Source organism: Leguminivora glycinivorella, chromosome 13, assembly GCF_023078275.1.
Source record: "Leguminivora glycinivorella isolate SPB_JAAS2020 chromosome 13, LegGlyc_1.1, whole genome shotgun sequence".
Lineage (NCBI taxonomy): Eukaryota > Metazoa > Arthropoda > Insecta > Lepidoptera > Tortricidae > Leguminivora > Leguminivora glycinivorella.
Genome location: NC_062983.1, coordinates 8,349,323 through 8,595,236, shown reverse-complemented (window position 1 = coordinate 8,595,236; position 245,914 = coordinate 8,349,323). Strand labels below are relative to the sequence as shown.

Here is a 245,914-nt window from a genome sequence, read left to right as displayed (position 1 = left end):
GGCAGACCGGTCGTCAAATATTTATTTAGGTATTTTTGGCACTTTATCCGCAACTATGTTTCGATGTTTGGATTATTTATAGTCTATATTCATCTAGCTAAACATACTTGTATGTTATACTCGTAGGTAAGAACAGTAGGTATTTAGAAGGTATATTCCTAATTAATATAAACTACATTATGTCCCTCAGTGCAAATTTACAGTTGAGAATGCAACTCATGTAAGCATTAGTGGTAACATGTATCTCAATTGTCAAGATTTCAACAAAGATGCACCTATTTCCAAAGCGCAGGTATTTACGCAAAGTAATACTAAAGTCGATACTATAGGCACCATCAAATAAAATGTTAACATTATCACTAACAGTTAATAAGTAAACATAAATGGCTTAAGAGGGCTTTCGTGTTAAAAATAGTGAAATCGCAACCGAGCGCTTGATCATACCGTGTGTAGTATCAAATTAAAGGGCTTTGCGAGTAGTTTATAAATATATATCACATTATAGGACTTTTTCTACTTGGTCTAACAAAATATGAGAAAATGTCCAAAAGTGGTAATAAGTGTACCGGTGAAGGCTCGTTTTCAAAAAATTGGCAAAAATCAATAATAGCAATTTATAATCACTAAGGCATAACAGAAATTTAAGTAAACGTTGCAGATTAATTTAGTACAAAACTTACTTCGATGTGATGTAGATTTTCAAAGAAATTGTCACTTAATTTTAGGTAATTTCTGAAAAAAATTGAATTCGCCTTAGGCTAGTTTACTCTTTTTCAAAAACTTAAAATAAAAATCTAGTCTGAAATGATTGTGGTACAGGATATACGAATTATAAATTTACCCGTTTTAATATTCAAAATTGTCCAAATTTTACAAATAAGATCGACTGATTCAGCTCTATACGTGCGTTTTTCTAAACGTGCATTAGAGAAAAATTCATAATTAATTTAGTGAGTTAGTTTTCAAAAATCCAGTCTTATAAAAATCAAGATAATAAGATGCTCTAACTGGAACTTGAATTAAATAAATCTATTGGATAACGGAAAGTGTAGTATTTCACCGACTAAAACTATCAATTTTACATTCTTTTGACGTTTTTTTTGAAAGCAGCCTTAAGCTATTGAAGCAAACCTGAGCCATTCGAAGTGCAGTGTCATATATAAATAAATATAGGTACATTTAAAATAACTAGTAGGAAAATTCAAGTAAATCTCGTTATATAACACCTGCATAATTGCAAACCTTAATAGTTTAAGGACAACTCATAGACTGGTACTTTACCATATGACCAGTATGCACCGAAAGTATCGTTGAGTACACAAGTGAAAAGCTGTAAGTAGGTGTCAGTAAAAAACCATACCATATATGACTGCAGCTACGATCATTTACAGGGATTGCTTTAGAGCTTAATGCTTTAGAACAATCCCTGTAAGCCCTCAATTACTTTAGGTTAAAAAAGAGAGTAAGAGAAAGGCTACGTCAGGGTATCTCATTATATCGTCACTACTTTGAAAAAATCTCGTATCTCACGCTGCCCCTCAAAGTTAAAACGCAGTAAGTCTATATGCATTGCATACATACTTATTACGTTTTTCTTTTCATTGACAGAAGAAGATACAAGTTTTTTTCAAATATGTAGCTGTTCGATATCATCTCTGTCAGCAGGCCAGGCAGGCAAGCAAGGGTCGCGTGTAAACGAGGCCATCCTTTTTTCGCACTATTTGTAAGTGCGATAGGGATAGGCACGTTGCCATAAATTTATCCAACTAGTGTGCACCTACGCCCGCAGGTGTGAGGCATTTGCCATAAAATTTTCAAAACGTAAGTCACGTGAATAAGGAGATAATAGCTCAAACAAGTAATTAATCTGCAATGTGCAACCATAATAACTAACTACTACTATATACTGTGTAACATATTTGAAATAAAAATAAATAAATAATAATAAATAATAAATAATAACCACAAAATTAAAATTTTGAAAAAACCCCCGACTGCGACATAGTAGACCGATTTTCATGAAACATGGCTAAGAACACTCCCGACTAACTCAGCTTTCAGACAAAAAAAACTAAATCTAAATCGGTTCATCCGGTCGGGAGCTACAATGCCACAGACAGACACACACACAGATAGACAGACCAGACAGACAGACAGACAGACACACACACAGACAGACAGACAGACAGACACGTCAAACTTATAACACCCCTTCGTTTTTGCGTCGGGGGTTAAAAATGCATACTACTTTTTTAGACCTTGTTATTTCCTACAAACTGACACAATTTTACAATTTTATACTACAACTAGCTTGTGCCCGCGGCTTCGCTCGCGTTACATTCGAAAATTTCGGACTGCTCTATACAAACGCCCACCCCCTTTTTTTAGGGAAATGGGGGGTTAGAAAGAGACAAAAAGTAGCCTATGACACTCTCCATCCCTTCATCTATATCCACTTAAAAAATCACGTCAATTTGTCGCTCCGTTTTGCCGTGAAAGACGGACAAACAAACAGACACACACACTTTCCCATTTATAATATTAGTATGGATTAATAATGCGATTAGTATCTCGGTAAACATTTCCCACGCGCCAGTACCGGTAGATCCACCTAAGCAGCCTTATTTTCATTAGGGAGATCGAACTTGATGCTCCACTCCCGCGCACGCGATATCGTTTGATTATTTGATATTATTTGATTATTTAATATTTGTGCTATAATGGATAAAAAGCTGTGTGTCGTATTTGTTGCAATTATTGCTGTTGCTCAAGGTAGGTGTATCGACATTTAATCATATATTATGTGTTTATTTCACATTTTTAATAATATGCAGTAGTCTACAACATATATTACTCTTCTTATTTTTAATTAGGTTACTTATTTTTTGGTCTAAGTCCTTCTTATTTTTTTGTATTTAGCTATTATTTTCATATTTTTAATATAATAGCTTTAAAAAAAAAGTAATGTACATTGTGGACAATCACTTTTTTAATACATAACATAAGTTTCTCCAAATATACTCAATTATCTAAATTAAATAAAATATAAATATTTAGCATTCCGTACGTACGAGTACGGAAAATTACGAGTACGGATTATTTTTTTCTACGTAGAAAGCTATATCTGTACCTATAAATTTAGTGGTATCATATCCGTCAGTCAGTCTGTCCAACTGCTTTCTTCCGTGATCATATCTAATAAGAATAGCTATATTCTATTAATACTATTAAGAATATCGTATGAATCTATCAAAGTTAGAAATAAGAATACATATAATTTAATTAAATAGCGAGGAAAGAAAAGGCTAGTAATTCTGAGTAGAAATAGCATTTTTTTTTTTTTTCAAAAATATCACACTTCATAAAAGTGGCAAAAAAAATGGAAAAGACGAGGAAATGCTGCCAGCATCTTGGACACTATGCCTCAGGGGGCCTTAGATTTTTTTTTTGCCTAGTTTATAATATTTATTGTACCAAATTTTTATTTAAGTGTAATTAAATAGGGCCCCTACAGATAATATGTTTATTTGACATGTTATTATAAACTAGGTGTGCAGCAACAGTCCAATTACGACCTCAGCCGAAACAGACTCGGCTCCGGGAATGGTGAGTGTCACTTCTACGGCAAACATCGTCACATGCAATAGTTATTTGTTTTAGAAGGGGGCAAAGTTGTTGTTAAACCGCACGTGCCAACATTGCCAACATTGATACCCCACACTCAGAGAAAAAACAACCAGTTTTCATGTTCGTTCAACAAGTTTTTGGTTAAAATAGCGCCTATGTGCTCTTTGGTTCAAACAAGTTAGATTTTGTTAAGTGTAACTACTTAACTAGTACATTCTACAAGTTGCTCGTCAATTGAATCAAAAATATATTTGAATCAACAAATCAATTTTATAAAAGCAACATGACACATTTTGTTTTAAACAGATGTTTGACTGATTCAATCAAATATCTTTTAACAATTTTGACCTTGTTGTTCGAACAAATTCGACTTGTATCACCAATATTGTGCTTTATTCCGCTTACTAAAATATTTTGTTTTAATTGGATAAACCCGCAACAAGTCGAACTTGTTAAATTCACAATGCAAATTTCTCTCAGTGCAGCAAGAGAAAGATTCAAATATTGAAGTGCGTGCGTAGCGACTGGTTCAGAATGTGGAATCTTGAGCATTGCGATGATTTCAAGCCACGTAGATTTAACTTGCCTCCGAGTCAAACACAACATTTTTTTCACCACACACAAAAGAAAATAAGTATTAACTGTAAAACATCAAACTAAATCAAATCCGTTAATTTATTTAACATTATAATTCATTTTTAACGTGAATTCTAATAGCCAGCTTACTTTGCACTCTTGTTGATAAAATGTAACTTTTCGAAGTAGCAAGAATGCTTTTAGGTACTAGTTGGTATAACTATGTACCTATTTTAATGGAGCTGTCGCTATCACGAAAGCTATTCAAAAATAGGTTCACTTTCGACGATGTTTGCTTTAGATACAAGTAAGCCTGTCACAAAATTGTATGGATAGAGTTGATTCACAAAGAGTCGGTATCACCGTCTCAAACATTAAAAGTCTGTACCTACTTACTAAACTTAAACAACTTTTAAAAGTTTAGGTGCTCTCTTAGTAAGTTATCTGTCTGGAAATGGTAAAATAGGCCCGAAGTTTACTGTAAGAACTAAATTACTTAAAAACTTTGACTCTGATAGAAACACTCAGCTATTGCCTAATATCCATTTTTACATAATCGTAAGACGTCCTAAAGTCTATTCATTATTTTTTCAAACTATCCATTCAATTTTAATTCTAGCAGGATTTAAGAAATCGTCACTACTTTAAAAAAAACTTGTATCTTCGTCTGACAATGAAAAGAAAATTGTAGTAAGTATGTATGGAATGCATAATTGTATATAGACTTACTGCGTTTTAACTTTGAGGAACAGCGTGAGATACGAGATTTTTTAAAAGTAGTGACGAAATATCACGTCATTCACCATTCACCATTCGTATCGCGTCATGCCTATAATTCATTGCGTTTACTTACGTGCATTTATCTCATTAAACACTTACCACTGTTCATCATCAGCATCAAACAGAAGTAGGTAGGTAAATAGCAAAAAAAACTATATTGCAACACATCATTATTCGTATTATCTTATTATAACTCCTTATTTGGCCACTTTGACCGTCATTATAGAATACTAGCTTTTGCCCGCGGCTTCGCTCGTGTTAGAAAGAGACAAAAAGTAGCCTATGGCATTCTCAATCCCTTCAGCTAACCCCACTTAAAAAATCACGTCAATTCGTCGCTCCGTTTTGCCGTGAAAGACGGACAAACAAACAGACACACACACTTTCCCATTTATAGTAAGTAGTATGGATTTATGATTCAAAACCATCATTTATAGGTGTAGGTAATCTACCACCCAGCTTAATACCTACATCAAGTTAAAATTTGTATGAAATTACTTTGCACCCTTCACTATCACTATCACTACATAGTATAAAACAAAGTCACTTTTTCTGTCCCTATGTCCCTATGTATGCTTAAATCTTTAAAACTACGCAACGGATTTTGATGCGGTTTTTAATAGATAGAGTGATTGTAGAGGAAGGTTTACATGTAGGTATAGTACCCGTGCGATGCCGGGGAGGGTCGCTAGTTGTTAATAAAATGCAATTTTGCTATCTGCTTTCGAATAGCAAAGAGAGCCTTTACCAGTTGGTGTGGTGAAAATGCATTTTTGATGTAAATCTGGCCCCCTCTAAAATTCCTTCTTTTGGCCCGCAATGAAAAAAGTTCGCCCACCACTGCTCTAGTTTTATATGTGTCCATGGGAGGCGGTAATCGCTTAGAGCCGGCGATCGGTCTGTTTTTATGTGGCGCTCATATATCGTAAAATAAAAAAGCTACAGTTTGGCTACGAATATTTTTCACACTTCATTTTCATGCCCATCTCAATAAGGGTTGAATTAAAATAGTACATTACGATACAAGTGCGTAAAAAAGGAAGTTCGAAACGAGTGGCGATAAATTAAAACACGACCGAAGGGAGTGTTTTAAATCGACACGAGTAACGAGTTACGAATTTCCTTTTTGCACGTGTATCGTACGACGTTTTTCAGTACAGATGAGCCTTCAAAGTTTCGACCTGGCATATAATGAACCCCTTCTCGCACTAGTGCGTAAAAAAAACACCATCTGTACTGAAATAGTACATTACGATACAAGTGCGTAAAAAAGGAAGTTCGAAACGAGTGGCGATAAATTAAAACACGACCGAAGGGAGTGTTTTAAATCGACACGAGTTACGAATTTCTTTTTCGCACGTGTATCGTACGACGTTTTTCAGTACAGATGAGCCTCCGAAGTTTCGACCTGGCATATAATGAACCACTTCTCGAACTAGTGCGTAAAAAAACGACCATCTGTACTGAAAAAAAAGTTATTCTAATTTTATTCAGTGAGTTTAAGACTCTAACCTACAGTCTTCCTTGAATGGTTAGGCTGCTCGTTATATGTTAGTATTATCTCAGCAGCGTCTCACTTGTCAAAAAATACCACAAAAACACCTGCATTGTTACCGACACGTAAACTGATAAAAAATACCGACAATTTAAGATGATTATGCTAAACTAACGACTAACGCCAACTAATTAATCATCTAATTACAATGGCTCGAAACAAGGACGGGCGAGTGTGTTAAAACTACAATTAGGTAACTTCTCAAGCCATAAGGAAATCCTTGGTGTATAAACTGAGCCACGGTCTGTAGAACATCCATCATTCAGCGTGTTAGCTTGCAATCCAATTAGATTTCATCTGCCGAATTTCTAACAGAACGTTCCTTCCTGATCCTTTTAAATATTGGTAGGTACACCTTCGATGTTTTCATAGAGTTAATTTTACCCTCCATTTAAAAGGCTAGAAAAACATTTTTTTGTACCAATTCTACTGCCCCTTCTCAAGGGGTGTAAGCGCGCGGTTATGTTATGCGATAAAATAAATAAAAGCAGTTAATTTTACCCTCCATTTAAAAGGCTAGAAATAGTTATTTGTTTTACAAGGGGGCAAAGTAGTTGTTTAACCGCACGTGCCAATATTGATACCTGAGCAAGCGAAAGATTCCAATATTGAACCGCGAGCGTAGCGAGTGGTTCAAAAAGTGGAATCTTGAGCGTTGTGAGGGTATCAAGGCACGAAGGTTAAACAAACTTTGCCACCGAGTGAAACACAAAATTTTTCACCACACCAACACGAACAAAATACTAACTATAAAACATCAAATTCAATCAAATCCATCAATTTATTCAATATTTATGATTCAAAATCATCAATTATAGGTAAAATCTAGCAGCCAGATTAAGATGATGAGTTAAAATTTGTATGAAATTACTTTGCCCCCTTGTGGATAAAATGCAGTTTTGCTATCTGTTTTCGAATAGCAAAGTTAGCCTTTAACAGTTGGTGTGGTGAAAAACATTTTTTTGTACCAATTCTGCTACCCCTTCCCAAGGGGGGTGAGCGCGCGGTTATGTTATGCGATAAAAGCAGCGATAAATGCATGCAAAACATACGTACAGATTTGTACTTTACTCCGTCGGATTAGTAGATGTTCGTAAAGATAAGGTTGAAACAATAATAACATTTGCATTAAAAAATACGTAGTACTTAATTATGCAACTAATTTTAACCGAGTTGTGATTTTTTGGTCAATGATAATATTGAATTAAACTTATATAATTGCAGGTTTACCTCCATTAAAATTGTAATGAGATTTCACGGTCAATGAATTCCTCAAATTGTATCAGAGCGCCTAGCCAAGTGTCAATCGTTTTCGCTGCGGCTTTAATGGAAAAGAGATAGAGACACAATGAGTTTCGCAATTTCTCCAAGGTTCATTTTTATTAACCCAATCCCAAAAGTTTATGAATGCGACTGTCATTGCCATACTTGATACCTACCTAAATAATTATGTCCTTTCAAAGAGAGGCGAAACATAGGCTTTATCTCATTCGCCATACCTACCCGGATGTTTTGAATTTTCTTGCAAGTTTAATAATAATACCTATCAAATGAAATTTTCATAATGAATATTTGTCCGTTTTCTAAGGAACAAGCTTTGAACCAAAGAATATAATACTCACTAGGAGCTTTGAACCTACCCTACTACTTTATAGGCGCTTCTATGTTATGTGTAGACAAGAAATGCCAAATGTTCATGAATCCATCCATTATTAATACAAAACTCATGCACTGTAACCAACCACATCATTTTAACCATCACCTCATCTCATCCAACCACAGGTTTCAGCCTAAGAGACATAGCGGCTTTTTTCCTAGGCGGCTACGGACAGTACAACCCGGACTACCCTCAGTACCCGAACACCGGTCCGGGGCTCTACCCCAGCGGGCCCGGGTACCCGGGACAGTACCCTGGGAGCTCCTACCCGGGTAAACCCGGGTTGGCTGGCCCCCGGGCGCGCACCCGGGTTGCCCGTTGTGTGACTCGTCGGTGTATAGCTACTGTTCGTATAAGGAGGCGCATGATGCTTGCTGCTGCGAGAGGGATTCTGGATGTAAGTTTATAATAGACTAACTCAATAACAGCTGTTCACTTTTCGTGCTGTGATACCCTCGTAAGTGCGTTTTCACGTTATCCGATCCGATATCGGACGTAGGAAGGATTTCAAAGGCTTTTGAAAATGGCGCCTTTCATAATTAATATCTGGGCGACCGAGCTTCGCTCGGTTCTATTTTAATATATCACGTCTTTAGATAAAAAAAAAACTCTTATAAATACAAAAACAAAAAAAAGACAAAAAACAAAAACTTAATTTCTGGCCGGGATTCGAAACCCTGACACCTACGATCTATCTGCGTACATTAGACCGACCTCGTGCGACTGAGCTACGCGGAATCGATGCGCGCGCGGCGAAATTAAGGACCATATTTTACGTTTACAAATGCGAAAGAAAAACTCATGAAAACTCGAAAATTCGCGTTTTCCGGGATCTAAGGCTACGCTAGATCGATTTTTCACCCCCGAAAACCCCCACAAAACAAATTTCAGCGAAATCGTTAGAGCGGTTTCCGAGATCGTCGGTATATATAAATAAATAAATAAATAAATAAATAAATAAATATACAAGAATTGCTCGTTTAATAGTATAAGATAAGATAAGATATCGTATCAATCATATGTACGAGTATATCCGTTATCGGATCAGACACTCACTAATGTTAACATAATGTAATGTTCGACAGTCCACTTTTTGAACAATTTAGATTTCGACTTTATGAGGTGTAGGTACAATATTTAAATTATAACTAGGTATAATATCATACTATTTCATCTAATATAGGTAAGGTAAAATTATGTTGCTGTTCGTACAAAAATTTGCTTGCATATTTAAAAAAACTAATTTAATTAATTAGCTATTAAGTTGCTTGTCGTTTGCCTATATTGAAGTAGGCAATAGGTACCTACCTACTTGTACCTATTGTTATTTTCTTATATTGAGGTGAGCAGTAAAACGTAATACCTATAACTAAGACTCAATCGGCGCGTGAACTCTCATGCGATTTTGGATACATTGTATTGTGGACTATACTCTCGTATCGTGTAAATACGCCCTTAGCTATTGTGGATATCCTAATGTGCTGGAAAAACAATCTAAAATCATTCTTCTATCCACAGACAGCTACAACTGCCGCAAAGTCGACTGCAAGTACCTGTACGCGAACTCGTGCCAGGAGTACAACCTGATCTCCAGCTGCTGCTGCGTGGACGTGAAGAGCGCCGGCGCCGTGCCCGTCGTACCGGTCGCTGTCGTTGGATAGACTCCCTTATAAAGGGGCCCACTGAAGACCAGTCCGCTGGGCAACGGAATGTTAGTTGAAAGTAAAAAGTGACAGCGTTCAGCATACTGGTCTTCAGTGGGCAGCTAATTGTAATACTGTTCGGTTCGGCGGGGAGTGTAATAGCGCTCTGTGCTCGCCCGCGTCCACCCTATGCATCGTCGACTCATGATTCGACATTTGTATGAGCTTCAATAGGCGAGACGACTAAAAAAAGTAATTAGTCCGTCAGTTAGATTATCAAAGAATTTTAGACACTTATTTTTTCTTTTTTCTCGTAAACGAAGGGTCACGACGGTACGGTGCGTTGAAGTTTCGCGTGACGTCACGCCTAGGTACAATTTTTACATAGAAGTGACGTCACAAGCCCCCACTCCGGGACTTTGATGCTCTGTATCTTTCTATTTTTTCGTTGATTAGAAAGAGCGAAAAGTATGTGTTCAGTATTTTTGTTACGATCTAACTGACGGACTAAACAGAATTCCATTTTTTTATGTAGTCGTCAATTGTTAGACAACTAACATAAGCGTGCACTCAGGCCTTACCTACCTTGCCTACATTAATTCTTGTATCTTAGTCGTAATAAACATGCCTGCTACATGCGCCATGTGCAAGAGCCACAGCCACAGTTGTAAATAAAACTGTCCAATCAGATGAATTTAAAGTAGTTCTCCAGTGTTTAAGTCAGCGAAGTAATATGTGCAATTGTGCATCTCATTTATTTCACTTTGGAATCTATTCTATCCGACGAACGTGTGTGTAGAATGTCTTCCTTCATTAGAAATTAGTGCAACTATAGCAATTGTAATTAATTTAAACAACTTAAGAAATTTTTTGTCGTTTTATAATAACACTTGATAATCAAAACTTATTTTGTATCTCCCCCTACAATTTTGAACTTGATTGCAAAATGATATGGTTGAAATCTTGTAATACTATGCCCGTCAGTGTTTACATGAACATTATTCGTATCTTAATGGTATTTACGTTACAGGGTACAGTTTTGATTGTTAACTGAATGTAAAATAAGGTACATAATAAAATAAAACAACAAAACTTTGGCTTACTCATTTATGCACCTCTAAAATTAAGAGTACCACTGGTACTACGCACTGTTGTAGAAAATCCGACACAGCCGGCTATCAAAATTCAACTTTATCGTTATAACGAGTCAAAATTCGCTTGGGTTGAGAATCTCACAGATATACCTAGGCGCATTACCAGGACTATCACAGTAAATCGCGTACAATACTCCTATTGAAAATAATACATACGATGCTCGGTCACGCCCATATCTAGTACAAACATGAGAAATCTACCTACTGGGACACTCGGACCTACTAGAATACAGCTTTGAAAAATCTTGTATTAATATTGAATTCCATTTTACAAAATAAATCATGCATTATTCTTCATACAATACAGTAACTGCCTTTTTAACCTTTTCACCACTAAGTCATAAACAAAAGTAGGTACAGGTGACGGCAAAATAATGTCAACCTTACAAGAATTATACCTTATTTAGTTATTAAGATTATACAATAATACTTGATAGTATGAAGGGTAATTTAACACAGTACTCGGAAATATGAGTTTTTTGCATTAAATTTGACAAAACTGTATTCTTAATAATGATCCAAGTGTATTATCACTATGTCCAACATCAAATCTTCGACCTTAAACAGTAGTTTTCATCGCAAGATCTATCACTCGAAGTTTTATATTGGACGTAGTGGTAACCTAAAAAATACAGAATAATACATAACACTGGCATATACGAGTAAACTACCCACTGAGTTAGCTAAGTTAGGCTAATTCGAACCGATTCTACCAAATACGAATTAGAATATTTGTTTAATTGAAACTAGTTGTGTCTTGGCATAACCATTTTTGAAGGATGAATCAATAATGTTAACTTATAACATACTCATTTTTTAAGAACAGAAGAGCGTCGCAAAATAAAAGCAACGATTTTAGGCCACTATAATGTAAGTGCGACATTTCAATACAATTAAATTTCGTTCTCTAACTTTACAAAAATCCTGTTTAAACTACCTTCAGGATTCATTTGACGTATTATATAGTCAAAAACCCCTATTGATATTATTTTTTTGAGTAACCAAGTTATACCAGGAGTTCCTCATACATACTAGTGTAACTATCCTTATTTCTAAACATACAGCGACCAATATGATAAGAACTCGTTTCCTATTATTAACCATTTTAAAGAACAAACATACAGATGTTGGTGATATTATGAATTTTATGAACAACATTTTATTTAAGCATTAAACATACGAAAATACATGTGTTTAAATTACAATAATACAAAACAAACTGCATGCTGAAAACCTGTTTTGTTTTATTTTTTCAATATATCATATAATTTGGCAGATGCAAATATTTTATTAACCATTTTCTTTACACAAAAACTTTTGTATGTTTAATGATTTTCATGAACTATCAGCATAAGTAATTCTATGGTATTCGTTTTATACCCAAAGCATTTCTCAATGTGTATTACGAGTAAAATAACTTAAGAAAAAAGGCGTTATGCAACACATGCGAAAAAAAATAGTTGCCACTCATAATTTTTTTATACTAAAAGGAAATAAGTGTCATTTAATGGCAGTGTACACTTGTAAAGGCACAAAATAAATATCCAAACATTTTCTTCCCGATAAAACACAATGCTAGCGAATCTAAAACAAAATAATTTTGTGCCATATTAAAACATGAAAAACGCCTCATTTCTTAAGTTTTTACTTATCAAGTCTCAGTAATAAGAATAGATGAAAATAAAGAAAAATTCTGATTACTTAGAATAGTTGAACAAAGTTTTGGCATGTATGCTCCAATACTTATGATACAATCACTAAGCTTATCTCAAAAATAAGACGGTAGAACACTGGGACATGTCCATTCGTTTCTATCAATGTAGCTTTGATTTTTTAACACTTTATTCTCATTGAAGCTAACTGATTTAATAGAAAAGAAACTAAATATTTGCAAAAATAAAAAAAATCTATGTGTAGGTATATCAACTAAAATGGAACAGCCATGCTGTTGTAAAGATTTTTTCTGGATTTTTAGTTATTTATTAATTTATTAAAATCTTTTTGGCAGAAGGGTGTGGGTGTGGTCTATATAGGATTACCCTTGATCAGATATACTTTTTTTTACTATAAATGTGCTTACAGTTCGTGCAGAAGGTGCCTGCGTACTACTGAATAATAGTCATATTGGTTACAACCGCAAGGCTTTACAGCCATATTACATAGCTAAGCATAAAATGTAGTATAAAAACCAGAGCTACACGTATAGAAACCTCTGTTGGCGCTCAACGCATCCTGTAGTGGTTCTTCTCTTGCACCTGGCACAGCTCGCCCTTGAAGTCGATCTCGATCTCGAAGTCGAGATCGCGGTTGTTGCGCGCGTTCTGCCGCATCGAGAATGTGCCCGTTATCTCTTCCTGCTTCTTTACCTGCAGAAAAAATATAGGATGAATTTATGCGATTTTTAAACAGAGTTGACAGTAGAACGCAAAACGTTTATAGTTACCAATACGTAATATCTCTACCGAGACCCATCTGACATAGGTACTAATTACAGCTCATATCCTAAAAGATACTTGTGAAATATAAAAATAAAATATCTGGGCTACCGAGCTTCGCTCGGTTCTATTTTATTATATCACGTCTTTAGATAAAAAAAAACTCTTATAAATAAATAAAAAAAAACAAAAACTTAATTTCTGGACGGGATTCGAAACCCGACATGCGATCTGTCTGCGAACATTAGACCAACCTCGTACGACTGAGCTATGTGGAACCGCCGCGCGGGCGTCGAAATTAACGACCATATTTTACTTTTACTAACGCTAAAGAAAAATACATGAAAACTCGAAAATTCGCGTTTTCCGGGACCTAAGGCTACGCTAGATCGATTTTTCACCCCCGAAAACCCCCACATAACAAATTTCAGCGAAATCGTTAGAGCGGTTTCCGAGATCGTCGGTATATATATATAAATAAATAAATATACAAGAATTGCTCGTTTAAAGATATAAGATTTAATAAACTGAAGACTAGTGCGAAGCTCAACTTTTATTTCTCCATTTGGAGAAGGAGATCGGACATGCCAGCCGATTTCTATTGAATACTGTCGCAAGTTCTTGAACCCACTCACTTGTAGATGGACGCTCTTATTATGCGATATACGCGCATCATTTCCATGTGTGTGTACATGCGAACGACCAGCGTCGTGTCACCACGCACGCACACAACGACAAAGTTTTCTCAATGAGCTCCGGCTTGTCCACTCTTCAGTATTAGGTATATACTAATCACTATCCTATCACTGTCTATCCTGTGTCATATATTTGTGTTTTGTACAATAAAGAGTTTATACATACATACATACATACACTATTGAGTTAGGTGTGTTATTGAGCACTTACAGTCATGTACTCGTCGAAGTAGAAGACGGTCTGCTTCCAATGGGTGTAAGGGGCTTCGGGCGCCGTGCTGAACCCGAGGCGCTTGTGAGACTTCGTGAACTCCACGTTGAAGAACGTCACTAGCGCCTGGATGAAGTCGTTGCGGCGGACCTGTCGATACACAGATAAAGATCAGCCCCACATATTTTATTTGAATGGGCTTACTCTTGGACACAGACTAGCCAAAGGCAAAAACGTGGCTTATGATCGAGTGAGCTCGCCCAGAAGATGCCTGTTCTCCCTACATTTGAAGGTTGCCTGGTTATATAAGCTCGGAAATATAGCCGCCAGCGAGAATAGTTATTTGTTATACAAGGGGGCAAAGTTGTATTTTAACGCCGAGTGTGGAATTGAAAAACGAGCAAGTGAAAGGATTCTATAGTTGAACCACGAGCGAAGCGAGTGGTTCGACAATAGAATCCTGAACTTGCGAGTTTTTCAACACACGAGAAGTAAAATACACTTGCACCCGAGTGTAACACAAAACTTTTCCCCTCACTATAGCGAGGAAACTACAACGCAAAAAATGCGTTTATCACTGTTTCCAGTAGTTCCACAGGTGGTAAATCATCTTTATTACTAGATTCACCTACTTTTTATCAATTTTAAAGCTGTTAATGTGACTTTATTCAAGGTCAAATTACTTTACCCACTAGTGGATAAAATGCGTTTTTACCCGCTGGTATTAAAGGACAAAACACGTGTTTCCGTGCTGGTGAGGGGAAAACAATATTATTAAATCAATAATATTCTACATCTGAAAGCTGGTGGCGCAAAGGTTATCCAAGTTGCTTTCCAACAACAGGAGGAAATTGGACGTAAGAAATATAATTTTTCAGTCATGATGATGATGTGTTCCTGTTATCCCTCACTAGGGACATAGGGCTCTTAGAAGAATCTTCCACTTTTCACGATCCTGGGCGACTGCTTCCAAATCCTTCCAGCCTAGTCCACTTGCGCCAGCCTCCTTCTCCACTGACCGCCTCCACGTGGTACAAGGCCGCCCCGACCGTCTACTGCCAGGTGATTGCCAGCAGAGACCCTGCTTGGACAGGTGGTTATCTGCTCTGCGTAGCACGTGCCCTATCCATCGCCACTTCCGTGCGCGTATTTCCTGGCCTACGGGTTTTTATCCCGTCATCCGCCACAATTTTTCAGTCATACTTAGGCAAAAAACATTGTGAGGAAACCAACAAATCACAACATTTAACCTCAGTATTCAAAGAGAAGACAGTCCTTTTTATGAAAACCTATGTGAAAAATATAACTTAATCATGATTTTATACTTAAAATAGTTGACTGATGAGGGTGTATTTAAGACATTACATGGAAAACGTTAATAAATGTTAATATAAAATAACTCACTTGCAAATGGAATTTGGATTCAAAGTTGAGATCTTCTTTCTTGACCGTGTAAAGATCTATTTCCTTCAGCAGACAGGAATTCGTAACTACCTGTAATGTAATAGACATAAAAAAATTATATGTAGTAGTTAAATTATATGTAGTAGTTAACATGTTACTAATTAATCATTATTGCTCTATCATTACATTATTTAAGCTTGGGATAAACTAGATAGACATAGACTACTAGACGGCAAATGACCCAAGACACATCGATCACGATCATCAAAGACACCTCGGACAATGTCGATCAAATGACGACCGGTCTGGCTCAGTCGGTAGTGACCCTGCCTGCTAAGCCGCGGTCCTGGGTTCGAATCCCGGTAAGGGCATTTATTTGTGTGATGAGCACAGATATTTGTTCCTGAGTCATGGATGTTTTCTAATATGTATATAAGTATGTATTTATCTATTTAAGTATGTATATCGTCGCTTAGCACCCATAGTACAAGCCATGCTTAGTTTGGGGCTGTAAGGTGTCCCCAATATTAAAAAAATATATATATATATATATGAAAGAAGCGCGTTCCTACATAGTCTAAGGTCATGTAGGCGAACACGTACTATACTTCTATGAGTGAGATAAGACAGGTAGAGTGGTCATGAGGTCACGACGCCGCTGCCGGAGATTAACCACTGAGTCGTCCTTGTCATAGCACAGGCTTTAACTGCACAATTTGAGTTACCCAACTAGTAGTGTCAGTCTTCCTGAAGATTATCAGATCTATTCTTACCTGTTTCGCGTCTACTACATCAACCAGTGGCTCGGAGATGGCCACCTTGCGGATGGAAGACATGTCAAAGCCATACACATCATCCCACCAGTTGATCTTCTCGTCCTTGTACTGACGGTCCTCAATGCCGCAGATGAACAGTGTGCATCTGAACAAATATTATACATGTTTAATTTCGTCCACATACAATTTCTCTGTTATAAATAAAATAAGCCTTTATTACTGTTTTTTTTTTACAAATAAGGTTTTAACTTAAGGGCCGGCTCACACAGGAATAGCAGCGGTCGGCAGCGGCCGGCCGCGGCTCGCAGTGAACGGCAGCGACCGGCGGGCTCTCGTCCCGCCGCTGCCAACCGCCGCCATTCCGGTGTGAGCCGGCCCTAAGTGTTTGGACGTCCAAGATGAGTTAACTAACAGTCTCCCTTAGAATTTGCCATGTTATTCTATCACTTGCTATGTTTCTCCATATTGGTCCTATCCTGTGATTTCCTTAGGGATTATCTACACACAGGCGACATACGTCGTAAGATGCAGAACGGACGCCAGCGCCGCGCCGCCTGAGTGTAATTTAAAAAACGTCTCCTTAGTACATTCTGTGTAGGAAAGATGTAAGACGCGCAACAAGTGTCGCTTGGGTTGCCGCTTAATTTCATCCTCCCATCTTTTCCTATCTCTTTCCAACTCCCTCTTCTCTTTCCAACTCCTCACCCAACACCCTCACTATCTACATGTTTGCAAAAACATGATGATGATGATGATGAGATCCTGTTATCCCTCATTAGGGACATAGCTCTCAGAAGAATCTTCCACTTTTCATGATCCTGGGCGACGAATTCAATATACTACATAGTCATAAAACTATGGAAAACTATACGCGATATAATCCGTTTCCATAGCTTTATTTCATGAGTAACTATAGGGGTAATTTATTTATTTATTTACAAAACATGTTAACAGCATAACAGTCGAAACTAAATCACTGCTAACTACATAGAATAAAACATACAACACAGCAACAGTAAATAACAACAAAAGATATCTAAACACAATTTATCTTACATTTTAACTGAAACAATCTTTTTTTTAATCAAAGACAATATTATATACTACATCGTTTATATACTACATATTATATACCATCTCACCTGTCCGGAAACAGCATGCCATCAGGCTGCAGCCACTTGTCGCGAGCGAACAGCACTGTGTCCAACATGCTCTCGTAGAACAGGCAGTAGCCCATCCATTCGGAGATGATGATGTCCACTTTCTCAACCGGCAGTTCAATCTCCTCCACCTGATGAGTGTAAAATTAATAACCACATGAAAGTGCCAAAATCTTTATGATTGTAAGAAACTCTTAACTACCATCCACACTCATAAGACGCATGTCTTGCGGCGCGCGCCACGCCGCCGCCACGCCGCCTGAGGCGCGTCTTACGTCCTTCCTATACAAAATGTACTGAGGAGACGTTTTTTGAATTACATTCAGGCGGCGTGGCGGAGACGTCCGTTGCGCGCCGCGAGACACGCGACGCCTAAGTGGGGATGCTGCCTTATGTTATGTTATGTGTCAATAAAGTATAAGTTTATTAATTCAGCAAGTAGAAACAACCTCTAGAAACCCAGAAGCAATTGTTTTCTGATCTAAAACCCAATAAAAGTTTAAAATAGATTTGTATTAATATACTATTATTCAGATTCTTATTTGTATTAAATTCCAGCAAAACAACCTGTAGTCTCTATGAAATCTATGACATAATACCACTTTGCAAAGATCCCAACAGTCATGTATACAATAGGGTACTTTTCTCGTCAAAAACTCGACACAAAAAGTGTTTAACTGGGCACTAACCTTGCCCTTGATGATCTCGATGACGTCATCGAGCCGGTTGGCCTCAACGATCTTGCGCGCGTAGTCCACGATGTTGGAGCACTCCACGGCGATCACCTTAGCTGCCCCAGCTTTGGCGGCGAACATCGACAGGATGCCCGTGCCGCAGCCTATGTCTAACACTATCTGGAAGTTACAAATTCAATAAATAAATGGACATTCTTACACTAACTGATTGCTATTTTATAAGATCCACTCGTAGATCACTACAGCATAATTGAATAAGGCAGTGAAAAACGATTATGCACACAACTTATTTGGAAGAATGGCTTTATATCATGAATTACAGAAGGTGAACTGCTTACAGCAGCCAGAAAAATCCTGGACTAAAACGAATTTCCAAGCTGACTGGTAACTAGATGGGAGCTGGCAGTGTTTGAAAGGTTAATAAGTTATTAGCAGAGGGCGGAATTGCTCATGGCAAAAATCAATAGAGTTGAAACGTTAAATTTTATCGATATTTTCAGCTATCGATAAATTCAGTCACCTTTTACATTTCTGACTTTAACATTAACCTCTTTGATTAGCTATTCGACCATTTGATTTTGACCTCTATAATTAGTTTAAAAGTAAATTGTATGACATTTAATTGTCATTTCTGCCACTAGTCCTTTTGCAACTAATTTTATTCACGTTTGAAAAAAAAATGGTTAATCCAAAACGAAAAACAGTCAACAAATGGATAATGAAGTATCCTAGTCTTACTTACGATGAAAACAACTTAACAATATACTGATAATTTCAGTTTAATCAATAGTCCATAAAAGTTAACATTCAACTTTATTGACGTTTGATTTTTGCCATGAGCAATTCCGCCCTCTGGTTATTAGCGACAGCCCAAGCTTACTCAGCAGCATGTTTGATAGCGAGAATAAGGAAATATTTAAACTGTGTATTTTCATAAACATTTCACTGATATCAAACTCAGTGCAGTTTGTTTGAATCAAGTCATTGTATTGTAGGTAAGGGACAGGCTATTACACATGGAAAGAATGAGCAAAAGAGAGTTAGCTGGCAAAAAGTGTATGAGAGAAAGTGAGTTGCAAAATGGTAGACCTTTGGTGGACTTTAGCGTATGTGAGGAATGTTGGGATTATGAAAGCGATAGAAGCGAAAGATGTATGTGAGGATCGAACAAAATAGAAGTTCGTGGTCTCTGAGAAACACACGTGACTATAGTATGTATGTACGTAAGGCACACAAAATATGACAAAACGAAGTGTATAGCTGCAAACACAGCAAAGCAAAGTTAAAAAATGGTTTTAACTTACTTTTCCCTTAAATAAGTGTTTATTGTGGTACATAGCATTCCTATACGTGAGTGTGCGAACTTCATCCTTTAACATCTCCTCGTGAATACCGAAATGAGCATACGAGTCAAAATAGTAGTCTCTTGAAGTCATTTCCTCCGCCGTTACATTCTTGTCGGGCCCTAAAAAGAAACATTACATGTACTTGGACCTCGACAAAGGAACACGTTTTTACTACAAGTACTAAAAACAAGCATGGTGATGGTGTCGGGGAACTTACCGTTTTCCACGACGGGCGTAGACGCTGCCGAGGTACCTTCTTGAGCGACATCCATGCTTTCCATTTCAAATTAACACTAGTGGAAAATGCCGAAAATCTAATTATAACCTAGCTTTGTACGTTATATACGCCGAATCGATATGTTGCAGATCAAGCCCAAGTGACTATTAATTTGAATGTATTTTCACACTCTTATTACTTCTTACTAGCTAAAGGAAAGTTAAAAATGAATAATAAAGGCAATTAACCACTAATTCACTATTTTACGAAAAAAATGCTGGAAGCAGGGCGCAAATCCTCCGAGCATATCTTTTCTACTTTTTTTTTCTCTTTCGTGCCATAGGCTAAAAAATTCATGCACATTGTTCTATATGGCAACATTATAGCTCGCACTATGTGAGCACAGTATAAGGATATATCAGTAGTTAATCTCCGGCAGCGGCGGCGCGGTCGTTACTACTGCGCAAGGTCACGCAGGGTTGTACAACGTTACTATAATCGACTTCGTACAATGTAAGTTGTTGTAAATCTAATAGGTACTATTAACTGTAAGTAGGTTTTAGTATAACAATACCACGTCATGACACCACATTAGTCAGTATTGAAGATACAAAAAATCATTATAAATATATTACTCTCATACGCGCAATAGTAGATTGTGTAACAATAATTGCAAAAGCGTTAATTTAAGTGTTCATTTTATATGTTTTCTCTAGAATACACCCAATCCATCACAATAAAAAAAAGATTCGTTTGAACTAGAAACGTAGGTACCTACTGTCCTACTCGTATTAGTAACTGTGTATGGCGCTATGCTAGTACCAACGCTCTTTCTACCTTTTTATCTAATAAAGATTCAAGTACGTATTTGTTTCTTAAATACTGACGAAATCATATTTACATAAAATGTTTGAATAGATGTTTGCACAATATTTAAGTAGGTACCAAACTTTCGAGCTAGATAGATCGCAGCATCTACCTAAATGTCGTTACAGATAAATCCTTATTGATTTTAATGTGTCATTCTAGCTTTAAATCTCACTTTTACGCCATTTACGTAAGCAATAATGTACCTAACACTGCAAATATATAACAACCACTTACTTTTCTGGGTGTCTAGGAATTCTAAAGAATGACATTTCCGCATTTTGAGAACTTTCCATACACCCATAAACACTACAGTAACGAAAATATGTCTTCGGTGCTGACGTCATTTTCTCCCGAACTCAACACGTCAACACAGCGCGCAAACGCGGCCCCGACTGTCCAGCCCAATAATCACCAGTTTCGCATGTTTTCGCCGCATGCGAGGGGAGGGAGGGGGACACACCGCGCGGCGTGAAGTTTGTAAGAAGAGTTATTACTGGTTTTATACTGTGATGTGAGTATCTCGGAAGAATAACCTATTTTTAGATTTAGTTTTAAATTTAAATTCTTCATTATAGGATGATTATATGTATCGCAAATGACAGAAATGATTATTTAGTTACTAAAATTTCAACAACATCAGCACAAAATTAATATTATCCTATTCCTATGCCTAAAACCTTTGTGTCAAAGTCATGTCATTTAATATTTAAAAAAAAACATAAAATAGAAAAATAGGGTTGACCTGAACATCGACACCTTTAGGGCCATATCGATTGAATAATCGTCGAATTATAATCGATTGGAAAGTTATCGATGATAAGATATAAAATTTTATAAAATAGTATAGTATAACGATACAAGCGCGGAAAAAGCATGTTTGAAACGAGAGGCGATAAATATTATTTAGACACGACCAAATCGAAGGGAGTGTTTTAGATCGACACGAGTTACGATTTTCCTTTCCGCACGTGTATTGTACGACGCACGTACGACGTCTTTCAATACTCTGAAATTTTGACCTGACAAAAAATGAACCACTTTGCGCACTATCTGTACTAAAAAAAAACAATAATAATAGGTACTAAACTTATCTATCTTTTTTAATCCTAAGATTTGCTTGCCTGTCTATACACAATAATATCCCTATATGGGATATTATTGTAGTAAAGTAAAGTAAAATTCTTTATTTGCATTAAATGTAAGTAAAATAAAATAAAATGTGGTTAAAAATAGGTATTATAATAATAGCAAGTATCACACATTTAGCCTTATTTATTGCATGTAAAAATTTCAACTTAAAACTAAAATATTTATTTACATTTCATGCATCAACACAGAAATGAAATTAGATTACAATAGTAAAAAGTACATACAAAAATTTAAATTGAAAAATAAATATATATAATATAATGTCATTAGTCAGTTTGGTAGTCAAAAAATTCCTTAATGTTGTAAAAATTATTATTCAATAGCCAATCATGCAATGTCCGTTTGAATATTTTTATGTCAGAAATTTCTTTAATATCTATATTATGTTCTTTTCATAACTTTTACAGTACCTTTTAGTTTTATTTAGTGAACGTTTATTTTGTACATAATTTTATTAGACAATAACTTAGCTTTTTTATACTGTTATTTATAAGCATTTTATTATTTAGTTATATTGTAATCTGAGTATTGTCAAATAAATTAAAATTCAGTACTGTACAGTACAGTACATATATATGTAGACTGACGCGGTCGAATTTTTTGAACTTGAAATCACTGTGTGATATGATTTCATTTCTCAGAACGTGTTAAGATAGTTTAGTAATATATTTTCCGTCGAGGATAGCAACCAAATAAAAGCAATTAATCTTATAAAAGTACTAGGATTACAATCTTATATTATCTCCACTTAATACCCAACGATAAAAATCTAATGCATAATAAAAAAATATTCAATATATGCCTTATTATTTTAAAGTAGAGTGCTTAATTCAGTAAGTATTGACCATTTTTATTGAGTAGAGTAGATATTCCCTCACGTTCAAATAGTGTGTTGTAGTTGTACACATATTTGAACTAGAAGCATGTTATTTGACAGTACAGGCACTCGAGTGTTCAGAGGTGCACGCGTTTATGCGAAACCGGTAATCAAACGGAAATATAACAAATGAAATACAGTTGAAGCAAATAAATATTTTTAAGTTGTTTCTTGTGATGCGGTGAAGTTTATGATTATTGCTACTTCAGTATATAGGACCCCAGGTGAGATAAAAAATACGTTTTATAAAACAGAACTAATGCAAAAAAAATACTTCGCTGATAATATTAAATACATGTGCAATTCTTTTTAACTGTTCTGCTTTGGTGAGCTATTATTACAAAATTATTCGAACATATTTTGAGTAAAGTACAGTGAGCACGTGAGCAGAGCTACTTTTGGCTTGCATACATCATAAATCTCAAAACTACAATAAATATTTAAAGAATTGTTGCTGTAAAGCAGTTTTTTTTTAGTAAGTTATAATAAATACCTTGTATACTGTATCGACTTGCAGGGTATTTTTATAAATCTAAAACAGGCCTAATCATTTCTATTTACGAAAAAAAAAATATCGATAATAAAAATAATAACTTTATTTATTATTTTATTTTATTTTATTTTATTCAGAAAAACCAACAGCTTAAATATCTAAAACTAAGTTAGCAAAAATGTGTATCTGAAAAGCCAATTACAGGTTTCCACAGATAGGATGCGAAGGTAATTTACAGGCTAGCACAAAACAATCAGAGATTAATGAGATAGCAGCGTCAGGACATGCCACGGAAAAATAATGAGGTATTGATTTGATACATATTAAACTTATTAAAAACGAGACCTACCTTAGTCTTCTGCTGGCGGGGGAGCAAAGAAACTAGATACTATAAGGTTCTTTACTAATGCGGGTTTCATTAGGTGCAGATCCAAATGATCATTGTTATGACACAGCTCATTCATCGACCTCGCTGCTCGGATAAAGTATGAATTTTTACGATAGTTGGTTTTGGTCGGTGGAAGAGACAAAGGTCGGTAATGTCTAGAGGTAACAGCTCTAGGGACCCGATAATTGATATTTTTAACCAGTTCCGGGCTATCAACAGACCCAGTCATGATTTTAGTTAAATATACCAAATCAGTAACTTTTCTTCTCAAATCTAAGGGGAGAAAATGATGTCTTAGTTTTGTATTGTAAGAATTTTAAAAATTTTCTTTGTATAGACTCAATGCGCTTAATATAGATGTCGTAACATGGATTCCACACAACGGATGCATACTCGAGGATTGATCGCACAAATGAACAATATAAAACTTTAATAGGTTTTACATTATTAAATTTAGATGTTGACCTCATAATAAAGCCTAGAGACCTGGAAGCTTTCTTTACTATTTTATCTATATGTATATCAAATATCAGTTTTGGGTCTTGATAAAGGCCTAAGTCCCTAGTAGACAGTGAGTTACTTATACTAGCGGAGTTGAGGGAGTAATTAAATAGAATCGGGTTGGGTTTGCGAGTAAATGACATCGTATGGCACTTTGCCACATTAAGATCCAGTCGGTTTTCCACACAATAATTCGAGAACCTGTTTAAATCATCTTGCAGTAGCAAGCAGTCGGATACATTCTTGATGGATCTATATATCTTGGTGTCATCGGCATAAAGAAGAAATTGAGAATATTTAAAAATGGAACGGATATCATTGATGAATATGACAAATAGCAAAGGGCCTAACAAAGATCCTTGCGGCACACCCGAGGGAATACCAGCCCAGGAGGAAGTATAGCCATTTACTGCTACCGCTTGAGATCGATTTTGAACATATGAAGTAAACCATCTAAAAAGATTTCCATGGATGCCACATGTTAATAACTTCTGCATTAGTATTTGATGGTCTATTCTATCGAACGCTTTACTGAAATCAGTATATATGGTGTCTACTTGGCCACCAGACTCCATTTTGCATGAAACATAATCACAAAATGTTAATAAATTAGAATCTGTCGACTTATTTTTTACAAAACCATGCTTTTCAGCTATAAAGGAAATTTTTAGAGTTGAATAAACTTGGCTGTGAACTATTTTTTCTAGTATTTTGGCAAAAATGCATAACTTAGATATTGGCCTGTAGTTTTTTACATTGGATCTGTCACCGGACTTATGTACGGGGGTAACAAAAACTGATTTCCAAAGTTTAGGGACAGTTCCTTCAGCCAGAGATCGACGGAAAATAATACAGAGAGGTTTCACGAGACTTTCAGCACAGTTTGATATGAGTATAGGCGGCAGAAGGTCGGGGCCTGCACCTTTATTGACATCAACTGACTTTAGCAGTTTAAGGACTTCGCTAGGGTTAATTTCAATGTCGCATATACTATTACTGGTAGTGGTAGGTTCTGTTATAGATAAAACGCCATTAGAGCTACTACGAAGAAAGGTAGTTTCAAAATAGTTGGCAAATAAATTACATACAGATTCGCCAGTGTCTGCTTGGATAGAGTCATACTTCATTACTGCTGGAAGGCCGAGAGACCCTTTACTAAGCGATTTTGTGTACGACCAAAAACACAATTTTGTTAACACAAGGCATTCGCAACGCTATACCTTTTAAATAGCTAATAAGTGTTGAAAAATATATATATATATAATGTATATTATAACTTCTGAATCTTCTGATTTAAGATGAAACAGAACCAAATACACCTCTCGACAGTTTCTTCTCTGATTTTTGAAACAATATTTTAAACTAAAACCGAAATAAATTACACATATGAAAGAAAAAGTGACCAAGACTTTGAGATAGCTCAAGTTGAAATAATTTTAATAGAATGTAATTTGACTTTTGTTTGTTAGAATATTTTAAACCAATACGAATCGCATCAGCATTGCGATACAGCGAGGAAATGTCGCCAGTATCTTTGGTACACTTGGTACAATGCCTCAAGGGCCTGTTTTAGACATTAGCTAGCTTTTGAGGTTAGTCTTAGTTTTATACAATTTAATCGGTTTATTTTGCTTTTTTGATATTCATAATTTGTTTCATTTTTTTTTAAGAATTAGTTTTGTTTTGTTCTTATCGCTAGAGTCCTTCGAAGTTCTAAAATAGTGTAATAAGAGGCATGATATTCAAAACAATTATCGACAAAAAGCCTAAAAATCAAAATTGTTTCACATAGCTTCATTATATTTTCATATTTCGTCAACCAAATCACGATTGGTTAAGTTTTGGAGGAGGAAACACAGGCCATTTAACAGATTTTTCAGAAAAACTAGGATTCAGTTGTTTTCGAACGCTAAATACATTGGGTTACTTAAGTAAGTAAAGTACCTATATTCTAACGCAAAAGGTACCAGACTGTCACCTAAGAATAAAGACACCTAAAAAGATTACTGTATCAAGTTACGACCAAAATTATCAATATATTAGTAAGCGAAAATGTGGTACTTTTTATTAAATTGAAAGTAGCTCCTGTTGCATTTTAATGACTGAAATATCGAGTGTATAGTAAAATTTATAAAAAACATGTTTAGTTAATAAGTTAATTTAATGAATGGCCATTCCAATCAAGAGAGCAAAAACTTACACTAATCAACTAATTAACTAATAGAGGTATGGCCATTTTTTGTAATATACGGCTGTTTGCAATTTCATGACAAAACACAAATTCGTCCATTTATGTTGAAAGAAAGAGAAATATAATACACACATAGTCGTCATAGTAAATTATTTTTCATAACAAACATTTAAAATAAACAAAGATCTGTAAGTTAAAAGTTAAAACTAACATTCTTGCTATTAATCATTTATTATAAAAAAAGTGTTCAAAAGTACTCAATTTAGCTAATCTGAAATGGCAATTCTTTAAAACTTATCACTAACTGAACCTTTATGTTAGCTACTTTATTACTTTTATTTCAAGGTAAAATAAGTATAATGTGCATTTCACGTCAACTCGTATAAAAAAGAAGTATATCTTAAAGGTTATTTTTGTTGTTAAAAACTTTTTGTATCAATGTACATATAACTATTTGTTTCTCGTTTATTATAAATAATCACGAAACTGGCCGGGTTCCCGAGTCCAATAGTCCAATAGTAAAAATCAAGACCATTTAAAACAATTAAACCCCCGAGGATACAAAATTACAAAACCAGTCCCTTGTTACATTTCTTTCTTTGAATCTTCCGAGAGTTCCGAGTACTGAGAAATATAAACTGGAAACCAAATTGCTTAAAAAAATCATTCAAAGACAACTTTTATACCATACATTGCAAATAAAAAATGACAATTTTTTCGGATTTTTCTTAAGTAAATAAAATATTGATTTTATTCGTATAGTAAATTTTGATTTCAATAGGTATTTCAATCTTTGAAATGTATACAAATAAAATATAAGTAACCTTAAGTCCCTAATTCGAAGAAGCATTTCAATAGATCTTAGATTACATTATTGCATGCTGTGCCTAAATCACGATTTTCTTAGTAGTGTTTATGTTTCTTTATGCAAAAAGTATAAATTTATAAGTTCATTTGGTTTATTTTGATAAGGGTAACCAACCAGCCGTAAATAAACACAAAGAATCAAGCGTATGTGATAAAAATAAAATAAAAACAAACATGACGCATTCCGTTGCCACAGTATAAGGATATATCAGTAGTTAATCTCCGGCAGCGGCGGCGCGGTCGTTACTACTGCGCAAGGTCACGCAGGGTTGTACAACGTTACTATAATCGACTTCGTACAATGTAAGTTGTTGTAAATCTAATAGGTACTATTAACTGTAAGTAGGTTTTAGTATAACAATACCACGTCATGACACCACATTAGTCAGTATTGAAGATACAAAAAATCATTATAAATATATTACTCTCATACGCGCAATAGTAGATTGTGTAACAATAATTGCAAAAGCGTTAATTTAAGTGTTCATTTTATATGTTTTCTCTAGAATACACCCAATCCATCACAATAAAAAAAAGATTCGTTTGAACTAGAAACGTAGGTACCTACTGTCCTACTCGTATTAGTAACTGTGTATGGCGCTATGCTAGTACCAACGCTCTTTCTACCTTTTTATCTAATAAAGATTCAAGTACGTATTTGTTTCTTAAATACTGACGAAATCATATTTACATAAAATGTTTGAATAGATGTTTGCACAATATTTAAGTAGGTACCAAACTTTCGAGCTAGATAGATCGCAGCATCTACCTAAATGTCGTTACAGATAAATCCTTATTGATTTTAATGTGTCATTCTAGCTTTAAATCTCACTTTTACGCCATTTACGTAAGCAATAATGTACCTAACACTGCAAATATATAACAACCACTTACTTTTCTGGGTGTCTAGGAATTCTAAAGAATGACATTTCCGCATTTTGAGAACTTTCCATACACCCATAAACACTACAGTAACGAAAATATGTCTTCGGTGCTGACGTCATTTTCTCCCGAACTCAACACGTCAACACAGCGCGCAAACGCGGCCCCGACTGTCCAGCCCAATAATCACCAGTTTCGCATGTTTTCGCCGCATGCGAGGGGAGGGAGGGGGACACACCGCGCGGCGTGAAGTTTGTAAGAAGAGTTATTACTGGTTTTATACTGTGCCGTTGCATTCGTCCGTTTATTAAGCTGGACACCGGAAAGGATTTGGTTTGACTAAGTAAGTACTTAAGTAGATAGTGGAAGTATCTACTTTGTTATGTCTACTATAAAATTATATTGCATAGAGCTACTTAACATAGTTATAATAGATAACTGTATCATATCATTCATGGTACATTCAACTAAGCAACTGTGTAATCAGAAACATAAAATACCTATACTCAATGCACTTACAAACACGTGTTGCTTTAGAGTCACTCCTACGCAAATTATTATCCTTAAAATAATCTGTAAGCATTCCAAACACAAAACGCTACTTCATGAGTTTGAATTATGTAGTACGCGATCGTAGTAGTAGGATTACTGGCGCCGTCTAAGTGGATTTGCTGACATCTCTAACTGCACAGTGCAAATTCAATCGAGTGGGTGGAAAAACCTGAAACTAAAGTATCCATATAGAAACATATAGAAAAATGTATGTTTGCCGCAGCTGCAGAGTCGTTACCACTGACAAAAATTACTACTTTTTCCCCTTACTAGCTCGGAAACACGTATTTTGTCCTTCAATACCAGCGGGTAAAAACGAATTTTATCCACTAGTGGGTAAAGTAATTTGACTTTGAATAAAGTCAAATTAACTGCTTTAAAATTGATAAAAGTAGGTGAATCTAGTAATAAAGATGATTTACCACCTGTGGAACTACTGGAAGCAGTGATAAACGCATTTTTTGCGTTGTAGTTTCCTCGCTATAATAAGGGGAAAAGTTTTGTATTACACTCGGGTGCAAATGTATTTTACTTCTCGTGTATTAAAAAACTCGCAAGTTCAGGATTCTATTCTCGAACCACTCGCTTCGCTCGTGGTTCAACTATAGAATCCTTTCACTTGCTCGTTTTTCAATTCCACACTCGGCGTTAAAATACAACTTTGCCCCCTTGTATAACAAATAACTATTTCCCCTTACTAGCTCGGAAACACGTGTTTTGTCCTTTAATACCAGCGGGTAAAAACGCATTTTATCCACTAGTGGGTAAAGTAATTTGACCTTGAATAAAGTCAAATTAACTGCTTTAAAATTGATAAAAGTAGGTGAATCTAGTAATAAAGATGATTTACCACCTGTGGAACTATTGGAAGCAGTGATAAACGCATTTTTGCGTTGTAGTTTCCTCGCTATAGTGAGGGAAAAGTTTTGTGTTACACTCGGGTGCAAATGTATTTTTCCCCTCTCTGCTCGTTAAAACACGTGTTTTGTCCTTTAATCAATTCCACTAGCGGGTAAATAAACGCATTTTATCCACTAGTGGGTAACTCGTTAATTTGACCTTGAATAAAAGTCAAATTAACTGCTTTAAAATTGAAAAAGTAGGTGAATCTAGTTAATAATGATGATTTACGAGCACCCCTGTGGCTTACTACTGGAAGCAGTGATAAACGTTTTTTTGCGTTGTAGATTTCCTCGCTATAGTGAGACCAATTGGGACTTTGGAAACTTTTCGAGATGTTAAACTATTAGGCGTGCAAATGTATTTAACAATCTCGTGTTTGACAGAAAACTCGCAAAGTTCACGAGTTAGAGTTCTTATTACTCGAACCAAGTTACTCGCTTCGCTCGTGGTTCAACTATAGAACCCTCGCGACCGCATGAATGACCCATTTGACCCAATAATTACCAATCCTCGTTTGTCAATTCCACGTTTTTCGGCGTTAAAATACAACTATTGGAGTCCCCTTGTATAACAAATAACTATTACTTCTCGTGTGTTAAAAAATTCGCATCCTTTCACTTGCTCGTTTTTCAATTCCACACTCGGCGTTAACATACAATTTGATTAACGGTGCCCAGCTATGATAACAAATAACTATTACTTACATAATTAACCTACTACGTTTAGCGTTCGAGGACAACTGGGTCCCACAAGTAACATATAGTATTTATGTTTTATTTCTTGGTAAACTCTATTGCTTCACCATGCCAAGTGCATCGACTTCTCTAAAAATTCAAAATACAATGAGAATACCTTAACCACCCATTATTTAAACGAGAGGAATATTTAGGCAATTTAGAATTTTTGTAGTTTCTTGCTTCTGTTCAATTTCATTTTTGAAGGTAATAGGAAAGTATGAATCTGCAAAGAGAATCCAGCGTAGTATGAAAACTAAAAGTAGGAACGTACATAATGCAATATATAAAGAGCTTTATTGCCAATGTTGACGTGTTTCGCGAATACAATGCACGTGTAGGAAATGGAGAGTAATTTCCCATACAATGATGCCATACAAATCATACAATATACATATTTACATTATGTTGGGATTGAAAATTGTTAGAGCACAACAGTATTTCATTTGCTCAAAATGAACACTACTAGATATTATCAACATCTAGCACTTCTAATCACTAACTATTGCAAAAAAGTCTGATTGTCTACCTAAACTCATTAATGTGACTATCATGTGAGAAACGCTGTACTTACTAACTCGTTACTAAGTCGACAAAACGAAACGTTTACTTCTTATCTGTTTAATGAACCCCAGATTTGTGGCTTTAAAATTACTTCCTTATCTTTTAGTTCGGCTGGAACATCAACCTTATGCAAATGATAAATTTCAAAGCTATTTATAAGATAATGTAGCAAAAAGACTTTGAACAAAACACATATACGTGCGGTTCCCTATATTTACGAATTTAATATAAAACGAACACGTACTGTACCTAATATTATCACCATTCAAACGACCGTACTATAAGATAATTAAATTCACAGCAATTAACTCTCGAGCACAAGCGTAAGCGCTACAACTGCTTCTTGAATCAGAAATCACATTTACGAGTATACTCTAACTAAAACTTACAAATAATCAAACAATGATAATCGTGATAGTCCTTTTAGCTCTTGTCCGTGAATATTATTCTATCTATACGAGACTATTCTATACACATAACATATAGTATCTAGAACCGCGAAAATAAATATGTAGCTATCTGATATTTGAAACAATCAAAGGTATTACCTAAATTCTTTATTGAATTTTTCGTCATACTCGTTTGTATTACACATCCTACATCTACTTATATTTATAAATATTCTTTTATAGAGTAAAAAGCATTTTGCACCAAAAAAAAAACATCTCTTATTGAATTGGGTAACTTTTGTAGGTACAGTTTAGGCGCCATCCCATAAACACTCTTTGCACGTAAGGTTGTTGTTTTGATATGCAATTTTGTGTCGCTGACGAGCACTATTATTACGCAGGCAATTGATTTATATTTTATTTAACATATATTACTATTTCAAAAATACATAAACGCGGCAGTTAATATTTTCAAATTTATAAAATATTGCTTGCATGAGACAAGTATCTTTAGCCCACAAGCAGACCGTGAACATTTTTTCTGAGCCTTAAATAACAATTCGTGATCAGTTGCGTTACCCCAGAACATTTTTAACCCCCGACGCAAAAAACGAAGGGGTGTTATAAGTTTGACGTGTCTGTCTGTCTGTCTGTCTGTCTGTCTGTCTGTCTGTCTGTTTGTCTGTCTGTCTGTCTGTGTGTGTGTCTGTCTGTGGCATCGTAGCTCCCAAACGGATGAACCGATTTAGATTGTTTTTTTTTTGTCTGAAAGCTGAGTTAGTCGGGAGTGTTCTTAGCCATGTTTCATGAAAATCGGTCCACTATGTCGGGGTCGGTGGTTTTTTTCAAAATTTAATTAAATAAATAATTTTATGACTTTTATGTAATTCCCAAAAGATTTGACAATTTGTAAATACATAGGTAAAGAAAATATTCGTTCTATCTGAATATGACGATAGGTACCTACGTTAAAAATAGAGCGCTTTCGAACAACGTCCGATCCGAATCCGATAAATTCGTGAAAATAAAATTACGCACTATTATGGACTATGGACGGAAATCTGGCAGGATTTTGGAGTAGGCCCTTGAGGCAACCTGCTAAGATGCTTCTCTTATTATGATAAGAGAAGCAACCTCAGGTCTGCAAGCTGGCAGCTGGGGAGCGGGGCCAAATCGACAATCGATTATATTTTTAAGACGATACAGGACGGTTCAATTTCCATACTAACGCTCTCGACTATTTCCTCCCTGGTTTTTGAAGGTAGACTGATTTTTTCAACACAGATTATTCTATAAATTGAAATAGACATCATACACGAAATAAAAAACGACAAGGCCCAAGGCAACAATTAGTGCTTGCACCTCCTATCTCCTTTGCAGCATTACGATATAGCGAAAGACTATTTTTAACCCCCGACGCAAAAACGAAGGGGTGTTATAAGTTTGACGTGTCTGTCTGTCTATTTGTTTGTCTGTCTGTGTGTGTGTGTGTGTCTGTGGCATCGTAGTTCCCGAACGGATGAACCGATTTAAATTTAGTTTTTTTGTCTGAAAGCTGAGTTAGTCGGGAGTGTTCTTAGCCATGTTTCATGAAAATCGGTCCACTATGTCGCGGTCGGGAGTTTTTTCAAAATTTTAATTTTGTTGTTAGGTTATTAAATAACAAATCACAATAAAATAATTTGATTTGCTCCCAGTCAGATTGTTATTAATTATTAATCTTATCTGTATTGGAACGTTTTGATATTTTTATTTTTAAAGACGCTCGAGTCAATCAAAAATTTCCAAAAACGGCCTTTTTCATTATGGCGCAAAAAAAGTGATACTCAAGATTGGTAACAATTAGCCAAAAAACCTAAACGGTACGACATAGATTTGATGAAAAACGTGTGACCTGTGCCTTTAAAAAAGTAAAACAGAAAAACGTACGTCGTTTTCGTACGTGTTTTCGCTACGATCAATATGCAAATGGATAATTTAGTAGGCAAGTTTTATTTAAATCGATTAAATCGTAAATAGTGGCTTGCAGCTAAAAATAATGTTCAACTGGAGAAACCTTTTTTCGCTAGAATCTACATTTTAGTAGAAAAATTTCTTAAAAATATATTAAAATTAAACTGGTACAGATTTTTTTAATTATCCCGTTATAGTGCCCTACTGCTGGGCAAAGGCCTGTCCCCTTGATTTCCTCAACTCCCTCTGGTGTTATTTTTCCGGCCATGCAGTCACTCATAAAGGCGTCCAAGTCGTCTCACCATGCATGCGACAGACCAGACGTGGCATGCACAAATACACTTCAGCATGGCGGTTTTCTTCCCTACTTACTTTAATATGTACAGATCATTTCTGTCGTAGATCAATTTTAGCTGTAGACCACCTTTAACGACTAACTTACGAAAAACTAAAAAATGTTTACAACATGTCAGTGTGTACCTTAAACAAACCACGAAAAAAAAACCGCCTCCTAAAAATAAGCGCGTTAGAAAACACGGAGAAAAAAGAAAAAAATAATTTTACATTGCAATAATATTGATGATTAAATTTCCTACCCAAACCTTTGAAATCAGATTTCTTAAGACTATACGATACAGGTCAGTTCGAAAAACCCTCTCGACAAACGCTCATACAAACGCTCTCGACTATTTCCTCCTTGGTTTTTGAAGATAGAGCAATGATTTTTTCGACACAGATTATTATTATTTTTATCTGAGTCGGACCGTTTTGATATTTTTTGCTATTCTTATTTTAAAAGATGCTAGATCCAATGAAAAATTTCTAAAAACGGAATTTTTCAATATGGCTCGAAAAAGGGATACTCAAGATCGGTAACAATTGTCCAAAAAATCTAAACGGTCCGACACAGATTATTTCATTTTTATTCAGATTCTCAAATTTCGTTCCGTTTAAATAAGTTTTTAAGGAGGAAACAGTCGAGAGCGGAACCTCGATTTTAAAGATTTTTTTCGCAATATCTTTTAACTGAGTTGTTCTGAATGGACAATTTTTTTCGATAAATCTAGTTAATAACATTGTAATATTTAACTAAAATTCCCAAATTGAAAGGGCTCCCTTTCCTTTCCATTTTCGCTCCTGTAGCGTCTTAAATACCTAAAAGTACTTAAACACCTAAAAGTACTTAAATACCTAAAAGAACAACCAGCGTATCGTGTCATCACGCACGCACACAAGGGTAGCTTAGCTAACAACTGCGACACGGCCGGCCGCCGCGGTACGTTGCCGTATCGTGCAAATGCCACATTGAGCGGTGTAGGGTTGCCAACCGTAGGTAGTATACACAAAGACAGGAAAAATGCTCTGAGGAAAATGATATGATATATAGTATTGTAAGTAATATATTATTTTGGTTCAGCGTACTGTAATTATTTTTAATTTCTGTACCATTTTTTTTGTAGGTACTGTACTGCACACAATTACACCGTCATATTTAAAATAGATACCTAACTTAGATAAGTACTCGACACCGATAGCAATAAGAAGCTGCAGGGCAATCATGGTCGCGTGATAAATGATAAAACATCGGGCCGTCCCTATCGCACTTACAAATAGTGCGATAGGGACGGCCTGATATTTTATCATTTATCGCGCGACTATAATTGCCTGCCTGCTGTCTATAAGGCTGTCCTTTCGTCCTTCGTCCACATTAGAGATGGGCCGAATATTCGGTAAATATTCGGTATTCGGCATATTTAGTTAATCCCAGCATCTCCAGAGGTCCGACAGGTTTTTAAAATATATAAGGTCCTAATTTATTAGATGCAGATATTTTTACAGCTGATAGTACTCGGTCTCTGGAGTATATTAAACCGTGAAACATTATAGCTTTTACGATGTTTTTTTGGAGAAAACGGAAAAACAAATTTGCTACGTAAAAACACCCTGTTTATGTGATTATTAAATGAAAACTCATTGAACAGATTCTAGTACCTCTTTTACGTACCACTCAACTGTAACTGGCCACTTCAATGACATGTGCAGTTTTCCCGCCGAACCTTTACGACATTTACAACAAACAATTGTTGACATGACAGACAGTGTTACTGTGACATGTGATAATGCACCTGATGATTTTGTTTAGACGAAATTATAATTAATTTTTTTGTTAGGAAAATGAAATAAAAAAAGTTACATGAAAAGATTTCTTAATTTATATTTAAAGTTAATTATTTTAATGTAAAGTATCATGTGTTAAAATATCTGCAACTAATAAATTAGGACCTTATATATTGTTTTTTTATTCGAGGTGAGATTTTAAAGACCAGTTCTTCGAAACTTGCTATTGTCATTCTGAAATATTCTTTGAACTTCACTTCACTTGTCTTTAATGCCGCATATTTCCTTTCAAAATGAGTTCCGTCATTATTCATTTTATATATATATGGGTTGACCCAGCATCTTCTTTTCGTCTCCTTTTTTTGTCAGCGCCTCCGTAATACGAGCAAGAGCAGAATGCGCGTAATGGGATCCATGTCTGGATAAAGACTGATCGTGAAGTTCTGCACTGTGTATAGTTATCGAGGCGCGGCGACGCACCGCCAATTTTGGCGGCGCGGCGACGCGCCGCAAACCCAGAACATCATACCATAGCGCAGTGTAGATATTACATATGCCTGATAGGCAGTAAGTACTTGAGACCGATTGATTAAGACTTCGTTGTTTTTATAGAAGCAATTCTGAAGTTTTTTTATTAAAAAATAACTATAAGTAGATAATTCTATAAAAGAAAATCAGCATAATATGAAGTTCAAGCCTTTAAAGGTAGGTATGTTGTATAAATAATTGCAATAACGAGCTATTTGTCACTAATTGACATGCGTTTGTATTGTATTTGTAACGTAAAAGTTCATACTAACATTACTGACACAAACTGGAATACATTTTAACTTAATAATTACCAATTGATATCCGGTAAAGTGTTTATACAAGTGGCCGACACATCACATGTACGATTAAAATTGTCTGGCACGCTTTAATAAAGAGATAAGAATTGATAATATGCTTTCGCACAATGATATTTTATTTATACCTACCGATGTAAGGTTAAATGTTTGAACATCATATTAATCTTCAGTTACATATATACCAAACATGTACTAGTACATAGAAGTACATAGTCAAAAATATGATACAATACACATTAAACTGTTTGATAAATGAAAATGAAATATTTATTTTTCAGGTAGCAATATTACAATGCGCATATGAACGTCAAATAAAGCTACGCCGGTTCTAACCCTACACCTCAGCCTCGAGAAGATTTCAGTCCCCCATGTCAGTTTGTAATTTCAAATCTATCAATACAGAATTACAGTCGCTTACTTAGGTATCTAAATCACAACGACGACAAATAATAAAATTTTGATTATCAGTACCCATTCGGGTTTTGATCGCATGAGATAAATATTTATTATCTTTAATTCGTTAGGGTCATAACAACTAGTAGGTCATGCATGCCTCTGAAAATGACGTATTTTATACCGCATATATTTGTAGTATTTCGATACCAAATAAAAAGATTATAAAAATGTATTTACTTGAGACCCCAGCGTGCTTTGTCATTGTATCCATGAAATGCACGTGTAGGTACATTAAGAAACCCAAGTCTAAGCTTCCCCACAGACGAGTCTTAATTTTCATAATCTTAAAAAAAACTTGTATGCAATCTGACAGTTCAAACTGACACTGACAAGACACTGACAGATTTGAACTGTCAGATTGCATACAAGTTTTTTTTAAGATTATGAATTTTTAAGACTGTCTGTGGGGAGTCTAAGTATAATAACATTACAGTAAAAATAAGACAACGGATTTTTATGTAATATAGTGTTGCAATTTTATATAAGTACCTAGGAATTTAATTTCGTTTTTATACAATATTTAGTATTAATCATCCTGAGAGTAATATATTTATTGATTTTAATAAAAAAAATTAAAGTAATAATATCATGGTTCTAGTAATACTAGAGTTAAAATTTAATTGTTTCTGGACTATTAATTGAAAGTAACTATAAAAATTATTAGTATTATTGCACAGTATTCATGAAACTATTCAATTTTTTTTAATGTTGTTTAAATATTTATTATTTGGCATAGTAGGAATAAAAAACCGGCAAAACATTAAATGTGAATATAGGTACGTTTAGAAGACTACCTATAGCTATATAGTTCCTATACTTAGATTTCAGACTTAACAAAGTCATGGGCAACAATCCTCTGATCCAAATCTGTAAATATCTCAGGGTAAAGGACATTCCAGGGAGACTGCGTGTAGGTAAACTTCATACAATTTATGAAGCGGAAACAATTACACCAATGTACGTATGGGAATTGTGATATGACATGAAAGGAACTGTGAGACATCAATTCATTGCTCTAAGTGGCTAATTGAAAGATTTATACAACCGCGACTTCACTTCACTTCACTTTTTTAGTCTATGGCTACCGCGCAGTTAAGCACAATTCTGCCAAAAACGAGTATCGAACTTCACACGGCATGAGGATAGAAAATAAACATAGAGCAAAAAGATAGACTGGGTAATACCTGCAGAACAATATAAGAAAATGACAAACAAAAATTACTTATTCTAAACAAACATTCTTTTGATTATTATATTATTATAATTTAATACAAAAACAAACATTTATGTTCAACACTAAGTAAAAAAGGTGCCTTTTAAAGGACAATATTGTTTTTTGACATAAATTTACTTATAGCATACACCACTTTATTATTACTAGTTAGGTACAACAATGAAGACATATTAGTAGGTAAAGGTACATTAATATTTGGAAGGTAGGAATAAAGATCAGGAGATTTGTTGTTTAGCGGACAGTTAAAGAAAATATGATCAATATTACCAACTTCAGTACCACAGTCGCATATAGGAGAATCTTTCATTTTAAAACTATGTAATTGCTCGGACGAACAAACACGACCTAATCTGAGTCTAATAATAATGCTAGTGTGTCTTTTAGAAAGAGATCTATTTTTGAAAAACCATGGACGGGATGGGATAGATGGCTGAATTTCAGAAAAGAAGCATTTCTTAGCACGGGTCCATCGGGTAGCCCATTTTTTCTTCATGAACTCGAAGGGGATGTTCAGGATATCAGGCGAATATATTTTAAAAAAGGAGTCATCCCCATCAAGAACAGCTTCTTTGGCGGCTATGTCCGCCTTCTCATTACCTACTATGCCCGAGTGACTAGGGATCCAAACAAATACTATCTCTAAGCCAGCAGAATGGCATTCAAAAATTTTGTTTTTTAGTTGACAAATAAGATAGCTACGTGCGAAATTCTTGAAAGGGCGTAACATAATAGACTGAATTGCACTGAGACAGTCAGAAAAAATTACGCATTTTGGCAACTTATGGACAAAGATATATTCTAGAGCTTTTAAGAGGGCCAAGCATTCACCAGAAAATACTGACGCTTCAGGAGGAAGTTTAAATTTTGCTAAGATATCCGAGTTTGATATGAGAAAAGCTGCCCCTACACAACCCTGATCCGATAATTTAGATGCATCAGTAAAAAAGAGCCGATGACCTGAATAGTATGAGTGAACAAACTTAGAGAAAGTCGAATTAGCAGAAGGAGACCCTTTATCTATGCCAATATTAGTTACGACTTTGGGTACATGCGTAAGAGCCTCGAAAGGAACAGAATAAATAGGTAGAGTAGAAGATTTCATAATAGGGGGTTTAAGAGCTGCTATTTTCACTAGACTATTAACCAAATTGGGTTGATCTTTATTACGCCAGTATGCTTTGCTTGACCCATATAATTGAAGAAGACGCAGTTTTGGGAGAAGAGGATGAGAAGATAGTGCAGAGATACCAAATAAAAAGCGGTCTGCAAGAAGTTGCCGTCTTAAATCCAACGGAGGATCCACACATTCAACCTGGATAGCTCTGTTTGGGGAAGGCTTCATGGCACCCGTAACAATTCTGAGAGCCCTCATTTGAATACGTTCTAGCACAGTGAGAGCTGATTTATTACAGGGTTCGAATATAAAAGTACCAAAATCTAAAAGGCTGCGGATTAAAGCGTTATATAACAATTTTTGAGAATATGGGTGGGCTCCCCACCAAGCACCTGATAGGGCCTTAAGAATGTTAATATTCCTTTCGCATTTTTTAGCTATATAAGAAAGATGAGAAGAGCCCACAAATCTCCGATCAAAGAACACTCCAAGAAATTTAACAGAATCTACTAAGGGGATAGGCTCCTCATTAAAAACAAAACGACAGGCTGGAGTAATCAGACTTCTAGAGAACACAATGGCCGAACTTTTAGCTGAAGATAAGGAGAGACCATGCATATTTAACCATGAACCTAATGATACTAAAGCCCCATTAACCATTTCCACAGCACGAAGTGGACTTTTATCTGAGCAGTAGAGGACTACATCATCTGCATATTGTAACAATCTGCAAGCCCAATTTACCGACTTATCAAGGTCAAACGAATAAATATTAAAAAGAATCGGGCTCAGGACTGAGCCCTGAGGTAGGCCTTTCCATGTGTGACGTACAGCCTTAACTTCACCCTGCCATCTCACGTTGATAATTCTGAACATCAGCAAATTACAAATAAAATTGACTACCTTAGGAGAGATATTCAGTTGGGACAATTTATCTCTAAGTACAGATAGAAGAACATTATCATACGCGGATGAGATGTCAAGAAAAACTGCAGCCATAGACTCACCCCTAGAGAATGATAACCGAATGTCAGTAGATAATATACTGTGACTATCAGTGATACTTTTTCCCTTCCTAAAACCAAACTGGAAACGAGGAAGAATACCTCGACTTTCCAAAAACCAATCCAGACGGTTTTTCAACAGATGCTCCATAATCTTACAAAGAGTGGACGAAAGGGCAATAGGGCGGTAAGATGAACCAAGATTGGAGTCCTTGCCGGGTTTAGGAATCGGGATGACAAATTGTTCCTTCCAGGAGTCGGGGACAAGTCCAGAGCTAAAGAAGGTGTTAATAAGATCTAAGTAATAAGAGACAGCCGTCATACTAGATCTGGTTAAAAAGGAATATGAGAGACCATCGGGGCCGGGAGAAGAATCAGAAAGGGAGTCCATGACAAGTTGTAATTCGGAAAGATGAAAAGGAGAAGATAAGAAGTCATCATAATTAGGGAGTTCAGTATTCTTAGATGGAAGTTCAGACCAGTTAGGCACATAAGGAGGAGCCAGTTTATCGGAAAATTCATACAGCCAAGAAGGACAGTTAGAAAAGGACGAGGGCGGAGACGACGAGGAGCAGGCATTTCTGAAAGATTTAATACTGCGCCATACAACTGAAGGATGAGTGGCTGGAGATAAAGATTCGCAGAACTTTGTCCAACCATCTCTTTTTTCGAAAGCAGTATTTTTTTAGTTTTGGCTTGCACCCTTTTTAAGTTCAGATAATTTTCCATGGTCATCTCAGACGAGAAAGCCCTTTCTGCAGATTTTCTATCCTTAACCAGAGAGGTACACTCGGAATCCCACCAGGGAGGAGAAGGGCGACGATTAGAAGAAACATTCTTGAGGGGTATGGCCACTTCAGCTGAATCCAATAAAACCTGGCAAAAAGGTTATAGCAATGTAGACAGTTGGATCGAGAGACAGGCGGCAAAGACTTCATTTTATTTTCTGTAAGAATAGAGAAAAGGGGCCAGTCAGCCATGGCTAACTTAAACTTTTGAAGAGGAGGGGGAGCCGAAGGAGGTTGGAAGCTAGAAGAATAAGTAATAAGCAAAGGAAAGTGGTCACTCCCAAAACTAAAAGGCAGAACATCCCAGGAAAGAAAGAAGACAGGGAAGGTGAACAAATAGAGATGTCAACTGCTGAGGGATTCTGAGACGGAGCGGTGCGTCGAGTAGGACGACCATCGTTTAGAACACACAAATTAAACGAGTCCATAAACTGGAGCATTTTTCGACCTGATGCATTGGTGAGATGAGAACCCCAAAGAGAGTGGTGGCAATTGAAATCACCTAACATAAGATAAGGACCAGGGACATTATCCAAGAGAGACCAAAAGTCATTAATAATAGTAGCAGAGGGGTGAGGAATATATACAGATATTACTGTAAAGTTGAAAATTTTACATGCAACGATATAAAGAGAAGGGTGAGATGGGATGTTAAAGAGGGAGAAGTCAATATCTTTCCGAATCAAAAGGGCACAGCCATCGTGACCTTTTGGATTATCCTGTCTTAGACATACATAATTTGGACAGTTAAAATGAGAATCAGGTTTTAACCAGGTTTCAGAAATAGCTAAACAGACAGGATTGTATTTCCGAATGACATACAGAAGATCAGTCTTGTTACGACTGATGCTCCTGATGTTCCACTGGATAAAATTGACCGCCATTTTCATAAGGCCCACAGACAGGGCCACTGGAAAGGAAGGGAGATAAATCCTTTAAACTACTGGCAACGTTGGACGGTAGAGAGATAGCATTTTGCTGAAGAGTAGATACAAGAGACGAGATCACCGAATAGAGCATAGGTAAAATATGGACCAAAGAAAACAGTTCAGTCGGCGCTGGTGCAACTGGAGAAGAACATTGGCTACTAAATGGACCATTCCTAAACATAACCCCATTAGCAGGTTGAGGAGCATTGTAGTCTGCTACTAAGGCCCTGTGAGATTTCTCATCATACCCATGAGGGTTAGATAGGGCAGGAGTTTTTTTTTGAATTAAAACAGTTTTTTTATAAGACTTCGTTTGAGCAGCTTCATTGTACGGTCTGCGAGCTTTAGGAATCTTTCTATCCGCCTCCTGATAGGATAAACTTTCATCTCCCATTATTCTTTTTATCTGTTGTTGCCTGATGAATTCGGAACAAACCTTGTCCGTAGCACAATGTTTACCTAAGCAGTTAAGGCAGGATGGGACAGCCGAACAGGTACTGCCTTCATGAGGCTGAGCACATTTGGAACAACGAGGACGAGACCGGCATTGCGCCCGAACATGGCCGAAGCGACAACACTTGAAACATTGCACAGTAGGGAAATAATATTGAACCACGTCCAATGCACAGCTGAATAAAAACACTTTGTCCGGGAGAATTTGGCCGTCAAACGTCAGAACTACAGTTTCTGATGGGGCCCATTGAGTGGAATTGTCGGAAGGATTCCTTTTTTTAAAGTTTAATCGTCTCGCCTTTACAACCTTACCACAACCGAAAGGAGTGGAAATTAAATTTGGTAGGTCCTCGTTCGATAAGTCAGTCGGGATGTTACGTGCAATACCCGTTTTGGTGACGTGGTATGAAGGAATGAATTTCTTGCAATTATTACTGGCCAATGAGCACGACAAAAACTGATTAGCCCCGGCAGCGGATAAAAATTCTACACTCAGCCTATTTCTTCCAATTTTTTTAATTCCACCATCCTTCAGGTTAGATATGCCATTTGTGTACAGAAATTGGCCAAATTTCACCGGATGCATGTAGGCACCGGAGTCCGCCTCCGAAGCCTCGCGAGCCACATGCACGATGTATGGACCTTTATCTGAGTCATTGTATAGGTTTCTGGTCTGAAACTGAGGAACAGATCTGTCCGAAGATTTTTTTTCCGAGTTTTCTCTAACAGGCTCACTATCAGAAGAAATTGGGATGTTCGACTGAGCAACTATTTCAGAAGGCGGATGTTGGTCGGTACGAGGAATCTTACATGAATCGTCATGTTCGTCCGAGTTAGAAATGATAGTTTTCATATCCCTTTTTTTAGATCTATGGTCCTTGTTGGTGTGAGTAATGTTAGGAGAGGAGGATGATTTAATTATCTTACCTAACGAAACGACAGCCTGAGTTTCTTCCACCTCCATATGACATGCCGGTGAAGGCGGGTTTACAATAATCCCAAGGATCCCTGGGTCAAACTGATCTGACTCCATTTTGGAGAGAGGAAAGAAGAGGGCAACTGCCTCACATCCGAGAAGTTGCCGTCTTCTCCCGATAACTTAAATAACTACACTATTAACACTAAAACTAATATTATACAATACAATAATAACAAAACACAGACAAAAACAGGTATTACCCTTTAAAAAGACCGCTTTTGGTCAAAAAATCCAAAATTTAGTTTTCCCGCGCGTGCACCACTCGAACGCCCGAAGCAGAAAACTATGGAGAAGTTGGTGGACTACATGGCCGCCAACCCTCTATTTGCAGCGGGGGAGTTTCGGGGCCCACTCGGACCACAACATAATGCGAACGAGTGGGCTCAATTAAAAACAATGCTTGCGGATTTTGGCCCAGACAAGTCTGTGGACCAATGGAAGCACGTAAGTTTACGTATATCGAACAAACCTTTGTGCTTACTTACACACAAGTCCGTCGTTTATTCCCTGCCTAAGCTTTTTTTCACAAAAGTGAATTTTGAACATAAAATTTACCTAATAATATTTTTCAGACGTGGCGTGATTTAAAGAAAAAGGCTCGTGCTGATGGGGGGCGCCTCCGCCTCTCGTTTCAAAGAACGGGGAACGCGGAGGTCGTCCCCAAACTCAGCACCACGACCGAAAAAATACTCGGCGCAATGGGGTCGGAGTGCGCCACGGGCATTGGCGTGGAGCACGAGACGGGGATTGGTACGGCAGGGGTAAGTATCAAAATTTTTAATCGTGATTAATTTGAAATATTTGCATGTAATAGATTTGACTTTATAGGCACTTACAGTACTGGACAAAATTCTTCATACGCCGACATAAAAAAATAAACTTTCTATCATAATTTCTCTACCCTTAAACTTAACATCACTTGTGTTGAAAACTTTTGGCTAATTTCATGGCATACAACTTACAGACAACAATATATCAATGATTGTACAATTATTGTTTTACATGGGTATAAATATAAATATTAGTACTTTTGGCTCTGAACAAATTTGATCATACAGTAATTAAAATACGAATGAAATGCAATGTATTAGTGTGTATGGCTTTCATCTGCTTTAGATATGGCTGCTTGTCTCGGAGGAACATTTTCAGGTACAAACTGAAGGTATTTATCTAACCCAAGCTTTTTCCTGTGTGCCTACTAAAGTAGGCAAAGTGGGTATAATTCAGAATAACATTTGATATTTTCTTTTTTTTCCAAAAACTTCCTTAAATTTTGGCTAGGATTGATAACATGAGACTATGTCAGCCATTGAAGCTACTTAATCCTATGAATCACAAGGAACGCATGAAATAGACATACTAGTATTTTCTTTCAGTCATCTTTTCATATATATTCAGACGGGCGATGGCTGAAAGATAATACCAGTATGTATATCTCATGCGTTTGTTATAATTAATAGGAATGAATAGCTTGAATGGCTAACATAGTCTCATGTAATCAATCCAAGCCAAAATTTAAGGAAGTTTTTGGAAAAATAAAGAAAATATCAAATGTCATTCTGAATTATACCCACTTTGCCTACTTCAGTAGACAAACAGGAAAAAGCTTGGGTTAGATAAATACTTTCAGTTTCTAACATAAAATGTTCCTCCGAGACAATCAGCGGTATCTAAAGCAGATGACAGTCATACACACTACTACATTGCATTTCATTTGTATTTTAATTACTGTATGATCAAATTCGTCCAGAGCCAAAAGTACTGATATTTATATTTATACTCATGTAAAAAAATAATTGTATGATCATTGATATGTTATTGTCTGTATGTTGTACGCCATGAAATTAGTTAAAAGTTTTCCAATACAACTGTGATGTTAAGTTTAAGGGTAAAGAAATTATGATAGAAAGTTTATTTTATATGTCGGTGTATGAAGAATTTTGTCCAGTACTGTATACGCAACTATGGGAACAAATCAAATTATTTTAACAAATATTTTGATTTGTGTTTTTTATGTAGTCACACTACTATATATAAATTAAAAATCGAAATAACAGGTGTGTGTTTGTTTCTTTAATATATGACATCTTATTTCGATTTTTATAGGCACTTAATAATGTGAAATCAATAGTAATATCAATACTGCCTATAATTTCTACAGCGAGTGATGCTGTAAGTACTCTCGTTTCACTGTACAGCGGCATATGATAGGTAATTAACGATTAAATTGGTTGGCAACAACATTTTTATATTTTTAAACTCATAGATAGGTATAGGTACTTCGATATTCAAGTTGGCAGCATGATGTACGGAAGTAAACAGACCGTTTTTATTCGTTTTCCAATTTGAAGCACTAATTTGGCTGCGACTTTTACATTTACTTACTTTATAAGTTATCAAAAATATAAGTACTATGTAAGTTAATCATCATTTTCCCGTGTTAATTAGATTCATACTGGAGAACTGGAGGTAGGAGGTTCGCAAGAACAAGCTGACGCTGAAGCTGTTGTTGTGGCCCCCCTGCTTCCAGCGAGGCTTCCGGTCCGCGCTTCACGTCCAAAGTGTCCAAACCCCGCGCCCATACCGACTGCCCAGCGGCGCACTAAACGCCCTGAACAGCAGCAGCATTCTGCGGCATTTGTGGCTGCCCAAAGGGCCACTAATGCACAACTAATGGTTTGTGCAAAATTATGTTTCCAATATACAATAAAAGAGACCGAAGTAACAATTAAATAGCAATACCTACATATATGCTGTAAGCCGAGGCCGATGCCCGGAACGCAAGAAGGATGATGACCTACATAATATATATTCTGTATCTATCCTATCCATAAATGTAACCACGAAAGTAAAATAATAGATTTCAATCTAGCTTCCTTTACAAATATTTTTCTTTTGCAGGAGATAGCGAGTGAATTACGCTCCGCCTCTAGGCGACAGAGACGTCGCACTATGGGCCCTTTACACCACCTTAAATTTTGATTTAAATTGTATTTTATTAATTAATAAATTGTAATTGTAATAATAAACCTCCAGAAAGTTTTATTCAAATATAATATTGTTATGTATATATTCGATTGGTTTGTTCGCAGCGAATAGTTCAAAATTAAATTAACAAATTATAGATATAAAATAAGATGAGACATTTTCAATTTTGTTTCAAACTGTTTCGTCTTATTGTTTCGTAAATGCCTAGTCCTCATCGTTTTAGACGATGGCGACCCTAAATAAACTTTCCAGGCGTTTTCTAGCATATACTCTAATGTGGATGGCCAGGCCGAACTTGCTTTTAAACACTCATTGGAGCATGTGGCAATAAAGTTGGCCAGCGAGTTGCAAATGTGTACGTTGGCTCTGATATTTCTTTCCATAGATAGCGCTCAACGTCTAAGATTCTGAGGCAGTTATCCTCAAACTCCGTCAAATTCGTATGCGAAACGCTTACGTAAATCTAGGACTCGAATATTTTATGATGATGCGATATTTTAACAAAGTACGTTTTTCTATTGATAGAGTAAGTACATAGCTAGAGGTTGTATTAACGTAGTTTAGAGGAACAAAGTCAAAAACACGCATAGCATTGGTAGTAGATAGGTACGTCAAGCACTACGTCAGTAATTATGAATTGAAACAATAATATAAAAATATATAAAAATATAATTCGAAATGTCAATTAAAGTAAGTATTAATGATTTGTCCCCGTTTTAGCACGGCAGCCTGATATAAGGCCGCCTGAGGTATAGGCTCCGGCCTGTGGTGGTCGACGGGTAACTCTGCATCGACTTCGCCCATTTCCACCCTAGAAATAATACATTTAAAGTGAATGTAAATTGATTCAATTAATGAAAGAGAACTTTCTCTTATTTTTGTAAGTTATCTTAAAATTTGAAATTGCTGTGTTTCTACATCTATCACTCCACAAATACATCGCTACATTGCTTTGAACTTATTGCTTTCCAACTATTGGGTCACTGCGATTCCTATAGGAAAACCGCTATCGAGCAATGGCCATTGAACAGAGTCGAAGAGACAGCAAACCACGCACCCATCACCCAGGCAGCCTATTCAGATCGAATATGGTTCGCAAAATTTCGTTTCAATTTCTATGTATTACCTAAAGTGTTTCATAATATTATAGATCGTGCAGCAAGCATAAATAAGCCGGCACGATTTTTCAGGGCTATAGTGGAGGGAGCGGTCCAAACCAAGGCATCGCAGTGTCCCTTTTAAATAGCCGTTGGTCCGCTCGATGGTGTTGCGGACACTGCAGTGCCATGTCGTGTAGCGCTCCTCCGCAGACCCCGGCGCAGCGTGGAGTATTGGAGTCATAAGCCATGGCTCCAATCCATAACCTGAATCTCCTGAAATTATGCAATCATATTAAATAGGTACTTACTGAATAAGCATACTTTTATATAATCTTAACACATAAATACAACATACAAACTCCGCAAGTAAGGTCACAAGTGCGCTTTTACAGGTCAATAGGCACAATACATGAAATATATGTTTACATTACATGAAAAATATTCAGATATAAATACAACAGCCAAATCAGCCAATACCGGTAAACTTTACATTTATAATAATCTTCAAATAAAAAAATGGAGATGTACCTATTGTCTCTGTAGTTAATAACAAAAATAAAATTAGGGATGTAAAAGGTCCCCGATGTAATAATACTAAAACGAATAAGATTTGGAGGTGGCAAGTCTCTCCAATTGTCCCCAACAGTCCATATAATAAACTTACCCAGCAGGTAATAAGACCCGATTCTTAGGTCGTACAAACGGCGCATTTCATTTTTAACCACAGAATGGTTAAAAATAAATTGGTCATGGACCTTCCCGGGTACTGCGCATTTACGTGCAGCAGCCTGCAGTTTACATCAGCAATCTAAAATTTAAAAGCTTGTTACGATATGTATTTTATAAAATTATAACTAACTATACCTACCTAATAGTAATGTTTATGGCTCATAAATATTGAAAATGTTACGGCTCGAGTGACACACAATGTTTTTCATCACACTGCAATACAATCTTAAAGTTGCGAGGGTTTCACGTTTTGTTACCAAGTGAAATACAGATTTTTTACCACACCAACTCGACGAAATATTTATGGTTGTAAATTATCATTCAGTTCTACTAGCGACCTTAGAACACCAAGTTAAAATTTGTATGAAATTACTTTGCTGTCTTGTGTATAAAATTCTACTTTCTCATTCGTTATTAAAGTAGGTATCAAGAGAACCTTAACAAGTCGAAATAGTTATTTGTTATACAAGGGGGCAAAGTTGTATTTTAACGCCGAGTGTGGAATTGAAAAACGAGCAAGTGAAAGGATTCTATAGTTGAAGACGAGCGAAGCGAGTGGTTCGAGAATAGAATCCTGAACTGGCGAGTTTTTTAACACACGAGAAGTAAAATACATTTGCACCCGAGTGTAACACAAAACTTTTCCCCTCACTAATATAGCGAGGAAACTACAACGCAAAAACTGCGTTTATCACTGCTTCCAGTAGTTTCACAGGTGGTAAATCATCTTTATTACTAGATTCAACTACTTTTATCAATTTTAAAGCAGTTAATTTGACTTTATTCAAGGTCAAACTACTTTACTCACTAGTGAATAAAATGCGTTTTTACTCACTGGTATTAAAGGACAAAACACGTGTTTCCGAGCTAGTGAGGGGAAAAAGCTTTTTCTGTAGGAGTTTAACACCCGCTATGCCTGCATGCAATCGTTGAGCAAGTGTGATGAAAATATAACGCACATTGTACTCGTACGTCGAATACTAGACATTTTTATCTAGTTGGTTATTTTTGACAAGCAACTCACCAACTGCACGTTGATTGTATGCTTTCCTTTGCGGTTGATGTACTGCAGGCCGTGCGGACGCGGAGGGGGAAAGATGGAGACGTGCGTGCAGTCCAGCGTTCCCAGAAGATCTGGTAAGCCATATTTCGCTTCAAATGCTGCCGCGACGTCTCTTCTTTCCCTCTCGTTACCCGGGAACGTAATCCATTTGGGTTTGAGGCTGAAAACAAATTGGTTTCAATTAAGCCTATGCAAATTTTAAAATTCATATTTACACCTATACAAGATTTTAATAATAAATTTTACTTAAAGATATATTGGGGACATTGTGAAATTTTATATTTAAATGTTTTATCATACCTTCTATTTATAGCGGCTATCACCTGGGTCAGGTATTTAGAGGCCGTTCTCTGTGCAACGCACAGCGTATGGTCTTGTCCAACCTCTCGCTGATAGCTCCCACCGGCCATAAATTTGACCGCTACCAGCACCTACGGTGGTTGAAATTGCTATGAGAATTATATACTCGTACTTTATTATGAATGAATCAAATTTATAATGTGTCCGTAGTAACAGTCTCGTAGCTATATTATAAGCAAGTATACCAAACATACCTTTATGTGGACAGGGAGTCCATGCGACTGTCGGGGAGCCAACGCACCTTCCAACTCCCGGCACAAGTACAAAGCCATGGGCTTGTTCATTCGGTAATTATGAAAGAACTCTTGTGCCGGGAGCTCGAAGGGGTTAGCTAAATCCCTCAGACGAGTCCGTTGTATTCTCCTTGCCCGCCTTTCTTCATTAAGGATGAAAAACAAAGCCATTCTGAAAATATATACTTAACTAAAGTTTTTCAACATTTTTCGGTTTATTTTTAAAAATTTGTTGTAAATAAATATTATTTATATAAATATAACAATTTTTAACTTACTTTTTCACAATATTGAGCTATTTTGCGTACGAAAATTATTCTCATTTCCATAAGTCGCGGTCTTCAAGTCGCATAGACTTCGTCTCGCCGTCTGACATAAAGCGCGAGAACATTTTGTATCAAATTTAGGCAGTTATGCTACGAATTACGTTCAAAGTCGCGATCGGTTGTCATTTATTGACAGTGATGTTTGACCGCGACATTGTCGCGGCTCTCACGCGCAAGTTGTGCTGCAACCCCGCCACAAGGCATGAAGTCGCGCCGATCTGTCACTTCTCGCGGCTGTCGCGGCAAGTTATGCTAGAGGTGCAGGTCGTGAGCGGAGCGGGACGTGCGCGGGGGGGGTCCGTCGCGCCGACATTCGGGCATTGTCAGTGTGTGCCTCACCGCGCAGCCAGCGCGCGTGTCACGCGCGCCTACCGCGGCGCTAGCGACCCGCGCCCGTCCCGCTCCCGTCCCGCTTTGCGGTGTGTGGCAGCCTTAAATGGATGTTGTTGTTTTATCGCTAATATCCGTAAGTAACCCCCATTGTTTCTGTACAAATGTAGCAATTAGTTCGTTTTATAAAAAACCCGGCCAGTTACGATTCGGACTCGACCGCCTAGGGTTCTGTACAAATACTTTCACTTATTTATTTTTATTGATTTTTCCTGTTAAAGCAAGAAAGAACACAGTATTTGATTTTTTTTTTCACTACCTAAAGCGGATGATGATTTTTGTAAATAGGTTAACTCAATACCTTCACGCCTTCCAGATTTAAGGTCTTGGCAGATAGATGGACGGACGAATCGACAAAAAAAGGTACAGCACCTTAAAACACACTGGCCCTGTGTAAAGTTTATTAGTGATTACTTACTAAAAAATGTGCTTTGTTCCTTGATATCCACCTATCAAATCAGTATATTAGAAATAAATCACATTAGTTGTTCATACATACCTATCCGACAAGTTAATAGGGTGAACGGTTTTACATTGTGGTGGTTGTATATGCAAATACGTCTATAGGTATAAATAAACGGTCGTTAAATCCGAATTACTCCAAGTGGCTTCAGTCCAAATGCATTAGTTCATCAGTCACATCATACCTACCTGAAAATTTTACTTATTACCGGAAACAAATTTACAGATCAAATATTACTTGTATTTACTTGTATTTTATTGGCATTTTATGAGATGATATGACTTGACGAACAATCATCAACAAATTGGATTAAAAAATCATAAGTATATGTAGTACAAGCAAGGTAGGTCCCCGAAATGCCATCGTGCTAATTGGTGTGAGTAATACAACGAGTACCTAATTGTTAATTAATTAAATTATGACTTAACAACGTATTAGACCTTGATACTGTTAGGTATTAATATCTTGCACTTGTATTATATCAACATAGGTACCGTACCTATTTAAAACTATTATGGCAACTAGGGTTAAAATAATAAAACAGAAACATGAAATCCACGCGTTATGTACACGTGGTACATTTTCCTGGTATCAACAAACCAAGACGACAACAACGTACAAGGTGCTATCTGCATTTTTTTCTTGTAGCAGATAGCACCTTGTACGTTGGTGGGTAAGGTGCAATTTTCTGGAAAAAAAAGTTGCAGATTGTACCGTATACGTTGTTGTCGTTGCAATAGCAGTGATCATGATAAGTAAACGCGAACAGTTTTGCCTTTGCCTTATACATACCAAAGAAACCACAATACGTAAAGTCTAGTAAATCTTTCCAGGAAAAAAAAATCCGTTGTTGTATGAAGACATTTATACATAATTATTAACATTTTTAATCCTAACTTTTTTTGTTTCAGTATATAGAACAAAATGGCAGAAAAAGGATCCTTAAAACTTGAGAATGGAAATGGAATTGCCAGTGTTGCAGGCAGCACTGTGAAGTTAAAACGGGAACTAGGACTATTTTCAGCAGTTAATTTAATATTAGGGGTCATGATCGGTTCAGGAATATTTGTATCTCCAGCGTCAGCATTGAAAGAGTCAGGCTCAGTTGCATTGTGCCTAATTATCTGGACGGTGTCCGGAATTATATCTTTATTAGGTAAGAAAAGATATTTCGTCAAAACATGACCTCATAAATGTGGCAAATTAAAAAAAACATTTCATTGTAAATAAATAAAAAAAAAAATTGGTTGTCTGTAAAGTCAGTTTACGGACGGTAATTTAACGTGATAACGTCAAACATTACAGTAGTATAGACAGGGGCGGTCAGAGTATAGCAAAAGGGGCCCGATTCTGGGACTTTTTTCACGGTTTTTTCACGGTTCTTATTTGAAAGAATGCATTAAAATATGCATCTTTTATAAATTAAAGTTTTTTTAAAAACCTACTAATTTAGGAGTTAGAGTGGTGCAAAGTTGCAAAATTTTCCCGTAGCATTACTAAGGGGCTCCTATTCTGTGCAGTTTGGCCTTCGGCCGTTTGAAGATACCTAACGAACCTGTCATTTTGTATCCTAGACCGTTTGCGAGACACGCGTTAATTTTATTAAAGTGCTAGTGCCATTTACTAATCTTAGAACCCTAATATCTCAGTAAATATTAATGGAAAAGAAAAAGTTTATATAACAAAACATCCTTATTTAAACGTGTTCTATATGATTTATCAATATTAACATAGGTTATATTGGTAAAAAAAATCATCGTAAATTTTTTAAGTCTCTTGCGCCTTAGTAAATACTATGGGAAAATTCGCAACTTCGTACTGCTCTAACTCCTAAATAAGTAGGTTTTTCAAGCAACTTCATTCTATAAAAGATGCTTATTTTAATGCAATCTTTCATGTTTTTAAATTACAAACACTCAAAAATAATAAATGAAAATTTTTAACAAAAATTTTCTAAGTCCTAAAATCGGGCCCCTTTTGCTTATACCCCAACCGTCCATACACAAACCACTTGCTCTTGCTTGGTGGCCTTGAGGAACGGGACAATGACGTCATCTTTTTCGTGCCTGCAGCCCGTAGTAACGAGTTATTAGACGTTATCACGTCAAAAACATGTCATAGTTTTCTGAGTTGATGTAATTGCTATAATAATAATATTTTTATTCCTTTTTGTTTTCAGGAGCATTATCATTCGCAGAATTAGGAACGGTAGTTAACAAATCCGGTGCAGAGTATGCATACTTCCAAGAAGCATTTAGCAAATGTCATAAATTTTGGGGGCCTCTCCCAGCATTTACTTGCGCATGGATATATGTCATGATTTTAAGACCAGCAGAAGTTGCAATTATTGTTATGACATTTGCTGCGTACGCCATTCAACCATTTTCAATTGATATACCGGCTGAAAGTCGAGCTCAAGCCATTAAGCTGGCATCCCTGTCAGCTTTATGTAAGTATTTCAATTTAATTTATATTCTAATTACTATACATATAATAATAGCCACCTTCATTCCACGAAACAGTACTTTACGATACAAGTGCGGAAAAAAGGAAGTTCGAAACGAGTGGCGATAAATTAAAACACGACCGAAGGGATTGTTGTTGATTGAACGACGTTTTTCAGTACAGATGGCCCTCCGAAGTTTCGACCTGACAAGAAATGAACCACTTCTCGCACTAGTGCGTAAAAAAAGCACCATCTGTACTGAAAATATTATCTAATAATGGTGCAGTCGGGTATTTAATCATGCGATTGGTAGACAGCGTAGGTAATTAAGACTTTTTACAAATATTTTTATTTGCCTGGTTCGAAAATATTCCTTAAAACTATATCCTTTATGTATACAAAAAAAATCGATTCCTAAAAACTATCGATTATTTTTCTTACCCACTATATCTCCACATCACTAGTACTGTCAATGTCAACTGTCAACATTCAAACGCGAACCGACGCTACGCCACCGAACGACTTCTCGTCGCAACTTAGCTTTGTGTTAAAATAATCTATTACGCTGGTATTAAACATTGAGTAATTATTACTTCGTATAGAGGAGCTATAGCAAACAACGAACGTGTCACAGCCTGTAAGCTGAAGGCGGGGTGAGGGGGCGGGGTGTGAACCAATGGCCTGCTTCCGTAACGTCGCAAGCGCTACGATTTAACTCGGCGCTTACGACCTTTCGGTCGCGATGATGAGCTCTGCATAGAGTGCATAGATTAGAAGTCGTAGTATAGAAGTGACATGGGTTTACATGGTCAATTTTTTAATTCATGACTCTCAATTTAGCGTGAGCTGTTAACAAAAAACATAAAACGCTGTTAGTTTTGTAACGACAATCAAGCTTGAAATCTGTATTTAAAACTAAACTTTTTCACGTTCTGAATTTAGATTATAGCTTAGTATAATTTAGATAATTAAAACAAACACGATGTTTTTATTGAAATTCCATGCTTAATTATCGTTGCAAAACTGGCAGTGATTTAACTTTTTTTTTACAACTCTGTGAGTACCAATTTTTTAAATGCCCACATAGAAAGCTGCATACGGACTGAGCGTACATGTGTACACGTAGCCGCAACTGGATATTAGCTATTTATGTGACATTTGCATAATGGTAGGCATTAAAACATGAGTGTTGTTTTTGTTGTGTTAATAAGATAACATGAGTGTTTTAATGCCTATATAATATAGTCCCATACATATAAGAGGAAGCCTGAAAGTTGCACCGATAGTAGAAAAAGTAAGAGCTAATCGTCTGGCATGGTATGGGCATGTGATGCGAAGGGATGAAAGTCATGTGACGAGAAAGGCATTGCGAATGAGTGTGGAAGGAAGTTACGGGAGAGGAAAACCGAGGAAAAGGTGGATGGATTGCGTGAGAGATGATATGAAGCGAAAGCAAGTGAATGATGAAATGACGGATGATAGGGAGGTATGGAAGCGGAAGACATGCTGCGCCGACCCCAAATAAATGGGATAAGGGCAGGCGAATGATGAATATAGTCCCATACATAACTTTATCTACATCCATGTATGTATGGGCGCGGGTTTATCGTCCCATAGAAAATTTGAATTTCACGCGTTTTTATACTCTCATAATTTGCTTGACCGTCTACCTACCCAAATTTATTCAGGCAGGTTAGGTGCCTACTGCACTTACATTTACATACTAACATGAAATTCGACACTCGTATTGAGAATCTGTTAGACCGACATGTCGGAAAACTGTGAAATTCTGACAATAATAATTAAATAACCTTTTTTGCGTCGATAAATATATATAATTTAACGTATGATAGGAAACTTGAACTAACTTGCGATATTGTCACGTCTGCTTTTGTTGCATTTTTTACTCTTTGGTTTCAACGAAACATGGCCGCCGCAACATGGCGCTTCGGCATGAGTTTATATTGATACATTTTTAAAAAAGTAAGCGTGTTTAAACAAAAATGCAGTAAACCTACGTATGAAAAGTCACTCCTTGGCTTTTGTTAGATTTTCCTGAGCAGTTTGTACAGTACCTCACTACACATGACGGCATTATTTAGACGAAATATTTTTCATTGCGATACGTCAATCTACCACAGCCGTTCGGCACAGACTAAGCGCGGTTGTGCCGATCGGCTCTAAGTGTTGTTACACAAAATCAAGTTGACGTGCCCTCTCTAGTTAACATAATTACTCAAAGGTATTAAACGTGTTTTGTGCGAATTCCAAGAATCCTATATTACTCATTTTGAATTGGTTACATTACAAAGTAAGTTACAGTTTACTTTTATTTGAAATGCCTTTTATAACTTTATGTTATTATTTTTTGTTATGCTTTGTCTACTATGTTTATAATATCTTACAGAATGTCTAACGAGACCAACGAACAGACGTGTCAACTATTGAGCAATGAAATAAAAGCGTTACAATCACAATGCAAAGAGTTATGTTACATTATAGACAACAACGAACCTCTGGACATAAGGACAATCAATTCCCACAATGTTAACGAAAAGATGTTGTGTAGCATTGAAAGTCTGGCTAAGCACATCCAGAACGAAGAAACGCCAATTATTACTGATAGTAATGTGAACACTAGCACATTTTTGACTGAACTTAAAGACAAAATAATACAAGTGGAAGAGCTTACAGCATTTACTGCTGGCGCAGTCCAAGACGTTTACAATGAAAATAACAGGTGAGTTTCTGGATACATAATTAGGACTTTTTAAATTAAGATTACGTTAATTTGGTGTACCCAATTTCAGTGGATGTTTTGAAAAAGATGATGAAACATTAAATAAATTAAACAAATTAGTACAATAGTGGTGATTGTGTGCTTATTAAAACAATTGTAGGCTGCCTAATTACATTAATTTAGATTGTGTATTGTTTATCCGTCATATAACACAGCTGTTGAATTATTGAAACATTTTTTTAGATTGAAAGCAAGTATCAAGATAGTCCAAGAAGCCAAGTCGCGGCCATGGGCAGGAAGGCGCGCTGTGCAGCCCGACCATCTGCAGCACGCCAAGCAACGCTTCCGCACCATGAAGACAGAGCTGCATGGTCTCATACATTCACTCTTCCCTGGGGCTTCTGATGCCATTATGGGAGTTTTAGCAGTATGATTAACTTTATATTAGCATATTTATTTATTTTATTTGAACAAACAAAGACTTCTACCATGAAGATCAAACAGCTTTGTGGAATGAGAAATGTAACAAAGGTACATGTTCCCAAAACTTAGCTTATTCTGGCAGTGTATGACAGGGCGTACAACATATTTGAATCTCTTTTTTGTTTCATATTTTTCGTAGCAATATTTAGTACTATTTAGTGCCAAAGAGTTGAATCCACAACCACAAGCTTTGTGCCAAATTAAGCATTAAACTTGTCAAAAACAATACATATATAAGTTCTAGCACTTTTAGCTATACGAAACATTTTCTTTCTTTCAGGAACTGATGAAAGAAAAAATGGATCAGACTTCCAGTGGCTACATCCAGGTGACTCCAGAGAACTATAATCTGATGGAATTGCTTAAAGACAAGAACATTACATCTGCCAACCCATACAACAAAATGGAGGTCAAATTAGCTTTTTAGACTTTTGAGTATAGGTAGATTATATTCTTGATTTCATGATTATGACAAGGGTTCCCAAACATATTTAGTCTGCTGTAAACAATAAAAAAATAGCATGCTAACCTTGTCTGGGTTAGCTTGCTATATGTTTTTTATTGTTTACAGCTCCAGCTGGGTTATTTCACCCTTTTGCTGACAATATGACGCAGGCATAGGACTGTCAGTGATTATATGAAGGCACTTGCCCTATGTGTAGGGTAGGGACTAATTGACTGACTTATATAATAATAAAATAATTGACAGACTTATATAATAAAGTCAGTCAATTAGTCCCTACCCTACACATAGGGCAAGTGCCTTCATATAATCACTGACAGTCCTATGCCTGCGTCATATTGTCAGCAAAAGGGTGAAATAACCCAGCTGGAGCTGTAAACAATAAAAAACATATAGCAAGCTAACCCAGACAAGGTTAGCATGCTATTTTTTTATTGTTTACAGCAGACTAAATATGTTTAGTTATTAAATAAACTACAATTGTCTCATAGTTATATACTCTGAATAATGTTTTATTATAACAGTAATAAAAGGCCTCGAAAGCACATTTTTGTTTTATTTACGTTTTTTTTTGCTTAGGCGCCCTTGATTCTGGATTCCTAGGCTAGGCCGTCGTCTCTGTTGGCCACATAGTCTTTTTTGTTAACACATTGGCTACCAAAAATGTCTCACTACGTCAGAAACTGGTCGTAATTTATCATCGACCGCTTGTACAGCGAGAACCCGCCCAGCGGGTACTCCAGCATCTGAAAAAAATTTACGAGTGCCCACCAGGCGGGTTCTTGGTTGCGAAAGTGTTAAATAAAAAAAAACTTTAAAAAAATTGTTATTTTAAGTTACATGTCTGTCTTTCAGTCACAAGTTTACATAGGTATGTGTATTGTGTACCTACCAAATTTCAAGTTGGTTTAGTCGTTTAGGAGAAAATTGGCTGTGGCAGACGCACGAGTGATTCTATAAGGGTCCCGTTTTTCCATTTTGAGGTACGGAACCCTAAAAATTAATTCATAGACGATAAATGTTATATAACCTCTGACTTCAAATGACTCCTCGGTACCTACAAATGTAGTGCGAAAAGGGTTTCCTTCGTATTTTTCCGGAAACGTTCGTATTTGTCATGCTATTTCAGTCAATGTCAGTACATCTTGTACTGAGACTGATTGAAATAGCACGACACGTTCGTACGTTTCCGCAACAATACTAACGGCTCAGCCACGACATTGGTCTAAGCGCGACAGCGGTGAGCGGCGGCCATACATTGGAGCGAGACACAGCGATGGGACTTTTCATTCGCACGTATGGCTGCCGCTCACCGCTGTCGCGCTTAGACCAATGTCGTGGCTGGGCCGTAAGGCAAATCTTTTCGTACTACATCTGCATCGTGTTACTGTTACATAACAGTGTGATGATTGATAAAGTAAGAATGTTTCAGTTGTGATGACGTACATCAACATAACGAGTGTGAAGCTGTTCGTGAAGGTGCAGAATGTGTTCGGAGTGTGTAAGGTGTTCGCATGCCTCGTCGTCATAGGAGGCGGGATATATGAGATAGCTAGAGGTAAGAAGGTACCACTTTTTTTTAACCAAGAAAATTTATTATTACTCAGAACATACTAGTCAGACTACAGACAGATTTATGATGGAGATGCTGGGATCTGACCACACACAGCGGCCGTTAGAATTAATATGACACCACCATACAATTTATAATGGAAAAGCACCCGTATGCACGTAGCGAATACGTGGCATGACATCTCCATCTTAGAGTACTTATGCTTATTGCAAATTAAGATCTCTTACCAAAGATCCTGTTCAAATTTCTGATAGAAAGTACCTTATTACTCTTAAAGCACACGGGACTCTTCCCATTTCTCAAAGCTGAAAGTTACAAGCGGAAGTCTCACTCACGGACACGGGTTTAGAGGCCACAATAACTTTGTTATTTCATAGTTAAGCTATGACGTGTCCAGTACAAAATGAGCTAGAAGTGGATCAACAATTAAAGTCCGTGACCGTACTTACCCGCTTTTACTTTTTTTTACAGGCAACACCGCGAACCTCAACAAAGGTTTCGAAGGCAGCACGACCAACCCGGGCGGGATAGCGCTCGCTCTGTATTCGGGTTTGTGGGCCTATGACGGTTGGAACAGCGTCACCGTCGTTACGGAGGAGATCATCAACCCTGCTGTGTAGGTTTACTCTGTATTTATAAATTTAACACTTTCGTAACCGAGCACCTAGCTGGCAGGCAAGTATGGCCGCGCGATAAATGATAAAACATCAGGCCGTCCCTATCGCAGTAGACGTAAATTCGATAGGGTCATGCTTTGCTTTGCCTGTCTGGTTTGCACTCGTGAACTTCCAGGTGCGGTGGTTGTCGCCACAAGCTGGCGGTTATAGATTGCGACCGGTTTCAGACGTAGTGCGCCATTTTTTTCCTGGTAGTGAATGTGTTAACCTTTTTATGAGGGCCATTTAAGACGGTTCTGCCTGGTGACAGTGGTGACCCGACATTTGCTTAGATAATTCAGTCAGCAAGAATGAATACCAGGGCCACAGAGATACGCAAGCGCGGATCCAGCTTCGTGCCCAGGGGGGGGTCACGTGGTAAAGGCCCGGGGCCCCAGGGGGGTCACGTGGTCTATTTGTATGGCCAACTTAGGCTCCAGGGGGGTCATGACCCCCATGACCCACCCCCCCCTGGATCCGCGCATGATGGAGATACGATGGACAGCATGTAACCTGCCGCAGGTTGAGTATCACTAGACTAGCATGAACGTTTTGTAACCAAGTCTTATCTATATAAAAATGCTTTGAGGAAACTGTCATATGGATTCTCCGCGTCACGTAGTGATATTTAGGGCCATCGTAGAATAAAATAGTGTGTTAGTGCAGCATTCAAATAAAGTTTTTATCTAAATAGCTACCGTGAGACACTGACATATTAAATAACATATAAAATCGGGTATAACTTACGTGAAATTGTCGAAGGTAGCTCGACATGTTTCGCTCCGTAACGAGGAGCATTTTCGTTGAGCACGCGCGATGCCGTTGGTATCCCGACGCAGACAATTTCACGTGAGTTACCCGATTTTACATGTTTAATAAAGTTTTTATCTATCTATCAAATAGATACCTACTCGAATCCTGAACTTCGATCCCAAAAAAATGAAAAAAACATCATGTCATGTACTAACTAAAAACATTTTATTTTCCAGAAACGTCCCCCTCAGTATATCCATAGCGGTTCCCCTGATCACAGGCCTCTACGTGTTCATGAACGTAGCCTACATGACGGTTCTAAACTTCGAGGACATGACTAGTGTGCCCGCCGTGGCCGTCGAGTTTGGCAATCGCGTGCTGGGCCCTGCCAGCTTTTTGATACCGCTTGGTGTGGCTATTGCTACGTTCGGATGTGCTATGAGTGTTCAATTCGGTGTGACCAGGTAAGAAATAGTAAAAAAAATAGACATACTCTGGTAAGCCCGCTCTGTCAGTAAAAGAGGTGAACAAATTAAAAAATGTAGGGATGCTTTTCTACTGACAATATTATCTTTTCATAGTATATACGTAAATTGGAATGATTATTGTGTTTGGTTGCAGGGTATGTTATACAGCAGCTAAAGGTGGACATATGTTAGAAGTATTTTCGTATGTAAATATGAAAAGACTGACACCAGCTCCAGCGGTAGCTTTTCAGGTTAGTTTGCATATTTTTATACAGTTCCAATTATACCGAACGGCTCAGCCACGGCATTGGTCTAAGCGCGACAGCGGTGAGCGGCAGCCATACGTGCGAATGAAAAGTCCTATCGCTGTATCTCGCTCCAATGTATGGCCGCCGCTCACCGCTGTCGCGCTTAGACCAATGTCGTGGCTGAGCCGTAATAGCTTCAGCAAATCATAAATAATCATTATCACAATTTAAATTTAAATAATTTTTGTGGTTCTGAATTCAGAATGTCATAAGCGTCTGCAGTAACATACACAGTGTGATATAAAAATAATTAAATTTAAATGATCTGTCACATGGCGCCACTTCAATGGTTTTCTTCGTAATCTCGTCACATGTTTGAAGTAAAAAAACACGAAGAAATGATAAAATGATTAAACATGGCAGCACTTTTACTTCCATTTAATCCTGCTAATTCACGTCATTTCACTAAACATTTAACTTTTGTTACAGGCACTGCTGACAGCAATATTTATCAGCATTGGCAACATCCAAACTCTCATAGAGTTTGCCAGTTGGTTCCTCTGGTTTTTCTACGGACTCGGAATGGTAGCACTGCTAGTTCTAAGAAAAACGCAGCCGGATAAGGAAAGGCCATACAAAGTACCCACCGTGGTGCCTTGCTTCGTGTTGCTAGTGGCGATATTCTTGTCAGTGTTGCCAATCGTACACGACCCGTCGGTTAAATATTTGATGGCCATAGGCTTTATAGTCATTGGATTTATTGTTTACACGCTTTTTGTGTATTATAAGAAAACGCCGAAAACTATTTTAGGTAAGCATTGACGCCTGTATGAAGCATCACCTTAAAGTAGAATGCAAACTTTTTACAACTTACATAATTTAATATAGAGACTATCCATACCCGCTGTAGTCTTGATGTCCCGAGAATAGTTAAGAACATTATATTATAGGTAACTACCTATAATATAATGTTCTTAACTATTCGTTATTCGTCTTAGGTAGTTAGACTTTACGTTATTTAATCTGAATGGTCCGGAATGTAACTAAAATCGCATGCGACCTCGCGCGGTCTAAATGAACCTTAATTCATTTGCCATAGATATTGATAATAAATAAATATTATAGGACATTCTTACACAGATTGACTGAGGCCCACGGTAAGCTCAAGAATATCTGTGCTCATCACACAAATAAATGCCCTTACCGGGATTCGAAGTCAAGCAGGGTCACTACCGACTGTGCCACTTGTGCCAGACCGGTCGTCAAATATATATTGTTTTTTTTTTCGACTGTTATCTGTCTGGCCGGTTGATTCTTGGAAGAACTTTTACTTGTTTTATGTTCATACAATCTTCATTTTTTTCCAGATAAATTGACATTCCTGACTCAAGTGATGTTTGAGAGCGTTCCTCCGAACAGCCGCCAAGACTGATATTTTCTACATTTATTTACACTAAGTATATGCCTTTTGAGATCAATTTGTAAATATTTAATGCAAGGAATATTATACAAAATAAATTAAGTCTAGTAATATTACGATTTCACTGCATCTGTAATGATGAATACATATTTTACAAAATAATCATCATGTGATTTCATTTTCTAATCTAATCAAATCTAATATGACGTCAAATCTGACTTGAGTTTCTATAAGTCTCGATGTTTTTTTCATTAAGTTTTCCTGTTTATTTACGATTCTTAAAATCCTATGATTTTAATTTTTGATCGATTTTTTTCTCAACATAACAAGGCAAAACCGAGAAATTGTGGCTATCATCTGACGATTTATAAAAATACTTTCTACATCTACTATGCCACACCAATTCCACGTTATATAATCAAACAAGAACACGCCTTGTGAACTTTGTACAGATGGCGATTACCCGCTGAGCGGGTTGTCGCCATACAAGCGGGCAGTTATAGATGACGTCCTGTTTCTGACGTTGTGCACCACTTTCTTTCAAACTACCTAGTAAAAATAATCTCATATTTTCATATAACTCTAATGACTTGACTAGAAGACAAAAGTATAGGCACTAATGAGTATTATAGTGTATAGCGCCATCTCCCGGTCAATTTGCTAACTAATTTGCGCGACCTGGTTTTTCAGGGATAATTCTTTATAATGTTAACCGATTTAAACAGTTTTTACTTTATTGGACAGAAGATGGTTAATACGATATACATCCGCAAGGGTGGGTAAATTGAAAGTAAAAATCTGAAAAGTTTTTTGTGAATTAAAAAAAAAGTATTCAAAATACAAACACGATTATATTTTTCCTGTAATATATGCATAAAACCAATGTTTACTAAAATTTTCATAATTTTTCGTTGGTAAACTTCGGAGATAAGGGGGGGAACGGTATTTTTTTTTACATTTTCCTTCAAAGTGAATGTGTTTGTAAGAGCTCGTTCCCACTATGTCGGATGTGGGATCCTGATTTTAATCGCGTGTCGGCGCCTCTAATCCCACATGTCGGGTGTCAGCCCGTACCGTATTTCAAACGGTTCGGTTGGCGGTTGGCGCGGTGTCAGATCCGACATCCGACTAGTGAGAATAGCGCCACACTTATTTCTAGGTGAGCGAGACCCGGCACGATTTTAATTTCGACATGTCGGCTGGCAAAACGGCCGACACTACATCGGTGTCTAGCAAGTGTGCATAGCTTCATATAAAATGTTCTGCCACCAGGCAGGCAAGCATTGTCGCGCGATAAACGATAAAACATCAGGCCGTCCCTATCGCACTATTTGTATTGGTGCAGAACGTCCGATTAAAATTCGAACCAGACACCCGACAAGTGTAAACCGGCTCTCAGGGTTTCACAAATGAAAACACGCCGAGTAGGGTTGTGAAACATTTATGTTGGTAGGCATTTCATATAATGTTAAATCTTAGTATAGTAACCTAGTGTATCCTCGTGAGGTCCTCCACGATCTTCACCAGGTCGTCCACCGTCGCGTCGCGCATCATGCCGCCTCCGTCGTCGATCTGAAAAAAATAAGTTGGTGAAGTACCTGGGTCTCTATTGGTTCCCATGGCATAAAGTCTCAAGTTATAATGTATCGTTTGTCCACATTTTCGTATAGTCATGACTTGGTTCTTCTCAGAAACGCTTAACTTTTCAGGATTACCATAAAATAAACCTAACTATAGATAACCTTAATGAAAACCCTGAAAAGTTAGCTGTTTCAGAATGATGATTAATGATAATCTGGCAATCATTACGTTATGACTTTGTGGCGCCATGTAATCGGCACAGTACCGGGCCATGTTTAACACGTAGTCAGCATGGGTTCGTAAGGTATAATACTGTTCACTATTAACCTGACTGGGAACTAGCTATCTAGAGGACTTTATAAGACCCAAGCGTCTGGTATCAGTGTTAGTGTTACCTGCAGTCCCTTAACAGCCTCCTTCTGCTTGTAGCGGCTAAGATCCGGCAAGCTCTCAATAAGGTCGCCGTCTATAAAGCCCTAAGTATGTATATTGTCCTGTCACGGTCGCCATGAAATAGGCACAGTACGGGGCGAAATATAACACGAAGTCAGCATGGGTTCTAAGGTATATCTGGTATATTATTCACTGAACCTATCTAAGACTAGGAACTAGCTAAGTGTCTTGTGTCAGTGTTACCTGCAGTCCCTTAACAGCCTCCTTCTGCTTGTCGCAGCTCAGGTCTATAAAGCTCTCTAAGAGGTCTCCGTCTATGAAACCCTCCGTATGTATATTGTCCTGTCACGATCGCCATGCAATAGGCCCAGCTCGCTGGGCAGGGGTTTCATGCAAACTCAGCAAGGATACATAAGGTATATTGTTAACTGAACCTATCTAGGACTAGGAACTAGCTAGTATAGTGTTACCTGTAGTCCCTTGACGGCCTCCTTCTGTTTGTCGCGGCTAAGATCCAGGAAGCTCTCGATAAGGTCGCCGTCTATAAAGCCCTCCGCGGGCTCAGTCTTGATGTCCGTGTTGAAGGAGCGCCAGAAGGAGTGAGGCACCTTGCCCACAGACTTGATAGTGTGCGTGAGCCTCTCCTGCAGTTGCACTAGGAACTCGTACAGCTCTTGTGTCAGTTGGACTACCAGGCCTGTTGATATATAAAAGTTATAGTTAAAAGTTTGGTACACTCATGTTGTTCAATCAATCGTACTTTATATGATTTGGAAATCTAAGAAGTATTTTTAGACTTGATTTTGGGTTTAAGCTGCACTTTGAGTATATCTGACGAGTTCCTTTAGCTAAGCGTCCGAATGCATAACAAAAACAACATGTAAGTATTTTATTGCATTGTCATCAGAATTAATAAAGAGTTCCCATACTCTGATTCATTTTAATCAGTAACCAAGATGAGTTTCAAAATTTGAAGCACACCTAATACGAAGTATAATAATTAATAAAACATAGGACATAATTTTTTATTTTGCTTTACTTATTAATAGGCTAGTTTCCATATATTCTTCAAATTTTGTGGAGCTTTACAATAAAATATTTTTTGCAGTGCACGATTAATAAAGCACCATAATTTTTTGCTACCTAATAGGCTTAGAATAAAAATATGGACAGTAAGTTATGTGTAAAACATAATTTCTAATTAATAAGTCAAAGAGAAAGATATGAAGTAAATGAATTGACCGTGACGTCACTCCTCAGTATTTCATAGTAATTTCATATTAGCAAATCGTTTTGAGAGTTCGTAGAAAGAAGCTGATTTGACTAGTAGGAAACTAGCCTATTGCTGGAAACGCCGTTGGGTATAGAATTATAGAATGTAGGTATCCAGGCCCCGTAGCCGAATGGCATTTCTCCGACGCCAAACGAAAGCGATACGCCGCTGGCTCTGTCGCGCCAATACGCAAGCGCGATAGAGATAGATATCTACTAGCGCTTCGTTTCGTGAGCGTTACGTGCGCGATTGTGCCATTCGGCTAGCCACCCTGTTGATCTGTAGTGGCGTGTACTCACAGATAGCGCCGGTGACAGTAGCCAGCAGTACAGGCGAGGATACAGGCGCCGCGGTGTCGGCGTGAGTGGCCACTAGCGACCCGCAGCGCATCACGTTCACCATATCACCCACGTGGAACTGGCCCGTGTACCCCATGTGTTGTCGCTCTTCGTCAGTTGTGGCCGCGCTGGAATGTTATTAATGAATAATAAACCTCGCAGAACTTGTCATAGCAAGACAGCATTGTTTTCACTATACACGCAGGCCAAGTGTCTCTATTTCCAGAATAGGAAGGAATCGGATATTCAAATAATTAATGAATCTATGGTTGTACTCACGTTATTATATCGCTATTGCATTGACATATGCCAATAGGCCTAGCACATGATGGCCGCGAGAGTATGTCGCCGCGAGATAGATGACACGTCTTTGTTTAATTGTATTAATGCCATAAGGACAGGTAGTCTATCTCGCGGCGACATACTCTCGCGGCCATCATGTGCTAGGCCTGCAAATGTAATTAATTTTAATTTATTATCATGATTATTTCCTTATTTTATTTTTATTGATTCATTTATGCATATGATAATATAATTACCCATGTAAATACTTTTAAAACATAACTAGATTATAAGAAATTATTTCGTACGCCAAAATGCACATCATAGCAGTTCTATGAAGAACTATGTTACCACCTATTTATTATGTACCTGTGATGAACAAATAAATAAATTGAATTGCTATTGCAGCGATATGTTTCGGGTCAATTCGGAAACCCCTCTTCAGACAAATAGGAGTTCACGAGGCGGCTAAACTCCGTGGACTGGGCGCTCCGCTAGCAGCTCCGCCGCTGCGCGCGCGCTGATAGGACGCTACCAGAACTCTACACGACAACTACAGCTGCAAACTGCTCTGCGTCCCCCTCCCCCGACCCCGTCCTATCAACGGGCGGAGCGGCGCGTCCATTCAACGGAGTTTAGCCGCCGCGTGAACTCCTATATGCCTGAAGAGGGGCCTCCGAATTGGTCCGAAACATGTCGCAGCAATAACGATATAATAACGTGAGTACAACCATAGATTCATTAATTATTTGAATGTCTCACGAAAGTTTAACGTGTAGAATCGGATATTGGTATTCGCCGTTCCCGTTTTATAGTTATTTGTTATACAAGAGTGCAAAGTTGTATTTTAACGCCGAGTGTGGAATTGAAAAACGAGCAAGCGAAAGGACTCTATAGTTGAACCACGAGCGAAGCGAGTGGTTCGAGAATAGAATCCTGAGCTTGCGAGTTTTTCAATACACGAGAAGTAAAATACATTTGCACTCGTGTGTAACACAAAACTTTTCCCCTCACTATAGCGAGGAAAGTAAAACGCAAAAAACGCGTTTGTCACTGCTTCCAGTACTTCCACAGGTGGTAAAATATCTTCATCACTTGATTAACCCACTTTTATCAATTTTAAAGCAGAAAATTTGCCTCTATTCAAGGTCAAATTACTTTATCCACTAGTGGATAAAATTCGTTTTTACCCGCTGGTATTAAAGGATAAAACACGTGTTTCCGAGCTAGTGAGGGGAAAAACATTTTATTTTAATGCGACAATCTATGAATTCATTATTGTTACCTTAATACACGATTCAGTTGGACATAAACAGCACAAAATAAAATAATTCAAAATATTTGGCAATATCCAGGCTTTTTCAAAATTACCAGTCATGTCATCAGGATCTCAATCCGCTCGCTTGAGACGGGACATGTATGAGAAAACTAGTTTAGATGGCGCTTTATCACACCCCGTAAAATGGATGGTCATTAATAGTTCGATACTAACCTGTCTTTTTGACAAACGAACAGGTTGAAGCTGTTCTCCGCGCCGAGGAAAGTGTCATCGTCTAATATTTCGACGGCGGTCATCCAGTTGGGGCTGTAGTCGCGCGCTATCTCCTCGAAACTACCTTCCATCTAAAAAAATAGAATAGATCAGCGCTGGGAAAAATACGGCACCCGAGCCAGCTACTCGCCACGAAATGCTTTATAAATAAAAACCCTTTCGCAAGCAAGAACCCGCCTGGTAATTCATGAACTTTGCTCAGATGCCGGAGAACCCGTGGAGGTTACAAATTACGACCGGCTTCTGACGTAGTGCGCCCTTTTCTGCCTGGTAGTGAATGTGACAATAAAGTGGCCCGCCACCGTAAATTCGAAATATATTATTTTGTACCTACAACGCAACGGCCCGCAAATCTGCTTGCTATTCTGGACCTCTGATTTTTTTATATTTTATAAAGTAATGGATTCTACGCAAACATCCTATTGGCGGTTTTTCGCATACTACCAATGCCAACATTACATAATTTTGCTTGAATACTGTTCTGAAGTGATGATCCAAATCCAATCAATCCGCATATCCAGAAATACCCCAATACTGGGGTCCATTTGCACACTTATAGAACGAATATATTCTGCACGCCAAGATCCCGACAGTCGGTTTCACAATAGGGTAGAGTTTGCTCGCCAAAAACAGTTATTATCTGTATGTATGTATGTTTATGTAGGTATTTTATATTTTTAGTCTCAATTATGCGATAAGTTTATTTCTTCGAATTTGCTGACACCTACCGACATAATGTAAATTTATCGATTTCCGCTACCTTAAGGCTAGCTATTAACCTTGTATGGATTTTGTGGTCCGAAATAAATGTTTTTATTTTATTTTTTTAAGGTTGTCTGGAAGAAAGACCGCCTGTTGTTTACCTTTGTTCGTGTTGCTTCCTTGTTTTGTATTGTTGTATTTTATCAAGGTGTGCAATAAAGAGTATTTGTATTGTATTGTATCAGTGTCCAATATTGAGTCTGCCGGGGCGGTCTTTAGTCATGTCATGTATAGTTGTATACCAAGGTCCCAATTGTTGAGTCGACTCGGCACTGAATGTGTGTGTGTGTGCTCACCTGTTTATACTGAAGTAGCGTCATGGAGCGCATGAGATCGCCAACGAGTATAAAGTCGCCCTTCACTTTGAGATATAACGCTACTATGTTGTTGAAGTGACTGCATTCTAGTCTTAACTCTTTGTCTGAAGTCCATTCGAATAGACGAACCTGAAATCAAACAAATTGAATATATACATCAACATTCAACTCACGCCTGTATATCAATAAGTTTTTTGCAAAAATTACATTTTTGGCACAAGCTTTTATCGCCGACAGTACCTTTCTTTTAACAGTCATCTACTGCTCTCCGAGACGTTTCTAAAAACCCCTTATTCGGTGGGGATACGACGTTTCATGACAGAGTTCCTGTGACCACCTTTCTACTCCTTCATCAGATCAGCTCCATGATACTATAATATTGCATTGTGACGTGATTTACATGTGTGCAAAATTTAAGCTCAATCGGAAACCGGGAAGTGGGTCAAATTTAGCTTCTACGTTTTGACGCACACTAACATACTAACAAGGCAAGTTGAATAAAAGCTTGTAAAAAGGGGTAGGCAGAGGGCATGAAACTGCTGAAGTTTCAGTGCCAAATTGCCAATCTTGCCAATTAAGGGGTTCAAAGAGAATTAAATCGAGATATTGCAGTGACAGGTTGCCCCTCGCCTAAACCACGATTGAATCCATATCCCATGACCATGACAGTCGACTTCTACAAAACCCATGGAAGGAAACACTTGGTATTTTTTTCCCCTCACTAGTTCGGAAACACGTGTTTTATCCTTCAATGCCAGCGGGTAAAGACGCATTTTATCCACTAGTGTATAAAGTAATTTCAATATCGTCACATTTACTGTTTTAAATTGATAAAAGTTACAACTTTGCATCCTTATATAAAAAATAACTATAACCCACCAAATCATTTCTTGCAAAAATGTGCCATGGTTTGCTAAGATTTTAAAGCTCGTCTTTACGAAGCAACTATGTGATCAATCAAAGAGTTCAAAAAGGGTTAGACTTCTATTTACCAACGAAAAATCATAGACAAACAATTTTTTTTCTGACATACAAATAAAACAGCTTCTACTTACCGTACTGTTTATTGAAGCTAACAATTTCCCGTTGAATTCAACAAGGGAATAACATCCACCTTTAATATCTTTCTCAGCTACTTGAACTAGTTTGCCTTCCAACCAGTGGAATAACAGTATTCTTCCCTGTAATAAAAAAGTATTTAGGTTTAATAGGGAAACGTACATAATATTATGCTTTCTTAAGGTAGCGTTCCCTTTCGATGGAGGGTGTTGGTCTGACGTCCCACGGAGACCAGCCGGGTTGGGACCTAATTTAGTTGTTGTTTGTTGATTTAGTTGCTATGCTGATTCTTCCAGTCCTTTTGCTGACAGTTGCTGCCTCATGTGTTCTGAAGAGTTAGACTGTTATTAGATCGCAAACAAAAGTAACAGACGCACTGCAGTATAGCTTAAGGCAAAAATGGAGATGGGCCGGACATTTGGCAAGGTACAAAGATAATGTTCTGGTGGACTGTTCTGGCAACCAAATGGAAAGGTCCTCTTGGAAAAAGAAACAGAGGGAAACAAAGAAAAAGATGGAATGATGACATCATAGAAACCGCAGGAAACAATTGGGAGCATATTGCGGAAAACAAAAACAAATGGAAGAAGATGGAGGAGGCTTTTACCCTCAAGGGATCACACATCAATATATAATAAACAAAATAATATAACAAAATAAATATGGGATGTGTGAGAACAAAGCTAAAAAAAAAAAAAATAAAAAAAAAAGGTAGCGTTCCCACTTAAGCGTCGCGTGTCTCAGGGCGCGCAACAGACGTCTCCGCCACGCCGCCTGAATGTAATTCAAAAAACGTCTCCTCAGTACATTTTGTATAGGAAGGCGCGCGCCACGCCGCCGCCACGCCACTTGGGGCGCGTCTTACGTCCTTCCTATACAAAATGTACTGAGGAGACGTTTTTTGAATTACATTCAGGCGGCGTGGCGCGGACGTCCGTTCCGCACCTCAGGACATGCGTCTCTTAAGTGTGGCCGGTCCCTAAGGCTTATTTATACGGCGCGCGAACTCCCATGCGACTTACGATATATTCATTTGTTAGTCGTATACCTCGAAATCAAAAAAATCCTTGTACCTTTTCTCCTATTCGCCTTTCGCCGCGATCTCAAAATTTTTTCTTGTAATATGATTTTTGGTCGCCAATTACAATAGGCTACTTGACCCTTTTTTAAAGTCTGTTTTATATGATTAAGCACTGTCCCATTAACCAAAATAAAATATTACTATATTTTATTATGACATAAAACCAGCAAAAAATATTTTTGAAGTATACCTTTACGTAAACAGGCGAAAACAACACAGTCATGTTAATCTATAGATTGTCTGTGCAACAGGTCATTCTATTCGAAAACAAGATTTTCTGTCTTTTAAGTATCAAGGCATAAAATTCAATATGTCAGTGATTGCTTTGACATGCAGTAAGGTTCGAATTCGATGACGTCACTACATCGCTGACAGCGTTTTGGCCAAAATAAATAAAAAATTCAACAAATTTTTAATCGAAAAAAATACGTAGTCATCAATACACTTTTAATACCCAAAATCTATAAATATTGTTTTTTTTATGTCAAATATAGGTCAATTCACAAGAGCTGGCACGAATGGAACGAATGTTTGAATGAAAATATGCATGTGTGTGACAGATTAACCAATAAAATGGTGGCTCTTGACAGTTACGATACTACAGGAGCCAAATTCGAAATGAGTCTAGTAGCCTATCGGATTCCAGGCTCCCATGAGCCAAATGCCGTGACAAGGCAAGTAATGTAAAAATTACCTGTTTGGGTTCCGACTCCTCAGGGTTTAGTGTGGCTGTGCCGACGGCGTAATAGTGGTTGTTGTCCTCACCGAGCTTACACGACACGAGGGACATGGCGTATTCGTTCGACATCAGCTGGTGCGCGTGTAATACTGCAAAAGAAAAACACATTCACACTCGAAGCCCAATATCGTTATGTATGAGAAGCTATTTTTTGAAGTTAGTGTTCTTAAGGTTCCCTCATATTTTAAGATTTTCAAGTTATTTCCACAGAAAACCACGAGTACTCAGCACTGATTCTACTAAGACAGGGGTCAGCAAGTTTTGGCTCGCGAGCTGTAAGCTTTAGCGGTACACTTGCGTGTCTTTAAGTCAACCCATAAGGGCCGTGAAAGTTCCTATACCACTGATGGCATGATGCTCGGCTCTAAGGGCCGGTTGCATCAAACCGTTTGTCACCGTAAAGCATTCGTTAAATTTTATTGTATGGGAAGTTCCATAAACGTCTGCTGCGTAACGATGATGTGTCTGCCAAATTTGGTTGATGTAACTGGCCCTAAAACTGTTGAATTTATAATAAATTATTTATTTCAAGCAGTTATACCCATACATTTGTTAGTGAAATCTTAATGCTAAGGTCTGTCTTATTACTTTAACCTAAGAATACTATAAGGACATCACTAGTCGAACGTCCCCTTCACTAGCATCGCTGTCAAAAATGGCGTCAGACGGACTCAGAGCGTCACTTGAAGATAGCTTGTCATTGAACTTGTATTTTGAGATTCCGTTTAATAAACTGTATAATTAATAGTGGTATCCTGGTGTTTTTACTCTAACAGTTTCAGAAGCGCGATATTAAGTTACCCATATACGCCCGTACTATGAAATTTGTCCGAAATTGACAATGTCATCATTCTCGCGCCGCGCTCGTAACCATTCATTGTCATCCAACAGTATTTAATTAACACCAGTCGATCTGATTCAACGAGTAAAGACACTAGCACCATATACTACAGTTAAAAGTATCCATTGCAGTTTAAGATATATTCAAACTTTGGAGTAGTATTTGATCATAATGAGTGCGTAACAGGAAGTAAAGGTGGTCCAAACACAGTGTTCTGGGGCTGAAGTGATCAACATCCACTATTGTCCAATAGTGTGTTGTTTCTTTCTTTCAGATCAAATTATGTACATGTTGAAGAAGTAAATACTTGCTCACAAAGTGTATCACAGTAACCCATGGACTGTGAAAGATGAACCACATCCAAGTTGTCAAAGAGTATTATTAGTATAATATGTATAGAGAGGCTGCTGTAGTGAATAATCATTAGCTCACCTTGTGTGTTGTGTTTTTGTGCTTCCAGATATGTTTCAGAATACATAATACATATTGTACCTACTTGTGATATATTGACAATTGTCACGGTGTCACAGTGAAACAGAATATAAGATAAGTTTCAATCTAAATGGCACCTAAATGATTCCTTATAACAGGTGACTTTATGGGTTTTATGATCTACAAAGAGAGATGATCATTATCTTGCCCTATTTGTCATATTAAAAATAAGTTTGTCCGGAATGACATGGAATAAGGTATTTATCCTACTCAATAATATTGTGCCATTGCATCTGGCTTATGTAAGTATACTGACAGTAAATACATTTTAAATTCACTACAGGTTAGTATAATGGATGAGTAAATAAGCATAAGAAAACTTTGACAACTCTTTTGTGACTATAAGTTTTGTCACTTTACCGGGGACTGTATTTTGAAATCTGTCTTAGTGACATTCTTATGCATATAAACTCTGTATGATCTTGCATTTTTCTAAATGAGGAAACATGTTGCTATATTACATGGCACAAATTCATCAAAAATGTTGATAAAATAATAATAATATTAACATAATAATATTTTGATGAGGTTAATTATGCATCTTTGTAAAACCATAATGTGTGTTAAAATTAAGGGCATAGCACTGAAGTATAGTGTATTGTTGATGCTGTTTTGTTTATAATAATGCTGGTTTAGCATTGCAAACATTTTTGACAAAAAAAAAATGTATTCAATGTAATCATGTTCTAAATTGAACCAAAGACAAATATATTACCTAGACAGACACTTGGAACATTTATTATCATGACATAGTCCAGTGTCCATTTAATGCATTGACAGTGATATAATTTGTTCTTTAAATTACATTCCTTTCCAGATTAATTTATTGATTACAGTAGTTGCCTGCCGGTAATCCGGAGACTATTGACCATAAGTTGAAAATACTTGCATTGATAAGGCATGATTCCAGAAGTTCCTGAGGTTAAATCTTGCTAAAAGCTGGAAACACCAAACTGGATATCTATTGAACTATTTATGACACTGGTAAAATTTGTCATAGCTAATGGTAAGAGATTTTGATATTTATAGACCCGATGGACTTTAACGGTCTACATGCTATACTTGTCTGTTACAACAAATCAGTTTGATTTGGAATTGGGCTTGAAACATGCCAATCAGTTAAGTTTTTAAAAGATGTGCAATAATCTGAGGTAAATAACTTAATTGGAGCTTCTAATAATTTTAACCACTTCACTGCGAAGGAATGTTTCCGAACCGAAGCATGACAAACAGGTTACCGTTTGAAGTTGACAAGTATTGTCTACTTTTAATATGTTCTGTTCCTTGAAATATAAAAATAACTGTACACTTCTATTGCTTCTTGATTTCACAAGAATATATATATTTTACATGTTTGTGACTTTTGCAAGAATCAAAAATAATGATATTTTGTTATAAAAACTCATTAACTTGTACTAAGTATTCTTGCATATGCATAGTATTAACACAACTAACAAAATTATGTAGTTGTGCAGGTGGCAGCTATATGGATAATGTTGTGCTTTAAATTGCACATATACCTACAGCTATAGCATCTCTCTAGTGTGTCTTTTGAAGCATTGTCTGGCAAGCTTGATGGTTTAATCAATAAGCACCATGCCTGATGATGATATATAAATACCTTTGTCAAGAGCCATTTGGTGGGTGAACAATGATAGATAAAATATTACATTATTTGAATGTAGTGAAACCTCGATAAGTCAAGCCAAGTGCCATATGATTATTCTTGCTTGACTGGAATGTATTTCAATACTGGTATAGTAGGCGTGTTACCTTATTTAGGAGCACGGGAAAAATAAGCCAAGTTTCATAAAATTATTTTTGGTTGGCTGAAATGTATTTCAATACTGGTATTTATAGTAAGCGTGTTACCTTATTTAGGAGCACGGGAAAAATAAGCCAAGTTTCATAAAATTATTTTTGGTTGGCTGAAATGTATTTCAATACTGGTATTTATAGTAAGCGTGTTACCTTATTTAGGAGCACGGGAAAAATAAGCCAAGTTTCATAAAATTATTTTTGGTTGGCTGAAATGTATTTCAATACTGGTATTTATAGTAAGCGTGTTACCTTATTTAGGGGAACGGGAAAAATAAGCCAAGTTTCATAAAATTATTTTTGGTTGGCTGAAATGTATTTCAATAATGCTATCTATAGTAAGCATGTTACCTTATTTAGGGGCACGGTAAAAATAAGCCAAGTTTCATAAAATTATTTTTGGCTGGCTGAAATGTATCTCAATAATGCTATCTATAGTAAGCGTGTTACCTTATTTAGGGGCACGGGAAAAATAAAACAAGTTGCACGCCGGATTGAGAACCGAGTTGTGTTTTGTCTTATTAGTCTCATATTAAGAACTGAGTTGTCATTACATATATGCACGCCGGATTAAGAACCGAGTTGTGTTTTGCCTTATTAGTCTCAGATTAAGAACTGAGTTGTCATTACATATATGCACGCCGGATTGAGAACCGAGTTGTGTTTTGCCTTATTAGTCTCAGATTAAGAACTGAGTTGTCATTACATATATGCACGCCGGATTGAGAACCGAGTTGTGCTTGTGCTATTACTCTCAAATTAGGAACCGAGTTGCCATTGCATATATACACGCCGGATTAAGAACCGAGTTGTGTTGCCTATACATGATGTTAATAATATATTCTGTTCACAGGGTTTCCTGATAAGCACATTGTACCTGAATCTTGTGGTATCCATGGTAATGTAACTAATGTGATATCCACAAGTAAAAATGAAGTGATTTCCATCACTTAAAGTGTGAATCATAATTATAATGATTACTTTAATGTCTGCTATACATTTGTTACTTTGATTATTGTTTCTTAAGTAGTTCTGTTTATGCAATGTTGGCCTTAGGAGGCGGACCATATGCATAAGACTTCTAATTGCGATGTAGACTTTAAGAAGTGGAACATCGTGTGTTATATAGACTATCCTTGCGAGGTTAGTTCTGTTTCTGGTATTTGTGATGCAGGTCTTTGGAGACGGACCATCATGTGTTATATAGACTATCCTTGCGAGGTTAGTTCTGTTTCTGGTATTTGTGATGCAGGTCTTTGGAGACGGACCATCATGTGTTATATAGACTATCCTTGCGAGGTTAGTTCTGTTCTGGTATTTGTGGTGCAGGTCTTTGGAGACGGGCCATCATGTGTTATATAGACTATCCTTGCGAGGTTAGTTCTGTTCTGGTATTTGTGGTGCAGGTCTTTGGAGACGGGCCATCATGTGTTATATAGACTATCCTTGCGAGGTTAGTTCTGTTTCTGGTATTTGTGATGCAGGTCTTTGGAGACGGACCATCATGTGTTATATAGACTATCCTTGCGAGGTTAGTTCTGTTCTGGTATTTGTGGTGCAGGTCTTTGGAGACGGGCCATCATGTGTTATATAGACTATCCTTGCGAGGTTAGTTCTGTTTCTGGTATTTGTGATGCAGGTCTTTGGAGACGGACCATCATGTGTTATATAGACTATCCTTGCGAGGTTAGTTCTGTTCTGGTATTTGTGGTGCAGGTCTTTGGAGACGGGCCATCATGTGTTATATAGACTATCCTTGCGAGGTTAGTTCTGTTTCTGGTATTTGTGATGTAGGTCTTTGGAGACGGACCATCATGTGTTATATAGTCTATCTTTAAGAGGTTAGCTTGAGACCTCGTTTGTCAAAAGCATGTTTTATGACCTTAAAGAGTAGTGATCTCAAGGTTACCTTGAAAGGGTTGCTTGCGCTAATACTTTCCAGAGGTTGCTGGTGGAATTACGGTTTCCAATAGAGTGCATGCTACAGGCTGCGCGACAACCTTGTCATGAAGGGCCAACGTCTGCGGTCGTTGCGCCGCCAGCCTCGAAAGCAGCCGTATCACCGTGGCTTGCGTATGAAGCTTTGATATGGTAATGTTTGTTATCTTATAGCAAAATTAGTGGCTAGTACACATTGATTATTACCTTTTATTAATTTTATCATGTTGATAGATAAATAATTAGCAGTTGTTAAAGGTCCTGCCAAGGAGCAGCCATGTATTCTGCTTAATATATTTTCATAAAAAAAAAGCTTACATGACAATATTTTCTAATATCTTCATTGTCATTGTTTATTACTAAATTATTTTACGGCTATGTAAGCCGGGTCTGTAATTGAGAGCATCGACTATGCCAATCGTACATTAATTTCTCGTAACCTTATCATGTTACTTGAACGACAGTTGTGTTGTACTGATTCTATCACCTACTGGCTTAGTTCCAAGGAAAAATTATCACGTTCTCGTTACATTAAGGAACTTAGTATTTCCCATGTATGTTACAGAGCTTTTAAATAAGAGCTTTCTTGCTGCTTGCTGTGTTAGAAGGCGGCTATGCTCACGCATGGAGTGTGTCATGTTCACCTCTCACGAGTTTGATGTACGCGTTGTTGCGCGTGCGGGGAGCTTCACAGCCTACAGTGACGGAGCCAACTGTGAGTTTGTTCCATGTATTTGCTATTTTAACAACGCCAATCATCATTGTTATATTTAGCGGTTAGTTTGGAATGCACCGCTCACGTAAGGTCTTACTTAGAACATAATACTTGCCTGAAATGAAATGTATTGATGGGTAAAGATATTTACAAGCAAATATTGGATGGTGCTTTGTACACCGGTAATTACCTGCCCGCCGCTATATGTCATATATTTTACATAATTAATTTGACTAATATATAGTATCGATCATGGCGGTAAAACATGTAGTTTTCGTACCATTGGCACCTTAATAGTTTTAAAGCCTTACTGGCCGTGGAATTGTTAAAAAAAAAATGATCTGACTTACTTGTACTAGGCTAGTCTGGTCATGCAATCTTGAGTTTAGTTATGTCATTACTATGATTCGACTATAAAATGAGACCAATTACATATCTTGGTGTAAGTTAGTCTTAAACTACACCGGCCGTTTCCAACGGTACTCGAGTTAATCACTTCAAAGGACCAGGGCCTGAGTGTATAGCTGGAGTATACAAAGTTCTTGTTCACTCCGCAGAAAAGAAAAGAACAAATGAACAGATGAAGTCTACCGCCATCAGTTGGAGGCGCAGCCTGCTTCGGCTGTGTTGACTGCGGCAGTCATCAGTAGCAGCATGGATAGCAGAGACCTTCGGGACGAAAGGTCAAGGTCAGAATGGTCGAGTATAAGGACATCACTAGTCGAACGTCCCCTTCACTAGCATCGCTGTCAAAAATGGCGTCAGACGGACTCAGAGCGTCACTTGAAGATAGCTTGTCATTGAACTTGTATTTTGAGATTCCGTTTAATAAACTGTATAATTAATAGTGGTATCCTGGTGTTTTTACTCTAACAATACCTATAACTATGTACATTTTCCTTTTTCTGACACGGTACATTTAGCCGACTGCAGCGTAGCAAAAAGGGGGAGTCAATCGGTCCCCTGTTATCTTTATGATGATGTCGGGGCTGGCATGTACACGGATTTAAACTGCGTTTTGATATTTTTCTAAAAACTTCGCCGATCCTCTATTACTAAGATGTGCAACAGACTGTTAGACGTCCTACCGTGCTAGAGTATTGCGTCTACTACTGTAGTCACGCTCACAGCTTAGCGCTGAACGTGCCAGTCCACCACCCTCGAAGGTGTGCTGGTCTATGACGAGCAGGTTGTGTATCTCGAGGTCGGCGGCCTGCGGCGCGTGCTTGGGCGCCGGACGTGGCGGCGGCGGCTACACCCCACTCCAGCTCGCTCAGCGCTGTGTCAGTCCACTCACCCTCGAAGGTGTGCTGGTCTATGACGAGCAGGTTGTGTATCTCGAGGTCGGCGGCCTGCGGCGCGTGCTTGGGCGCCGGACGTGGCGGCGGCGGCTACACCCCACTCCAGCTCGCTCAGCGCTGTGTCAGTCCACTCACCCTCGAAGGTGTGCTGGTCTATGACGAGCAGGTTGTGTATCTCGAGGTCGGCGGCCTGCGGCGCGTGCTTGGGCGCCGGACGTGGCGGCGGCGGCTACACCCCACTCCAGCTCGCTCAGCGCTGTGTCAGTCCACTCACCCTCGAAGGTGTGCTGGTCTATGACGAGCAGGTTGTGTATCTCGAGGTCGGCGGCCTGCGGCGCGTGCTTGGGCGCCGGACGTGGCGGCGGCGGCTACACCCCACTCCAGCTCGCTCAGCGCTGTGTCAGTCCACTCACCCTCGAAGGTGTGCTGGTCTATGACGAGCAGGTTGTGTATCTCGAGGTCGGCGGCCTGCGGCGCGTGCTTGGGCGCCTGCGCGGCGGCGCCGGACGTGGCGGCGGCGGCCGTGGAGGCGGACGCGCGCACGGCGGTGGCGGCGCCTCCGGCTACACCCCACTCCAGCTTGTCCACGCGCATTGTGATCACGCCGAACGTCTACGAACGACATCATTTACGGATTAGAACGCTTTTCCGGAGAAGATTTTTAAAGGCTTACCCTCATCTGGCAGAACAATTTTGGTCAGAAACACACTTCGCAGAAACGCTTTCGGTCGAATGATAATTTTGCAGAAAACTTAGTTACAGAACATTACTTTGGTCGACTTTGATTTAGCATAATTTTATGTACCATAATAATCGTATAGCAAACAATTAGAAGAGCAGAATTATGACACGCTATCGAAAAGGAAATACAGCCCCAGAGGTCGAGTTAGGTACGACGACGAGCGAAGCCAGGAGGAGTGTTAGGTATCTTATCCTCAAAAGATCCGATTCACTATCGAAAAGCAAATTGCAACTTTATGGAGCCTAAATATTATGCACAAATATTATCTGCGAAAGTACTATTCGACTAGATGTCTATTATGCTCATCAACATTATAGTACGGGGAAATCAGCTAAAATTACGGCATAATTAATGGAAGATATTTTTTAATTGGAATATGGTACGAACGTTATAGACCGAAGTTATTTTTCATCAACCCTCCCCACTCCTCCCCCCTCTGCGTCACCCCTCTACCCTCCCCCTTAAAGTGCCGAAAATGCGGTTTTTCTCGATTTCTGATAAAACCATTGAAGATACAGAAAAAGCGTGTAGGAACAAAGAAATCCTTAATAAATTTACTACAAATCATTCATTGACACTTTGGTTCTAGCACTTATAGTTTTCGCGTGATCCATCACGAAAGTTGGTCCTTTCCTGCAATTTTCTTTAATGAATGTTAAGTTTTCGCCCAAAATGCATACGAAATCGTCGAAAAAACTTGCTCTTAAAAAATCTCATTTAGTCAGTTCATTTACGGACAGATCAAATATATAGGCAGTTGACCACGCCGTGTTGACATATATGTAAATAACGAGAGGGGGTCCTTACCGTAGGTCCTTCCTTAATTGGCGTTACATTATACAGAAGTCCTTAATCCTTATTTATTGGACTAATATTTAATTTAAGCTCCTAAATGATTACTATAAGGGTATTAAAGACAAAAAGGTGGAAAACAATAGCCCAAACCGTGAACGGCAATATCGCGGTAAAACATCCCAGAAACAAATGAAAACACAAACACTTTTAATAAATATACATATCTTCTTACCTGTGAAGCCTCTTGGTAAGCGATACGTCTTGGCGTCTCACCCAGCGGCACTGTCCTGATGTGAAGTTTCTGGATTTCGTCTATCGTGCCTATGGTTACCGTGCTGTCTGTGGCTAACGCCAAACTATTACAGAAAAAACATTAATTTAAAGTACTAATAAACTTTTTCACATAAAAGTCTACAGAAAAGATGCATACATAAAAGATGAAAAATCCATTATGCTGTGCACTTGTATTAGTCATTGGGGACTGGTATCATGCCAGGATGGCCATGTCGGTGAAAACTGAGAAGTGACCAACGAGGCGACATCCATTGGCTTTGTTGTGTTGATTTTTAATGTTGTTTTGTTTTCGAACGTCTATACTAGAACTACTAAACGCAATCGAACTAAAATTAAGTTTTCACGGTTTCAAGCTGTAACTATAATTACGGTTTTATTTTAATTCAACGGATTCCTAAGATAAAGGGACTTAACAGACAGACGGACGGAAGGATGGACGGACAACAAACTGATTTTAAAATAGACAAATTTTTACATTACCTGTCGGGATAAGCAGCTGCGTTCAAGGAGCACATGTGAGTGACCTCTTTGAGGTTTACGTTCGAGAAGACGAGTTTGTGGTTTGATGAGAATATGACGGTCGGCCGGTCGGAGCACGCGAATATGTTGGTTGTGGAGAGTGATCTGTAAATAAATACTTCTGTATCTGATCTCTAAACTTTTACGATAGCACCTTTTTTATATGTCAACTCCATACCACGCATAGTACACCTAACCACTACATACTTGCCAATAGACTCAACCTTAAATGTTCAATTTGAGGTTCATATTTGATAGAATTTTCTGGAATAGATACAATATCTTATACTTTTAAACGAGCAATTCTTGTATATTTATTTATTTATATATACCGATGATCTTGGAAACCGCTCTAACGATTTCGCTGAAATTTGTTATGTGGGGGTTTTCGGGGGTGAAAAATCGATCTAGCGTAGCCTTAGATCCCGGAAAACGCGAATTTTCGAGTTTTCATGAGTTTTTCTTTCGCGTTAGTAAACGTAAAATATGGTCGTTAATTTCGCCGCGCGCACATCGATTCCGCTTAGCTCAGTCGTACGAGGTCGGTCTAATGTACGCAGATAGATCGTAGGTGTCAGGGTTTCGAATCCCGGCCAGAAATTAAGTTTTTGTTTTTTGTCTTTTTTTTTGTTTTTGTATTAAATAAGAGTTTTTTTTTATCTAAAGACGTGATATATTAAAATAGAACCGAGCGAAGCTCGGTCGCCCAGATATTAGGTAATTTAAGATCAACAAATTTAAAAATGGCGGGCGTTAATTTTATTCATTTTTCACAATAGTCATCGGTCCTCGCCGATATCGATTTTTTAACTACACTGGGTTGATGATTCAGCTACTGGAAACGTTAAAAATAATTGGTAGGATGTCGAGAGTTTCAGCACATTATTTTTTTTTTAACATGATCGGACCAAAAACGGCGAATTTGAATACTGGGGCTGCGGCAATTAATAGAATATCTGGGCAAAAAACTTTTATAAATAAAAAAAAAAAAAACTTTATTTCTGGCTGGCATTCGAAATCCTGACACCTCACCGACCTCTTACGACTGAGCTAAATTAACGACCATATTTTACGTTTACTAACGCGAAAGAAAGACGCATGAAAACTCGAAAATTCGCGTTTTCCGGGATCTAAGGCTACGCTAGATCAATTTTTCACCCCCGAAAACCCCCACATAACACATTTCAGCGAAATCGTTAGAGCGGTTTCCGAGATCGTCGGTATATTCAATTCGGCATATATGTATATAAATAAATAAATATACAAGAATTGCTCGTTTAAAGGTATAAGATTCTTAACTGGAAGGATGTATAATAGGGGGTTTCTCGGATTTCCATGTCCATGTACGTACCGGAAACTTCTAAGCACAGTGGGCTGTGTGCCAAGCGTGACGCGTTTCCGGTTTGTCAGCGCGCCAGTTTCTGTATCCACGGTAAAGTAGAACATGGATCCATCTCCTAAAGCGCAGAGTAAGTAGCAGATGCCTTCGAGAGTGCAGATGAGCAGCGAACGGGGAATGATTTCTGTGGAGGAAAGGTTAATTTAAATGTGTTTCCTAATAAACTAGTGGTTTTTTAAACTGTAAATTTAACGAATCTAAATCCTCCATTTTGAAAACTCGCCCGACGAAATAACATAATATATGTAACTTTACTGAAATATTACAACAATTTAAGATGACAATGGCAGTAGACATTTTGAAACTTAAGACGCTTTGGCGTCTTGGAGATAAAATACAGACAACCGCAGTATATATCGGATATATCACCAGAGACTGACACTTAAGGCTCGCCACCAGGCTCTAGATCTAAGCAGGAAACATCCTCTTCAATGCACACCTACTTTAAGAACTGTTAAACCTAAACAACTCACCTCCAGATAGTTTCTCAGTGTGTAGAGGCCTGAGATCCGGCAGCCGTAGTACTCTGACGGAAATGTCAGTCCAAAGACCGACGCCGAGTAACGCCGTATCGCCACCAGGGCCTAGGTCTAAGCAGGCCACTTCTTCGTCCATGCACACCTCCCTGTATAAACAAAAATAAGTTTTAGGGCCAGTTGCATCAATCACATTTGACAGACATATCATCGTCACGCAGCAGACGTCTATGGAACTTCCCATAGAATAAAATTTAACGAACGCTTTACCGGAGACAGACGGTTTGGTGCAACCTTATTTGTTTGTGCCAAGTGAGTTTAATTGATTTTTTTTTCTTTAGAGTTTCAGCCATATTCCAACCATAACTTAAATATTCATTCATCCAATAAGCATAATTTTAATAATTAATAAAACTGAGGACGCGTGACAAGCGGAATGGCCGCGTAGTGAGGCGGTTATATATTCTGTCAAACAAGTCTGTCAGTAAATAAGAACTAAGAAAACTATAGGTATCCTTTTCTCTAACACCCTAAAGAAAAGGATGCATATAGTTTTCTTTGTTCTTATTTACTGACAGACTTCGTTGACAGAATATATTTATAGCGTGAGGGTAGTAGCCTAATTTGGAGCGAGAGGCCAGATGCCAGATCGGATTGTCTCGCTCTACCGCCGCTATTGATGTCGTATTAACATAGCTCCAATTCGGCTTATGTGTCATCCTACAATTGTTATGTATTTAGCCATTATAATATTTGTTAGAACGAGACAATCAAGACAGGCAGAGCCGTCCATATTAGCCCTACACATCTAATGACATTTAAATATGCTCACGCTAAGGTCGTTAGCGAAGCATCACCCAGTGCGACTAGGTATATACGCGGTCCAGCCGCGCACATTCAGTGCGTCTCACTGCACGCTACTACGGAGACACTTCGAAAGCCACCCACAGCCCATTGTACTGCTAGCGTCCCTGTCTCATTAAGTGCATTCAATATACTCACGCTAAGGTTGTAAGCGAAGCGTCACCCAGTGCGACGAGGTATATACGCGGGCCAGCCGCGCACACACAGCGCGTCTCACTGCACGCTACTACAGAGACCCCTAGAACCACCCACAGCCCATTGTACTGCTAGTGTCCCGGTCTCTTTATATGCATTCAATATACTCACGCTAAGGTTGTAAGCGAAGCGTCACCCAGCGCGACGAGGTATATACGCGGTCCAGCCGCGCACACACAGCGCGTCTCACTGCACGCTACTACAGAGACACCCCTAGACCCACCCACAGCCCATTGTGCTGCTAGCGTCCAACCGGTCTCTTTGTGTGCGATTAGAGATATGCCTTCATCTGTAACCTGCAAAAACCAGAACATTATGATATAACGTGGATTAAAATAGCCATTCTCAGTATTTCACATTGTTTCATTCCTATGGTTTAATTTATAGAATAATTAGTACCTGTATGAGTTGGTTGTGGCAAACATTCCCTGTGTAGAAAGTCTGTCTGTCGGAAACAAATCCTTTTATATCTGTTTCTTCCACTTCTTCCCCGTTCAGTGTCAATACCCTGCAAAAAATTAAAAATTAAAGTGCATAGACTTCCAGCAAATGGAAAAGAGAAATGTATATAAGGTCAATAGGGGTAAGTGTGTCGTAAGGTGAAGTGTGTCTGGCTTTCACATTTCACATGCTTAAACAATGATCATTGTTTATTGAGCGTTCAATACGTTAACTGATAATCGTGAGTAGCAAAAGTATGAACTGGCAACACCACCTGTAACAATGAGTATTAATGTCTATGGACCACGAAATTAAAATTTTGAAAAAACCCCCGACATAGTGGAACGATTTTCATGAAATATAAGGCTAAGAACACTCCGGAATAACTCAGCTTTCAAACAAAAAAAAAAAACGAAATCTAAATCGGTTTACCCGTTTGGGAGCTACGAAGCCACAGACAGACACATATACAGACAGACAGACACGTCAAATTTATAACACCCCGTCATTTTTGCGTCGGGGGTTAAAAAGGCCATGTGGAGGCCAGACACATTTCCCCTTATGACATACTTATCCGTATTGACCTTACTTATGAATCGGCTTTATAATCGGACGTAGATAGATATACATAGAATTCTTCTTTTTTTTTGGAGACAAAATAAATCATTATAAATAGAGGTAGACAACAGGCGGTCTTATCGCTAAACTAATTGTACGTACAACTAATTCTCACCTGGTTTGTCCTACAAATGCTAGCACCAACGTATCATTAGAAACGTGTACACTCCCCTTTGCTGTGTTAAGTACACAGCAAAAAGGAGTGTACAAGATCCTTGTTTGCCACCGACGTAGTATAAAAAAAACCAACGTATCATGATAGGTGGAATCCTGGGCAAGAGTTAGTGCCCACATTCCCTTGATGCCCGGCAGGTCTATGGAGGCCTACTCCTGAACACCAAGACTTGTTCTTATATGTAGACGCTCCATGTGACATATTAAGCAAGTCTTACCTGGTTTGTCCTACAAATGCTAGCACCAACGTGTCATGGTAGGTGGAATCTTGGGCCAGAGTTAGTGCCCACATTCCCTTGATGCCCGGCAGGTCTATGGAGGCCTACTCCTGGACACCAAGACCTGTTCTTATATGTAGACGCTCCATGTGACATATTAAGCAAGTCTTACCTTGTTTGTCCTACAAATGCGAGCACCAGTGTGTCATGGTAGGTAGAATCTTGGGCAAGAGTTAATGCCCACATGCCCTTGATGCCCGGCAGGTCTATGGAGGCCTGCTCCTGGATGCCGATGCCGTTTCGGATGATACGCAGCGAACCCATTTTGAAGGCCCCTGGAAAGATGGTAACGTGTAAGAAGTATGCAATTATCTCCACCTCAGTCGTTTACTTTTGATCGAGTTGTGGTTACATGTTGATAATAATTGTATTGAATAAATCCAATACAATTCAATTGTATTTAAAAAAGTCTCGTACCTTACTTAGGCCAAACTTTTATAGCCTTCATAATGTTACCGTTACATAATACATCCATACTTACCAGTGGCGGAGCGTCGATACAACTCGATTCCCAACGGGTTCCCTAAAATTATCTAATATCTGTAGAAGTCCATACGAAACAGATTCCGAAAACCCCTCCGCCCCGCCACTGATACTTACTAATATTATAAATGGGAAAGTGTGTGTGTCTGTTTGTTTGTCCGTCTTTCACGGCAAAATGGAGCGACGAATTGTCGTGATTTTTTAAGTGGAGATACTCGAAGGGACTACTATTTGTCTCTTTCTAACGCGAGCGATGCCGCGGGCAAAAGCTAGTATACTATAAACAGCTAATCTATCTGGCGATCTAGGCGATCTATGCACGACCCTGTAAATGACGAATGACAGTACACAAAACATTAGAATAGTGAGCGTTGTACCAACCTGAGCAGGTGATGAGCTGGTTCTGGCCCTGCCTCTCCAAGTCGACCACACACATGTCGACGATGGGCGCGAGGCTGGTGAAGGCCTCCATGGTCTGCACGTACTGCGCCGCCTCTTCGCGCGCGGCCGAGAGCCGAACTAACGCGGAGTCGCCGAAACGAGAGCCGATGAACACGACTCCATTGTCGAGGTACGTCATGCATTCGGGGATCGGGATTTCACCTGAAAAAAATTCGTGGATTAGAAAGGTTGACAAAGTAATAAAAGATTGGCTCTTGACATACCGTTGCTCATATTACTAAATTATAACCGGACTTCATCGCGTAAGACTTACGTTTATATTGTCACATTACGACCGCGGTCACAGGCAGACTGACGGAGAGTTGTACCTTCTTCTAGCTGTACGAGTTTTGCGAACTACTCGCACTTGATGATCATTAGTCACTTTTACGCTAAGGTTGCCACTTTGCCTACACACAACAGTCACGACATCTGATGGATGGAAGTTTTCTCACGTTTACACTTGCTAATCACCGGATTCCGCGAAGATGAAATCCTTGCCATTAATTTTGGTTGAAATTACGATGTTTTTCAATCGCTTCACATCTTTCCTAAACGCAAAACGGTAAAGACGTTCAGTTTAGTTGAAAGGATTTTGGGATTGTGCAATTCAATTAGGGTTTCTGATTTCTCGACCTATTAGATTAGAAGTCTCGAGTTTCGAGAAATCTCGAGCCCAAAGTCTCGAGTCGTCTCGAGTCTCGAGTCTTTTTTTATAAATGGTAAAATTTTGATAAAACAATAAACAACAATATGATTAGTAGTTTTTATTGCACCACACTATCATAAAAAATGCGTAAGAGCAATAAAAATCTTATTTGAAATAAACATAAATCAAATTTTTACAAGAAAACTACAATTATAGTCTTGAAAATAATACCTAATCCTTTAACTTCCCCGCCTGTGCACGGGTTAAGTAAATTAAAATGTCATGTATTAAATCATAATGTCATTGAAATTAAACGTTTAAAATAACTTCTTCTTCTTCCTCGTTTCCTCATTGCCGAGGTTCGCGACCACAAGTAGCGTGTCTCCATTGAACGCGGTCATAAGCCATGTGGACTGCACAGTATACGCTGTCGCCACACGATTTCTTCACACAGTCAGACCATCTCTTACGAGCCCCACCCCAAGAATGTTTACCATTGTCCGAATGTGTCCGAAAAATCTGAGGGTCGCTCTTGGCATATTTTAGAGAGCCGTGTGGTGATATTCAGTTCTTGCAAAATAGAGATGTTTGTTAGTTCTTCTAGCTTTTCAAGTTATACTCGTAGCAGTCTTCGCCAGCACCACATCTCAATAGCGTCAATCTTAGCCACATCAAAACTTTTCGGGGTCCAAGTCCATAAGTACATAAATATCGAGATTATTGAAATAATCGCACTTTATTTTGACGTCGGATTCCTCTGTTCTTCCAAATCTTGTCGAAGTTAGCCATAGCACTCTTCGCGGGTTATCAATGACCCAAGATACATAAACGCGCTGACTTTTTTGTAATGACGAATTGCTTTTAAATAACATGAGGCTGTCAAAACTAGCCAAAGTCGCTGCCAGCTTACGTTGGAATGAGAGGTTAGATCGCTTTATCTCGTTATAATTTATGACCGCCGTTCGACACCGTCCCCACCGCCTCGCGATGAGACCGGGCAGAAGGTAAAAAGTTGCATTTCACTTCAGGTCGTACTTTACATTCGGGCCTCGAGACGTCTCGAGTACCTGTCATTTTTTTCTCGTCTCGAATGAAGCCGAAAGTCTCGAGAAGTCTCGAGTTCGAGACTCTCGAGCAGAAACCCTAAATTCAATCCAGTGGACATTCCTGACAGTGGTTCTGACATTCCTGACTCCAGCCACACCTCGGACACTGGCGATCAAATATATAAAAGAGGCGCGTTCCTAGCACACAGTCTAAGTTCGTGTAGGTGAACGCGTAACTATGCTTGTACGAGTGAAATATGACAGGTCGATTTTCGCGTTTTTGATAGGCGGTAACTGTGAGATAACCGAGAGGGGGTGGACGGCACTTTCAGTCGGAAGCGGGAGTGGCCATACTGTACGATAGTACTCTTTATTATACTGTGCTCCAGCAAATGCTTAGCTATAAATAAGTACTTACCAAGTAACTCCACTTTAAGATCCTTGACCGCTTGAGTGCCGTCAATTTTCTCCTGCAGTTCTAACAACAGCATGAACAGACGGCCAGCTATGTCGCCGAGCAGATATCGCAATCCAGCCGTGTCCACGCGGCAGTAACAGTTTATTGGTGTCAACTGTAAAACAATAAAAATTTTAACCAACTTCGAAAAAAGGAGGAGGTTCTCCATTCGTAGGGATCTTTTTTTATGTATGTTCCCCGATTACTCAAAGACTCTGGACAGATTTGAAAAATTATTTGTTTATTCAAAATGGTACCCAAGTGGTCCCATTCTCAGCATCTGATGATCAGAGAAATCGAGGGTAACCCTCAAGTTTTATAATAAAAAATATCAAAACAAGTTTTCAAAGGATAGAGAATTCGCATGGTATCCCTCAGTTTTCCTCAAGCATAGATATTAAGAGCAAGGCACTTCGTGAGGTAATGTGCTCGTGACGTAATATAGACGTGCCTCAACCGAGGCAAGTTGCTCGGCTGAGCAAACGCGCGCACTGCCTCGGACGAGGCACGTCTACATACCACGTCTGCAGCACGAGGCAATCACTTTAGTCTACCTGAGGACACTTCTGTCATTCCTAAAGAAATGTATATTGATCCCTGAAAAAATGTTATACCTTGATTTGCGGCGGAGCAACAGCTACGTAATTCTGTCCATCATGGTACACTATAGACTCTGTACCAATTACTATAGCACCACCTGGAAAAGATTTACAGACAAGCTGTTAAGTGTTCATTTTTGTTTATACTACCTTGGTGGCACACAGGCATGTGGTAAGCAGTATAAGTAGCCTATGGACACCCGCAATTACATTTATTATTATTTATTATTATTTGTAAAGCAGGCAGGCAGTTGTAGTAACTGATAAAGCCTGTATCCAGTTGTCGGTACCGGTTTCAGGTGTTATGTGGAATTAGCACTGTGCTTGTCTAACTTATTCTTGAATTCGTTTACACTTTGGGCCGATATTACATCCTCCGGGACCTGATTCCAAGCTTTTACCACTCTATTACTAAAGAAATGTCTATGAGGATTGTTGCATGACCTGCGAGAGACCAGTTTATACTGATGACATCTCAGACGGGTGGTACATGTTCATGTTTTTGACAAATAATTTATAGAGGCAATTATGTGATGTTGATGTGCTCGGTAACTTAAGGTGGTTGTCCTGACGTGAATTTCATACAACTTTATTGACATGATATCTCGTCATACATAGCTTGTATGAACTTCAAACCTTGACGTGTAGTTAGTTACTTATGCATATATCTCGCATAATTCTACAGAAATACCAGTTACTCTTTAATATTAATTAATATCTCATTTGAAAAAATGGGAAAATTGTAGTCGATAGCTTGTTTGTGTGCGTGACCATGCGTGACCTTACACTGTCCGTGTAAAGCAACATGGCGAAGTCAAGTTTAATCATAGCGAACACAGATGTCATCTTAACACAGGTAACCTAACTATTTAGTAACAAATTTCCTCAATAGGTGGCTACGGATAAAATTATCTCATTACAAAATAGTGAAACATATTTTACATTGCAAAAATACTCCAGTAAAATTGGAACCATTCATTCGTACAAGTAACTATGTAATCGGATGTCAGGTAAGATTTGCTTTTTTGATAGTTTCCCGGAATCTTTTTTAATCACTAACCAGTTTAAGACCTAGATTATATGTAATAAATTTACAAGATTAAAATTAAAATGAAAGATTATATATATTTTTAACGCATTATCATTGATTTATTTACTGAACTAAAAGATTAAAATATTTATAGGAGCATTATCATTACCTCATTACATAATAATTGTGTCCGGGAACGTGCGGAGGGCACTTTATTTGCCATAGACAACTTATGCATTTTTCTGCATTTATTTTTTCCTACTACCGCTTGATTTTGTTTCCGTTTATGTCAAAAGTGTCAAAACAGTTTCAAAATATTGTAAATTTATTGCAAATAATCTCAGACATTTAGTTGAAGTGTTATTTGTTCTTTGTTATATAACGGAGAAACGGAGGGTGGAATTTTTTGTATAATAATTGTATATAGGTAAGTAGTGAATGACAAGTTATTGTTTAATTTAAATAAATGTCACTGAACTTCAGAACCTACATTTTTGCTTTCATAACATCCGATCTTTCTTCGCAGATTATAGATTTGTCTGGTCAATTAGTTTGCCCCGAACACCGCTATGGGCAGAACCACAAAGCGGCGTACAAAAAACATACGTAAACGACGTAAAGTAGGTACAAGCTGCCTTACAATATCACTATCACCATAGCACCAAATCGTATGTACTTTTTTTACTATCTTTAATTATGTATACCAAATCATACAAAACCTTTACTGCTACTTACGTACGTTGACGCACTTAATGCAGTCTTTACTGTCCAAATCATATATACACAAGTAAATGATACCTCGCAAATACCTTATTGTAAATTTAATAAGTACATTTTCCATGTACGGATTTTTTTTTTATACTACGTCCGTGGCAAACAAGTATACGGTCCGCCTGATGTAAAGCGGTCACCGTAACCTATGGACGCCTGGAACTCAAACAGTGTCGCATTTGACTACATTTTCATACTTGTGGGCGTTGCTCGCGTTACATTTCTTATGTTCTATACTCACCAGCTCACCACCGTTAAGTTTGCCCGTATTACATTTACACCCATGTATACTTAAATAATAAAATAAGATAAGAATAAATTATTTTCACTACATTAAATTTGTCAAGCACAAATTAAACAACGTGGAGCAGGAGACGCATACGGGATGGTTCCGGCGCCCCCGAACAGTCGGGAGGCGAGGGCTGCGAACACAACATGGTCAACATGTCACCATTTGGATTTTTAATAAACTGTTTTAGCTAATAAAATACGATTAATATGAAAGTCTATTTTTTCCCTCAGAAGTGTGTTAAATAATGTCTTATGAAATATGTGTGCATTGTCCATTACACACGTCAGCTCTCTTATGCGCACTAGTTTTGCTTGCATGCACAATATCAGAGCATTTCTTTTTTTGCCATTTTTTTTATTTGATTTTTTTAGGGAAATTTAGGTCAATTGTACTCAGAATCACGAGTACTTTCAATATCACTGGGAGACAAAAAGTGTCCCAGAATTTCCATACATTTTTGTTACTTTCCTCTTTTGTTACCCAACACAATATGTACGGGAAATAGTAACAAAATAAGAAAAAATCGCGTGAATTTTCTTTAATTACAATTAAGGATTGAAAAGGCTAGTGATTCTGAGTAGAAATTTTTTCAAAAATATCGTATTTCATAAAAGTGGCAAAAACAAAGAAATGCTCATCACCTCCTGTGATTACATGTGTTGGTCATTAGACCAACCTAGCATATACCTGAATCATTACTAGGTATAGGACTTTTTATCTCATACCGTGATTCTAAAATCCGTGGAGTAGCCATATGAAAAAATTTCGAAGTCTAAGTCCAACAGTATGTAGTCAATTTGAACTAATAATGTTGTATGTTATAGGTATAAATCGAGCATAGTTAATTTTATTTTAATAGTATTTTTTGTATTATAATATAATATTATGATAAAATTTACTAATAATAACATTATTCAACTACAACTAGGGAACAAATCAAATTATTTTATTGAATATTTTTCGATTTGTTCTTTTTTCAAGTAGTCACACTACTATATATAAATTATAAATTTAAATAGATATCATACACGAAAGAAAAAACGACAAGGCCCACTAGTGGCCGAGCCGGAAATCGAACCCGGGTCTTCAGCTTACGCGGCTAACGTCTTCACCACTAGACCACCCGCTCTAGTTGTATAGATGCCGGCGCCGGCTAGTTGTATTTAATGGCAGCACCATCTCTCTCGCTATATCGTAATGCTGCAAGGATTCGTATAGGAGGTGCAAGCACTAATTGCTCGCCCTTAGAGTTGGTCAAAAGGCGCCTAGCCTTATCAAAGATAAGATACTCTAGAGAAATTTCGTCGGGTACCACGGCGGGCGGGTGGTCTAGTGGTGAAGACGTTAGCCGCGTATTCCCGGCTCGGCCACTAGTGGGCCTTGTCGTTTTTTCTTTCGTGTATGATATCTATTTAAAATTATAATAACATTATTCGTTAAAATTAACTATTATTATTAGTAAGTTCGAATAAAATGAACTCAGTAACGATGTTTACTTATTTATATTTAATATGACATCATACTGTTGGACTTCGAATTATTTTTATATGGCGACTCCATGGATTTTAGAACCACGGTATGCGATAAAAAGGTATGGCTAATCATTACATTTCATATAGTGTTGTTTCCGCACTAGTTCGCAAAGTGACCGTATAGTACATTACTTGACATTTCGAAACTTCCAAGGGTCATAAAAGGGTCAGCACGAGCACAGAGCCGCCAGACCTTCCTAATTTTCTCAAGTATAAAACAAATGGGATAATGTACCATATTCGTCAGAAAATACTGTTCGGTGTATAAATATTGATATTCATCATTTTCTGACTATTCCGCCGATCGTTTACCAGACGCTTGAAAATCTTTCTAACTTACCCTAATTTTTGAGCGAAAATGGTTAAGAAATAATGATTATGAATTCCTAACAGAATTTTCTGATATAATTGTGGAATATGAAATAGAGGCGATACATTTTAATAAGTTGCGAATTGAGGACGGACTGCGGAAAGAAAATATCACTTGTTGCAAGCTATCCAAAAACGGTATGTATTAGTGTGTAAGTACTTGTGTGACTCATAAATATATGTACTAATGTTTTGCAAAATTATTTTTGCCCGTGAAAGTACACAAATACCTACACACCTGTTTATTATAAGCGTGTATTGCCACAAGTGTCTGTAAAAATATCTGTAGGAATTGCATAGCTTTTGCGTCAATGTGTCGAGCTATGTTTCAACGATTCTAAATTCCTCCCTAAATTCACAAGATGACGGAGATCTGTCAAATGGTTGAAGAGAAAAACGTGAGATAGATGTATGTGATGACAATTATGTACTCTTTTCGATGGTTGTCAAGTCACATACCTAAAATAAACGTTTTTTTTATTTAACTTTAGACGTTATTATCTGCGGCATACGTTTGTTTTTTTTATAAGGGTCAAATTTGAAGGCGATGAATTTCTACGTATTTACATAAAATTTTAAAACGTTAAATATTACAGATATGTTTGTGGCAATACATGCTTATAATTATATGAATAAACAGGTGTACTTTCACGGGCTTTGAATAATTTTGAAAAATATGATCAAATATATTTATGACTTTTTAGATGCTTACATATATTTATGAGACTTGCTCTGATTAATATGACAGATGATTTGTGTACATATTTTTGAATGATTAATATGTTCAGATAAAAATGTACCTTTCTATGCGCATTTATTTTTGAAGCCTTGGATTTGCTCATATATATAACTCGACTGTGCTTCGTGGAAACTACATTGCCATTCAAATGTGAATTCCATCAAGAGAATGGTCCGGATGCTTCATGTGCATTAAATACCTTTTTATCACAATTTATGTAGAAGTTCCAGATAATGAAGCACCTTATTGTACTGCAAGCATAAGGATCCTCTTGATCAAGAAAGTGATCAAAAAATGTTTGAAATTTAAAATATCAAGTTTTAGGTAGGTAACTAAAATGTGTATGTCAGGTAACGCAGCATTAATTGCTCGTGTAAGACGATAACATACATAATTTGTACGAATCAGGTAGGTCATAAACGTTACTAAAACTAAAATATTCCTCCCTGGATCGTACCTGGCCCAAGTCCCCATTATTCCCGCTGCATTACCTCGCTGGACCAGATACGACCCAGAACGAGGATCGCAGCCCCTCTCCCGCAAACGACGCCCTAACTCTTTGAAAAAGGAGCGAGCCTCTGAACCCCAAGTCCCCGCCGTCTCAATTGCCACCGCCATTTATTTATTCATAATTAATGAATAAATAAATGGAAGTTGACGATAATAAAACATCCAGTAATATTCGGGATGTTCAAGTAAAGGTATCACTGCCTCTAACCTCCTTGTCGCTACGAGCAAACATGACTAAATGATGAAGGATAAGTAAGTACGAAATTTCCCCGTGTGTTTATATTATTATTAATTTATATCGAGTTAATACCTACACACACGCGACAACATGATACGTTTTGCTAAAGGCTCCCATAAACGATTACAAGCCTAAATGAACTATTAATCGTTTGACTTTGTCTCTCATTTTAGCTTATATAAAAATGAGATAAAACATATGACCAACACGGGAAGCATGGTCGCGCGATAGACGATAAAATAGCAGGCCGTCCCTATCGCACTATTTGTAAGTGCGATAGGGACGGCCTGATATTTTATCGTCTATCGCGCGACCATGCTTCCCGTGCAATAATAACTGCTTTCAATTTGCTTTACATGCTAGTTTTTGACAGACGACAATTTTTTTACAAAATTGTACTATAACAGAACTGTACCTACACAAGTTTTTTGTCAGGTGGTCCGGTTTCGAACTGGTCCGTGACCATAGACAATCCGCCGAATCTCCTGCAAAATTTAGTTCGTCTGGATGCGCCTTTCTGCTGAATTATTTTTGCTATGAATTCACATCGTACACCACGCCATCTAGTTTAATGTTTTGTCCCTAGTTAGCTAGTAAGGTTAATAAGAAAAGTCCAAGTTTTTACTAGTGACCTCTAGTCTAAATTGGCCGCAACGGCTACGAGACTGACACTGATGGATGACAGTAGATACGCTAGTGTGCGTGAATGCAAGAAATTGCAATATATTGCAGTTTTTACATGCTATTGATAAATCGAGACACAGTTGAGCTTCATATTTCTCGGATTGGGTGTCATATTTTTTTTTCTCCACGCCGAATCGAACAGGTCTTGAAAAATTTCTTGACTTTTAGAAAAAATGGTGATAATTTGCAAATTGTGCACAGTAACGCCATCTTTTAGTGCTTGGTCGGCAGGAGATCCCGGGACTTCCACCTTAAGGTAATTTGTATAGGCATTATTTCCCGGCAAATTTCCGAGGCACATCGAGAATAAATCGTGGTCTTGGTCTAATACCTAAGTCTTAAATTGCTTCTAATAAAATATTCAGTAACAACAACTCAGTCTTAGCTTATTATATTATGTTATTACATTTATGTAAAATAATGAGAATATGCTTACCAAGTGGACTTGGGACTGGGATCAGAATGGATGCCTCAGTTTCCACATTATCCTGTCTCCAGGGCACCTTTCCAAATTCTTTGTCTCTTAAATTTATTTCATGAGTCTGAAAACAAACATTATATTTAGAGCAGGTATAGTATAGGCTACTTGCCTTCTAGTCAAATCAGCTTCTTTTTAAGAACTGTCAAAACGGATTTTAACGACTTGCTAATATGGAATTTATATGAAATCGAATTGAGTGATGTCACGGTCAACTCGGTTACTTTAATTATATATTTGTATCTGACTTATTAAATAGAAATTGGATTTAAAAATAACTTCTGTTCATGTTTTTTTCATAATCATCTGATGATTTATTTCGTGCATGGTATAAAATATTTAATTTTAAGTACAGTCAAGTTCCCTATTCCCAAATTGTGCATTGTGGCGCCTTGAGCCGAAGTAGAAAGTAAGAAGGGGCAGTGGCAATAATTACTATATGTATGAGTTCCATGCCTAAAGGGTGTTTTTTGCATCAAGTGCAATACAGACCTTTTTACTTTTTATGAATATTCTGTTAATATGTCTCATTTAAAGGAGCATTCCATGGGCTGTCCCGTACAAACGCATTTTATTTCGTGTGTTGCGATCTCTTTTGTCGTTCGAGCGTTTAAAGCAGGCAATCATGTTTCTGTGCACATGTTGCATAAATTCTGCACATTGCCTTAGAAAAATATAGTCTTACACCAGCAAATTTGCAGAAAATTCGCGTTTGTATCAGACAATGGTAGATTATTTTGTGGAATGCTGCTAAAATATAAAAATTAGAAAATAGGTAATGTAATCCTTTTTATTGGGCCCTTTGCCCCACAGTGGGACACCTGAGACTCCTGAGAGGCTTTAAGTTTTACCTTAATGTGCCGTCCATTGAGATCTTGGTGTATTAAAATGAGTGTAGGATTAGCACAGCCATGTAGAAACTCGGCATCAAACACATTGAGTTCCTCCAGTCTGAAAAAAGGGAATATTTTCCATAATATGTCTGTCACAGGGTGTCCACTACTAAACCCAAAAAAAATTCCCTGACTTTTCCCTGACTTTCCATGACCATTTAAGAAAATTTCCCTGACCAAATTTTCATTCAACTATTACCACTTTTGCTTAGAGTTGCAAAAAAATGTTTTCTTTTCTGTCTTGAAAAAAAAAACCTGAAAAAAATAAGTTTCTACCGTACCTCAAACAGTGAAAACGGAATCCTTATAGGATCACTCGTGCGTCTGTCTGTCCGTCTGTCACAGAATTTTTTTTTCTGGAATATGTTTGTTTTCTAAAGTACGAAATATTAAAATTTGCAAGGTAGTTCATACCTACAGTTTTTTTATCTTTATGTTAACTATCAAACTTTAATTTCTGGTTTTATAAAACTATCATTACGAAATCTGTAGTTGGTAGTTATCGCCATTTACTTTTATACCAGTGCCGGCCCGTGCACTCTATCAGGGTAGAGCGAGTTTGAGTTTCGGCGCCCTTGGGTAATCCACACTAAAAAAACACATCGCGAGCACAGCGAGCGCGAAAATTTTTTTACGTCCGTCTACTTTTATACGTCCCTGGGGCTGATAGTAAGTTATTATGTACATAACATAGGAAACAAAATGTAGTACCTAGTCTATCAGAGCAGAGTAGTTATGAGCAAGTTGCGGAAACTTTCCAAAAAATCTTAAATTTCATGAAACTTTCACGAAAACTAAACGGAATTAAAATTGATGAAATGGAAAATACTAAACACGAGCGAAGCGAGCGCGAAATTTTTTCTTTGTTGTCAGCGTCTGGATGCCCATTTAGGTGTTTTGCCACTACATGCTTTTAGGTTTCCAAGTGTTTTGAAGTTTTCTCATCGTCACGCTTATTATCCTCCTATGCTCCTTTGACTCATACAAAATTGCGCCTCTATGTGACGTTATGCGCCATTGGCTTTAAGTGGAACTCCGCTTTGGATTGTCGGATAGATACTTAGAATTTGGACAGCGACGTAACTTTGTCTTTGTCGTTTTCACCCTAGCAAAAGCAAATTATGAATGTTGTATATGGTGACATTGTGGTGCAACTTTCCAGTTAATCTGAATCACAATAACTGAATTTATTCCAGACCCCCTTCGCCATTTTGGAATATGTGGGTAGGGCATCCAATGTAAAAAAAATCTGGATTTTTCCGCATTTACGATTTTGGGCCGGATAAATTAAGGTCAGCTAGAGCATGAAGATATCTCTGACATCTCTCATTAGCAATCACTGGGATGGAGGCCAGGTACTATACTTGTAATGAAAAGTCTAAAGTGACAATTTTAAGTTGCCTTAAAATCACTACCGGGAATCGATCTTTGATGTCATGGATGTGATCAACCCAAGAAATCATATTATTTTTTAAATACTTTTTGATTTTTTTTCTTGGTGCCAAGTTTTTCCCTGACCTCCAAATCATTTCCCTGACTTTCCCTGACTTTCCATGACCACTATGAGCTTCCCTGACTTTTCCCTGACTTTCCCTGACTTTCCAGAAAGTGGACACCCTGTGTCATCTTAACTTCCAGACTTTTTATTAATATTGCTTACTGTTTATCTGTAAATCCAGCCCACTTTGCATTTTTTTTTAAATACCTGATCAAACACTACTTAGGATAACAAACAATCTGTCCCAAACACTGGATCAAGCCCACAATATGAATACGCATTTTTGGCAAATAAAGTTAGTAAAGGATTAAGAAAAAAGAAAACAATTTGGCAATATCAAAGATAAACAGAACTAATTTAAATGATACGAATAGGTCTCACCTCAAACTAGCAGCTTTCAGTTCCATAGAATCTTTATCGAGAGGTATAATTTTAAACAGTCCATCGTACAACCGTAACCCAATGACCCTTGCTTGTGGGTCTATGACAGCCAGTATACCATTTTCAGAAGGTTTGCCGATACTGTCAGAAACATTGCCGTGGGCTCGGGTGACCACCTCAAGATCCCCATTGGGGCCAGTCCTCCATTCTAATATCATAGCATTGTAGCGTACTGTGAGTATGAAAACTAAATCCTTTGTTTCATGCTGAAAATTTAATTCATTATAAATCAAATAGTTTGCTGTGGTTACATTATGTGTCAATGTATGTATGATGGATTGCTGGTTTAAGGCAGGGACAGATACATCTGTCCAAGAAAAAGCTTTAAATTACTTAACTATTTTAGAAATAAAATAGCCCTAATGATTGGGTACCTATTTCTTAGAAACTACTAGAAAGGGTTTATCCTTTCAGATATAAACACTTACAAGGTTACCCCTTCGTAATTAAAAAAATAATGTCTAACTAAATAAACATGTCTAAAAATAATAAATGTCCTATCACCCGCTCCTTCACATTAAACATAACACAATAAGCATCACTCTTTTTTTAAATAAAGTTAAAAACGGCATAAGCATTATAATTTACAGTCAATGTGTTTATGCTTTGCAAAGGGGTACTCTAACCTTTATCAAAAACAGCATTTTGTTCAAATCACAATAAATAGCAAAAAAATCATCTTTTACAGCTAACTGATAGCATATTAAGGTATACAGATCTGTAAAGTAACTGTAGATATGTCTCTTAGTACCGTATTTGTAAACAAAGTTATTGGCACACAATGGATACAATAATGATAATGTTAAACACTATACATATTATATGTTGGATGATAAGTTCGTTCACACGATAGTTACTCACTGGAGGCCTGAAAAGCTTCATTTTAGCGACTCGTCCATACAGTCCGACCTCTTTCATCGGGCGCAGTCCCTCCGGTGTCACTAAGTACATCTCCAATCGGTTTACCTTCGCGACCAACAGATTTAGGTCTGTTGGCGATGTGAAATTGCCTGAAAGTTAAACCATATGGACATTTAATAATGCTTGAGTCCAAATTTTGTACTAAAATCAGGTAATCTTTACGCATATTTGAGATTGATACAATGAAGTCCCACAAAATATCGAAAGTATGGACTTGACAATTGTATATTGCGCGCCGGTCTATATCTAACAAATAAGGTAAATAAACGCACAGTTCCATACGCAATCAAAGTGTTCATTCTTTAATATATCTGACAAACAATAGGATTCTACTAAAATGTAATAAAAATCATAATATACAGACATAACCTCAATTATCACAAAACATTTTTTCGTCGATTAAAATACCTGTAATACATGATGTAACGGCCGTAGGCTTCTGAGCCGTAACAATGTAATGGTATGCCATGATTTAAAACCGCAAAATAATCGCTTTAAACTAAACTATTTTATATTTTTCATAACAATATCCTTGCACAATCCAAACAATACTATCCGCCATCCGCCACAATTTGATTGCAGTGTTGCCAGCGAAATATAGTTTGTGTGCGTGTTTTTCGCTTTGCCGCTCTGCTGTGCTGGTTTTCCGCTTTCTCTCTCAGAAATTGTCAATTTTTAATTTTGTAATTTACCGCACCGATGAAACGTGAATGAAACCGATTTATTACCGAACCGAACCGCGACCGGCGCGGACGAGATTTAAGAGCTACAGCCGGTCGAATTACTTTGTCACGAAAAAAGAGGCGCGAAGTTCAAATTATCTAGCATTTTGTACAATTCTATATGATAAAAGGTTGGTCTGTATACAATTCGTATCTACATTTTTTAAATTGTCGCTTCTTTTCTAGTGACGGAAACGTCTTGAAATATTTTATAGTATTTTATGCAACTGGTGGTTAAAAGAGGTCAAAAAAGGTGAGTGGCGTGGGTAACAATTTGAGGCGAAGCCGAAAATTGTTAATAAAGACGCCACGAGCATTTTTTGACTCAGTTAAACACCGTTGCATACAATACTTTTTCTACGACCAAGCACTTATTTTGAAAGAAAATTATAAATCAACAATACCTACTTTCAGTCATCTTAGTTATCTAGTGGACCGCCTACCATTTTGAATATGCAGTTTGAGTGCAAACATGAAAATAAAACTGTCTATGGTATGGTTCTTTGAAGCCTGGCCACTAAGACGAATCGAGCCGAGTTGAATCGAGTTCTCATACATTTGAATGCGATTCGACGCGTCGTCAATGAACGCAGCAGAAAACGAAGGAGTCTCGACTCTGCGAATTGGTTTGTTAAGTTGGTAGCAATGTATTTACTGAACTGTAACAGCTATATCGTGCTACTAAATGTTTTCAGGGTATAGACTAGATAGACTTGTCCTAACATCTTTTATGTAGGGTTTTAAAGTTCTATGCACGACCTTATAACTCACGAATAAAGCTAGGAACACACTACGCGGACGTCCGTCGTGAATCGACCGCGGACGGGAATCTGGACAATGGAAATACACATAACCGTGCAAACTATCGGTCGACGGACGTGGACGTGGCCTTGAGCGCACGGACGTCCGATCGAAATCTGGCTCTCTGGATGTTTTGTTCCGTGCACACTGATAGGTCGCGGTCGTTTTACGACGGACGTCCGCGTAGTGTGTTCCGAGCTTAACAGTACGGGAGTAGAAAAAATAGTTTCTCGCTCTCTCGTATGGGTGCTGCGGACTGTGACCTACTGTGAAGCAAAGAACATTAAAGTACTGCCATCGTGTCTACCGTAGGTACTGCGAACTTAGTGCGGTATGATAAGCCAGCTAAGTGACCTTAGGGAGCCTTTTGAGGGTAGATTATATTTACATTTATTTAAATACCTAAAGATGCAGACTATAAAGTCCCACTGCTGGGCAAAGACCTCCCTCGTCTCTTTCCACGTAGGTACCTACGTATAGTTACTATAGTTGTGAAATAAAACAATGACGGCATATTAACAACTTCATATTTCAGAAACACATCACAATAATCACAGTTTCAAATTATGCACTTACTAACCGTAAACAACAAAAAAATAAAAGGATGAAATTAACATTTTATTAGGATAAAAGATATATATGTCTTAGCTATATTCTTGTATAAATCATCTGCGAAAAAAAAGCAATTTAAGTAATAATATTCATGTAAAATAATGTATACATGCATAAAAGCAAAAAATATAAACAAACATCGTAATATTTATGACTATTAACTAGTGAATTGATCCTTAACCTCAGTTAAAGAAGTAATAAACTAAAAACTATAGTTCATTTAGATAACCATGTCTGCTTATCTTACAGTGAGCAGAAAACTTGTACCCCTAACGTATGTTTGCAAGAAGAGAGGGTTTTACGTAACCAAATACTACTATTAGGTATAAGTAATATAAAGTATAAGCTATAAAAATCTAAAAACTTGAGAGCATGGGTATATGGATAATTGTGACCGCATTAAAATACTATTTTTTTTTTTTTCGTAAGCATCTTACATAGGAACTAATATAAGCTTCACTGGTTGTCCAGTAACTTAATAGTCTTAATACTTATTATTATAAGGGCACTATCATACTGTCGAGATCAAGACGCAAGCGGGTGAAAGCCAGAGGCTATCTCGCTCAAAAACACAGAGGGCGCTCTCGCCAAGATCATCGACTTGCGGCGAACTCGTTGTTCGGCGCGCTTGCGGCAAAGTCGTTGCGCGCTTGTGGCCAACTTATTGCGCGCTTGCGGTAAAACCGTTGAGCGCTCGCGTCTATGTCGCTGTGTTCTCTACACGCTTATAATTCGCCAGTGTGATAGAACTCTTAACCATACTGTTTATGTATTTAACTAGGTCATACATAGTGATCAAGTTCTAATTAGCTATTACAAATATTCCATGCTAATTTTACGTCTGATTTCACAATACAATGGAAACTGATTAGTAGACCGTGTCATCATTTGTTTTTTAAGGCACAATCATTTAGTTTAAAATGCATGCAACTTATTTAACAGTTTTTAACATAATAATGTTTTTATATCATGGTTGTATATAGAACTTGTACGTATCGAATTACTGATGAACTCTACTCATTTATTTGTTTGTAACTCGACTCTGTAATACAATAGCACTATCTACATACTGATGTGCTTACAGAAAATACTGTCTAACTAATGTAAAGTAAGTATACGTGAAATAACATCCTGTATATCGGATAGACTTACGTCACTGAATCAGCCAATCATAAACTCGTTCTTTGTGCCTTTTGCATTCAGAGCAAGGGTAGTCGAACGAACGACTAGAAAACAACGTAATGATGAGTTAATATATCGCTTATTTTATGAAGCAAATTGAAAGCTTGTGAGCTTAGAGAATACAACGAACCAAGGACCTTTCAAGTTGCGGATAAAACTGTCTTCTGAATTTTACATGTCAGTAGTGACTTGCAAAAATACCTGTATCGGAACATGAAGACTAACACGTACGTTTAAATAAAAACCAACACATTCTGTATTCAACACACAAATATCACAGATGGAAATGTCTTTAAAATGCTTTTTTTTTTACTTTTTTGCACAATGTCACACCTCGGACACTGGGGATCAAATATATGAAAGAGGCGCGTTCCTAGCACACAGTCTAAGCTCGTGTAGGTGAACGCGTACTATGCTTGTATGAGTGAGATATGACAGGTCGACTGTTCGCGTTTTTGACATGCGGTAATTGTGAGGTAACCGAGAGGGGGTGGGCGCCACTTTCAGCGGGGAGCGGAAGTGGCCATACTGTACGATAGTACTCTTATTAACCGACTTCAAAAAAGGAGGAGGTTCTCAATTCGACTGAATGTTTTTTTTTTTTTTTTATTATACTGTGCCAATGTGTAAGGATTTTGATTTTGATAGAGGAGTTAGTTTTAAGAACTCATATTGAATGTTATTTTTATTTTTATTTTCAAATGCTAATAATGTAATCATTAGTATCATTATTTCTTATCTTCTGACATATTGACACTAAGTGGCATAATTACATTAATGTGGAAACGCGTGATAAACTCGTGACTTGCCTGACATTTCATTGAATATTGTACAAGCCTGTCTCTTCGCCTGTCTTTATAAAAATTCAAACTTCCCTTTAATTTTTAGTAAGTTTACGCAAAAAACTACTAATTAGATTTAGTTAAATTTAGTAAGTTTTGCCCTTTTGGTATTTCGGGTGTCCATGGGCAGCAGTGATTGCTTACCATCAGGCGCATAAAAAACTGCACTAATATTAACTTTTAGAGTGGTAATATAATTAATAAACTTATTAAAGCTGTGTAGGCCAGTACAGTCACCGGCATAAAGAAGTCATGATTTCTGTAAGTACCTTGTCGCTTTTAATCGTTTGACAATTTCGTAGGAAATTTCAAACAAGGCGTTAATATGACAATTCCTCACGTGTGAAAGTCACCACTACTGTAACACCAAGCTAACACTGACATTGGCAAATTCACCCTGTGCAATTGGCAGGGAGTAAAAGCCAAAGTTTAAAAAAAAAAATGACAATTGACAAGGTACCTAAAGAAATCAACACGCTGGTGACTGCACTAGGCGAAGAGGCAGGTTTTTATAGCAATATTTTCTAGGACCAATAGGTAGTTACCTACATATACTTTTTAGCCTTATTATGTAAGAACCACATCATGGCAAACAGGAAGCTAGGCGGGCTTTGCACCGGCCCTGGGGAGCTCAATAACTTTTCCATCTCGGGTATCGACATCTCCACAATGTCTATAAGTTCGTCGTCGACACCTCCACCTGTAAATAATGAAGTACCTAATATGTGAAAATTTCACATAAAAAAAAACTTCATTTAATAAACTCATTATTTAATAATGAGTTTATTAAAGGAAGTTTTTATTATTTAATAATGAGTTTATTAAATGAAGTTTTTGTTTATATTTTCAATGTTTGTGAAATTTATTCAGAGACCATATTCTTAAATCCGCAACGCAGGCTTCATTAGATGGTTTAATAAAGGCTAGCGTCCACTAAGCTCGCCGAGTCGAACCTCATTATTCGCCTTCTGCATTTACTAAGTAAGTGCGTCCATTAGCGATGCCTCGAATCAAATTCATCATTCATAGTATGTATGGAGGATTTGATTCCGCGTGAGGGACTATCCACACACAGGCGACACATGTCTTCAGGCGCGGAACGCGGACGTCAGCGCCACGCCGCCCGAGTGTAATTTAAAAAAAAACCGGCCAAGTGCGAGTCGGACTCACCCACCGAGGGTTCCGTACAAACCTTCAATAGTTGAATCATCAAATGTTATTCTTCTCTACAGACAACTAAATCCCTCAAGACACAATTTCCCACATAACAAGTAATATTTTAATATCGAGGGTGTACTGGTGAAACCCAATAAGTTAAGCAAACTGGTTTTTGAAATTCGAACTATGTGCAATTTCCACAATTTTGTTATTTCAAGGACAAATCGAGATACGATTTATCGGGTTTCACCAGTGAACTCTCGATATACAATTTTATTGTTAGAGAACGTCCAAATAAAATCAAGCCTATTCGACTTCAATAGTTTACTGTTTTGTAATTCAATTTCTATTTGACTCTTTCCTTATATAATTTAAATATTCTTTACCTATTGTAATTGTTAACATACGCCCAACTAAAAGTAAATAATAGGGTAGTTCATCTGAGCTTTGTGAAATAGCAATATTATCTGTTTAAGTTGGTAAAACTGTAGAAATAACCTGTAGTAGTCACAAATAATTTGTTAATTTCCATAGTTTATGCACAGCTTGTTTTTAATTTGAATAAATAAAACCTGTGAAACAATTCGTCAACAGGAAACAATGCTGTTGCGGTAAAGTATAATCTGAGTACAAATCAAAATCTTGAAGTAATAACAAAATGTATCTGTTCTGATTGCTGATATTCGACACTACCTACACACAGGGTCAGATCTAGGATAGAGCAAGTACAGTGGCTGCTCCAGGCACCAAAAAGCAAAATTAAAAAAAAATAATGAAAAATATTCTTTGTTTGAGAATATTTTAAATACTGGTGCCAAAATGTGTGCGTGTGGATTGAGTGAGCACCTTCCGAAAATAAAAAAAAAATATGCTGATCATTTAGTAAAAGTTCTAAAACAATTGTAAAACGAATCTCTGAATTTGTAAAAAGATAAATCAAAAGATACAGTCATTAACACGTGCTCACTCAGTTCTCACAAACTACCAACGAAAACAGTGAATGTATTCATTTAACATATAATGTTTATATACTAACATTTAGTAAAAAATATGCCAACCTACCTCTATAAATTTTAGATCACCTAGTTACGTATTTAATTTTTTACAAGTAGTTTCTTATGCTCACTCAATCCTCACACTTTTGAAAAGCCGAATTTTGATGAAAAACATAAGATTTAGACCGCTATTATATGTGTATAGTTTAGTAAAAGTGAAATGGGAATTTGTAAAATATAAAACGAACCACTAACGTGTCAGGTTTTTTTATAATAAATTTTTGCAAGTGCTCACTCAGTCCACACGTTTTGAGAAAGTTAAAATGTAAATATCTAAAGATTTGTAGCACCACAGACACTCGAAAGTACTTCAACATTTAGTAAAAATTTTTACTAAATATCCACCATCTAATATTTTATATTCGTTGTCTGGTTTTAAAGATATTCAGACATAACTTTTCTCATACAAATGTATCATGTAGGGTGACCACACTATGTTGGCTCCTGATTTCTGGTTTCTTACTAGTGAAGTATTATATTCTTTGTTTCTTACCAATTATCATTCATGTCCTTTTTAATGCATGAATGTCGATATGGTTATTATCCTGACGTCGATAAAAATTACACAATACACATCATCACTAGGCCAAGAACATAACCTATAAACAGTTTGCAGATGGAGAATTAATATGGTATTAGTTTAATATAAACTATTATCAAAATTGAACGAAATTCCCCAATCTCAATATGACAATGAGAAGGCGGGGAAAATCAGGAGCCAACATAATGTGGTCACCCTACATGATACATTTGTATGAGAAAAGTTATGTCTGAATATATCTTTAAAACCAGACAACGAATATAAAATATTAGATGGTGGATATTTAGTAAAAATTTTTACTAAATGTTGAAGTACTTTCGAGTGTCTGTGGTGCTACAAATCTTTAGATATTTACATTTTTAACTTTCTCAAAACGTGTGGACTGAGTGAGCACTTGCAAAAATGTATTATAAAAAAACCTGACACGTTAGTGGTTCGTTTTGTATTTTACAAATTCCCATTTCACTTTTACCACAGAATATATAATAGTACAAGTACAGAAGGCCCACTGCTTTGATGTTCACGACTTGCCGCCTTTTTAAATGCCTACAAAATTCTTACAAAGAAACGAGCCGCACGTGCGCGGCGTTCGGCGATAGGGTTGCCTATGGATTAAAACGAATTAATACTCAGATAAAATGTTTGTCTTGGGTGTTTTCTAGGTATATATACAATATTTATATATTTTTGCTCAAGTTCCAACATTATGGAACTTTCCGTGGGACTTAATCAGTAGTAGGTCTGTGTAGAAATGTCCTATGGTATTTATTTTATTCATGATGTCTATTTAACTAAGCATTATTAGCCATTCCACACGCGAACATCACATATGAACCTTAAAAAACTCGCGACGTAAAGTAACAATAGAAAGTGCGAACGTGCATTCCGTGAGAACGCGCGCCACCCCTGAGTAGGCCGCGAACTCGCGGCCGCCAGCATGTACTTGTAGCGCGACGATAGAATCGCGGAGTGAGCCGCCCCTGCTTTTACTAAACTATACACATATAATAGCGGTCTAAATCTTATGTTTTTCATCAAAATTCGGCTTTTCAAAAGTGTGAGGATTGAGTGAGCATAAGAAACTATTTGTAAAAAATTAAATACGTAACTAGGTGATCTAAAATTTATAGAGGTAGGTTGGCATATTTTTTACTAAATGTTAGTATATAAATATTATATGTTAGATGATTACATTCACTGTTTTCGTTGGTAGTTTGTGAGAACTGAGTGAGCACGTGTTAATGACTGTATCTTTTGATTTATCTTTTTACAAATTCAGAGATTCGTTTTACAATTGTTTTAGAACTTTTACTAAATGATCAGCATATTTTTTTTTTATTTTCGGAAGGTGCTCACTCAATCCACACGCACACGCCAAAATTATATCTTGCTCCACCATGGCTGAATGCTCGATCGGCACTGCCTACACAAGTATAACACTCACCGCGTTCAGTTTTCATGTCATCTGACACTTCACAGAAAAAGAGGGTCTGCAGAGCAGCTTGGACACCAACTCCTGACCTGGGGGCAATTCAATGTTTGAAAATGGGTCAATTTTTAAACATATTTTAACTAAAATAAAGTATATACTTGAGAGTGGAAATAATAAAGTAAAAATGGTTTCACATGAGTATTTAAAATAAGTTTTGCACAGTGGTGGACAAACCTTTTACTTTTTTTTTCAAGGTGGGTCAGATTTACACTATGCATGCATTTTTCCTATAGTTCTGGCCATATCGCACATTAGAGATGGGCCGAATATTCGGTAAATATTCGGTATTCGGCAAGTTTTTCAATGTTCGTATTCGGCCGAATAATTCGGTTGCATTGCCGAATATTTACCGAATAAACAAAGTAAATAACTAATGAAGATCTTACGTATTCCATTGGATAATAAGCTCCTATTTTAGTAGCTTTTTAAGTAACTGCTAAAAAAAGAGAAACCTATGCGTCAAAATATAAATAAATTATTTAAAAAAAAGTTAAAAAACCGTAGTTTAAGAGTTAAGAAGAATTTAGAGTTGTTTTAAACAAGTTTTAGTTATCCACTAAATCATAAAAACATATTTGTAGTAACATATGTAACCATTATCATTATTATCAATCATTTAATAGTTTTAATGAACATATTCGGCCGAATGTTCGGTTCGGTAAGAGCTGAACCGAATGTTCGGCCGAATATTCGTATTCGGCAAAGTCCATATTCGGCCCATCTCTATCGCACACTATTTTGAAGGAATGGTGGTGGGCTGGACATGGCCAATGGGGTATACTTTGCCCACCATTGGATTTGACCATACTTAAAGATATAAAACATTACAATACCTGTAAGAAATAATCTTTTCCATTTTCTCAGCAGGTACATTATATCCACATTCTTCCAACACTTCTTCTATAGCTATATCCAAGACAGGTTTATCCTTATCTACAATCCCAGCACATATCTCAAGGGCCAGCCCCAGAGAAGGCGGATATTTTTCAATGTCTATGGTACCTTTTTCACGGTCTTCAGGGAGAATGCTGTTGTAGTGCATGGCTGTGAAACATTTTTTTATTATTACAGACATCAGGAGGTCTCCTAAGAACTATGGAATGTAAGATGCATGGATATTAATTTTTTATATGGGCCATAGACATATACTGGGTAATTGGGTATACAGTAAGTTTGTTTTCAGAACGAATATTGTATAATTTACTAGACACTAACCTGGACGAAACTGTTTTACTAACACCAGAACCCTTCTCGAAACGTTGAAAATAACGATAGCCACGCTGTCATGAACTGCCAGCAGATCCCAGTTCTTTTCTTTCCCATTCTGAGTGTAGTGGAACCTAATCGGCTTCACGTATTTGGATTCTGGCATGGGTGTTAAACGAATATTTTTTACATCCTCCATGATACAAGTATTTTTTTTATCTGTACGTTAGTCAGTTCACAATTATAAACTCTTATGTAAATTCAGTGTGAGTTATCTCTTAACCACACTGATAATTTATTAAACTTAGATAGTTTCTTAATAAAATTTTACAATACAATAAACGCCGATTACGCTGCGACTGCGAGTGTGTTGTGTCATCTGTCAATGTCATCGGTAATTTCTTTTTTTTTAGACCTATTGTTCCAAATCTAAACGTATTGATGCTGTTTAAAGTTAGCTATTCACAAACACACATACAAAGACGTTACATTAAGTTGGCCTACCTGATTATGTTTAGTTTTTAAGTGAAGTGTGCTCCATGCTCCATGATTTAAATATTTTGTTATCTGTCTAGTTTACTATCAAGTTGACAGCCACATAACCTATTTGTGTCCGATTAAATTATTGTTTCGTATCACCACATAGTAAGATTAGTAACTTTTATTTGCGTATTATTTTTATTACACACTTAAGAATACGTACGAAGACAAATCACCTATGAAATATATACAACAATGTCCAAAAATGCAAAATCAGGGTTTGTTATTAAACTTTCTACTGAAACGGTTCAGAAATTGACCGAAGAAGAAGAACTAGCAAAGAAACAAGCTGAAGATCAGCATCTTCAGGAAGTTCAGGCCACTGGCAGTAACTTAGAAGAAAAGGATTTAAAAGATAATGATGACAAAGTGTCACGTTCTAGCGAAGAACTTTCAACGACGAACAATCGAGATGTTTCACCGTCACCTGGTGCTAAGAATTCCGAAAGTGCGTCAAAAGTTGTGTTGATGGGAAAAGAAGATACTGAACCTTCAGTTCATAAGGATAACATAGAACATAAAGAGGGTTCAAAAACTGACTCCAGTGACAACTCAACCTGGGGTGATTATGCCCCGTACATAACATACGAAGGGGAAGAGGCGATTTACACTGACCCCACCACACAAGTAAACTACACATGGGACCTCAAAACTAATTCTTGGACACCAAAACCGGGCTCTGAAGTACCTGGCAGGATTTACAGTTATGAAAATGATACACACATTTATACTGATGCGGATGGTTCCAAGTCTTTTTGGGACGAGGAAAAGAAAGCTTGGTTACCCAAGGTTGACGATGATTTCCTAGCCCACTACCAAATGTCCTATGGTTTCATTGATAATACCTCCAAAGAGGATGAGGAAAGTAAAAAGAAAGAAAAGGAAAAAGAAAAGTTACCTAAAGAACAAACTAGTGGTGTTAAAAGAAAAAATGATCCTCAATGGTTTGATGCTACTGATGAGACTAACACAAAGGTGTATGTCTCAAATCTGCCTTTAGACTTAACTGAAGAAGAATTTGTAAATTTCATGCAAAAATGTGGGCTTGTTGAGAGAGACCCACAGAGCCAAAAAATGAAGGTTAAACTTTACATGGATAAAGAACAAAATTGCTTTAAGGGTGATGCACTGTGTACTTACATAAAGATAGAATCAGTTGATTTAGCACTTAAGTTACTTGATGGGAGTGATTTCAAAGGAAACACAGTTAAAGTGGAAAGAGCACACTTCCAGCTTAAAGGAGAGTACAACCCAGCATTAAAGCCTAAAAAGAAAAAGAAAAAAGAGCTTGAGAAACTAAAGAAAATGCAGCAGAAACTATTTGACTGGCGTCCAGAGAAGTTCGTTGGGGAGAGATCTAAACATGAGCGTATTGTTATAATTAAGAATCTATTTCATCCTTCCGACTTTGACAAGGATGTTCAATTAATATTGGATTATCAGCAGGACCTACGTGAAGAGGCTACTAAGTGTGGTGAGGTCCGTAAAGTGGTCATCTATGACCGTCATCCAGAAGGAGTAGCACAGATCACAATGAAAGAGCCAGAACAAGCTGATGCAGTTGTTGCTTTAGTCAACGGCAGGTGGTTTGGTAAAAGGCAAATCACAGCTGAAATATGGGATGGTAGAACTAAGTATAGGATTGCAGAAACTGATGCTGATTTGAGTAAAAGAGTTGACAAGTGGGACAAATTTTTGGAAGGTAAAGAAGAGCCTGAAACAAGCAAGTTGTCAGTGAAAACAGACAACGAAACTGGAGTGACCTCAGAACAACCAGAAAAAGCTGCTGTTGAACTTCCAAAGCCCCCAGAAGCATAAATTAATAATGTTACTTTAAGTATTAATGTGAAATAATAAAATTGCATTTAAATAAACGGATCATTTTATTTCTTGCCCTTTATTAGTTTTATTACAATGTTGACTGCTTAAATTAGACTACTAATCTAATTTTACGCCTGCTAAGTCGATGATGTGGACTCATAGACTAATTGCATGCGGAATTGCGGATGTTAAAAGAAGCCATAGTCCTTTTAAATGCACTTGAAAAAAGTTAAACCATAAACAAAACTGACGAACCGTCACGTTTGACACATGACTGCTATTGCCAGATTTGTATAAATTTCACAATTTCCGAGATAAAAATGACACGTTGAAAAAGTTGAATAAAACACATTTATCTTCTTTAATGCAGTTTTAATACCAAATTTACTCTAGAGCGTAACATATACACTAAATTTGTAGGAAATGTTTGGAGTGTTCAAATTTATGGACAAGTTTTATCTATCAGCGTAGCGTGATATTATCGGAATTCTTCCGGTAATTCTCTTTCAGTAGTGTGGAAACCCTGCAGCTGACTTTTTATGTTGAATGCAAGAGAAATATTGAATTCTACGTTTTATACTTATAAATAAACAATTAAATTCACAATTAGACGTAGTCAAATGAGTAAAGTCGTCATCGGTGAATGCGGCAGCATGCGTTGCTGCCGCGCGTTCCCGTACATCCGTCGGCCGAGCTGTCACTTTTAATCGGGGCTTCTGGTGGAGTTTATGAATAATAACAGGATATTACTATGATAATATGGCCGTGCAGTCGGACTCCGGCGGGAAGGATGACGTGAAGACGCAGTTCGTGACGCGGGAGGGCACGTACCGCCTGATGACGCTGTCGGAGTACTCTCGGCCCAACCGGGTCGGGTACACGAGCGGGTCGGGCTCCTCTCACGTGCGCGTGTCGCTGGTGTCGCTGCCGCCGGGCCCGGGCGCCGCGCCGGGCTCCGACGGGCCGCCCTCGGACGACAGAATATGCTTCAACCACGGCAAGGAGCTCTATGTGTATGTGTACAGAGGAGTTAAGAAGGTGAGTGGGTGTTTTATGTGTTCCGAGCAAATACACTTGCTGGCGTACGATTGTTTACCTTTTTAAGTGTTAGCAGTGAGTTTCTTGTTAGAATCTGAAGGTGTATTGTCTTCTCATGTTGGAAATGCACTATTGTTTAACTGTGTGAATGCATTTTCAAGCAAGACTTGTAATTCTCAAGTACTCTATTGTATTTCTTCTAGTTCTGCGTAGATGTCTCTCAAGTCAATAAAATAATATTATATTTGTTGTAAATAAGTGTAAAATGTCACCACATATTAAATAAGACCAGGTTTTTAAAGTATACTTTAATCATGTTACTATAATTTGATTCTACACTAATATTACTATATTTCGAGATACAGAAACCACAGTTTAATTCATAACTAGTGCAAGATTCTTAGTTGACTAACAAAGTAGACTGACAAACATGTAAAATGTTAAGTAACCATGTTTCATTCACATATATAGTTCCCGAACTATACTTTGTTCAAATATCAGGAATGACTTACTTATGGGCATTCCTATTGTCGCCAACAAATGATGATGTTACCCGTATTTAGTTACACTGGGCATTTTAGTAAGTTCCAATGTAAAACTCTAGCTTTTTGACCATTCTTCACTTATTAAGATGTGAGTAAACAGAAAGCATACAACTATGAATGTCATCATTGCTATATTTCCTGCACCTATCATGTTCTTATTGATCTCTGTTTGACCGAAATGTTAGCTGGTAGAGACTGCCTTCTGGCATTAATTTCACCTTTTGTAAAATCTTTACTGTGCAATATATTTTAAATATATAAACCAAGCATGGCAATTTCCATGCAAAGCTTAATTGTAAACTAGACTTACCTGAGAATTTACGAAATAAGTAGATACTAAGGTCCAGTTACATCAACCACATTTGACAGACACATCATCGTCATGCAGCAGATGCGGCAAGTTTTTCAATGTATCGTATTCGGCCGAATAGTTCGGTTGCATTGCCGAATATTTACCGAATAAACAAAGTCTATAACTAATGAAGATATTACGTATTCCATTGGATAATAAGCTCCTATTTTAGTAGCTTTCTAAGGAACTACTAAAAAAAGTTAATTGCCTATGCGTCAAAATATAAATACAATGTTGAAAAAACCGTAGTTTAAGAGTTGAGAAGAGTTCAGAGTTGTTTTAACTAAGTTTTAGTTAAATCCACTAAATCGTAAGAACATATGTAGCTCTAGTAACATATGTAAACCATTATCAGTCATTTAATAGTTTTAATCTTAACATCCGCTTTCTAAATATGGCGTAACCGAATATTCGGCCGAATGTTCTGTTCGGTAAGAGCTGAACCGAATGTTCGGGCGAATATTCGTATTCGGCAAAGTCCATATTCGGCCCATCTCTAGTTTGATGCAACCAGACCTTAATTGAATAATTATTTATTTATTTATTTTAGTAAAAACATGTTTACATGACATAATAGTAAAACCAATGCATCACGAAACTTAGACTGACATAACAAAAAAAAATGTTAAGGTCAGTGTTTACAATTCCTAAGAGCTAGCCCCAGTTTGGAGCAGACTAATTCATGTTATTATAAAATTTCAGATGTGTTAAGTCAGTTTAAAATTAAATTTGTAATTTTTTATCTAAATAAACAGTTCAGTTATTTCTAACAAAAGCTACACCTACCAATTGGCATTTCAGGCTGCGGATTTGACCAAACCAGTGGACAAGAAGATGTACAAAGGCACAAACCCCACTTGCCACGATTTCAACACAGTCACAATGTCCCCGGACAGTGTGGCGCTGGTCATCGGTTTCAGCACTGGTCAGATACAGCTGATAGACCCTATTAAGAAGGAATTAAGTAAATTGTATAATGAAGAGGTAAGTTAATGGTATTATAATTACTCTGCTTTTTACCTTTGTAGGAAATCAGATATTTTATTATTATCAGTTCCTCACAGTATTTTCTAACACCTATAAAAACCAGCCGTGAGAATTTAAGGAATGTTGCTGTTTAAAAAAAAACCTTATAGCAAAAAAATGGCCGACATGCCGAACTAGGTAAAATGCAGACATTAAACGTCGACACAAATTCTACATTATCCCAAAGTGTCATCCTTGAGAAAATGAGGAAGGTCTGGCGACTCTGGGCTCTTAGTCTATGCAGACATTTTGTCTGGATGCCTTTGGCATAGGCCTTTCCCAAATTTCTCCTTGTTTCTCTCTTCTACTCCGGCTACAGCTAACATCCAAAGTGAATCCTGGCCTCCGAAATGAGAGATCGCCACCTGTTCCGATCCTGCACAGCCTCTTGGCTCCACCTTTCTGAATTCATTTAACCATCTCATTATTTGTCTGCCATCCTTTCCTTCTTTATAATAAATCAAGTTTTATAAACAACATAGGACTTGCCTTGCCTCAAAGTTACAGTTTGTTGGTTTAGTGGGTTCACACAGAAGTTGCTTCGTAGGAGCCTTGAGGCAACTTCTAAGCTCAATTTTATGTTGTTGACTGTTTTTGGAATATCAGTATTTATATGTCTTTAAAATGACTGATATGATATCTGTAATTCCTTCTACCTTGAAGTTTTTGGGAACAACCCACTTACATTGTTTAAAATAATAATTTATTTATACTATCGATTCTATTTATATTATTTTGCATATTAAATACTTCAGTTTCATTTCCCTATATTCATATTGGTGCTTTCCACATTCTTATCAGAATATCAATATCTTATCTGATCCACTTCAACAATCAATTGTTCTGTAATAACATTTATCTCTTCATTCTTTATGAGTTTCTTTATTAATTACACCCAATATAATAATACTAGCTTTTGCCCGCGGCTTCGCTCGCGTTAAATTAGAATCTTTGAATGGCTACAATGCCATAACTTAGAAATTAATTTAAGCAAAACCAAGATCGTCCAATTTAAACCATATCAAAAAAAAGAACTAGAGTTTAAACTAAATAACGAGACTATAGAGCAAGTTGACCATTTCAAGCTTTTAGGCATAACCATCGATAGTGCAATCGATTGGAAGTCGCACGTGCAAAATATAAAAAATAAGATATCGACATTCATATACGCTCTTAGTGTACTTAAAGCTAATACAAACTTTGAAGCGTCGCTATCAGCTTATTACGCGTATGCCTATTCTTGGCTACGCTATGGACTTGTTTTATGGGGAGAGAGCACTGATGCATACGATTTGTTTCTTCTGCAGAAACGGTGTGTCCGAATTTTAGTAAATATTCGAAGGAGAGACACAGCTAGGCCACATTTTATAAAAAACAACCTTCTAACGCTGCCTTCTCTCTACATTTTAGAAGCCATAATGTTCGTTAGGAAACATATCATGTTATTTCGGCAAAAGAACGAAACATGTAACAATTATAATTTGAGGACAGGGTATCAGTTAGCGTTGCCAAAAGCGAATCTTGTAATTTTCAAAAAGAGTCCATATTACCGATGTGTACAAATTTATAATAAAATACCGCAAAATATTTTAAATTTAAATAATAGCACCCGTTTTAAAAATACAATAATGAAAATATTAATACAGAAATGTTATTACTCAGTTGACGAATTTTATAGTGACAATGAATTTGAAATCACATTTAATAATTAATTTACAGTATTTTATTGTTAGTATTATTTGCTTGTTTTGTATTATATAATTTTTGTAATAATTATTATCAAATTGAATTTTATATTAGGATTTTATTTTGGGATTTTTGACATAACAGTTTTATATACCTTATTACTTTTCAAATTACTACAAATGTTTAAATTATGATAATGTTTTTTAAGCATTACTATTGTGTACATACAACCTTGCTTTGCCCTAACAGGGCCCATGTGAAACTGATTAAATTCGAAATTTGCAGAATGCTCCATACAATCTTCCACCCCCCGTTTTAGGGAAGTGGGGGGTTAGAAAGACACAAAGTAGCCTATGCCACTCTAGGTACATCCCTTCATCTATTTCCACTTCAAAAATTACGTCAATTCCTGGCGTCGCTCCGTTTTGCCGTGAAAGACGGACAAACAAACAGACACAGACACTTTCCCATTTAAAATATTAGTATGGTATGGATATAAATAATGTTAATTTGAAAGTGAAAACATTCGCAATTAGAGAATTCTTGAAATCTACGTTTACGTGTGAAGTGGAATTTTAGAATGTTTTTCTAGAGAACGAAGATCACGCCACATCACGCAAATTTAACAGACATTTAGTATAACAGAACTTATTATAATGTACAATCAACAGTAGAAAGCGCTACTGCAAGCTAGGTTATCTAAATTATCTTCCTCATTTTTAGGGTTCCGTATTAAATAAAGTCGTTTATTATAGTTTCATTCATTTCCTGCTACCATGCCTCTAGGTGGCCTTTTCCTTACGGTAAATTTTATGCTAATGACATAATCTACACCCATTCAATGCTAATTAAACTATTTGCATTCTATTCCAGAGACTGATCGATAAAACGCGGGTGACGTGTATCAAATGGGTCCCCGGCTCTAGCAACCTGTTCATAACGGCGCACGCTTCTGGTCAGCTGTACGTTTACAACGAGGAGTTGACCTGCGGGACCACCGCGCCGCATTACCAGCTTTTCAAGCAGGGCGACGGCTACTCAATACACACGTGTAGAACTAAGTCGACGAGGAATCCGCTGTACAGGTGGGTGATCGGCGCGGAGGGCAGCTGCATAAACGAGTTCGCGTTCTCACCTTGCGGGACCAACTTAGCCGTCGTCTCCCAAGATGGCTTCCTCAGGGTATTCCACTACGACACCATGGAGCTGATCGGGCGGGCGAGGTCGTACTTCGGAGGTTTTTTATGCGTGTGCTGGTCGCCCGACGGGAAATACGTGGTCGTCGGCGGCGAGGACGACCTGGTCACGGTGTGGTCGTTCAGCGAGCGGCGCGTGGTCGCGCGCGGGCAGGGCCACCGCTCGTGGGTGTCCGTCGTCGCCTTCGACCCGTACGTCGTCAGCTTCAGCGACCCCGAGAGCGAGGAGCCCGAGGAGGAGAGACAGAAGAGCGACGTGCAGTGCTACAGGCTCGGCAGCGTGTCGCAGGACACGCAGCTGTGCCTGTGGGACCTCACCGAGGACGTGCTGCGGCCGCCCGTGCGCGCGCGCGCCTCCGCGCACCTGTCGCCCGGCGCGCCCGCGCCCGCGCCGGCGCTGTCCCCCAACGGCGTGCCCGGCAAGCCGCCCGCCAAGTGCGCCAAGACCAACAAGATCGGCCACAAGCACGCCGAGCTCAGCAACGCCGCCGCCGGCGAGCCCTCCGGCGCCAAATCCAAAACGACGAAAGTCAACAACGTCTCCACGTTAAACATAAGCGTCGGGAAAGCTAAAGAGGAGACCGCGATAGGTGTGAATTCATTAACGCAGCGGCTGGCCGGGTTCTCGTTCGGGGAGCGACGGTCGGAGCACCGGCGGAATTTCAGTCTGACGTCGAAACCGGAGCAGAAATCGGCTTCGAATACGGTGGCGATGCGCGGGAAATCCGCCGGTGCGCCCGACTCGTGCGATCCCGTGAAGCTTATAGGCACGCCGTCGTGCCCGCGCTTCGACGAGTGTCCCGTGCTTGAGCCGCTGGTTTGTAAAAAGATCGCTCACGAGCGGCTGACGGCGCTTCAGTTCCGAGCGGAGTACTTGGTGACGGCGTGCGCGGACGGCTGCGTGAACACGTGGGCGCGGCCGGCTCGCGCGAGCAACGGCGAGGCGCGCGCGCACCGCAGGTTCGAGCGCATCGACCTCGTCGACTAGTCCTGTAAGAATAGGCGCTCCGGATCCGCCGAGGCCCTACTTCATTGATGACGACTTCGAGTCCTAAGGTTCTTTTCCACTGTGAAGAGACATGGAACTGTGCAGTCTGTTTTTATAACTGCTGATAGTGACGTTATTGAATCTGCCTCGCATGTTTCGTCTTTCGTCAATCGATGCCGTTATGAGGGTCTACCGCGACACTCGAAATATCTATGTGTCTCTTTACAATAAACAAGAGTGTCAGGCAAATAAGGTATTTTGATTTTCGCGATAGACTTCCTGATTTCGGAAACTGTTTTAGCAAACGGAGCGAAAAATTGTGTTGTAAACCAGCGTTTAATCGGTTTTAAAAGTGTTTACACAAAGGAAGCATGTTTTCAATATAGTAATAGACTTGTTTAATACGACTTCTATCTAAAATGTTCACTATAATATTAGTCCCTAGTGGAATTGTGATTTTAAATTGTATTTCTACTTTTTTTTTGGTTAAAACTACTAACGTTCAGCTTATCTGTAGACTTTTCTCTGGTTTTCTCGAGAGAAACATTGTTGCATTTAGAAAATAATAGAATTAATATAAGATGTAATATTTCGTACATTTGACTTGACTGTTGAGCAACGAATTAATTTAATTTAATAATTCCTTTGTGTAACATTTTTAAATAAACTTAAACTATACAAAATCATTTTCAGAAGACTGTCCACTTTGAGAGATGAATAGATATAGCAGTGAAGGAAATATGATTGATTTTCGTTTGTTTTGAAATCGATCGAAATAAAATAAATACAATCGATTCAAGTTAAAACATTGAAGGAATTAGTATAGTCTAGGCACAGACCAACCCCTATAGACATCTATTACAAGACGACTCGCGGTGGCCAGCCTTCCTAGTATTTGCACTGATATAAGCGCGGGCGCTCGCCGTGCCCGATCAGTATCGACCAAGTAACAGACCCGAAAGCAGCGCGTGTTTTTCGCAGCAAAAAAATTGAAAAAGGGTATTTTGATAAGTCATATTTATAATTTATTCAGAGCCGGCATAGGTCAACTTACATTGGCCACTTACGCGTCAGTAGAGGGACAGTCATACTTCTGTCCCTTTTCATCTGGCGCGACTGCCCGCCGTCCTTGAAACGGCCAATCACAGCGCGCTTAACACATTCCCCGCCCGCTCCTCGCACCCCAAACACTGGTGACTCGTATCGCGAACCAAATATACAAGACTGCCACTCTATAGGAGGTTCTCTGTGAGTCTAGGAAATTGATTCTTTAGCAGTTGACGATTCACTTCGTGGTTCACTTTACATTTGACGGTTCTTATCATAAGTATGTGTCAACCAAATTTACTTGAACCGCAAATTGCTAAAGAATCAATTTCCTCGACCGTACCTACTGGTTGAAAGATATAGGACCACGGGCATTAGAAGGTTAGGGTCAATCGCGAAATCATGGAGAAATAGGTTTTTTAACGATGTTTTCCAAGGAAAACAAATCAGATTCGCACGATTTGATAAAAGGTTCAATAGTAAAAGTTCTTCAACCTATTTATTCATCTCTCAACGATTATAGATGTAGTGCGAAAAGTTTTTCCATCGTATTGTCACGGAAACGTACGAACGAGTCATGCTATTTTAGCACATGCAAGAAGTACTGCCGTTGACTGAATAGGCTCGTTTCCTACTAGTCAAATCAGCTTATTTTTAAGAACTGTCAAAACGATTTGCTAATATGGAATTAGTATGAAATACTGAGGAGTGACGTCACGATCAATTCATTTACTTTATATCTTTCTCTTTGACTTATTAAATAGAAATTATGTTTAAAAATAACTACTGTCCATAATTTTCTTCTAATTATGTGGTGCTTTATTTCGTGCACTGCATAGAATATTTTATTTTAAGTATAGGAAACTAGCCTATTAGCGGCAACCCACACTAGGCGACGCACGTCGTAAGACGTACGACGCGTCCCAAGCGACGCGGCGCGCGCCTCAAGCGATTGGGGCACGTCTTACGTCTTCCCTATACAAAATGTACTCAGGAGACGTTTTTTAAATTACACACGGCGGGCGGCGCTGACGTCCGTTCCGCGTCTTACGACGTGCGTTGCCTGAGTGTGGATACTCCCTTAGCATGACAAATACGAACGTTTCCGGGAAAATTACGAAGGAAAACTATTATGCACTGCATCTTTGTACTGTTAATACTTACAACGTACATATGTATAAAGTTGTAAAGGTAGATAAATCTGTAAAATAGGATGAAAGCATTTACGAGCGAAGGGCCTTGGGCGGCGTAGCACGCAGACTCTTCTTGATTATTCCATAGAGTGTTTGTTGAAGGTAAAGTGTGCACTGGAGCTTTGTTATGTTAGATATAAATTGTAAATTATGAATATAAGACTATAAACACTGAACAGTGGGCGAAGCACACTAGTTGGATCAAATTTCTCGCATTAGTGTGTCCCCATTGTGCCATAGAGGAATAAGTAAGGAGTTGTAATTCCTTACATCAGTAGGTAAATGCTAGTTATTTGTAGTGACATCTAGCGTCAACCACGCGTCAATTAGCGTAAATTATCAGTACCACTACTCACACTAGATGCCAACAGTGTCTCGTCTGCCAAAAATGAAATATTATAACAGTTTACAACTTATATTACAAGCAGAAGGAATTGAAAACAGAGTACTGATTAATACTATTGTAATAGTAGTTAAAAATATTTGAGCATTAGACTTTTTGTTCGTCGCGATATCTATTGACAAGTAGCAGTACCTACTGATAATTTACGCTAGTTGACGCGTGATGGACGACCGACCGGTTTTGACGACCGGTCTGGCTATGTATTTAAGTATGTATTTATCTATTTAAGTATGTATATCGTCGCTTAGCACCCATAGTACAAGCTTTGCTTAGTTTGGGGCTAAGTTGATCCGTGTAAGGTGTCCCCAATATTTATTTATTTATTATTTTATCATACGCATTTACTGATGTATGGAGTTACAACTCATTCCTCTATGCCATCGTACTTAAAAATAGTGCGAAAAGGACGGCCTGACGTTATATCGTTTATAACGCGACCGTGCTTGTCTGTCAGGTTGCCACCCGCATGGGGTTGCTCGGCCAAAATATTGAATTGGCGCCATTCTTGCTTGCCCTGTCCGTAGAATTGGGACAAATTGTTGTTTATTTTCGTCGTGGATTGATATCACGCCATTGAGCCAAATCTCAAAGAACACAACTTGGGACAGTAGTGCCCTGCCTATGAATATGATAAATCATATGGCAAACCACTGGTTATATAATTTATAACCACTGGTTATGAATGATAAGGTGAAATACCCCATAATGGACGGTGATGCCATTATGGACAAAAAAACACAAATCCTTAAAAATAAGTATCTAAAATTAGTTTCTAAAAACTGACGGCTATGTACCATAAACTAGAGTTGTAGAGCTGTTTCATTTTGAAGTTTCAATTAATTCGGTTATTTCTGAAGGATTTGGCGACAAGATAAAATTCATCAGTTTACTGAAAAAAATATCAAGACGAATTCTTAGTAATGTTGCTAAGAGAGTTGAGTTCATGTAAAAAATAATTAAAAAATAATACTCGGTGTAAACTTGAATGCGTTTTACTTACTGCATTAGGCATGAGATAAGGTATAAAACATACTAGTTTGTTGCTCCAAAGATATAAAGAAATGGCGTTATTTTGCGACTGTCCATTACTGGAACCGAAAAACTGCCTACCTCCTATGATGGACAAGGAACAATTTACAAAACCAAAATTTACAAGAAACAATCCTATGTTAAAATAACTCAAACTAATTGCATTTATGGTATATAATATTGACTCATTGAGTATCAGTTGGCTTTAAAAGTAAAATTTTAAACTTATTTCACTGTCCATAACGGGGGATCCATTACTGGAGAACTGCCGTCCATAATTGGAGAAAAAACACCTATTTTTAATTTGTTAACTATGAAGAAACCAATAGGAGTATCCATACTGCAATACGCTTGAAATGTAAAAGAAGGATTGGACATTCAAGATTTAACACGCTTAGCGGTAGAATTTTTACATTTATGAGTGAAATATCAAAAAGAGGCGAAAATTTTTCTTAAACTGTCCATGATTGGGTCCGTTACCTTATATTCATCGTTGAGAGTCCTACCATCATATTTCCCTTTTTAATAATGGTTCATTTGTACCTTTTTGGTACGGAACGCTAAAAAGGGGTAAAATCATAGCTATTAACTATTATGGCGCCACCTATGCAAACCATTGCTAACTCTATTATTGGATCCTTGTGTATGTGAAGATAAATTATGTTATGCTTTTGTTCCTATCACGTAACAAAATAATATTGTAAAATAAACCAGAAATATATGACTATAATTCATACTAAACTGAACTGTTACCCCATAAATCAGAATAACAGCGCCATCCTGACAATCCATACTAATATTATAAAATGGGGAAGTGTGTGTGTTTGATTGTCCGTCTTTCACGGCAAAACGGAGCAGCGAATCGACGTGATTTTATAGGTGGAGATTTTTGAAGGGAGAGTGACATAGGCTACTTTTTGTCTCTTTCTAACGCGAAGCCGCGTGCAAGAGGTAGTAGTCATATATTTCTGATCAGGCTTTAAATAAATGTGCGCGTCTTGCCATATGGCTTAAATGTAAGGTCTGATACAGACGAATGATACGCAACGTAAAAACTGATAGGCACGCCGACGTTGCTGTTCATCTGTATGACCCCCTAAGAGCGTAATACTTTGTATGAATGTGATGGAGGTTTGATACTATGAAGGTATCGTCTGTTCAGTGGCGCCCTCATTAAGGGGTGTTTAACCTTTTCGCCACTGCGTCAACGACATGTTAAAGTATCAGCAACGCCATGACAATATTGCAACAAAACTGCCCTTTTAAGGCCGTTTACAAATTATCCGATCTGATACCGGATGTCGGAAGGATTTTAATGGAAATAATCCAAGATGGCGCCTGTAATGTATGGGATATCGGTCCGACATCCGATATCGGTTCGGATATCCGATATCGGTTCGGATAATGTCAAAACGCACTGTCTTATCTTATAACCAGAGATCGGATTTTTGTGCGTGGCGGCGAAAAGGTGAAATCTGGGGTAAATTAAATAGAAATTAATTGGTTTCATAGAAAACACAATTCTCCTAATGAGGACGCTACTTAACGGTCGGTGTCTACACTGTCTACTGAATAAACGGCGTTGGGATACAGATGTAGTGCGAAAAGGGTTTTCTTCGTATTTTTCCGGAAACGTTCGTATTTGTCATGCTAGTTCAGTCAATGTCAGTACATCTTGCACTGAGACTGACTGAAATAGCATGACACGTTCGTAACTTCGTACGTTTCCGTGACAACACGAAGGCAAATCTTTTCTCACTACACCTGTACCTAACTACAATAGCGGGTTCATTTTGAAAGTAGTGGTGATATTTACTACTGAAATCACTCGCTATGAAAGTAAGCGAGATGCTTTGGTAAACTTTGCAGCAGTTGTTGTTGCTGAAGTATTTAGTGATTTCTTGTCTCATAGATATTGACTATTATCAAAAGTACGGCGCTGGACTTACATTTTTTATGGTCTTATAACTGAAAGTCCCAACGCCTTACGCAAAAAGTGCAATATTTATCAACCTGATGTGTAAGAAATATGAAGTATGAACATAGAGGAATAAGTAGGTACCTCAGGAAAGAGTTGTAATTCAATACATCAGTAAATGCAACTTATTTGTGGTAACATCTAGCGTCAATCACTCTTCAAATAGCGTAAATTATCAGTACCATGTCGCGTCTGCCAAAAATGTAATATTAATATTATAAACAGTTTACAACTTTTATTACAAGCATAGGGAATTGAAAACAGAGTACTGATTAATACTATTGTAATATTAGCTAAAAATTGTTGAGCATTAGACTTTTTGTTCGTCGCTACATCTATTGACAAGTAGCAGTACTGATAATTTACGCTAGATGTCGCGTGGATGACGCTAGATGTCACTACAAATAACTTGCATTTACTGATGTATGGAGTTACAAACTGTTTCACTTACTTATTCCTCTATGGAGTCTATGGTATGAATGTCAATTGCACAACAAAGCTCCAGATACGATAGACAGGTTACAGCCCAGCCGATTGTTAGCTAATATAGGTACTATTTATATCTTACCCCATACACTTTCACGTGGCATATGGCCATCGGCTGGGCCAAGATTCTAGATAGCAACAGAAATGAGATTTAAATTGTATAGAAAAATGTAAATTGTAAATCGTAAGTTAATATAATTCCTTCTCAGCTCACACTTGTAAATATAGTTGTAAATTAGTTTGTATCGCAATCCAAGATTGCCTATCCCACACTCTTAGTTATACTTGAGGGATAATATTTATTTGATTTTTTTATTACATTTAAATGTTGACTTGTCTGTGAGACTAATCGAATTGTAATGTCAGACTTGTTGAAGTTTTGTTTTATTATTAAGTTTCAGCTATTAGAGTAGGTAGGGTAGTGGAATTATTTTATTGTAATCGTCTTGCTGGATTTATTTGACTTGTACCCTGCTATTTTGGTAAATAATCTTGTGCTACAGTCACTGGCAATAAAATCGAAAAAAGTTAGGGCCGCAAAAATATCTGACTAATCTGACACAATTTTATTATCTCTAGAGCCATAAGAACGTGTCATCATATGTGAGATATTGCCGCTGACTGTACATATGTATGGAACAGCTAATGTAATTAAGGTGACAGTATTCGATTTCATACTAATATATTGTGGCCTAGTTTTAAAAATGCATATTTACTTCATTGAGTTTCATGGCTACGCGATAGATAATTTTTTCGCGCGAGAACAAAACACTACAGTCTGGCAATAGAGTGGCAACATCGTCGTTTTGTCCCATTCAGGCACTGGTCCCACCGCGAACTAGTAAGCTATCAGCTATAAAAAAAACGAACAAAAGATAAGCACTCCCGTACAAATAAAAGAGACACGGCGATATTGATAGCTCACCGCTGGGCGAGTAACTATAAATATCGCCGTGTCTCTTCTATTTACGCGTGAGTGATTATCTTTTGTTCGTTTTTATAGCCGATATCTCATAGTTTACTAGTTCGCGGTGGGACCAGTGTCTGAATGGGACGAAACGACGATGTTGACGTTGATGTTGATGTTGACGGTGGGATCAATATGTGTAAGAAAACGGGATGACATTAGTACGATGTTGCCACTTATTTATTTTTACTATTTTTTGCCAGGCTGCAGTAGACGTTGGTTCCATTATATAATTTATATATGCACGAAAAACCGAAGGGGCAATAGGAATATTAAACTGATAATATATTTAAGACTACTTATCTCTGGGTCCCTTTCCATGTAATAACATGGATTGTGATACCACGGGTCCACATATAACGTGTATCCGGACGAGGCAACTGCCACGCGAAGTTTGTTTTGTGTGTTTAAATAAAAAGTTTTATTCGAAAACGTTCGACGTATCGAAACTGTGCTGACTGCTGAGGTACAAGTCAGATAATTCCATTTGGTCATATAGATCGTGCAATTTAATAAAAGGATACAACTTGCCATATGTATTTGATTCTGAACCTATGGACATATCGGTAATTCCTAATACACATTAAGAAGCCCTTTCCAGAAGGCTGGGCTCAATAAAAACAAACTGACATGTGACCCAACTGTTGGTCTCTTGGGGCGTCGTACATGCTTCGAGAGTTCGGGCGTAGCAGTATTCGGGTTAAATATTATTGGTAGCGTTCTGATATTAAAGGCTTAATTTCAGGGCCCACGCAATATTCGCTCTCGATCTAATGGGTCGACACATCGTTTGAGAAATGCTGGTTTAATGTGGTCCATACTGTTCATAGCACCCAGGTGATAGAGCCCATAGCCTAACGTTTTATGCAAGGCAAAGGCCTCCACGCAACCCTGTCGCTTTAACTTTCCCGCCAATTCGGATAAAATGTGTCATGTGTCCCAAGTCATCGCACCATTTCTTTTTCGGTCTGCAGAACTTTGTTGAAAATGAACCTTCTTAGTGTTGAAAATCCTTTCTGAATGCCTTGGTCATTAAATATTAAAATGATTTGCGAACTTTTCCTACAGTAGAATATCAACTTTAGTATTCCCGATATAAGGTTCAAATTACATTGCCTTATCAAGAAATTCTTCAAAATTGTTTAACCTGTGCTAATTGAAATATCTTCGATTTTTGGATAAACCATGTAGATAATTAATAAAAAGGGACGCCTGTATGCATAAAATCAAAGTAAACGTGTAAATGTAGGTACATATTTTATTATTGATCAAGCGTCTACTAGGTTCTAACGAGACAATCCGTAGGGCTTTCGACAGAAAGCCAAATTATAATTAAAATAAAAGAAAAACTATCAAACGTGAACTTCATTATTTTTAAAATCGGGACTTAATCGCGTATAACTACATATTAAACTGACCTCCAACGTTTCAAGGACGGCGTTGTCCCCGTGGTCTCGGAGAAGACTGGCTTGAAATGACATCAACACCTTCTGACAGCCGCACGAGTTTTTCGAACTACCCGCACTTGGTTTTGATTATCAACTTGAACTGTTTGCGCACTAGGGATGTTACTCTGTCGACATACAACACTGACGATATTTGATTTAACGAATAATGATGTGTAATAATCGTGAAAGTTTAAATCAACGTGAACTTCGTTCATGTGTAGGGTTCCGTACCTAAAAAAATAATAATATATTACTCTGGTACATAAGTAACCGAAACAACTTTCCCAAGACAAGACTGTAATTGTACTTTGCCGTATTTACAAATGCATCTAGATTTTGTGTGAAAATTTTTTTTTTTACATTAAGGTACGGAATCCTGGTTATCATGGACATAACATTCATTCCGATGAAACCAGTATTTGGTCTTACTCACAACAAAAAAAAAACAAAAGTTAAGTTACCCTAAATAGCACTATGTTATTCTCGGTTTTACCCTTCTCGAAAGTGAAAATGTTAAAAAATTAAATAAATATATTTCCTAGAACATTGGATCGGGACAGGTAAGTTAAAACAAGTATATTTTTGATGGAAGCAAAAATTTTATTCCTGATCTCATAGACCTAGCAATTTGGCTATTACCTAACCACATATAAAGGGGCTATGAGTCGCAAGTTGGATAAATATTCCTTATGATATAGACATTTGAATTTATACTTACTGAAATACAGGTTCAAATCTGAATGTACACAAAATTGTTATTTTAACACTTACGTCGCTTAGTCCCTCTAAGTCTGTGGACCTAACAGTTAATTACATAACATAACCGGAATATAAAATTATGAGCCAATAAAACTTTGATCACAGCTTTTTGCTACCACCAATAATTATCTTGTAGTTAATACACTAGGACACAAGATGCTTGCTTGTTACGCGCTATGTTACTATTATAGTCTGTCAAACCAAAGTGGGCCTACTGCCGTTTATGTCATTCTTTAAATTTCCTTTATCAATTATAAGGGCTAAGATCTAATTTGGTTTGAAAGACCAATTTTAATGGAAGTTTTCCAATTAGATAATTGATATAGCACTCGCTAACAGGCGATCAGAATCATAGGCTCATCGAAACAAAAGACGATCCCGTTCCAAGAACATTGTTTTTACCCAACAACAGATATGACTTCAGAAGTGGGATTCTCGTCTGTGAGCGAGTGTACAACTCTTAGTACAGCGTGATAGTAGACAGCATCTAAGCTTCGGTAGACACCGCCCATATAAATTTGTTCCGTAAAAACTATTTAGTTACACTCTAATGAACCTCTCGAACAGGTACAAAAGTATTTTCTCGATTATCTCTTTTATTTACAAGAGGAAAAGAAATAAACTCTTTGTCATAATAAGACCGCTATTATGTTTTTAATTTGGTAACAGTTTTATTATAATGTTATATTCGGCTCTCGTTCTACATTTTTGACATTTCACATTTTGTACGGTCATAGTGAATACCTAAACATCAAGAGTAACCAAATACATTTTATTAGTAATTTTCTAAGTACGAAGCATTCGCAAAGCAATCCAAAGTTATCAAATAAAAAGGAAAAACATTCTAGTGACGCATAATAAAAGAAAAATTTAAAAGCAAAAATTAAATCTACAATTTTATTTCATAACACGATAGAAACTGAAGTACAGCTCCGTGGAATATAACCCAAACACTATTACCCTAATCCAAATCCCATAAGATAACATCTAAAATGACTTTAATATTTTGGACAATGACTATGTAGTTGAAATACAGAAATTATATACAAAAAGTTAGTTTATTATGTTTCCATTGATAATTTTATTTGAATACATTTAATCGTTAAAAGTTTTTAGGCTTTCGAATGAAAACAACTTGAAAAAGTTATTGTTAGATATTGGTATAAGAAATGATACAGTTTGATCAACTGCCAAATCATTACGTAATCAATATCTCGGACAACACAAAACAACGAGGTTTACAGATAAACATGTGCAGACGGTTGTATACGCATATTACTCGAATCCATTACACATCTAGTATTATGACATTTATGAATGGCCAAAAGTAACACGAAAACGATAACTAAACTACGAAATAAAGACGCGAGTAAATAATAATAAGGTTTCGCTGGCTCCCTACTGCGGTAAGGTGAAACGGAAATTTGTGCCACACAACATTTACATTCAGGTAAACAATGAATCTGCTATGGAACGGCGAACGACAGACCTATTTATACACTAAACATTTAGAAGTAAACAAAAACAATTTAGTCTATGACTCAATGGTGCCGGTTCCATAACAGAGGGCTAGAGTATTACATAGCGTTACACATACGACACCAGAGACACTTCAAGTCTACGTAACTTCAAAAATGTGTAAATGTTAGTAGTTTTAGTCTCGCAAAACGTGTTAAGAAACTCCCTGTCTTTTAGATGCTTGGTGACCATACCCAGTTTCGTAGACCCATTATCTCTGGATAATGTTTTATTAGCATGTGTACCAAACCATGTTGAGATTGCCGCGCTAGACTACCACAGACAATCTTAACTCTATTTTACTCTATGGTCACACGATGCAGATTTTGTACAAAGCTGGCGAAATCAAGGACAATCTCAACAGAAATTCGGATAGCGTGGATTTTCATGTACATAAGTAGAACAAAATCATACACTATCATCGAATCCCTGAATATTTTTGAGTCAAAATAACGGTCAATAAACATGGCAACGTATTCCAATATTTTTCAAGAAAGAAATGTAGCCATTATTGATTTGTTTTCAATATTAGGTACGCTAATAAAATTTCCCGGAATTAAACTTTTAGATAGAATTGATAACTAGTACTGAAGTGAGATAGTGTGCAATTCTGTCTAACCGGGCTGCCCAAGAGGCCTGTGGAACAAATGTCTGAAGTTGAGTGTCAAAAGTATGAAAAATGTAGATGACTTGTTGCACAGTACTCTTAGTCGGCCGCTTGAAGTCATCTCGTATAATCGCATCGACTACCTTGATTGACTTGTTCACAACAAACTAATCAGAAATATATTAATAAAAATTGACTTCGGTACGTGCAAATAAAAGTGGTAGTTAGAAATCACGGTGAGAAAAGTACATACATCTTTCAACTACGTGATTTTTAACTCCCAAACTTCATTTGCAATTAATATGAGAGTGACGGCACAATGTTATCGTATTTCGGCGATCAAAATTGTATTATGAAATAAGCAGTAACTTTCAGCGGGGAGAGGGAGTGGCCATACTGTACGATAGTACTCTTTATTGACAAAATTCTAATTTGTCGTCACTTTTAGTTTAATGAAATGATAGTTCATACTGGTCATCTCACGTCAATTTAGCGTCTGGTAGTAGAAGAGTAGTCAATGAAAGTCAATGAGGTGGTCGATGCGACATGCGCGCTTAGTTGGCGCCGAACGCGTCCGTGAGCTCGGGCTGGCAGTCGAACGTTTCGGAGCTGTCGGCGTGCTCCGGGTAGAACTCTCGGTATATCTTGTCCAGGAGAGATTGCCTGAAACGGAAATAGTAATACTGATATTAAAGAATACATTTCAATTACACGGGACACGACCCAGGAAAAATATTAAATCAGTCTTGGTTGCTGCAAGATGTAGAAATGACATATTTCTTAGGTGGTTTCTTAGGTCGCGTGTCTCGGGGCGCGCAACGGACGTCTCCGCCACTCCGCCTGAATGTAATTCAAAAAACGTCTCCTCAGTACATTTTGTATCGGAAGGCGCGCGCCACGCCGCCGCCACGCCACCTGGGGCGCGTCTTACGTCCTTCCTATACAAAATGTACTGAGGAGACGTTTTTTGAATTACATTCAGGCGGCGTGGCGCGGACGTCCGTTCCGCACCTCAGGACATGCGTCTCTTAAGTGTGGCCGGTCCCTTAGGTATTGGATTTTCTTCAGATCAGAGTCTAAACCACAATGGCGTGTCGTATTAACGCTGTTGAAAGAGCCAATACGGACTGCAAGCCAACAACTTGCATGAGAAGTTCCAAACTTCCCATTCTTCACACTTCTGTTCGCTGAATATGCATTAAATAAATATTAAATATTGGGGGACACCTTACACAGATCAACCTAGCCCCAAACAAAGCAAAGCTTGTACTATGGGCGACGATATACTTACTTATATAGATAAATACATACTTATGTACATAGAAAACATCCATGACTCGGGAACAATAACTGTGCTCATCACACAAATAAATGTCCTTACCGGGATTGGAACCCGGGACCACGGCGTAGTAGGCAGGGTCACTACGCGCTAGGCCAGATCGGTCGTCATTCCATCTGTATTAGCTCTGAGCCCCCTGACTTCACCAGTGGTGGGCAAACTTTTTTCATTGGGGGCCAAAATTTGAAGAAATTTTAGAGGGCCATATTTACACCAAAAATATGCATTTTTACTACAGTGATGGCTATATCAGATACTATTGTGAAGGACCGGATAAAATCCTTTCTAGGGCCGGATAAGGTCTGAGGGCCGTACTCCCACTACTGGACTACACAATCATACTCACTTGGCAGCCAGGCCGCCGCCGGGAGGCAGCCCAGGGATATTCTCGCGGGCGAGCTGTTTCAGCACCCACGAGAAGTGGCAGGCCGTGTCTTCGCGCTCCTCGCTGCCGGCGCTTTTCTCGATCAAGGCTGGAAAATAACAATTTGTTATTCTTCAAAACTTTCAACATAATCTTCGTGGTCCTGCCACTATGGCACACCTCGGACACTGGCGATCAAACATATATGAAAGAGGCGCGTTCCTAGCACACAGTCTAAGTTCGCGTAGGTGAACGCGTACTAAGTGAAATATGACAGGTCGACTGTTCGCGCTTTTGACAGGCGGTAACTGTGAGCACAGAATATATAATAGTACAAGTACAGAAGGCCCACTGCTTTGATGTTCACGAAATGCCGCCTTTTTAAATGCCTACAAAATTCTAACAAAGAAAGGAGCCGCACATAGGGGTATTTCACTAAAAAAGCTGGCCAAAATTATTTATATACATTTCTATAGTAGTTTTATTGTGTCAATCCAAATATGCTGTTTTAATTTATTTTTATTTTTGCTTATTTACATCGACTAATGGCCAGCTTTTTTAGTGAAATACCCCTATGTGAGCCGCACGTGCGCAGCGTCGGACGATAGGGTTGTCTATGGATTAAAACGAATTAATATCAGATAAAATGTTATACTATTATAGTCAAGTTTTGGGTAGTTTCTAGGTATATATATACAGTATTTATATATTTTTGTAAGTCCCAACATCACAAGCCTTATTGAACTTTTCCGTGGGACATAACCAATAGTAGATATGTGTAAAATTGTCCTATTTTATTCATGATGTCTATTTAACTAAGCATTATTAGTCATACCACATGCGGACATCGCATATGAAACCTTAAAAAAAACTCGCGACGTAAAGTAAGAATAGAAAGTACGAACGTGCGTTCCGTGAGAACGCGCGCCACCCCCGATTAGGCCGCGAACTCGCGGCCGCCAGCATGTACTTGTAGCGCGGCGATAAAATCGCGGAGTGAGCCGCCCCTGCTGTGAGGTAACCGAGAGGGGGTGGGCGTCACTTTCAGCGGGGAGCGGGAGTGGCCATACTGTACGATAGTACTCTTTATTATACTGTGACTATGGCTAAATTTAGCGATAGAGAATATACCAACAACGAAGTACATCGGCGGGAGGGTGGTAATGATGTTAGCCGCGTAAGCTGCAGACCCGGGTTCGATTCCCGGCTCGGCCACCAGTGGGCCTTGTAGTTTTTTCTTTCGTGTATGATATCTATATTTTTATATATAGTAGTATGAGTATCACTACTCGGAGGTCGTAGGTTCGAACCCCGATATTTGCCAGTCGCTTTTCGGTGAAAGAAAACATCGTGAGGAAACCGGACTAATTCCAATAAGGTCTAGTCGGGTCGGGTAAGGTCGGGTTGGAAGGTCAGATGGCAGTCGCCTTTGTAAAACTAGTGCCTAAGCCAAATCTTGGGGTTAGTTGTCAAAGCGGACCCCAGGCTCCTATGAGCCGTAGCAAAATGCCGGGATAACGCAAGGAGGATGAGTGTGACTACTCGAAAAAGAACAAATAAAAAAAAACAATGAAATTATTTCATTTGTTCCCTAGTTGTACCGAAGTACAGACTTACAGACTTTAGCGGTAGACCCTATGGTGTATCTAGTTCGATTATTAATCAGAATATTTAATCGTAGTAACTTGTTACCGACAAACATACGAATGAGGCATTCTGTCAATAAATTTAAGCATTTGGTATCTATCGAGTTGTACGATTGCTCAAACATCAGAGTCGTGAGTAAGTAAGTAAATATTATTTATTGCACCACAAGGATAACAGATTACAAATAGCAGACATTAAACATAGGTAGCAACAGGCGGTCTTATCGCTGTAAGCGATCTTGACAACCTTAGGGTAGCAGGAAATAAAGAATAGACATTTGAAAATGGTAGTTCAAGAAATAATTAAAGGAATAGGAAAATTACACATACACTAAGTACCGTACTAATCTAATTTTTAATCCCAGACGCAAAAAGGGGTTGTTATAAGTTTGACTGCTATGTGTCTGTCTGTGGCGCCGTAACTCCTAAACGGGTAAACAGATTTGGATGCAGTAATTTTTTATTTGAAAGAGGGTTTTTTAGTGATGGTTCTTAGACATGTTTTACAAAAATCGGTCCAGCTTTTTTCTACTTTTTGTGTGTGTTTTAGGTTTTACTCGAAGATCCTAATACTAGTGGCATAGTTTCTAATCGACTAGTTATATTCGAATATACACAGCTAAAAGATAAAGAACTATCGGAATATGACACCGGTATAGTATATCAGCAGTTCTCGAAAAGTTTGTACAAAAATTAAGGAAAAAGTTATTATTCCTATTTTGTTACCAAGATTTTTCTGATGAATTGAGATTTTATTTCGTCATTAAGGTTCTCTAGTATCTATATTTTCTTAATTATAACAATTATCCTGTATATATCTTACGAAAGTCGACTTATATTACTAAATGTTGGTAACAAAATAGGATCAATTAAAATTTGCTGACGTGGTTATGTACAAAGTATTCGGGAACTGCTCATATCATTCAAAACTTTACAATTACAAACATGACACAGAGAAGTTTTTACAGAATAACAGCGAACGGCAAAAAAGCGCTTACGTTATTTTTAGATGGCATCCAGTTATGCTTGGGTACTTCGGACAACTAAAAATGGGTCACCGTTAAGGTATCACTATAAAGAAGTTTATTTATGAACGATATGTGTTAGTCAACGTTTAGATATTCGACTTGGTGACATTTTTGTGTGTATCAAGTGTCTTTATGGAAAAGTAGTAATACTTTATTGAGTTATAATTAAATTAATAGTCGGACGTTTCTCCATGTTTTATAATGACTATACACAAGTCTTATCTTTTAAGAGTATTTCTGTTTTTAACCCCCGATGCAAAAACGACGGGGTGTTTTAAGTTTGACGTCTCTATCTGTCTGTGGCATCGTAGCTCCCGAACGGATGAACCGATTTAGATTTAGTTTCTTTTGTTTGAAAGCGGAGTTAGTCGGGAGTGTTCTTAGCCATGCTTCATGGAAATCGGTCCACTATGTCGGAGGTTTTCAAAATTTTAATTTTGTGGTTAGGTTAATATCGTTATTAGTACCTACAGTGTCATCAGTCATCACCTATCGCGTATTATAAACACCTATCGTTGCACGCATCATTTTCGCATTTGCATATTTGTTAAAACGTGACAAGCATCGTAACAAACGATAAAGATTCAACCATCTATCTGAGCATGAAACTTCTTTAGAGTCTAGGGTCGTAGAGGAAATACTTGTTGTATTTTCATCGCTAAGAAAGTTGGTAACGTACCTATCTCACAAAATAGAACAGAATAGATGAAGGAAAACATCGTAAGAAAACCGGTCTAATACCAACAAGGCCTAATACCTTTTCTAGTTTGGAAGGTCAAATGGCAGATGCTTTTGTTAAACCTTGCGTCTACGCCAAGCGTTTGTCATAGTCACATCGTCTTGTCCTTTCGTTAGTATTATGTAACCGATCGTACGGTTCCTTCGTTTAACGTTGTTTCTTTTTTTGAGCGTCCTCACGCAATACACTTTTTACTGATGTGGCATTCACGTAACCGTCGAAGACAAGTTCAAGGCCGAAGAGATAAAAATAGGTTACGTCGCCATTTGAACCAGCTACGATAACGACAGAACGTTCTTTATCCGAGGTAAAGACAGTTTGACCCCAGCATAAATTTATTATCAGTGAATTGCAGGCTTTAAAAAAAACTCCGGTATAAAGGCGAAGAAATACTATCGAATCGCCAGCGCAACACTATCGGATGATTGGAGTTCAAACAAATACATCTATGCCTTTTAAATGATCCGACTTCTATGCATGCTGGTAAGGAATTCCCAAGGCCTGGCACAATAGCAACTTTCCCTGCGATGGGAGCTACATTGAGCAAATCCGAAAATACGAAATTTATCGTTCTACTATAATCGATGCCAAGACCATTGCAATAATTGATAGTTATTATTTATTCAAGAAACAGTATAACATTGTATTTGAAATTACTTATAGCTAAATGGAGAGAGAGTAATAATATTTCAGGCTATACAAGATACATCTCTCATACACTAGGGCATTTGTTAGTCGTATACCTCGAAATCAAAAATCCTTGTAGCTTTTCACCTATTCGCGTTTTGCCGCGATAGCGTATTTTGTTGTAGTGTGTAATATCGATAGTATATTTTGTTACTCGCATATATTTTCAATAGATTTTTACAACAGTAGGTAGCAGATTTTAATGTAGCTTTTATCACTAATAGCCTATTCAGTTAGCCGCAAATATTTTTAGTCGCATTTTACCTGGGTCTCATACTATTGTATTAATGGTTTAAAAAAAGGCTATATCACTGGGTTATAATACGTGGTCAAATGGACATATATCAACATCAACATTTGCATTAGTATTTAATATTATATTAGTAATATCAGTGATATGCACAATGAGGTTATATAACCACACGGAAAAAAAATATTTTAACAATACTACCAGAACGTTTAGTACAATAGATTTATCGTAACTGATACTACAATCTCGTAATAAAAACAACTGTATTGTTACGTTTACTATATCTTGAATTCAATAGAACTAAGCAAACATTAATATGCACTAAACAGTTCAAACAGTTTGAATTACATATACGAGAACTCTAGTTTTATTTACAACTAATAGAATAAAGGTTACGATAATTCTATTAACAAGAAGCTTCTTGTAATGCCAAAAAAATAAAAATTATCTTTACAATCTTAATCTTAGCGGTTACTATCACAGTATACTTCCTGTAACTTTTTTATACGTTGCCATTACTATGTAGTTCTCGTAAAGAAATAAAAAGAATATTCTTGTAATGTAAACTCAACGAAGAGTTATATTTAAAAATATTATGTTTGTATAAATATGTACGCATCGCTGTCAACTCTATTATTTGTATCGTAGCGAATGCCATCGCAGTATAGTTGATATGACTGTTTTATAAGTTGGTATTACTTTGCAGCTCTTGTAAATAATGACAATAATATTCTCGTAATGTATACTGGTGAACAAATAGTTCTGTTGAAAAAGTATTTAGTTAGTATAAATATGTGTTTCGTTTTTGTAACGAAACGCCATGTTTAAGTACCATTGTATATCTTAGTGAATGCTATAGCAGTATAGTTGATTTTACTTTGCGCCTCTTGTAAAAAATAACAATGATATTCTCGTAATATACACCGAAAAATAATTGTTATAACAAAAATATTGTCCGCATAAATAAATGTTTTGCTTGTGTAACGAAACGCAATGTCAAAGCGCTTGCGGCGTGGTCGGCGGCCATTTACGTGTCATGAGAGATCACGCGTGGACGCGGATCGCAATAGGTTATATTATTTATCGTTAAACGTACTCACTACGTATTATCCATTCGTTTGGTAGTTTCCATTTTAGGAAATGGATGAAGAGGTGCAAAAACTCTTGCAAGGATGGGAGATGGCAGAGTTGGCAAAAGCAGGTGAGTCATGTACCGTACATGTAGAACTTAGTAGATAATTAGAATGGTGAGTAAAAAGGCATTTAATGTTGTATTCATTTTACATTGCATACAAATTCATACGACATTACGTGGGCAAAATCTAAATACTGAACTAATAAGGACTGTCCACGATAAAAAGTGGTCATACATAACATGATAAATCTTTCTTCCTGAATGCACATTTTGAAGCAATATTATATTTTGATAAATCTGTATACATAAAACTATATAATAATTAAAGCTATTCCTTATAATGCTTTAGTGTGTCTGAGGTTTCGCCGAATGTATACCATCAAGCATTTCATTTCTTGTACAGTGTTTTTTAATAAACTTCACACGCTTCCTGGCACAATTTTATAAATACTTATATTTTTATAAGCTGTTTTACACACATTAGAATGACATCTTAGCAGACAAAAAAATACTTTTTGAAACTCATTTCGACTTTTGGGAGTCAGGAAGACTTTCTACTCCAAGCACTGACAGTTGTTTTTGTATGGAGAGCCAAAAAGTGTCAAAAAGTCGAATTCAGCAAAGTTAGAAAATCTCAGTACTTTCTTAATCTGATTACAATCAGAAAAATGATTACTATCGTAAAATCAGTATGTAATAGGGTATATTTTGGTTAGACTTATATTGACCGGGATATAGACCGTGACCGTGATTAATCACGGTCTATATCCCGGTCAATATAAGTCTAATGAAAATAACCGTGAATCATTCAAAACTCTTATATTTTGGTTATTATATTTAAACATTAAAAAAATATTTTTGTCATTAAAACTGTTGTACTTAAAGACTGCAAGAAGACACTGTACAAAAAAATATTGTTATCATGAGATACATACTGCTAAAAGTCATAGGCCACCTAAAGTTTATAATTTGTTTGTATTTTTATAATGTAGTTTGATATCTACAAATTATTTGACAAACATGCTGCTTATAAATTCTCATTGTATCAAAAGATTTACCATGTTATATATGAAAACTTTTTATCGTGGACAGTCTTTATATATATCTGAAGTGGACGTAGAATATTACTTATTGTAAAATTTATTCATAGATATTTTAATGTCTTTTTCAGATGATTTACAATGGTTGCAAGTTTCCTGTGACCCATGCCATACTGTGGAACAAAAGTGGAAAAATTCTGCAAAATATAAATTTTGGACGAAATGAAGGACGGTTCTATTAACACTGACGAATATATGAACAAAGTCTTGCACTAAGGATCGTTGAAATATATTTTTTAACAAATTATATAATTATTTTATTTACTTTCAGATTTACCAATTTTCACCGCTCATAGCATCCATTCCATATGCTGGGTGACCCAGGTTTCCGGATCCCAGTTTCAACTCTAGGCTTCTGTCTCTTGGAACTGGTCCTAGCAACCTGCATTTTTATCGGTAGGTACCTATGAATTTGTCTGTGCACTGTATAGACAACTAACATTTCTTGTAAATGTAAGAAAAGGTTTGTTGTCTATACAAGGTGGTACAGTAGGATTAAAGGCTGAGCCACGCCAGATACGTGTACGTAGACGTGCGCGTAGCGTACGCGGTGTAAATGACGAATCCTCATTAGAGATTACACCGCTTGTGTGACGTGTTTCCCGTGTCTAGCGGTGTATCATCTCTTTTGAAGATTCGTACTTTACAGCGCGCACGCCACGCACACGTCTACGTACACGTATCTGGCGTGGCTCGGTCTTTAATCCTACTGAACCACCTTGTATAGACAACAAACCTTTTTTACATTTACAAGAAATGTTAGTTGTCTATACAGTGCACAGACAAATTCATAGGTACCGATAAAAATATAACACGTTAACGCAATTGTATATTTATTAGAGAGTACCATAAATGCAGTTGCTGTAACTAACTTTCTTGTTCTATCAACCATTTAATGAAGTTTACATAAATGAAGAGAATGTAATATATATCAGATGACTTGTATTCTTAACGATACCTATTATTGGCCTAACTAAAGTTTTATAACCTTTACAAGAATTTCTTGTGGAGTTTACATTATTTTGTTTATTTAGACACTCCATTTGTTATAAATACTGAATAATCTAGTAATACACACAATTTGACTGTGTGACCCTTACAATATTTTTATTTTATGATACGTAATGTATATATTACCTTTACAAGAATATATTGTCAAGGTCACATTTCATTTATTAAGCTCTGCAAGAAAATATTATTTATTTGTACGGTCCACGTGTTATGATTACTAAATATTCTAGTAATACACGCTATTTTAATGTGTAGCAATTACAAGATAACTAGTTCACTAAGCTCAACGCATTTAAACAGACTAGTTTAGTTATTTATACTATGTGAACAATTGTCCCAGAATTTACTAGATTTTCTCGTTCAGATTACACTATTTAGGTATCATGGACGAGACTTTTTTCTCCGTGCAGGAGAAAACCTACAAATGCGAAATGCATTTGCAAAACAAAACTAAAGTGCTAAAAAAAGGAAATATCACAATATCTAATAACAGTAATAACGCATTACAAACAAATATCTATTGAGGTGAAAAGCGACTACAGTGAAAAAAGGCAGGATAATAAATATATTATGAATTTTATACACCATTGTAATTGGCGACCAAAAATCATACTACAAGAAAAAAATATTGTTCAGAAATTTTGAGATCGCGGCGAAACGCGAATAGGTGAAAAGCTACAAGGATTTTTTGATTTCGAGGTATACGACTAACAAATGCACTAGGGGTTCCACGCTAGCCCTTGATGGATTAGGGACTTCACATACGCCTTGAATTTCTTAGCAGGTGTACGCAGGTTTCCTCACGATTTTTCCTTCACCACATCTTTACTCTCCATTATTCAATGGTGTAACGTAAGTCATCTGAAGTAGGTAACGCATAAGCCCAAAAGATACCTACTACTGATAAGAACACTCCCGACTAACACAGCTTTCAAATAAAAAAAAACTAAATCGAAATCGGTTCATCCGTTCGGGAGCTACGATGCCACAGACAGACACACACACAGACAGACAAACAGACAGACAGACAGACAGACACGTCAAACTTATAACACCCCGTCGTTTTTGCGTCGGGGGTTAAAAATCAATCCAATGCAATTGAAAACGTCTCGGGCAGGGGATCGATCTTTGAATTTCGAACGCACGAATTCGCCGTTCGAAAGTCTGTGGAAAACGACGTAACGGCCTAGCCACGACATTGGTCTAAGCGCGACAGCGGCGAGCGGCGGCCATACATTGAAGCGAGACACAGCGATGGGACTTTTCATTCGCACATATGGTTGCCGCTCACCGCTGTCGCGCTTAGACCAATGTCGTGGCTGGGCCGTAATGCTATTTTTAACCCCCGACGCAAAAACGACGGGGTGTTTTAAGTTTGACGTGTCTATCTGTCTGTGGCATCGTAGCTCCCGAACGGATGAACCGATTTTGATTTAGTTTTTTTTGTCTGAAAGCTGAGTTAGTCGGGAGTGTTCTTAGCCATGTTTCATGAAAATCGGTCCACTATGTCGCGGTCGGGGGTTTTTTCAAAATTTTAATTTTGTGGTTATTGATAAACGGCTATCGGATTGGATGATGACGGCTAGTAATTTTGAACTAGTGGTAATGACCACTCGTTTTCGATTCTGTTAGGAGAATTTAAATAGCTAATAGTGGAGATATTATTGAACGAATTTCACGAAATTGAATAGCCGAGATTCAAAAATCGGCCCCCTGGTGTGCCTTCGTGAGTTTAAAAATGAGCTTAGTGCAGGGGGGCTACCATGAAGTGCTAAAGCCGTTCAGTTTAGGTTGAGAGAGAGGGACGGAGCTATGGAACTGCTGTAGCTTCGTCCCTTTCTCTCAACCTAAAGTGAATGGCTTTAGCACTTCATGGTAACCCCCCAGATAAGGGTTTCAAGTCGCGTTTCAAAAGTGTGCCTTTCCTTTATGCCTGAGTTAAGTTGGATAGTTGGAAAGTGTCAGAGTATACGGGTTCTTATATTCTACGACTTTACTCCTTCCATGTAGAGTGGAGACTATCGTTGTTTGATTGTGATATAATACTAAGCTTTTCAGTCGAGTACCATGTTTAGGCCACGAAGCTTGCTGAGTGGCCTAATAGTACGGTACGAGAGTGAAAAGCTTAATTATATCACTATTGTATACAATACTTTTTCTATGAGTCATCATTTTCATCATCAATGGACGAAAAATATCATCATTCAAATTAAAATTAATGTTAATGGCGTCGTTCACCGTTGTATCAACATCGAATTTTATTACTTGGCAACCAAATGTTTGTAATAACCAGGGAGCGTACTTTTCGTGCCGATGACATCAATTTGACGTCACGCTCCATATAGGCTGATCACAAATTGTTTTATTGTAAATTATTAATCATTAGTCATCAATCATTTTAAGTTATGAATTTCTTTGCGTGGTAATGAATGCAAGAAGGATGGTGTACTTTACGTTAGAGAGGAATTCTCTTTTCTATGCATTTATTGTTATGTACTGTTAACAATACTATTTGATTAATTTTTTTATAAAAACAAATCAAATTATTTTATTCACGTTTCACATTTCAAGTAGGTATTATTTATGCCACATGTAAATGGACTACTGTATTTGAAGTAATTTGTACACGATTAAAATGATTGACGACTAATGATTAATAATTTACAATAAAACTATTTGGGATCACCCTATACGGAGCGTGACGTCAGATTAATGTCATCGGCATGAAAAGTACGCTCCCTGGTAATAACCGTCTGTGATTGGTCGATAACGCGATAGATAAAAAAAATGTGTTTCAGATGCAGAAAAAATTGCCAGGTATCGCAAATTAGTATAGAACTTGTATGAACTTCTATTTTTGAATTTTTTTCAGTTAACTAAAGTGAAGTGTAATGAAATATTATAGTTGACTAAGTGTCAAAGACTATCCAACACTGAAGTCAGCACTTATAGTTTAGTCTGTGGTGCCCTAATTGACAGATTAAAGTCGACGAGTAGAAAAAACTATTTTCATAATTGATTGTCGGTTTTTACTTAGCCACGAGTTATTGCTGCATATATTGATTGATATATAACATATAATAATTCAGACGGTACACGTTTTACTACACCTAGATAACGCGTGCGACCTATGTAACGGTCAAGAGTTGGATAGATTAGGATTTTCTATTGACCGTGGCAGAGATAACGTTGATGAACTATATTATGTACCTAACTAGTAAGTACGACTTAGGTATCAAATCAGTTAGCAATATTATAAGTATATCTAGGTAAATAATCATTATGTGACTTTGTTAAAACTAGATACGTAGGTATTTCATACTATTAAATGATATATTCTTTCTCTTTATGACTATGTATAATACTGTTAATGGCTTAATACGATAGGGCCCACTCTTCGTTTAGATTATCTATCGTCTACGTTTACAAAATGGTATCTATTTATTATACCATATCTTAAATATGTTTGATTGTTATTTTTTTCCAATATCTTTGCACGTGCGTAAATAAACCAATGCATCCCCACCCTACTCACGTGCACGCAGCCAAGTAGGTCATACAGGTGACAAGACGAACAAACTGGATTACGAACGCACGCACTAGGCTTCCCACACTTTACCGTTATCTGTGGCGCCACCGTCTACGCGGCTCCGCCGTTTCCCGCCAGAGAAAAATAGTTCAGCGCTCCGCCGCTGTCTATGACAGCTTGGCAGAAAACTATGCCCGTATCAACTACTGTATTTAAGACACACACGGACGCTAGCGCTACTCCGCGCATGTTGCACACGCTCATTGCCTTAACCCTTTTTTTAAAAAAAGCTAATTCGAAAATGTATCTAACTAGAGGGCTAGGATTAAAGCAATGAAACCATGGCTTTTTTTGCAAATACTTTAATTTTAGTAAACAATTCCGTATTAACAATTTTTAGTAATTTTAGTTAGCACACACGAACCTTAATTTAGAATTTCAAGATTTGTATAAATAGGTAAAGTCGAAAAGTTTACATAGCGTATCACAATGTCTTAAATTTAAAAATATTTGTCAAATATGCTTCTGAACAAGATGCCGAACGAGTTGAGTATAAGTATATTAAAAAGAAAATTCAAATGGAATCACAAATACTTAGAGTTACTATTTCTACGTTTTTCTTGGGGAAGAATATGTATCAGAAGACGTGCTATTGTTTAGTGACATTATATATATATTTTCCCCTCACTAGCTCGGAAACACGTGTTTTGTCCTTCAATACCAGCAGGTAAAAACGCATTTTATCCACTAGTGGATAAACTAATTTGACCTTGAATATAGTCATTTTTTTCTGCTTTAAAATTGATAAAAGTGAGTGAATCTAGTGATGACGATGATTTACCACCTGTGGAACTACTGAAAGCAGTGATAAACGCGCTTTTTGCGTTGTATTTTCCTCACTATAGTGAGGGGAAAAGTTTTGTGTTACACTCGGGTGCAAATTTATGTATTTTACTTCTCGTGTGTTAAAAAACTATAGCTATAGAACTTTTCAACTATAGAATCCTTTCACTTGCTCGTTTTTCAATTTCACACTCGGCGTTAAAATACAACTTTGCCCCCTTGTATAACAAATAACTATTGTATTCTCATTCAATTCCACATGCTACACTAAGGTAAAACCCGTTAAAATGATTACCTATACAACATAAAATAAATAGCAATAAATATTAAATTATTACCTATACGAATCATATTTATAAATAATGGTAACTTTGAATAAATAATAATTTCATTATTATTACTCATTATATACATAAAATTATTGAACACTGGTGGGTGAGGGTATATTACAGGATTACATACAAAGTTTAGACCAAGTTTCAGGGTTGTATTAAAAATGCCAAATTATTTGTCAGTAATATACCTAAACTACAAATAATACATGACATTTTAAACCATACTCAATCTCATAAGATATTCCATTTAGATCTTAAAAGTTAAGCTCTAGTTTCAGTCATTTGGCAAATTCACGTTTTATTATCTATGGAATTATGTCATTGGCCGAATGACTGGGTGATTTTTTTTTAGATCCTACCGCGAACATCGATGTTAACAAACTGTAGGCATCTTTCTCTCCTAATCACACTGTGACAGAGAAAGACGCCCGCAATTATGAATTTTCATATTGACGGTATATCCTCTGTATGAACTAGAATGAGTAAAAGTTGAAATATTATTTTACAAGCTTAATTAAATAATTACTACTGAAAGGCTTGAGTACGTGTACTATCTCTGTTTAACAGACTGACACCCCTCATGCAAAAGTTATGCAATGACACAGAGTCTTAATACATAGCTGCAATCACTTCGAATATTAATATTTTATGTAGACGTTGGAGTATGGTTTACTTAGTTATTTTAACTATATTATATACAAAATGGCACAGTTACTTTCTAAGGAAAGGGGCAAGTATTGTAAAGTCAAACACTGGGACTCTTCAGGAAATACCTATAAAACTAAAGTAGTGTTGCGAGTTAATGCATTTTAGATTCGATTTTAACTTTTTTCGAGTAAAACCCTAACCCGTATCACTAATCAAAAACGTCACAAACACCTAGAGTATCAAATTGAATTGGTCCATTACTAAACTAAGTCACACAGGTTAGTAAGGTGCTAAAAACGTGTATTGGTTCTAAAATATCTACGATATGTTGAAGATTGCATGGGGGAGCTCAAAATTGTCATCAATTTATCAATAATCATAGTTAACTAACTTTTAACTCTAGATTATCAGAAGGGTTGACTGATATTTAGCCGTAGGCGCTGTAGCCACGTCAGCCAGCCGAATCAGCGTGCGTAGCCGAATGCACAAACGCTCAAGAAACGCTCGTAGATATCTATATCTATCGCTCTTGTGTATTGGCGCGACAAAGCCAGACTACCTTTCCCGGCGCTTCGTTTTCGTTTCACGTCGTAGAAATGCCATTCGGCTACGGGACTATACCTTGTACTTTTGGCTCTTGAAAAAAGTGTAAACAAACCGGAGCTGTCAAATTTGAGGGTTGTTTATTAGGTAACGTTTGGTTCCTGGTTTTTTTTCTCTATTTAAAAATAAATTGAGTTCACTACTATTTTCCATTTCATTCCACTAACATGTAATTTCGTTTAATTTGACGAAACATAATACACCTTCATGAATACAAGCTTATCGTCATTACACTTAATTAATATAATTATTTTCTTCAGGAAATCTTCAACCAAAAAGTACCCAATTTGGCAGAGGTTTAAAACTCATGGTTGCATTTTAATCTGGGTGTAACACTTACGCGATTTTTAATTTTATCTAACATTTTGACATTCTTGTTATCAATCATCATCATCATCATCATCTGTTCCAAATTTGATATTTGTGTTTTCGAGCTTCCGTTTCTCCGTATGAGATGATGATTGTTATATTTCTGTATTTTTTATACTAGATGGTAGTTTAGTTGATTCAGTAATATTTATAGGTAAGTACCACACCAAATTTTGATGAAAGACAGAGAAATATAAAAAAGCAATAGAAATATAATTAAGATTATCTGTGCATGAAATAATAATAAAAATATGAAAAAAAAAAATATGTCGTTCTATTCTATGTGTTCAATGGTGAAAACATATATATATTTTTAAGTAAAACGCAATACTTTAAATATGCGTTATTTAATTATTGTGGTGAGGACGATGACGATGATGAGGATTAAGACGAAGATGATTCTGTCACATTTATTATTATTCTGTCGGCCAAATCGTCAATCTTGTTGTCTAACTCTTTCATTTTCTTCTCTTCCTTGATTACATGTTCTTCGCACCTTCTCCAGTTTTCTGGTTTCACATTAGCAATGTGCGTTTGCCGACCCATTATAAACTTGTAATTACACTCGTCTTGTCTAATTGTACATGTGTATTTGGTAAAATTAAGCGAAAGTAGGTATATGTTTTTGGAATAGAACGGACTACAGTAGTGAGCTCAATTACTTATTTTTAAATACGAATATTTTAACAGGAACCAAACGTTACTGATAAACAACTATTTGACGGTTTGTTAACAGTTTTTTAAATACCTATAAATACAAGGAATCGCATTGTTACTCTCACCTTACTTACCATTTATGCGTTTATAATCATTAAAATTGGCTCACCATGAATAAAAAGTACCAAATAAGTAGCGACCTACAATTTTGTTCTTCGATCTGGCCTTAAAAGGTTCACAACCCCTGGAACTGTCAAATTTGACGGCTCCGGTTTATTTACACTTTTTTCAACAGCTAAAAGTACAAGGTATAGTGCAGAACGAACGTTGGCAATAATGATTATTTAAATATTTGAAAAAAAATAAACAATGTTTGCTTTATGCCCACAACTGAACTAGTTTGAATGTTCTTGTTTAATTTAATAACAGTAAGGCGATAAACTACACGAATGGTATGTTTCTTACCTATGGACTTGTTCTTATTCCTTATTGGTATCAATATGTTACTGCAAACATCTTGTTTACTAAAACCGGTAAAAATATATGCATATTTGCACAAAACTAAGTAACCGGGTTTTGTGGATGGAGACCAATTCATAAACAATAATTTAGGGACTTCCCCATTTGTTATCATCGTGGAGTTCCGAGTAAGTCTATCAATATTATGAAATTGGTTTAGTGAAAACCACTCAACCGCTCCTCTGTCATATGATAAAACTCCTGGCCGAACTCCCAAAATATTTTTTTTGGTGGATTTTTTCTGCGCTAACAAGGTGATATAAGAACTCACAATTTGACCGGCATGCGAAAAGTTAGCAACTTATGGTAACAGGTGGAAATAACTCAATTTTTACAATAAAAACTGTAAAACTCGGTTTACAAACTATAGCATGACAGCTACGCGAGGCACCGGTGCATGCAAATTTATGGCATCGAGACATGCCTCGCAAGGAGGTCGTATATTTATAAAATATTGCACGGGCCCTACATCACGATTACCAGAGTACATAGTTCGATTCATAAATAAAATTTATCAATACTTTGCTTGATCCAATCGCAGAAAGTTTTCTTAGATATTTGAAACAAATATTACCCTGCATTTTATGCTGGACAACGAATGAACGAATACGAGACTCTTGTAACATTTTCAAGAATAAACAGAAATCAAAATCTAAAACCATATTCATAGATTTCGATTAATAAAAAATATCCTCTTTTAACTGTCAAAAACAATTATACTAAAAAAATATGACTAATAATAATTTCAGTAAATAAGTATTTTGTATGTCTTTTATTTGTACCTACAACTAAAACACGCGTCGGTTTAGCAAAACGGTGCATATTCTTCAATTCCTTCCTATATCTGAATAAATTATTAATTATATTTTTCACAAATATTGTCTGTTTGCATATTTTCCTCCGCTTTGTGTAAGTACCCCTTTAGGTTCTATATTAAATTGCTACCACAATGCGTCTTCGGTTCAATCAATCTGTTTCGTCTTTATAATTCCATTAGCCTATTCCATTAGCCTATTATATTTAAATTGGATGAAATTGATCTGTACGTAGCAAAGAAATATGATACAACTGGTGTTGTTGTACTTCCACATATGTATTGTATTATTTTCTTTACGACTATTTTATCAATTCCAAAGTCTATTTTTAGGTTTCTTGATTACGAAGCTCTGTCAAAAATATATGATGCATATATACATCATCACTGTGCATTTAAAGCTGAGTTTAGATGTGCAAGTTATTGCTGCAAGTTTCGAAACAGACGTATATGCAAGAAAGAGATGCAGATATTTGCCACTCACTCTTCCCTATAGTTGCGTCTCAAAACTTGCAGCAATAACTTGCTGGTCTAAACTCTGCTTTAGGGTTAAGACTACGAAAAACCAATTCAAAAATCTGACGATATTATGTAAAAATAGAAATGTGTTTAAGACCGTATACAGTCGTAATAAGGCAGTGGTACTATAAACTACAAAAGAGTTAAATTCGGTAATGTAAAGTTATCGAACTCATAAATGTGTACCCAAGTGTTTAACCGAAAAGTAAACTCAGATTGCTCAGATAGGTACCGAACTACCGAAGTTACGACGGATTGTTGGAAATATGTATTTCTTTTTCCTAAGTACTACTTTGGCACAATTGATTACCTTATTGCTTCATTTTATTTATTATATGAATACATTTTTCCTAACTAAATTTGCTAACATTTTGGTTTGCCTCTCTTGCATATTCGACCTACAAAGAGGCAGACATAGATTTTAATATTTTTCACGAAACGTTTAAAACGACGACGGCTCTCTGAAATTCCATAAAAATGGATTACGTTGTTACTTCTTCGTCTACGTCTAAAATTAAAAGCAATATTTAATATACAAGGTGACTTCTTCAGGAGCAAACTGCAATTCCGATGCTGAATTGAACATACTCGTAATAAAGTACACTACACGTAAAACCTTTTTTAAGACGAGCAACGCACGTGTGTCTATTAAGCGGTTTTTATATCAATTTTCTAAAATTGGGTTAATGTGTTATAATATTTATATTGTATTGTATGTCATTAGCATAGTCGAAAACGCTGATTTAAAGATTACGGTAAAGAAGTCACTTTAATTCTGTCGACGTGAAAGAAAAAGTGCCTTATAATAATGGAACAAAGTGCAAAAAAATGTACGTATACATTCACCGAAATCAGACAAGACTATCGATTGCACATGTGTTAAAAAGCGCATTATAAGCAACTAATGACTCGATATGTTTGACCCAGATACGTGAACCGTTACCCTACAAGACGACCTTGAACTGAATTACTTATGTTTACTTTAAACGCAAGAATAAATCTAAGATATTCAGATCCTAAATACTTATCACGTTTGTATTAGAGAAAATAGGCACAATCATTTTGCTATTTGGGACAACGCGGTGAGCGTGATGGACACCTTTGTACTTTAGTTTATTTCAACTTTCAATCCCGCGCGCATTCGCGTCAAGAGTTACAAATTATACTATTAAATTAATGGGAAGTATCACATATAGCTTAAGTTACCCTAAGACTTACAAGAGGCAACAACCTTTTAGCAGCTGCCTCACAGAAACCAGAGGGAATAAAACTTTAAATCTATCTACCCCCTGACATTCGTTCGACTCTCCACACTCCTTTCTGTGCTTGTAGGTACACACATGCAGTAACAAGTGGTAACAACCTCTCAGCCACTGCCTCAACCATCACAGACAAGCCATCCCCCCTCCATCATTCGATTCCCTACACTCCTCCCTATGCTTGTGGGTACACGCATGCAGTAACGAGTGGTAACAACCTGTCAACCACTGCCTCAACCATCTCATACAAGGCAGAGGGAATAAAATTTGTAATCTGGCCTCCCTCTCTCCCTGAAAAGTCGTAATCTAAGCTACCCTCTGGCATGGTTGGATTCCCTACACTCCTCCTTATGCTTGTGGGTACACACATGCAGTAACAACTTGTCAACCGTTGCCTCAACCAACTCACACAAGCCCAAGGAAATAAAATTTGTAATCTAGCTACCCTCTGGCATCGTTGGATTCCCTACACTCCTCCCTATGCTTGTGGGTACACGCATGCAGTAACGAGTGGTAACAACCTGTCAGCCGCTGCCGGAGCGTCTCGTCGAGCTCGCGGTCGGCGCGCTGGGCCTCCGCGCTGGGCTTGGGCGCCGCGGGGAAGGTCACCAGCACGATACTCATGTTGTCTTTGCTGCCCTGTAACATTTGACTGTTGTTAGTCATCATAATAGATCAGGAATGGTCACAGTGATACATACGCACTATGAAGTGTTAGGCTGGTTTTAGTGTCACGCAGACGGTCCGCGCGGAACAATCCGTGCGACCAATTTGTATCAAGTACCTGTGTTCAAACTTTTGAACAAACATCTTTAAGTTGATGTTGCCGTCCGCGCGGACCTGTCGGCTTTACTCTAAAACGTTAGTCCGGTGCGGATCGCTCCGCGTAACACTATCCAGCCTTACATAGCCCCTAAATATTTTTTTTTTCTTTCTTTTATCTGCCATCGGCTATGTTTAGCCATAATCAGATTTTTTGTTTATATATTATAAGTTGTAGAGGTATTCCATTAAATACTCTCTCATGATGTTCCTAGAATTTATCTTCTAGTGCCTCATCATAGCCCCTAATAAAGAAGATAGTCATTGTTTTCGCTCTGATTTCCTTGAAACATTTTTTCTAGTTGATGACACATCTTTTAGTAGTTTCTTAATGCTATTTTATTAGTATTACTTTGGACCACCTTAGAGTTTTAAAGACCTGTTGAATGATGTGTCCTACTTTGCAAGAAGAAAATCATCAAATTGCCTATTTATATATTCGATGTTTCCATGAAAAGATACTTATGTACCTAAACTGTAATAGCATGTGTCCAGTGTGGACTCGGCTAATGAGTAAAATGGCTCGAAAGAAAGCTTTGTGGGACTGAGTCAATGTGTGTAATAATGTCCTATAATATTACAAAATATATATTCAAAAGAAACACAGATAAAAAATACTGTTTTCAACTATTTACATAAAACCTTTACCAGTCATAAAGCTAAGCTAAGGGTTGCTATGACAACAATATGCTGATAATAATCTGATACAGTCATCAGTAGTCGCTAGATCTGCCATTACATATTAGATATCAGTACAGTCATCAAATGATATCATTTGTGTTTTAGTTTATTTCCTATTGTTTTATCTGTATACCTACTTGCTCAGTCATAACATTCATGATTAAACAGTCATTTACATTGTTCAGAGTTTACCTGAGCTTCTAATTTTATTTACGCCTTGGATGCAGGTAGTTATTATTTAATTATGGATGAGTAACAAATAGGCCAGACAATAGGAGTGGAGGAGACTATGTTATGACAAAAAAATAATAATAAAAAGCTTTAGACAAAAAGTACAACAATACATTTAAGCTACTGTATGTTTTTTTCATTAGTCCATAATATAATCTTTCCCAGGTTACAGAAACTATTATTTTTGGTTTAGGTAGTACATCAAACTATAAGGGTCTGTAAGAAGCTAATTTCTCCATACAAACATTACTAGTTAACTCCATTTGTATTTTATTTATTTTATTTTTAAACGACACACCAACAGTACATAAACGATTCAAAGAATATAATGCCCATAATATTTATGCACCAATAACAGGCGTTGTATTTAGGGCTTGCAATATCGGACGATTTTCAATTCCGGAACTGGTTTTCGAGATTGGACTTCAATTCCGGAATTCCGGAACTAGTTCCGGAATTGGACAATTTTTTTTCGTTTTGTTTTCTGGTGGATTTCTGATGAAATAATACAATTTTAAATTATAATTTATTATTAATCGACGTTTAAGACAATAACTCCGTACCTAAAAGGCATATAACACTGCAATTTTCATTTTAGTAATTTTACAGGAAAGCCCATTTTGTGTCAAAATCGGTCTTGCTAAGTATTTCGAACAACAACAAACGATACAAACGAGGTTTTAGTGCCAGTTTTGTGATAGTAGTTAACATTAAAGTAAATATATTTAGCATTATTATTTAATAGTATTTGACACATCAATCAGTAATAAAAACTACATATTTTAGACAAAAACTAAATAAAACTACCCCAAATACAGTGCTTTCCTTCTGAACTTATTTCATATTTGAGGATTTACAGCAATATGGACGAGGACAACATTATTGTTTTATCAATTTAATCTAATAAAAACAAAGGTTTTAAAACTTTTAAATGCATAAATGCATCGATTGTCCACCGAAATAATGTAAAAGTAATAATTTACAACAATGGCACAACGTCTTATTCACATAAATGTAATAAAATAAATATTGAATTACCTGTATCAGACTCGAGGCCCAAAAAGTCAGATTTCCTGATTTATACCTAGGTACATGTACATATAGACCTTGAATTCTTGTAAAAAATAAAGCATAGTTTTCATATCCACCATTTTCCATACATTGCAGTAAAGTCCACCAGTTTAGTAAAATATGCACACGTCTTTGTGAAAAGTGTATAAGTAACTACGACGTTATGCTTGTGAATGAATGTAATACCAAATACTACGTTTCGCATCTGAATTTAAGTTCGCAAAATCAGAAAGTGACAATGGTTAATATTAGCGCCATTAGCGGGTTAAAATTTAAAATTACACTATCTCGCTCTAACTAGCCCCTTTAGCCATAAAATAGGGTACTACCTGAGTCCGAGCAGTGTCTAACTTATGAATTTACATATTTCTTATACATTCTGTGGTAATTTTGTAAAATAACCAGGCTGATATTACACGTTTTTATCTAAAAATATATATTTTTTCAATTCCGGAATTTTCGAGATTATGTGTTTCAATTCCGGAACTGTAATATCGGAAAAATTGTCCGAAATTCCGGAATTTCGAGATTCCGGAATTCCGGAATGCAAGCCCTAGTTGTATTGGTGAATTTCAGCAAAGTATGGTGGAGAAAATAGACGAATAATACAAAAGCATGTTGGTTTAATCACCTAAGACAGGTCATAGGCAACGAAATAGTGCATCATGTTTCACCTAAATAGCTCAAAATGAAAAGATTAAGTCCCAAAATACCAGCAACTAAGTAATGCATAGCCTGCATAGATAACTATGCCTATTCATTCTTACTTGACTGTGAAAAGTGTTTACACTTTGAATACAGAAAAAGTAAAAAAACCGGCCAAGAGCGTGTCGGGCCACGCTCAGTGTAGGGTTCCGTAGTTTTTCGTATTTTTCTCAAAAACTACTGAACCTATCAAGTTCAAAACAATTTTCCTAGAAAGTCTTTATAAAGTTCTACTTTTGTGATTTATTTCATATTTTTTAAACATATGGTTCAAAAGTTAGAGGGGGGGGACACACTTTTTTTTCCTTTAGGAGTGATTATTTCCGAAAATATTAATATTATCAAAAAACGATCTTAGTAAACCCTTATTCATTTTTAAATACCTATCCAACAATATATCACACGTTGGGGTTGGAATGAAAAAAATATCAGCCCCCACTTTACATGTAGGGGGGTACCCTAATAAAACATTTTTTTCCACTTTTTATTTTTGCACTTTGTTGGCGTGATTGATATACATATTGGTACCAAATTTCAGCTTTCTAGTGCTTACAGTTACTGAGATTATCCGCGGACGGACGGATGGACGGACGGACGGACAGACAGACATGGCGAAACTATAAGGGTTCCTAGTTGACTACGGAACCCTAAAAAGCAAGTCATATTTAATGTTGTTCTTGACCTACATTGCATAAAAAAGGATTGTTACTTCCATGCATCTATTAAAAGTAGATAAACAAGACAGTTTAAATTCCTATGCATTTGTCATAGTTCCAATGAACCATTACTCATGGACAAGTAGGAACAAGCTCAGAGGGCTGACTGAGAACACAAAATAAGTTTTTTTTTTAATTTATCTCCTGTATTCTTCTTGTGTTTTTGAGTGATAAGGAGATTTCAAATTCACATTTTGTGGACAAAATTTAAAAGAATTTTAGAGGACCAAATAAACACCAAAAATTCATTTTTTCTACAGTGTTGGCCATAGCACATACTATTCAAAAAGACTGGTGGCAGGCCAGATAAAATCGTTTCACCGGTCAGATATGGTCAGAGGGCTATTCTTTGCCAACCACTGTGGTAGACCCTCATATTTCAATCTTGTCAAAAACAAAGCATGATGCATTTCATATGCTGTAAACCATCTAGTGTAATATAGTAGCACAAGTAGTTATACTAATTGTTGAAATACTTTGTAATAGTTATGAAATCAGGAAATGGAAACTAATGCCAAGAATGTTGATGAATGTAAAAAAACTTAGAAAGTAGAATACTTTTTTTATTACAGGGTGTAATGTATGTAATCATTCTAGCATTTTACTGTTTGTTACCAATATATGACTTCATAAATAACCAATTTAAAAAAATTCAAAGAGGTACTGGAAAAGGATAAATTATTTCAATCACATGTAATGAACTTAGCAAGGTACAAAATCAGTAGCAAGGTTATATTTACCTTATAAAGACAGGTATCAATAACTTGGTTGGTCACAGCCACCAGGTCATCCGTCAACTGCAGTAGTGAGTGGACGTAGGCACACAGTGCCTCGTTACTCATCACATCCCACACTCCGTCACATGCCAGCACCAGGAACTCATCCTCCGCCTCTGACCGCTCATGAGTCGACACCTCTGGCTCTGGGGACACTAGCTGCTCGCACGGACCCCGGTCCAGCACCTTCTTGTATTCATAATCTCCCAACGCTCGTGACACAGCTAAGCTCCCATTTACACGTTGGATCATTACTGAACCACCAGCTTGAACTATGCGCGACTTCTCAGATGGTAGCTCCGGCTTGTGATCTCGCGTAGCAAATATAGGCTGACCGTTACGAGCGAGCACAGCGCGCGAATCTCCGCAATTAGCTATGTATATTTGTTTAGGTGACACGAACGCGCACACGGCGGTGGAGCCCGACTTCTCCTCGCCGTTTGACAGCTCGGGAAGCTCGCGCATCTTCTTATCTAGATCCAGGAAACCAGCCCGGATCGCTTCCGCGATCTCCTCGCGTCGAAACTCGTCCGTCTGTAAGATACATTCCAGCAGGTTGTCGGCGCAGTGTGCTGACACTCGCGCGCCCGCGTGACCGTCGAACACCGCGAAGTAGCTCCAATCTGATAAAGTTCCGTTTAGAGTGCACTGCGCGTGGTGGGCATCTTCCATCTCCACGCGCCAACCTTGCATCGACGCCACGCCATAGCGAAGACCGTTTCCTTCTCCGTTCTCGTTATATTTCTTAGTCTCGGGCTTGTTCAAAAACGCCCCCATACTGAGTCCTCTCTCTGATTACTTAAGTTGTTATTCGCACATAGTTTCCACACCATCAGGCACTCGCAAAGCGAACGTCGCGACCGATAACGTAAAAGGGAAGCATCACTGGAAGTACGATACGATCTCACGGCACGAGCACGTCAGACGGTCGAGCTGTTGCACTGCTCGCACCGAGTCTTCACAAAATGGATTTTTTAAAGTCAGCTGCTTGTAGAAGCGTATTATTACACGCTAATAATGCTTAGATGACAAATTCCTTGCGATTTTGGATTAAATCGTAAAACGAAAAAGCAACTCAAAAGAATGAATGGCGGACATAAATAGTAATTGTCTATGATATGTTTTTTTAATTTCATTAATTAATCTTGTCTCTGGCTTTTATTTAATTAAAATCACTTACTGAGCTCATTATGGATTCTAAATGGATGTTTATTAACTTATAACGAAAGATTATAAATAATAAGAAAAATGCATTTCATATTATTTTTGGTAAATGTTTTGGAATTACTTTTCTACGATTGTTGTAAGTAATAACTAAACGCAAAAAAAAAGTTATTTTTATGAAACTTATTATTTGTCGCATTGTAAATGCATTTCACTACTTTTTGAATTACATACGTTCAATTTATTAATCTAACTAAATTCTAATAATTGTTTACAGAAGAAGGTAACAAAACGCGTGTTACTTTATCTGTATTTTGTTACAGGCTACAGCTGTCAAATTGATATTGTCAAAAGTTGAGGTTATGTTTTGCAGATCGCACTATTAACGTACAAGTTATTGGCAAATTCGCTGAGTGTACTCATAATTATGCTAAAAACTAGCGTGTATATATCCTCCAAGCGCGTCGGTTCCTAAAAAAGTTTTTATATGATTATTTAATATTTTATAACCCTTACTTTATTTACATGTAATACCATTGTGTAATTACTATTTAGTTCCGAATTAGGATTTTTAAACATATACAACATGTACAGAAACCTTTTATTACGGTAAGTACAAAAGTTGGTTTCATTCAGAGTGCTTAATCCAGCTTAGATTATGTTGTATAACAACTTTGTCTTCTTTTCAGTTTGCCCATTAGATCATTAAAAAGGGAAGCACTGCCACTATTTACAAGTATCAAAAAAACACCAGATATTATCGTTCAGGCTCGTCAACTATCAGTGACATGTGTATATTGCAAAAAACGGAGATCCATAGAAGAAAAGGTCTGTACAAACATCCTTAATGCTTGCATCCAGTAATAATAATATAATGATAGTACCTAAAGCAATTGAACTGTAAAGTTGCGTACTCTTTTTGTTATTACCTTTTGCCATTGTTAATAGCTCTCTGAGTTGTATGTTACTCAAATTTCATAGAAAATTGTATTGCTAGATTTAGTTCATTTTTTTAAATAGCTTAGTGTAACTAAGAATTTACTTACGTACTGCTAGTGAGTATCTCTCTTGTGTTTGTACCTATATTTGAGAGTGTGCATGGAAAAAGTCCCACTTTGTTGATTGCTATAAAGCCACTTTGTCAGTTTATTCATATAAAGATACAAGCAAACCTCGCCTTCATGGTAACCGACAAAGTGGAACGTTTTACTAAACACACATTTATAGTTTTTGTATTGTGATTGTTTTAATTTTAGACATTTTCTATGAAATAAATAAATAATTAAATTAATTAATTTATTTATTTAATCTTTATTGTACACAAAGAAAGAAAAACTTATAGTACAAAAGGCGGACTTAATGCCAAACAGCATTCTCTACCAGTCAACCTTTAGGCAAAGCAGAGATATTGTGGGCGGTGATATTACTAAAACTTTACATAGTTACCTACATAAGAAGTTACACTAATCTTTATCTTTTATCTTTATCTCCCATATTTCATCACATTGCTCTGTCCAAAACTAGTCATACTTTTATTTGTTTGTCATTTTTTGAGCACCATCCTTCCTTTTCCTTATTCCTGGGTACCATTCTGTGATGTCTTTAATTTAACATTATGAATTTTGTACATTATAGGCTGTGGAAACTCAAGGAAGGCAGGCTATAAGATACTCCCCAAAAGCAGGATCAGAAGTGGTGGGCATATGGAGGAACATGACCGTGCGAGAGGTGGCTGAAGTGCTGAAGAAGGATGTTGGTGTGTATTATTCTTTGTTTCTAAGGGTCGGCTCACACCGGAATGCCAGCGCCTGGCAGCATTGCGGCAAGCACTTTCAGTGTGAAATAATTTTAAACTTTATCTACATATTTAAAAAGACCAGTATCACTTGACTAACTCAGACAGGTCGCATGGCGCAGCTGCTCGCCACTGCCGGCCGCTGCCAGCCTCTGTCATTCTGGTGTGAGCCGACCCTATGTAGCCCTTGTACTGCACGGGAAGCATGGTCGCGCGATAGACGATAAAATATCAGGCCGTCCCTATTGCACTTACTAATAGCCTGCTATTTTATCGTCTATGTACTGATTAGTCATTGGCTCCTGATCGATTTCATCAATCAAGTTTGAAATTTGATTAATAGAATTTACACTTATCAGCATTTATAATTAATGCAAAATGTACACTTAAATCTCTCATTTCTCTGTCTTTCAGAACATGTTTTCAAAGTCTTGGAATTCGCTGACAAGACATCAGATATAAACTACAAAGCAGACACGGTGATACACAACCCGCAGGTGGTTCGCGACATAGTGAAGATATCGGGATTTAGGTTCAAACTGGTGCCTAGGCCTGATGAAGAGCTAGAGGTGGAGGAGGTAAGTTTATATTAAGGGCGTTCCCTGCGCCAATGACCTTCAATTTGAATCCATTGATATTATGATAATTTCTAAAGCCTATCATATATTAACAGCATCATCTTTAAACAAAATAGTATCTCATAATTCCTTCGGAGCTCATTGTTTCTGTGATATTTGGCATTAAAGTTGAATAATTGTAGGGTCAAAAACTGGTTTTTTGGTCTGGTAAATTAATTTAAAAATAAAATTTCTCTTGATTTTTTGAAAAAGTCAGAGGTAAGTCCAAGCATGTCAATTTCATGTATGTAACACTAACAGTCTAACACCCTTCACTAAAATCAATTTTCGATAAAAGTGTTTTTTTAGACCATCAATCAATCAGATAGACCATCAGTTTAAAAAAATCATAAATAGTACATTACGATATAAGTGCGAAAAAAAGAAAGTTCGAAACGAGTGGCGATAAATTATTTTTAGTACAGATGGTGCTTTTTTACGCACTAGTGCGAGAAGTGGTTCATTACATGCCAGGTCGAAACTTCGGAGGGCCATCTGTACTGAAAAACGTCGTACGATACACGTGCAAAAAGGAAATTCGTAACTCGTGTCGATTTAAAACACTCCATTCGGTCTTTTTAGGGTTCCGTAGTCAACTAGGAACCCTTATAGTTTCGCCATGTCTGTCTGTCCGTCCGTCCGTCCGTCCGTCCGTCCGTCCGCGGATAATCTCAGTAACCGTTAGCACTAGAAAGCTGAAATTTGGTACCAATATGTATATCAATCACGCCAACAAAGTGCAAAAATAAAAAATGGAAAAAAATGTTTTATTAGGGTACCCCCCCTATATGTAAAGTGGGGGCTGATATTTTTTTTCATTCCAACCCCAACGTGTGATATATTGTTGGATAGGTATTTAAAAATGAATAAGGGTTTTCTAAGATCATTTTTTGGTAATATTAATATTTTCGGAAATAATCGCTCCTAAAGGAAAATAAAGTGCGTCCCCCCCCCTCTAACTTTTGAACTATAAGTTTAAAAAATATGAAAAAAATCACAAAAGTAGAACTTTATAAAGACTTTCTAGGAAAATTGTTTTGAACTTGATAGGTTCAGTAGTTTTTGAGAAAAATACGGAAAACTACGGAACCCTACACTGAGCGTGGCCCGACACGCTCTTGGCCGGTTTTTTACGCACTTTTATCGTAATGTACTATTTTTTCCTTTGAACATTTTCTTTATTCATTCTAAATGGTTACCTTATTATTATTAAGAATCTTTAGTAGAATATTTAAAATTTGGTGAATGAAATACTTATAGGTACTTACCTTCGTAAATATTTAATAAATAATAATGTATAATTCACTTGAAACGATAATTAGAGACAGAAGTTGTCGAAAACTGAAATCAAAAGAATTAATCATAATAAAATGATTTATACCTTATAGAACAAGGACGCGGTCCCTGCACCACCAGCGCCACCTGAAGCGCTGCGTCCCCGACCGCCCGTCGTCTGCGTCATGGGCCACGTCGACCACGGCAAAACTACACTTCTAGACGCTTTGAGAGATACTTCGGTCGTGGATCAGGAGTTTGGAGGGATTACGCAGCATATAGGGGCGTTCGAAGGTTTGTTTTTGTTTGATTTTAAAGTAGATATAGAGACGTCATATAAGGACCCAGTTTCATCCCCGTCAAAAATCTCCGTCGTTTGCGTAATGGGCCTCGTGGACCACGGCAAAACTACACTTCTAGACGCTTTGAGAGATACTTCGGTCGTGGATCAAGGTTTTTGGGAGATTACGCAGCATCAGCATATAGGGGCATTATCAGAATTTGAGCATTGAGATCCAATTAGCGTACGTTGTTAACAAAAATTAACTCGCTGTCAGTTTTGTGACGACAATTAAGCATAAAAATCTGTCTAAAAATTTACTTTTTTCACATTATGAATGTAGATTATCGCTTACAATTTATGTAATTAACACAAAAACAATATTTTTATAGAAATTTCATGCTTAATTATCGTCACAAAACTGACAGTGAGTTATTTTTTGTTATTAACTTACGCTAATTGGGGGGCCCCAAATTCTGAAAATGCCCAAAGGGGCAAACTTAAAAGTTAGAGTTTTTCTTTTCGTTTTACAACGGACGTAGTTATATCCCCGGTAGAAGCTCTGCGTTCCGAAGCGCCCGTCGTGCGTGGACCACGGGAAAACCACACAATTAGACGGAGTTTGGAGGAATCACGCATCATATATGTGTTCGTTTTAAAGTTGGTTGGAAGTCTTCATGTCTATATTCGCTCTGCAAGGACGCAGTTTCATCCCCGCTAGTAGTAGGTACCTTAACCCTTAAATGCATAGTGATGTATATATGCATCATGCATTTTTGACTTTATTGACAGCACGTCAAAATTCAAATTTGAATAAATCTTTGTCAAGGTCATGCATTTAAAGGGAATATATGAGAAAGGAAAAGGTTTTACAGTCGATATTTTCAGATCACTCTTTTCGTTACCTCTTGGTTACTTATACCTACAGAAATTGACCCCTTGGTCATTTTTTCCTTAGCTGCTTCCATAGATTAGCTTAATTTATTTCTCATTGAAGATGTACATTGAATTTTACATGTCAGAATAAAATAATATGCATTCACAAAAAGATCATCAAAATCAAAATAATTAATTTAAAATTATAATAGTCTAAAATTTAAATCATTCATTGTAAAATTAAGTATACTGGAAAAAAAATACATATCCCATTTTGTTTGGAATAATAACATTGGACGACCGGCCTGGCTCAGTCGGTAGTGACTCTGCCTGCTGAGCCGCGGTCCTGGGTTCGAATCCCGGTAAGGGCATTTATTTGTGTGATGAGCACAGATAATTGTTCCTGAGTCATGGATGTTTTGTATGTATATAAGTATGTATTTATCTATTTAAGTATGTATTTCGTCGCTTAGCAGCCATAGTACAAGCTTTGCTTAGTTTGGGGCTAAGTTGATCTGTGTAAGGTGTCCTGTGTAAAAAAAAGCTTTATTTCCACTGCTAAATCTCCACTTGTCCACAGTGAAACTAGTTTCTGGCGAAACAGTGACATTCCTCGACACGCCAGGTCACGCCGCGTTCACAGCCATGAGATCGCGAGGAGCGTTCGCGACGGATATAGTCGTGCTCGTGGTAGCGGCCGACGACGGCGTCATGGAGCAGACTTTGGAGTCCGTGCGGATGGCGAGGGAGGCTAACGGTGAGAGACTAATATACCTTCACAAGTGGTTTACTAGAGTTATTCTTAGCTATGAGATCGCGAGGAGCGTTCGCAGCGGATATAGTCCTGCTCGTGGTAGCGGCCGACGACGGCGTCATGGAGCAGACTTTGGAGTCCGTGCGGATGGCGAGGGAGGCTAACGGTGAGAGACTAATATACCTTCACAAGTGGTTTACTAGAGTTATTCTTAGCTATGAGATCGCGAGGAGCGTTCGCAGCGGATATAGTCCTGCTCGTGGTAGCGGCCGACGACGGCGTCATGGAGCAGACTTTGGAGTCCGTGCGGATGGCGAGGGAGGCTAACGGTGAGAGACTAATATACCTTCACTAGTAGTTTACTAGAGTTATTCTTAGCTATGAAATCGCGAGGAGCGTTCGCGGTGGATATAGTCGTGCTCGTGGTAGCGGCCGACGACGGCGTTATGGAGCAGACTTTGGAGTCCGTGCGGATGGCGAGGGAGGCTAACGGTGAGAGACTAATATGCCTTCACTAGTAGTTTACTAGAGTTATTCTTAGCTATGAGATCGCGAGGAGCGTTCGCGGTGGATATAGTCGTGCTCGTGGTAGCGGCCGACGACGGCGACATGGAGCAGACTTTGGAGTCCGTGCGGATGGCGAGGGAGGCTAACGGTGAGAGACTAATATACCTTCACTAGTAGTTTACTAGAGTTATTCTTAGCTATGAGATCGCGAGGAGCGTTCGCGGTGGATATAGTCGTGCTCGTGGTAGCGGCCGACGACGGCGTTATGGAGCAGACTTTGGAGTCCGTGCGGATGGCGAGGGAGGCTAACGGTGAGAGACTAATATACCTTCACTAGTAGTTTACTAGAGTTATTCTTAGCTATGAGATCGCGAGGAGCGTTCGCAGCGGATATAGTCATGCTCGTGGTAGCGGCCGACGAGGGCGTCATGGCGCAGACTTTGGAGTCCGTTCGGATGGCGGCTAATGGTTAGAAACAACTACAAATTCAAACACAAAATAAATGAACATACTGTTATATATTTATGATTATATTGATTATAGAAGATACTGTTGCTATCCAATGTGAAATTGGCTAGCGATCATGAACGATTTTTTTTCTGTGTCAGAGCTATTTTCCTGTGCCAGCGTGGAGACATAAAATGTACAATAATATTGATAAAGAAAACATACATATAGAAAAAAAATACATTACGTAAATAATACATTACTGCTAAGCCGCGGTCCCGGGTTCGAATCCCGGTAAGGGCATTTATTTGTGTGATGAACACAGATATTTGTTCCTGAGTCATGGATGTTTTCTATGTATATAAGTATGTATTTGTCTATATAAGTATGTATATCGTCGCCTAGCACCCATAGTACAAGCTTTGCTTAGTTTGGGGCTAGGTTGATATGTGTAAGGTGTCCCCCAATACTTATTTATTTATTTATAAGTAATGTCCCATTGGGATCTGACTCCAGTACCATCGGCCTTACAGGCAGGCATTTATTACCGTTTAGGTCTACATTTTCAAAGTTACTGTTATGACTTTAACTTTGATTTAATATTCTGTTTTGTTTTCAGTTCCCATTTTGGTGGCGATCAACAAAATCGACAAGCCAGGTGTGAACATTGTAGGTATGCCTCAAGTTTACTTTTTTGTTCGGCAGATCACAGATGATTCATATTTTTCTGTATCTAAAATATATAATATATAAAGTAATTATCTGAATTTAAATTTTATCAGTCTTCTATTGGTTAGATAGACTATCATCTGTGAACTGTAATATTAGTGGTTTTATTTTGTTTGAATGTCTAAGAGCCTTATTCAAAAAAGGTTTAAAATGAACACGAATGTTTGACCGATGTCTCGCTGTCCCGATAACAGATTTGACTGGCGAATCCGCTAACCTGATAACCCCGTAGTGACTTGACTAAATACCGAGAAGAGTATTTCATTAAAATTTAAAAATAAAGTAAACAGTTGTTATCATATGATGCTACCCGAGGTTTGAAATAATTACCAACAACAACTTGTCCTAGGAAAACACAATGCGCTCCCTAGCGCAGCATGGAGTCGTGTGCGAAGCCCTGGGTGGCGACATCCAAGCCATCCCCGTCTCAGCGCTCAAGAAGACCAATCTAGACACTTTAGTAGAAGCATTGACATTGCAAGCACAACTTATGGAGTTAAAAGCGGACCCGAGTGGGTATGTGGAGGGGGTTGTCATTGAGGCACAACTTGATCCTAGAACTGGGTAAGTTTATGATTTAAGTATCATTTAGTTCTTAAGCTTTCTCAGTCTTAGCGGTAAAGAAAACCAATCTAGATACATTAAAAGAAGCATTGACATTGCAAGTGCAGCTTCTGGAGTTGAAAGCGGACCCCAGTGGCTATGAAGAGGAGGTAGTTATTGAGGCACAACTTGATCCTAGAACTGGGTGAGTTTATGATTTAAGTATCATTTAGTTCTTAAGCTTTCTCAGTCTTAGCGGTAAAGAAAACAAATCTAGATACATTAGTAGAAGCTTTGAAATTGCAAGCGCAGCTTATGGAGTTGAAAGCGGACCCCAGTGGCTATGAAGAGGAGGTAGTTAATGAGGCACAACTTGATCCTAGAACTGGGTGAGTTTATGATTTAAGTATCATTTAGTTCTTAAGCTTTCTCAGTCTTAGCCCTAAAGAAAACCAATCTAGATAATTTATTAGAAGCTTTGACGTTGCAAGCGCAACTTATGGAGTTTAAAGCTTGTACTTTTATATATTCTGTGATTGAGGTACAACTTGATCCTAGAACTGGGTGAGTTTTAATCTAAGAATCATTTTTTAGCTAAGCTATGTAAGTCACAGCGTTCGATAAGACTAACCTCGACATATGAATAGAAGAATTCACGTTGCAAGCGCAACTTAGGGGCCGTCCATAAATTACGTCATCGATTTGTTCAGATTTTAGACCCCCCTATAATCATCCTATCGTCATATCTTAATGACCCCCCCCCCCCTTCTCCCAAAATTGACGTCATTACCAGTTTGACAAAATAAAACATTGCAGATTTGAGAAAAATAGGGTATTATATGATTAAAACACTTGGTTATAGAATCATCTTTTATTATTTTTACTTTGGCAATAATCATTGATATAATATAACTACTTATTTTTTACTTTTCTTTGGATAACTCCCACGGAGTTTTCACCCATTCTTTTAAATTCTGGATCACGGGTATTTAGCCGCCTCTCACATTTGCAGTCTCACTTACTAGGTGTGCTGGAAGAAATTTCTTTTTAGAAATAATCTTTTTGTACGTGAAAAATAAACTATAAATAAATAAATAAGAATGACGTCAATTTCGAAAAACCCCCCCCAATCTATCATTTACCGTCATCCGCAGACCAAACCCCCCCCCCCCTAATTTAGAATGACGTAATTTATGGACGGCCCCTTATGGAGTTAAAAGCGGGACCCAGTGGCTATGTAGAGGGGGTTGTTATTGAAGCATAACTTGAGCCTAGAACTGGTGTGTTTATGCTGCGCTAAAGAAACTTAATCTAGGTACCAACTTTAGAGGAGTACTAACATTGGGGATTAAAATAATAGCCATTGGTATTATAATTGACTTGTTATAACTTGTGTCTGTTCTTTATTTTAGAAAACAAGCTACAGTGTTAGTGCAGAGGGGAACGCTGCGCCGCGGCAGTGTCATTGTGGCTGGAAGTGGATGGGCCAAGGTACCTACACCATGTCGCCATTTTATCAAACTTTGGGTTTATCCACTGTCTTATGTTATGTACAATTGTACATGTAGTTATCAAATGGCTCGGCCATGTGGAGAGGATGGGAGAGGATAGTGCGTCCAAAAAAGCTCACTTGTGGCGATCTGCTGAAAAACGGCTGGTCGGAAGGCCCAGGTACCGATGGAGCGATGAGGTCCAGAAAGACCTGTGTTACCTTCAAGTGACCGAGTGGCATCAGATCGCACAGGATAGACAATGAATGGGTTAACAAGTCTTAACTAATGCAACGCCTTAATTATGTCTATACATAACCAATATATAACCACATACACTATTATATAGATGACTGTAGTTATTGCGAACTAGTTTCTATGACTTTCTTGCCATGTAAAATATTTATTTAAGCTTTATTTCTGTAATATTTTTGTAGGTGCGCGTATTAAACTCTGCGGAGGGTCGTGTCGTGTTAGAAGCGCCTCCATCTACGCCTGTTTCCGTGCTCGGCTGGCGAGAGCTGCCTTCAGCTGGGGACCAGGTCCTCGAAGTCAACTCGGAGGTAACCACCTCATCCGTCCTCCTTGCGTTATCCCGACATTTGCCACGGCTCATGGGAGCCTGAGGTCCGCTTTGACAACTAATCCCAAGATTTGGCGTAGGCACTAGTTTTTACGAAAGCGACTGCCATCTGACCTTCCGAACCGAAGGGTAAACTAGACCTTATTGGAATTAGTCCGGTTTCCTCACGATGTTTTCCTTCACCGAAAAGCGACTGGCAAATATCAAATGACATTTCGCACGTAAATTCCGAAAAACTCATTGGTGCGAGCTGGGGTTCGAACCCGCGACCTCCGGAACGAAAGTCGCACGTACTTACCGCTAGGCTACAAGCGCTAGCTTTGCGCTAGGTAACCACCTACAGATATTATATGTCAACATCCCTACAACTAATAGAAACAGTAGCGAAGTGTGTGAGTCCTCTATCATCGCCTCTCCTCTGTGTTGCGAGAGGTCCTATAGACGCTCAAAGTCAGCCGTAAGGTACAGTCACCGGCATAAATAAGTGATGATTTATGTACCTTATCATATTAACGTCTTGTTTGAAATGTCATACGAAATTGTCAACGATTAAAAGCGACAAGGTACAGAAATCATCACTTCTTTATGCCGGTGACTGTAACAATCGTTTTAACCATCTTACTGATGCTAGTGGTAAAGATTTGGATGTTAGTTATCTTTCTTCTGCCAAAGGTGTCCACAGAAGTGCGCTTTTGACTTTCGCCGCACGACTAGTTGCTGTTAGCAAAGACATGTAACTCGGTATAGACGGATAAAGTCTAAGAAAAAAACGTACCTCAAAGCCATAGAGAAAAACCGGCCATGAGCGTGTCGGGCCACGCTCAGTGTAGGGTTCCGTAGTTTTCCGTATTTTTCTCAAAAACTACTGAACCTATCAAGTTCAAAACAATTTTCCTACAAAGTATTTATAAAGTTCTACTTTTGTGATTTTTTTCATACTTTTTAAACATATGGTTCAAAAGTGAGAGGGGGGGGGCACGCATTTTTTTTTCCTTTAGGAGCGATTATTTCCGAAAATATTAATATTATCAAAAAACGATCTTAGTAAACCCCTATTAATTTTTTAATACCTATCCAACAATATATCACACGTTGGGGTTGGAATGAAAAAAAATATCAGCCCCCACTTTACATGTAGGGGGGGTACCCTAATAAAACATTTTTTTCCATTTTTTATTTTTGCACTTTGTTGGCGTGATTGATATACATATTGGTACCAAATTTCAGCTTTCTAGTGCTAACAGTTACTGAGATTATCCGCGGACGGACGGACAGACAGACATGGCGAAACTATAAGGGTTCCTAGTTGACTACGGAACCCTAAAAAGGTACAGTGACCTAGATGGCAATACACCTTTGGGGGACGCTCGGCTAGATGGCGCTAATATTAATATTTTACATTTTAACACATATCAAGCTAACAATATGGGCCAAATTGTCAAGACTGAGGTTCAAAAGTTTTAAGCCTGTGTCGAGAGATGGCAGTCTATGCACTGTGATTACACATTTTACTTTTACAGTAACTCTCTATAATACTCGATCCACTTTGCTGTTAGGCAATATATTAGTTATCTTAAGATTTTTTATTAACTTCATAAAGTAACTAAACTCAAATTTGTCTAGAAACGCGCCGCCGAAGTGATGAAATGGCGGCACAACCAGCGTATGAAAGAGAAGCAAGCTTCAGACTTAGAAGTGATCGCCGCTAAAGAAGCCACTCATAGACAACAATACCGTCAGCAACTAGAGAGGAAACGAGCTATGGGCAGGATGCGGGTAAGACATAAACTCTAAAAGCGGATAAAGTTCGTTTGTCCCTTTCTATCACACCAGTACGTCGGAAAGGGACAAACGAAGTTTATCGGCTTCATAACATCATCATCATGATGTCAGCCCTTTATCACCCACTGCTGAGGATAGGCCTCTCTTCCAGTATGTCATCCAGTTGTGACCCGCAATTTTGCGGGTGTCGTCCACCCAACGGATGCCAAGCGCTTCTTACATCTGTAATGGTGACCATTCCATTAACATTTTAGTCCACCTACCAATACCATCACTCTGCCGAGCCTGATAACTTTAGTGTACGTTAATGAGTAAGGGGGTCAGAATAAAACTTATCTAGAAATTTACTGGGGGTGATAAAGTGGTAACATAACACAACCAGAGATAACTTATGTTTAGACAGTACCTCAAGGGTTCTCTTAACCCCCTTATTGATAAAAAGTAACACTTACTGAACTGATAAATTAAAAAAGTGTTTTGTCTCTTTCTGTCATGTTGACTTATGTATTTGTGAGAAAGTTCAGTTCAGTAACTGTTTTATGAATAAGGGAGTTTGACATAAAATCAACTTTACGAAACTGTTTCAGATGCTATAATTAAGGTCTATTTGGCAGGCAATTTCCTCTAAGATTCCATGATCTGAAGCTTACTCTTTTAAATAGAAACGTTTTACGTATCCAGAATAGTTTATCTTGAATCATTTGTTGATGTGAGTTGGAGTTGTCAATTTCCAATTTAAAAAAATTATATTACACTAAATCAAACCTTAAATAAGTTAAATATGTTATTTCTTATTCAAACAGTTGCGACCTGTCGGACCAAGGCAGAAGATGATTCAGTACGATGACCATCCAACGCTCAGCGTTATCGTTAAAGGTATGTACCACACTATAAAGTCTGCTAAGTTCAAACATGGATGTCGTATAGGTTTTCGAGGGTGTTGATTTCAAAATTAGTAACCAATTTGGAATCGGAGACGGCTCATATAAACTATGTCACAAATGTCGTCATAGGTGTCGTTTTTAGGTTTTCGGGATTGCTGATTTCAAAACGGACGACTAATTTTGAATCTAAGATGACGAACATGTACTTTGTCGCAAGACGCCATGGATATGCTTGTATAGGTTTTCGGGAATGCTGACTTCAAAATTGATGACGATGACCAATTTGGAATCCATGATGTCGGACAGTCACAAGATCGTTATTGTAACATAGGTTTTCGAGGGTGCTGATTTCAAAACGGATGACCGGTTTGGCTCAGTCGGTAGTGACCCTGCCTGCTGAGCCGCGGTCCTGGGTTCGAATCCCGGTAAGGGCATTTATTTGTGTGATGAGCACAGATATTTGTTCCTGAATCATGGACGTTTTTCTATGTAAGTATATAAGTATTTGTATAAATATTATGTATATCGTTGTCTGAGTACCCACAACACAAGCCTTCTTGAGCTTACCGTGGGGCGTGGGGCTCATTCAATCTGTGTAAGAATGTCCTATAATATTTATTTATGACCAATTTAGAATCCAAGATGGCGGACATGTACTTTGTCATAAGAGTCGTTGTTGTAACATAGGCTTTTGACGGTGTTGAATTCAAAATGGATGACCAATTTAGAATCCATGTCCATGTCCTCCATGCACTTTGTCACAAAGTCATGGATTTTTCGGGATTTTTTGATAATTTATTTAACGTTTAAGTTATGTGACAGGTGACGTGGATGGTTCGGTGGAGGCTATTCTGGACATTTTGGAGACATATGACGAGCACGACACGGTTCGGCTGGATCTAGTGCATTTTGGAGTTGGGCCGGTCACTCCAAACGATTTGGAGGTATGTAATCAGTGTAATTACTTATTGTAAGGTCTTATAGATTATTGCATTAGGCTGGCTAAGTTTTAGGTTAGATAAAAGCCGAATACAGTATGATTCAAGATGTTTACTCTAAGCAGGCCTCACGGACATTTTTAGAAGCGCAATAATAAGGATATTTTTGTCTTCCATCAGAAACTCTGATAAAAAGGTCGTTATTACACATGAATTATAAGGTTATAAATTAAGTGAAGAAAGCCTCACTTGTATGCTAGCCATGGTATTTTTTTCCAGAAAACTTTAGTCAGGGTCTTGTCAAAATTTTACGCCATCCAAAAACCTATTTAAGGCGATATTGTTACAACACACACGAGCCTTAGGGCCCATTTAGACGGCACGAGAACTCGCATACGAGTTTTATTACATTGCGATTTTTAATAAATAGGACATTCTTACACAGATTGACTGAGGCCCACGGTAAGCTCAAGAAGGCTTGTGTTGTAGGTACTCAGACAACGATATATATAATATATAAATACTTATATACATAGAAAACATCCATGACTCAGGAACAAATATCTGTGCTCATCACACTAATAAATGGCCTTACCGGGATTCGAACCCGGGACCGCGGCGTAGCAGGCAGGGTCACTACCGACTGCGCCAGACCGGTGTCAAATTGATAACCGGTATTTGATGGCTGTGCAAAATTGTGTGTAACCTCAACAGCCCGCAAACTGAAATCGCATGAGAGTTCGCTTGCCTTATACTTACTTTACTTCTAGATAGCTGAAGCCTTCAACGCCGTTATATACGCTTTCAACGTGGACTGTCCAACGCCTCTTATCGTTGAAGCCAAGAACAAGAACATAGGCCTGAAGAAACACAACATCATTTACAAATTGGTCGACGATGTGAAGGATGAACTCAGCGCAAGGATCCCTAAGAGGCAGGAGGAAGAGATTATTGGTAAGGATTTATGATTACTATTTAACACTTAGAAAAATACTAGATAAACAAATAAATCGACCTGAAGAAGCACAACATCATTTACAAATTGGTCGACGATGTGAAGGATGAACTCAGCGCAAGGATCCTAAGAGGCAGGTGGAAAAGATTATTGGTAAGGATTTATGATTACTATTTAACACTTAGAAAAAATACTAGTTAGGGTACAACGGAACAATAGGCAACTTGACTGTAGTTAAAATAAAATATTTTATACTATGCACGAAAAAAAAGCATCAGATAATTATAAGACATTCATGGACAGAAGTTATTTTTAAATCCCATTTCTATTTAATAAGTCAGGTATAAAGTAACTGAGTTGATCGTGACGTCACTCAACTCGTTTTCATATAAATCCCATATTAGAAAGTTGTTCGAATTCGTTTTGACAGATAAAAAGAAGCTGGTTTGACTAGAAGGCAAGTAGCCTGTTACGACTTTGGGACAATTTTCAGCTACTCGAATTTATTCCATGTTTTACAATTTTTGTGTTATTAAATAGAGTGTCCACTAGTCATATATGGCACGCGTGTTCAGTGGGATACATATGGAGCTCAAGTTAAAATCCTCATTTATTCGAACAAAAACAGGATAAGCCAACAACTAGAGCACAGTACAGAAACAAACTGCAACTACCCAAAACGAACTTACAAATGTATAAAAATGTATAAAAATAACCAATAAAATTCCAGACTCAATTAAACAAATACCTCAATATGCGATATTTAAGACTAAACTGCAAAATTTGTTATTAGATAAATGTTATTACTCAGTTAAAGATTTCTTTGATGATAACCTATGATTATTATTTTATTCTTTTAAACTATATTTTTTAAATAATTATTAATATCTTAATTGTGAAATTTTAATTCTTTCTTTTTAATTAATCTTAATAATTTATTGATTCTGACTATGATTTATTTTTTAACTTTTATAAAATGAAATTTATTATTATTGACCAATTTATTGTACTAGATTTAGAAAAAACCTTGTATATTTTTTATTTTTAAACTAGATTAGTTAAGATAAGCTTGTTGTATGCCCTCACAGGGCGTCATGAACTGACCTACCTACTGCATTACACCTGCATTTTAATGTATGTACATGACTTTACAATGAATAAATGAAATGAAATGAAATAGTGTAAAACATGGTAAAAATCGATCAGTTGAAAATTGCTCCCAGTCGTAATTGTCCCGCTGTACCTTATACAAATATATCGGCTTAAAGAAAAATAATATAACTTACAAACTGGTTGACGATGTAAAGGATGAACTCAGTGCAAGGATCCCTAAGAGGCAGGAGGAATAGATTATTGCTAAGAATTTATAGGACGATATAGTCTTTAAAGCTGTCATAGATCGTGTCATTTACTAATTTACTGATGACGGATGCCTGGGTTCGTATTGTCATATAATGAAGGCACTAGTCCCACCGCGAGCTAGTAAACTATGAGCTATCGGCTATAAAAACGAACAAAAGATAATCATTCCCACGTAAATAAAAGAGACACGGCGATGTTTATAGTTACTCGCCCAGCGGTGAGCTATCAATATCGCCGTGTCTCTTTTATCTGCACGAGAGTGCTTATCTTTTGTTCGTTTTTATAGCCGATAGCTCATAGCTTACTAGCTCGCGGTAGGACCAGTGCCGAAAGGTTAGATTGAACTTATTTCGACGTCATATTGAATGACCCATACCGCTGGTTGTCGCTGTCGCCGAAATAGCACTTTATCACGAAATTAAAATTTTGAAAAAACTGGTCGACTATGGACCGATTTTCATGAAACATGGCTAAGAACACTCCTGACTAACTCAGCTTTGAAAACAAAAAAAAAACTAAATCTAAATCGGTTCATCCGTTCGTTGTTGCCACAGACAGACAGACACGTGAAACTTATAACACCCCGTCGTTTTTGCGTCGGGGGTTAAACATCAAAGATGGCGGCTTAAATATATAGGATACCGGTCCTACATCCGATGTCGGATCGAATAATGTGAAAACGCACTAACGGTGGTGGAAATGTTAGAAAACTGATAGTTCGTTCATTTCTCAGGTGAAGCCAACGTCCTTCAACAATTCATGGTGACTGAGGGTAAGCGCAAAGTCCCGGTGGCCGGATGCCGCTGTGTGAAAGGCTCTTTACAACGCAACGCGCTGTACAGACTTATACGAAACGGAGAGGTTGTCTACGAAGGTAAGTATCCTTAAAATATTTGTTTCGTCATTTTGGCCGTCGTCATCAGCATGAGTGTTCGCGGCGGCTAGATTCCGTGCACTGAGTCTTTAGAGGTAGACTTATATTGACCGGGATATAGACTGTGATATTTCGATGCAGTTGCCTGCATCACGATCACGGAAAACCGAAAATAATTAATATCGGGAGCTCGGCAAAAAAAAGTATGTAATCACGGTCTATATGTCTAATGAAAATAACCGTGAATCATTCAAAACTCTTAGGCACACTTGCAGCAACCACTTAACTCAGGGTTAGTGGGCTGTCATCTGTCAAATTCCATATAAAATGGTGGGTTAACCCTCCATTTTCGTTGGTGCATTTGGCCGTTACAGAGTCTACCTATCTATTATTAAGTACATCCGTTTATCCATACTAATATTATGAATGAGAAAGTGTGTGTGTCTGTTTGTTTGTCCATCTTTCACGGCAAAACGGAGCGACGAATTGACGTTATTTTTAGGGTTCCGTAGTCAACTAGGAACCCTTATAGTTTCGCCATGTCTGTCTGTCCGTCTGTCCGTCCGTCCGTCCGTCCGTCCGTCCGTCCGTCCGTCCGTCCGCGGATAATCTCAGTAACCGTTAGCACTAGAAAGCTGAAATTTGGTACCAATATTTATATCAATCACGCCGACGAAGTGGTAAAATAAAAAGTGGAAAAAAATGTTTTGTTAGGGTACCCCCCCCCCCTACATTTAAAGTGGGGACTGATTTTTTTTTTTTCATTTCAACCCCAACGTGTGATATATTGTCGGATAGGTATTTAAAAATGAATAAGGGTTTACTAAAATTGCTTTTTGATAATATTATTATTTTCGGAAATAATCGCTCCTTAAAGGAAAAAAAAGTGTGTGTCCCCCCCTCTAACTTTTGAACCATGTGTTTAAAAAATATGAAAAAAATCACAAAAGTAGAACTTTATAAACACTTTCTAGGAAAATTGTTTTGAACTTGATAGGTTCAGTAGTTTTTGAGAAAAATACGGAAAACTACGGAACCCTACACTGAGCGTGGCCCGTTTTTGGCCGCACGCTCTTGGCCGGTTTTTTAAGTGGAGGCAAAACCTAGTTTAAAATAAATATTTGAATATGTCTCACGAAAGATTAACGTCTTTAATATAAAATCTTGTATTACCATTTGCCGTGTTTAATATGGGAGTACGTACGCTCTTTCCTTGAAGGTCGTATCGGTTTGAAAACGCCGCAGCTGACTGCTCGTTTCACAGGTTCATCTGTGCCAGGTAGGAAGTTTCTAAAAGCGCACAGTTGAGGAAGAGAATTTCTCTAGTTTTAGACGTAAATAAACAAATTGTATTTTTCTGTTACTTAAATAGATTTTACACAAACAAAAACAACACCAAGGCAACGGTTGGCAATATGTAACAATTTTTAAATGAATATTAACCTTGTACTCTTTAGCGATAAGAAAGCTTATTGTCCTAGGTCCTATCTTAGATCAGTTTTTAATGCTTCAAAATTTTAGAGTACTTCAAATATTTACCAAAAAGTGGGGTTTCATTATATTCATAAAAACAGTCAAAAAATGGTACAGTCACCTGCAATAAGATGTTAGTTTTTGAAGTCCGTAAAATGGGTAAAATACGTGGCACGCTTAGGCTCAATAAGTTCTAATTATTTGATTTCATGCAACACCATTAAAACAATATTTTTCCCCTAGGTAAACTAGCCTCAATGAAACACCTGAAAGATGAAGTGAACACAATAAAGCGTGACATGGAGTGCGGACTGCGGTTGGACTCGACCGACGTGACTGTCAACCCGGGAGATACGTTAGTCTGTTACAAACTTGTTGACGCTAGCGACAGGACCGGCTGGGACCCCGGCTTTTAAAAACTAGTGAATATAAGTAAATATGTATATTAGATATTTTGTTTTAATCATCTCTTCTTTGAACCCATCAACTACACACCTACCACAATGGACTTATAAACGAAGTAAACAATACAACACAATAGTACATACGATACAATTAAGTGCGGAAAACGGGAAGTTAGAACGTTACGAATTTCCTTTTCGCACGTGTGTCGTACGACGTTTTTCAGTGCAGATGGCCATCCGAAGTCTTGACCTGACATATAATAAACCACTTCTCGCACTAGTGCGTAAAAAAACACCATCTGTACTGAAATAGTACATTACGATACAAGTGCGAAAAAAAAGAAGTTCGAAACGAGTGGCGATAAATTAAAACACGACCGAAGGGGGTGTTTTAAATCAACAGTACAGATGGATGACCCTCCGAAGTTTAGACATGGAAAGCCACATATTATTCATAATATATGTAAGTCACTTGCCAAACACGTAAAATAAAACCTAGGTAAATAGGCATGTAGCAGGTTCCACGCTATCTATCCCTGTCCACGACCTATCTTCCGAAATTATCTACCTCTACCTACAACTACCTACCTACCAACCGCTTTAAACCGCCTGTTGGTTTGTGAGCTGCGATTTCTAATGTCTTTTTATGACCTATACTAACATGATAACGATGTTATTACACGCAACTTTAGAAGCAGTTATAGCTCATTGTTGCCTAAAAAGGTAATTAATCAGCTTATATACCTAATTACCTACCTAAACCTAAGCTATGTTTCGTGAATATTTAAGTAGATTAATAGGTTTAGTCTGCCACTTACATATCTTAGTCAAATCTTCAAACAGTTCGTTGTTTACCATAATACGTTCTTACCAACCATCTGATTACCTAAACCTTACACCTAGTTCTAAACAATTTAATTATATCCGATGATTAATAGGAAACGAACGACCCACTATTATCCGTCTCATTAGCAATACGTAATGTTTTGCGGCGTTTGAGCCAAAGTGCTAAGTTGCGTCATTGTATTACGGAAGAAAAGTGAAAGAATAATCATTGATGACAGAGCGCTAGGTTTGCCAAGTGTCCCACCGACGCTTCGCGCGGTTCGGTACTGACGAAGGTGCTCTGGAAATACTACGACGTAGATGACTTTGAATCAACCATTGTAAATAGTCATCCTACTCCTACTTAGAAGGTTGAATTCTCGAAGAAAAAGCATTCCATGACTCATCGCTATAAACAGACAACGGTTTATTTTCAACGTCTGCATTTATAAATGCATTCCACTGTTATATGTATCGCCTTCACCTAAATGTTAGGCCCTTGCAACCTTAATAATTATTCCGTTTTATAAAATTTGAGGAAAAGCGCGGGAGTGACGTGGAAATTGCAATGACAGTGGTCTAAATATATCCGGCGCGGCGTCGCGCGTAGAGCTGGCAGCGCGCCTCAGTCGAGATCTGACCGCCGCGAGTCACACCCGAACGATAACGAAACAGCAATCATGGTTTACGAAAGTGACTTTTATACCACCCGCCGCCCTTACAGGCCGACGTCCACCTACAGCAGCCTCACGGTGAGTCTCGTGTACCTAACACTACGCGTCGTGGCCGGGTCGGCCGCCTGGCCCGCCCCGCCGCGACCGCCACCCGAGCGTGCCGTGCACCGCTCCTCGCTCCAACTCTCTCCCGGGAGCCGGACACCCTCGTACCAGCTCGACCCTCGACTCTCACTCTATCTAATCAATCTTCAACCATTTAACAAGTGTTCGTCTCGAAATAGGGATAACAGATGTCGAAACGTCTCGCGACTACTTCCGCTTGTAAACATTCCTGATTGCTTTCATTAAGTGTCCTAGGTTAGGAGTTTCGCTTTGACGGTAGCGGTAGGGAACCGGGAATATTCCGCAAGTGGGTCAGATCGTGAAACGGAGTCGGAAAGCGGAGCTACCGGGCGCGCCAAATATAGCCGCGGCTGGAGGCGCGGCCGACTAACGGCGACTTACGCTTGCAGCGGCCGACGGTCGGGGACTGGGAGAAGGTGCCGTTCGTGCCGCGGCCGAGTCTCGTGCCGGACCCGGTGACGGCGTTCGGGCGGCGCACGGCGCGGGCGACGCGCCCGAGCATCCTGGACCCGGTGGCGCGCGCCGCCATTCCTCCGGCGCCCGAGAGCAAGCTGCCGGCGCTGGCGCCCTACGTGTCGCCGCGCGAGCAGACGCGCGCGCGCGTGCTCGCCGCCGTAGGGCAGCGTGAGCGCGCCTTCGCCGCGGACCCGCTGGCCACCCCGCGCGACCACATGGATGTCGCCCTGGCGTACGCGCACGGCTTGCCCCTGCACGAGCCGCGCCGACACGTCTACTATTCCAACTACGCTTCCTATTGAACGGGACGCGTGGAACATTTTGTGTCGCTTTCGCTTTTGTAGTTAACCCTAACTTCGTCCACTGGAGACGTATGCTCAATTAGTATGGGGGTTGTCGGGGGTAGTTTCGCGAAGGACGTCCGAGGAGAAAAGGTAGACGACCGGTGTTATATCATTTTAGGCGGTCGCTATCAGGAATGACACGGAAGACGAGACGAGTTCGATAAACATGTTATCGCGGATTCATTGAGGGTGGACATTATATCAGATCCCAGATAGATAGTCGGGCTGGTGCGAGGGCGGTGGGGTGTGGCGCGGTGGTGCTAAGGGCCCGGTTGTTGCAGACGCCGCGGCACTACGTGGTGGTGGACCGCGAGCCGGCGCCGCGCCGCGCCGAGGAGCAGTACTCCTACTCGTACTCGAGCACATCAGAGCGGTCGGACGGGCGCGGCCTGCCGCAGCGGTCGTCGTACAGCACGTCCACGGAGCGCCGCGCCGGCAGCGGCCCCGGCGGGTACAACTACACCTCGGAGCGCAGCAGCAGCCTGGGCGGCCCTAGCGGCTACTCCTACTCCTCCACCACGAGCGGCCGCCTGCCCTACGGCACCACCTACCGTCACTACTCTTACCGCGTCTAGGCCCGGCTCCCTTCTCCCCCCCAATCCCTAATCCCCTCGGCCTCTAATCAGTATTCGCTAACGCAATGTGATCACTCTACTTTAATGTTAAGCAAGTAGATGTGAATCGTAATTTAAAGCTTTTTGATGATTTTTTTAGTGTATACATTTTATTTATTTAAGCTCTATGGTTTAGACTGAATTTTTAATAAAGCTTGCATTTTTATATTCTATTTTTCTTTTACAACACCCATGGACTGGGGACAAGGGTCGGTGATGAACTCGACCCTTTACTAACATGGTTATTTTTTAAATCTTCTGAATTTTCTTTATTGTGTAACATTTTCCAAAATTCTAATTGTGGCATACCTATTATTTCTTTTAAAACACTTGTTAAATGTTTCGTGGTTAAAAATGGTCCTTCGATCCGGATATTAGAATCTATACTGATGTTACCTCTGCAGAGACTTACATTTCATTTAAAACGATGTAAAAACAAAGACACATTTATAGCTCCGAATAAAGATTGACATTCCTGATTTTATTAGTAGCCAACAAGGTTGTTTCAAGGATTTAATGAGTTACGCGTCTATTATTAAACCATCAACATCAACACAGGAAACTGTGGGAAATGTGTCCTTTATATTTATTAAAAGCAGAATTATCTAAATCCTTGAATACTGAAGTTTAGTAATATAATGTTACTGAACAGTACACAATATTTAAGGTGAGAAAATAAATAAGGTCATTTAGGAACGGTAAATAAATATCACACTTGCCAGAAAGTGAATCTGACATACAGAATAAACGATGGTGCGTCTACTTATGTCTGTAGCCAAAAATACAATTATAATGGGCTATCATTTGTTTTCTGACGCGGCAAGAACATCGAACCGCCTGCAAGGTGAAGTGTCAGCCATGGTTTTATTTATAAACAATCTCAAGGGATACATACAATGCATAATACATATACATACATGATGCAGTTAGAAAATAATCTCATTGGAAGCTTTTTCACAAAATCTTGCAAATGATAATCTGTTAGATTAAATTCTCAGAAAAGTTTAACTTTCTTATACATATACTGGGTGTATTTTGAAAATAGGTCAGTGAAGGCAGAGCGAAAACGGCGTTACAAGTTTTTGGAGTGGGATCGGTTGTCATAAAAAACCTTTTTTCTCAAACATGCAATGAAATATTGTCTTTACGTTCCTTAAAATGGGCTGGGAAGTATCGCTTTTTGGGCGCAACAACTCGAGAGGACTGTAAAGGGATTTCATATTATTTTTTAGGCCTAGACCTGCAAAGTAACTTTTTTTTATAAAATATTGTCCTTTAGAGCATTTTTATTTTATTTCATTGTATGTTTGAGAAAAGCACTATACATGCCTCGGCGTGAAAACAGATTCCCGGCCTCGTATCCCTATCCCTCGCACGCTCGCTCGGCCATATATACCCACTTGGCCGGAAATCCTCATTTTCCCGGCCTCTGATGTAATGTACTATTCCCCGCAACCTGTACGTTTTACTCGCCCTTTTACCTGCCCTCACTGACCCGCTATCAAAATAATATATGTACCCCCAAAATGTTGGTAAAAATTACCATCGTCAATATTATCGATAACCTCCTATTGGTGGTATTATAGTGTTTACTACATCATTCAAACAGTTTATAGCACAGGGTAATGATTCGGGCATTCTTCGTTCGTAGCTCTCATGCATTTTCTGAAAGTATTTGAGAGGCCACATTAGGTACCTAATATTTACCTACCTACTTATAGTTAGAGAGGGAAGTATGAGTCAGGCAGGTAAGTATGGTCGCGCGATAAATGATAAAACATATTGCCGTCCCTATCGCACTTACAAATAGTTTTAATATTTATCGCGCGACCATACTTGCTTGCCAGATGTGCAACTAGAAAATGATATATATATTGATGGTTAGATACAAATGAATAGGTATTACAGATACGAAGTTATTAATATTCAAGTTAGTATTGGGGTTTCCCAATAGTTCCACAAGTTCTCAAATTTTAAATTTCCCCAGTCCTAAATGTAGGTACTCACAGACATTCATCTTCCTAGTCAAGAATATTAAAAAAAATACTCGCATTTCCGGCTCTGCAAAATACTTCTTGCAAAGGCAATAGGAAAATATATAAACAGAAATCGATGAGCCATTCTCAATCATAAGGGTAGGTACCTACTTATTGCCGGTTGCCAAAAGTAGTTAATTCTATATACGGTGAAAGAAAAAGGACCGTTCAAACTTTGCATAGTGACCTTTGAGGTCATAATGAACAACTTTTATTATGGGGTCAATGCTGAACTGAAATCGCAAAAAAAATTTTGGCTGTTCCATAGATAGATAGATATAGATATAATATATACTCTTTATTGGCACACTTCGGCAAAAGATACAGCGGAGACAAAACAAATGATTAATAAATAGAGTCAGACAACAGGCGGTCTTATCGCTAAAGAGCGATCTCTACCAGACAAACTTTGGGTAGCGGAAATAAAAAACATAATCAAAAAGAGAAGGTGCTTCGAAATAAAAAATCATAATTATTCTAATTTCCAACACACAAATTGAATGAATATACACATATAAGAGAATATAAATAGACAACATACATATCGACCAGATGACGACCGGTCTGGCGCAGTCGGTAGTGACCCTGTCTGCTGCGCCGCGGTCCCGGGTTCGAATCCCGGTAAGGGCATTTATTTGTGTGATAAGCACAGATATTTGTTCCTGAGTCATGGATGTTTTCTATGTATATAAGTATTTGTATATTATATATATCGTTGTCTGAGTACCCACAACACAAGCCTTCTTGAGCTTACTATGGGCCTCAGTCAATCTGTGTAAGAATGTCCTATAATATTTATTATTTATTTATTTATTTATATCGACTGTCATGATACTCATGATGCCGCTCATTTCACAAATTTTTTTTCGTGATTTCACCAACTGGTCCTATAATAAAAAGTTCATTATGATCTCAAAAGTCACTATGCATAGTTTTGAACGGTCGGTTTTTCATTTCACCCTGTATAAGAGTCTCAATATAAAATCGATTTTATCGACAGCCGACAATGTGGTACCTTATGGTTGAAAATGTCACCTGGTGCCGTAGCCGCATGGCATTTCTGCGTCGCGAATCGAAAACGAAACGCCGCGAAAGGTAGTCTGGCTCTGTCACGCCAATACGCAAGAGCGATAGAGATAAATATCTCCGAGCGTTTCGTTTCGTGAGCGTATGTGCCATTCGGCTGCGTACCCTAAAAAATAGAGGAACCCATGATCGCAACTACATCCTATTTGTCGTACACAGACGTTGCCCTTGAGTCCGTTGACCTCCATCTACTACCTTTCGTCTTCGTTTCTACCCTTCACGACCTACCACGACCCTTACGTCACGTACATACCGCGACTCTCACAGGTGAGTATACACGATGTATATAGCTCGTGTATATAGAACATTGCACATAGAGGCTGATCACGCACCACGCGCAAATCCGTGTTATATACCATTATTGCTTATATCATTATACAGAAGAGGTCTTATAGATAGATAGATAGATAGATTTTTATTGGTATTAATCATACACTGTCAGTTTACAATCATAAATTATAAAAAAAAAGAGTCCATATTCTAGGTTAATCATCATGGCATTAAATTACATACATACTTATAAACAAATAGTCACGAGAAAAGCAATTTTTAAAATGTTTTACTATTGGTCCTTCCAACCGGATAGCAAGATTATTTATATGTAGAATATACCTACAGATTACAGATTGAAATGATTAGAAAATTAATTAAGTTTAAGATATAGGTACTAAATGATATATTGTCACAAACTGGCAAATATCATAATTATCACGCCACTCTGTCGGTCTCTTGTAGTCAGTCATTCATAAACATCAAACAAAAAGATACCTGAACAACAGCAGCCATAAATAAATTATAATCTCAAACTCTAAAATAGAAAACATACCCACTGATTCAGTACATATTAAGTACATGCATCATGGCCTACGCTTTATGTCATCAAGTAGTTTTGATGACTTGGTCCTTCGAGCCGGATTTACACTGATACAGGAAATATTTTTCGTTACGCTGTTCTTTGGATAACACAAGGGTCTTCGAAAATTCGAAATCCTCATAATTGATTAGAATGAAAATCGACATAAGTATTTGGCTTACATAGCCTATTTGTGCCAAGAAACATAGCCACCTAGTTAATTTTCAATAAATTACAAGCACGCAGTCATGAAACATATTGAAATGACAGTACAAAAGGTCGCATTCCTGTGTTCTAATATAACGTCACCTCGGCCTAATTTACTTGTCATATCAATATCACCAAGTGGGCTGTAAACTTCAGTTATTGCTTATTGCACTTCTTGCTAGTGATTTATTTTGATTGGGCGCTAAAATATTAGGTGCAAACGCCGCTAGTACTTATTGTAATTATTAAAATTAATTTATAATGCCAATTGTCCATCTAATCGATGTGGGGATGTTAGCACGTCAGCCGCGATAGCTGGAAACCCGGGTTCTGTTCCCGGCTTCGCCACCAGAGGGCTTGATCACTTTTTCTTTAGTGTATGGTGTCTATTTCAGTTTATAATTTGTCCATCTAATATTTACATAGTAGCCCAGTAGGATTTCTAGCTAGATAGATATGTATTTGTTAAATAATAGGTTATTCAAGGAATACCTATTACTTATTTAACAAATACCTATAGATATAAACAGAAATAGAGGCAATAGAGGTATATTCAATGATAGCTCGATGCTACAATGTTCCGAACATGTAGATTTCATTTAAGCATCCTAAATACATAATCGTACCTATTGTAGATCGATTTGAACCGATAATCTGCATTAACATTTTAATTAATAATACATGTAACTACCGCAGATTTAATTTAGTGCAAAGCAGGCAAGTATTTTGCTGGAACGGCAAACCGTCCCCTCGCGCAATTTTAAACGTCAAAAAATAACATAGGTAACCATAACAAACGACATAATTATTTTCTTGGAAATGTGGCTGTTACGCCTCTATATTCACTGTTACTGCAAATCTATGCAGTATAGTATGTAGTATAGGTAGGTGTAAAGCCAACAGGAAAATAGTATTTGTAAAAGATACCCATTGATTGCACCATGATTCATTATTTTGGCTGCACTAAATGATCAACGAACGGCAATGTTTATGAATGTTGATGCATAGTAAGAGTTTCATGATTTCATGAGAGAGAGAAAAATAATTTCACCTGTGGAAAAGAACCGTCGACCTAATGGCCTGATTCTAATTTTATCATACACACCATCCATATCGTAACCAGATCCAATTATCGACATTTATTCAGATTAGAATCAGACCTTAATTGTAACACTGCCGGCGTATCATGCTTCCAATTTTATCACTTGTCCACGTGGATAAGACAACTGTCACTCTCACACTGACATACTTGCCAAAGCGTGACGGATGCTTTATCCACGTGGATAAATGATAAAATTGGAATCATAATACGCCGGCTGGATGACTTACAAATGTTGCTATATAAACACTGATCCTTCAAAGTACAACAGCGAGGAAAACTAGCAGACTGGTGACTGCATTTATGTGAGATGTAAGAAATAACAAATGAAACTGTCATACGTTTTTCTTTAGGTACTCACTAGTATTTTATTGATGTCTCAGTCAATCATTCACATATGTACGTAGGTAAGTACAATAAATAATTTCTAGTGGACGTCTTATCTTGTGGTTGTGAAACCTCTGAATTGGAATTGGAACCAAATTACGCCTCTATGAGGACATAACTTCTACTTTTTCAGTGGATGTAGCTGGTAGTGCTGTTACTCGCTATACATAACGACATGACAATCACATCTGACAGATTCTCGAGCCAAATAAGGCCCCGTAAAGTGACGCCAGTTCTACTAAGAAAAGTATTTTTATCTAAAAAGGTTTTGTTTGTTTTGCGTATGATTCAAATCTTGAATCATGACAACTTGCCAAGCGTTTGGTAACTCACTGTAGTACGACGACGAGTGTACGGTCAGCCAAGAAAGTGGTTTACAAAGACTCTATTTGAAACACATAAAAGGTCGAAAAGTGGAAAACCACTTTTTTGGCTGACTGTACGACGAATAAAACTAATAATTAGTATATTATAGGCAGGTATAACTTTTATTTGGCCATTTAGGTTTGGACAATGCAATATTACCTACATATGCTAAATATTGAACTCATCTGATCCAGACGGGCTGTAAGTGCGTTTGCAATATTTAAGATGGAAAGACGCTCTTTTCTTGAAGGTTTAAAGGTTGCGGACGCAAAAAGCCAAACATTGTGATAAAACCTTTTGTCCAGCTGCGGATGTCGTAAAATTCTTCTAAAATTAACCATCCCCAGTAATTTACGCAATTCTCGTCTCCTCCGCTTTACAAAAACGGTTCATGTTTACAATATTAACTGCGCAATTGGGACTTTCATCCTGCCAAGTGATTCCAGCGGTCGAGTGACGATGACGTCATGTTCAGTTTCAGTGCTTTTCACACAAGTTCAACGGATATCTTTAGAATGTTTACTCGGATGTCTCGGATCAGTCGAAATACAGCGAATATTTTACAGGGATTCATTTAGAGCTTCGTTGTAATCATGATTGAATGTCAAAACAACATGTTTCAAATCTTACCAGTCCAGAACGGACTGACATACTTAGGTACCCAGATTTCGGCAATAGTTTACACATACGGTGTACCTAAAACAAGATCGTATTGATCTACAATTAGTTACTGTAATGGGCCCTTTTTCTAATCCGATTCCAATATCTACCAGAAAATAATGTGACAGACAAGCAGACGGACAGAGTCGCACCAAAATGTGTACCTTTTCGGTACGGAACGGAACAGAATTAAAACGAACTTCAGGAAATTACATACTTAGTTATACGAATATCTGAGAATATTTTCAATGCTTTATTCAACTAATTGTTAAGAGTGTGTTTGAGCAAGTGCCAAGTGGCCGCACCGAGAAATTGATGGAGACTGTACAATCTACATCCTATTCAGCATAGCCTGTAAATTTTCTTAGAAGTAGGTTGCAAAGCTATATTTCGTAGAAGCCGCATAGGTGCCTAATAATATCTACAATCTACAGACCTTAGTAGCCATGTTGGTACCTACTCATAATAACTAGTCTTGGCAAGTGGCCAACCGGCTAATTACGAATCCAAACGTAACACATTGTAAAAAACATTCTTTCAAAAAGTAATTGTCGGGGAGTGGGGGAGTACACACAAATTATACGAAACATATGGCTGTAATTGTGAAGTCTGGCCACTCGTATATCAAGATAATTTGAAGAGCAAAGCAAACAGATGGACAGAAGACGAGAGCGTCTAATATAACAGTGAAAAATATTTTTCACCACACCAACTGGTAAAGGCTCTCTTTGCTATTCGAAAACAGATAGCAAAATTGCATTTTATCCACAAGAGTGCAAAGTAATTTCATACAAATTCTAACTTGATGTCTTAAGCTGACTGATAGATTTAAAAGATACCTATAAATGATGATTTTGAATCATAAATATTGAATAAATTGATGGATATGATGTTTTGTAGTCCGTATTTTGTTCGTGTTGGTGTGGAAAAATTTTTGTGTTTCACTCGGTGGCAAAGTTTGTTTAACCTTCGCGCCTTGATACCCTCGCAACGCTCAAGATTCCACTTTTTGAACCACTCGTTACGCTCGCGGTTCAATATTGGTATCTTTCGCTTGCTCGGATATCAATATTGGCACGAGAGGTTAAACAACAACTTTGCCCCCTTGTAAAACAAATAACTATTATGGTTACCTATGTACCTATTCGCGAAAGATGTGTCTGCGATCACGGTGAGACTTAATGGTTTCTGTATTTAGAGAGAATGCATGTTTATGTAGATAAACGGATTCTCCTGTATGTCGTGTGTATATTTATAAATAATAAATAAAACTTGTCCAACTGAGAGTTGATGGAATCTTCAGACATCGGAGGCAGCTCATAATTTTGCTTTTAAATTTGCAACCACAGTCCAGGTTAAGCAATCTAAGACCTTAAATTCTTATTAAAAAAAAAAAAAACATTCAATAGATTTAATAAAACGCAAAAAAATTTACTCGGTTAAAAATGCACATCAAGTCACAACAATATTCAGATTTCAGATGGCTAATTTTGCAAAACGGCGAGCACAGCGGTTGCGAGAATGACGCAACGAGACGTTTATAACTTTTCCCCTCACTAGCTCGGAAACACGTGTTTTGTCCTTTAATACCAGCGGGTAAAAACGCATTTTATCCACTAGTGGGTAAAGTAATTTGACCTTGAATAAAGTTAAATTAACTGCTTTCAAATTGGTAAAAGTAGGTGAATCGTGTGTGTGTGGATTGAGTGAGCACCTTCCGAAAATAAAAAAAAATATGCTGATCATTTAGTAAAAGTTCTAAAACAATTGTAAAACGAATCTCTGAATTTGTAAAAAGATAAATCAAAAGATACAGCCATTAATATGTGCTCACTCAGTTCTCACAAACTACCAACGAAAACAGTGAATATATTCATTTAACATATAATATTTATATACTAACATTTAGTAAAAAATAGGCCAACCTACCTCTATAAATATTAGATCACCTAGTGACGTTTTTAATTTTTTACAAATAGTTTCTTATGCTCACTCAATCCACACACTTTTGAAAAGCCGAATTTTGATGAAAAACATAAGATTTAGACCGCTATTATATGTGTATAGTTTAGTAAAAGTGAAATGGGAATTTGTAAAATACAAACCGAACCACTAACGTGTCAGGTTTTTTTATAATAAATTTTTGTAAGTGCTCACTCAGTCCACACGTTTTGAGAAAGTTAAAAATGTAAATATCTTACGATTTGTAGCACCTAAGACACTCGAAAGTACTTCAACATTTAGTAAAAATTTTTACTAAATATCCACCATCTAATATTTTATATTCGTTGTCTGGTTTTAAAGATATTCAGACATAACTTTTCTCATACTAATGTATCAAGTAGGGTGACCACACTATGTCGGCTCCTGATTTGCCCCACCTTCCCATTGTCATATTGAGATTGGGGAGTTTCCTTCGTTCAATTTTGATAATATTAAACTAATACCATATTAATTCTCCATCTGCAAACTGTTTTTAGGTTATGTTCTTGGCCTAGTGATGATGTGTATTGTGTAATTTTTATCGACGTCAGGATAATAACCATATCGACATGCATGCATTAAAAAGGACATGAATAATAATTGGTAAGAAACAAAGAATATAATACTTCACTAGTAAGAAACCAGAACCTGGTAATCTAATCGCGCTAACAGATGAGCGTACCGGATTTGTAAGTGGGAGCGAGAAATAGTTATTCTTTTCTCGCTCCCACTTACAAATCCGGTAAACTATTATCAAAATTGAACGAAACTCCCCAATCTCAATATGACAATGGGAAGGTGGGGAAAATCAGGAGCCGAGATAGTGTGGTCACCCTACTTGATACATTTGTATGCGAAAAGTTATGTCTGAATATCTTTAAAACCAGACAACGAATATAAAATATTAGATGGTGGATATTTAGTAAAATTTTTTACTAAATGTTGAAGTACTTTCGAGTGTCTTAGGTGCTACAAATCGTAAGATATTTACATTTTTAACTTTCTCAAAACGTGTGGACTGAGTGAGCACTTACAAAAATTTATTATAAAAAAACCTGACACTTTAGTGGTTCGTTTTGTATTTTACAAATTCCCATTTCACTTTTACTAAACTATACACATATAATAGCGGTCTAAATCTTATGTTTTTCATCAAAATTCGGCTTTTCAAAAGTGTGTGGATTGAGTGAGCATAAGAAACTATTTGTAAAAAATTTAATACGTCACTAGGTGATCTAATATTTATAGAGGTAGGTCGGCCTATTTTTTACTAAATGTTAGTATATAAATATTATATGTTAAATGAATATATTCACTGTTTTCGTTGGTAGTTTGTGAGAACTGAGTGAGCACATGTTAATGGCTGTATCTTTTGATTTATCTTTTTACAAATTCAGAGATTCGTTTTACAATTGTTTTAGAACTTTTACTAAATGATCAGCATATTTTTTTTTATTTTCGGAAGGTGCTCACTCAATCCACACATACACGTTTCCTCGCTATAGTGAGGGGAAAAGTTTTGTGTTACACTCGGGTGCAAATGTATTTTACTTCTCGTGTGTTAAAAACCTCGCAAGTTCAGGATTCTATTCTCGAACCACTCGCTTCGCTCGTGGTTCAACTATAGAATCCTTTCACTTGCTCGTTTTTCAATTCCACACTCGGCGTTAAAATACAACTTTGCCCCCTTGTATAACAAATAACTAAAAAGCTACTCGCAAATATTCTAGTTAAAATTTACAAGCTCTCCCTTGAGCATAACAAAGGCCGGATCTTGAAGGGAACGTAAACATTGAGCATTCCTGGCAAGAGGCCGAAGGTTGGCTAATTACCAACTATATACAACCAATGGAAAAAGATCTGATGGACGTGGGGACTACAAACGTGGTGCCTTTGGGAATCCGGGATGTAATAAAATTAGATTCTTCAGTAGTACTGATTTTGATGGATCTTGGCTTGAATATGAAATGGTAACGTATTTTTCTGTTTAAAAATGAAGTATTATTAAATACTGATGAATAAATTACAATTTGAGCTTCAACTTCTTAAAAGGCTCCAAAATCTAAGGCCAACAAAGATATAGGGTGCTTGCAGATGTTGTGCGAAAAGCTTTTATTTTGTATTTTCACGAAAACGTCCGAGTGTCATGCTATTTCAGTCAGTCTCAGTACGAGTACAAGACGTCTTGACATTGTCTGACTAGCATTCCAAATGAGAACGTTTCCGAGAAAATATGATTGAAAACTAGGTACCTACCATAGAGGAATAAGTAAGGGAAGGGAAGAGTTGTAACTTGTAACTCCATACATCAGTAAATGCGGGTATTTGTATAGGCATAGTTAAGTGACATTTAGCGACAATCACGCGTCAACTAGCGTTAATTATCAGTACTGCTACTTGTCAATAGATGTCGCGACGAACGAAAAGTCTAATGCTCACCAATTTTTAGCTAATATTACAATAGTATTAATCAGTATTCTGTTTTCAATTCCTTCTGCTTGTAATATAAGTTGTAAACTGTTCTAATATAAAATTTTTGGTAGACGAGACACAGTTGCCATACCTAGTATCGAGTAGTGGTACTGATGATTCACGCTATTTGACGCGTGACTGTCGCTAGATGTCACTTAACTATTGCCTATACAAATAATCCGCATTTACTGATGTATGGAGTTACAACCCATCAAGCGCGGATCCAGCTTCGTGCCCATCCGTTACGTGGTCTATTTTATTCCATGACCCCCCTGGATCCGCGCATGCAACCCATCCGTTACTTATTCCTCTATGGTACCTACTTACCTATTACGCACAACACTACATCTGTAGCAGTATACATATCTTAATTATCACAAACTGATTTGATTATTTCCGCATTGTCATACATGATAATTATACCTAATTTTAGATACCCCATGACTCACTGCCATTGATCTACGCAATAAGGTCTCAAAAATAGCCCGTGATGCTTCGTGATGAGGCATTTCATAAACAAAATGGAAAAACAAACCGTTGCCAAACACTTTACAAAAACAAACTCCATGCTGGAAATTGATTGATCGTCTACGTTTATCTTTTCACACACTTCTAAAAATCTGGGTCATTTTTTGTGCTAAATAACTCAAAGTTCTGCAGATATGTCCAGACTTCTTGACCCTGAAGTTGACGATAGATTTGTCCGGCTCAAGCGTCATTTAATAATAGTTGCGAGTATTTTCATCACCTAGCTATCATGGAAAGTTCTATCTATATAGTTCCACCAAGGGTAAAGTGAACATACCAACCTAAGATGTTATATAATGAAACAATCATGATCTCCACTGTTTTGATTTTATTGCACATTCACGCCAACAATTTGCATGAGTTGCGTCCACAAATGCTTTTTGCATCTGTCACCTATATGTGAAATAACGAATGCAGTGATAAATAAGCTTTGTCAGTTAACCACGCTCAAGAGGTGACCAAGTTATTTAAATCAAAAATTACTTTAGATTTACACGCACAATTTCTAAAGCATTTTTTGCTGACATATCAACGCACAGCCGAAACCGCTGGTCCTAGAGATCTCAAATTTGGCAGAATACTTAAGACATATGACTGAATACGTGTTTCAGGTTTTTTGAAAATTTAACCCCTAAAAGGGTGAAAATGGGGGTGATAAAGTCAAAAAATCAATATGGGTATCGTTTTTATGGTTTATCGGGTCGCTTTATAATCACTGGAGTTCTAGTGCAAATTATCCCTAATTTAATCGGGTCGCTGATCACGATAAATACAAAGCTTTTAAAATCTAACGAGGCGGAAGTGAATACCTTTATAATCACCTGGATCTAGTGCAAATTATATTTAACGCTGTCCTGATGTCTGCATCAGTAACTGTGCCATTGCCTATCGATATATGAATTTAATCAGTAGTATATTCTGTATATTGTATATAATAGCATTTAGGTACCTTGTTACCAATCTATGATATTGTTAGGGAAGGAATTTTAATTATAATTATTAATATACATATTTCTCCTATTACATTTTTTTGTTTTCTTCTTTCATTCTTCAGTCATTAACCAGCTTGAATTGGGAGCATTTCTAACAAGTGTGCAAAATTTTTAACAACGTAATTATTAGTCACGTATAAGAGATAGAGAAATGCTTTGTGCATTAAAAATGTGCTATTTGTAGAGGTAGTCGGCAATGTCACGCTATCGCTGCACAGTTTTGTCATTCAGAATTAAAAAACCGAAGAAAAACACATAAATCGAACTCCTATTGCTGAGTATTGTGCCTCTACCAATCAAAGCCAATAACATTCCTCAAGAGTTTTAGTAGGTTGCTCATTATAAGCACCATTTACCGAAATTGGAAAGCACTACATCATAAGGATCCACCATGCTTTGGGGCTTCAATCTAGCCAAACATATTTGTGGCTTTCGATCGCTTTCAAAAAGAGTCCTTCATGCTTCTGAAATTCATCAAAAATTTCAACAGGAATTCGTTCTTATCGTAGATGAAGCATAAGGATCCTAAAAGTATGGAACGCCATATTTCAGCTTATCCGCAGCTGCTTCTCATTGGTCATAAAGCCCTTTAAAGATTTCTCATAAAGCCTTAACTCCTCAGGCGGAATTAATATATCGTCCGACGGCTCGCAGCGTGACTCGACTCGTCACATACCCAGAGGCGCCGCACCACGTGGTCCGCGTGCGCGTGCGCCCTTCGGTGGTGCTCCGCGAACTAGACCGCATCAACTACCGCCACCGCCCGCAGCTCGCAGTCACAGCGCTCGATGAGTTCTACAATGCAGAGACTACTAAGGTATGTTACCAAAGTATATTCTCCGTATTCTCCCAGGTAAGAGAAACTACCGCAGACTGACTCGGCTCGTCACATACCTTGAAGAAAACTGGACCACAATAACTACTGCCACCGCCCGCAGTTTGCTGACAGCATTGACAGCACTGGATGAGTTCTACAATTATTTTTATGAGGATTTTAAGTTCTCACTGATCTCAGTGCATAAGTTCTTACCTTAAACTTAAAGTTTTGCTATAAAGATTCTTGCTGGCGCAGTCGGTAGGATAGGTAATCGGTTAAATAAGTTACCACCAGACCGTTTAACACAACTTGCCTTGTCGCGCGCGAGTCCATAGATCAAGCGAGACTTCAAGTATGGACTCACGCGCGACAAGGCAAGTTGTGCTAGAGGGTCAGGTATTGCCTGAAAAATATCAGCACCAGCAGACATGCCCAAGCCACGGCAGTTTTATAAAATCTAAGTACAGCAAAGTGAAAGGGCAAGTAAAAAACACTAACATCCTTAATGACATTCTGATGCTACGGATAAAATAGAACGAGTAAAGATCTGTTAATTGCTAACCCTTGAATCCCTCATTTCCAGTATTTCGAGGATGAAAAACGCCGCATCCGTGCCGATACCGCGTCGCTTCTTGCCCGCGCCCGGTCCGTGGTGCCTCGTGCTAAGTCCCTCGCACCCCTGGACACAATTTACTCGTAAGTTCTAGTATTAGTAGATTCAATGAGTTCCTTAGAGTGAAGCCCAATTATTCTCAAAATGACAAGAGAATAGTTTGAGACACACCGCTTAAACCCTTCTGAACAGGCCTATATAAGGACTCTGGTACTTGGACTAATTTACAGGGGACCCTCTCACCATCCTAAAAGCATTGCTAGATCTTTACCTGAGTAAATCCGCCCCTACTCCTAAAACAAGGATGTCAAATGAAGCTAAACTGTAAAATGCGAACTCAACACTGAAGTGAAACGCCATCCAGTTATTTTGATTTAACCAATGTACATATAGCGATCCGCCTGGAGCGCGGGTTATGTGGCCTTCGGGTAAAAACTAAGGACACATGTATACTGAATACTGACTGATGTATACTGAGATGAGGAAATTGACACAACAAGAAACATTATTTGGAGCCTAAGCTTAATACTGCCAATTGTTTCCGCCTGATACGTTAATATATGTTTGACGGGATAAGACTAAAATCTAAGTACAGACCATCTCTCTTTTCATCCAGTGCAAATACATATACAACTCCGTATAGATAGATAAAGTCTAAGAAAAAAACGTACCTCAGTACCATACAGAAAAAGGTACGGTGGCCTAAATGGCATTACACCTTTGGGGTACGCTCAGCTAGATGGTGCTAATATTAATATTTGACATTTTAAAACATATAAAGCTAAGAATATGGGCCAAATTGTCAAAACTGAGGTTCAAAAGTTTTAAGCCTGTGTCAAGAGATTCGACAGTACCTCTCTATAATACTCGATCCTCTTTGATCCAGTGGGTTACATTGAAAGGGGATCGTATTTTAGTATTGCATCGGACTAAGAGATTAAAAGTAAAACTAAAAATAACGATGATTGAGAGATAAGTAGCTATTTCCGTTCAAAGTGATCGAGGCGTCTCTCATTGCACCCCAGACGAACTAGCCTAGATAAATATCGACAGAGCAGTTTCTTCTCACACCTGCTCGAGCGGTCGTCAAGTTTTTCTTGGCCACATGTAATGATATATAAATAGACAGCCCATTGATGCCCGACTGCCCTGGCACTGACATTGGATTTTGACGACATTATCGCTCGGCTGATCATTGGCAATGAACACTACATACTCTAGGGTCGAAACTTTTGACTAATTAGCCAAGACCTTTAACAATGAGATATGTAACAATACGCTCTCTCATATTTGGTTGCGATATTTTCAGCGTGGGTGTAGATTTCATAGGCAAAATCTCCGTACAGCGTAGGCAACGAATCACCGGATAATTATAGACTGGTTAAATGCCAGCAAATGTTTTGCTCTGTAGTGCTCCAATAAAATGTTTTATGGTTTATTTTCATTGGGTGAACGTGTAAGATTTTTCAGTCTAATTGCGATGTTTGCAACATATTATTATTTTTGTTCTACTCTAAGATGATTAGCAACATTATAAGCAGCAGCTAACACCTAATTATAAGGTGTTAGCTTTCGTGAATTGTAAATAATTAAAATTACGACCTATCTCTATAACTTACAGCACACATAAGTAGGTAATACCCGTTATTATCTTTGTGGCTATTGAATTACAAATTTTGATTCTCACATCTTATGGAACTATAAACCTCTCTTGGTCCTGGCCTTAATTAGACATTTCATCTAGGTACATATTTGTTATGAAACTTGTTACGTTTAAAGTCTTCAAAGTACCTACCACACGTACCTATTACCCAACTTACGAAAGTGTTGTTTCGTCTGCTGGTGCCTGTTATTAGTAAATGTAATTTTTACGTCCTCAGATATTCCTATGGTGAGCCTGTGCCATACCGTTACAGCAGCGATGCTTATATCGCTGGACTACCACCGTCTCTACGCAGCGTCGTCCACCACATCAACAACATATCTTTCTACAAGTACCAGGAGCCCCCGAAAAAGTTCACAGGTAAGTAACCAGACACACCAGAACATAGACCAATCAGCTCACGCAGGCGAACACAACATAAGAACAGATACCAACTCTTAACAAGTTACTGATCTGAGTGATCCCTTTTGTACCTCTCTTTTACTCAACTTCTAACCCGTAACAGTCAGTTCCAGTGTGCCCCCCGTGATAACATGAGGTGTTCTCGCCAGGACGCGGCCACCTCGCGTGTCTGCACTACGCCGGCAATAAAGCCTTCTCCAACCGCCGACCCCTCTACAAGGAGTTGAGCATCAGGGATGACGTCAATCTGCTGTCGTTCTATGCGAAAAACAGGCTCGCCGCCGCCGGCCTGGCCGACAACGCGGTCACAGGTACTACGACCGCATCGCATCTCTAACGCTCGCTCACCCTACGCTTAATTAAAGTTGAAATAAAACGTTCGCAGTCGCTCGCTCTGTGTAGAGAGCGAGTCTAAACAGGAATATAAAGCCCGTGTCTAACACTGTGTGTGGTGTCTCTTGCAGCGGGCGCGCAGGAACAGCCGACGGCGGCGCTGAGCGCGTAGCCCCCGCGCACCCCGCTCCCGTCCCCGCGCGCGCGGCGCGGACGCGGCCCCGACCGCGCCCGCGCCGCGCGAGCCCTTCGCGTACTCTGATCTCGGTATAACACGCTCCGACTAACCTACAAGACCTAGATCATCTATTTTTTTATCCATTTATTCAGATAATTTTACTTTAAACGAATACTTAACGAACGAATTATAATTAATTCTATTTTTCTAGTCATTTTTCGTGACGGAAAGACTCTTCGTTTTGGAGAGGGACATGTCACTTAACAGAACTGATTTTAAGTAATAAATAAATGATTATAACAGATGTCTTAGTTGTTTTAATCATTCCGCATGACATACCTTAACTGATCCAGGCTTACATAATGCTTCGCTTTTGAATAACAGTTTCGATAACTTTTGTTTTCTTAATATTTCAAAACACGATAAACATCAATGTTGTACATAACATAACTAAACCTAAAAAACTAAAGCCTATAAACAAGCAAAGAACTCGAGACGAGGTATCATTTCATGAAATGCAAGCACAAACAGGCGCGTCGCAGTCGAATGCAGCTTTCGAAAGTTTACAGCATGTTTGGTTCCAGTGAAGACGGAAACATGATCAGGCTTGGCGATGAGCTTCTGGGTCTAACTGCTTGTATGAGGAAACCCGATGAGCTGCAGCTGCTTCTTGTTTGTCCACAAGTTTTGAAAAGACTAGCCGTGTTGTCCCTAACATCAACCCTCAGTCAGACAGATTTGTTTACTTGAACACAATACAATTGGAAATGTTTCGACAGTGTCTCACAAATCTAAGATCACGGATGCCAAATAGTTGCTCAGATAAATATTTCCAAAAATACCCGACACACCACACACATAGACATTAGGATCATGTGCAATACATCACAAGATATCCCTCCGAACACGCTAGTCTTTTCAAAATCCCTAAGCCGTTGGTAACAAGGGCCTGGATGCAGTGAAACTGCAGCCGTGGAGGCCGAGCCGCAAGTTCCAGGCTCCTAAGACGATGGAGGATCCTTCGGAGGAGCTGAAGGCGGCTAAGGCGGAGAGGGAGGCGAGATTCCGAGCTACAACAGCTGAGCCTGTGCTGACACCTTCGGCGGACCTGGCGGAGATCAAGAGGAAGAGGCAAGAGGAAGCTCGCGCAGCTGAGGAGAAGTAAGTACTTAAGATCTTTCTATATTACAAAAATGACTGGGCTACAAGCTACTAGCACGATGAACAACTTTCTAAGCTACGATGACCCAAGGAGAAAATGGCCCACTTAAATAACACGTTTTATGGCTATTGTACAACCATAGGAACAGTGCTGAACAATAAGGACTAGGCTCTAAGAGTTCATATAAAATACCCATTTAAAAATTAGTACTTAATGTCCAGCTTCAATGAAAATAAAGATACATTGATACTTAATGATATTAACAAGCATAAAAGGATAAAGTTTAATTTAACTCTTGTTACAGAGCTTTAAAGGAAGAAGCGAAACGAGACGCGGAACGCAAAGCCCAGGTAATTATTTGTTAGGTGATATTGTTCTTCTACACTCATTACATATTTTCCGACCTATTAAAAATTGCAATTGGGAAGAATCTAGTATAAACATAAACAACTGCCGGTGAAAAACTGTCTCAATGATTTTGACCCAAAAACGATAACACCAACTTAATAATTCTCTTTCAGGCTGAGCGCGAAGCAGCAGAAAAGAAGAAGGCCGAAGAAGAAGCACGCAAGGCCGAGGAAGCCAAGCGCAAGGCCGACGAAGAAGCTCGCAGGGCCGAGGAAGAAGCCCGCCAAGCCGAAGAGGCCCGATTAGCAGAGGAAGCACAGAAGGCCGAGGAGGCCAGATTAGCAGAAGAAGCCAAAATAGCCGAAGAGGCGCGTTTGGCTGAAGAGGCTAAAAAGGCAGAAGAGGCTAGATTAGCGGAAGAAGCACGTCTAGCGGAAGAAGCTCGTCTAGCAGAGGAAGCCAAGAAGGCTGAAGAAGCCCGTTTGGCCGAAGAGGCCCGTTTGGAAGAAGAAAGGCAAGCGGAGGCCCGGAGGCAGGAGGAACTCGCTCGCCTTGAAGAGCTGGAGAAACAGGCTCAGGATGAGCGAGAGGATGAACTCGCAAGACAGGTAAACACGACTATCATATTTACATATTAGGCAAAACAACGTGCCGTCCCTGTTGAAAACATAATTTCAAGAATTTCTTTAGATCAATGATTCCATTACCATATGTTTCAGGCGGCTGAATTAGCGGAAATCGCGAGACAAGAATCAGAACTAGCCGCCGCCCGTTTGGAAGAGCTCTCACACAGCGGCTCCGCGGCTGAAGTACCCGAAGCTGAGGCGTAAGTATCAACAATCCAATAAGAACAATAAATAAGTAAGGGCCCATAATAATATGCCTCTGTCTAAGGAAGCCCCTATGCGCAAGATAATCCCCTGCATTAAAACCCCATTGCCCTGCCTTAAAAATCACCGTCGCCATTAATATTGTGGCCCTACATGTTGCACAGTATAACACTACCCATAATTATGGTTGATGCCCTACCTTCAATTGAATTCTGGCTACGGCCCTGTTAACGCTAACTTTCTTATTTGTATTCCAGCGAGTCCCAAGAACCCGAGCCCGTTGTGGAAGAGCCCGAATCCCCCGTAGACGAGCCCGCGCCCGCCGAAGACCCCGTCGAGGCCAGTGAAGACGAAAAGGCAGAGCCTGACGTCACGGACGAAGAATAAACTAAACTCCATCATTGTTAACATGAAGGGATACTTCGAGCAACACCGAGGACACACAGCAATATCTTACTGTACAAAAATCTCTGCCATTTTTTTAAGGAGGAACACGTGCACACATACAAAATTGAACCGAAATCGACACATGCGTAGATGATTGACAAGAGTTACAAACAAATCTAGCACACCTCAATCTGTGTTTGTGCGGACGAGTAAATAGACGCATATCGCGCTCATTACTCTCTCACTCCATACATACATACAAAAACGAACCGAAATCGACACACATATATAGAAAATTTATACAGGTCATAGACAAATCTTTCACACCTCAATCTGGTTTATATATCGAGGGTTTACTTTACTGGTGAAACCCGATAAATCGAGATAATTTGTCCTTGTGGACAACATTGTGGAAATTACACATAGTTTGAATTTAAAAAAAAACCCCGACCGCGACATAGTGGACCGATTTTCATGAAACATGGCTAAGAACACTCCCGACTAACTCAGCTTTCAGACAAAAAAAACTACATCAAAATCGGTTCATCCGTTCGGGAGCTACGATGCCACAGACAGACACACACACAGACAGACAGACAAACAGACAGACGGACACACAGACAGACACGTCAAACTTATAACACCCCTTCGTTTTTGCGTCGGGGGTTAAAAACCAGTTTGCTCTCGGGTTTCACCAGTAACCCCTCGATATACTCATGAGTTTAAAGGACATTTTACACACACACAACATATGCTACTAGAACATGAACTGAGGCAAAAGCGAAATAGTGCAAATGCAGACTTACAGACTACCTTCTGTGTTGCTTGAAGCAGGAATATATAGGAATCTCTATGCATTTACACAATCTATTAAGATTACGCTAAATGTCATTCAATTTTCTAAATAGATTAAATGATATAATAGCATTAATGTAAGCCTCCAACACCTAATGTTTTCTGCTCCGTAATAAAATTACGCATCAATGAAAACACACCGTTCCTAGCCACCTTCATGTGTTTGTAAAACTACCACCGTTAACATTTCTTAAATTATTTGTATTATTATTACAAAACAGTTAATGTTTTAGGTTAAGTGTTCCAAATTGTATTTTTGTTAAATTTTAACAATAAAAGACATTAACAGTTGTCTATGTTTGTTTACCTATTTTGTAAAAACCTATACCTATACTTCCATCAAAAAAGGACCAGGGGTCGAATTAAGAGCGTTATAACATTTCGGCGTCGGGCGAAATTAGGTATTTTACCCGCCGCGCGAGCCCAATATGCCGACCCTTTCTAGCACGTCTTATCGCTCGCTCGCACTACAATAATGGACAAAACAATCTTGATCCTTCCTATGGAATTTTGATAACAACCACAATCTACTATCTCGATATAAACTTTTGATTTCTAATAAACATTATTTTGTACGAAAAGACTAGAATATAGCGCAAAATAATATTAATTACGTTAAAATTTATTTAAAAATTTAAAGTAATAATTATAAACTGTGATCATATTTAAGTAGATCCAATCCCAAATGTTTGCTTTTGTTATATGATAAGTATTAGAGTAAAGTATATATTAATATGATGATAAAATAAGTCAAATATAATTCTAATTACTTCAAGGTGGTACTCAGGGTCTGATGATGGAGCCAGATGGTGGTCACCTGTACCAATGAACCATGTAACTAAACCACTTCGTATTTAGGCTCGTTGGGTTCATCTCAACAAGACCTTTGACAAGAGGTGGTACTTAGGGTCTGATGATGGAGCCAGATGGTGGTCACCTGTACCAATGAACCATGTAACTAAACCACTTCGTATTTAGGCTCGTTGGGTTCATCTCAACAAGACCTTTGACAAGAGGTGGTACTTAGGGTCTGATGATGGAGCCAGATGGTGGTCGTGTACCAATGAACCATATGACTAAACCACTTCGTATTTGGGCTCATTGGGTTCGTCTCAACAAGACCTTTGACAAGAGGTGGTACTCAGGGTCTGATGATGGAGCCAGATGGTGGTCACCAGTACCATTGAACCATATGACTAAACCACTTCGTATTTGGGCTCATTGGGTTCGGCTCAACAAGACCTTTGACAAGAGGTGGTACTCAGGGTCTGATGATGGAGCCAGATGGTGATCACCAGTACCAATGAACCATATGACTAAAACACTTCGTGTTTAGGCTCAATGGGATCGTCTCAATAAGACCTTTGACAAGAGCTGGTACTCAGGGTCTGATGATGGAGCCAGATGGTGGTCACCAGTACCGATGAACCATGGAACTAAACCACTTCGTGTGTAGGCTCATTGAAATCGTCTCAACAAGACCTTTGACAAGAAGTGGTACTCAGGGTCTGATGATGGAGACAGATGGTGATCACCAGTACCACCACTTCGTGTTTAGGCTCATTGGGTGTCTCGACAAGATCTTTGACAAGAGGTGTTACTCAGGGTCTGATTATGGAGAGAGATTGTGGTCACCAAAAATCAACTCGCATATTTGAATAACATAAAAAAACGAAGTGGTTCAGTTACATGGGTTTATTGGTACCGGTGACCACCATCTGGCTCCAACATCAGACCCTCAGTACCACCTCTTATCAAAGGTCTTATTAAGAAGAAGTAAGAACCCAATGAGCCTGATTACTAAATGGTTTAGTTACATGGATCACTGGTACTGGTGACCACCATCTGGCTCCATCATCAGATCCTGAGTACCACCTCTTGTCAAAGGTCTTATTAAGACGATTCCAATGAGCCTAAAGACGATGTGGTTTAGTCATATGGTTCATTGGTACTGGTAACCACCATCTGGGTCCATCATCAGACCCTGAGTACCACCTCTTGTCGAAGGTCTTGTTGAGACGATTTCAATGAGCCTACATACGAAGTGGTTTAGTTCCATGGTTCATTGGTACTGGTGACCACCATCTGGCCCCATCATCAGACCCTGAGTACCACCTCTTGTTAAAGGTCTTATTGAGATGAACCCAATAAGGCTAAACACAAAGTTGTTTAGTCATATGGTTCATTGGTACTGGTGACAACCATCTGTCTCCATCATCAGACCCTGAGTACCACCTCTTGTCAAAAGTCTTGTTGAGACGAACCCAACGAGCCTAAACACGAAGTCGTTTACTTACATGGTTCACTGGTACTGGTGACCACCTTCTGGCTCCATCATCAGATCCCGAGTACTACCTCTTGTCAAAGGTCTTATTGAGACGATTCCATTGACCCTAAATACGAAGTGGTTTAGTCATATGGTTCATTGGTACTGGTGACCACCATCTGGCTCCATCATCAGACCCTGAGTACCACCTCTTGTCAAAGGTCTTGTTGAGACGAACCCAACGAGCCTAAACACGAAGTCGTTTACTTACATGGTTCACTGGTACTGGTGACCACCTTCTGGCTCCATCATCAGATCCCGAGTACCACCTCTTGTCAAAGGTCTTATTGAGACGATCCCATTGAGCCTAAATACGAAGTGGTTTAGTTATATGGTTCATTGGTACTGGTGACCACCATCTGGCTCCATCATCAGACCCTGAGTACCACCTCTTGTCAAAGGTCTTGTTGAGACGAACCCAACGAGCCTAAACACGAAGTCGTTTACTTACATGGTTCACTGGTACTGGTGACCACCTTCTGGCTCCATCATCAGATCCCGAGTACCATCTTGATGTGTCTTATCATCTTGACCGTATTGTAATTTTCACATATTTATCATCATAACGTTGTAATACTTTAACATTCAAACATAACAAAATATTACAAAAGCAAATATTTACGGATCTAGGATCAAATTCGTTGGTCGCTGTTTACACACACACAATGCGAGGATAGCCCGTGTATAAACAAGGCGTCCGACCCACACAACGATAAATATTCTCGACGTTTGCGATGAAAACTCGGAGAGCGAAGTGACATACGTCTCACCTCCTCGAGCTCCGGCGCGGCACTGAAATAGCAGGCGTCCGTCGCCGGTAAAATAGCGACAGGAAGGCTAGTTTTCAAAAAATTGGCAAAAAATCATGATAAAATATTATAACGACAAATGGATAACAGCAATTTAAGCACATTGTGCAGATTATTTATATACTAAAATAACTTCGATAACATGTAGATTTTCGGAGAAATGATCACTTGTTTCGATGTATTTTGAAGACAAAATTGAGTTCGTTTTACTTTCAATTTCTCAATTTCAAAGGATTAAATGATAAATATTGTTTAATGGGCCTAAAGTACAAGATATTAGGAATTTAAATTTACCGCATTTATGAGAGTGAGCTTATCAAATTGTACATAATAAGAGCTCCGAAATCTGTGCTTCGCGCGGTTTTTCCTAAACGAGCATCAGAAAAAAAATCATTACTAATTGAGAAAGCTTTTTCTTCCATATGTTTTTTAATGAACCGACAGTTAATTAGATTTTCTAACTGAAACAAGTACTTTTACTGTCTTTTAGTATGAGTAAAGTGTACAATTTTGCCGATAAATATTGTACATTTTACAATATATCGCCTTTTTTTGTCATAGCGCTCTTAAAAAAGCATATGAAACAAAGATGATACACAGAAAAATTTGCTAAAACTGGATAATAACTGTACAAATGTCTGAAGAGGTTCACTATTATCTGGCAGAAACTTTTTACGCATATATTTGATTCGTATAATAGTTCTTGGCAGAAGTCAAGTTTGGCAGAAATACCTTACACAGAATATGATTTGGCACAAATCATTTCGCAGATTTTTGTAATACCGAATTGTCTGTTGTCAGCATAATAGTCTTCTAGTCGAACAATACATTTGCAGATAATATTTTGTGCATAATATTTAGGCGGCATAAAGTTGTAATTTGCTATTTGATGACGAGTTGTATGCGTTGGGGATGCAAGATACCTAACACTCCTCCTCGCTTCGCTCGTCGTCGTACCTAACGGTGACTCTGGGGCAGTTTTTCTTTTCTGATAGCTAATAATAACTCTGCTAATGTAATATTATGCTATAAGATTATTATGGTACATACAATTATGCTAAACCAAATTCGACCAAAGTAATGTTCTGTAAAACAATATTCTGCTAAATGTATCTTATGCGTGGTAGTAATAATGCCAACTAAGTTTTCTGCAAAATTGCCATTCGACCGAAAGTGTTTCTGCGAAACATGTTATGCGAAGTGTGTTTCGGACTAAAATTATTCTGCCAGATGAGAGTAACCTGTCTGAAGAACCTATGGCCGAGTCTGGGAGTAAGCAGTATATACCTACACTTTGGTAAGACATAAGCACAAAAAATCAAAATGACACAAAGCATTTGCAATATTATTGTGATATTCGAGAAATTGCATTTATGTATTTAACACAGCAAAGAAAGTGTACAAGTTTATAATGGGTTGGCAATGCTCATGTGACACCTGCAACTCAAGGCAGGCGTCCACAGGCTACCGTGACTGCTTTCCATCAGGCGGATCGTATGCTTGTTTGCCACCGACGTAGGTAGTATATCTGATATTTCGCCTATCAATATGAGGATAATGTATAAATGAAATATCTATGTAAAATAAAAATAATTATACTTAATTGTTAAAGTTATAAGTCCATTTTCACTATATCTTCAGCAGTTTTTGACACTTCTTCCTTTGTTACTTTCTTCACAGGTTTTTTTGGAGGCTGTTTCGTGGTCTCTTTAGGTTTCGGAGTAAGCTTCGGGTTCTTATTTATTTCTACAAATTGCTTGTCTATATCCTGGACTTTCTGCTTTATCTGAATAAAAAGAGAAGGAAATTAATAAGCATTTCATGTTTTGCCTAAATATTCGATTAGAATTAACACAGCATGCATTATTATTAAACTTGTCTTTACTAATCACTCAAATGGCCTTATCGAGATTCGAACCCAGTATCAACAGGCAGGTTTCCTACCCACTAGGCCAGACCCGTCGTCAAAATTCCGGCAAGGTTTTATCTAACAACAGAGAAGAAAGTACAACAATTTCAACAAATTAATAACTTACATTTTTCAATCCTAGATTCACAGCTTTTGCCTTAGTTTTCTTTAAACTCTTGGCTCCAGCCACTTTGAATACATTAGCCTTAGGTCCCTTGGGCCCCTTTCCTTTATTTTTACCCATACTTTTTATACTTATCTAGATTCTATTACGACGCAAAATCAAATTAAAGTCATTGTATAGGTTATAAAATACATCAAAACTTCACGGCATGTTAGTGCACGGAAGTATAACTAAAGCATGTTAGTGTTACGCATGCCATGTAACTATTATTTTATTTGTTGTAGCATCTTAGACGTTATATAAATAAATACAAAGACGATTTTATAATGCTCGTTTGAAATAAACATTTAAAAAAATGTGTTTATTTGCTACGTCGACGGAAATGTCACTGTCACGAAGTGACAACTATACGACTGCGTTCAAATTAGGCTATAATGTAGTCGGATTTCTATAATACAAAATTAAACACGATTGATTATTTTTTATTGATTTAAAACCAATGAGGAACACTTATGAAAAGCATTTATTTGCTATAAAGACGGCTGCAGTCCATAATTATCTTATCAACCATTCGCCTACAGCAAAAATCATCTCCATTGCAACCAACCCTTGTACATCCCTAATCTAATCCCTCACCCCACCCACACCCATCCCACTGTACATTTGTGTGTCTGTTCGTTATCATATCAGTAGGTTTTTTGATAACAATATTTTGTATTTTTAAGATAAGACGCTAAAAAGGCCGTCAAAATTACTTACTACTTCAAATACAACGGCAACTTATCCGCCACCATGGCTAAGGTAAGCATCCGAATAACCGGTCGGTATTACAATTTAATGATATTTTTATTCGTTATTTGCATACTGGCTCAGTTTGTTTGTCACAAGATTAAATGCTAATAAAGGCAACAAACCAGTTACTGTGTCTATCTTTATAGCAATCACGAGTTTTATGTAAATAACAGAATTCTATTGAGAGCCCCAGTGCTTAATCGTTTCGTGAATTATTTGGTAAAAATGACCGATATTAGTGAAATTAAGGTAGGTAAGATATTGGAGTACTATTCAACACGGAGCCACACATAAATGGTGCTGAAAATAAAAAACAAAGTTTTTAATTTGATATTTTTTTTCTTTTTAGCCAGTACTATATTCGTACTGGCGAAGCTCATGCTCCTGGCGGGTCCGAATCGCACTGAATCTGAAAGAGATTCCTTACGACATCAAGGCTGTGAGCCTGATCAAAGGAGGTGGGGAGCAACACTGCAATGAATACCGGGAAGTGAATCCAATGGAGCAGGTGCCATCACTTTGTATAGGTGAGGTATATTTCAAAACTCTTGGAGAATTATTTACTACTGTTGTTCTAACTACATTTATAACAAACACTTCCCTATTTGATTTTAAATAATAGGCTAGTTTCCTACTAGTCAAATCAGCTTCTTTTTAAGAACTGTCAAAACAATTTGCTAATATGGAATTACTATGAAATACTGAGGAGTGACGTCACGGTCAATTCACTTACTTTATATCTTTCTCTTCGAGTTATTAAATAGAAATTATGTCCATATTTTTCTTCTAATTATATGGTGCTTTATTTCATGTACTGCATAAAATTATTAATTTTTAGTATAGGAAACTAGCCTATTGTAAAACTATGTATTTCAGATGGTCATACTTTAGTGGAGTCTCTAAGCATAATGCACTACTTGGAGGAGACAAGACCGCAGAGACCACTCATGCCCCAAGACTGTTTCAAGAGAGCCAAAGTTAGAGAAATTTGTGAGGTATGTATCCATTTTTTTTTTAATCTAATGCTCGGCTTATAATCTTATATGTAATACAGGATTAAGACGGTCTAGTTTCAAATATTAATAGTCTTAGTTTTACACATGAGACTGATATGAAAGTGGAAATAATATTATGCAATATCTAACTTTCAGGTGATATCTTCAGGCATTCAGCCTCTCCAAAACCTGATAGTCCTGATATATGTAGGTGAAGAAAAGAAGAAGGAATGGGCCGGTCACTGGATCACCCGGGGCTTCCGTGCTGTAGAGAAGTTACTGTCTGCTTCTGCGGGAAAGTACTGCGTTGGGGATGAGATCACCTTGGCTGATTGCTGTCTTGTGCCACAAGTTTTTAATGCTAGAAGGTGAGTTTCCTTTTTTATTACACAATATTGATCAATGAACTGGTTGTTCTTTTTATATTATCTGATGGGTCTCTAAAAAGTTCAAACCTGTTGGTTATCAAAATACAAAATAATGTTTTACATCTCAATATTATATCTCATAGGCCTCATAGCACTATGCTATTTTTCCGCAAACTCAAATTGGTATGTTTTGTATGACTTGTACACATGGATTCTACTTGATTCTAATTCTGTGGCCTATAAATATTAAAAAATTGTAAGAACAAAAATCCACTTAGGCCATACTCCCTGCCAATTTGCACAGGGTGAATTTGCCAATGTCAGTGTTGGCTTTTTTAATTTTTTTATGAAGGATGTGAAGGGAAAACCTAAAACAAAACATTTGTTATGAACGTCACTGACAAACACATGACAACACTTACACAAATTGATTAGCGAAGAAGCGGGAAGCGGATGACAGAATGTTAGTAATGCCAACATGAGGGAAATGAAAGAAAAGAAAACCATATTATATGTATAATAGGAATAAATGAAGTAATAGAATATTATAGATGAGAGTGAGAATGAATTTACGTTATTTATAGTTTAATGTTATTTGTTTGTAAATATTTAATTAGGATAGAAGTTAAGGTCGAATCCATGTAACAAAGTAGCGAGCTAAAGCATATAGGTCGTGGTACACTTTCGGGCAATACATCATACAGTGAGTAGCTACACATTGAACAAGAAAAGAAGATGTGATCCAAGTTACCCTCCTCTTGCCCGCATTGGCATAATGAGTTCGCGCGGACACCAATCATAGCCAGAAATAACGGAGTGCATACTTTTCCCAATCGCAACCGGCAAATTGTGGATATAACCCATTTAGGAGAATTACGAAAACGATAGAACCACGGCTTCCGAGTGATACGAGGTTGCACACATCCATAGTGCTTGCCCGTCTGCAATTTCGAGATATCCCATTGCTCCTGCCATGTGGCAAACATGTCTGCGAGTGCGCCACTCAAAAGGTCAGTACTGTAAATTACCGATTTCACTGAACCAATGTCGATAGCTTGCCTTGCCCATGTATCAACCATCTCATTGCCATTAATGCCACAGTGGCTAGGAATCCAACTCAGAACTATGGTTAGACCCTTTGACTCACACCTGCGAAGTACGGTTTTGATTTCTAAAATCAAAGGGAACTTTATTTTCATTTTAAATTGGTTGCCAATAATAGCCTGCAGGCAACTTTTACTATCAGTAAAAATAATAGCTTTACTAATGTTGTGTGTCTCTGCATATTTGACAGCCTCAAGGATAGCAACTGCTTCGCCTGTAAAAATTGATTTGCACCAACCACTTAACTCAGGGTTAGTGGGCTGTCAACTGTCAAATTCCATATAAAATGGTGGGTTAACGCTTGGGTTAACCCTCCATTTTCGTTGGTGCAAGTGGCCCTTATTTTGAATAAAATATTATTCCTTGCTGGCATCTTTATTTCACAGCACATATAATACAGAAATCTTCAAAAGGCTCCATCGCTATCTTCGCCTTGGTTAATCTGTGGCCATGAAAGCCATTAATAGTAAAAAAATAAAAACAATAATGGACTGGTTGTGTCCCCTCTTCAGATTCCACGTGGACCTGCGCCCGTTCCCGATAATCCTGCGCATCGATCGCGAGCTCGAGAACCACCCCGCCTTCCGCGCCGCGCACCCCTCCTCGCAGCCCGACTGCCCGCCCGAGGTCGCCAAGTAACCACCAACTCAGAAACCTTACAGCTGATAAATTAAAATCGAAAAAAAAAAACTTGATATGATAGTCTGTGCAGAAAGAGAAGACTCATGGAATTTAAGGAGCCCCCACACACACCGCTTTTACCAAATATACTAGGGCTATAGTGAGTTTTTTTTTCGCAGTAGGCGCTCGGTTGTCAGTGACCCTACAATACTACGTTTCCATGAAAAAAATAGAACTAGAGTTTGGACGGCCAATTTAAAAATAGAAGTGACGTAATGTTAGGATTATACTTATGAATCATATGATGTAAGTTTTTGCATTTTTTGAGAGAAATTACTGAAATTATTATATGGGCTAGTGGAATCTTGTATTTTTAAGTTATTGCAATTCTGTTACTTATTGGCTACGTTAGTTGACTATCTTTTGTTACTAAAATAAGTAAAATTGTTTAAAAAAAACTTTTAGCCAGTTAAAGCAAGAAAAAATCATAATATTTATTCATTTTGACTTTTTGTACATTTTTGGGGAAGGGTATTAATTACAATGAAAACATTTTAATAACTTATATGATATAAATCACCACTTTAAAAGAACTGACTAAATATACATCAGCAGAACATGTACTGACCATTAAAATTGCATGCTTTGCCATGAGTTTTTAGGTATAACATTTTTTGATAGCCAGCAATAATTCATTAGTTGTCTGTATATAATAATAATTCTTTTTTTTTAACATTATTGATAACTAGTTATTTCGAAAGACGTCTTTAAAGCATTTTATTTTTTGCATTTTACAATTTTATACTAAATTGTTACTTTGTTTTCTAATCGGAATTGTTTTATTTGTTATCTTTTTTTTTCGTGGTTAGAATATTATAGGCACATTCCATTACTATTTTAGTGGTTGGCTAAGATCAAGTAGTGTCGAATTTTGTTATTATTATTATAGGGTGGTTGCTGAACTCACAATATTTAATATACTTATACCTGGTACCTTTTTACCCTTTTACTAGCGCTCAAAAGATATACTTTCGTGACTTCGGCAACTCCGTTATTTTAAGTACAAAATTAAGTATTTAGAAGTATGTACAAGTTTTATTTGGTGACAAGTAAATAAAGTTTTCGTGAAAAATTGTTTATTTTTTTATTTACCAGTGGTGCAACAGAATTCTGGAAAGAATATCTGTCTCTGCCCTTTTATTCTTGAGTTCAATTATGAAGTAGTAAGACTAACTAGAGAGTTCAGACTAATCGTACAAGACTTGGAACATCAGCCACTTGCAGGAACTGTACCCACTGTTAGCGTCTATGTGAATTTTTTATCTTTTCCTTGGGGATAATTTTCAACACGTAGTATCTTCTTAGTAGTTTGTGTTTTCAACTATCATAGAAGACATACAAAAATGTGAAAAATGTACATCTAAACAAAAAGAAAGAGTATCATAAGATATTTTAATAATAAGGTTTCTTCATTGTTGTTTTAAGTTAATATTTATATTAGTCATACAATTTACAAATAATATTTTAATATTCGAAAATTTTAAACTATGAACACACCTGAAACACTTCATTCATAAATTTCACTTAAATTTGAACGCATCCGTACAGCGCCATCTATTATTCACACGTGACAACATATTTTGTGTTGCCAGGATGATACTATTTCCACAGTTACTGGTAAATTTGTTTGATAATTTTATTGCAAAATCCGTTTTATGTTTTCTAATTAAAAAAAAAAATCAAAGTTGAAAATGATAACTTTGCACATTCAATAACCTGTTTCTACTGTACGTGTTTAATTTAACCAGTGAAGTCCCTGTCACAAATAAATTCAATAGAAAGTGTAAGAATGTTAATATTAGGGTCATATTATTCTTCTCTACTATTTTTGTATTTTTTTCGTAAATAAAGTATTTCAGGGTAATTTATATCAGAAATGTAACATAGCAACACCGCGCCTCTGGCTGTCAAACGTATCGAACGCCCTCGTTCGCTTCGGAGATCAGCCGACGTTTCTGTCGTGTCGTGCTTTGATCGAAACGAGAGTGTTGTTGTGTATGCGGTCGGAACTGCGACGCGTTTGTTCTGTATTACAATAAAACATGAATCCAGTGCTGTGCTTAGTGATTAAATAACGATGCCAGTCAAAACTTAAACAGGTGCTGTGCTGTGAAAAGTTTTACTTTGTTGTGTGCTTCAGATTTTAAGATGACGGAGAAAAATAAATCTGAAAAGATGTCTAATACATCGAAACCTGTTCCCATGAAGCTTTTTGCTGCCTGGGAAGTGGACAGGACGCCTTCCAACTGTATTCCAAGGTGAGTTTGATAGACGGGGAGGACTTTACAAGAGTTGGAAGGGGTATTTTAAGTTATGAATTGCGGTTGTTTGGCTGCCGAGTTGCGGTTTATCGGCCGTGTTGGCCGAGGAACGTGCTACAGTGCGCTATAGGTATTATAATCGAAGCCGGCGTGTTATCGCCGTTCCGTAGACACATACTATTTGTTTTGCATTGTTTATATTTGTGTGTATTGCATTGGAGAGTTTATTGGAGATACGAACTCATTGTGTTGTTCCTGCATTACTGCAATTTTATTGGATGACAGGAAAACTATGAGGCTGAAATATTTAAAACTGTTTAGTCAGTATTTGTTATTGTGAAACAATTCTCTAATCTTATTGAGCTAAAGGAAACATTGAGCTCTCATTGCATTATTGTTTTAATCATATAAAAGTTATTTGTTTTCCTGTTACATGCATGCATATAAACATTATTAGTATCTTTAAAGAATAGAAACGGGGCATATTATAACAATAGTCTTGTGCACTGAATTTTCACTTATTGAACATTGTTGGAATAAAATAATTCTTGCAATAGGTAGTTAGGATGATATCTAATCATCATCACCATCATCTTCCTTGCGTTATTCCGGCATTTGCCACGGCTCATGGAAGCCTGGGGTCCGCTTTGACAACTAATCCCAAAATTTGGCGTAGGCACTAGGGTAACTAAGCCTTGTTGGAATTAGTCCAGTTTCCTCACGATGTTTTCCTTCATCGAAAAGCGATTGGCAAATATCAAATTACATTTCGCACATAAGTTCCGAAAAACTCATTGGTACGAGCCGGGGTTCGAACCCGCGACCTCCGGATCGAAAGTTGCACGCTCTTACCGCTAGGCCAAATATACATATAATATTTAGTGATGTGAATGAGTCTTAATGTAATCACAGCTGGCCTCAGCTAAAATATAATGAAATAATATTCAATTAGACCTGATTAAATAACTATGTGTACAAAGCATAACAAATTATTTGTTGACCTCATTAGTGCTCTGATTTTATTAGGGATGTATCACAATTTATTGTTCAAAAACTAACTGAAGCTCATAAACATTTTGTTGTGGATTTGTTGACAAATCATTAAGTAGGTAACTGGCACTGCTTACTATATTTATGGACCAGCTTATCAGCATTCATTTATTGACAGCGGTGATAAGATTGAATGGTGAAGTCTGTTATCAAAGTAGGATATTGTTTTTGGTCTCATTAAAAAGTGAATGTGATGGAAATGATTATACCTGTATGTTGAATATTTTTCTACCAAATGTATGGTGATTAATATGTCAATAAAACATTAGGGTTCTTAAGAAACCCAACTAAAATAAATTTTAATTAGCAAATATTATCATGTCAAACAGCCTATATCTGAAGTTGATCAATATTTGTGTATGCCTTTTGTCATTTTGCCTTCTTTTTGGCAATCTGATAACTTGGTTTGTGGTTCAACAAATTGATTGTTGATTAAGTTGACACAAGCAACCAATAGGATAGATAAAAATATTTTGTATTTTGTTTCTTATTCTATTATGTGATATAAGAATCCAGCATATAATAGCTAAACTAAGTAATACTTAAATTCTGAATCAACAAAGGTTTATAATGACTAATGATTGTAAATATAGGTAAATATGTCAATATTCTAATAAGAATGTTAACTAAAGAGACATGATTGACATGAAGTTTTACCGAATGTATTTTCTTGAACTGCATGGGCTTATGAGTCAGCCAACAATTGCAATACCGGTCATGCTAATGTAGCCAGAGCAACACACATCAGAACAGAGCTAAAAAAGAAATGGTGCAAGTCATAAGTGTGATAAGTGGTGCAAAATGCATAGTGCAATTTTGTTCTATTGCAACACTGATCCACATTAACATCAAAGTATAAGAAAGGAGTAAAAACTATTAAGTTTAAAAATGAGGTCAATCAAGTAATCTTTTTGTATCAATAATATATATATACAGTATCTAAAAAGTTTAAAATAATGTCGCTGAAAGACTAGAAATGCTACCATGACGCAGTCATGTCATAACATCCTCTCACAGTTACAGCTAATGACATATGACAGTCGACAAACGCTGTGCAAGTCTCAAGTTTAATAAATGGACAAGGGGGCAAGCAAATGTGCTTGCTACAGTTGCAACCTATACACTGCCGCCACCTGCCGCTCCTGCAGGGTTTAAACCCCCTCGACCTCCGTTTCTGTTCATCGTTTGACGGACGAATACACCTCTAGTCACGTCAATTTCTATCCGCTGTCTCTTATACCTTAGGCGGTAGCTGCGCTTGCGTTGAGGGTAACACAAGGTCGGCGGGGGGTGATGAGTGGGTGCGATTGACTCACTGTTTGCTCCGGATCGGGTGACATCGACTGCGGAATTAACGGATTAGACATACCTACTGCCGATATAGGATATAGGACATAGAATTCATGTTAAGTCGCGTGCCGGCTTGCCCAGGCTGGCGCAGTCCGTACGCAGCTTTAAAAGACAATGTAGTAGGGACTCCGTATATCTACAGTGGATATTGCATGGAATAAAACGTATCTCCCTATTAGTGTCGGTGGTCGGCAGAACGTTCCACTTTATCGCATACCATCAAGACGCATTGACACAATATTAGTCTAAAGAAACAATCAAATTTCTTTTTTATGGTAAGAGACATGGAACGTTTCGCCGGCCGTGGAAACTAAGATTATCTAATACTGTTTCGATTTCTAGTAACCTCTACCTACGTGTTTTTGTGTACATTGCCGCATTCACGGTGCGATCCGTCGCTTCGATCGATCGGACAGATATCATGAACGATCGGGCGCATCGAAAGCGCCGCTACACACGAGGCGATTGATCGTTTACGATATCGAAAATGACCCCCGTTACTCGCACGAGACGGAATAATAAAATCAGTAGGCAAGTACGAGATAAAAATAGAATCTGTGGTCGCAAAGGGCACACTTTCGATCGCACGGGATTTTGTTGCGATGTGCGATATCGTATGCGATCAAGTAAATCGATTACGATGTTGACTACACTGTCGATCGGTTGTTACGAATGACATGTTGCGACGGATCGTACAGATATGTCGTACCGTGAATGGGGGGCTTAAGATGCCTCAATCGTACAGGTGGTAGGCACGCCTCAAGATTATCTTGGAATACCATTATGACTTTCCCTATTATGGTAACCTGGTAGGTACATACTAATTTCGCAAATCTTATTGCTGCTGTTGTAATGCTGAAGATGAACTTTAACCTCAAACATTAGTTTTTGTTTTGCATCACAACTCCGAGCAGAGGATTTAATGAGGTACCTATTTGTAGAGCTAGGCGCGTGCGCAATCATTTGCATAATTTAGGCCAAATTCTCTGAAATACGCCTCGTAGGTAGTGTGAGCAACAGCATTAATCGTAGTGGATGTAACATTGCACTAAAGGTTTCCGTCACCAATTCGTGAGAAATCAGCACCTATTCTGAATAAACTGACAACAATTTGTCAATGTTTTTAGGTAGATCAACTCTGAAATAAGTAAATCAGAACTTGATATGGTTTTGAGAGTAGTCAACTGATGTTGTAGTTCTCTTTAATCTTTTGTTGTATTGTAATAAGCAATATAGTTTTAAGTAAGTGAGATGTATTTAGTTCTCTTTTTTGAAAAATCTTGCTAATAAACGCGCTTTTATAGAAACGTACATGTACAAAATACAAATAAAGATACTAATAGGATTTTTTTTTAAACAGTTCTCTTATGACTAGGGAACAAATCAAATTATTTTATTGAATATTTTTCGATTTGTTCTTTTTTTTTTCAAGTAGTCACACTACTATATATAAATTATAAATTAAAATAGATATCATACACGAAAGAAAAAACGACAGGGCCCACTGGTGGCCGAGCCGGGAATCGAACCCGGGTCTTTACGCGGCTAACGTCCTCACCACTAGACCACCCGCCCGCGCGGGCGGCTCGGCCACCAGTGGGCCCTGTCGTTTTTTCTTTCGTGTATGATATCTATTTAAATTTATAGTTCTCTTATGAATCATTAAAACTTTAAAAGATCACGTACAGTATGGCCTACTTACGCAACCGAAGTTCATTCATTATCAAAAGAACGGACATTGAGCAACTAAGGGCCTGGGCTCGCGAACTACTTCGTTCCTCTATTCCCTTCTCTATTATAGTCATAGGGCTTACGGCGAAATTCTGGTCAAAAGCTGCACTTTATGCAGAAAGCAAGCCACTTTGCACAGTGATACTAGGGACCAATATAAATGATTTCATCCGAGGAAACACGATTTTCATCCACTAGAATTCAAGATGGCGGACATTTTCCAAAATGGCGGCCGCATATTTTTAAAAATTTATAGAATCGTAACGGCTGCACCGATTTTGATGGTTGGGGTGTCTATCGCATTGTATTGAAGTGTTCATTAATAAAAAAAAATAAAGTTATAAAAAATTAAGATGGCGGCCGAATAATAAGAAAAATATGAAAATTTCAAACTATTTTTTTTCATTCTCGTGCAATTTACCAATAAATTTTCTATGATATGGTCACATTTTTATGTATTTAAATTGAACCTGATAATATTATCTACATAATAAAATAAAAATCATGAAAATCCGTTGAGTAGTTTTTGAACTATACTCATTTGAAATGGAGCGCGCGGATTTGAAAGACGTTTTCGCACGTGATGTAAACAATTTTGGAATCATAACGGCTGCACCGATTTTAATGGTTGGGGTAGCTATCAGTTTGTATTAAAACATTTATTTATATAAAAATTAAAATCATTAAAAAAATAAAGATGGCGGCCGAATAATAAAAAAAATATGAAATTTTCAATTTTTTTTATTCTCACGAAATTTACAAATAGTTTTTCTACCATATGGTCACATTTTTATTTATTTAAATAAAATCTGATATTAACGTCTACAAAATAAAACAAAAAAAACATTAAAATCCGTTCAGTAGTTTTTGAACTATACGCATTGAAAATGAAGCGCGCGGGTTTGAAAGACGTCTTTGCACTTGATATGTGATGCATCGTATCGTTTGGTACCGCTATACACGCAAGAATGATTATTTATTTTGGTCACAACTTACTATATTACTATTCAGAATCAATGTTTTTAGTATTTATATACATTATTAGTTTTTTATTCCGAGTTTAGGTATATTTAGACAACCCCGTAAACTTGACCATCACATAATTTTTATTTTAATACGTAAAAGAACTTAAATGCACATAACATAACATTTGTATTAATAACAATTGTCCTTTCCGATGACTCCAGAGATAATTTTCGACAACTCCTGTAGGGGCTACGGAAACATATATTAATACAAAACATATTTTTTGCTTCTCGTCTAGGTTATACTGAAAGATAAAAGAGATACAAAATAATATCAAACAAGGAAATAATGATAACATTATTAATACATTGCATTATTTGCATTGCGCCGCGCAGGGTAGACCCACAACACGTACAGCGTATTGTTTCGCAGCCTTTTTCACAACCGCAATTGTCCAAGTATACATATTCATACCATATCTCCCTGTTTTCAGACCACTGCAGTACCCAACTATCATTGTACGTCTTCCAACCCCAGGATGATGGCATAGGCACAGAAGTAATATCCAGAATATGGGGCGTTGTTATACGACACGGAGTGCTGCCGATGTTGGTTAGGTACTAATTTATTTTCGGTAGTAAACAGTTTCTTGCTCACCAAGTTGAACTGGAGTGAACTTTTCAAGCATAGCGATTATTCCTCCAGGAAGACTTTGTAGTTACTGCGATGTTTCTATCAAAGCTGGTATAACTTAACTTAACGTATCAGACGTAAAAGCGTAAAAACCACGAATAGCAGTAGTACCTTATACTCCGGTAGGTTATTCTCATTTGAAGTCTTAAGAAAATATACTAGATAAGAATTGGAAATTTCCCAATATAATTAGCTCCATAGATCACATGCTTAAATGCCAAATTGGGACCGTTCTTAACACATATTTTAGTGAGCAAGCATGGACTCAGGCCTGTTTACCGGTATGGTTTGGCGGCTGAGGCACTCGTAAAGTGTCGTTTTGCCGTCATTCCTGCCTCCATTTACATCACGTCCGATCTCGCACGTAACGCCTTGAAAGCCTCCACGGCTACAAACTGCGAGATAAACTCAACGAAGGGCATGGGACACTCTAGCATCCGTTACCACCCTGAACTCACTCGAGGTCTCACATGAGGCCTTGCGAGGCTCTAAGCTAGGTCCAAACCCGAATCTGGCCACTGACTTTACGTCTATCCTTCACCCGAAGACTCCCGTGGTTTTTATTTAAATACCAAGACATCTGTATCGGAAGATGTGATGATACGCGTGAGTCCCTGTTCCGCCATATCTTTTGGGCGAGGTACAATGAGGCTATCAGCTTCTTCCGGTTACGTTCCTATGGTTTACCCTGAAATAGCAGAGCAAATGTTCTCTGAGGAAGTAAATTGTTTAGAAAAAAAATCACCACACTTATAACATCAACAGGCTATAGTTTCTGGAAAAAGTATTGTTGGTTGGCATGCTGAACAGTGTATTCCTGGAGGAATAATGGCCATGCTTAAAAACTTGATCCGCAGACTCAACATTTATCGGTTAACTTGGTGCGTTTGGAACTGTTTCCAACCAAAATTAATAACCAGCATCCCACCAACATCGCCAGCACTACAAAAACATACGCTCCTTGTCGCAGAAAACAAGTTATTTTATACATAGATATTTCTGAAGCCCCCTAAGTTGTCGAAAATTATCTCTGGAGTCCTCGGAAAGGACAATTGCTATTAATACAAATGTTATGTTATGTGCATTTAAGTTCTTTTACGTATTAAAATACAAATTATGTGATGGTCAAGTTTACGGGGGTTATCTAAATATACCTAAACTCGGAATAAAAAACTAATAATGTATATAAATACTAAAAACATTGATTCTGAATAGTAATATAGTAAGTTGTGACCAAAATAAATAATCAGTCTTGCGTGTGTAGCGGTACCAAACGATACGATGCATCACATATCAAGTGCAAAGACGTCTTTCAAACCCGCGCGCTTCATTTTCAATGCGTATAGTTCAAAAACTACTGAACGGATTTTAATGTTTTTTGTTTTATTTTGCAGATGTTAATATTAGATTTTATTTAAAAAAATAAAAATGTGACCATATATGGTAGAAAAACTGTTTGTAAATTTCGTGAGAATAAAAAAAAAATGAAAATTTCATATTTTTTTTATTATTCGGCCGCCATCTTTATTTTTTAAATGATTTTAATTTTTATATAAATAAATGTTTTAATACAAACTGATAGCTACCCCAACCATTAAAATCGGTGCAGCCGTTATGATTCCAAAATTGTTTACATCACGTGCGAAAACGTCTTTCAAATCCGCGCGCTCCATTTCAAATGAGTATAGTTCAAAAACTACTCAACGGATTTTCATGATTTTTATTTTATTATGTAGATAATATTATCAGGTTTAATTTAAATACATAAAAATGTGACCATATCATATAAAATTTATTGGTAAATTGCACGAGAATGAAAAAAATAGTTTGAAATTTTCATATTTTTCTTATTATTCGGCCGCCATCTTAATTTTTTATGACTTTAATTTTTTATATTAATTAACGCTTCAATACGATGCGATAGACACCTCAACCATCAAAATCGGTGCAGCCGTTACGATTCTATAAATTTTTAAAATATGCGGCCGCTATTACTGCATATTAGGGTGATAGAGATAGAAATAATCACTTCGTTCTTCAAGGCCCGGTAGTCTGTCATCGCTGGGGCCCTAAAAGAAGTCAATCATACGCCTTTGTTGCAGCTGACAGATGAAATGAGGTCTATGAATGTAAAATAGATTGGAGCTACTTAGAATTCCGTTTAAAGGAAGACATGACCATTCAATCAATATTTTACGATACATATTTGTCATTTGATTTAGGGTAACATGTATCTACTTTACATGTATCTATTTACAGTACAATATAAACAGAATAGACATGATACCTATTGGGATAAGGGCAAGCGAAGCGATGAATTACAGTACAGAATAGTTACCTATTTGTTATACAAGGGTGCAAAGTTGTATTTTAACGCCCAGTGTGGAATTCACAGACAACACACGAGAAGTAAAATACATTTGCACCCGTGTGTAAGACAAAACTTTTCCCCTCATTATAGCGAGGAATCGAGGAAGTACGGTCAACCAATTGGAACCTAGGCCACTATAGAATAGAAATTTGTCATAGTGACGTTATAAATCAGATTGTAAGAAATCTCTTACTGCTTGTCATTTTGACATGGTTGTAGAGTGACCTAGGGTTCCAATTGGTTGACTGTACAACGCAAAAAAAGCGTTAATCACTGCTTCCAGTAGTTCCAATCATCTTCACCACTAGATTCACCCACTTTCATCAATTTTAAAGCAAAAAATTTGACTATATTCAAGATCAAGGGCAAATTAGTTTATCCACAAGTGGATAAAATGCGTTTTTACCCGCTGGCATTAAAGGATAAATTACGTGTTTTCGAGCTAGTGAGGGGAAAATAAACAACACTTACTCCAACACAATTCTAGAGATCTAACTTGGTATTTTGGGGGCTCAAGTTTCGAGAAATAACTTGAACCTCACAAAGCCCGTAGTGTAGTTTATAGTTAGTGTGCTATGTAATCCACGTGACCTTTGACATTGCCTGAATTACGAAGAGACGGATTAAATACATGCCCAGATAAAGGTCAAATCACAGTAACAGTGCTTTGTCAAATCGTTAAGAAAGTTTTGCAAACAAAAAAATATGAAATCAAATTGTGTGTGTGTGGATTGAGTGAGCACCTTCCGAAAATAAAAAAAAATATGCTGATCATTTAGTAAAAGTTCTAAAACAATTGTAAAACGAATCTCTGAATTTGTAAAAAGATAAATCAAAAGATACAGCCATTAACATGTGCTCACTCAGTTCTCACAAACTACCAACGAAAACAGTGAATATATTCATTTAACATATAATATTTATATACTAACATTTAGTAAAAAATAGGCCAACCTACCTCTATAAATATTAGATCACCTAGTGACGTATTAAATTTTTTACAAATAGTTTCTTATGCTCACTCAATCCACACACTTTTGAAAAGCCGAATTTTGATGAAAAACATAAGATTTAGACCGCTATTATATGTGTATAGTTTAGTAAAAGTGAAATGGGAATTTGTAAAATACAAAACGAACCACTAACGTGTCAGGTTTTTCTATAATAAATTTTTGTAAGTGCTCACTCAGTCCACACGTTTTGAGAAAGTTAAAAATGTAAATATCTTACGATTTGTAGCACCTAAGACACTCGAAAGTACTTCAACATTTAGTAAAAATTTTTACTAAATATCCACCATCTAATATTTTATATTCGTTGTCTGGTTTTAAAGATAATCAGACATAACTTTTCTCATACAAATGTATCAAGTACGGTGACCACACTATGTCGGCTCCTGATTTTCCCCACCTTCCCATTGTCATATTGAGATTGGGGAGTTTCGTTCAATTTTGATAATAGTTTACCGGATTTGTAAGTGGGAGCGAGAAAAGAATAACTATTTCTCGCTCCCACTTACAAATCCGGTACGCTCATCTGTTAGCGCGATTAGATTACCAGGTTCTGGTTTCTTACTAGTGAAGTATTATATTCTTTGTTTCTTACCAATTATCATTCATGTCCTTTTTAATGCATAAATGTCGATATGGTTATTATCCTGACGTCGATAAAAATTACACAATACACATCATCACTAGGCCAAGAACATAACCTAAAAACAGTTTGCAGATGGAGAATTAAAATGGTATTAGTTTAATATTATCAAAATTGAACGAACGAAACTCCCCAATCTCAATATGACAATGGGAAGGTGGGGAAAATCAGGAGCCGACATAGTGTGGTCACCCTACTTGATACATTTGTATGAGAAAAGTTATGTCTGAATATCTTTAAAACCAGACAACGAATATAAAATATTAGATGGTGGATATTTAGTAAAAATTTTTACTAAATGTTGAAGTACTTTCGAGTGTCTTAGGTGCTACAAATCGTAAGATATTTACATTTTTAACTTTCTCAAAACGTGTGGACTGAGTGAGCACATACAAAAATTTATTATAAAAAAACCTGACACGTTAGTGGTTCGTTTTGTATTTTACAAATTCCCATTTCACTTTTACTAAACTATACACATATAATAGCGGTCTAAATCTTATGTTTTTCATCAAAATTCGGCTTTTCAAAAGTGTGTGGATTGAGTGAGCATAAGAAACTATTTGTAAAAAATTTAATACGTCACTAGGTGATCTAATATTTATAGAGGTAGGTTGGCCTATTTTTTACTAAATGTTAGTATATAAATATTATATGTTAAATGAATATATTCACTGTTTTCGTTGGTAGTTTGTGAGAACTGAGTGAGCACATGTTAATGGCTGTATCTTTTGATTTATCTTTTTACAAATTCAGAGATTCGTTTTACAATTGTTTTAGAACTTTTACTAAATGATCAGCATATTTTTTTTTATTTTCGGAAGGTGCTCACTCAATCCACACACACACAATCAAATTCCACAATAATCTCAATATGCGACGTTAACTAATATCTTAACATTATTTTTTGACGTTTTAATAATCACTTGTAACTAAAGCTTTAGAAATATAAACCTTGAGGCATGAAACGATTGTACGGCTTTTTAGGTATAAATCAGGTTACATAGGCTCGTGCAAAATTAGAACTTATTCTACAGGTAATAGTGTACTTAGGTTTAGACAGTTTAGGCTAGACGGGGTCATTGACACAGCCACAAAAAGGGGTTCGATCAGTTCACTCTCTAACGGTAAACTGATGAGATACGGGGCCGGCGCAAAATTGCTGACGGGCTGTTCCATTTTTGAATGATAAGTGTGAAGTAATATGTTTATTACTGGCCAGTTATGTCGGCGATTCTGAGGGCCAGTTGCATCAAACACTGTTAACAGACACATCGTCGTCACGCGGCATAGGTCTATGGAACTTGTCATACAATGCAACTTAGCTAACGTTTTGACGGTGACAGACGGTTTGGTACAGTGCTACGCTGCTACCGACCAAGCCATTACAGTAGTTGTGGGCTACGTTTAGTCCGAACATTAAAGACGACTGTCTATTACGTTTTACAAATCCATATTTCCTGATCCACGTGTACTTATACGCATTCATGACTAGAATTCTTGGGTAACAGCTTTTAAAATTGGAAGTTCGGATCGAATTCTAACGCCTTGTGTTGTGTGTACTGAAAGAACGCTTAGATATACAAATATGTTAATGGAAGTACTTACCTACTATGTATCTACACTATCTACATAATGATTTAGAGTGGTTAACTTTACGACTTACGTCCTTAATAAGTATATGTGTTTTCAATTTAAATACTCATAATAGTAATGATTTCCTCGAAACAAACTGCCTTTTAAAACGATTTTAACATAAAAAATTTTACAAAAGGGAGAAAAACATCTGTAGTGCTTCCTTTCCGATTGCATAACGGATATTACTGATTCGCGCGATGATAAGTCGATTTTAGAATCGATTTCTTCATTGAGTACTTATTACGTGGACTCGACGTAATCGGCGTATACTTTCTTAAACTTTCCATTGTGTTTCGAGCAAATATATTCAAAAAAAGTTTGTATAAGGTCAGTGTGGAGAAGACCGTCTACCCGGAAAGACCGTCTATTGACTATAACTTTTGTGTTTATATATCTACGCCTCTCACACCTCCGAAGGTATACCAGTTTTTCATCCTCAAGCCATTGGTCTTCAATACATATCCCTAGGACGAACACTAGTTCACAATAATCTTGATTTGTGTTTCGAACTCGAACATCGAGTTCAACATGGTTCCGCAAAAAATTAAAATAAAATAGAAGCAGTCGGAATATTTGTATATTGTATATGTAACGTAGTCATTTAATAACCGTTCTTTCTGACTAGTACTATTAATTTACTCAAAACGCGCTCAATTTCTAGTTTTACGTTCTGAAATATGTAACTTAGAAATTATGCCTACTCAGAAAGTCCGGCATAAAAGAGAAAGGCAAGACCGGCATATGATAAATAAGGAGTTGCCAACCTTTTTTAGGCTTTATTGGAAATAAGTCGAGTGTAAATGATATCAATATATAAATACGTTTTTGGCTTATGGTAGTTGTACCGTTTTTGATTTTAACTTTGAAATACAGTTTTGGTAATGATTCGTATGGTGTTACTAAAATCATTCGAAAGTATTAAGTAAAAATAAAATATATGTGACATGGTTGTGAAGAATGATAAGAGGTGAACAGAAGTAAGCCTACACTGCATTATTCATCATCAAATTTAAGTTGGTAGAATTATCATAAGTTCTACCCCTTTTTTATTATTTTTGTTATGTAGAATGTGCAAATTGCGGCGACAAATATTCTAAAAGAGAGTAGGGTTTCAAGTTGGTCATTATTTTTATAATCAGCATTACCCAACAGGGACCGTATGGGTACCCTTAAAGACGGTTTTGACCGACTATTTTACGGCTACCTGACCGTTAATTGACATTGCTGACTGTCACTTTGACACAAGTCGTCATGGGTGTCATCAAATATGTTTTCGGGGGTGCTAATTTAAAAATTAAACACCACTTTGGAATCTGACATTTCTGACTGTCACTTTGGCACAAAAGTGGTCATGGGTGTGGTCAAACAGGTTCTCGGGGGTGCTGATTCCAATAACCATTACAGCCAAAAAACTGTTTGATGACACCCATGAAAAATTTTAAGCCAATGTGACAGTCAACTATGTCAAATTCTAAATTGATCATTAATTTAGGAATCAGCACCCCCGCAAACTTATTTGACGACACACCAGACGACTTTTGTGTCAAAGTGACAGTCAGCAATGTCACATTTCAAATTAGTCATTAATTTGGAATCAGTACCTCCGAAAACCTATCTGACGACTCCTATTACGACTTTTGCGTCGAAGTGACAGTCAGCAATGTCAGATTCCAGATTGTTTATTAATTTTGAAATCAGCACCTCCGAAAACTTATTTGACGACAACCATGACGACTTTTGTGTCAAAGTGACAGTCAGTAATATCAAATTCCAAATTGGTCATTAATTTTGAAATCAGCACCCCTGAAAACATATTTTATAATGTCTGGGACATTGCTAAGAAATGTTACCAAACTATTTCACGTACCTAATATCCTATTACCTTTAATTAATAACCAAGTTTCAAAAACAAATAAGTAGTTGGATTTATATGAGCCTGTAATATCGTGACTAAATTGGACCTGAAAAGAAAAGGTTATGAACCCCATCTACGGGACATATGCCGGTCTTGCCTTATAAATGGAAAAATGCTTATATGTTTAAAATTTCAACGTTATTTTATTAATTATCTAGCACATTCTGCCCTGTTATTACGTAAAATAACAATGATCATGGTTTTGGAACCTAGTCTCATATGAAATTACGCGACAACAAGCACTAGACGGTCTTCCCGTACTCACCGCGGGGGGACGGTCAACCCGCCGAGCCTTAAAAAATGTGATTTTTATCAATTAAAATTACCATATTTCGCCAAAATATTATAAAAGCTTTGTAAAATATAATATTTGCTATCCCATAGGACCATGCGCATTACGCCAGACTACATTAATTATAGAGTTTTATCCACTCAAACTTTATTTCAAATAAACTATGCCGGTCTTGACCGCACTGACCTTATGCTACATTAAGTAGGTGACTATGTATTTTGTTTATAGTATTTTATGCAACTGGTGGTTAAAAGAGGTCAAAAAAGGTGAGTGGCGTGGGTAACAATTTGAGGCGAAGCCGAAAATTGTTAATAAAGACGCCACGAGCATTTTTTGACTCAGTTAAACACCGTTGCATACAATACTTTTTCTACGACCAAGCACTTATTTTGAAAGAAAATTATAAATTCAACAAATACCTACTTTCAGTCATCTTAGTTATCTAGGTGGACCGCCTACCATTTTGAATATGCAGTTTGAGTGCAAACATGAAAATAAAACTGTCTATGGTATGGTTCTTTGAAGCCTGGCCACTAAGACGAATCGAGCCGAGTTGAATCGAGTTCTCATACATTTGAATGCGATTCGACGCGTCGCCAATGAACGCAGCAGAAAACGAAGGAGTCTCGACTCTGCGAATTGGTTTGTTAAGTTGGTAGCAATGTATTTACTGAACTGTAACAGCTATATCGTGCTACTGCTACTAAATGTTTTCAGGGTATAGACTAGATAGACTTGTCCTGACATCTTTTATGTAGGGTTTTAAAGTTCTATGCACGACCTTGTAACTCACGAATAACAGTACGGGAGTAGAAAAAAAGTTTAAAAGAAGAGTCGTAGAACGTTGTGGACCATTTCCTTACATTTCACGAGTAGTTTTCGCACAAAACCTATCTTAGTTGGGTTGGGTGCGCACGTGTATCGTACGACGTTTTTCAGTACATATGGCCCTTTGAAGTTTCGACCTGACAAGAAATGTGCTACTTTGCACTAGTGCTTGCTTGCTTTTGAACTAGTGCTTAAAAATACCATGTGTACTATAAGTTTTGAAACTCGAAATAGTACATTACGATACAAGTGCGTAAAAAAGGAAGTTCGAAACGAGTGGCGATAAATTAAAACACGACCGAAGGGAGTGTTTTAAATCGACACGAGTTACGAATTTCCTTTTCGCACGTGTATCGTACGACGTTTTTCAGTACAGATGGCCCTCCGAAATTATTTTCAGTACAGATGGTGTTTTTTTTACGCATTAGTGCGAGAAGTGGTTCATTATATGCCAGGTCGAAACTTCGGAGGGCCATCTGTACTGAAAAACATCGTACGATACACGTGCGGGTCATTCCAGCGAAACCGACACCACAGGCATAAAAATTAAATAACTTAATTTACATTTAAATCTACATCTAGAGAATAGAACATTATGCCTAATTTTATGAATCAATGAGTTTTTTCCTTTTTATGACATTTTTTTGCATTTTATATGTGTCCAAACGTACCCCTAGCACCAGTTGTCTAAGGTGGCATATATATACCCTAAGTTGGCAGCGCTATTTCGCGCTTTTAATAAACATTATGGAGAAAGTGATATGTGTAAAAGAAAATATATTTAAAGCTGTTTAAACCAGTGGCAAGTAAATTTAAATTAAGTTTCATGGTTAGGATTTATTGAGCGTCTACACAATGCGTAACTCACGTCCCGCCCGTCACAATAAAACAAAGTTTTTTCTTGTTTACCCTAAAAGTATCTAAACTCTTGATGTCTTACTTTGTGAAAGTAACAATTAGGTTGAGGTTGGTTATTTTAGCTAAAAAACGCGTTGCTCTTGTGAATAAAAGTATACTTTTAACGCTTTTCAAAGTAGGTCCCACCCGTCACAGTGACGGGTGAGCAAAATGGGTTATCTGATAAAACTTGAGTTAATGAGTATAAAATCCTTCTTTTAAGTTTAGTTAAACCTAACTGGGTTATATTAAAGCAAATTATATGTCTAATATTGCTTAATTCGGTTGTGGTATTACTTTTTAGAACACAATGAATGCAATGAGGCCTATGAGTCAGGAAGAAGTCTTTTTCATTAAAACTGGTAAAATTTTTGACATTATTTCTGACCCACTGATAAAAGTATGTGGTAATAGACTGTTTGACAAGGTTTGACAATTTTCTGAACCTTTAAAAATTCAAGTTGAAAAAATATTTTTTTTGGTTTAATGCTCTAAGAAAACTACTGAAATTATTACTTGTAACATTAAATAATTAATAAAAGAGCTGATTTAAAGTAAATACAAACGAACTGTCTTTATATTTTTCATATATTTGTATACTCAAATGTTACTCGTCCCACCCGTCACAAAGCGCTGTCCCACCCGTCACAAGCATTGAGAAGCAAAATTATTTTTGTTTTACGAGTTATTTGCGTAAATTATACTAATACCTAATCTATATAATATCAGGAATTAAATAAAAAATGGTTGTTTAACAAAAGTTTCGTAGTTTCTTACCAATTGCGAATTGTGTAAGTCAAGTCGGAGAGGAGAGGCACTTTGAAGTCCCACCCGTCACACTTCTTATACCATCAATTTCTCATAATAATAATGACATTTTCATATTTTTTTTGATGGTACAGTACGCATTGATTATTCAAGTAATTGATAATGTCATATTTAATACGCTAATTGTTGCCGTTTGGCAGAAATAAAGCAAAATGTAGGCAAAAAAGAGTATAAATATCCCACCCGTCACAATGGAATGACCCGTGCGAAAAGGAAATTCGTAACTCGTGTCGATTTAAAACACTCCCTTCGGTCGTGTTTTAATTTATCGCCACTCGTTTCGAACTTCCTTTTTTACGCACTTGTATCGTAATGTACTATTTCAGTACAGATGGTCGCTTTTTTACGCACAATACCGTACAATACTTCAGGCAAAGGATGTTTCAATCTGCCAAGGATTTTTATTGCACAACCAAAATTTGACTATTAAGCTATAAAATATATTATACGGTATGAAAAATGCATTTTATTTATGTTTTACAATTATTTCAGTGTGTTTTGCATTTATTTCGTAAATTTAACTCAGATAAGTTGTTATAATTTACAATCTGACAATATGCTCTCTACTCGCGCTTGACTGCGTGCGTACGCGAGGCACCCACCGTTGCCTAGCAACGGAGAGTACAAGGTCAAAATATTTAAATGAATGAAAAATAAGTAGGTAACATTTTAGTTCAATTATATGATTCATTCAAACTAAGGGATCGAATCCGAAACACCACGCTGCGCTCAAAAACTCGGATAATTGATGTAGCTCGAAAAGCGGCCAAGTTAAAGTGGGACTGGGCTGGACATGTCTGCCGTATGCCGAATGACTTGTGGGCCAAGATAGCCACGGAATGGGAGCCCCATGAGTCGAACAGAGGATCCGGCAGACCTCGCCGGCGATGGCGGGATAACTTGGACTCCTTTTTTGACAGACTGACCAGTTTTAGCTCAAGATCGAGAAGAATGGAGAAAGAAGGGGGAGGCCTTTGCCCAGCAGTGGGACACAATAGGCTCATAATAATAAAATAATATGATACATATGCTTTTTTGAACGTTGCATTTAATTTATATGCAGTATTTTCGTGTTTGTTTTCGTTCAAAAAGTGTTTGTTATCAAAAACAATGGATTTAATATAAATAATCTGATGTAGATCAAGAATCAAGATACACTACTGGTCCCAACGCCGCCGGTTGAAGGTTTTGCCTTATGACTGTTTCCTCTGTATTTTTCTCTCAAATGTGATGAAAAACATTGTGTGTAACTCAGGAGGTAAGGACATTAAAGACTTGTGTCTATTATTCACTCCTGCCTGCGGCAGTCGAGAATAATAACACGCATCTTTAACGTCCCCCTTATCTCCCTTGTTGCACAATGTACTATTGAGTAAAATTCGTGAGAAGTCAGTAAGATATGCAATATGCATCTCATAAAAGTCAATACACCAATATGTTATTAAACACGAAGTTCTTCTCGTGCACAAAACCATACGCTATGACAAGATTGGGCATTTCTATTATACTCGATGTCACACGAGGTTGCAGCATGATAAGATCATGCAAAAATATATTGCATTAGAGCCTTGTGACGAACCAAAACATTTTCATACCAGTGCAAATATAAATTATCACCAATGTCAATGTTTGATTAAAAGTCTGTCATGCTCAAATTTTCCATTGCCTCTGCACAAAAAGCAATTTTACACAATCGATCACTTAATTATTACGGTCAGTGATTTCGTATCCATCTATTAATGGTTGTCGGTTCGGGAAAACAGATATTTTTATTTAAATAATCGTCATTCCTTTCAATTGTTTTGATTTGTAGTTTCCTTAGCTAGGTTTTTAGTGCTAGGTATTGGACTGGTATTTGTTAAATTTATTTGAAGTATTTCAGCAATATTTTTGAATAGCATCCGATCTGGCCTAGTGGGTAGCGACTCGCGAAAGCGATGCCTATGAAACTGATGACTGAGTTTGAATCCCGTTAGTCCATACTATATTATATACTCTACTATTACTTATTACCATTACTATTTACTATTAATATTATAAATGGTATAGATATTAGTCATTCGCCATACGCCGTAGTACTTGTTTAATGCAAGCACTAATAGACTTCATAAATTTTAATCTGGCGTCTCTGACTTAAACGCAGATGGCGAGACGACCATAATGACGGCTTTGATAATGAACATAAAGACTTATGTGTAAACGTTCAATATCGGCGCTATACGAGCGTGGGAGTGCTCATCTCAGCTCTGTTTTTATCCAACAGGGCTAAAACATGATTGATTGATTTATTTATTTATCGGTAAAAACATATTTTACAGGTCAAAATTTTAAGCAATATTGATTGGCGCGACAGTATCTCGTCGCGACATAGATCAAGACCACACATCTTTTTGTAATTGTATTAATGAGATAAGGACTGTGGATCTATATCGCGGCGATATAATCTCGCGCCAATCATGTGCGAATCCTGCACATCCCAATTAAGTCCTGCTTTTGGACCAAAATGACTGAATGGCCGTACACATTGTATTGGGTTCCTTTCAAGGTTCTATTACCATTTAAATATGTACCTTTATTCTAAGAATAGTGTACATATTTACTTACACAAAGCTATTTGCATGAACTTTTGCGTTCGCATAATAGTAAAGTACATAAGTAATAATCGTAGTCACACAGTGTGAATGTTAAATAATTATTTATATACTTAACTAGTTTCATTGCGCTTTGTTTAAATACATACTTTACCTAAATGGCTTTAACAGCCGGTTAAGTAAATATCTAAGGATGTTTTATGATCTGTTTGACGTTTGACTCTACTTTTTTATGTTCATTGTTAAGGAACTAACCTCGCTGAACATAATTAACAAAATAATATTGTAAATAATTCAGAATTTAACTATGTTTTCAGCTCTGCCGTCTCTCTTATTTATTACAAAACAGATGTCAATTGACATATGAATATGATGTTTCGAGTAATGAGTCGATTTTTAACCCCCGACGCAAAAACGACGGAGTGATATGAGTTTGACGTGTCTGTCTGTCTGTTTGTCTCTCTGTCTGTGTGTGTGTCTCTCTGTGGCATCGTAGCTCCCGAACGGATGAACCGATTTCGATTTAGTTTTTTTGTTTGAAAGCTGAGTTAGTTGGGAGTGTTCTTAGCCATGTTTCATAAAAATCGGTCCACTATGTCGCGGTCGGGGGTTTTTTCAAAATTTTAATTTTGTGGTTAGGTTATGACTTACTATTACTACCAAACACGACCATAATATTCAATTTCCATTCATTTATTTATAACAAAAGTTACATGTCAATACAATTATGTATTATGAGAACAACGCCGTGTCTTGCGTGGGCGACGGTCGCGCGACCGTCGCCGTCGCGTCTCATACTTCCATATCGATAGGTTTGATTTCGTATGCGTCGCATCGCCGTCGCGCGACCATCGCGCGACCGTCGCCCACGCAAGCCACGGCGTAAAATTGTGTTCAGACATATTAGTTCTCGTGTGTAGATGTAATTGAACGGAACTGTCATCATCATCATTTGCTTTGGCATTTAGGTCTTTTTCTTCCATATTTCCCTATCGGACGTCATCTCATCATTCACTTGCATTCGATTTTTCCTATCCCTCTATAATACCAATAATCCATACTAATATTATAAATGGGAAAGTGTGTGTGTCTGTTTGTTTATCTGTCTTTCACGGCAAAATGGGGCGACGAAATTGACGTGATTTTTAAGTGGAGATTGTTGAAGGGATGGAGAATTACATAGGCTACCTTTTGTCTCATTCTAACGCGAGCGAAGCCGCGGGAAAAAGCTAGTAATGTTTAATCGTATAATTATGGTAACCTACTAACCTAGCCAGCAATGGCGGTGGCGGTGAAAATTTCTGCTAGGCAACACTGAGCAAAAAGAAACCTACCTTAACATTAGGTACTTTACTAATAGGCAAAGACATATGTAACTCCGTAATCTCCGTATAGACAGCTACAGTCTAAGAAAAAAAACGTACCTCAAAGCCCTAGAGAAAAAGGTACGCTGGCCTAGATGGCGTTACACCTTTGGGGAACGCTCGGCTAGATGGCGCTAATATTAGTACTTGACATTTTATCACATATCACATATGGGCCAAACTGTCAAAACTGAGGTTCAAAAGTTTTAAGCTTGTGTCGAGAGATGGCAGTCTATGCACTGTGATTACACATTTTACTTTGACAGTAACTCTCTATGATACTCGATCCTCTTTGCTAGTAGGTAATCAATTTTAGGCAAGCCGGTGGGAATCGGCTTGTATGGACCAGCCGCTGCTGCTAGCCAGTTAAAATCTGAATAGCTACCGTTTTATTGTAATGATACGGGTCCCATAACCGTTTGTTCATTTGTCTACCCTAACGAGCTGTCAAGCGCAGATGTAGTCAAACGGGACACATTTGGCACTGCCATGGGAACAGGCACTGCCAATGCTATGAGATGAGATGACTGTTATTTCTGTCATCAATATGCGTAAGTTTTTGTCGTTCGTGACTAAGGATTGTGTAGTGTTGTTATTATTATTTGGGCCATTTTTTAGGGTTCCGTAGCCAAAATGGCAAAAACGGAACCCTTATAGTTTCGTCATGTCCGTCTGTCCGTCTGTCCGTCTGTCCGTCTGTCCGTCTGTCACAGCCGATTTACTCGGAAACTATAAGTACTACAGTGATGAAATTTGATGGGAATATGTGTTGTATGAACCGCTACAAAATTATGACACTAAATAGTAAAAAAAAAATTGGGGGTGGGGCCCCCATACATGTAACTGAGGGATGAAAATTTTTTTTTTCGATGTACATACCCGTGTGGGGTATCAATGGAAAGGTCTTTTAAAATGATATAAAGTTTTCTAAAAAACATTTTTCTTAAAGTGAACGGTTTTTGAGATATCAGCTCTCAAAGTCGAAAAAAAGTATGTCCCCCCCCTCTATTTTTATAACTACGGGGTATAAAATTCTGAAAAAAAAAATAGAGGTGATGCATGCTAATTAACTCTTTCAACGATTTTTGGTTTGATCAAAGTATCTCTTATAGTTTTTGAGATAGGTTGATTTAACTGTAATTTTGGTTTGCTGCTACGGAACCCTTTGTGCGCGAGCCCGACTCGCACTTGGCCGGTTTTTCAAAGTTGTCCACCCCACTTTTTTTTTGGATTTGGAAATTTTTATCTGTTTTCCACTCAGAATCGCGAGCTCTTTAAATCCTAATAGGAGAAGAAAAGTGTCCCAAGGTTTTTTCCCATTCCGTTACCATTTTTTCATACATTTTGTATGGTGGTAACGGAATGGAAGGTTCGAAAAAAATGTATGGAAATCTTGGGACATTTTTTTTCTCCTATCAGGATCGAAAGAGCTCTCGATTCTGAGCATGAATCGCGTAAAAAATACCCATGTTACAAAAAAGTGGGGTGGACAACTTTGAAAAAAATGGTCCATTTACATGCGTATTGTGTAGTGTCATATCACGAGTGGCTCCAAATAGTTCGTGTAATATTACACACGGTGCTTGCCAGTTCTGTTAGGTACTAGCACTTGGCTTGCCATTGACATGCTACCTCTAGTCGAGTCTCGTCGTCGAGTACAACGCCCAGTAGATACTCTGTAACCTACTAGTATTATTTTCTCATTCCTTCACTCAACCAAACATCCGTTCTCCTCCACCACGATCCACCAACTATACTACAATGTAGGCACACTCGAACGCAAGGCCGCGCATTAGCCGTGATAACAGGTGCATTGGTTTGAGCACACTTATATAATTACCTACAACAAAGATTTATAAAATAAGGATAAGGCCATTCATATAATTTCTCGACATTCTCGTTTGATGATGATGGACTGCTTCAACGCGATCAGTTGATGTGTTCGCATCACGCGCGCGACTTGTGTCGCATAGCCTGCATGCTTGGCTCGCATTCCTGACAGGCAAGTATGGTCGCATGATAAAACGTCAGACCTTCCTTTTCACACTATTTGTAAATTGTAAGTGCGATATGGATGCGATAAAGTTTATCCAACTAGTGTGCTAACGCCCGCTGGTGTTATTGAAAATATTGAAATCGCTGTGCTAAGTACCATTTATGGCGTCCGTATCCTTACAAAGTAATATATAAGTCAATGGATTATAAGCCACGCAACCGCCTTCTGTAACGTCATATGTGCGTACAATATCTACTGCACTTGCAACGTTTCGTGCTACAACCGTCATGTTTGAGCGAGCAAACTAAAGGCATAGGCTTACACGCGATGGGACAAGGTATGAACTTATGTGGATACTGCGTTCTCTTTAGTAGACCTTTTTTTTTATGGGATAGGAGGCAAACGAGCAGACAGGTCGCTTGATGGTAAGCGATCACCGCCGCCCATGGACACCCGAAACACCAGAGGTGTTGCAGGTGCGTTGCCGGCCTTTAAGATGGGTGTACGCTCTTTTCTTGAAGATTTGAAGGTCGTATCGGTCCGGCAATACCGCAGGCAACAATTCATTCCACAGTTTAGCTGTGCGGGGCAGGAAGTTTCTGGAGAAACGCACAGTTGAGGACTGCCAGCCATCTAAATGACCTAGACTTATGAAGCTAATATAGGAAGAGCCATTACGCCAAAAGTATTTTCAAACAAGTGCTTTTGTTGACAAATCTACTGTTTTTTTAATAAAGTTATTAGTACTTTGGTTCCAACGTACTATAACTATTGTGTCGTAGACAAAACCTTAAAAAGCTTTTTATGCAGTAGCGATATCATAACTTGGTCATGTCGGTCATGTTTTTTGTCACTTTGTCATGTCATGCGTCACTTTCGCACGTACATACCTACTTGTTAAAATGTGACATGTATTGTGACAAATGATAGACAACGATCCAGCCCTACTGATGAGTACCGGAATGTAAATATGTATGTTTTACGTCTTTGTCGCAAGCGGTTATTTTAATCACCAACCGTTATCGTTTAACGATCGCATAATCTATCACACGATAAAAAAGATTTTTTTCATATTTTTTAAACATATGGTTTAAAAGTTAGAGGGGGGGACGCACTTTTTTTTCCTTTAGGAGCGATTATTTCCGAAAATATTAATAATATCAAAAAACGATCTTAGTAAATCCTTATTCATTTTTAAATACCTATCCAACAATATATCACACGTTGAGGTTGGAGGGAAAAAAAATATCAGCCCCCACTTTACATGTAGGGGGGGTACCCTAATAAAACATTTTTTTCCATTTTTTATTTTTGCACTTTGTTGGCGTGATTGATATACATATTGGTACCAAATTTCAGCTTTCTAGTGCTAACGGTTACTGAGATTATCCGCGGACGGACGGACGGACGGACGGACAGACAGACATGGCGAAACGATAAGGGTTCCTAGTTGACTACGGAACCCTAAAAATCGATAATTCATTATAGTGGTAGATTTGTCTTTTTTTTTATATAGCACGCCTAGTACGACAATGATAGTCCAGTATATTTCTTGAAATTAGACCATCTTCAATACAATCTAAATATATAAAAGAAGAAGCTGACTGACTGACTGACTGACTGACTGACTGACATATCAACGCACAGCCGAAACCGCTGGTCCTAGAGATTTCAAATTTGGCACGTAGGTTTCTTATATAGTGTAGAGGAGCACTAAGAAAGGATTTCCCAAAATTCACCTCCTAAGGGGGTCAAATGGGGGTTCAAAGTTTGTATGGGGAAACAAGATTAGTTTGACTATTTTATTCGAAACTTCAAAGGAAGATTCCTTACGACATATGACTGAATACGTGTTTCAGGTTTTTTGAAAATTTAACCCCTAAAAGGGTGAAAAGGGGGTGATAAAGTAAAAAAATCAATATGGGTATCGTTTTTATAGTTTATCGGGTCGCTGATCACGATAAATACAACGTTTTTAAAATCTAACGAGGCGGAAGTGAAATACCTTCTCCCCTGTTGTGGTGCAATGGGGTTTAAATATCAAAAAAATATATAAATAAAAGAAGATATTGACTGACTGACTGACATATCAACGCACAGCCGAAACCGCTGGTCCTAGAGATGTCGAATTTGGCACGTAGGTTCCTTATATAGTGTAGAGGAGCACTAAGAAAGGATTTTTCAAAATTCGTCTCCTAAGGGGGTTAAATGGGGGTTCAAAGTTTGTATGGGGAAACAATGTTAGTTTCACTGTTTTATTCGAAACTTCACAAGAGGGATCCTAAAAACATAATATGACTAAAGACGTGTTTCAGGTTTTTTGAAATCTAACCCCTGAAAGGGTGAAAAGGGGGTGATAAAGTCCAAAAACTAATATGGGTATCGTTTTTACGGTTTATTGGGTCGCTGATCACGATAAATACAACGTTTTTAAAATTAAAAGCGGAAGTGAAATACCTTCTCCCCTGTTGTAGTGCAATGGGGTTTAAATATCAAAAAATATATAAAAGAAGAAACTGGCCTGACTAACTGACATAATATATTAACACACAGCCGAAACATAGGTTCCTTATATGGCGTAGAGAAGCACTAAGAAAGGATTTTTCAAAATTCTCCTCTTAAAAGGGTGAAATGGGGGTTCAAAGTTTGTATGGGGAAACAAGATTAGTTTGACTATTTTATTCGAAACTTCATAGGAGGATTCCTAAAGACATATGACTAAATACATTTTTCAGGTTTTTTGAAAATTTTACCCCTAAAGGGGTGAAAAGGGGGTAAAGTCAAAAACACAATATGGGTATCGTTTTTATGGTTTATCGGGTCGCTGAACACGATAAATAGGTACAACGATTTTAAAATCTAATGAGGTGGAAAAGAAATTTTCTCCCCTGTTGTTGTGCAATGGGGTTAAAATATCCAAAATAGCCATTAGTTGCATATATGTATATTATGTATATATCTTTATAATTATTAAGTTGACTTAGTTTAATTTAGATTAGTTTTTAATTTAATTGTATTTTATTTGTCTTAAGTTAACTACTAATATGTACTTTTTATGTTAATTTTGTTAATAAGTTATAGAATAAAATAAAATATGATACTTACTTAAATAAAATATAACATAATCCAAAATAGCCATAAGTATAGGTTTAGTTTTTATCTTTACTTCTGGTTCAAGAGATTTCAAATTGACACGGAAGTTCCTCAGAGGACCACTAAGAAAGGATTTTTCAAAGTTCACCTCCTAGCATGATAATTTGACAGGGACAGGGACAGGGACAGGTACAGGGACAGGAACGGGATAGGGTTAGGGTTAGGGTTAGGGTTAGGGTTAGGGATAGGGATAGGGATAGGGATAGGGATAGGGATAGGGATAGGGATAGGGATAGGGATAGGGATAGGGATAGGGATAGGGATAGGGATAGGGATAGAAATAGGGATAGGGATTGGGATTGGGATTGGGATTGGGATTGGGATTGGGATTGGGATTGGGATTGGGATTGGGATTGGGATTGGGATTGGGATTGGGATTGGGATTGGGATTGGGATTGGGATTGGGATTGGGATTGGGATTGGGATTGGGATAGGGATTGGGATAGGGATTGGGATTGGGATTGGGATTGGGATTGGGATTGGGATTGGGATTGGGATTGGGATTGGGATTGGGATTGGGATTGGGATTGGGATAGGGATTGGGATTGGGATTGGGATTGGGATTGGGATTGGGATTGGGATAGGGATTGGGATTGGGATTGGGATTGGGATTGGGATTGGGATTGGGATAGGGATAGGGATTGGGATAGGGATAGGGATAGGGATAGGGATAGGGATAGGAATAGGAATAGGGGACGGGGACGGGGATAGGGATAGGGGAGGGACAGGGACGGGACGGGGACGGGGACAAGGATAAGAATCGAGGATTGGGGTCGGACTAATCGGTGGGTAATCGATATCTAGGCAGTGTAAAATGCAGGTGGCTCAGTGCGAAGGGATTAGTAAGTAGGCATCGGCGAGTATCCTGCATCCGTAATAACTATTACATTCAATGTGCTGTAAGAAGATCGTTGTTTGCTTGCCTTTTTAACCGACTTCAAAAAAGGAGGAGGTTCTCAATTCGATTGAATGTTTTTTTTTTTTTGTATGTATGTTACTCGATATCTCCGAGGATTGTGGAGCGATTTTCAAATATTTTTTTTTGATCGAACGGGTATAACTTAGAGATGGTCCCATTGGCACCAAGTCGGGGTCTGATGATGGGATCTTGGAGAAATCGAGGGAACTCTTCAAATGTTATAGGCACATGTAATGTTCTTAGTATATTTTTTAAAGGTACACCAGTATTTACGCCTCATCATCATCATTCCCTTGCCCTTTTCCCATTATTTGGGGTCGGCGCAGCAGATCATCTTCCTCCATTTAAGTCCGATAGTCATACTGCAAAAGGTTTTGGCATTTAGTTTTTACAACCGACGTCCTGACGTCAACCCTCCAGTAACCAGTATTTACGCCTGATGGTAATAATTTTATGTGGCTGAGCTGATGATGGAAGGTCAACTCCTCAACGGTTAGGAGTTAAAGGATAATTCTTTCACTACTGTACATATATATTCGGACTGATACATATAATATCACTAGGAACCACTAAAAATCAACAAATAAATTAACTTTTTAACAAAAAACCGCCTTCAAAAAAAGCGTGTTACAAAACACGGAGAAACTAAAAAGCCAAAAATAATAAACCTTCGAATTCAGATTTCTTATCGGATTGCAATAATCTAAACATCCAAATTATAAACAAATCAATTATTTTTGGAGTCGGGGCCAGCCTGCGTATGGTTGGGTGGGGCAAACAGGAAATAGCAAGGCGACGAACAGGTCTGGTACCGACTACAAAAATAATTGATTTTTTTATAATTTGGATGTTTAGATTATTGCAATCCGATAAGAAATCTGAATTCGAAGGTTTATTATTTTTGGCTTTTTAGTTTCTCCGTGTTTTGTAACACGCTTTTTTTGAAGGCGGTTTTATTTTTTATATGTTTACGTTTGCAATAAGTACCTATAAGCAAAATGGAAAAAATTGTAAGCGATAATGCAAGGAAGTACTTTTTACCCTACCGACCATAGCGTCGAGATACTGGTTATGTGGGTTGTATGAAGTTTCCCCAGTATAAATATTTATATAGGTAAAATACAAACAAATTCGTACCTACTACCTACGCTGTGGTCGCTGTGTAACAATTCTACAATAATTGCAAGAATTTCTTTTAAAACAATAGTAATATGTGTAAGGTACAGTCAGCCAAAAAAGTGGTTTACCACTTTTCGATCAATAGAGTCGAAAAGTGGTAAACCACTTTCTTGGCTGACCGTACAGCAAATAGATCAGTTACAATGGCCCCCCAGTCGAGAATTGCTCCGCTTACCTACAAAGAAACCTACGGATCCAAATGAAAATCTTATTTTTTGTAAACGTTTCAATAAGAATACTTTTATTACGCGGGCGAAGCCGCGGGTAAAAGCTAGTTCTACATATAATCTTCTTTGAACTCTCTGCTGGAGTGTACGATTCGAATCAAATTCCTCCATTGACGCCGGTCCGGGGCAGCTCTAAGGGACTGGCCACATCAGAGCGTCGCGTGTCTCGGGGCGCGCAACGGACGTCCGCGCCACGCCATCTGAGTGTAATTCAAAAAACGTCTCCTCAGTACATTTTGTATAGGAAGGACGTAAGACGCGCCCCAGGTGGCGTGGCGGCGGCGTGGCGCGAGGAGACGTTTTTTGAGTTACACTCAGGTGGCGTGGCGCGGACGTCCGTTGCGCGCCCCGAGACACGCGACGTTTAAGTGGGAACGCTGATTAATATAAATTAATATAGTTTAAAAAATAACATTGTTTACATATTGTCATTAAATAATTGACCTGGAATCATTAATTAGCACAGATTATAACATATAAATTTATAACAGATTTTCCTTGTTGTAGTTTATTAAAAAGGTTTTGTTTTTTTGTTTCAGACTCCTTATTTAATGTTCCGCTATATTTATGAATGTATTTTTCTATATTTTTAACCCCCGACGCAAAAACGACGGGGTGTTATAAGTTTGACGTGTCTGTCTGTCTGTTTGTCTGTCTGTGTGTGTGTCTGTTTGTGGCATCGTAGCTCCCGAACGGATGAATATATTTAGATTTAGTTTTTTTGTCTGAAAGCTAGTCAGTCGGGAGTGTTCTTAGCCATGTTTCATAAAAATCTGCCCACTATGTCGCGGTCGGGGTTTTTTATTTTTATTTTAATTTTGTGGTTAGGTTATGAATTAAATCTTGTGTCTCAATTTTTATAATGTATGAATAATATTCTATTGCTTTCATGGAATTTCCTTGAGCCATAATACCGAATATTTGTTGCCTTGAATTATAAATGTTTGATGAATTAATTATAGACGTGCTGTATGGTAGTTCATTGACGTCTACTTATTAGTTTATTTACGAGGAATTACCATATCTTACACTATGCTACGGAATATGGATTATAAGTCGTTTATGTACATACTGTACGTAGTTGGTTTGGATACAAGCGTTTATGTCCCTTGTGGTTGATGCAAAAACTGGCCCCAAGTTGCACAAAAATGTCTGAACGCTCACGGCTCACGAAACGAAACGCTCGTAAATATCTATCTCTATCGCTCTTGCGTATTGGCGCGACAAAGCCAGACTACCTTTCGCGGCGTTTCGTGGCGTGGCGCGATTGTAGAAATGCCATTCGGCTACGGGGCCTAGAAAGGTAGTCTGGCTCTGTCGAGCCAATACGCAAGAGCGATAGAGATAGATATCTACTAGCGTTTCGTTTCGTGAGCGTTTGTGCCATTCGGCTACGCACCCAGATCTGCCACTGTCAGTTGTTGAATATACATGCAAAACAATGTATATCAATTTAACATTTTATCTCCATTTCGTATAAAAATAGAATGAAACGTAAATATTTTTTTTTTGTTAATGCCTCGAGATTACGTGTATATCGTAATATAATAACAGAGCTAACTACCTATACAAACAAATATACATGTGGCGTTACATGCCTTGGGCTTCATCAGGCTTCGACGGCGACAGTGTACGACCACTGATCATTTTACGATAGTGACAATCACAAACGACTCGGAATTTAAATAACAATAGGTATGAGTATTGTTCCTTATCTCGCTACGTCAGACTTATATGATCATCCATTAATGTTAATAAAACTGATATTGTTACTATGACTTTGACCGTTTAATACTAAATGACAAAGTCATGTTATTTTAATGCGCGATGCATTAAATTTCACAATGTTTAATTGACTGATGACAAGCGCAAATGAACTAAACAATTTCGTTAATTTATTAATCGCTTTATTGTCAGCGCTCTGACACATCCAATACTACAACATATAATTGAATACAAAGAACAAGATATCGTATCTATTCTTCGTTCATACGCAAAGCTATAGGGATTATGGATGTAACACTTTATTTTATAAAAGTTCCATAGCAAACTCAGTTCTTTATTTTTGCAGAATGCGCAGGGGAGAATGATCAATCCTACGCATTGTTACCAACCTAACAGTTTTTTGACACAACATATGCAAATCAAATCCCACAAGTCGATGCAGAATCCAGATGTGTCCAGTTTAGTTATTCAAACAGAAATCTCCAGATGTTCTTTTGTTTTCACAAGACTCGCCACGTTCTTTTTATTCGTCTATCCGAATGCTGGCTGATTTATTGGCGCACCTTTATAGAGCTATTCTCTATGGACTATTATTTTTAAATTTCGTAACGTCGTGCCGTTCCAGTCACGGCTCGCTTTGTGGATTGTCCATGTCACAATGGTTCTGTGAGTGCCGTTATTTGCTGTAATTTTGTTTGGGACACATCCGAAAATGTGTTGAAATTTTAAGTAGTATTTAGGAAATCTTTTTTAAGTACACTTAAGTTTTTGAAATGGCTTATTATCCAATTGTGATTGCAATAACATGTGTATTATAAAATGATTCATGGTCTGCGTTATTTTGTACACATTTGTACAAGGAAGGAGCACATACATAAAAATAGTGTATCTTTCGTCACATTATGTTTTCAAGATCGATCATATCAAGCCATACTGATGAATGTAATGATCTCTGTCTGTCTTTAGGCCATTACTCTTATAGATCCCAGCTAAGCTTTAAAAAGTCGGAGCTTTTTTCCTGCTACATAAAGCTTTGCGAGATTAATAATTCACAACATTTTCGGCTAACGTGTTAATCATGACATGACTCATTCAATACTTTTTGCCACAACTCAATGTCAACAAAGGTTTAATTAGACGTGTGCGCCGCGCCGGCGCGCCGCCGCCGCCGGTAATTTTGGCCACGCCGCCGCCGCCGATTATTAATCGGCGTGAAATCGGCGTGACCTTGGTGGTTAATAAATTGCTCAAACTTAGTATTTGATTACATTTTTGGACTTTTTATGCAATTTCCAATACATATAATTTACTTTTATTAAAATATTCTCTATTAAGCACTAAGAAAGATGCGAAAAACCGGATACGGGGGAAGATCTATGATCGTGACGACTTTGATCTGGCATACGACTTGACACAATTATTTACAGCACTACGAGATTACCACATCTGGAGAGCCAAGAACTTTCTCTGTTGGATCTTCTGTTACCTTCTGATCACCATTGAATCCATTCAAGATTTCATGGCTCCTCGAAATATTGTCCGTTCCAAAATACCCACGTGCCCACCGCATCGGCAAAGTAAGACTGTAAATCAGCAGATTGAATAGGAGGCGATTGTTTTTTGCGCATTACGCCCCCAGGTAACCCAGGTTTGCTTCAATTTTCATGATCCTAATTTCGTTGCTGATCTGGTTCTGCAGGAAATGAAGGTTTTCATTCCATTCTCGGCGGTTCCAATCACTGGCAAGTGTCAAACCTCATTTGATAGAATCGTGTTTTTTTTTAAGTAGCCTAATATGTGTCCCACTGCTGGGTAAATGCCTCCTCTTTCTTCGTCCACTTATCACGGTTTGATGCCTGCTCCCGCCGTCCGAGTAATATCTCTATTTTTGGTCTGCCTTTCCCCGGCGAAGCTGCGGTAACCATTCAGTTGCTACTTTAGCCCACCGATCAGGTGCAAACATATCCTGCACGTATCGTATAGCATGGAAAATTAGTCAGTGGTTCCAAGACGCATAAAACTGCGATTTTCTAATGAACTGCGTCCAACTCAAAATGCCGAGACCTATATGCTGGACGTTCGTTTCCAGCATAGTTCAGCGTGTAAAGCTCTTTTTTTCCTCGACACAGATAACGACGGTATCATTAGAATTTTGCTGAAGTTGTATGCTTTTGAGAGGTCAGCTTTCTTACCCTTATGGCGTAGACCCAACCTCATAAAAATCAGCTTTGGCGTGACCCGATCTACAAACAAGTCCGTTATCATCATCATCATCATATCAGCCTTTTTATTCACCCACTGCTGAGCATAGGCCTCTTTTCTAGTACACTACTTGTCCCGATCCTGAACTACTCTTATCCAGTTATGATATGACCCATAATTTTCCGGATGTCGTCCACTCAGCGAGCCAACGGATGTTAAGTGCTTCTTACATTTGTAAGCCGACACCATTCTGTTAAAATATTAGTCCACCTGCCATCGCTTTGCCTAGCAACATGGGCCCCACTCCCAACTCGATTTTAGTTTGGTTTTATGACGAAACCCACGTCTTGCACCTTGGCCTGCTCGGAAGGTTGGCATTCATCAATTCAAGTCCGTTTTATACTACTCCTGTACTAGGGTTGCCAACCGTACTATATAATATAGTATTGTACTATATTTTGGCCCAGCGTACTATATTCTATATGACAAAGATATAGTACGCAAAAGTACTATATTTTTGGGGTCCTTGCTAGTGGCGAATTTACACTAGGATCAAACCGCCAGGGGCGGCGTTTTTATAATAAAAAAAATTTCGCGCTCGCTACGCTCGCGCTTTCATTTCTGCCTGACATCCTTTGTACATTTCATTACTTCGTTCTGACATGAAATTATTACAGTTACAAATATATAAAGCCACCGTTGTTTGCAAACATTTGTCTTTTTAACCCCCGACGCAAAAACGACGGGCTGTTATAAGTTTGACGTGTCTGTCTGTCTGTCTATCAGTCTGTCTGTCTGTGTGTGTGTCTGTCTGCGGCATCGTAACTCCGGAACGGATGAACCGATTTAGATTTAGTTTTTTTTGTCTGAAATCTCAGTTAGTCGGGAGCGCTCTTAGCCATGTTTTATGCATATCGGTTTGCTATGTCGCGGTCGGGGGTTTTTTCAAAATTTTAATTTTGTGGTTAGGTTAGGTTATTCCACGATATATGGATATATATATATATGTTATTTAATAACAACATTTCTTAAGACAGCTTCGATTTGAATCCATTGGTATTATGAATATTATGATAGTTTTTAAAGCCTATCATATTAACAGCATCGTCTTTAAGCAAACTAAGTAGTATCCCATAATTACTTCACAGCTCATTGATTCTGTGATATTTAGCATCAAAGTTGAACTGTTCTAGGACCAAAACTGGTTCTTTGATCAAAACTTTTGCCTTAATTAGTTTAAAATTAAAATCGCTCTTGCATTTTAAGAAATGTCTATATTTCATGTATGTAAGATCCTTCACCAAAACAAAATTTCCAAAAATATTTTTAAGACAATGTCAAAGTTCATAAAAAATAACTACATATACATTTTTTTTTTCGATATAGGGGTCTTACAAATAGGGTAATACGTCTTTTTCGCAAAACCATTTTTGGCCGAGTTTCATTTGCCAACCAACATTTCGCCGAAGTTTCATTTTAACAATTTAACATTTAGCAATTTTTCAATTGGTAGAATTATTGTAAAGCAGATTATTAAAATCCATCTAAACTTTTACCAGACATATCATTTGTCAAAATGCTTCACTTGCTGAAACAACTCTTGGACAAATAACGTTTCGCAACGAAACATTAGGCAAGTTACAAATAATTTCTAACATCATCCACAAGTTTGCTTTAAAAAAAAAGGCCAAATGTTAAGTTAGTAAACGTGAGCTTGGCAAACAAAACAATTATGATAAGTTGGGAAATGAACATTCGGCTGAATAAAATTCCGCGAAACTTGAGTTGGGAAGTGATATTCGGTCGTTTTACAATTTTCGACGACAAAATAAGAGAACCAATACAACACAAAACTTGTCAAAATCGATGAAAACCGAGTGGAGCCCCTTACAGTGGGCAGAAAAAACGATTTCTACGACTCGGTTATCGATTATCTGTACCGTACTATATTTTATTTCGGTGTACTATATTTTATAGATGGAATTTTCTAAAATACTATATTTCCCTAAAAAAAAGTTGGCAACCCTATCCTGTACTGTACCAAAAAGACTACGAATTGAAAATAAAGTAACCGACAAAACGATTGCTAGTTTATTAGTTTATATGGCACATCTTTGAGCACCGGCGGGCAAGTCAAAGGGTGGCTAAATAAGCAAAAGAGGTTTAATTCAGCAATTTGCAACGATGACGTCACATTATGCGATGCGATCGAAACAACGTGTTTCCGGTGGCTCGCGATTTATATACAGTTGGCCGCGTGATTCGTACATGCTTCTGTATACTAATGGATCGGAGTGATCAGTTGTTTAGTTGGCCGTTTAGCTATGTTTCGTTGTGTCCAGTTCTGCTTAGATACATATGCAGGTAGTCAGGATATAGCGTTAGCGTTGAAAAAAATCAAAATTGCTTTATTATATTATAAATTTACAATGTAGGTATTATTTAATACTTGGACTGGGCCCACCCAGTAAGCAAAATTGCTTATGTCGGAAGACACCGCTCTTCCTAAGGTCACGTCACAGTATAACAAAGAGTACTATCGTACAGCATGGCCACTCTCACTCCCCGCTGAAAGTGCCGCCCACCCCCTCTCAGTTACTGTCATATTTCACTCATACAAGCATAGTACGCGTTCACCTACACGAGCTTAGACTGTGTGCTAGGAACGCGCCTCTTTCATATATTTGATCGCCAGTGTCCGAGGTGTGGTTGCGTGGTGGTAGGTGTAGGTATAAGTACTTAATATGTTAAAAATGTATGGCTACCATGAGATTTTAATACTCGAAAGCCTAAACGGAAAGTGACATTCATTATACGGAGAAAGTAAACTGCTCTCCCAAGAGGTTACTAAGAAAACTACATACATTTTCCGTAACGTTCATGGTAGAGTCTGTCGAAATTTCTCTGAATGACGTTGCTTTGCTTTTTTCGAGCATTTCGTATTTCATTATACTATGTACAATATTGTACATATTCCTATTCTCTTTTGTACAGGTCTGCCATTTCATGAAACTGCTCTCGTCATATGATATGATGTCATTAAATAGTTAAATCTAGTATTTTTATTGAGAGTAGCTTGATATTAAAACAACCGTAAAATACCTGTAGTGTAGTATGATTAAGTTTCTAACGAATTAAAAATTAAATAACTGAATTAAAGTTAAGCCTGTGAAAGTAGAAATAACTGGAAATCTCTCTAGACGGTCTAGACGCGTGACTTTCTCGGTGACATCTCTAGTAAACCTGTACAAGTGTACAAGTATAAATATTATATACATTATTTTATGTATTATCACTGCAAAAATAACTAGGCAAGTCAAATCGATATGGTAGAGTCCGTGCAAAATAGATAGAGTCGCACCAAGCTAAATAAATCTACATGCATTTTATAATAAAACAGTACATTCCTGTGTCGTGTCATCTCATCAATGTATTTTTTTATGACAAATGTTTCTGTGGACAGTTTGAATACTGCCTCACTTATTTCTTTTTATTCAAGTCAGTGTAAAGTTAATTTAGATGGACTCTATCTCTCAAAGTATTCTTACATAGACTACTGATTGAACTAAAATAAAAGTATAAAGTAATTAACTTTGTTTTATTGAATTTTTCAGCCAAGCATTAGAAATTTTGTGAGATCTTACAGTAAAGAACTCGTGAGCATTATGATGTGCTTAAAACGTAAAGTTTCTTTAAAGGTCATTGTGTGCCTCGTGAATACAGAGATAAGCCAAATTTGAAAAGTTTCTCCATTATAAGATTTATAAGAATAACCATATCCCCTTTTATTTCACGAACATGACTGCAGCTTTCGCTAGAATGTGCTCTATACAGGATGACATTTAGACTGCACACTAAAGTTAAACACGTAATATGTTGATTATTAGATAGGGGCTGTCCATAAATTACGTCATCGATTTTTTCAGATTTTAGACCCCCCCCCCTATAATCATCCTATCGTCATATCTTAATGACCCCCCCCCCTTCTCCCAAAATTGACGTCATTACCAGTTTGACAAAATAAAACATTGCAGATTTGAGAAAAATAGGGTATTATATGATTAAAACACTTGGTTATAGAATCATCTTTTATTATTTTTACTTTGGCAATAATCATTGATATAATATAACTACTTATAATATAATATAAATACATAGTATAAAACAAAGTCGCTTTCGCTGTCTGTCCCTATGTATGCTTAGATCTTTAAAACTACGCAACGGATTTTGATGCGGTTTTTTTAAATAGATAGACTGATTCTTAAAGAAGGTTTATATGTATAATACATTTAAGTACCACGGGCGAAGCCGGGGCGGGCAGCTAGTATTATATGTAATATTATTGTTACAGTATTTTATCTGTAGTTATTACTGTATTTGTGTACATCTATGTTGCATTACTTATGTATGTTTATTATGAGTTATTTTAGTATTGTATGCGCCTTAGCCGCCTCTCACATTTGCAGTCTCACTTACTAGGTGTGCTGGAAGAAATTTCTTTTTAGAAATAATCTTTTTGTACGTGAAAAATAAACTATAAATAAATAAATAAGAATGACGTCAATTTCGAAACACCCCCCCCCCCCCATCTATCATTTACCGTCATCCGCAGACCAACCCCCCCCCCTAATTTAGAATGACGTAATTTATGGACGGCCCCATACCAGTACATAAAGGTATTGAAGTACATAAAGGTATTGATGATGCAAATAATATTTTTTTTTTATTTAGAAACAAACAGTCTTGTAAAACATGTATGTAGATATGCTAAAAGCTAGAATTTCTTATAGAGTGCCCACCAGGCGGGTTCTTGGTAGGGTTAAGCTGAATGTGAGATAGGAGCATCAAGACGATCTTGAAGTTCGTATCAAGACTAGTTCAAAAGCAAATTGTTAAATCTATTAAATTGAGCTAATAACAATACTAGACTTCATATCATATATGCGGTCTAAAATAAGGTCACGAAGCGCCGTCTAAACTAGCTCGAGAAGCAATAAATTTCAACTTGATACTGTCAAAGTAAACGACTTAGAAGTCTTGAAACTTAGCTAATATACGTGCGGTTGAGCAAGAAGTTAGATTTGACGGATGGCCCTTTATCAAAGGAATGTTTAAGATAAAGTGTAAGGTGATTTACTACGCCCTCTAAGGAATTTGAGATAACCCTTATCACTTATCGACAAGGGTAATGGGGACTAGGGACCCCTGTGCTTGTATTGTGAAAGGCTAATCAGGGTCGGCTTAAGTAACGATATTATCTAAGTCGCATAGCAAACTTGTTAATCGCTTATTATCGAGTGCCCTTGATTGGCTACTATTTGAATTGTCATGTTTAATAAAGCAAAATTAAAATCGATCTAATTACAGTCGGAATTATTTCCTTTCTTAAAAACAAGATGATTTGACTACTGGGAAACTTGCCTATTACCTAATTACGTATTAAAAAAAAGTGTTTTGTTTTTTAAATTATGTGTAAAACAAACGGCGGTCTTTGCATACATTTTGAGGTGACAGCAAATGACGCAAATGATTATGTATTGGCATTCCCACAATGTTTATACCTAGATATTTTTCTGGCACGAATGAAGTGACACTAGTGAGTCTAGTGACTTCCTTCTGATATTTAGTTCATCGATCACTTACAATATAATATGTCATGTTTCACTATAGCTCACAAAATAAGTTTAGTGCCCGGTTGATATTTACCCTATATTCTATTATTGTAAAGGTTATGTCAACGCATAGTGGTGTCAGGGCCAGAGGGCACTCAGGGCGCTAATAACAGTAAATAAGGCCGATAAAGATTTGATTGGAGACGCTCGTAAATATATCAATTTACAGCCCGAAGATATCAGAATTGGGTCGTATTTGTGTTGAGGTATTTTAGACGAATTAAACT

At 37.6% G+C, this 245,914-nt stretch overlaps 15 protein-coding genes across 17 annotated transcripts in view; 10 read left to right on the top strand and 5 right to left on the bottom strand.

Moving 5' to 3' along the window:
• Positions 1 to 2,612: 2,612 nt before the first annotated feature.
• LOC125232490 lies at positions 2,613 to 11,351 on the top strand. Its single transcript, XM_048138173.1, is given in 5 exon segments — positions 2,613 to 2,772; positions 3,550 to 3,606; positions 8,321 to 8,484; positions 8,487 to 8,592; positions 9,714 to 11,351. Coding segments are annotated over 5 exon segments (522 nt in total). The 5' UTR covers positions 2,613 to 2,720; the 3' UTR covers positions 9,857 to 11,351.
• Positions 11,352 to 12,361: 1,010 nt separating this feature from the next.
• On the bottom strand, positions 12,362 to 20,244 carry LOC125232489 (protein arginine N-methyltransferase 1). Its single transcript, XM_048138172.1, has 8 exons — positions 19,932 to 20,244; positions 19,673 to 19,833; positions 18,363 to 18,527; positions 17,656 to 17,804; positions 16,511 to 16,658; positions 15,738 to 15,827; positions 14,334 to 14,483; positions 12,362 to 13,358 (listed from the first exon to the last, which is right to left on the bottom strand). The coding sequence occupies exons 1-8, from the start codon at positions 19,993 to 19,995 to the stop codon at positions 13,215 to 13,217; spliced, it is 1,071 nt and encodes a 356-aa protein (XP_047994129.1). The 5' UTR covers positions 19,996 to 20,244; the 3' UTR covers positions 12,362 to 13,214.
• Positions 20,245 to 22,871: 2,627 nt separating this feature from the next.
• LOC125232532 (b(0,+)-type amino acid transporter 1-like) lies at positions 22,872 to 62,233 on the top strand. The gene is made up of 9 exons (XM_048138237.1): positions 22,872 to 23,051; positions 51,731 to 51,975; positions 52,999 to 53,268; positions 58,384 to 58,509; positions 58,996 to 59,140; positions 60,170 to 60,397; positions 60,555 to 60,651; positions 61,138 to 61,459; positions 62,016 to 62,233. Exons 2-9 carry the CDS (start codon positions 51,744 to 51,746, stop codon positions 62,078 to 62,080), a joined length of 1,485 nt encoding a protein of 494 aa, XP_047994194.1. The 5' UTR covers positions 22,872 to 23,051; positions 51,731 to 51,743; the 3' UTR covers positions 62,081 to 62,233.
• Positions 43,468 to 46,197, top strand: LOC125232534. Its single transcript, XM_048138239.1, has 4 exons — positions 43,468 to 43,611; positions 43,740 to 43,928; positions 45,616 to 45,843; positions 46,069 to 46,197. The coding sequence occupies exons 1-4, from the start codon at positions 43,474 to 43,476 to the stop codon at positions 46,147 to 46,149; spliced, it is 636 nt and encodes a 211-aa protein (XP_047994196.1). The 5' UTR covers positions 43,468 to 43,473; the 3' UTR covers positions 46,150 to 46,197.
• On the bottom strand, positions 46,837 to 49,722 carry LOC125232711 (putative nuclease HARBI1). The gene is made up of 6 exons (XM_048138471.1): positions 49,602 to 49,722; positions 49,348 to 49,478; positions 49,009 to 49,207; positions 48,011 to 48,063; positions 47,373 to 47,528; positions 46,837 to 46,966 (listed from the first exon to the last, which is right to left on the bottom strand). The coding sequence occupies exons 1-6, from the start codon at positions 49,689 to 49,691 to the stop codon at positions 46,837 to 46,839; spliced, it is 759 nt and encodes a 252-aa protein (XP_047994428.1). The 5' UTR covers positions 49,692 to 49,722.
• LOC125232533 lies at positions 53,650 to 57,162 on the top strand. Its single transcript, XM_048138238.1, has 5 exons — positions 53,650 to 53,833; positions 55,508 to 55,576; positions 55,673 to 56,005; positions 56,249 to 56,432; positions 56,769 to 57,162. The coding sequence occupies exons 3-5, from the start codon at positions 55,674 to 55,676 to the stop codon at positions 56,913 to 56,915; spliced, it is 663 nt and encodes a 220-aa protein (XP_047994195.1). The 5' UTR covers positions 53,650 to 53,833; positions 55,508 to 55,576; position 55,673; the 3' UTR covers positions 56,916 to 57,162.
• A 1,260-nt stretch (positions 62,234 to 63,493) lies between the features above and the next one.
• Positions 63,494 to 99,977, bottom strand: LOC125232492 (DNA damage-binding protein 1). The gene is made up of 23 exons (XM_048138177.1): positions 99,825 to 99,977; positions 99,357 to 99,505; positions 98,436 to 98,701; positions 96,515 to 96,614; positions 95,622 to 95,727; positions 89,036 to 89,118; positions 88,383 to 88,536; positions 86,210 to 86,431; positions 85,458 to 85,620; positions 84,234 to 84,342; positions 83,946 to 84,130; positions 82,773 to 82,924; positions 82,252 to 82,423; positions 80,862 to 81,005; positions 80,320 to 80,443; positions 78,964 to 79,162; positions 71,401 to 71,534; positions 69,622 to 69,747; positions 68,546 to 68,695; positions 67,428 to 67,558; positions 65,615 to 65,781; positions 64,513 to 64,739; positions 63,494 to 63,640 (listed from the first exon to the last, which is right to left on the bottom strand). Exons 1-23 carry the CDS (start codon positions 99,883 to 99,885, stop codon positions 63,557 to 63,559), a joined length of 3,408 nt encoding a protein of 1,135 aa, XP_047994134.1. The 5' UTR covers positions 99,886 to 99,977; the 3' UTR covers positions 63,494 to 63,556.
• A 1,472-nt stretch (positions 99,978 to 101,449) lies between these two features.
• LOC125232475 (uridine diphosphate glucose pyrophosphatase NUDT14-like) lies at positions 101,450 to 109,448 on the bottom strand. The gene is made up of 5 exons (XM_048138157.1): positions 109,037 to 109,448; positions 108,655 to 108,865; positions 107,774 to 107,850; positions 104,125 to 104,275; positions 101,450 to 102,777 (listed from the first exon to the last, which is right to left on the bottom strand). The coding sequence occupies exons 1-5, from the start codon at positions 109,224 to 109,226 to the stop codon at positions 102,705 to 102,707; spliced, it is 702 nt and encodes a 233-aa protein (XP_047994114.1). The 5' UTR covers positions 109,227 to 109,448; the 3' UTR covers positions 101,450 to 102,704.
• A 140-nt stretch (positions 109,449 to 109,588) lies between these two features.
• LOC125232474 (HIV Tat-specific factor 1 homolog) lies at positions 109,589 to 111,459 on the top strand. The gene has a single exon (XM_048138156.1). It carries the CDS (start codon positions 109,763 to 109,765, stop codon positions 111,383 to 111,385), a length of 1,623 nt encoding a protein of 540 aa, XP_047994113.1. The 5' UTR covers positions 109,589 to 109,762; the 3' UTR covers positions 111,386 to 111,459.
• A 72-nt stretch (positions 111,460 to 111,531) lies between these two features.
• Positions 111,532 to 119,045, top strand: LOC125232473 (WD repeat-containing protein 20). Its single transcript, XM_048138155.1, has 3 exons — positions 111,532 to 112,426; positions 114,125 to 114,307; positions 116,909 to 119,045. Exons 1-3 carry the CDS (start codon positions 112,148 to 112,150, stop codon positions 118,217 to 118,219), a joined length of 1,773 nt encoding a protein of 590 aa, XP_047994112.1. The 5' UTR covers positions 111,532 to 112,147; the 3' UTR covers positions 118,220 to 119,045.
• Positions 119,046 to 127,442: 8,397 nt separating this feature from the next.
• On the bottom strand, positions 127,443 to 155,141 carry LOC125232448 (protein phosphatase 1B). The gene is made up of 4 exons (XM_048138105.1): positions 154,015 to 155,141; positions 149,570 to 149,687; positions 131,340 to 131,466; positions 127,443 to 130,317 (listed from the first exon to the last, which is right to left on the bottom strand). The coding sequence occupies exons 1-4, from the start codon at positions 154,825 to 154,827 to the stop codon at positions 130,209 to 130,211; spliced, it is 1,167 nt and encodes a 388-aa protein (XP_047994062.1). The 5' UTR covers positions 154,828 to 155,141; the 3' UTR covers positions 127,443 to 130,208.
• A 427-nt stretch (positions 155,142 to 155,568) lies between these two features.
• On the top strand, positions 155,569 to 173,826 carry LOC125232521 (translation initiation factor IF-2, mitochondrial). Its single transcript, XM_048138222.1, has 16 exons — positions 155,569 to 155,823; positions 155,904 to 156,042; positions 156,850 to 156,970; positions 157,424 to 157,587; positions 159,015 to 159,195; positions 160,638 to 160,814; positions 162,385 to 162,434; positions 162,844 to 163,058; positions 164,450 to 164,528; positions 164,965 to 165,090; positions 166,734 to 166,886; positions 167,696 to 167,768; positions 168,599 to 168,720; positions 169,485 to 169,668; positions 171,765 to 171,905; positions 173,622 to 173,826. The coding sequence occupies exons 1-16, from the start codon at positions 155,801 to 155,803 to the stop codon at positions 173,792 to 173,794; spliced, it is 2,121 nt and encodes a 706-aa protein (XP_047994179.1). The 5' UTR covers positions 155,569 to 155,800; the 3' UTR covers positions 173,795 to 173,826.
• Positions 173,827 to 175,122: 1,296 nt separating this feature from the next.
• Positions 175,123 to 196,468, top strand: LOC125232432 (uncharacterized protein CG45076-like). 2 transcript variants are annotated; one of them, XM_048138089.1, is made up of 11 exons: positions 175,124 to 175,359; positions 180,103 to 180,210; positions 190,113 to 190,307; positions 190,891 to 191,003; positions 192,801 to 192,943; positions 193,135 to 193,296; positions 194,456 to 194,657; positions 194,963 to 195,008; positions 195,180 to 195,614; positions 195,726 to 195,832; positions 196,094 to 196,468. In XM_048138089.1, exons 1-11 carry the CDS (start codon positions 175,288 to 175,290, stop codon positions 196,221 to 196,223), a joined length of 1,713 nt encoding a protein of 570 aa, XP_047994046.1. In that variant the 5' UTR covers positions 175,124 to 175,287; the 3' UTR covers positions 196,224 to 196,468. The 2 variants fall into 2 exon arrangements, with proteins under 2 accessions (XP_047994047.1, XP_047994046.1); XM_048138090.1 differs by lacking the exon at positions 180,103 to 180,210 and having other exon boundaries at positions 175,123 to 175,359.
• A 6,411-nt stretch (positions 196,469 to 202,879) lies between these two features.
• On the top strand, positions 202,880 to 207,261 carry LOC125232591 (probable maleylacetoacetate isomerase 2). 2 transcript variants are annotated; one of them, XM_048138318.1, is made up of 5 exons: positions 202,880 to 203,047; positions 203,388 to 203,565; positions 203,915 to 204,033; positions 204,190 to 204,401; positions 206,018 to 207,261. In XM_048138318.1, the coding sequence occupies exons 1-5, from the start codon at positions 203,039 to 203,041 to the stop codon at positions 206,142 to 206,144; spliced, it is 645 nt and encodes a 214-aa protein (XP_047994275.1). In that variant the 5' UTR covers positions 202,880 to 203,038; the 3' UTR covers positions 206,145 to 207,261. The 2 variants fall into 2 exon arrangements, with proteins under 2 accessions (XP_047994275.1, XP_047994274.1); XM_048138317.1 differs by lacking the exon at positions 202,880 to 203,047 and adding an exon at positions 203,130 to 203,287.
• An 837-nt stretch (positions 207,262 to 208,098) lies between these two features.
• LOC125232429 (phosphofurin acidic cluster sorting protein 1) overlaps positions 208,099 to 245,914 on the top strand; it is a 199,485-nt gene continuing 161,669 nt past the window's right edge. The window contains 1 exon segment of the mRNA XM_048138085.1: positions 208,099 to 208,444. Coding sequence (XP_047994042.1) covers positions 208,335 to 208,444 — 110 coding nt within the window. The 5' untranslated portion in view covers positions 208,099 to 208,334.

Excerpts from the sequence above, each read along its gene's own strand:
- LOC125232489 (XM_048138172.1), bottom strand. The coding sequence starts at position 19,995 with ATGGAAAGCATGGATGTCGCTCAAGAAGGTACCTCGGCAGCGTCTACG. Across the intron at positions 19,834-19,931 it reads TACGCCCGTCGTGGAAAACG|GGCCCGACAAGAATGTAACG; the intron begins GTAAGTTCCCCG and ends GTTTCTTTTTAG. Across the intron at positions 17,805-18,362 it reads TCGAGATCATCAAGGGCAAG|GTGGAGGAGATTGAACTGCC; the intron begins GTTAGTGCCCAG and ends TACACTCATCAG.
- LOC125232534 (XM_048138239.1), top strand. The coding sequence starts at position 43,474 with ATGGCCGCCAACCCTCTATTTGCAGCGGGGGAGTTTCGGGGCCCACTC. Across the intron at positions 43,612-43,739 it reads CTGTGGACCAATGGAAGCAC|ACGTGGCGTGATTTAAAGAA; the intron begins GTAAGTTTACGT and ends AATATTTTTCAG. Across the intron at positions 45,844-46,068 it reads CCACTAATGCACAACTAATG|GAGATAGCGAGTGAATTACG; the intron begins GTTTGTGCAAAA and ends TTTCTTTTGCAG.
- LOC125232711 (XM_048138471.1), bottom strand. The coding sequence starts at position 49,691 with ATGAACAAGCCCATGGCTTTGTACTTGTGCCGGGAGTTGGAAGGTGCG. Across the intron at positions 49,479-49,601 it reads GACTCCCTGTCCACATAAAG|GTGCTGGTAGCGGTCAAATT; the intron begins GTATGTTTGGTA and ends CAACCACCGTAG. Across the intron at positions 49,208-49,347 it reads ATAGCCGCTATAAATAGAAG|CCTCAAACCCAAATGGATTA; the intron begins GTATGATAAAAC and ends ATTTGTTTTCAG.
- LOC125232532 (XM_048138237.1), top strand. The coding sequence starts at position 51,744 with ATGGCAGAAAAAGGATCCTTAAAACTTGAGAATGGAAATGGAATTGCC. Across the intron at positions 59,141-60,169 it reads GAGATCATCAACCCTGCTGT|AAACGTCCCCCTCAGTATAT; the intron begins GTAGGTTTACTC and ends TTTATTTTCCAG. Across the intron at positions 61,460-62,015 it reads AACGCCGAAAACTATTTTAG|ATAAATTGACATTCCTGACT; the intron begins GTAAGCATTGAC and ends ATTTTTTTCCAG.
- LOC125232533 (XM_048138238.1), top strand. The coding sequence starts at position 55,674 with ATGTCTAACGAGACCAACGAACAGACGTGTCAACTATTGAGCAATGAA. Across the intron at positions 56,006-56,248 it reads GTTTACAATGAAAATAACAG|ATTGAAAGCAAGTATCAAGA; the intron begins GTGAGTTTCTGG and ends ACATTTTTTTAG. Across the intron at positions 56,433-56,768 it reads CCATTATGGGAGTTTTAGCA|GAACTGATGAAAGAAAAAAT; the intron begins GTATGATTAACT and ends TCTTTCTTTCAG.
- LOC125232492 (XM_048138177.1), bottom strand. The coding sequence starts at position 99,885 with ATGGCATACCATTACATTGTTACGGCTCAGAAGCCTACGGCCGTTACA. Across the intron at positions 89,119-95,621 it reads CCCAGTCCCAAGTCCACTTG|GTGGTGCTATAGTAATTGGT; the intron begins GTAAGCATATTC and ends AATCTTTTCCAG. Across the intron at positions 84,343-85,457 it reads GCATTTGTAGGACAAACAAG|GGTATTGACACTGAACGGGG; the intron begins GTAAGACTTGCT and ends AATTTTTTGCAG.
- LOC125232475 (XM_048138157.1), bottom strand. The coding sequence starts at position 109,226 with ATGGAGGATGTAAAAAATATTCGTTTAACACCCATGCCAGAATCCAAA. Across the intron at positions 107,851-108,654 it reads GAAAAGATTATTTCTTACAG|GTCAGGAGTTGGTGTCCAAG; the intron begins GTATTGTAATGT and ends AATTGCCCCCAG. Across the intron at positions 104,276-107,773 it reads TGACATGAAAACTGAACGCG|GTGGAGGTGTCGACGACGAA; the intron begins GTGAGTGTTATA and ends CATTATTTACAG.
- LOC125232474 (XM_048138156.1), top strand. The coding sequence starts at position 109,763 with ATGTCCAAAAATGCAAAATCAGGGTTTGTTATTAAACTTTCTACTGAA.
- LOC125232473 (XM_048138155.1), top strand. The coding sequence starts at position 112,148 with ATGGCCGTGCAGTCGGACTCCGGCGGGAAGGATGACGTGAAGACGCAG. Across the intron at positions 112,427-114,124 it reads TGTACAGAGGAGTTAAGAAG|GCTGCGGATTTGACCAAACC; the intron begins GTGAGTGGGTGT and ends TTGGCATTTCAG. Across the intron at positions 114,308-116,908 it reads GTAAATTGTATAATGAAGAG|AGACTGATCGATAAAACGCG; the intron begins GTAAGTTAATGG and ends ATTCTATTCCAG.
- LOC125232448 (XM_048138105.1), bottom strand. The coding sequence starts at position 154,827 with ATGGGGGCGTTTTTGAACAAGCCCGAGACTAAGAAATATAACGAGAAC. Across the intron at positions 131,467-149,569 it reads GCTCCGGCAGCGGCTGACAG|CCTTGATCGAGAAAAGCGCC; the intron begins GTTGTTACCACT and ends GTTATTTTCCAG. Across the intron at positions 130,318-131,339 it reads GGCGGCGGCCTGGCTGCCAA|GCAATCTCTCCTGGACAAGA; the intron begins GTGAGTATGATT and ends TTTCCGTTTCAG.
- LOC125232521 (XM_048138222.1), top strand. The coding sequence starts at position 155,801 with ATGTACAGAAACCTTTTATTACG. Across the intron at positions 156,043-156,849 it reads GGAGATCCATAGAAGAAAAG|GCTGTGGAAACTCAAGGAAG; the intron begins GTCTGTACAAAC and ends TGTACATTATAG. Across the intron at positions 164,529-164,964 it reads CTGGAAGTGGATGGGCCAAG|GTGCGCGTATTAAACTCTGC; the intron begins GTACCTACACCA and ends ATATTTTTGTAG.
- LOC125232432 (XM_048138089.1), top strand. The coding sequence starts at position 175,288 with ATGGTTTACGAAAGTGACTTTTATACCACCCGCCGCCCTTACAGGCCG. Across the intron at positions 180,211-190,112 it reads ACATACCGCGACTCTCACAG|GCGGAATTAATATATCGTCC; the intron begins GTGAGTATACAC and ends TTAACTCCTCAG. Across the intron at positions 193,297-194,455 it reads GGCCGACAACGCGGTCACAG|TGAAACTGCAGCCGTGGAGG; the intron begins GTACTACGACCG and ends GCCTGGATGCAG.
- LOC125232591 (XM_048138317.1), top strand. The coding sequence starts at position 203,264 with ATGACCGATATTAGTGAAATTAAG. Across the intron at positions 203,566-203,914 it reads GGTGCCATCACTTTGTATAG|ATGGTCATACTTTAGTGGAG; the intron begins GTGAGGTATATT and ends TATGTATTTCAG. Across the intron at positions 204,402-206,017 it reads CAAGTTTTTAATGCTAGAAG|ATTCCACGTGGACCTGCGCC; the intron begins GTGAGTTTCCTT and ends TCCCCTCTTCAG.